Genomic DNA, 259575 nt, shown 5'->3' on the forward strand with positions numbered 1-259575 from the left:
TTTCTAGGTTATTCTGTTATCAGTGTTGACGATTGGTAAACATCCTTTGGAGAGCAATATAATCATGGTGGTTACAGCCATGACCCAGTGGTCCTACTCCTGGGAATTTGTGCTAAAAATAATTCAGTTGAACCAAAAGGCTATATTCATGAAGATATCTGTAATACTTTCCTATAACTACTACAGCAAATTACAAGTTTTGTGGTTTACATACAAATATTTTATGCTTCCGGTGGATAAGAAAATCAAGGTGTCAGCAGGACTGTGTTCCTTCTGGAGGCTCTAAAAGGGTCTCCATTTCCTTGCCATTTCCAACTTAGTCTGCCTGCGTTCCATGACTGACTGCCCCTTCCTCCATCTTCAAAGTGCCTCATTGCAACCTCTGGTTCCACTGTCACATCTCCTTTTTCTCATGGACTCCTCTTGTATCCCTCTTATAAAGACACTTGTGATTGCATTGGGCCCACCAAGATAATCCAGGGTAATTTCCTCAGGTCAAGGTCTTTAACTTAATCACAACTGCAAAACCCCCTTTGTCATGTAAGGTAACAAGTTCCAGGGATCAGGATATAGACCTCTTTGGGGGACTATTATTTTGTCTCCCACAGTATCACTAACAGATTTTGTTAATATAATCACAATAACATTATTACACCCCAGAAGATTAACATTTCTTAACATCATCTAATATCCAACCCATGTTCACTTCCCCATGTTTGTCTGGTGTTTTTTTCCGGTTGGTTTACCTGAGTCAGGATACAAACTATATTCACAGAGAGCATCAGTTGATAGGTCTGTGAAGTCTCTTTATCCATAACAGATATCTCTTCCTGTCCTTTTTCATGTCACTGATTTCAGAAGAAACTGGGCCATTTGTTTTATAGAATATCTCCCATCCTGGATTTGTTTCTTCAACTTCTTATGGTGTTACTTAACTTGTTCCCCTATTCCTCACATTTCCTGTAAACTAATAGCTGGATTAGAGTCAGGGTCAATTTTGGGGGGTTTGAATGCCTCAGAGGTGATGCTTGCTGTGAGCTTCCTGTTGTATCACAACAGAAACAATGTCTTGTTCGCTTTTAGTGACGTTAACACTGAAGGGGCAATGTTTTTAAAATGCCTTTATTGAGATATAATTTACATACCATACAATCCACCCATTTTAAGCATACCATTCAATATACCATTAGTACATTTACAGAATTGTACAACTACGGCCACAATCTAATTTTAGAACACTTCCATCACCTTAAAATGAAACTGTGAGCCCATTTACAGTCAATCCCCATTCCTACTCTCAGCCCCAGGCAACCATTAATCTATTTTCTGTCTCTATAGATTTGCCTTTTATAGAAACAAATCATATTTTGGGTGCTTCAATGTTCTGGTCTGTTAACTTTCAGTTGGTTTCTGAATTCGATTCAGACATATTAACCTAAGTCTTTGTTTTTTTCTTGCTCCTGTTTCTCTCAATCCCTCATTCATTTATCTTGATCCACTTGTAAGAACAGTGTTTTGTGCTTACTTAATTTTCTTGCTTTGTGCATTTTGTGCCATCTCATGTTCCTCAGAAACCATTTCTCTGCTACCTTAGGTTGAGTATCAGGGCCCTGCTAGCCCACAGGGCACTTTTATGAGACTTATAAAATAGGTGCCCTTTCCACATATATGCAGCCCTAGGGGCTCACTGCTTAGCAAGCAAAATGTGCTTCTGAATTTAAAATGATGCCTCCTGCAGGTAGATGAAGCCAGGGACCAGGCCTGCTTCTTGGTTAGCCCAGTGCAGGTTGGATTTCGGCTTCACTCCTCCTTGCTCGGCATGTCCTTGGAAAGGGCATCACCTGCACGTCCACACGCAGCCATACTGCTAATAAGACTAGACATTCAGCTCTCCTTTACAACAGTAAATAGAGGTTTACTATTAACCATTCAACAAATATTTGCTGAGTGCTTTCCATGTGCTAATCATGTGAGATGCTACAGATAAAAGTTAATAAAGTGGACACAGCCCCTTCCCTTGTGAAGCTTCCTGTCAGAGTCTTCATTCTCAGTGACATTTCTGCAAGCGCCTTTCTTCTCATACGGTCCCCATGGTCCAGTTCCAAACACCTATTTTAGCAGGTACTAAAAATCATGATTACACATGCAAAATGTTCAAGTTACAAAATAAAATGAAGAAAAACTATGAACATTTGGGTATTGACTCACCCAGTGATGATGCTTCCTAGGAATCTGTGCTTCTTCACACATTTTAGTCAAATAGTTTCTTTGGGGTAGCTGTGTAGATTCCAAAAGTGGCCACAATCCTTCACTCTTCCTATATCCACACCCCTTTGCAGTATGACTATATAGCTTCTCCCATCAAGAGGTGAACTCTATTTTTTCACTCCTTGAATCTGAGCTGGCCTTATGACTTGCTTTAAGCAATAGAATGCAGTGGAATTGACACTGTGTCAGTTCTAAGGCTAGGCCTTATGAGGCCTTGTGTGATGCCATCTGTTCTCTGGGAACCCTGTCAATAGCCATGAGAACCAGTCTGGGCTGCTCTGTTGGAGGATGGAAGATCACAGGAAGCAGAGACTAAACTCGGTCAGCTAAGGGCCATCCAAGACCAGCCAGCCCCCAGCCAACCGGAAGCTGACCTCAGATATGTCAGTGAGACTAGACCAGACCAGAAGAACCGTCCAGCAGAACCCAACCCAACACAAACTGCTGAGCTGTAGAATTGTTAAGATAAATGATTGTTGTTTTAAGCCATTAAGTTTTGATGTGGTTTATTTTGCCGCAAAAGCTAACTGACACTAACTTTAAGTCCCTAGGAGTAATACTACCCACTGCTCCCACCTGGCTTTTGATGCCCTCTAGCCCACCTATCCTGTTTTTCATTCTTTTGTTCAAAATACATACCCTGGGTATCTGCTGTGTGTCAAGCAGGGCTGGGTGTTGGAAATACAATGAGAAGTCTTGGTCTTGTGACAGACACAAGCACAGGCAATTTCAGTTCAGTGTGACAACTGTAAGCACATATTGCCAAGAGAGGACATGGAACAGATACATAACCCAAATCAGAGTGTCTGATAAGACTAGTAATCGAAGGTGAGCCATATAGAGGTACAGACTGTACAAAAGCCTGGAGGGGTGAGCAGGTGGGTCAGGTAAAAAAGTACACAAGCTCAGTATGGCTAGAGCCCAGAGTACAGCAGAGAAAGTGACGAGAGGGGAGGCTGTAGAGAGGAGCAGGAACTAGAACATAAAGAGCTCTGTATCCCTTTGCAGGGAGCTTAGATATCTGCTGAAGGAGAATATAATCTAATGTAATATAAATTATAGAAAGCTCACCAAGGCTGCAATATAACAAAGGGATTGGGGGGACCAAAACTAAAGGCACCCAGGTGGCTTTTGAGGTGATCCAGATGAGAAACAATTGGCAGTTTGAACGAAGGTAGCAGCAGTGGGGATGGAGGTAAGTAAACTGATTTTAGATGCTCAGGAGTTAGCACTTGGTAAATGACTAGAAATGGGGTGATGAACTCTCGAGAGGAAGGAATAAAAGATAGTCCCCAGGTTTTTGGCTTAGGCAATTGGTGATAGACATTGAGACAGGGAATGTGTATGAGGGGCAGATAAGGAAGGGATGATGAATCCAGTTTGGAATATACTGAGTTTGAGGTGCCTTCAAGATATCCAAAAGGTGTCCAGTGGGCAGTTGGATATATCTGAGACCTGACAATATTTTATATATATTTCTTCATTATCTAACTAAAAAGAAAAAGGATAGTAGATGGCTGATAGTTGAAGAGTTTAGGAACTAGAAGGTGCCTTGAAATGGGAGAGCAAAGGCTTTGGGAAGACAGTGAGAGAACTGGAAGGCTAGAAAGTAGTGGTCAGGGAGTAAGATGTTTAAGATCCCGGGGATATAACAGTACAAGATAATGGATTTGAGGTGGTCAAAAAAGTGAAAAGCTAGTTGATGGATGGGTAACCCCAGAAGACAGCAGACCTTGGCAAGAAGAAACACTGTGGGCCAGACGTCAAAAATCTTTAATAAATGAGGAGAAATTTGATTGGCGACAGTAAAGTGGTAGGGAGCCTAACAGGTTGGCAAAAGCTTCAAAGATGGAGTAAAGTACAAAAATGGGGGACAGAAGAGAAGACCCAGTACAGCTTGAGGATGCCAGTGACAAAATGAGAGGTGACTAGGGGGATTTACACTTGGGGCAATTAGCAAAGATGACAAGAATGTGAGCTACGGAATGAGCGGGTTGGCCCTAGCTGTCCTGGTTTGGATTGTTTTTCCTTCAGAAGAATTCAATTCCCGTGGAGGAAAGAGCAGCAGCCCTGCAGCAGCATTTCTCTAAAGGGGAGACCAGGAATAGAACTGCCAGATTTAGCAAATAAAACTACAGGATGCCCAGTTAAATTTAAATTTCAGGTATTACATAGGGCACACACTAAAAAATTATTTATCTGAGGTGCCTGAAGTATCTTATTGATTTCAACAAAGCTTTGGCATCATGTGGTCCTAACAAACTGACAGTTGGTCAACCTCTCACCTATCCAATTCAACTCCCTTGTATTAGTCAGAGTAGGCTAACTAATGTAACTATTTGACTTTAAAACATATGGTTGAACAAAAGTTTATTTCTTGCTAATTAAGCCAGTTACCAAGCCAAAGAGGCCCTTCTCTGTGTCGTCACTTTGGGTTCAGGTGGATGAAGGATTTGCCCTGGGTGTCATCTCCATTCCCACCTGATGGAAAGGAAGAGCATGGAGGAGCACCTGTGGTAGGTTTCTATAGGCCAGGCCTGAAAGTGGTGCAGGCACGTCTGTACACAGTCCATTGGCTGAACTCAATCACATGGTCATATGTAATACAAGGAAGCCTGGAAAATGTAGGATGCACAGGAAGAAAAGAACATGGTTTTGAGTGAGCAATCTCTGCCACACCCTTTATGAGTCTATCTGTGGATTCCCCAAGGATCAAGATTCTGGATCAATAACCTCTGCTTTAGAAGAACAGGCACTCACACATACACCATATCCTAATTGCTACTGAAAATGTGATCAAGGACAGAACTAAAGATCATTACATGCATTCCTTTTTTCCTAGACATCAGGGTTTTTTTGATAGCCAAAAGTGGTACCTATCAAATAGATGTCACTAAAAAGAACAGGAAAAGTTCATCCTGTTGTTCCCAATTCTAGCTGCTAGCCCACCAAGTTGGTGTTTTATCTTTCCATTACGATGAAATTTACCACAAATCATTCCAAACAACCAATGTTTTCCCCTAGTTCTTGCTTATGTAAATGTTGGTTGCCATGACAACAAAAAGACTGTCCTTGATCAAATGGCAGAGCTTGCTAAGGAACAAGAAACAACTAGCTGGTTCAGCCATAAACCTAACCCCTCAGGCATGTTTAACAAGGGAAATAAGAAACTGGGGCAATTTCTTATTCAAAAGAAAAAGTGAAAGTAGAGGAAGAACTTGATTCTAGTGGGAGAAAAGATGTGGCCAAAGAATTTACATAAACCACTTCCTCTTGTTACCTTCTTTTTTGGGGATGGGATCTGGCTCTCTCCTTTTCTCGTTATATCACAAGGCTCATAAAAGGACTTGGGCCTCAGACTCAGGCCAATTTTCTCTTTACTTCCTACCTACTTTCACATTAGAATGGGGTCATGCCCTTTACCATAATGCACAGAGAGAATTTACCTGCCCCTCTTAGGTGCTTTCTTGAGTTGCTGCCTCTGAGGTCTGTAATTGAAGACCTAAATGACAACAGGATAAGGAATAACTACTTTGAATATTGTTTAGGCTGTATTAAGCTACTTCCATTACAATTGGTATTTTAGAACAAGATAATTTAGACATAATCTTGACATTTTTGTTAATGAAATTCAGCCTTTTTGAAAATATTGTCAAAACTAGAAATTAAAATACCAACCAGTGAATAATCTTCATTGTATGAATATAGCTCCCCTCTAAATAATCCAGTCACCTCCTTTTCTATGGAAAAAGAACAGGAAAGCACGAGAACCCTTGAGACTATGCTTTGTCAAGCATTTCATGTTTCTACAACAGAAAGACCTTCGGAAATGGGTGTTATTCTGACCAATATTAAAATGAACCTACAGCCTTCAAGCATACACAAGACCAGGGATACTGGGGACAGCAGCTGAGAGGTAACCGGTCGGGTCCCTATTCCCCAGACTCAAACCCTGCTAAGGAAAACATTATTTGATCAACAAATACGTATTGCCGGCTGTGAGCCAAGCTCTGCGCTGGGCTCTGGCGATAGAATAATGAACAAATTAGATGTGGCTCCTGCCCTGATGGAACTGATTTAGTTTAACGGAGGAGGTGGAATGAAATCACAGAAATAATTACAGTCTGAGAGGAGCTCTGTGAAGGTGAATGATGTGATGATTATAAACGGGATTTAGGGGTTCAGGGAAGACATCTCTGAGAAAGCGACATTTAAGCCAGAGGGGGAGGCAAGTTAAGCTCGCTTCGACCTGTATCCCTAGAGGATCCTTAAGCCCTGCTCTTTTTGAACGTCACTTCTTCTTAAGAGCTAGCTCTTCTCGGCCCCCTACCTTATCTCCCCATTTCTTTTTCTTCATGATACGTGTGGCAGCAGAGTTCCAAATTCTTAGCTTCCTCCTGCCAAACTTTGGAAGACCATTTTCATATTTTCATCTGTGGACAGGGCCACTTCTCTCTCCACATCTGTAAGAGGAATAGACTTTAATCTGAAGATAAGGGTCACAAAATTTAAGAGCTGTTATGAGCACTCCAGGCTATGTAAAGGAACCCAGCACTCAACCTATCACAAGATTTGGCAGCTTCTTATTGATAAAAAGTGGAAACATACTTAAATCACCTTGCTGTTAAGTGTGTGTACAGCAAAGATGGCCCCCTTGCAAGAGTTTCCTTTAACTCTGGGTTGATACTCTGCTATGTATACAGCAGTAACTAGATGTTTGTTTTGGGTCCAAGGCAGAATACTCTATAAATGACTGGCAAAGCTTGTCCTTTTCATTTTAAAACTTCACTACCCACAGGACATAAGACTATGGAGTATAAAATCAACCTTTTAGGTATATATATTCACACACTATTATGCATCTAAATATACATGTGCTTTGAGAAAGGATGGGAAGAACATAACGTTTAACTCTTTTAAATTTCCTAAATTATCTAACCTGAAAAAAGTGTTACTTACATAAAAAAGAAGGAATTACACTGAATATCTACCCTAACATTGTAAAAACCTATTGTATAACATCCACACTTCTCATTTGCTTTACAAAGCCCCTACCACATCCATTTCTTTATACCCACATATAACCATTTCTGGACAAGTTTGATGTTATCTGTTCACATCATTCCAGCTTTCCAATCATTACATAATCATTCTTCTTATAGTCCCCTCAAATCATTATTTCATGACTTCTGGAGACTCTTCAAAATAACACCAATGATTGATCCCATCTTTTATGAGTACCCACAGAGCGTGTATAATTGTTTCTTTATCTCTTATTCCCTAAGCATAAAAGATTTAGCTCTTTTGTGAAAAATATTCAAAGATTACTTTCTTCAAAAGATCACCAAGCCAAACATTTGGCCAGATTTTTATTTACTACATATACTATAAACATATACAATACATGCTACAAAAAAAAAACATTTTTTTTAAAATTTAACTGTCAAGAAAGTGTATAGTGTTATAATACAATGGCACATGTTCATATTTTATTTCAAATTGGTTTGCTTATCATCCATTTCAAACCATTAACAGTGAAATGTTACTTAAAGATAATTAAAAATTATCTATTTGCATTATTAACAATAAACAATTCCAACAAATTAATAAGAATTAATCATGTCAAATATTAGTATCCAAAAAACGGGCTTTTGCAGAAATTATTATATAAAATATAGCAGCCAATTTCAGTTTATTTTGCTCTATGATAATGTACATATGCACTTAAATAGGATTCTAGCATTTGCTTTTGGAAGATACTTTTAAGAAGTCCTTTGATTTCTTAAGGTCCAACAACCGCCACACCCAGCCAAATCTAATCCAACAGTTCATGTAATGGCTTTGGACAACCGATCATTGAGAAATTCTTATGATTTGGGTAGAGTTGCATGTTCCACCAATATTACATATGATGAAGAGAGACATTACAAGCCAATATCAAAATTGAAGCAAAAGAAAATACAAACATTCAAATCAGTTGTGACAAAGCTTTTCTACAAATATTTTAAATGTCATACTTTTAGGAAACCAAGATTTAATGTGTATTTGGATTTTACAGTATCTATGCTCTAACTGAAAATTTAACAGAGTAGTCAGATGGAATTAAGTCTAGTATTGCAAATCTGTCCATTCAACATTATTGAGCACCCACTATGTGCACAGCACTGTGCTAACATTTTAAAAGTCGAGTATTAAGGTCCTTATCAAGCATTACCTTAGTGTGAGGTAAAAATATATTAAATTAGCGTCAACTCATTAGTTTGCTTGTGGTAATGTATGTAATCCTGTGCCAGCTGGCTTCCCTGTGCCATATAATGAGCTTCTGCACAACCCTCATTCACTCACACAAGTATCTGTACACCAACTGTCCAGGCATTGTGCTAGTCACTGGGATACCATGATTTGGCATATGTTCAATGAACGCAAATTAATCTTAACCTATGCAAAACAATTGGAAAGCTACATTACTTTTCTAAAATGAGGCCCAAAGCAAAAAACAAGGTGTTTCTATTGGTCATATCACACCACAGACCAGTAAGTGCCTCTAGACTGGGAACTAACTTTGAAAGTTTCATACTGTAGTCTATATAGCCTAGATCATTTCTGGTCTTAAAAGTCAATTCTTTGGAGCACCTGACCCCATATAAACCATTCCATACTTAAAAGGGTTTGTAAACTAAACTTGAACACAAAGAAAAAGAGCCCCAAATGAAGGCAGTTTATAACGTAATGTACTTCAAGCACTATTCTGGTCATATGAAATTAATAATACATAAGTAATTCATGATTGGTTCAAATGTTTTTCAAACCACTAACCCTATCCCCAAACTCATGTAATTTTAACTTGACTTTTATACAAGTTGTACATAAAGCAAAGGGCAGAATTTGGCCCCCCAACCATCTATGGAATATTCTAAGTGATTGGTCCTTCCACTCTACACACAAGCGACGAATTCCAGAGTCCCCTGATAGGATACTGGCACTCAGGAGAATGGCCCTGCTGGATCCCATTAGCCAGGAGTCTATTTAGCTGTGGTAGCAATGTGAACCTACTATGACCCCTTGAGGGATGGCAGAGAGCTGGGAGTTTGGCTGTCCATGCAGTGAATCCAATACTGGCTTAAAGCTATGCACTGAATAAAGTGCTCTGCACATCCTGCTTATCATCTGGAATGAGAATAACACTTATCTTGAGAATCAACCTATTTGTAGGTTTGGGGAAAAAGAATTACAAGGCTTGAAAGAATCCCAAGAAAAAGTATGAAGCACTGACTGGGAAGGAAGACAAATGCCTCTTGTAGTGTCCTCAGAATTCTCAGGATTTGAACTGTCAGAATGAGTCATACAATGGTCATGTTGTATAAATGAAAACGCAATCCCACTGGGTACTATCACACGGTGCATGATTACTTCATGGGGGTGGAAGGGAACAGTCTATTGCCATTTGATAGCATGATTTCAGAATGAAAATAAAACCATTGAATAAATCAGGGTAAGCAGTGTGCAACACTTCTCTCCTGTCCATCAGTTTTCCACAGGTTGATTTATATTGCCTGAAAGAAAAAAGGCAAGATACCTATCCCTTCAGATACACTCAGGCAACGCTGCTACCATCTAGAATTGCCAATTCAAAAGTTAACACACTAGCCCTCCAGTTTCGTACCCTGAATATGGTAAATAAGACTAGGGATGGAGTAGTTCAGTCTAAAAGAGATCACAGGTAACAGAATGCTTATATAAACTAGACTGCTTTGACGTCTGTAAGAAAATTGTATAGATGGCAATTGGAAAAAAAAAAAAAAGATTGTTCCCATCTGTGAGCAAAACTGTTTGTTGAGCTATACTCAGCTGAAGTCCTCATCAGGATTCTGTTGATCCAGCAGACGGACATGTGTGAATGGGAAGTGACCTCGTTTGCCATTACACTCCCCTTCCCACTGACCACTCACATTAATCTTCGTAACCTTTACCAGCTCACCGACCTGCAGGAGGAGAATAAGGACAACACTTTATTTCCAGTTATGAATGCAAGCTGAAAAACTCCATTCCTGGTTAGCCATACCCTGCCCACGTGATTGCTCTAGGGCTGATATCACAGAAATGGCTATTCGCTGCCTCCCAAGCCCCAGCCACCAGACCAATTACTTGTGGTTAATGCAGGCAGGAGGAAGAAGTGATTTTAGCAGTGCAGAAAAACACAGAGTACAGAAGATAGAAGGGATCTTAAAACATGATTAGAAATCTCAAGTGTCTCTGGAGGAGCAACCCTACCTAGAATGATCTAGTATTCCTTATCTTTGTACCCACTACTCTTAGCTTCCTGCCTGACCCACACTGCCCTCCCATCGCTGGCATATAGCAGCACAATCCCCCAGCCCACTCTCGTACACATATCCTGGCCTGCTGCTGCTTGTAGAGCAGAAGGCAATCATGGGAAGCATACTTCATTTGGTCCCAGAAAATGAAGTGTTCCCATCACCTTCCTACCAAGGCAAAGCTTTTCCCACTTCAGCAGGTACAGGCCAAGACTCCAAATTCCATCAGCTCCCTGAAAGACCCCACCTTCTTCAGCAAGTTTTACTTGGCAGGCCACTGCCTGCCAGTCCCCTCACTCCCACCCCACCATGTACTGACAGACCTTGTCGCTCCCTCAATGCCACTTGGTACTTGTTCATTAACAATAAGGGGACATCACGTTTTTGCTGTTACAAAAAGCTTCCTGTTGCAACATCAGATATTTTTGACAATCTAGGATATACCTCTATCTTATTATGAATCTTAAGACAAGGTGAGTCTGATGAATGGATTCATCCTGTAGCAAAGTATTTAACAATGGTGAGATAAGTCCCCAAATGTCACTGGACTAAAGAACTTTATGACTATCCTTTAATTATGAACATCGGAGTTTTGAGCAGGCAAGTTCTTTCTAAACATTACTGTTCATTTGGTTTTATTAAATTAATAACTACTATATATTTAACTTTCATAAAGTACTATAGAGAGCATTTTACATAAATTATTTTCTAATAATCATTATACCCCTATAAGACAGGAATTGTTTTCATTTTACATACGAGAAACTGAGGTTCAGAGCAATTACATATTATACCTGAGGTCACAAAGCCAATGACAGGGCTGAGATTTGAGGCCAGAAGTACCTGGCTCCCAAGCCCATTTATGTTCTTTCTGCTATACCAAGAACATTCAAATTATGCTCCCACAGCCCTGGGGGTTCCTTCCCTAAGAATGCAGGCCAACTACTGGCCAAAGCCAACCCAAGTCTAGGCCGGGGCCTTCTCTAAAACCAGCTTGATCTCACTCACAGAGGAAACAGGCTGCCTACTGGCCAGTCTACAATTTCCTAAAGAATTATCTGAAAACCGTAGAGGTCTAAAGTGGTTGTGGGGGTCATAGGATGCTGACAAAAGGAAGACAGAAACCATCGGATATTAGAGAGGCAAGGGATAAGACACAAGTGTGAGAAAAAGCAGCAGCTTGATTTGTTGATAGTGAAGTCTAATGGTGTAAGGGGAGGAGAGGGAAAAATGATATTGCATGTACATCTTTCCAAACAGATCCAGTTCCTATAGGCTGCTAGCACCAGGGTTCTGTTTATTCCCAGCAATCTTCCAATTCAGTTCCTGACATCTGAGCAGGCCAACTATGACAAGCAAAAATTTTCAAACAGTCTTTGAAGAGAGGAAGCCCAGAACATCAAGTGAAAATTTCCTTGGTAGTAAAAACAATCTAAAAGATTTCTTCCTATATCCCCAATTCTAGTTCTCAGACTATCTCACTTGTTCTCTTCTTTTTAAAATCCTTGGGACTTCCCTGGTGGTCCAGTGGTTAAGAATCTGCCTTCCAGTGCAAGGGATGCGGGTTCGATCGCTGATTGGGGAACTAAGATTCCATATGCCACAGGGCAACTAAGCCCGCGCGCCACAACTACTGAGCCCACAGGCCACAACTAGAGAGAAGCCCCCACGCCGCAATTAAAACCCCGCGTGCCGCAACGAAAGAACCTGAGTGCCGCAACTGAGACCCAATGCGCCAAATAAATTTAAAAAAAAAGTGCGAGGGGAAGAATATGAAAAAAATAATAATAAAATAAAATTCTTGCAGTGTTGCAAGAAGTTAGCCTCTACATAAACTCCATAATGTGACTATTCCTTAGTGAATTTTCCTTGTTTCTGAACTGTCAACTATCTGTGACTCCCCACTCTTCACACATACACACACACAACACATGTTACCGGAATAAATACCCGTGTGCTGCTAGCCCCTTGCTATGATACAGTAAATTATATCAAGTGCAGCACTCCCACCACCGTTTTTGTTATTTATTTGTACTATCTGTTAAAACACTCATGTCATACTAAAGTGCTATTCAGGTAGCTGGACCCAGAATAACACAAGTCCCTGGCCTTAAGAAAGAAAAAAACATTTGAGGGGATGTGTTTGCTCATGTCAAAAATCTAAATTGCCACTCATGTCAGATTCCCCTCCAGATGGGGATGAAGGGGCCAGTTGCTTTCAAGAAGCTGGTTTAATGACATCCCAGCTGTCATATCTGAATCCATCATTTTAGTGATATTAAAAACACACCCAAGGGACATGAGGGAACATTCTGGAGTGCTGGAAATGTTCTATACTTCCATCTGGGTGGTTGTCACATAGGTATATATACATGTAAACTCACTGAGCTATATACTTATATACTTAGGATTGGTACGTTTTACCAAATGATTTCATATCTAAATAAAAAAGTGAAAAGAAAAGAATGTTTGTTATGTTTTATCCAGCTTTTCTAGGAGTTTTGTAAAAGATGGTTCTTCAGGATACATCCTTAAGCCCACCATTCTACCTGATACCAAAATCTAGGTTTAAACACCTCTCTTATACTGTAAGATTGCCATTATTCTTAAGCATTCAAAGTGTTGTCTCAAATCACATCCCAAAGAGCTCTAAGTGACAGGTAGGTAGAAATGTGGACCACCCACCCCCTTGCTGTTAATCAGTACCACAAAACCACACTAGCTTCTCCACAAACAGGGCAAAACCTGCTGATCTGCCCTCAGGCCTTTCTTCCTTCAGAGTTCGAAGGGAGAAATGAGTCGGGGCTCCCATACGGCAAGATGTTACTGGGGGGATGAATGAAGTGCAAATTAGTCCCCTGGACAACATCAGAGTCTGACATCATACAACATCTCTGATGTATACACTCTCTTGGTTCTACCTTACAGAGAAGGGCTCAGGAAAAGCACTCCATCTTCTAGAATCCAAAATCTTTTTTTACAGTTGCTTAGGTTCTTGGCAGAGAAGTCCAACCACCACAGGGTGGGGAAAAAAAAGCTGTGTCATGACTCTGAAACGATTCTGATTTTTAAATGGATAAAAGAAGAAAGTTGTAAGTGGTTAATAGGCTAACTGACCTGCCCAAAGCGGCCTTGAAGTACAAATACTTTGAGGAAGACCTTATTAAGATTAAATACCCTATGTATAATACCCTATGGGTTCTTTCTTCCAAAATATTCAAAGCACATGGGGACTCTTGGGGTCAAGAACAGACAAGTCCCAAAGGCAACATGACTATCCTTTAGAACACATGAGGCCCTCGAGCTCCAACAGGGTGGAAGGAAGGGTAGCTGTCGAGCCTGGGGCTGAGTGCAGGAGGGGACGCGGCAGTCTAGGAACATGGTGCTCCACTAAGTCCAGTTCTTTCTCCAAGTCAGAAATGACACCATAAATTGTGCTCCTCTTCCCGTTAAGCAACAACACTCTGAAGCAGAATTCCCCAAGGCCAGACCAGGGGATGCATATAGGTTTGAAGCTTGGTGTACTACTTCAAAGACAAAGAAAGCAAAACTGAATACTTGCCCCAGAAATGTTACAATTTTAAGACACAAAAGAATGTACTAATCAGTGAGTGCAGTAATAACTGTAGTTCTAACACTACTGATTTCAAAATTCAAGTTATAGATGGAAAAAAAAATCCTCATCTGCATACTAATGAAAAAGAAAGAACTTATAAAGGACCTAAAGCACTATGAAGCAGTTAACCTTTCCTTTTATGAGGCAGACCTAAAGCACTATGAAGCAGTTAACCTTTCCTTTTATGAGGCAGACCTCACTAACACCTTGTAAAGGAGAGAGAGTGATGATTCTTTCACCACCAAGGTACTATTTTAGTGTCCAGTCAGTTCCTAGCCTCTCAACCATATACCACATCCTCAGGAGCGAGAGTGCAAGTAAATTATGGCACCATCTGTAAAGAGGACTGAATGTGGTTACTTCAGTTTCTTCACTCCCAGCGAACTTGAGGAACACACTGGTTTCTTCCCTAGCTCTGTGTAGTTCCCAAAGTCAATCATGATCTTGGTACAGATTATTCAAACCTAGAATTGATCTACGAGCCAAAAAAAAAAAGAATTGATCTAGGAGCAAAAGATTACCCAGTTCACCTTCACCAGTAAGTTCCAGTGATAATGAGAAAGAAATTGGAGCCCAAATGGCATTAAACAGGAGACATCAGGGAGCTGTGTGACCTAGTCAGCTGGTGTAACCCCAGGTGACTGCTTTTCTAGTTTGCCTTCTAACATGAAAGGCATCAACGTTCCTTTGATCCAGATTTGCTGCATGATTCCAGTGAGCTCAGGGCAGGAAACACACATAACTTCATATAAATAAAACCAGGGAAACCAAGTACAGAGATGGAGTACAGGGACCTTGTTTTCAAATATATCCAAACACACCAAGAACACATTTAGTAAATATTCCAAGATTTGACAGAAGGAGGAAAAAAAGGTAAGAAAACTACAGCAATCTAAGACAGGGGTCAGCAAACTATGGCCCATAAGCCACAACCAGCTTGCTGCCCCCTCTGTAAATAGTTTTATTGGAACACAGCAAGCTCATTTGTTGTTTTTCTACGACTGCTTTCTAGCTACAATGGCAAAGTGACAGAGGCCAGATGGCCTATAAAGTCCTTTACAGAAAAAGTCTGCAGACCCCTGATCTAAGGAATAGGTGATATTTACGGCCCATCTAAAATCTTTCAAATCAGTGAAGACCAAGTGACGACAATTCAGCCTTAATGATTCACTTGCCTCAGAGATGGACTGAAACGGGCATGGCTCATATTGGTGGAAAGTTGCAGGTCTTTGAGATTTAACTGGTAGGTAGGCTTCCTGGTGTAGAGCAAAAGCACCACACTTTTGGTGATAGGTGTGGTGAAGATAGGTCTTACCCTGATTCTAGTCCAAGTCAGAAAAGATTTTCTATAGTTCAACAACTGATAATGACTGCAACTAAGCTCCCCATCCCCTTGGTGAGAGGTGGGGAGATGACCACATAGAGCAGGTACATTTTAGCTCAACATAAAGAATTTTCTAAGAACTAGTCCAGTGAACTAGACCTGAGGTTCCCAAACTGTACAGTGTCAGAGGCACTGCAGCAAATTCAGAGGGGTGCCACCAAGTATTTTAAATTTTTGAGGGAAACACATCAATACTTGACATCTGTTATGCCATGTGAACTACCAGCTCGAGGCAGTTAAAAATTTTGACATCAGATTATACTACATCCCTTTCAAAGATGTCATATCTTTGTAAAGCTGGGTTTTGGCAGTTGCTGTGATAAAAATCAAGTACCTCATGAAAATAAGTGTAGAACAGGAAATGAAGGTGGCAATGTTCCTTCCATATGATCCCAAGGTTTGAGAAACTGAGGTGTACACATCTCATTAGTTAAATAACTGAAGTTATTTTATAAAAACAAAAATATTATTTTCTTCCAATTATTTTTATTATTTTTTTCAAGTGGGTACTAAGTTATTAAGATATAAATATTTGAGCTGTTTGAACCTACTGACTTAATTAATGAATGGAACTGTTAAGTATTTCATTTGGCCTGGAACATTGTAAAATACTACTGAAACACTATGGGTTCTATGATCCAAGAAAGTCTGGAACCTCTAGACTACACTGTTGTGGATGATAGAGAGCTCCCCAAAAGTAGAGATAATTCAAATACATGTTTAAAAATCATCTGGGGGCGGAGGGGCAGAGAGATAGGGATACGGGATTAAGAAGGTACAAACCATTATGTACAAAACAAGCTACAAGGGGGACTTCCCCGGCGGCCCAGGGGTTGGTACTCTGCATTTCCACTGCAGTGGGTGCGGGTTCAATCCCTGGTCGGGGAGCTAAGATCCCACATGCCGTGCGGCGTGGCCAAAAAAACCCAAAAAAACAACAAACAAACAAAAAACAAAATAAACTATCAAAAACTAAAATAAGCTACAAGGATATATTTACAACACAGGGAACATAGCCAATATTTTCTAATAACTATAAATGGAGTATAACCTTTAAAAATTGTGAATCACTATGTTGTACACCTATAACTTACATGATATGGTACATCAACTATACTTTAATTTAAAAAATTATTTTAATTTATCTCTAAGGATACCAGAGGGCCTGCCTTCAATGTCCAAGAAGCTGGATTAGTTTACTTCCAAACTCTCTTCCCACTGAGATACTGTCATTTGAAATGAAGAAGTCCAAAAAGGATGGAAGGAGAGGGAAAGTAGACACCTGTCTCAATGAACAATATAGAAATCTACAGCTACAATTCCAGAAAAAGACAAACTGAACACAGCCAAGACTTGTCACTCAGGTTCTTATACTTTCTAATCTCATTTTTTCTCTTTGGATCACAGGGAAAATTAAGGTCTTCACTCCACTTTTCCATACATAGGTCAAAAGGCCTAAATAACTTAGGCTTCACAGAGTTCCACATGGGGAGATGTAGAGTTGATGTAGTCACTGCTGCATATAATCAGGGACCCAAAGCACTTTACACCTTCCCTTATCTGTGCCCTGAAGGACTGGTCCATGCCTAAGTCCACCTGAGAAGCTCCTTGGTTACTCATAAGTCTTATCTACCAAAGGCAAGATGCCAGAAAATGGAAGTTACATGATTAGTACATTTAAAGATAATGGGGGGGCTTCCCTGGAGGTGCAGTGGTTAAGAATCCGCCTGCCAATGCAGGGGGCACGGGTTCAAGCCCTGGTCCGGGAAGATCCCACATGCCGTGGAGCAACTAAGCCTGTGCGCCACAACTACTGAGCCTGCGCTCTAGAGCCCGTGAGCCACAACTACTGAGCCCACGTGCCAGAAGCCACCGCAAGGAGAAGCCTGCACACCACAATGAAGAGTAGCCCCCGCTCACTGCAACCAGAGAAAGCCCACATGCAGCAAGGAAGACCCAATGCAGCCAAAAATAAATAAATAAATAAATTTATTTAAAAAGATAATGTGAGGGACTTCCTTGTTGGTCCAGTGGTTAAGAATCCGTCTTGCAATGCAGGAGACGCCAGTTAGATCCCTGGTCGGAGAACTAAGATCCCACATGCCACAGGGCAATTAAGCCCGAGCACCACAACTAGACAGCCTAAGTGCCGTAACTACAGAGCCCACGCACTCTGGAGCCCACACGCCACAACTAGAGAAAAGCCCGCACACCTCAACGAAGATCTTGCGTGCCACAACTAAGACCCAATGCAGCCAAAAAATAAATAAATATTAAAAAAAAGAAAAAAGATAATGTGATTATTCTGGACAGTCTACAGAGGCATAAAATAAATTTTAACACCTGCAATTTACAAGATAAATTCACTATTCAAGTTCCCATGGAGCCATAAGCATGAAACAAAAACCAATCAAATCAAAATCTTAGATCAGCAGCGAAGCAACTAAGCCCGTGAGCCACAACTACTGAGCCTGCGCTCTAGAGCCCACTGCTTCAACTACTGAGCCCGTGGGCCGCAACTACTGAAGCCCACGCACCTAGAGCCCCGGCTCTGCAACAAGAGAAGCCACTGCAATGAGAAGCCCGTGCACCATAATGAAGAGTAGCCCTGCTCGCCACAACTAGAGAAAGCCCATAAGCAGCAACAAAGACCCAACGCAGCCAGAAAAAAATAAAAAAAAAATAAACTTCCATTTCTTAAAAAAAAAAAATCTTAGATCAAATCTAAGATCAAAAAAATAAAAGGTGCCTCTGCACTGTTCTAGTGTTACTTCCAGTGTTTCTCCTTCAAAACACTCAGCATATCTACATTTGTTTAAAATCTGTCTTCATTAGAAGCTATGGATGGAACAGATGGTGTCTTCCTGGTTCAGTTATATTCCCCCAGAATTACAGTGGGCAGAGGAATACCCCTACTTTGGTTGTTAGCTAGAATTAATCCCTTCTTTCCAACAGGCTTCATTCCTACTAGAGAAATCTGATGGGTAGGAAAAGAGGAAATAGGCATTAACTTATATTCTACTGGAGGGCTCCGTTCACAGCAAATATACCATGCAGGAAACATCCATCTGTAAGATGAGGACAGGTGGATCTTGAACAATTTTTTTAATTTATTATTTTAAGTACAGAAACCCTCTGTACTTAAAAAATCTTAGAGAGACCCTGATATATAACACAGTGAAAAACAGAGTTGCGTTGATTAAAGCATGAGAGGGAACCCAGAACCTTGCATCCTCAGCTCCCTCCTGGGAAATGTTAGGGCACTGTGGAGCAGTCTGAACCCTATTATGTCTAGGGTTCTGCCCAATTCTAAAATGCAATGATTCTAATTTATCAATTTCAAGTTAACTGTAATACTCCACTAAAACGTGCCTAGCTCATCTACAGATCTAAATTTTTTTTTAATTAATTAATTTATTTATTTTTGGCTGCGTTGGGTCTTCGTTTCTGTGCGAGGGCTTTCTCCAGTTGCGGCGAGCGGGGGCCACTCTTCATCGCGGTGCGCGGGCCTCTCACTGTCGTGGCCTCTCTTGTTGCGGAGCACGCGCTCCAGACGCGCAGGCTCAGTAGCTGTGGCTCACAGGCTTAGTTGCTCCGCCGCATGTGGGATCCTCCCAGACCAGGGCTGGAACCCGTGTCCCCTGCATTGGCAGGCAGATTCTCAACCACTGCGCCACCAGGGAAGCCCCTACAGATCTAAATTTATAGTGGGTCAAATATAGCAATGAATGTTTTTCTTATCAGAATGCTACAGTCAGAAAGCCAGAGTCTCCTAATCTTACCTCCTAGCCTCATCTCAATAGGGATGAGGCATCAGTTCCTATGAAAAACCAGAGATGGGAAAGGAAAACTGCCTCCCTGCATAGAGAATACAACTGAGGATATGCTGTCAGTGACACCACACGAAACGTACACTGAGGAGGGCAGCATCACTGTTCTAAAACAAAAAGAATCGCAGATTGAATCTGGGTATGGTTGAAAAGGCACCAACGTAGATCTGGGTTCCTCATATCTCCACCTCCAACTAGTTTAAACAACCCATTCGATTTGTCTCAACATAAGTTTTTTTCATACAACGAATAAGGATATCTAAGGTCTTTTCCAGCTCCAGATTTCTATGATGCTAAACTAACATCATGTTTTTTAAGTACATACAGTGTTTTAAAGCTATTATTTGGGGGTATTTGTTCTAACTTGAAAGAAGCTATCTTCATCAATCAACACATGTGGCTCAAAACTAATATCCAATCAAAAAAAAAAACTTACTGAAATCATAAACTAGTCTTCCACTTTAGTTTTTATTTCGCAAGATTTAGGTTTCACAGTAGCAGAACAGCTCAACCATCTTTGAGTACTAAAGCCTCTAATCAAGGCAGGCATCATTAAAAACAATTCTGGTGGGACTTCTCTGGTGGAGTAGTGGTTAAGAATCCACCTGCCAATGCAGGGGACACAGGTTCGATCCCTGGTCCGGGAAGATCCCACATGTCGCAGAGCGACTAAGCCCATGCGCCACAACTACTGAGCCTGAGCTCTACAGCCCGCATGCCACAACTACTGAGCCCACGTGCCACAACTACTGAAGCCCACACGCCTAGAGCCTGTGCTCCGCAACAAGAAAAGCCAACACAATGAGAAGCCCACGCACCGCAACAAAGAGTCGCCCCCGCCCGCCGCAACTAGAGAAAGCCCGCGTGCAGCAACGAAAACCCAACGCAGCCAAAAAATAAATAAATAAATGTATTAAAAAAACAAAAAACAATTCTGGTAATTCCCTCGTGGTCCAGTGGTTAGGCCTTGGCGCTTTCATTGCAGTGGGCCCGGGTTCAATCCCTGGTCGAGGAACTAAGATCCCGCAAGCCACACAGTGCAGCCAAAAGACAAAACAAAACAAAACAAAACAAAACAATTCTCTTTGAGAAAGGAATTGCAAATGGAAGCAAAATTAATGTGATAACTATTCTCTCCTGGGTGTCAGCTGGCTTGTTCCAAGAATGCTATTTTCACACTCCAGCCCAGTGCTAACAGAGTCTGCAATAAATATCAGGAGTCACAACTGTCATGTGCACAGCACCATGTTGGTTGTTGCCATCATCTGAACTTGAATGAAAACATGAGGCTAGAAACTTGTTTTCCTTATCCTCCAAACTCTAAGTGGGAAAAAGTGGTGTGACCTAGACAACATACATTTCATTCCTCATCAAAACCAGGACACAATTCTTTTAAGTCACAACATGATCTCTTAAAAACACACATTTTTCAGTCAAACCTGTAAGACCTAACTAACCTTCTTTTGCACCCATTATTCAGAATATAAAAGAAAAATTTCAAATCCAGTAACATCAGAGACTACTTCAAATAAATTCCAGCTCACTGTACAGGCTAATGCTCCCACGCCTCAGTGTATAAACATGACCCAAAGGAAACAAAATTTAGAGATTTCAGTTTACAAGAATATAGTTTTGCACCTTCTCGGCTAACTTGTGCTCACATAACTTCAGCCTGTGCTTATGAAATTTAGCTACTTACATTCAAGTTACCATATCTGAAAGGCTCTGAAAGATGGGAAAGCATGCTACTTCTACACTAGCTTTTATGCTGAACCACTAGCTCTGCATAACTCAGAAAGGAAGAAGAAAAGAAGGGAGGGAGGGAAGGAGAAAGAGAGGAGATAAGGGACAAAGCTGTGAGTGCTAAAGACAGGAATAAATACAATGCAATGGTTGGCGAGAGGAGATGGGCTACCAAGGATAACTATTCACCCGTAAAAGGCAAAACTTCATTCCTCAGGAGGAACTGGCTTCATGTCTATAAAATGCATTAAACAACAAAGACCAAGTAAACCTGCTGCTCCTGGGAATTAATACTTTTGGGTATGTATCTCTTCATATCTATACACTTTACTGTTCCTCCTGAATTACTTGATGAATACAATCAATCAATGGTAAGAAACCCCATACCCCCTAAAGTAAAAACATTATATTTTTATAAGAAAATTAGTTTAAGTATTTTGATAGAGACCACTTATTGTACTCAAATCTGTGTGAGCCCACCTTGTTTTAGATAATGATAAACAGAAAGAAAGAAACAGATTAGAACATAGAAGATGAGAAAAAATATTTTAGGTTAATTCCTGTGAATTCAGGTAGTGTTATTAAAGTAGCCAAAGTATGGTTTAGTAGATCAATCAGAACATTCAGTTATACAGTTTTAAGCTCATTCCAAAATAGGTTTTCTATAAAAAAGAGAAAACCCAACATTAAATGCCAAAACCAGTACTTAATGGTAAAGTACCATTCGACATCTATAACAACATCACAATGCTGTTGCTTGTATTCAGCATTCCTACAAAGCTCTAAGAGGTCTGAAAGGGAGACCCTGTAGCAGATCTCTTCTTTCTACATTTTGCACATTATGTACCTCCAAAGCCAAGGCTGTCTTGTCGTAGGCATTAGGGACTCGCTTCTGGATTACCCTGGCATAAATGGGCCCATTCTGGAGGTTAGGGAGCGGAGTGTTGACGCTGGGTTGGGCATAGGGCCCGGGCTCCGGCCCACCCAGTGGCTGTGGGTGGGAACCCTCCTGGTTACCTCCAATCAGAGCCGATACTGAGGCGGAGGCAGGTCTATACTTCTCGACGTAAGGGACTGGAATCATCCCCCTCTTGCCTTCGCTGTCCTCCGCATTCCACCACTGCTCTTCAGGCTTATCCCGGATTCTCAGGATGTCTCCTTTCTTAAAGGGAAGATCTTCTTCATCATTCCCATTAAAGTCAAAGAGGGCTCGTACATACTCTGCCTCCTCCTGCCTGAGAATCACTCCACTACCCTGCCTGGATCTGGAAACTGGTTCTATCAATGTTGTAGTGTCCAAATAGTGTATTTTGTAGAATTCCAGTAAAGCAGGCAATGAATCAAATTCTTGATCTCCTATTCGGAGTCTGGAGGGGCTCACCCCTGGAAAAAAACAGAGCAGGGTATTATTTAAAGATACATTATACTGGAGACGCAATGTAGATTTTAAGCATTTCCCAAACACATTTAGTCAATATTTAATCAGAAAGAAAGAAAGAAACAAACAAACAAAAAACCTGTCTAGAATAAATAACTGCTTCTCCTAATAGTAAACTAAAAATCGTACTTTGTAGCTCAAACATTCCCTGGGAAGAAAGATGCCTATCACCACCTGCAGCAGAGTCCGTAGGCTACGATAGACCAACCGCGCCAGTCATGACGTGCTCTCATACTGGATCAAAGACAGAGCAACATGGAGACTTCTTGTTCAGTCTCCCCAAGTGTTCTGTCGCTATTCCATTTACAGGGTACAAACGGTTCAAGGCTGTGTTACAATCTTCTTTTCAACCTCAGGAAATGTAGCAAGCTCTCCTTTTTCATAAGTCCCAGCAGCTATCCCAGGAAGAGGTGGGGAGAGCTTGGTATCTACACCAGGATCATACATTGGTTATCTTCACACCTAGAATGTACAATTCCTAATAAGAAAAAGTTTTAGACTATCTTTTTAATCTACAATTAATGACCTCGATCTCACTTCTGACAACTAAAAAGAAAAACTAAGAAGCTAACTGCTTGAAAATCAACTCATAAGATCTTCACTTAAATAAAACATGGAAACTGGACTGTTCCCTTAGAAACAAACAGGTCTTGAAAAAAGGTAAACAAGGATGCTCAGGAAAATAAAGAAGTGTTAAAATCCTCAAACTAATGACACACTAAGGGTCCAAGAGGAAGGACATATTAGGAATGCTTAAAATTCACATGACAGAAAGATGTGTGAGGCCTTTGACACAGGGCATACTTTAAACTGCATTCCCTCCCTATCCTGAGATTCTAGAATTGAAGGATAATAAATGAATGTATTTTGCTTCAAATAAGAAACAAAGTTTCTAATGAGGAATACAAACCTTTAACTTGCACTCTGCTAAGCACCCAAAATATCAATATCTTAATTGGATTCTTTACTATCTGGTTTCCTGATAAAGGAATGCACAGCTCTATAGAACACTGTTTTTCATGGAGGTTTTTTTTTTGTTTTTTTTTCCCTATTATTTATTTATTTATGGCTGTGTTGGGTCTTCGTTTCTGTGCGAGGGCTTTCTCCAGTTGCAGCGAGCGGGGTCCACTCTTCATCGCGGTGCGCGGGCCTCTCACTGTCGCGGCCTCTCTTGTTGCGGAGCACAGGCTCCAGACGCGCAGGCTCAGTAATTGTGGCTCACGGGCCTAGTTGCTCCGCGGCATGTGGGATCTTCCCAGACCAGGGCTCGAACCCGTGTCCCCTGCATTGGCAGGCAGACTCTCAACCACTGCGCCACCAGGGAAGCCCCTGGAGTTTATTTTTTAATCAGCCTTAACCCTGCCACAGGACACTCTTATAATCCACTGAGTTACAACCTCCCAGGTTTTTTATATAGGTATATATACACACACACACGTCATAAATACATTTTTATAACTAGATTACTATCATTTTATACCTTACCCCTTTTCCTACTGTAAAATAAAAATGTTTTACTTTATATAATATTCTATTATATAATATTTATATAATAAAAATTTCCCCATATTCTTCAAGAATATGACTTTTAATGGCTATAAAATATTCCCAACTTTTCACTATTGCAAACAATGCTGTTATGAGTGTTTTTGTTCTGGTCTACTAATGAACATTTTTATTACTGCCTTATGATAAACTCCTTGAAATGCAATTGCTGGATCAAAGGGTAAGAACATTAAGGTTTAGGGACTTCCCTGGCGATCCAGTGGTTGAGACTTCACCTTCCAATGCAGGGGGTTCGGGTTCGATCCCAGGTCGGGGAGCTAAGATCCCACATGCCTCGTGGCCAAAAAACCAAAACATAAAACAGAAGCAATACTGTAACAAATTCAATAAAGACTTTAAAACTGGTCCACACCAAAAAGAAAAAAAAAAAAAAATTAAAAACATTAAGGTTGGACTTCCCTGGTGGCACAGTGGTTAAGAATCCGCCTGCCAACGCAGGGGACACGGGTTCGAGCCCTGGTCTGGGAATATCCCACATGCCACGGAGCAACTAAGCCCACGCGCCACAACTACTGAGCCCACAGCCCGCACCTACTGAAGCCCGTGCGCCTAGAGCCCATGCTCTGCAACAAGAGAAGCCACCGCAATGAGAAGCCCGCACACCACAACGAAGAGTAGCCCCCGCTCGCCGCAACTAGAGAAAGCCTGCCTCAGCACAGCAGCAAAGACCCAACGCAGCCAAAATAAATAAATAAATAAATAAACAGGTTTAAAAAAAAAAAAAAAACATTAAGGTTTATGTTGCCAAACTGTCCTCCAAAAAGTTTGTACAGTTTTACACTCCCACCAGTAGTTTTTGAGTTCCCATTTCCCCCATATCCTTGCCAAACAGCAGGGATATCTCTTCTTAAATATCTTTGTTTGATGTTTTTCTTGTTTATTGACTATTTGTTCTTCTTTTGTGAAAGTTACTTGTTCGATTCCTTTGTTAAGGGAAACAGCCAATCTACCCTCCCCACTCCTATTAAGACTAGCCCACCCATCTAAAACCCTTTGCTATTAATGCTGTGAAACAGGAACATTGTGGTAGCCCAGCTGTCTAAATCACTTCGCCACTCTAAAAAAATGAGACCAAATTATTTCGTTCAATGTTAGAAGAAAACACTTCTTCCAGAAAGATCAGAAAAAGTACATTTAAAATTCTCTACTGGAGACAGGTGAAGAGATAAACTTTGGAAGTTAATCAGAAGTCCTCAATACAGAATGAGTACTGATGAGTGCCTTCTCTTTTCACCCAAATGAAAGAAAGATCAAGACACAATTGAGAGGACAGATGTACATTTCTTATATTGCAAAAGTCCATCTGTGGAATTCATGGCTGTAAACTAAAACAAGTTAATAGCCCACATTCAATAATGTTGGCTGTCTCTCCAACTCAAGATGTTGAAATAACATGCCCAAACCCAGGATTGTCCATCTATGGCAAACACTCATCAGACACCAGCATAATGCAACCCCAATAGTTCCAAGTACAGGACTGGAGAGATGATTTTGGTTATGACCATACCAGAGCATGGTGGTGCTATATTCCGGAGTTTCTCTTCACTAAAGCGGATCACTGATGGGCAATTATTCCTATTCAAGTCTGGTAAACGAGATGCATGGCTATCTCACCTATCACCGCTAGGCTATAGTGAACTTTCAGGTCTGCGGAACTATGTTAAGGACAGGGTCAGTGTGAGCTCCAAGAAGACCTACTTAGCACTGCCTGGTCAAGAAAGCCTCCAGGGCAAAGTGGTAGGGAGAACCTTCACACCAGCAGAACACCCCGGCTTAGAAAATGGTCCTGATGACACCTGGGAAGAAAAGCTCCCTTGCTAGAGTTTACCCAACTACATTCCAAGGTACAACAGCTAATATGGTTTTCACTAGTCACCCTTTTGGGACAGTGGTTGGCAGACTGTACGTGCTTATTAAGTGTTAGATATTATTCTTTTTTTAAATATTTTTATTTACTTATTTATTTAATTACTTACTTATTTTGGCTGCACTGAGTCTTAGTTGCGGCACGCGGGATCTTAGTTGCAGCATGTGGGATCTAGTTCCCCAACCGGGGATCAAACCCAGGCCCCCTGCATTGGGGGCATGGAGTCTTACCCACTGGACCACCAGGGAAGTCCCATGTTAGATATTATTCTTAATGAACATAGCTCTGAAGTGAGGAAAAGTTAAATCAAAATCTGTTCCCAGCTTTGAGAAACTCACAGCGTAGCTGGGGATTCAAGCATACACAGTGTGGTTGGTAAGCAAGGAGTGTAGCAGCATGTCTCAGGAAGACATTATTTTTTTCCCCTGGCTTTCACTTCCAACTGGAGACATGCTCTTACAAAAAACAGTGGCAACAACAAATCATGTTCTAAGATACAACAAAATCACAATAAAAGAGCAGCTCTTTCTGTTCCTGAACAGTTTTTTTTTTTTCTGGCCACACTGTGTGGCTTGGGGGTCTTAGTTCCCCGACCAGGGATCACACCAGGCATCGAACCCAGGCCCCCAGCTGTAAAAGCACCGAGTCCTAACCACTGGACCGTCAGGGAAGTCCCCTGAACGCTTCTAAGGTACTCTTTTCATTCTAAGATGGCAACTACTCCCTTTCATCCATTGTTATAGTTTCTCCAATTACTGTACTATCCCAAGTGAAATGTGTTTTGTTTTGTTTTTTGGGGGGTGGGGGGGTGGGATAGGGTTTAGAAGAACAAATAAGACCGCTAAGCCAAGTCCCTTAAAAAGATCAGTGTGGGCTTCCCTGGTGGCGCAGTGGTTGAGAATCTGCCTGCCAGTGCAGGGGACACGGGTTCGAGCCCTGGTCTGGGAAGATCCCACATGCCACGGAGCAACTGGGCCCGTGAGCCACAATTACTGAGCCTGCGCGTCTGGAGCCTGTGCTCCGCAACAAGAGAGGCCGCGATGGTGAGAGGCCCGCGCACCGCGATGAAGAGTGGTCCCCACTTGCCACAACTAGAGAAAGCCCTCGCACAGAAACGAAGACCCAACACAGTCATAAATAAATAAATAAATAAATAAAAGAACGTGAATTTCTTTAAAAAAAAAAAAAAAAAAAGATCAGTGTGAGAATTCTGAAAACAAAAACTGTCAGTTCATCTGCCAGAAAGGTAGCAAGTTGGTTCAATTCATTTCTTGCTCAAATGCTTCATGATGTGAACTGGGCCCACTATTTTTTTTTGTTTGATTTTTGCTTGACAATTCCAACAGACACAAAAACACAAGGAAAACACCAAGTGAAAATTTACCTATAAATTCTTTACCTTTCCTTTTTTTAAAAAAAGTATATATATGTATTTCTTTTTTTTTTTTTTGGCCACGCCAAGCGGCTTATGGGATCTTGGTTCCCCAACCAGGGATCAAACCCAGGCCCAGGATAATGAAAGCATGGAGTCCTAACCACTGGACTGCCAGGGAATTCCCTCTTTTCCTATTCTAACGACACTATAATTATTCCATAGAGGAATACCTGTTTTGGTGTACTGCTGCAGCAGTTAGAGTTAGATATATGGGGCAATCAAGCTTTGCTGATCCAGAAGAAGAGAAGGAGGGGGAACAGAACATACATAAGTCCCAGATAAGCCCAAACCTCACCACAGCTATGCGTTCTGGTTCCTTTTCCCTAGTTCATCTCCTTCCAACCACAAACAGCCAAAGGCAGGAAACAGAAGGGCGGGAAAGGAAGGAGATACAGTCAGTCAGTCTAGAGAACAGAACAACAGAGTTCTCATAGCTGGGACTTGGAAAACCTCACTGACTTGTTCTACATTAAACCTGTGCTGGATTCTGAATGTGCAGTTATGAACACAATCAGAAATCAAAATCAATGCAGTCAGAAGTATCTTTTAACCAAAAGAGTTGTACATGCTCAACTCATTACTTCTAAGCATTTCAGCCCTCAAGTTACATCAGTTTTTACAAGACCACTCTCCGGAGGTTTTATGAAGAACACCCAAGAGCTCTGTGGGCTAAACAGGCCAGGCCACTTCTGGCATGGGCACCACCACAGTGGCTCCATCATCAGCCTCTCAGTCTCACAGCACTTCCTCTTCTTTCCTTTCCTCTTTAATTCTCATTCCCTCTTTCTCCTCTGCCTATGCTATTTATAGAGGCTGCTTAAGCACTCTCACTACCTGTCCAATACAAAGGGCTAACAAGGCCACTGACTTCCATTTGAGAAAGTATACTGAAAAAAAAAAAAAAAAAGGTCATGAAGAACCTAGGGGCAAGAAGGGAATGAAGACACAGACCTACTAGAGAACGGACTTGAGGATATGGGGAGGGGGAAGGGTAAGCTGGGATAAAGTGAGAGAGTGGCACGGACATATATACACTATCAAACGTAAAGTAGATAGTTAATGGGAAGCAGCCGCATAGCACAGGGAGATCAGTTCAGTGCCTTGTGACCACCTAGAGGGGTGGGATAGGGAGGGTGGGAGGGAGGGAGACGCAAGAAGGAGGGGATATGGGGATGTATGTATACATATAGCTGATTCACTTTGTAATACAGCAGCAACTAACACAACAATGTAAAGCAATCACACGCCAATAAAAATGTTAAAAAAAAAAAAGAAAGTATACTGAAGACGTATCAAGATGTACGGTTTCCTAAGCAAATAGAACTTCCTAAAAACGGTGGATGTCAGCATGGTATACTTTGCAGATTCAGACTGACTAGGTTTGATGAATTCTGTCTCTGCTATTTCCTAGCTATATTAGCTGTTATTTAACTTCTCACGGGGCCTAATTCCTAACTAATAAAGTTCCTGAAAGTAGCTGGTATATTATAGGTGCCCAATAAAAAGCAAATCAGTTTAACACACACCCCCAAACCTCTGAATTCCTTTAGAAATTTTCAATTCATCCCCAAATCCAGAGTCTGCTGCACTGTTTCCCAGAGAAGCTTCCACAGAATCTCAAGATGCTTCTCAAAAAGTTCCGTGGTCAAATTGGTTTGAAAGACCCAGTATCCAATACCTGCCTCTCTTAGAGTCATAATTTCACATGAGCATAGTAAAGGCTTGGAGAAGTTCTGCAATAAATAAACCCACCTCCTTTTACCAAGGATTTTTTTTTTTTTTTTTTGGTCTAAAACCTTTAAGTAACTCACTGGAGAACTTCTCCAGAACCAATGAATGGAGGGGTACTCTGATATTAAAGAGCAAATCATGAGGACCAGATTTGAGAACTACAAAGATGAGGTAAACAAATGAAACAGATGCTGAAGGTACAAAAAGGCAGCAGTAAATAACGGGCAGTCCGCTAGGATCTCCAGAAGTGGCTTGGCCCAGCACCACCTTGAAGAGGCAGTACAAACAGTTATCACCCTAGCTTCTACCCCCACCCCCAAAACGAGGCAAGTTTTTATGGTCCACTCACCCACTAGAGCACCAGGTGGGAGGCTCTGGGTTGAGCAGGTGACGGCAGGTGCCATCCTATTTCCATGTACTGGATCCAAGGTTCTTTCACGCTTCTTGATGCACCCCACCCCCCTCCACCCAGCACTTACTCCTTCAGACATGCTGTGAGCCTTTCAAAGCTGAGAACAGTTTTCCACCTTGCTTCAACTCTTCCCTCTCAACCACATAGATTAATATACCTAATGCTTACTGAGTACTTACTATATGCCAGTTCCATTCTTAATACACTAAAACTCATTGAATCCTCGAAACAACCCTATGAGGTCAGTATTACTATTTCCCCTCTTTCACAGATAAGGAAGCTGAGGCAGAGAGAAGTTAAAGAACCTGCCCAAAGCTATATGAGTAGCAAGCAGCAGGTAAGGAAGGTTCAAACCCAGGCTTCAGAGCACAAGCTTATAATTACTTTCCCAACTCGTATTTACTCAGTTTTATTGATTGTCTACTGGACAAGGTCTAGTAAAACCTCATGTTCCAAGAGGAAAAAAACTAGTGGATCCATCAATGATTGCAAAGTCTTCCCAAGAGGTACAGCTGACAGAGTATGACCAGTAGACTTGACCAAGCCCTGTCCTATGGCCCTGGGGCACAGTCAGCTCACTTCCAGGCAATGGCAGCACTGGTAGCCTGTGGGAGCTAAACGCTTAAGTTAAAAACAGGTTCACTGGTGGGGACTTCCTGGTGGTCCAGTGGTTAAGACTCCACGCTCCCAATGCAGGGGGCCCGGGTTCGATCCCTGGTCAGGTTAGATCCCACATGCCACAACTAAAGATCCTGCATGCCGCAACTAAGACCCAGCGCAGCCAAAGAAATAAATTAATTAAATATTTAAAAAAACAAAACAAAAAAACACCAAACAGTTTCACTGGAAAAGGTTGAGAATACCTGGTCTATTTTGTCCCTATGCCCCTAAAATCTGTATCTAAGCCATTCCATACAAATTCGTCCTCTACATTATCTCTACAAAATACACTATATAATCCTAAACAAAAAGCTCATTTTCCATATTCAATCTGCCAAATAAGGTTATTAAAAGCCTCTCTGTCACCAACTATAGATAGCAGATGTGTATTCTCTGAACACTAAAGCCAGTTTCTTCTTGTCATTCTTTCCTTTTGGTCTTTAAACAGAACCTGGGACCCAGGGCAGAGACAAAAGTGTTGAGTCCTCAAAGTGCACTGTGGGATCTCAAAAGAAAATTGGCTTTGACAGAAAGGAGTACAGTGTAACAGTGTCAGCTCTCAGGTCACAATTCCTAGGTTCAAATTCTGGCTCAGTCATTTACTAGCTGCGTGACTTTGGGCAATTTACTTTATCTCTCTCAGTTTCCTCATCTATAAAATGGAAATATTTTAATAAGTGGAGATCATAATACTTTCCTCACTAGATTGTTATAGACAGTAAATGAGACAAGGCACATAAAGTATTCAGCAAAGTGCCTGGCATAGACTAACCAGTCAATAAATGTTAGCTATTAATATTGTATATGCCTTTCTAAAATTCAAGAAATTCTTCTGTGCGGTTTCAAAAGAATAAGAGCTGAATGGGGGAGGGGGAGAACAAAGATTAAGTAGTTTTTATAAAGACAGCAACTGAATCAATTGCCCTATGTGGAAAATAGGGTACATGGCAGAAAGAAAAATGACCACAATGCCCATGAACTTTCCACACTCCATGCACAAACTTTAGCAATCCTCACCTTCTCTCTTGGGCCAAGGATCTGACCTCATATCTGTTATGAAAAGGTGGAGCTCAATATTAAGGTAAGAGCTGAGATTAAAGTCGTTAACACCAAGACGTGGGGAAAGCTCAAATAAAACTGCCTGCTGCTATTTCCACATTCTGCAACCAACAAAACACATACACAAACAAAATGTTGAGAATTGAGTTTCAGGGACCGTTTGCCATCATGTCACTGCACAGTAATGCAAAACCCTAGGCACCATGAAGGTGGTAAAAAGTAGAACATATTTGATTTAGGGTAAATACAAAAATATTCCCGTCTCATGTTATAATGCTATTAAACCAACCAGACTGAGAAAGACCTCAGATAACTTGTGGGCTTAAATATCCCTACGCTTGGGACTTCCCTGGTGGCGCAGTGGTTAAGCATCCGCCTGCCAATGCAGGGGACATGGGTTTGAGCCCTGGTCCGGGAAGATCCCACATGGTGCAGAGCAGCTAAGCCCATGCGCCACAACTACTGAGCCTGCACTCTAGAACCCGTGAGACACAACTACTGAGCCCGCGTGCCACAACTACTGAAGCCCGCACGCATAGAGCTGGTGCTCCGCAACAGGAGAAGCCACCACAATGAGAAGCCCATGCACCGCAATGAAGAGTAGCCCCTGCTTACTGCAACTAGAGAAAGCCCGCACACAGCTACGAAGACCCAACACAGCCAAAAGTAAACAAACAAACAAATAAATAAATTTATTAAAAAGAAAAAAGAAAAAAAAGTTAAAAAAAAATATCCCCACTCTCTTTTTAAAATTGGTATGTGTTAACAACAAAGAGACTACCCCATTTCCCCATTTCTGGCCAGAGTGAATAAATCTCAATTAGGACTCTCCTAAAAGGGCAAGTCTGCAAAGGCTGGTTCGGGAGCCTCCTAATTCACAAGAGATTGGCCTGGATCTCGTCTCAGCTGGTCAGGACGAAACTGCTTCAACTTGGAAACAGTGAGAAGGTGCTGACTCTTGGTGCTGTTACACAGATAATAGCAACCTCAGAATTACTCTGTACCTCACATATCTCAAGTACTAAGTGTCTAAATCTCCTTAATACTCCCCAAACAACTCCAATGGCATGGGTAAGAGAGTCACAGCTCAATCTTTGGCAAGGAAGATCCGGTGCAGATAATTTAAATTCTCAGAGAATCAGCTCAGCAGGGTCTGTTCCCAACATCTAGGAAGACTCAGGTCACAGCCCTCAAAGTTACTGAACAAGGAGAGGCCCTGGAGTACAAGACTGACAATGTTGAGGTCCAAGAAAAAAATGAAGTTCCATTCACTTTCAGGGAAGGGATTGTCTTCACTGTCTTATTTCTGAATTATTTCCTGAAAAAAAAAATCTTTCCTCCACTAATCGCTTTGAAAACTAGAACCCTCTCATTGTGGAGGACAGTCTCTGGACGCTAAGATCTCTTGGACACAGTCAGCCGGTCATCAGCTTATTCTGGGCTGGTCACAGAGGCCTTTCTTTTATAACCAAGGCACTTAGCTCACCACCTTCGTCCTCCGCGGGGGAAGAGGACGGTAAAAGTATTTTGGAAAAATGCCCAAGAAAGGAAAAAGCTGACCGGTTTCCTGAGGGTGTCTCCATCCCTCCCGGCCAGTATGTGGTGACTTCCTACCAAAGGCCACCAGGGGAGTATGGCCAAACCCGGCTCTCCAACACTGCAGGAAATGTTTCAAGCCTAAAAAGCCACTTGTAGGATTATCGGATTCATTCCGGGCACCGCTGCCAAGTGATGCCCCCGCAGTGCCAACATCCCCCTCAGCTCTTTTGTCCCCACGTTGCTCGGCCCTGCTCGGGCGCTAGCCCCACCCTGGGGCCGAAGCAGTTCCCCTTCCCCTGGGCTGTCCTCCCAAGTCACACCCAGAGGCCTGGGTCAGCGGCTCCTCCTCCCCCACACACTCCCGCTCGTCCGTGGGAGCAAGCCCCGGCAGCTGGCTGTCCCCCGGCCACGGTCACTCCGGCCCTCTGCCTACGTCCCTCGTGGGGGTCAGCTCTCGAGGAGCAGCCGACCAGGCTGGGGAGTTACGCGGCCCTCACCCCCGCCCGGGGCCTCCCGTCCCGTCCGTCCCTCACCGGGCGGAGGCTGGGCGGGCGACGGTGGCACCGGCGGGCGCGGGCCGCTGCTGTTGATGATGTAGTGGGAGACGCGCGAGTTCTCGGAGACGCTGAGCACATAGTCCCCGGGGCTGGTGCTCGAGTCCCGCACCAGGAACACCCCGTGCCGCTGGCCCTGCAACAGCGCCACCGCCTCCTGCCGACTCAGCCGCCCCCAGTACCAGCTACTCCGCTCCTCCGAGTCGAAGTTGCCCGCCATGGCCGCCTCCGCGCCTACACGCTGGGCCGCCGCAGCCGCGCGCGCCCCTCCAGCCCCGGCGCCCGCCGCCCAGCGGACCGGCTCGGGTCTCAGCCTCACAGCAGCGCCCGAAATGGCGGCGGAGGCCGCAGGCCTTCCCCACCGGAAATGACGCGCTCCCTGCCCCTGGGAGGATGCCGGGAAGGGGACCGCGGCCCGCCATTGGGAGAAGGGCAAGGCACAGCTCTTGCGCGCACTGCGCATGCGGCCTCTTGGGCGTCGCCGCGTGGCGGGGACCGGGACTGCAGAGGGTGGAGAGGCGGAGTCTAGGGCCGAGGGGCGGGACCTCAGCTACCAGTCCACTGTTGGCCACGCGGTTCTTCGCTCCTCCGGATTTCAAGTTCCTGGAAGGCCCAGGCTTCTAGGCAGAGACTAGGAGACAAAATTAGAGTAGAAAAGGTGATGTGGCCCCAGGGCCTGAGTTCCCTGAGACAGTCTTTTTCTGATGGTTCCTCCAGCTTCTCCCCAGGCCTGCTAAAGTTCTTGTTTTCATTGATTCATTCAGCAAACAACTGACCACATTTGTCCTGCTGGTGCAAAGGTCATCAAGGCTGGGCCCTTTCTTCACCGAATCCTCAGACCAGTAGGAGGAACCAGGAAACAGTCAATGACGAAGGAATAACAAGTGATACGATGGGGAAGGGACAAGGGGCTCTAGGAATACAGAGCAGGGCCCCCTAATCCACTCTGTAGAGGAATCCAAGAGGGCTTCCCAGAGGAGGTGGCTTGAGCTGAATACTGAATGGCAATCGGGGAAGAGCATTCAAGACAAAGGGAACAGAGTGTGCCAAGCCAGGTGGAAGTATGGAGTTCTCTCCGTTGAGGCTCGCAGTCATCTGCCCAGATTCTCTAAACTCTAATTGTGGTCATGGGTATCCTCTGCTCTCCCTGCCGTCAAGATCATTTCTATCTCTGCATCCCATATCTATATCTGTATTCATGTGACAGGCTGCCCACTGGTGTTCTATACTCTTGCTGCCCCTAATCGCATAGCACACATCTGCCAGTTTGCACTTTCTAAATTATAGCTCTGAATCTGCTGCTACCCTGTGTAAAACTTTTAACAGTCTCCAGGTGTTAGAACTCCCAGTTTATCTCACAGCATAAAACCAGACCACAGTCTCATCTTCACCGCTCCTACATGAATCTTGTGTTTCTTCTTTCTGGAATATCCTTCACTCCTTTTGGGATCTCAAACTCAAATGCCTCCCCTTTCCTGACCATCACATCACTCCCTCTCTGCATCCACAGCACAATGTCCATATTATCTCTATTAGAGTTCTTACCTGTTATACTGTAATCTTTCATTTACAGGTCTGCATTTCATGCTAGATCTCCTCAAAGGCCAGGCATCTAGTGTAGGACACACTCCATAATCATTTCATAATAACAGCTAACAGGGCTTCCCTGGTGGCGCAGTGGTTAAGAATCCGCCTGCCAGTGCAGGGGACATGGGTTCAAGCCCTGGTACAGGAAGATCCCACATGCCGTGGAGCAACTAAGCCCGTACGCCACAACTACTGACCTGCGCTCTAGAGCCTGCGAGCCAGAACTACTGAGCCTGAGTGCCACAACTACTGAAGCCCATGCGCCTAGAGCCCGTGCTCCGCAACAAGAGAAGCCAACACAATGAGAAGCCCGCGCACTGCAACAAAGAGTAGCCCCCGCTTGCCGCAACTAGAAAAGTCCGCACACAGCAACGAAGACCCAACGCAGCCAAAAAAAAAAAAAAAGCAAATAAATAAATTTTAAAAATAAACAGCTAACATTTATTCAGGGAATACTACTTGCCAGGCATAGAGCTAACTGCCCTTAGATAGATCATTTCTTTTAATCCTCTCAACAACCTTATGGGTTGGTCCCATTTTACAGATGAAGCCAGAGAGTTAGGTGACTTGTCCAGCTACACATAGCCACTGAGTTGGGAGCCGGGATTCAAATCCTGGGAGGAGAAGAGAGCTATGGTCACTCTGCTCTATCCTCAGGCTTCTGGGATAGGAATGGCAAGAGATGGGGGTGGGGAAAGGATGGCAGAAATAGATTTTTTTTTTTTAAATCAGTCAGCCCTGGGTTTTATGGTCTTATATGAATAACACACCTATTCCAGACCCACTTCACACACCCCTGGGCCTACTCTGGAAAGGGCTGGGGAGCAAGGACAACTTCCCTGCTGTGGGTGATTCATCATGACCCTGGCTTAGTCACAGCATGTCACCACAAGCCAGCAGAAAAAGCCAGCCCAGGGTGAATTCTGGTCCTTTGGGAAAGAGACATGCCTGCTCTTCATTTCCCCAGGATGACTGGACTTTAAGGCAGGACCTTACCAGGGACTGCCTATGGGGATCTGAAGCCGTGCCTCTAAGCCCCCACATGGACATGACAGAAGAAAATACCTTAAAAGAAAAGAAAAGAAAGAGGGGGTGAGGGAGAAAGAAAGAAAGGAAGGAAGAAAGGAAGAAAAGAAACAAAGAAAGAGAAGACAGAAGAGAGGGAGGAGAGAACAAATCATAACTAAGCTGGAAAATAAGCAAGGAGATTGGTAAGGAGGGGATACCCAGCACCAAGCAGCTATCCAAGTGTGCTCTTCCTTGGAGCGCAGAGAACCTATAAATTCAGAGGCCAACAAGGTGGGAACAGGAATGGCCTTGGGACAAGAAGAAGGCAAGCCTCCCTGCCCCTTCCTCCTTTCTCTTCTCCTCCTCCTCCTCCTCCTCTCCCCTTCATACATAAGGATTTACAGCTATAATGGTGGCTTTTGGCCCCTGATAAGCCTGAGATCTGCCCTACAAAGAATGTAAAGAATGTGACCTTCTTGTTTAGGAAGATGCTCCTGGAGTTGCCTGAAGGAGAAGCAGAGATGAAAGGAGAAAAGAAAGGGAAGGCTTCCCTGTTCAAGAGAAAAACACATCAAAGTCCTCTACTCCCTCCCCTCTAACCAAAGAAAGGCCTTCCTGGGAATTCCCTGTCAGTCCAGAGGTTAGGACTCCGTGCTTTCACTACTGAGGGCAGTTCAATCCCCGGTTGGGGAACTAAGATCCACAAGCGGTGTGGCAAAAAAAAAAAAAAAAAAAATAGAAAAAGAAAGGCATTCCTTATTTTATTTATTTTTAAAATAAATTTATTTATTTATTTATTTAGGCTGAGTTGGGTCTGCTGCTGCGCTCAGGCGGGCTTTCTCTAATTGCGGTGAGTGGGTGCTACTCTTCGTTGCGGTGCGCGGGCTTCTCATTGCGGTGGCTTCTCTTGTTGTGGAGCACGGGCTCTAGGCGCGCAGGCTTCAGTAGCTGTGTTACACGGGCTCTAGAGCGCAGCCTCAGTAGTTGCGGCACACGGGCTCAGTAATTGTGGTTTGCGGACTCTAGAGCGCAGACTCAGTAGTTGTGGTGCACGGGCTTAGTTGCTCTGCGGCATGTGGGATCTTCCCAGACCAGGGATCGAACCCTGTCCCCTGCATTGGCAGGTGGATTCTGAACCACTGCACCACCAGGGAAGTTCCACATTCCTTATTTTAGCAAGGGACCAGGAGCAGAGGTTCAAGGACCTATTTTCCTGCCTGTGTCTCCTAAAATGATGAAAACTGCCTCGTACATCTGTGCAAGTCATGCGCTGCACAACTCCAGGGTACTATGTAAATGAAACCCTCTGGAGTTGGGCTACTCACACTCGCTTTTCCTTCAAAAAAAAAAAAAAAGATTATTTGTATGAAGATGACAAAAATTGCTATTTAGAGAGAAAACTGACACATCTTGCAAAGTGTGTGTGAGAGAGAAAGGGAGAGACAAAAGTTGGTGGGTGTATAGGCACCATTGGTATTGGTGGGAAAGTACACTTCTGCCCAGTTTTCATCCATGGATGGAGACGAGGAGAGAGAAAGGAGACAGAAAAATCTCCAAGTATCTGCTGGAGTTTCTGGATAATGAAGAAGAGAGATGTCCCACCCCCAGTGGGTAGCCCATAGTTTTGCAGAGACAAGGACCTGTCTAAAGATGTACAAAGGTAGGGTCTGGAGGCAGACACTAGGGGAAAGCTCTGGGGAGAAAAGTGAGGGGATTGCAAGGCAGGTGGAGGGGAGGAGAGCATGCTGGGAACCAAGGCAGGAGGTGGGACCTTCCTAGAAAGGTCAGTGAGACATTCCCAGGGGTGACGTGCTGCAGGGCTTTTGAGAATCATTTGTCTGCTTTGCTACGATGTAAATCCCCCTGATTGCCCCATCCTTTAGGAGAGCTGCTCACACAGATGCCTTTTGCAGGGAGGAAACAAGGAGAAGGTGCCTGGGAATTCCCTGGTGGTCCAGCGGTTAGAGCTCTGTACTTCCACTGCAGGGGAACTAAGATCTTGCATGCCACACGGTGCAGCCAAAAAGAAAAAAAGAAAAAAAAGGAGAGGGTGCCAACTTCCTTGTCTCTGTCCTCGTGGAGCTGAGAAAAATCGAGAACATCTGAAGGTGGTGAGATGCAAGTATGCCTACCTTCTTCTCTTCTCCTCCTGCCCACTCCTCTCTGGTCCCACTAACCATCCTCTTCCTCCATGCTTTGACTTGCTGTTCCCTCTGCCCGGATCTCCACAGTCACTCCCTCAGAGACCTCCTTCTGGTCTCTGCTCCAATGTTGCCTCTTCAGGGAGACCTTCCCTCACCCGCCCATTTGACACTGCAAACTGCATACCCAACTGTCCCACTCCCCCTTCTCTGCTTGATCTTCCTTGCACTTATCCCCTTCTAATTTTACAGATCTGTTTTATGCGTTGTCCTTTCTTCCCCTCTAGAGTGCAAGCTCCGTAAGAGCAAGGATTTTGGTCTTTTTGCTCCTGCTATATCTCAAGTACCTGGCATAGAGCCTGGCATATAGGCATTAAGTGAATATTGGTCGAATGATGAAATGAATGAAAGGAGAGTCCAGTGGAGGCACTTGTTCAAAGTTAGCTTCCTGTAATTGTCAGGCATCTCCTGGAGGGCACTGCACTTCCCATAGGAGGTAAGCAAGGGATGCAAAGCATTCTTGGTTACCTCTCAAAAGGACATGTCCTCGGCTGCATCTGGGCTATGTCTGGGGCGTCACTCTCACATGTGCTCCAACTTGCTAGAGGAAGGCGTGTTGTTACAGTTGTAAAGCTGGTAATTGCACCTATCACAATGCTTATCTTATCTGTCGGCTTCTTGGTGTCAGCTTCTTGGAACCGCAGTTACTACTGAGAGTGAACAACTTATTGTGGTGCTTTCATTTTTCTGTAACTTAATTTGCAGGGAGGTGTCCAAATCTAGGTGTGTTCACAGGATTGTGCCAAACCCAAGATAAGTCATACATTACGTGGTATCTCGTTCTTTGGGAACTTCTGTCCTAGGTGATGAATCTAAACCCCTCGGCAGGTAGCCTGACTCCAAACTAAACCTTTCCTTGCCTTTAAGCCTTGCACCTGCCATTCCTTCTACCTACAAGGCCCCTCTCTTTTGGGAAAACTCTTAGCCTGCCGGGGAGCTCTGGGGTTGCAGATTGCAACACTTACTCCCTTTCTTCTGCAGGCAGCACTCTGATTTGGGGGGAAATCATCTGTTCCCAGTCTTGGTCCTTGCGATCAGGTGTGGTTCATGCTTCTGCCTGGGGGGAGCAGGCACATGACCCAGGTCCGGCAGACACATATCAGAATGAGCTCTTCTCCCTCACTACATGGACCGGGTCAGGGAAGAGCACCTCATTCAAGCTGCTCCACTGAGAATCAGCTGAGACTTTAGAATCACTGGGAAAGAGGCTTTTTTTTTTTTTTTTTGAAAGTCTTTTACTTATTTATTTATGGCTGTGTTGGGTCTTCATTTCTGCGCGAGGGCTTTCTCTAGTTGCAGCAAGTGGGGGCCACTCTTCATCGCGGTGCGCAGGCCTCTCTCTATCGCGGCCTCTCTTGTTGCGGAGCACAGGCTCCAGATGCGCAGGCTCAGTAATTGTGGCTCACGGGCCTAGTTGCTCCGCAGCATGTGGGATCTTCCCGGACCAGGGCTCGAACCCGTGTCCCCTGCATTGGCAGGCAGACTCTCAACCACTGCGCCACCAGGGAAGCCCAAGAGGCACTTTCTTTTTCTGCTTCCGATGCTGAATTACAGAATGCAAGCCTGGAGCTGCCCGTGGCTGCTGCTGCCACCACATGAGGGGAGAACCGACTGAGAATGAAGCCACCACCCAGGAAAGCTGAGCCAAGAGATGGTCCCAGACACATTCCTGATAGTGAGTGCCTGGAAGGAGCCCTACCCTGGAACTCTTAAGCTGCTAATGCTAATAAATGTCCTTTTCTGTTTAAGCCAGTTTGAATTGGGTTTGTCGCTTGCAGTGGAGCTTGGAGACTACCCTTTGAGACACACTTCAAATGTTATCTTCTCTCAAGTGTCAGCAACCCTCATCCCCACCTGAGTCAATCTCTCGTCAGTGTGCCCTTGATGCCTGTACTTCCCACACTGGGCTGTTTCCATTCACTAGGCCTGCCTGCCAGGCTGAGGACCACACGGCAGGGACTGTGTGACGATCTGCCCTCCGCCACAGCACTGGGCCAGGCTGAGTGGCCTTTCCATGGACAGTCAATGAAAGAGGGAGGCCATGTTGCAGCTACTGGTCACTCCTACTCTTTCCCCCAGGGAGGGAGCCCAGCCTCCTTCCTTCTGGGCATAAGGCAAAAATTATAATACAAGACCCCTGGTTGCCTTCTAGGGGTCCTCTCTTTTTTTTTTTTAATTAATTTTTAAATTTTTGGCCGCGTTGGGTCTTTGTTGCTGCGCGCGGGCTTTCTCTAGTTGCAGCGAGTGGGGGCCGCTCTTCGCTGTGGTGCGCGGGCTTCTCATTGCAGTGGCTTCTCTTGTTGCAGAGCACAGGCTCTAGGCACGTGGGCTCAGGGCTTAGTTGCTCCGCGGCATGTGGGATCTTCCCAGACCAGGGATCGAACCCGTGTCCCCTGCACTGGCAGGCGGATTCTTAACCACTGCGCCACCAGGGAAGTCCTCCCTTTTCTACCATTCACAAGGAGACCAAAGTTGGCAAACACGTATTGCTTTATTTAGTGTTTCTCTGGATTGCAGAAGTGTCAGCAGTGGGCTGAGATCCCCCAGGAGGGCAGAGGCAGCTGGGCAGTCCCCCAGCCCCTCTGGGGAGGTGGGGGGGGAGGGGGAGAAGCAGCAGAAAGAGGTGATGCCCCTGCAGCTCCTCCCAAGGCTGGCCCCTTCCCCAGGCTCCCAGGATAGGGAGGGGGGTCAGGGGCCAGTAAAGGCCCTATTTCCTTGAATTGGGGCCAAAGTATATGGGCAGGGTGTTTGTCATCCTAAGGCATGGACTCAGGCAGGAGTGCTCCTCCCACCTGGTGGCCCCCAAGGGTGATTGCTGGTCAGGAAGCCACAGGCACCCTTAAGGCATGAGCCTGTTTCACGGGGCCCCCGCCCCTGGGAGAGGCAGTGAGGCGTGCTGAGGACAGGGCTGTAGTCTGGTTTTGCCCCAACCTGCTGGATGACCTTGGGCAAGTCCCTTCCCCTCTCTGGGCCTCTGTCTCTTGCTCGTCACACCAGGAGACTAGACTAGGTGATCTCTCAGAGTCATCCAAACTCTATGCCCTAGATTCGTCCAAATTCTATGCCCTAGGGGTCCTGTCCCTACTCCAGGATGCCCTCAGGCTGGGATGATATTAGAAGGGCATTTTTAAGGCAGGAAGGAGGGGGCAGGCAAGGGTCGTCTCAACCCCCAGGGGGATGTTGGAGTGGGCTACAGGTGGGCAGGCAGACAGACAGACAAGGTGCCAAGGAAACGAGGAGGAGAGGGTGGCCTGGGCAGGGAAGAGGGCACCAAGGCCCAGACCGCCCACCCTCTCAGCTCCATTCCCTGCCCTGCTGGAGTCAGGGAAAACACATCCAGTGTGTCTTGGGGGGTGGGAAGATGGCTTCTTTAAAAAATAGTTTCCTATAAAGCATCAAAAAATCTCAGAGAAAACCTCAGCAAAAGTTCCCTTCTCTCAAATATTTGGCATTGGCAGTGGGGCTGGCGTGGCTGCCTCTGGCCCCGGCTTTCCTATTGCTGTGGCCCGGCCTGGCCCACTCCTGGGGCAGCTCCCTGGTCCCTGCTGCTCCCTCAAGAGAGGGGCAAGCGGCAGGCAGGAGTTTGTTGGTGGGCTTCAAGGTGTCCCTGGGTCCCTGTCTGGAAGCTCGAGTCTTTGGTAACTGGGAAGGGGAGAAGGGGATGAGCAAAGCACTGGGAGGCGGGAGGGGGGGGGTCCAGTGGGCGCCTTCATCACCGAGAGTTCAGCCGTGGGGCCACCTGGGGGATGGGGGAGAAGCCCAGGTGGTGAGCAGGAAGCAGAGGTGCTTCGAGCACTCGTCTTCACGGCTTAGATACGTCACAGCGCGTGGGGGCAAGCTGGGGGAGCGGTCTAGAGGCCTCGGCGCTGGAGACTCCAACCCTATTCCCACGGGAACCACTGCCCAGGCCAGAGCGGGCCTCCCTGCCCCCCAGCACACCCTCACCCCCTTGGTTCCCCCCCCATGCTGCCATCTTTATGACCCTCTGCACTGTGGGAGCTCAAAGGACCCACGGTGAGGCGCCCAGGCTCTGCCCAGCACTGCTGAGGTTGGAAGGCTTGGCCGCCAGAGGCTCTGCCCTGGCCCCAGGGCCCTCAGCCGGAGGCAGCGTGCTGCTGCCAGGCCCCACTCACCACAGCCAGGTGCCCGTTCTTGGCCTTGGTGATGAGCAGCTCCGAGCCGGTCGTGAAGTCGATGATGCCATCCCTGCCGGGACCCCCTGCGAACGTGATGCTGGAGGGAAGGTGGTGCGTGAGGCCTGTCCCCCCCCAACGCGCGCACAGCCCCCTCCCCGCCCCTCCCCGCCTCACCTGCCCTGGTTGATGTTGATGCTGTTCACACGGTCGGCGCTGAGGGCCGTCTTGGTCAGTGTCTCAATCACATGGTCACTCTGCAGCACCACGTCCCCCTGGGGGCCCAGATGGGGTCAAGGGTCAGGCCCTGCCCAGAGCCGGAGGAGCCGCCCCCTCCCTGCCTCCCAGGCGAGGGGCACCTTCTGCTTATTGTCCTCCCGCTGCACGTGCAGCACGAAGAGGCTGTCGCTCAGGCTGCTGACGGAGATTCCTGAGGGGGGAGGGCAGGGGTCAGGGATCAAGGGTCAGAGCAGGCCCCCCCCCCCCCCCCCAGCCAGCCCTGGACTCCGGCTCACCGGTCAGGTTGGCATACTCAATCCTCTGCTTGACTTTGGCATCCTCCACAATGACCACGGCGTTGGGTGTCAGCAGCAGCTGCCGGGAGCGGGGCTTGTAGCCCTTGCGGTCATATTTCACGACAGGCACGGCGTACTGGGGACAGAGGGTGGCTGAGGGGCCTCCTCACCTTCTGCCCGGGCCCTGACTCCCCCACCCAGTCCTCGGGCAGCAGAACTGTTTGGGATGGAGGGTGGCCGGCAGGCAGGGTCTCACCTGGATGGGCTCGGAGCCCAGGGCCTGCAGCACTTTGGGGCTGATCTCATCTGCACCTGCAACCCAGATGGGGGAGGGGGAGGTGAGAGGAGAAGAGAGGGGACTAGGATGGTGACGGAGGGCTTACGCACTGGAAAGTCAGGGGCTCACCAAGCCGTGTGCTGATGAAGAGCCTGGGGACACTCTGGGGGTAATTGTCCTTCTTGCCCTTGAAGATCTCACTAGCCACGGCTTTCTGCTGCAGCTGAGGAGACAAGGGCAGGGAAGGGGGGCTGTCAGAGGGGTGGCGACCATCACAGCAGGGACAGGCCCAGCCTCAGGAACTGAGACAGCCTCCCTCACCCTCTCTCTGGCCCCAGCACCAGAGGCTAAGCCCTGCCACCAACACTCCCCTTTAGCCCCTTCTCTCCCTTACCCCCATCCCCACTGACCAAGGCACAGGGCTCCTCAGAAAGGTCATGACAGACAGTAGTGTCAGGGTTCAGGCCCCACTTTGGGGATAATTCCCCATCATAGCAGGCCTTGGAGCCCCTGAGATAAAGCTCCGGCCTGGGACCTGGCTGGTTGCTAATACTCAAAAAACTACTACAGGTTGGGATTTCCCTGGCAGTGCAGTGGTTAAGACTCTGTGCTTCCACTGCAGGGGGCAAAGGTTCGATCCCTGGTTGGGGAACTAAGATCCTGCGTGCCACGTGGTGCGGCCAAAAAAACTTAAAAATTTTTTTAAAAAAACACTACTGCAGGTTAACTCTGCTGCGTGGGTCCTTTAGCATCACCCTATACTAAGTTGGCAAATACAAGGCACGTCAGCCACCAGTGTCTCTCTCTGGAACTGCTCTATCAGGCGCAAGCTGCAGCCTTTTCCACACAGGGCTCTGGGCAGCCTCTACCAGGCCAGGGGAGCTGGTCTAGAAGATAAACCCTACTTGCTGTGCAAAATCTACTCCAGCCTCGGCTTCATACATGAAGCCAAACGGGCTGGGATCCATTTGAGGGCACGTGGTAAATTGGGGTGAAGGTCCTCCAGGCCAGCACTCTTCGAGTGGCCCCCTGGCTAGTCCCCCAATGTCTGCCTCCCAGCCCCATACCTGCTGCTTCCACTCAGGGCTGATGCTCCGGCAGTACTTCCACACCATGTTCTTCCTGCACAGCTCCCGCAGCAGCTCCGAGGCCTGTGGGCGTGAGCGAGGTCAGGGCACCCAGGCAGCCTGGCTCCCTTCCCTCTGAAGACAACAGGCGTGTGCCTACCATCAGGCCTTGGCCTAAGTGACACCCCCTCAACCTGGATCACTCTTCCATTCCTGAGTTGTTTCTTTGCAAAGAACTCATTCTTGGGACTTCCCAGGTGGCGCAGTGGTTAAGAATATGCCTGCCAATGCAGGGGACACAGGTTCGAGCCCTGGTCCGGGAAGATCCCACATGCCGTGGAGCAACTAAGCCAGCGCGCCACAACTACTGAGCCTGCGCTCTAGAGCCCGCGAGCCACAACTACTGAGCCCGCGTGCCACAACTACTGAAGCCCTAGTGCCTAGAGCCCATGCTCTGCAGCAAGAGAAGCCACCGCAATGAGACGCCCGCGCACCGCAACGAAGAGTAGCCCCCACTCGCTGCAACCAGAGAAAGCCCGCGCGCAGCAACAAAGACCCAACGCAGCAAAAAATAAATAAATAAAATGAATAAATTTATAAAAAAAAAAAAAAAAAAAGAACTCATTCTCTGCAGCCCAGCTCCAGTTCCCTTCCCTTCCCTGATGGCTCCTTTGGTCACATGGTTATTAGGTCCCTCCGCTGAGCATGCTGGTGGTTCCCAGGTCAGCAGGGAGGGCCCACGGACCTCACGCAGGGCAGGTGGCGGTGTGGGCCAGGAAGTGTCCAGGATATTCCGGGGCAGCTGCCGCCGCAGGTTGAGCAAAAAAGAGGTGCGCACGTGATCCAGGAAGAAGGCATTCTCGGGGCAACGGGGTGCGTGGCGCAGAATGAAGCCGCGGATGAGCCTGTGGGTGGGGGTGAGAAGCCTGGTAACGGACCCCCGCACACACACACTCTGCACCCCGCGCCCCATGGCGTCCAGTGCTCACCGCCGGATGGTCTGTGCTGCCCACTTCCTCTTGGCTGCCTTCCTCCGGCCCAGCGTTCCTCGCCACCACGACTGGATGCAGATGGCTGCCGAGACCACAGACGGCTGACCTCTATCTCCTCCCCACCCTTACCCTAGCCCCTGCCCTCCTGAAGACCCCTGGGCCCCCAAACCTGATCGCTTCACTCGGAGGAATTTCTGCCGCCAGTGAAAGCCCCTCCAGGTGGCCTGGATCTTCGTGGCTGTAGTTGGGAAAGAAAGTCACTTGGCCAGAGCGCAAGGGACCCGGCTGGGGGCCGGGCACTGTCAGACCTCACTGAGTGGCATGAGTGAGGGGAGTGGCTGAATGAGCATTAAGTGAAGGGAGAGTAAATGAAAGAGCAAGGAAGCGAGCAAAGCAACATGAGAACATGCTGAGTGTGTATCCAAGGGCAGGAGAGGGGGTGCTGGGGCTGGTGACAAGGAGGGCAGCTGAATGTGGGCGTGGCAGACTTCCTGGAGAAGGAGCCCAAATGCAGTGATTTCTTTCCTGCTCCCCAGAATGGACTCCACTGGGATAGGAAGGGTGGGGCCCCTCTCTCACCCAGGCTCTGCCGCCGGACCTCCAAGGCGTCCTCTGTGGCAAACAGGGTCTTGGGGAAGCGGATGAAGATCTTGGTCCTGTGAAGGCAGCACTGATCAGCCCCTGGTTGCCACCCCCGTGCCCCCCAAACACCAGGCGTGGGAGCCACTCACCTGCCCATCTTGTACTCTTCCGGCTTGTAGCCGAGGTACCTGACCAGCACAGCCACCCCATCCTGGGGCCGTCCTGCCCATATGGGCCATGTCTCTGGGCACAGTGACTTGTACCTGGGGACAGGAGGGGCAGAAATGCACTCAGCCCCCACCCCTGCCAGCATCCTTCTCTGGGGTCCCAAACCAGCTTTCCCGGGCATCTGCTGGGTGCTCCCACTGACTCACAGCTCACAGAAAGCCTGAGAGGTCGCTCTGTTACTATCCCCACTTTAAAGATGAGGAAACTGAGGTTTCTCATCTGCCGAAGGTCATGGGGCTAGAAAGTGGTAGAGATAGAATTCACACCTGATTGACTCCCCAGACCCCAAACTCAGGATAACCCCAAAGCTGCTCTATCCTTTCTGAGCTGATTGGAAACTCTGTCCTTTTCATAGGCTTTTACTATCTCCGCTGGTGATAGATAGGCATGTGGATATGCACGCTTCATGGACCCCTGAGCAGCTGCTCTGTGAGGGCAGGGCCTGGGGGGGTGGGGAGCGCTGGTCTTTGCTCTACCAAGCTTGACATTAGGCCTGCAGCGTGGAGGGGCCCCTGGTGTGGATCCCACAGCAGCTCAGAGCCCCGTCCCTGAATGGGGCTGAGAATCGCTGTCCTCCCTCCCGGGATCTAGGAGCCTCCGACGACCCTCCCACCCCTTTCCCCTGGCGCTGAGCCAGGCCCCGCCCCCACCTCTGCAGGAAAGCCTCGTATTTGCGGCGATAGGCAAAGCCGGCTCTGCGCACGCGCAGGTTCTCCATCAGCCCCAGGTACTTCACCTGGTGCCGGATCAGCACCTCATCAAAGCGGCCTGGGGGGAGGGATAACCGGGTGGTCAGAGGGCTTTTGCCGCCATACGGCCGTTGCCTCTGCAGGGGAGGCACAGCCTGCACCGGTCCAGGGGGCAGAGGGCTTACCGGGCTGCTTGGCGTCATTGGGCTTGATGCAGCGGACGTAGGCAGGCTCCTTAGACTTCAGGATCTCCACCAGCTGCAGGAGGCTCATCTTGAACTGGGTGGCCACCTGCTCAGCCAAGATGAACGGAAGGTTGGTTGGAGCTGGGCTGAGGCTGCTAACCCCTGCAGATGCCACTCCCTGTGGCAGAGCTCCGAACCCCCCCAGAGACCCCTCCCTGGGGCAAAACAGAACCAGTTCCCACAACTACCCCTGCCCTGCGTGGGCCCTTACTTTTTTTTTTTTTTTTTTTTTTTTTAATTACAACACTTTATTCCAGCTTCGGCAAAGGTCAGAATTCTGAAGCTCCTGAAGACTGGGCAGCATTTCCACGTGAAATGTTACAACTTTACAAGTTTTGTTTCTTATTTAATTCTACATGCAGGAACTGAAACTTGGTAAAAGAAAAAATGCAAAAAAGCCAGAAAAAAGGATGTAATCAAGTTGTAGGGTATAGATGTGCTCTTCAACTAAATTTACTGTGCCTATTGGAAACCAAATGAAAGACAACTATCCTAATAAATTAACAGATTGCCAGAAACAGGCTAAGAACCCTCATTTCTATTTAGTGGGGAGAAAACAAAACAAAACAAAAACGAAAGCAAAATGAAAGCTCTACTATTTCCATACTTTGTTTAGAGACAGAGGCTATAAACCCATGAAGGTCAACAAAATCTCCAGATCCCCTTCTCCCATCACCCCTCCCTCACAATAGAGGAAGGGGCCAGACTACATCACCTGCATCCCTCTGGCCGAGCTAGAGACCTCAGTTTAAGAACCTCATTCCCGTCTTAAAAATCCTGCTCAGGTCTCCTGGCAACCTCAATCCTATGTCTTCCTTTGGCAGCCACTCTTTCTCTTTCTAGAATTTCAGGGCTGCATTCCTAAACAATGTGTCCTACTCCTATGCGTTCAACCGTTATCCCTGTACACTGCACTGCAGGAGCTTCAAGGACTTCAGGCCTGTGGGAGAAGCGGATGCCTCAGCAAAGATTTGCAATCCATTGTGGCCCCATTAATGCCAGGGGCGTATGCCTGGGGGTTCTGGAAGCATCAGGAAGGGGCAACTATTTCAGTCTGTGGGGTAGGGGGCATCAGGAAGGGTCTTCTGAAAATAACCCTTCAGCTGAGAATTAAAGGATAAGTAGGAGACAGCCAGAAGGAAGGCAGGAGGGGATGGCATTCAGGCAGAGCAACCGAGTGAGCAAAGGCTTGGTGTACCCAGGGAACCACAAGCAGTGCAAGGACCCAGAGAGGGAGAAAAAAAGATAGTGTTAGAGAGGCAGCATCACGGTAGGACTCGAGAGCCACATTAGGGAGATTAAATTCTATCCTGAGGGAAATAGGGAGCCAAAGAGGAATTTGGAGGGAGGGAATGACAGGAAAAGATCTGCCTTTTGGAATAGCTCTACAGCAGACAGGTGGAGGATGGTTGGTAAGGACAGATGGGAAGCCAGGAGACCACAGAGGAGGCTGTGGCTGGCTCAGAGGACCGAACTGAAGTAAGGGTTACAGAGAGGCCGAGAGGCAAGGGTATTCAGGCAGCAGAAACCGGCAAGATCCAACGGTTGTTAGGATGAGGGCAATGGGGGAGGCTGAAGAATCAGGGATGATGCCCAGGTTTCTATCCTTCAGGACTGGGTGGAGGGCGGTCCCTGCCCTGAGTTAGGGAAACAGAAGGAGCAGGCCTGGGACACTGGATAGTCAAGGGCCCTTTATAGACTACTGGGGTCTGGAGTGCCTGCAGGCCACTTGGAGATCAGTGGAATCTATGGCTTGCTGGAGAGGCCTGGATCGAGTGGGTGTGTCCTCACGAGGGTCAAGGAGCGGGATATGAGGCCAAGGATGAGAATGCTCAGGGAAGGGGCGGGGGTGGGGAGCAGAGGGCAGGGTCCCAGGGAGTCAGACTCTGGACAACATGCTGCCTCCATGGCCTCACTGCCTGCATGTCTCGGCCTGCAGCACTGTGGCTTCTACCTCTCCATGACCTTGTTCTTCCTGGGACTGCCCTGGCACTCCTCCTGCCAAGCCCAGCAGCCACACCTCTGACCACAGCTCACTGGAGCTCTCCCTGCATCTGGCACCACTGGCCATATCTGCTTTTCCCCGTCTCTCTCCTTGAAAATGTCACTTTCCTGTCCACCTCCTGGTTTTTTTTGGACTGTGTACCTGTGTGGGGCCCTCTGTCTATCTGATAAGCACCTACTCATTCCCAAGTTATCTCAGATGCTTCCTCCTCCAGGAAGCCCTCCATGACCACCTCCCCTCTTCTACTCCCTCAGGCAATTTGCTGCTCCCTAAGTTTTCATAGCACCCTGTGCACATTTCTAGGAGAGCACCTATTCATTTTTGTATTCAAAGTGCCCAGCAATGTCCACTACAAATGTCTGCTGTGGGGGTGAATGCACGCAAGTGCCCGCACAGACACAGGTGTCCACACTTAGAGACAGTGCACACACAGGTACACATGGAAGTAAGCACAGATGCACCCACGGGCAGCCTCCCAGACACACACCGATGCACAGCCAGGCACCAGTGAACACACGAACTCACACACACACTGCTAACTCGCAGCTCATGCAGGCACTGGTCCCGCTCCCGTGCACACACACACCCCCTCGGGTCCCACAGCCTTCACACCGTCTCTGGCCGCTTCTTGTCACTGAGCTCGCTCCGGTCGAAGCACTGGCTCATGATGGGATTTTCCGAGCTGCACATGGTCTGTGAGGGCAGAGCAGGGCGTCATTGTGGGAGCAAAGGGTAAGGCCTGTCAGATTCCTGGGGCAGAGGTCATTCAGAGCCCAGACCGCGAGCCCTCCCCCTGGTCCTCCTCACCTCCTTCAGGTTCCGGAAGAGAAGGTCATTGTTTTTATCCAGAAACCCTGGAAGGAGAGAGCAGAGGTGAGGGGAGGGAGAGCCCCTCTCCCTGCCCACCGTGGGGACCCAGCCCCAGGATCCTCACCGGTCACGTTGTAGGTCACCTCCCCAGCATAGTGCAGCAGGCGGAACTCCCCGCGGCCCAGAGATTTCCTGGTCCGCTGGTCAGCCAGCTTGTGTCTGGGGGTGACAGGGAGAAGAAGCTGCAGATTGCAGGCCTGAGCCATGCACCCTGCCTGCTGAAGAGACTTCAAGAGAGGAACCAGGCATCCCGTAAAAAGCTGGCAAGGCGGGGCCACCTCCCTGCACAGAGGCCGCCACAGAGGCTCAGAGAGGTAGATGGCTTTGTCCTGGGTCACACAGCACCAGGACGGGGACCTTGGCCTCCGCACCGCCAGGGCATGCTGGGTGGAGGGCTACTTGGCGTTGCTTTTGGCTGTTACATGGCTCTGCTCAGAGGGCTGAGTGCTGCCCACTACATTTTAAGACTGGAATCTGCCCCAAGAGACTACTTATGTCTTAAGCATGTTTATACCCTTTAGCCCGTTTTCTACTTTTAAGAACAATTCCAAGCAACTAACCAGAGAGACCAGGCAGAGATTTAAGGCACAGAGATAGATATTCGTGGCAGCCCTGTTTTCCCAGCAGAAACCTGGAGGCTGGACGGGGCCCCCAGAGGCTGGGTGAGAGCAGTGGAGTATCTGCTTTAGAGCCGCTGGAGGAATTGTTTTGAGGAAATTTTTCTGTTTGATGATACAGGAAGATACTCAGGATATAACATCATCCTGAGCCTTACACACAATAAGTTCTCAACTACGAAAAAAAAAATGTATAGAAAAAGGCAGGAAGAAAATGTCTCGAATTATTAACAGTGGTGACCTCTAGGTGACAGGATTACAAGTGGCTTTTGCACACGTTCCAACTTTTCTCTGATGAGGGACATTATTTTTACAGCCAGAAAAAGTTTTTTTTTTTCTTTTTTTCTTTTTTTTTCAGGCAAGGCTTTATTGGGGCCCCTGCTACAGCAGGTGGGGGGAGTGAGAACAAACAACAGGTTCCCTTGCTTGCTCGCTCCAGAGAAAGGTTTTTAATATTCTCTTAAGCAAAAATTGCTCAGGAATTCCCTGGCAGTCCAGTGGTTAGGACTTGGCATTTCACTGCCAGGGCCCGGGTTTGATCCCTAGTCGGGGAACTAATCTGCAGTCCTGGGCCTGAGTCCCAGCTCTGGACTTAACTAGATGTGAGATAACCTCGGGCAAGTGGCTTCATCTCTTTGAACCTCAGTAAAACCTCCTCTAGGGGTTGCTTCAGATTAGAGGAGGTGATGTACTGAAAATACACAGGGCAGAGCTGGAACAGAGAGGCTTGTTTCTTTTCTCCCCTCACCCCGCTTTAGGGAATTCCTTAAATATAAAGGAATTTCCAAATAAGGAAGCTAGGAAAATCTTAGGAAGTTTCATTCTCAAAAGGATAAGGAGGAAGCTGTGCTCCTCGCTTGTGACTCTGCGGACGCACCAGGAGCCGCGGCTCTGTGTGCCTGTCCTTCACTTAGCGCCTCCTCTGGTCATCCCCTTGTGACTGGTGTTCAGTGATGAGGGGGCACTGCAGGCTTCCACAGGCTCTGCCCCAGGACAGCCCCACAAGCCCACTCACGTCAGGAAGTGTGGATGGTGCTTGACTGTGTCCTCCAGCTTCTCCAGGAAGGTCAGGTCCGTGGCCTCCCCGGGGCGCAGACACTCCTCATCCTGGGGGGTGTGGCAGAGGGTTAAGGGTGTGTCGGGGAGGGACTGCAGAGCACAGGGACTCAGGGGTCCCCATGGGAGGCGCAGACACAGAGGAAAGGGGCAGGTCACAGGGAGCCTCCCAGACCTGGCCAGCACCTCACCTCACCCTCCACAGACAGCCCTGTCCTGTCTCTGCTCAAACTCTGGCTCTCTGCGGACAGGCCCGGAGACCAAGGGGAAAGGCGTGATGTCATCCCACCCAGCCCCCAACACGGGGCCTTGGAGGAGCAGACGGCTCACCAAAATGGAGATGATGCCCTTGAACTTCTCCTCCACCAGGTCACAGATGATCTTGTTGTTGAAATACTGGACAGGCTCCCACTGAGGGGCAAGAGGGGAGGAAGGCATCATCATGGGGCCCTGGCACCTCTCCTGGGGAGACCGACGCCTGGGCGTCAATTCCATGGCACGTGGGGATGCCCGCAGGCTTGCACTCACCGCGATGCCCTCTGCCTCATACTCCTCCTGTTCCGACTTAAGGGTGAGCTCAATGAAGAGCTGCTGCAGCTTCTCATTGCAGTAATTGATGCAGAACTGCTCAAAGCTGTGAGGGAAGCGGAGGAGCCCTCAGTAATTCCAGGGGACATGGGACCAGGAGCAGGGGAGGGGTGGGATGAGGCCCCACAGCTCTAAGGGAAGAAACACAGAGCAGGACCCAGGTGGCTGGGAAGACACTGGCAGGGATGTGAGAGGCCGGGGAAGAGGAGAGGCGGGGAGACGGGAGGAGAGACAGGAAGGGGACAGCGGGGCGCTGACCTGTTGTTCTGAAACACTTCGAAGCCATAAATGTCCAGGAGCCCGAGGACCGTGGTGCTCCGCCAGCTGGGGCTCTCAGCATCCTAGGGCCAGTTGACCGAGAGCATGGGTCCCAACGTTCGCCAGCTCCCAGCCCCGGGCCTCCCTGGTCTGCCCTCCCTGACACCTTGGGAGCAGCAGGGGCCAAGCCCTCACCTTGGAGGCCAGCGACCTGTTGATCTTCGTGACCAGCCAGGTAAAGGTGCGACTGTACACAGCCTTGGCGAGCGCGTCTCGCGCGTACGCAGCCTGTTCTAGGTTTAGCGGGCTCAGGAGCTGGGGGTGGAGAGTGAGATGGGGAGATGAATGCAGCCCCTTCCCACCCCTGGCCCCTTCGCACTCAGGAAACTGACCACTCTGCCCTCCCCGCCCCCAATGAGTCTGGGGTTGGGGGCCACCAGGGGAGGACACAGTGGCCCCACCAGAGGGAAGGTGGTGTAAGACAAGAGACCTCATTCCTGAAAAAAAAAAACAAACAAAAAAGAGGCCTCATTCCTGGAGGTGAGTCTTCCTTCCAGCCTCACCCTCTTGCTGTGCGACCTTGGCCAGCTCTCTGAGCCTCCCAGAGCCACCCGCCTTACGTCCTTCCAGCATTGCTAAGACCAGCTGAGCAGACCAGAGGAAGGGGATGATGGGAGGGGGGCTGCCGTACAATACCTGCTCCCGCCCCCACTAGCTCCTGAAGCAAACGCTGGGCCTCACCTCTTCGCCCTTGGCGATGATCTTCCTGTGTGTCAGGGCTTCCCGCAACGTTGAGCCTTCCACACCAAGGAGCTGCCAAGGGAAGGGGTCGGCCTGGTGAGGGTGCACTCCCCCCGCCCCAGCTGCCCTGCCCTCGCCCTCTGCTTGCCCCACTCACCCTGGTCAGATACTTGAGCTGGTTCTCGGTGGTGACCTGGGCGTTGCTCTCCTCATCGGCAGCAAAGTGGATGTTGCCCAGATGCAGGACACTGGCCACGATGCTCAGCAGGTCCTGGGGGGACGGGGGGGGGCAGGTGGGGGTTACAGGAGGGGCTGAGAGCCCCACAGGGGCACAGAGTGGATGGTCAGAAGGACCCGGGAGAGGGGTTTCCCTGGTGGCGCAGTGGTTAAGAATCCGCCTGCCAATGCAGGGGACACGGGTTCAGGAAGATCCCACATGCCACGGAGCAACTAAGCCCGTGCACCACAACTACTGAGCATGCGCTCTAGAGCCCACGAGCCACAACTACTGAGCCCACATGCCACAACTACTGAAGCCCGCGCGCCTAAAGCCCGTGCTCCACAACAAGAGAAGCCACTGCAATGAGAAGCCTGTGCACTGCAATGAAGAGTGGCCCCCGTTCACCGCAACTAGAGAAAGCCCGTGGGCAGCAACGAACACCCAATGAAGCCAAAAATTAAAAAAATAATTAAAAAAAAAGAACACATTGCTTTCAAAAAATTAGCAAAAGACAGACTGTCTCTGGCAGAAATGGAACTCCTTCTGCCTCTTCTTATTTTCACATAAACAGAGACTATGGTACCTGCATGCAGCAACGAAGACCCAACGCAGCCAAAGATAAAATAAATTTTAAAAAGGAGGCGGGAGAGGTGGTAAAGGAAATTTGAGAGGAAAAGGCGGCTAGAGTAGAAACGGGGTGTAAAGGTAGACGGAGATTTTCAGGGTATGACAGGAGGAAAGGGAGGGTCCCAGCAGAGGCCTCACCTCCACCTCATCCTCGGTGAAGTTGATGACCGTCAGAGCCTTCCTGACAACCTTCCAATCATTCTTGTCGTTGATGGAGGAGACTTTGGCGCACTGGCCCTGGAGGAAGGGCAGAGCTGGGTTCTAGCCGTGGCACTGGGCTCCCTGGGTGGCACCCGCACTGCCTGGCCCCTACTCACCTTCACCAGGTACAGGTAGCTCTGGGGGTTCCGTTCCAGGCCCAGCCTGCGCAGTGTCTCCTCCTCGCCCCCCTCCAGCAGCTGGTAGAAGACGTGGAAGTTCCTCTCCCCGTGATTCTGGTGCACCACCCGGGACTTCTCCAGGAGGTAACTGAGGATGTGGCCACCCACAGGGGCGCCCTGTGGGCAGGGCAGGATGTAGCGACTGCTCAGGGGGACTGGGGACAGAGCCCATCTTCCCCTTCCTCTCCTGCCCTCCGAATTCGAGCTCTGCCAATGGCTCAGGCAAGTCGCCCCCTCTGGCCTCAGTTTCCTTCTCTGAGAAATGAGGACGCTCAGCCCTATCTACCTGGCGGCTCCACTTGGATGTCTGACAGGCTTCTCAGTCTCAACAGGCCTGAAACTGAGTTCATCTCCCCTCCTCAAACTAGCTCCCTCTTCCCATCTCGGTCAACGTTCTAGGTGTTCAGGCCAAGCAGTCTGCAGTCCTGGAAACCTCTTTGTCTCCCACACCTCACATCCAATCGGACAGCCAATCCTGCTGCCTTAACCTTCAGAACCTCCAGAATCCAACCACTGCCACCACACTGGGCCCAGCCACCATCATCTGTCATCTAGATTTAGTAATCATCAGCTTCCTAACTGGTTTCCTTGCTCGGCCTGGTTCTCTACCATCTATTCTCAACAAAGCGCCAGAGTGATCATTTTAAGAGGAAAGTGAGGTCATAACACACTTCTGTTTCAAACTTTCGGGACTTCCCTGATGGTCCATTGGTTAGGACTCCGTGCTTCCACTGCAGGAGACACAGGTTCGATCCCTGGTCGGGGAACTAAGATCCCACAAGCCACATGGGCACGGCCAAAAAAAAAAAAAAACCCCAACTCTCTAGCCTCCCTTCCACTCAGAGCTTAAAAAAAGTTCTTACAAAGACCCAAAAGGACCCACAGCATCTAGCCTCCTCTTCTATTCCTTGGCCCCTTGCTCTCTTCTCCAGCCACTCTGGCCTCTTTGCTGTTCATGAACACATCAAGCACTTTCCCCATCAGAGCCTCTGCACTGGTGGTGCCCTCTGCCCGGACTCTCCTAGGTATCTGCACAGCTCATTCCTCTGTCTCCGTCAAGCTTTTACCAAATGCCACCTTCTCAGTGCCTACTGTATCTGCCTCATTTAAAACAGCAACTGCTCCCGCCCCTTGCCTCATTTTATTTTTTGCCGTGACACTTGTCAGCTAAATTACATTTTTCTGTTTACTGTCTATATCCCTGGAGGCAGGATTTCTGTCTGTTTTGTTTCACTGCTGCACCACCAGCACCTGGAACAGCGCCTGGCACACAGTAGGTGCTCAATAAATATTTGCTGGTGCCAAAGACCTGGCCAGTGGGCGCCTGCTGAGTGGGAATCCCACTCCCCCTGCCCTGCCCCACCCACAGGTACCTTGAAGTCAAACTGCACATCCATGTACTTCCCGAACCTGCTGGAGTTATCGTTCCGGAGGGTCTTGGCATTTCCAAAGGCCTAGGAGTGAACGGGGGTGTGAGGGGTGCCTGGCAGTCTCTCTCTGCCCCTCCCGCCCCCCGGATGCTGCTGTCCCCTCACCTCCAGCACGGGGTTGCTCTGCAGCAGCCGGTCACGCACGGCACCGCCCCGCTCGGGGGCTGGGCAGGTCTCAGCATAGAACTGCAGCAGCCGCTTGGTGGCCTCTGTCTTGCCTGCCCCGCTTTCCCCAGAGATCATCACTGCCTGGTCCCGGCGCTCCGTGCGCAGTGCCCGGTACGCAGTGTCAGCCACCGCGAACCTAGGGCAGAGGCCCGTCAGGAGCTTAGGGGGCCAGGGGTCAAGTGGCTGCAGGGAGTGGGAGTCCCACAGGTAGGACCGGGGGTGGGCACTCCCATGTCTAGTGGGGTTCACAAGGGGCTGTACCCTTGAGGATGGGGGAACCCTCCAAGGTGTGAGTCAAGGGAGATCCTTCCCAGCTGAGGATGGGAGTCATATTCAGATGGAGGATTGAGGGGATCACTCATGGGTGGGGGGATTGGAGGTCATTCAGGTGAAGGTTGAGGTCACTCATAGGTAGGGCTGGGAGGTCGCTCAGAGGTGGGGGTCAGAGGGTCACTGAGGTTGGAGGGCCATGTTCAGGTAGAGCTAGGGGAATAAGTCATGGGTGTGAATTGGGGTGGAGGCTGGGGGGGGGGGTCCTGCCCAGATGGAGTAGAGAGATTCACCTTGGGTGGGCACTGGGCATTCCTCACAGATGTGAATTGTGATTCATTCCATGTGGGAGGTCAGGTGGAGTCATCTCAGGTGGAGATGAGGGGGTCACTCATAGGAGGGGGGGTCACTCACAGGTGGGGTGGCACCTCATAGAAGCTGACGCCCCGGTAACGCTCCATGTGTTGCCGGCTGTAGATCTGCAGGTCCCGGTAGGGGTTGACAGAGACCAGCACAGGGCCAATGTAGGTCTGGGGGTCAGGGGAGGAGGGTCAGAAGTTTCTCCCAGAGGCCCCTGAGCCTCTTTCCCTCACAGCCCGCATCTGTGCCCCCAGCACCCCCTGCATCTTCCCACTCGGGCCTCACGTAGATGAGGTTCTCCCGGAAGCGTCGCCGCAGGTTCTCGATGAAGGCTGCCTCGCTGGTGAAGTTCTCCAGCAGCACGAAATCCTGTACCCCGACCCGGTCACGGGCGGTCAGTGCACTCTCCATGGTCACCCGCACCCCGTCACTGCCCAGGGCCTGCAAGGAGGGGCCACGGGAGAGGGTCAGCGGCAGCAGGGTAAGGGAAGGCCACTTCTCCCCTCTAGCATAGACTGCGGGACTGAGAGGACAACCAGGGGCACAGGGACACAGGGGGCCTGGACACACGACACAGGGAACACCCAGGAGACGGTGTACCAGGCTGGGTACAGTGGGCTTGGATGGCAGGAAGCTGGCACACGGAACACTGAGGACGCGGGTCCCGGAACAAAGACCACATGGGACCTGAACACAGGACACTGGAGCACAGAGCACCCAGAGGACACGGGGGCAAGGCCACTGAATCCAGGGAGACGCTGGTTTTGTGCAGAGAAAGGGGGGGCCATGAGAATAAGAGAAAGAATGCTCTGTTGACCTTGGACAAAACCCCTCCTCTCTCTGGGCTGTGTCCTTCTCAAGAAGGAGGAGTTGAGATAGACCAAGTGACCTCAAGTCCCTTAGCTCTGGGCCACGTGTGACAGGTGCTTTGTAGGACAAATAGCTCAAAGTGAGTTCTACAGGCAGGGTGGGGCCATCTCTCCCATGCCCACTCCCAAAGTCTCCAGGGGGAGAGTGTCTAGGGACCTAGCAAGAGGCCACCCCAGGCCACAGGAGAGAGATTCCCCCAGGGGACCTCCCATCCCAGCTGGGCTCATCACCCACCCCAGAAGGGGGGCCCTCCCTCCCACAGCTGAACCACGCCCTCCCCACCAGCTGCCAGGTTCCCCAGACACACTCCTCCCCTGAGAGCCCCGGAAAGCCTCAAGGGAGTGGGGATTTTACCGCGGAAAACCCAGCTCCCTCCGGACCCCGTCAGAGGGTGGGGAGAAGTACAGGCTCAACAAGGCCCTCACCCCACAGCACACTCTTCAAAAGGGTCTGAGGGCTCTAGGAAACTGACACCAAGAGTGTCAAGGGTCAGAGAAGAGCAAGGTGGCCGCCGTGGTGGGAGGGGGGTGTAGATCCCCAAGAGGCCACTAGGTCTCCTCCAACCGCAGACCACCCAGATCTCTGGCCCGGGAACCCCTCAGGGTCTGGCCAGGGGCCTGCCTCTCTTAGGCCTGTCCCTCACTGCCCCCTCCCCCCTCCAATACTGTCCCGAAGCTGCTGCCAAATCTGGCCCGAGCTCCAGCCCCCTTGCCCTCTGGGTGACGGGTCTCGGCGCTCTCAGCCCTCCCCGGGAGCTATTCGCCCGGCCCGGGTTCGAGAGCCTCACGGCCCTCCCTGCCTCGGCCTCCTCCCCCTACAACTTTCCGGGACGTTTTTCCACCCGAAATTCCTGGGCCGCGCCCGCTTCCTGGCGGGGCCGAGGCGGCGCCGCGAGGCCGGGAGGGACGCCCGGGACCCCCGCCCTGCTCACCAGCCCCGCTCACCGACGCTCGGTAGCGCATCCTGCCCGGTCGGCCTGGCGCCCTGCTCCGCTGCCCGTGCTCTCGCCTCGGGGCTCGGCGGCGGCGGCGGCGGCGGCGGCGGCGGCGTCACGAGGGAGGGGCCGACCCGCCCCCCGTTCCGCCCCCTCCGTGAGCCTCGGAGGCGCGGGACTCCCCGGGCACCCCCGCCTCCTTCGGTGCTTGGACTCGGGGGCCCCGGGGGCCCCTCCCCAGCTGGTAGGGGTGGGGCAGGAACTAAGGGGGATCTCGCGGCGTGGGTGGGTACAAGGGTGGGGGTGGGGGCGGGGGCGGAGCTCCCCGCCGGGCAGGGGCTCCGCCTGAGTCAGGTTTTCCAGGAGGGACTTCGTTGGTTCCAGGGTGGGGCCCGGAACCCGCGCGGCCGCCGCGTCTACACTGACCCGGAACTCACTTCCGGGCTTGTGTCTACACTACGCACTAGGCCAGGCGCGGGACTCACTAGGCAGAGGCCCGTGGGTCCCGGAGGAAGCAGGATTTCCCTCCCCCCCCCTCACTCCAACCTCGAGTCCCGGGAAAGTTAAAAATAGAACGAAATGTCCAAATACGGCCGGCGCGCCCAGGCGGGCGGAGCCTCCGTGCGGGACACTGTCCACCCCCGTACACTCTCTGGAGGGTGGATCCCGTGTCTTTAAGTCTCTAGAAAATCTCTTTAGTTTCCCGCGTCAGCACAGAGCGCGTACCCCAGGGACGAAGACAGCCAGAGCACCTTTGCCGAGCGCGGTGCGCGCCCGGCCTCCATGGAGGGCTCAGCTTTCCATCTGGGGAATCCACGTCCGACTTCCAGCATTTGGGGCAATACCTTTCTCCCCTGTCGAGGACATCCCGACTAGGGCCCCTGTGCCCAGGGGCTCTTCACCTCTCTCCTTCCTCTGGAGAGGGTCTCCCTCTCTTTTCCCTCTGGATCTCTCCATACTTTCTGCCCAGGACATCCTCCCTCTACCCAAACCAGCCCCCAGCAGCCCCGCCCTCGCTGGGCTCTCGGTGGGCAGCAGCCTGGGGGGCAAACTCTAGCTCAGATCCCAGCGCTGGTGGGGGTGTGATGGCTAGTGCTTCTTCCAAAAGGCTGGGCTGCTTCTCACAAGCTGTATGACTGCCAGCAGGTCAGGTAATTTTTGGGAGCCTCTCCTTCAGCCTTAAAACGACGCTAATACCTGTCTCAAAGGGCGGTTGAGAAGGCTAAGATAGGGCGCCAAGGCACCTCCCAGGCCTTCAGTAAACACCACTTCCCTCTCTCGGCCAGACACTCTTTGCACACACGCTTGGAGCAGACCTACTAAGAGCCAGGTCCTGGGCCAGACAGGTCACACTTCTTATATAGCGGGGAAAGCCCCTCAGGCGTGTCTGCCTGCCAGTTAACAAAGAGCTCTCGAACTTTACCTGTGCCCCACCTGACACATAAGGAACCCGAGGCGCAATCGCCGGATGCTGACTTGACCTAGGGGGCCAAAGGTTAGGGCTGGGACCCAAAGCCTCAGCGTGCCCCTCTCTCGGACCTGGGCTCCCTGGGGAGGGAGTGAGGTTGCGGCAGGTGCGGGCTGTAGCGTCGTGGGTAAGGCTCATTACCTCGAGAACAACAGCCCGGCCGGAGCCGCGGCCCTGGGGACCCCGCGGCGGGGGCGGCAGCTGGGAGATGGGGCCCTCTGGAGGGAGCGAGGGGACTGGGTGCCACCGCGCGCAGCTGGGAGATGGGTGGGAGCGGAGGGGGCTGGGGTCTTAAATGCCACCAGCTTCGGGCTGAGGGCGGGAGGAGGCCCCCTCCGCGAGGGGACTCAGCCTCCCGCTCACCCGGAGGAGAGGGCCTTGGAAGACTGGAGGAAGGGGGTCCAGCCGGTCCCCACCAGGAGCACGGCTCTGGGGCGGTACAAGGACTAGGCTGGCTCGGCTGGCGGCCGCCCGCGGGCCCGAGGCGAGGAGCTGGCAGAGGGGCGGGGCCTCGCGGCCGCAGTGCCCGTTCCGGCCGCCGCCGCGTCAAGCGGCAGGAATGAGGGGAATCCGCGTGCGGAGGGGTCCGGCCGGCCACCCCCGCCCGAGCCCCGCCGCCGCATTCCCCGGATGCCCGCTGATTTCCTTACAGCCGCCGCCCGGTGGCGGAAGGAGGGGGCGTCTCCGCTGCCAGGCGGGCCAGAGGGCCTGCTCCCCGACCACAGTCCCTGGCCACCGCCCCAGGCCGCCTCGCCTCACTGGACGGAAGCGCCCGCCCGGGAGAGGGGGTAGGGAGGCGGGGGACAGAGGGTGTGAGAGACACCGCGGCCAAGGCTGCAGCGCCGGGCGCTTCCTGCGTTCGGAGCGCTGTCTCCTGGTACTGTACTCCTTTCAATGCCCTCAGCCGAACCATGAGGTCTGTATTATTACCCCCATTCTACAGACGGGGAAACTGAGGCTGGGCAGGCGAATGACGTGTTCAAGATCCCAGGATTAGTAAAAGGAGAGGTGGGATTGGAACCGGGAAGTCTACCACAGTCTACTCCTGCAGGGCTGCCCTGAGGGAAAGACGCCTGCCTAGCGGCTGGAGGATTTCCCAGCTTCTCTGTCAGGGTCAACATGCTACCTGCCAGGCCGTGACCTTCCTTAGCGAACCCGTGACCGCAGTGCCCAGTACCCACCCTTGGCGGTGTTGTGTGACTATTGACATGTAGGCCTTAGGAATAGCAGCTAGGGAGTGGCCCATGACCTGTGCCCCCTGCATGGCCCTGGACCTAGGGGCTGGCTGCAGGCTGGGGTGCAGCTGTGACCCCTGAGTGACCCAGGACTTATTTCCCAAGGATGCCTGAGTCTCCTCCCACCTGGGGAGGTGTTTCCCATAAAGTTGGCGCAGGCCCAGCAGACCTGGGTCATCCAGTGCCCGTTACCTAGTATGGGCCAGGTGCCCCCCAAGCCTGCCCTCTGGAGTAGGGAGGGCAGTGGGCAGCCTCAGGTGTTCCCCCAGCTCAGGGCTATGCGGGTCTGGAGAGGGTGTTCTGAGGACCCCCAGATTGCTGCTAGAAACTGATTTCCACTGAGGCAGCCTCGTGGCCTGTTAGGGCAGCGGAAAGAACCATAGCCTATCTCACCCACAGCGCATGCTGGGCACAGAACAGGTGTTCAGCTTTTTTTTTAATCAAACATATCTTAAGTCTGGGCCCAGGCTGCCCCACCAAGGACTGTTCCAGACTCAAGGGAACTGTTGCGAGGGGGAATGGAAAGAAAAGGTGGGGACTTAGGGGTTCTACCTGATATCTCACTGGGCCCCAGCCAAGGGCTGTACACTCTGGCTCCAGAACCATGGGCCTTTTGCCTGCCAGACACCTCTGCCTGGGGGTCCAGCAGAAGTAAACAAAGCGCCTTGCCCCCTAACCTATCCTCCTTGTTGAGTATCCTGTAAGATGAGAGGAGGCAGGCACCTCCAGCTAGTCATCACTGCCTGGCATCAAAAGGCCTGCCCTCCTCGCTCCACTCCTCACACCAAGGGGTCACTACCTGCTAAAACCTCCCCTTGGTTCCTCCATCACTGCTCTGCCCCTGGACCAAGCAAGCAGCCTCCAAACTGGCCTCCCTGCCTTCCTTCCTCCAATCCATGTTCCCACAGCCGCCTGTGGTATTTACAAATGCAAATCCGATCAGTTAACATCTCATGTTAATAGAGTGAAGGTTTATAGGGCACCTGTCCATATGCCAAGCACACCCACTGCTTCTTGCCAGGCCCCTGTATGTGGACTCCAGTAGCCCCCTGTGTCCTCAGTTTACTCCACTGCTCCTGCGCTCCTGTGTGGGTACAGGGGCAGCCATCTCCAGTCCCTTCTCTCCCCATGTCTTCCTCACCACCACACACAGCCAGGAGGAGCTGCTTCCGCCTTTGCCACCAGCCGCGTGGCTCTAAGCTTCAAGCCTTTGCACCTGCAGCTTCCTTGGCCCTCGCACCCAAACCCCTCCCCACCTGACTGACTCTTAGTCATCCTTGAAGATTCGGCTCAGGTATCACTTCCTCCAGAACCCCTTCCAGACTCTCCGCAACACACAGTCCCCTCCTTATCGCATTCCGCTCTGATCGAAGGTTTCCTTGTCAGTCTCTCCCAGGAGACTGCTCCCGCTCCAGGCCGGCACACAGTGGGAGCTCAATAACCCCTCGTGGACGCCTGTGTGAATGAATGAATCACAGAGCCCGGGAGTGTGAGCAGAAGGCCGGAGCGTGCCGGGCGTTGAATAGGCCGTGGGCCAGCCATTCATTCTCTCATTCATCTCGGAGCCCCCCAGCCGCCGCACTCACACGCAGAGGCCACTGGCGCGGCTGGGCCGGGGGGCGGGGAACGGGAAGGGGCGGGGCCCGGGCGGCTGCTCCGGAACCCGGAGGCAGAGCCGGCAGTCGGAGGGCCCCAGAGGGCGCGCGGGGCGCCTGGGTCACGCGACCCCAGCCGCTCCTCGCCGCCCTCATGTTACGCGCAAGAAATCTAAGTCTCCAACAGGCCGAGTCCCGGCGCCACCGGGTCCTGGGACCCCGCACGGGCCGGGCAGAGCCCACCCTCGGCCCCAGCGATCCCTGGACCGGCGACCCCCGCCTCCCCAACCGTAGCTCCGGGCCTGGCTCGCCGCCCGGCCGCTTACCCTCTCCTCCATCCCGCCCGCCAGCGGAGCCCCCCCCCCCCCCACCTCCGGGGCCACGCGGCTGCGGCCCTCCCGGAGTTCCGCGTACCCACCGGCTTGGCTTCTCGGGTGCGCGGGCGGGGGCCAGGTTAGGCGGCGTGGCCGGCTCCGGAGTCGGCGGCCCAGGCACGCTCTCCCCGCCCAGGGCCCGCCCGGGGCCGGGCCGCTCCCTGTCGTCATCCCGGGCAGGGCCCAGGCCCCGGCGCGCGCGCGCACCCTCCGGCCCCGCCCCGGCCGCGCCGGTGCCGGCCCCGGCCCCGGCCCCGGCCCGCGTCCGTGTCCGCGGCGGCTTGGTGCAGCACACTCCGCAGCCAGCTCCCGGGGACGAGGCGCATCACAGTCATTCACACACACGCACACAGGCACCCTCCTCCGGCTGACGACCGGGCCCACTCTCTGTAGTGCTGGGCGGCGGGTGTCTTGTGGGGTTCTCCCTCCTCATCCCGGGGCGCCTGTGCATCGCTAGAGCAAACCCGACCCTGCCCTGCGTGCCAGGCCAAGTCAATTCTTCCCCTTTTCTGACTGCCTCGCTCCGTTCACCCTCCTTCTCCACCCACGCTACTGCTCTGAGCCGGCCAGTGTCTGTTCTTCGGGCCAGACGGGAAAGCAGCGGCATTAACTGAGCCTGTACTATATGCACCTGGAGCTTTGCATGCGCTGGTCCTTAGATCTCAGAGCGGCCCTGTCACCTCGGTGTTGTTAGCCCAGTTCATAGGCCAGCCCACTGAGGATCAGGGAGCTGGAGGAGAAGGGGTTCAAACCCAGACCCCGCTTGGAAACACTCTGCTCCTGGTGGGCTTAAACCCTACCCTCTTCCTTCCATTTACCCCTTCTTGTCTGGTCTGTTCCTGTCCCACCAAGGATCAGAATGCTTCCCCACTGCTCACCTCTTTCCCAAGGGGTTTGCTTGAGAGGAAGCTGCCGGGCCCTGGCGAGACACTGCCACCCTTTCTCCCAGCCCAGAGCATCCCAGCTTACAAGCTTGCAGGGCCTGTGGGGATGAACCACACGGATGATCTCCCCGGTGGGTATCAGCTCCACTTGCAGGGCCATTCCGTCTGGGGATAGCCAGCGTGCTGAGCACTGGGGCCTCTGAGCAAAAGCCCGTCTGCCTGCCCGCCCGCTGGTTCTGGCTGCTCCCGGAACCAGGAATCTAGTCTCACGCTGGGATGGCCGCTTGGTTCAGCTTCAACTCCAGCCCCGGGGGATGTGTCTGGTCCAGTGCCTCAGGACACAGCTGGAACAGCCCAGGTCTGATTGGGAGGCCTCTTGGCCCAGCAGGGTTGGGGCAGGAAGAGGAGGGGCTGAGGGATGGAGGAAATGCTTGTTGTCCCAGGTAACCAGAGGAGCTGATGCAGCCACCCATGGGGGACCCTGGGCTCCAGGTCAAAGGGTAGGAGGCCTTTCCCCCCAGCAGCTCCATGGCCAGGCCTCTCCCGCTGCCCTCTCGCTGGTATCAGCTGGAGAGCACAGTGACCACTCCCCAAGTCAGAATATACATCCTGCCCTAAGCCAAGAGGATCCACCGATAGGCACTGCCCCTCCTGCAGCAGTCCCCCCCCCCCCAGCTTGTCCGCCTCCCACAGCGGCAGGTGAGCCCCTGGAGTTTGAGGCGCCAGGCTGCTGGGGACTGGCCATGTTGGGCAGAGGGGTTAGCTGGAGAGGCAGGAGGGCACTGTGAGGAGGCCCCTGTCCCACCCTCCTCTGGAGCCTCAAATGCTTGAGGTTGGTTCCTGGGTGGCTTGGCGTTGGGGAGCCTTAATCTTGTTTGCCCCTTACTTTTCTGCAGCACCTTCAGGTGTTCCCCACCCCCAAATGTTCCTGTTTTTCTATCTTTATTGTTGCTAAATCACAGCTGACACTTTCCTGGCCTGGGACTGAGCCCTCAGGTCTCCGGCCATTCCTTATAGGAAGTGTGAAGGGGGAAGTGGATGGGGAAAGCGATCTTTCCAGAGGAAGATGCTGGCAGGGGAGGGGTGGAGTCCAGCGGGCCTGCGCCGCTGGCCCCTGGCCCCCTTGGGCAGGCACCTTTCCCCGGGCACCCTTCCTTCCCTCCCTTCAGCTTCCCCCGCCCAGGAAAGGCCAGCAAAGCTTCCTTCCTTCCTTCCTCCGGGAAGCACATCTATCCAGGGCAGGCTCATCTCCGGCGGCCACACAATGGCCCTTATCAGCCGTGGAGCCAGGCACAGAGACCCAGCGCACACCAAGTCTCACATATTTCCTGTTTCCACCCAGCGGGTCAGGGCTGGGCCCAGAGCGGCCATATCCTGACTGGGGCCAAGAGGAGGGAGAGCAACCCCCCTTCCCCTTCCCGCCTCTCAGTCACTGCTGGACTCACCCCTCCCTGCTAACGGGAGGCAGAGGTAGGGGTGTGTGAAGACTTAAGGGCAAAGGGGAGAGGTGGGCACCTAGAGGACAAGCATGATCCAGAAACAGGAGAAACAGGGGGACCCCTGGAGTCAGGAGCCCTGAGGTCCAGCCCCAGGGCTACATCAATCAGAATGAAGAGCTGGATAGTGTTTTGTTTTTGTTTTGTAATTGTTCTCTCACGATAATCTTGTGAACCGGAACATTGTTTGTATTTTACAGAGACTGAGACTCCTAGAGTAGGGCAGAGGTGGAACTGTCATTCGAACCCAGGTCTTGACCCCATTCCTGTGTTTCTGGTCCTGCATGACACCACAGCTCCCTGGCTAAGTTCGGAGGGATCACGCCACTCCTCTGGGCTTTGGTTTCCCCGTCTACAGATGCAGGGTGCTCTGTAGCAGCACCCACAATGGTTGTGCGTGAGAAGGAAACAGGTGGTGAGTTCAAGGGTTCAGGGTCCCTCAGGTATGTGTGTTGGGGGCAGGGATAGAAGTTATCGTGGGGACCTCAGGGTACAGGGATCTAGGGGAGAGGTGGGGCAGAGAGAAGAGATGGTGACATTTTTGGAGAGCTTAACCCAGGACCAAGGCTCAAGACTAAGGTGTGAGGGAGTGCCGGGTGAGGAGGGATGAATCGGTGAGAGCAGAGTATGCACATTTTCTGAGAGTTCAGTCCCAAGAAACCCATTCTACCTACTCAGCAGCAGAGTAAATGAAGTGTCCAACACCATAAGAGCCATGCCCCACCTGGACCAGGGACTCAGAGGGCCACCATCCCAGAACCTCATCCCATTCCCACCTGGGCAACATCTGTCATCCACAGACATAGTCTAGTCTGGATAACAGGGCCCTCGTCCTGGAGTCTAGCAAGGACCCAGGAGCGTGTGCCCGTTCCCACCACTATCATGAAGGAGTCACAAGTGTAAAAGCCATGTTTCTAATTATCCCCCAATGCAACAGCCACAGAACACAGACGGCCATGGCCTGCTAGAAGCCAGAGGGACAGTTCCTGATGGCTCCCAGGGTGAAGTAGGAATGCAGAGCAACTGGAGTGTCCCTCAGTCTCAGGTCATAGGCTGGGTGTTAATAGTCACAGAGCAGGCTCCCTGAGGTGTCTTCTCCTTGGAAACAGGCTGTAGAGTCAACGGTGGCTGGAGGCAAATGGTGGGAGTGGGGCCGGGCCGTGTCCACACAGCAGCTGGAGAATGCTCTCTGAAGACCCCCGGGCCAGATTCTCCAGAACATCTTGATTCTGACTCTCCTCTCCGCCTGCCCCCACTTCTAGGTCCCAGAGTGGTCTAGACAAAGGGCAGGTTTCTGGCCTGTGATGGCAGGCGAGGGTAGGGGCAGAGGACCTGGATGGGGCAAGGACCACCCTGGAAAAGTCTGTGGCCATAGGTCCTCTACCACCTGCCAGCCCTTCACAAGAGGGCAGGTTGGGGGCATGGAGCCTGACCCACTAGCAGAAGCGAACCTGGGTCCAGTCCTCTGCTCAGACCCTGGAACTTCCTGAGTTGGACTCCTTGAGCCAGGGGTGGGGGTGGGGTGTGTGTGCTGCTGGCAGAAGGACACACATCAGCCTGCCCACAACCCCTACAGAAGAGCCTGGGTGGAGGGCTCCTCCATCCTGCCTACTTAGTCATCTGCTTCTACTGAAAGCAGGGATCCCAGATCCTCTGCCCACCCCTCAGGGGGACAGGCAACGAGATGCCAAGACTCCTGGAACCCAGTGCTATGTGGGCCAACCAGTCTCCGCAGCCTGTACAAATGGGAGCATCTCCCCCTCCCAGGCAGCCTAAGGCCCAGGGTGGTGTGACAAGAATGCAGGCCTGTGCCAGATGGGGCATGTGCCTGGCAGGCCTGCTTGGGCGGGGCTGGAAGTGTGTGTGGGGGAAATCAAGAAATGAGATGCAGGCCAGAGGGTCCTTCCCACATCCAGTGGACTGTCTAGATCTTCACTGTTGACAAACTAGCTGGTTTCACTCACACCTCAGCAAAAAAAACCTGTATTTAAGGGGCCGATTCCAGAGATCTGGACTGGAGAGAGCAAAGGAGTGTGGCTAGAGGTCCCCCTGGGAGGTGGAGGATACCGCTGCCTCCTCAGGGGGCCGGGCTGGGCCCCCAGCACTCCTGGCAGTGGTAGGCAGAGCTGGTTGCCAGCTCCAGTCTCCGCCCTGGATTCACTCTATCCCGGCTCAGATCTGTGGTTGGGCTTCATCCAGGGGGCCCTCCGCCAAGAAGGAGCGAGGCTGGATCTGCAGGGGTAAAACAGGCAGTGAGCGGAAGGGACGAGGGCAGGCTTCACTCCGTGCCTTCTGTCTCCCCCATCCCCCAAAGGATTCGGCTCCATGGTAGGGGTCGGCTCCTCGGCCCGTGGCCTCAGGGAACTGGTGATGGGCTCAAGTCTTCTGGGCTACCCTTCCTCTTACCCACCAGCATCCATTACCTTGAAGGGTTTGCTTATCCCCACCACAGAATGTAGGTTGTTGCTATAGTAAAAAAGGAGAAACTGATCCTCAGTCTCAGGGATGTCACTAATGTCGATGTACACCTGGAGGGAAGGACAGACGGAAGTGGATCAGCTCCACGGCCCCAGGCCCCATTCAGCTCTCAGCGACTAGGTATCCAGCTCTCTGCTCCTTCCAGAAGACAGGGGAGAGGTCAGACAAGCCCGCCTGCTGGAGATGTGGAATACCTGTCTCAGGAAAGGGGGCAGGTACCTGATTCAGCCCGTCGCTGAAGGAGACCTGGTTGTCCCTGACCCAGACATACGACACGTAGTCATTAATGTGGCGCAGCCCCACCTGTGGGAGGGGGGATCGGGCGGGTGGTCAGTGGTCTGGGAGGACACGGGACCCATGTCAAGTCCTACGGAGAGGATGGTCTCATTTCTAAGGCTGGCCATCATACCACCTGCCTCTTCCCCTTCACTGCTAGCCCCTTGGTGGGCAAGGACCCCTGGGGTGGATGAGGGTAGCTCTGCAGTCTCTGTGCCCAACTCCCATTAGCACTCAGAATAGATAAACTGGTGGGGGGGGGGTGCGACTGGTGGGCTCCCTGCCCGCCTGCCACGTCACCTTGTACAGGCCAATCCAGTCCCAGGGGCTGCCGAGGAAGTCTGCGGTCAGGGAGTAGCTGATCAGCAGGTCGCTCTCCTCGGTGCACAGGCTCTCGGGCAGCAGGGTGATCAGTGGGGCAGATACCAATGGCTTCAGCTACACACAGGGGAGGGAAGGGGTTGAAGTCCCACAGCATCATTCCCTTCCCTGAGATGAATGTCCTTACTGTGCCCTTGCAACGGTCAGGGTCAGTGGGGAGGGATGGAGGGGCACCCACTGGTGAACTCTACCAGGCTGCCCTTAGAGTATCAGACCTTGGCTGGCCAGCTGGAAAGAAGGGCCAAAGGCTGATCGGGGATGGCTGGCCCTGCCAGGAGGACGAGACTGGGGGCCGGCTGGGTAACGAAGCAGAGAGCCAAGTGCTGAGGAACGTCAGGGTGGGGGAGGTCAGGGGCGCTGCCGACAGGTTGAAGAAAGAAGCCAGGGAGTTGCTCGCAGGCCCTTCACGGTCCCTGACCCAAAGGCCCAAATCCAATTTGGGGGCCTCTGGTGAGAACAGCTATAGGCATGTGAAGGGACACAGTGGTATAAAGACAGACAAACAGTAAGAGGGCAGCCAGCAGCTCAAAGGAGGTGAACACCGCCTTGGTCATGAGATGGCAAGATACAAGGATGGAGGGGGCTCCCTTTGCAACCTGAGCCTGATAGGTGTAAGACAAATGAAAGCAAGTCCTACTTCACGTGGTAGGTAATAAGCATAATGGAACTCAGGAGCCCCAAGGGACAGTACCAAGAGGAAATGGAAACCTATTGACAAAGGGTTTGAACACATTTTTGACAGAGAGAGCCATCAACAGCTCCTAAGAAGAGCTGGGATACCTGACCCGGGAGGAAAGGCAATCATGTCCTCCCAAAGGTCTCCCCTGGGGCATCTGCTGACATGAGAACCCAGGGCGGGAGGGTCTGGGGATGTGGCCCCGCACGGCTGCTCCTCTGCCAAGTGCCGGGCAGCCCAGAAATCTACCTCCAAGTCGAAGGTGCTAGTGACAGGCTTATGGTCACTGATGCTGTACAGCATGTGGCTGACGTAGCTCCTCGGAAACAGGGTGAAGTGGGGGGCTGACAGCGTCGGGGTGTGGACGGCGGCCTGGGGCTGCCGCTTCAGCCTCCACAGGATGCGGTCGGTCCATGCGGGCTTGCGCTTTTTCTCACTGGGGGTGGGAGGAGAGGAAGAATGGGGAGAGAAGGGTTGGCAGGTGAGCAGGAAGGGACCCACGAGCTTGCTGGATTCCCTAACACCAGGGCCTGTCAGCAGTCACGAGACCCCCCCGGGCCAGAGCTGGAGACCAGCATGGCAGCAGGCAGGAGGGTGTCCAATGGAACCAAAAGTATGCTGGCCTTTGTCAGACTCGGCCAAGGACCCTCAGTAGACTAGAGGGTCACAATCGAATTGTGACTCAGAAACATCCCGTTTAAAGCCTTTCTTATTTCTTGAACAAAAGCAGCAGAACATCAAAGAAGCTGAGGTTTGGAATTTGGAGTGAGACAGACCTGAGCTGGAATTTGGCTTCCCCCATACTAAAGACCCGACCTTAGGGAAGGAAAGGGAAGCATTTAGGGAATGCTCACTACATGCCTGCAACCAGAACTATTTATTTCACTCTTCACAAGCGGAGAAAATGAGTCTTGGAGGGGAAGTAACTTTCCCAAAGTCACACAGCCACTGAGTGGTAGAGCCAGGACTCAAGGCCAGGCAGCATGACCACAGAGCACGTGCCCTTAATCACCAGGCCAACCCCTCTTAGGCCTCAGCTTCCTCCTCTGTAGAATGGAGATAATAGTAGTTATGTCGTAGGGTTGCTGAGATGATTAAATGAGATGAAACACAAAAAATGTTTAGCACCATGCTTCGTACAACATAAACTCTCTGCATACACTGGCTATTGTGATGCTTTGTTCTCAAGAGTCAAGTGAAAGACCTCCCACCTGTTCTTTACTCACCAGCTTCCCTGACGGGCATAAGAGAGACCATATAGCCTGGTCAGATGATTCGCTGCTTTAAAACCTTTAAGGAGTCTTCACTGCTTCCAGAATAAAGCTCAAGTCTCCAAATGTGGCTTTCAAGGTGCGCAGGAGTCTGACACCCCTTGTGCTACCTTATCTCCCTCCTCTGCCCCAGACCCACCTCACCATGGTGAACCTCTCAAGCCTCTGGGCCTCTACTCTTACAGCTTTTGCTATCTATAACTCCCTTTGTCACAGGGAGAGGCCCAGTTCCAGTGCTGTTTTAGTCATAAAGCCGTCACTGACCTCTCTGCTTCCAAAGCATTCTACACAAGTACATCTCCTATTACATTATATTGTAGTTTACTGTTTCCCAGTCAGCCTATCAGTTAGCATGTGAGCTTGGAAGGTAAGGACGGACGCTTGGCATCTCCTGTGTATCCTCAGCATTAGCACAGAGCCTGGCATGCAGTAGGTACTCAACAAGTGCTCGTGAAACCCAAAGAACTAAAAAAAAAACAAAAACCCAAGCTCATTCTCTTTCCTCAAAAATGCCCACCTAGGGACTTCCCTGGTGGCGTAGTGGATAAGAATCCGCCTGCCAACGCAGGCGACACGGGTTCGATCCCTGGTCCGGGAAGATCCCACGTGCCGCAGAGCAGCTAAGTCCATGCGCCACAACTACTGAGCCCGTGTGCCACAACTACTGAAGCCCTTGGACCTACAGCCCGTGCTCTGCAACAAGAGAAGCCACCGCAATGAGAAGCCCGCGCACCGCAAAGAAGAGTAGCCCCCACTCGCCGCAACTAGAGAAAGCCTGCATGCAGCAACGAAGACCCAACGCAGCCAAAAATAAATAAAATTAAATCTTAAAAAAAATAAATAAAATGGTTTAAAAAAAGTGAAAAATATATTTTAGAAAAATGCCCACTTAATCTTTTTTTAATAATTTATTTTATTTTTATTTATTTTTGTCTGCGTTGGGTCTTCGTTGCTGTGCACGGGCTTTCTCTAGTTGCGGCGAGCGGGGGCTACTCTTCGTTGCGGTGCGCAAGCTTCTCATTGCGGTGGCTTCTCTTGTTGCGGAGCACAGGCTCTAGGTGTGCAGGCTTCAGCAGTTCTGGCTCACGGGCTCTAGAGCGCAGGCTCAGTAGTTGTGGCACGCGGGCTTAGCTGCTCCGCGGCATGTGGGATCTTCGCGGACCAGGGCTGGAACCCACGTCCCCTGCACTGGCAGGCGAATTCTTAACCACTGCGCCACCAGGGAAGCCCTGCCCACCTAATCTTAACATATACAGCTTCATATGCTTATAATCAGTTTGAATTTCTATTTTGTCTTCTGCTTTATTCACTTACTATTTTAAACAAACATTTCTGATATACTTCCATCACTTCAATAGCAATATGGTTTTCCAGCAATAGAGGCAGAATGGTGCCTCGGTGGTGAACTCGGACTCTAGTATCAGAGACCAGCTGGGGGAAGGTTCTGCCCCTGTTCATTAAGAGCTATGTGGTTCCAGGTTAGTGAATCTGGGGAGTGGTGCCCTTGGAGAGGGCATGGAAGCTCCTTCCCCTTCCCCATACCTTGTCCTACACATCTCTTCCGTCTGCCTGCTTCTGAGTTATATCCTTTTACAACAAACCAGTAACTTAGTCTAAAACAAAGCTCTGCCCTTGGGCAAGTGACTTCATCACTCCAAACCTCAGTTTCTTCCACTCTTAAGATGGGGTGATAACAGTGCTTACTTTAAAGAGACATTGTTGAGGGAGTGGTCAAGAAGTGGGAACTGGCTAAACCACCTCTGCTCGGGGCTCCTGGGTTGTTTCAATCTTTCACTCTTCTGAGGAGTGTTCAGGGGATATCGGAATGTGGTATTGCCATCCCAGAGACAACAGACACTCAATCTCCAAACCAATCTTGGACATTCAGTGCCTAGCAATTCTTAAAACTTGGGAATGAACCACATGAAAGTACCACTCTCCCTTTCAAAGCATCCTCCCCCCTCCACTTCCCTATTATGGTCAAGAGCCCATACTTGCTGTCCCATCAGGATCCTCCCCAAGTCCTGACCACAGCCTGACTCTCCTTCCCCCTCAGTACCTCAGCTTGGCTCTCCTTCCTCCTTGGGACCTCAGCCTGTCTCCCTTTCCTCCTTTGCCATGGACTGGTCCACATTCATCACTGGGCACCTGTATTGTTCATTCTTTTTTTTTTTTTTTAATAAATTTATTTATTTACTTATTTGTTTATTTATTTTTGGCTGCATTGGGTCTTCGATGTTGGGTCTTCATGGCTGTGCACAAGCTTTCTCTAGTTGCGGCGAGCGGGGGCTACTCTTTGTTGCGGTGCGCGGGCTTCTCATTGCAGTGGCTTCTCTTGTTGCAGAGCTTGGGCTCTAGGCGCGCAGGCTTCAGTAGTTGTGGCACGCGAGCTCAGTAGTTGTGGCTCGCGGGCTCTAGAGCACAGGCTCAGTAGTTGTGGTGCACGGGCTTAGCTGCTCCGCAGCATGTGGGATCTTCCCGGACCAGGGCTCGAACCCGTGTGCCCTGCATTGGCAGGCGGATTCTCAACCACTGCACCACCAGGGAAGTCCCATCACTAATGCTTTTTTTGGCTCAACGGTCGTGACTGAGTACAAGAATTTTTTCTGGAGATTACAGGCACACCTCGTTTCCTTGTGCTTTGCTTTTCTTGTACTGCGCCGATATTGTGATTTTTACAAATTGAACGTTTGTGGCAACCCTGCATCGAGCAAGACCATTAGCACCATTTTTTATTTTATTTATTTATTTTATTTTTTTATAAATTTATTTATTTTATTTTTTATTTTATTTTTGGCTGCGTTGGGTCTTCGTTGTTGCACACGGTCTTTCTCTAGTTGCGGCGAGCGGGGGCTACTCTTCGTTGTGGTGTGTGGGCTTCTCATTGCAGTGGCTTCTCTTGTTGCGGAGCACGGGCTCTAGGCACGCGAGCTTCAGTAGTTGTGGCAGGTGGGCTCAGTAGTTGTGGCTCGTGGGCTCTAGAACGCAGGCTCACTAGTCGTGGCGCACGGGCTTAGTTGCTCCGTGGCATGTGGGATCTTCCCGGACCAGGGCTTGAACCCGTGCCCCCTGCATTGGCAGGCGGATTCTTAACCACTGCGCCACCAGGGAAGCCCCAGCACCATTTTTTAAACAGCATTTGCTCCCTTCATGTCTCTGAGTCACATTTTGGTAGTTCTTACAATATTTCAAGCTTTTTCATTATTGTTGTAATTGTTACGGTGATCTGTGATCTTTGATGTTACTATTGAGAAAAAAAATTATGACTTGCTGAAGGCTCAGATGATGGTTAGCATTTTTTTACCAATAAAGTATTTTTAAATTAAGGTATGTACATTTTTTTTAGACATAATGCTATCACACACTCAACAGACTACAGTATAGTGTAAACATAACTTTTTTATGTATCAGGAAACCAAAACATTTGTGTGACTCTTTATTGTGATATTAGCCTTACTGCGGTGGTCTGGAACCAAACCCGCAATATCTCCCAGGTATGCCTGTAGTATGTCTTTACTTTCTAAAAATTAAAACCAAGGAGCTCTGCAAGATTCTCCTGGCTTAAGAGCCTAGAAAACTTGAGCCAGTGTACTGACCCAAAAGTAGTGATGTGTTCCATTTTTGGGTCTGAGAGCACTTTTCCTTTCGGCTCCCTATGATGGCTTCTAAGTGTCTCGTTGAACTCTGGAGTCGAGTCTTGACTAGACTGATCATAACATCCTCTGCTCACTGCCTAGCGGAGAGGTGGACTGGGTTCCTGTCGACTGTAACAAAACCATTGCAATCCCTGACTTTAATAGGATTTCCTGCCCTCAGCCCTTTCGCCCTCCCGTGTAATGGAGCTGACCTCGTTTCTCATTACACCTTGGCTCCGGGATGCTGCCGAGGCCGGGCAAAGCTCCGTACCATGCCCCGCATGCAGCTCGGTCCCTCTGTACAGCGGGTCAGCTCCACTCAAGATGCCTCTCACCAGCGCTGCTGACTGATCAGAATGCCTGCGCTCCTTTCTGCCTCCCTGACAATAACTCTCATTGACTCCTCCTGGCTTCAGCTGCCCGCCTCCTTACCATTTGCTTCACCCTCCTTCAGCACTTCCACACAGAGTTCTGGAACCTTCTATGGGCCAACTCCTGGACTTGAGAGTGTTTATTTGGCTCTCTCACTCTGGGTGGGTCCCTCTACTAGACTGGTTGCTCCTTAAATACCTTATCTTTTCCTTTTGTCCTCTCAGGCTCCCAGTTCAAACATATGCCAGGCACTACGCTACACACCAGGGACGGTCATAAATCAGATCCAGTCTCTGTGCGCTGGGCATTCATAGCACAGCAAGAAAGGCACGCTGTGTCTTAAAAGCAACACTGAAAGCATGGTGTGTGCAAGGCTTGCAGGCAGCATAAGGGAAGGAGAGAACTCTCAGTGAAATGGGCAAGGGTCAGGAAAGGCTTTTCAGATGGTTCAGATGATGTCTGAACTGGGCTTTCAAGGATGAATAACAGACTGATCAGACAGGAATGCTTCTGTTCACTATGTGGGGCTCAGGCCCTGCCCACCACAGAAGCTCCCAGCTGGGAATATTTCAGTTAGGATGTCCCCCCATAAGGCCCCTGTTCCTGTCCAGACATTCCTTCATTTCCTGGGCTCCCGGCAAGGGGAACTGGATTCACACAGACTGCAGTTCAAATTCTTGCTCTGTCACTTACTCTGTTACTACCTTACTTAGATCTTCTGAGACACAGTTTCCTTATTTGTAAAAAGTCAGTATGAACAGCGTCTACCTAATGAAGATACAGTATGAATGAAGTGAACTGATGCGGGCAAAGCACTCTGCACAATGCCTGGCCCATGGTCAGCACTCAATAATGTCAGTCACAACGTGGATTATACCTATTATGTGGAAATAATATCTGCCTTCTCCTTAGCAAGCCTTTGCTCTCCCGATCCTGCCCTCCTTTATGCTGCTGCTGGCAAGACTGGCTGTGAACCCAGAGGCACTGTGGGCTAGAGGAAGGCATCGTGGGCAACACAGTCCAGAGAATTGGGTCTGAGCCCCAGCTCCGCCATCACTAGCTGAGCCACCTGGGTAAGACCTTGAACATCTCGGAGCCTCTCTAGGTCATCTCAGTAACTTCCAGTCTCCTGCTGGTGTCCCTCCCATAACCAGGGGTGTGGGCAGAAGGACACCTGGCCATACGGTCTGTCAGCAGCTCTCTTCCTGCTGGCAAGTGAGGTTTTGAAGTCAATTGGTAGAGGGTCCCAGCCCCCAAGGCCCCAGCCTGTCCCACTGAGGCCTGACAATTTCCACAGTGAGTCCATTGGACCCTCATTTCCAATGGATGGCTGGGGAGACTGTCAGCTGTGGACCCGGCCAGCAGGCCAGCTGGAGCCTGACCTCCTCCCTTCTTTCTGGCTTATACTGTAGCTCAGGCTGGACCCTGTTTTCAGTGTTCGTGGCCTCTTCTTGTGTGCACTGCCCTGGCTGTGACCCCACTCTGTCTTGCTCCACACACCTGAAATGGCTCATGCTCTCCCCCTTGCTTGGTGGGGACATCGTGGCTCTGCCACACGGCTTCCAGCACTGGGCCAGCAGCTCTATCCTCTCACCCCAGGCTGGCTGTGGACATACCTACTCACCTGCTAAATCCCAGAGGCCTGGGCCGCCCTGGAGGCGCCTCCTACCTCCCTCATAAGACAGTCCTGCTAGGGGAATACATGAAGGAGCTGCTCCAGCTGAAACCGAGAGCCTCATAGCATGTAGGGGGTTCTTTTTCTTCAAAGAGATGAGGATCCTTGCCCTAAATTGGGCCAGAGACCTCTTGCCAGAGCTACTTTTGCCCCTCTGCCTAAGCATAAGGTTTTGGTGGTCACTTGGCCCTTTCTCAGCTTCTGAGAAAGGTTTTCAGTAAAACTGCCACCTGAAGACATGAATCTAAAAATTACAACAGGGACTTCCCTGGTGGTGCAGTGGTTAAGAATCCGCCTGCCAATGCAGGGGACACGGGTTCGAGCCCTGGTCCGGGAAGATCCCACATACCGTGGAGCAACTAAGCCCGTGCGCCACAACTATGGAGCCTGTGCTCTAGAGCCCACGAGCCACAGCTACTGAGCCCACGTGCCACAACTACTGAGCCCACGTGCCACAACTACTGAAGCCCAAGCGCCTAGAGCCCGTGCTCTGCAACAAGAGAAGCCACCGCAATGAGAAGCCTGCACACTGCTACGAAGAGTAGCCCCCCGCTCGCCGCAACTAGAGAAAGCCCACGTGCAGCGACGAAGACCCAACACAGCCAAAAATAAATAATAAAGAAATGTATAAAAAAATAAAAAATAAATAATAAAATAAAATAAAAATAACAACAGCAGTTACCACAGTGCTTACCGGGTGCCAGGCACTGGTCTGAGCACGTGCAAGGTCTCATTTACTCTTCAGCCCCGTGAAATAGGTATTGTTATCATCCCCGTTTTATAGACGACAAAATTGAGACTTAAATACCGCGTCCAAGGTCATACAGTTGATGAAGGGCAGAGCTGTGCTTCTAACTACCAGATGTACTATCTCTACATTATTCCCCATTAACTTCCCCCCTGACAGTTACTACTTCACCTTCCTAAATAGTACCCGACCCACTCACAGCTGGGGCAGGGCTATGTAATACCAGTAATTGGCTGAGCCAAGCTTTCTGCCCCCCTGTCTGGGTAGGATCAGAAAGCCCTGGGGAGCGGGGACAACAGGGACAACATTCTGGGGCAGGGGTTCCCAGAATGCTGAAGTACAGTCCCCTCAAGTCAGCAATCAACTGTCTTCCCTCCCTTTTGGCTCTACCTGCCCTGCCCCCAACCCCTATTCCTGCCAGCACTGTGTCTCCCCTTCCTGCTCTCTCTGCGGACAATCTGGGACAGCTCCCACGGTCAGCATCTCATGAGGGGGGCGGGTGGTGCCACTCCCGAGAGGTGATGGCTGGATCGATTCCTGCTTCCCCGACACTTCTATTCGGAGGCAGCTCCCACTGCCACTAGGGCCAGCACGATCTGACTTCCCAGGCCCAGATCTGCGACAGGCTGATCCTCTCCTGGTGGAGCCCCCTCACCTGGTGTCATAGTTGTTGGAGTTCTTATCAAACTTGTAGGTGGGCGGGAAGAGCAGGGGGCCCTCCTGGAACTCCCGGAGCAGCGGGTCGTGTCTCTTGGCAATGCTGAGCTGGAGGGAAAGGCACAGTCCCATCTCCCAGCAGTCCTGCCCCAACGGCCCGGCACCACGCTACAGTCAAGGGCTGGCACATGCCATCGCAGTGGGGCAAGAGTCAAACCCGGCCACTCCACCTCCTCACTGCCCCAGCGGCAGCCTCGGCACCCCAGCCCCCGGCGCCCTCACCCCCGGGAGATCAGCTGGATCCTTTTGCAAACATTACCCCATGGTCCCAGGGGAGGCAGCTGCCTGCCATTTCCCAGTTCTTGGACTATAGGGACCAGGCTCTGAATTCCATCTCCCTGGCAGCCACCAGCAGACGTGTGACAGAGGGGAGGCTGGGGTAGCCAGGATCCCCCAAAGGGGTGGTATCTCATCCTCTAGGAGGCAAGCCAGGCTGGGGGTGGGAAAGACAACAGGGACACGAGAGGGCTGGCGATGGCGCAGGGCCACAGCAGGCCGAAGCCCTTCTCGCTCCCTAATCTCACGCACACCCAGTGGCTGCGTCCTCGCTCCTCCAGCTGGGGACTGGGGCGGCCGGACAGGACTGGCTGCCCCACCCGCAGAGGCGAGGCGAAGCCCTGTAAGACCCCACCCTGCCTGGTAACAGGGACCTGGGCGGTCTGGGAAAGGAGAACAGGCACTAGAGAACCTCCCCACATCTCATGTTGACCTCCACCCACCATGGGCTCAGACCACCCTTCGGGGCCCTCCCCTCATCAGATACCTGATCCTTCTCCCACAGGTCACTGTAGCACTGATTTTTTATGGATTCCCGAACAAAGTGCAACCCAAAGTCCTCAATCCGAAAGTTCATGTCTCCAAACCAGAGAATGAGGCTTCAGAAAGAAAGGAAAGCAGGCGGCCTGAAGGTTTGTGACGAGGTCAGAAAAGGCAGGACCACAGGGGTTCTGGCCACTCACTGCAGGGCTGCCAGAGAGCAGAAAGCTCGAGGGGTGGGTGAGAAGATCAGGTGAAGACAAGGGCAGGGCCCAACGGGACTGTTCTCACGGCCCCCACCCCGCCGCCATTTAAGCCGAAGAGACGAGCCCCAAGGGGCACGTGGCAAATGTGGAGCAGGCTCTAGCCCTCCCTCCTCAACTGGGCACCAGGCAAGGCTGAGAACCAGCCCTTCCGGGGACCTCAGGAACCACGAGGTTCTTGACCTGGGATGTTCGGAAGTGCCCAGAGTTTCTAGGCAGGGCAGAGCGGCCAGGGAAAGGGAAGGTGTTGCAGACCTCAGGCAGGCAAGGCTGCAGAGGAGAGCAGATGGGGTGTCAGGGAAGAGGCTGGGAGAGGGTGGGAGATGGGGCGGACTGCCTCTGGCTGGGGAGCAGTGACCGGGCAGAGCACGCTTGCCTGGGCTGGCCTGGGGGAGAGGGCAGGGGCGGCAGTTCACAACGGCATGCTCACTCGTGGTCCAGGATGTTGGGGATATCCTGTGCCTCAAAATTCTGCATCTCCAGGATCCGGTCAAAGTGTTCCAGCCGCTGGTCATTGTTGGCCATGTGGGGGGGCAGGTGGCAGTTGATGATGCTGACATAGTAGCCGTAAAACTTCAGGAAGATGTTGACGCCCCCTTTGTTCCCCTGGTAGGTGGGCAGAAGGGTGGGAAGCCATTCTAGGGGGGACACACCTCTCTTTTCCCATCCTAGACCTCCTGTGGGATCTCCCAGGAGTCAGACACTCAGCTCCCAGAGTGGCCTCTCCATCGTCAGAGCCCAGCTCATCCACCTGCCATCCTAGGGATGCTAAGCCCCGCTGAGGCGGGAAGGCCGCTATGCAGGGCACTGGCCTGGACAGAGTGCCAAGATTCATTTCACCCCCTTTTTCATTTGCCCAGCTCTAAAGCCCCCAGCCCTGCCCATCCCAGTGAGAGACGGCCCCCCAGCTCTTGACTCAGACAACAGCTCAGTCCTTACCCAGTACCCGAAGAGGCCAGTGGGGGTGGATTTAGTAGAGAGGATCTGGATAAAGGGCAAATGCTGATACTTGGCAAAGATCAGTAAGAGGAGCCCCTGCATGCGGACACTGGAGACCTGCAGGACAGAGGGGCAACGGTCATTCGTGTCCCTCCAGGCCCTGTGCTGGGCGCTCTAGAGAGCCCTGATCCACACGGATGTCCTGCCCCAGGGGCCTATGGCATCTCAGTGCAGATGGAGTCTCAGTTGCCAAATGGTGTATTCTGGAAGCTAAGCAAGTTCCAGTTTCTGCTCCTGGGCTTGAGGGTGGAGGGCAGAGAAGACAAGGCTGCCAGGGACCCTGCCATCAGGAAGGCACCGACTCTTCGGCCCTGGCCCAGGCACGGTCAGGTGCTCTTCTCCTCAGTGCCCTCCTGAGTTTCCATGGGTACTGTGTGCCGGGGCTCAAAGAACTTCAAAGATGCTCTATGGGACAGTGGCTAAGGGCCAGATCTGGGTTCAAATCCCAGCTTGGGCTCTTAGTATTTGATATTGGGCAAGTCTCAGCCTATTTTCTCATTAATAAAGCAGGAATCTATCTCAAAGATGCTGGATTAACTGGCAGCTATTATTTTTTTGGTTTAGGGATTCTTGAAAGTAAATGCAGGGAAGAAGCATGAGAGAGCCTTCTAGGGTGCTGAAAATGTTCTGTATCTTGATTTGACCAGTGGTAACATGTTCTGCATATACATATAAAAATCCACCTGGGGAATTCCCTGGTGGTCCTGTGGTTAAGACTCTGCGCTTCCACTGCAGGGGGCACGGGTTCCAACCCTAGTCAAGGAACTAAGATTCCACATGCTGCGTGGCGTGGCCAAAAACAAAAGAAATCCATCAAACTGTACACTTAATTTCTGTATACATTATAGCTCAGTGGAAAAAAATTAAGAAAATGCTACTGAGAAATAATATAGACTGTGGGCAGTTGGTGTGTACGAAGGCCACGCAGAGGGGATGAGAGCGAGCGCAGAGGACGTGTGTTCACAGACTGGGGAGAGTAGCTACCGTCCACTGACACACTGCCTTGCGCATTTAATCTTCTAGCCAACCCTTCAAGGCAGCACCGTCCCTGTTCTGCACATGAAGGACTGAGGCTCAAAGAGACTAAGGAACCAGTAGGACTACCTGGATATTCAAAGGATCAGGACTGCCAAAACCCCTGCTCTCTGTGGCCGCGGAGGTGGGGTGGGAAGGGGCCAGTGACCCTCCTCTCAGCTGCAGGCTGTCTACACCCACCACCCGAGTAGCTATTTCCGGAGCATGAGGTGCAGAGGCCAAGGAGGAAATCCCCGGGTGGGGAGTGTGTACTGGGGCCTTCCAGGAATTATGAAACTTGATCCCACAGGCCAGGAGCTCTGGGTGGAGGAGGCAAAGCAGGGGGAACCCCAAATCCAAGACCGAGGGAGGGAGGTGTGAGAAACTAGGGTTCGGCAGAGGTTGCTTCAGATGTGTCCCCCGCCTCCCTCTCCACCCCCGGTCTCGGTCTCTCCCCTTCGCGTGCAAATATGACAATGGAAGTGGGCGAAGGGCTGGACTATGAGGGACTGACTCCCAGGGAGCTGATAAAGATTCAGGAAGAGTTTCAAGCTGAATCTGAACCCATAGAGTGGGTTGGGGCGATGGGCTCTACCACAAAGGCACCAGCCCACTTCGTGAAGCCGCAGGGAAGGGGGCGTGGAGCAGGGAGGATGGAGGTGGGGGTGGGGCTGTGGCTGTGGGGAAAGGCAGGAGGCTCGCGGGGGAAGTTCCAGTGGAGGAAATGAAGTAGGAGGAGCTAAGGAAGGGACTAGAGGGAGGTGGCTGGGAGCCTAGGAGCCTGCCAAGGGGGTCAGCCCCAGGCTTCTCAACCCGTGGCTGGCAACTTCTGGCTAAGGAATAGGCTGCAGGCAGGGCTCGCCCTTCACCTCCACTCTTGGCCCGGGGAAGAAAGGTCATCTCTTTGGGTGCCAGGCCCTCAGGCTGCTCTCCCAACCTCGGGAGGCCGCATGGATAGAATGAGCTGTGTCCATGCCGCAAGATGAGCTCATTTCCTTGGCTCAATTCCATCCTGCCAATCCCTTGCCAGTTAGCCGAGGTACAAGGAGGCCTCCAGTCTTGGAAAGGGAGTGGTTGGTGAGAGAGAAGCGGTTCTGCCCTCCGAGAAGGTCCAGCTCCAAGTCTGCAGCAAGAGGCCCGAGTGTGATGTGGAGGGAGCCAAGGGCTTGGGGGCTGGCATTTTTTAGCCTCAGCAGCAGGACCAAACCTTGTCTGCCATCCTCCTGGCTCTGCCTTCCTCGGGAGGACTCACAGCTCTTGCTTCAGCACCCTTAGGCAAATTAGGGTAATAGAATTAATTCTGAAGAAATCCAGTCACCCAGGGAAGGGAAGAAAGGAATTCTGGTATTTCCAAGGAGCATTGCTTCTTGGAGGTATTTTGAGTGGGAGTGTGCTTCATCCCTTGGCTGCGCAGGGCAGAAAGGTGAGATCCAGCAATCTAGAGCCTTCCTGTAGATGCTCCTATGGTCTAAAGATTCCCCAAAGAATACTGGCCCTACAGACTGAGAACCTTTTTCCTCCACACCTGTGTCCCCTCTCCTAACCTCTTCTCCCCTAAGAATTTGAGGTGCATATCCCTTATGATCAGAGGACACCCTCTGATACCAGCAGGCGAGTCATGGGATACCTGTCAGCCTTAGAGATCATCAGTACAGCAATAAAGTACAGTAGCCAAGAACATGGGTTATGAAGTTTGAAAGATCTGGATCTGAACCCCAGACATCCTGTGAGACCTCTGAGTCTTGGTTTTACCTGTATAATACCCATATTTCAAAAGAGTTAAGATTTTAAAATAATATATATAAAGAGTTTGCTTATAATGCTTAACACCAAGTAAGCACTCGCTAGATGGTGGCAGTTATTATGCTCCGAGATCTCAGGCTGGGCCTGAGAGTAGAGATTGGAGGCAAGGGGTGGGGTAGGCACTGAGGTGTTACTAAGCCCTGCTGCACCTCCCCAAGGAATTCTCCTAACCTGAAAAATATCAAGGTGTTAAACTAGCCCCTGGGGTTCCAGCTCAGCTCCAGCTACCTCTGAACGACACAAGGCAGGCAGGAGCTCCAGGGAGCCATGTGCAACTGAGGTTTGGGCCTTTAAATAAAAGGGAAACAGCATGAAAGCTGGAGTGGGAGACCAAAGGACTAGGGATTAGTGATAAGAGATGAGACACATTTCCCAATTGCCCATGAACTTATAAGTTACCTTGACGAAGCTCAGAGGGGAAAGCACATCCATGAAGAAACTGCTCCATGGGTCTTCAAAGGCAGTGTCAGAAAGGAGGCTCATGATCCCACAGTTCATTTCCTGCAAACTGCCCATCCCAGGTCAGAGGCTTCCCCCTGGCCTGGAGGGCACTGGCTCTGCCGCAGACATTTAGCACTGCCCTCAGCCGACTTTCCAGCCTTGGGCTCTCATGACCATGGTCTCTCCCTCCCCTGGCTGTTGACTGCCAACCCCTTGCCATTGCTGATCCAGGACAACTGACGCTGCCTGGCCCTGATGCAGGCTGAAAGCTCCTGGCCTTCAGACTCCAGAGTGAGGGCGTACAGGTTACAGCGGTTCCCCACAGGGACAACTTGGGACTGGTCAGGCTTAACCTGATCTCAGATATAGGGATGCGTGACGGGCCCTGCAGACACCTACCCAATGACATACACGTCCAGATTCAGGTTCAGGTTGTTCAGCTGAAGCAGATCACTGAGGTCTGGAGGGGGTGCTGCAGAGGCCACGTTCCATGTCACGACATGTATGCTGAGAAGGGAAGCCATGGAGGAAGGAGGATGAGTCCTCGTCCAGGTAACAGACAGGGGACTGCGCCTGCTAACGGCTGCACCACAATCCGCTGTAGTCAGAATGGGAAACGTGTGTTTCTGCATCCGGGGGAGGGAATAGGGCCACTGAACTACAAGCCCTTCATCTTCACCTCTGTCCCCGAAGCAGGAAATTCCCACCCTGGACTGGCTCCTCCGTGCAGGCGTACAGCTCCCTACACCTGGCAGCACTGGTGCTGCTGACACTAGGAGAGCTGCCAAAGCAGGGCTAAAGGTTTCGGAGTCAGGCAAGGGAAGGGGTGTGGATGGGGTGGACTGTCAGGAATTTATTAATTCCACCAGCCCTTCATCTATGGCTCAGTCAGCAACTTTCCACCCCCACTCTTCAATCCACGGGATGCTACAACCACCAGAAAGATTCTGGAGATTCAGTTTTCACCTTGTGAGAGGCCTTAGTACTGCAAGACAGGGGAATTTCAAAAATAACAGAGATAACAGCACCACATTTCCTTCCTCACTCATCTCTGGAGCACAACCAATTCTGCCAAGCATTTCAGAAGAGCCTAAGAAGATTCTAAATAACATGTTTCTCAACATCTCTCTCAAGACTCTACCCTCTTTTGGGAAAAGTCATCAGTTGGATAACATCCACCTCAGCATCACATAAACCCTAGCGAAACAACGGATCTAATCGGCAGCTCAGGGGATGGAGAGACTTGCAAATCTCTTCATTTGAATAGTTACAGTAATGCTCCCAGGAAGCCCCCAGATTGTGCTGAGTACAGAACAGGCAGGGGCTACAAACCCTGCAGAGACCAAGAAGAACCACCAAGCCTCAGGTGAGTCCTAGGCACACCGTAAGGAGGAGGACCTGTAACAGTGGAAGGTGTAGAATGGGGGCGCGGGGGGGGGGAAGAAAAGGGCAGGATGTCCTCAAACATCTTTTCTCCACCAGACCCTGTTCTTAGAGGTCCATGTTCTAAAGAGCACAAATTGAAGAAATTCTTGGCCAGCTTAAAGCAACTTCCTGCCCCTCCATATGAACATCAATAAAACAATACAATAACCACCTTCCCAGGCACTCAGCCAGAGGTTCCGTGCTTCGTTTGTTTACGGTCTCCCCCTGCTGTCCAACGGAGGATTAAGAGGCAGCTCTTTTACTCTAACGCTCCTTGTTTTCCCAGGGACCTGCTCTAAGTGGATGGAGAGCCAAAGCCGGGATTTCTTGTTCCCACTTTTAGGTCCCACGATTAGCAGCAAATCCTTGCATCGTGACCGGCACTAAGTTGGTGATTAGCGTTGTTCCTCGTTAAAGAACAAGCATGAGACCAGGCTATTATCACTTCACTAAAGGATCTTATCTAAATCTGATTTTGGGTTTCAGGAGGTCACAACGGGATCAGGCAGACCCCATGATGTATGTGCTGATCCAAAGTAAGAACAAGGTTTCTACTCTAGAGCTACGGGGAGAATGCTTCGTTATGTTTTTAACTTCAAACAGCCCAACACTGCTGCCTCCTCCAGAACTCAACTGGGCCACCTGCCTGGGGCGTCCAAGTGGGAAAGAACTTGGTGGCCTGAGTTTGGAGGGGGTGCGGGGTTCGAGCCCAACATAGCCCTCTCGATACGGGCCTGGGAGAATGTGGGAGGCCTCTGAACTAGAAGCAGCCCTGTAGGTCTGGCCCCTTCTCTCCCAGTCTGGTTCTGCCCCAGCCCCGCAGCCCCGATTGGGTCGGAGGCAGTGATCCCGCCCCGAGCAGGCCGGCCTGCCCGCAGTCACCTTCCTCACCTGAGCGTCCTGACTCTCAGCTCGGTCTGTGGGTTCATGGCCGCCATCGTCCCCACGCGGTGGCCCGGCCGGCTCGCGTCTCCCCGCGGCAGCCTGTCCTGGCCCGATCGGCCCCCCTCGGGCAGCAGGTGCAGCCGGCCAGCTCCCTCTCCCGATTGTTTTTCTTCCGGATTTCAACCCTCCGCCTCGGCTTCCGTAAGAGGCGGGGTCTGAGCGCACGGAGGGCTCTGGGTGGCGGGCTCGGGGGAAGAGGCGGAACTCTCCAAGGAGCGCGAAACGGTGAAAGGCTGAGGGGAAAGGGGCCTAGGGGACGGGGACGTAAGAGAGGCGTGTCCTCGTGTCACCAGAACCCGATACAACACTGCCCCGCCCGGCGGCCGGGGCGCGCCGTGAGCCAGACACTGCCCAGGAGGCTCCCAGCGTGCCCCGCGCGACGTCGGCCTGGAGGGGTCGTCTTCCGGCGGAAGCCGCCGTCTCGTCCCTCCCCAGCGCGTCGCGTTTCACTAGCGCAGAATGTGAGGTCTTGGTCCTCGGCGCTGTCTCCCTCCAGGTTCCCAACGTCCCGAGGGGCAGAGGGCGAGGGGAGGCGGCGCAGCCACCCACTGTCCGGCCTGTAATCCAGTTTCTTTCCCAACTACAGGTAATCTCTCTCCTCTTGGTCAGTGAGCGCCTCCATTCTCCACTCTCACGTTCAAGTGTTTTCCGCTTTTCAAACTCATGCAAACTGTTACACACTGGACGTTTGGGGGCTCCTGGACTCAGAAAACTATACATCAGTGAACGAAAAATAAGTCACTGCCTCTATTTACAACCAAACATGAAATGAAGATTATTTACTGTGCCAAAGACTATGATTTCTTTCAAATCACTGGTTCTTAATTTTTTTGCGGGGGGGGGGCGGGGGCAGGACGGTGCATGGGATTCCTTTGAAGAACTGATGAGAGCCATGACTCTCCCCAGAAAAATGCCCCACAACTTTACAAACAAGCTTCATGAGGTTTACAGACTCGGAAGCCAGGGTTAAGAACTCCCTTAAATAAATGTTTTCCTTGGTAGGATGGGTAAAAGAGAGGGATGTGGAGAGGAGGGGAGACAAAAGCAAAAAGGAAATACTGCCAGTAGAAAGTGGCCAAATTACTTTCAGAAATATGATATCTGCATAAGTAAAATGATAAGGGGATTGTTTTAGTTTACAGAAATCAACATGCCAACAATTTTCAGAGATATCCTGTATCTTTCTAATCCTTCCCTGGTAAAATCGGGGAGATGAGCAAGAGTTTAAGGATACCTAAGTTGTAAAATGGACATAAGGACATCACCAATAAGCTGGACTCCAGAAAGCTCTGTCTAGGATTTTATTAGACTGCTTTTTCCCCCAATATAACCTATATTGGAAGATTGAGACAAAAAGGCACAAACTCACATTAAATAAACAAGGTAATCTAATCAGTTCTACAAAGTGTATTTTGTAAAAGAAGTAGCACTAGGAACCAACCAAAATATGTCAGGGAGTCCCAGCAGGGACTGTAAGAGAATTTGGGAAGATATACACATGTCCACAATACTGACCCTGTCCCCAGCCGCTCTCCATGAGAAGGCCAGAGCCCAGCACCCCTCCTACAGAGGCACTGCTGCTTCCAACTGGGACTGCGGCCCTGAAAGCAGCTGGTCTGAAGGGGCGTGGCACATCCTCAGGTACTACCCCTGGAGCTGAGCCTTGCATCATAAGCCCCCCTGAGTGCTAGTCAGTTTTGGGGGTGGGTAAGGAGGGAAGGGGGGTACTTAAAAGAAGCCAGCACTGCTGCCCAGCAGCGACACTATCCACGGGGACGGAACAGACCAGGCACGTCCCTTCTTATGTTGATGTGGGCTGGAGCCCCAAATCCAGCTGACCTCAGGAAACGCCAGTTCAGCTCTTGTGGATGCTGAACTGGGGCAACAGGTGGAGGTGGAGGAGCCAGAGAAAAGGCCGACAAGGAGCGAGCCCCGCCCCTACAGTTGGAGTGATATGTGTGGATCTCAGTGAAGAGCTGAAGGAAGGAGACTGACAACTGCTGACCCTCAAACCACATAAACAATAGTCCGCCTAGAATATCACAGTTTGTTTCTCCCAGGCTAACCCACATCTGGACTTCACTTAGTTGATGAATGTAAGAAGGGAAAGCTTTAAGCACAAATATAATTATAGCTAATACAGAGCTTGTAGGAAAACATTTATATTTTTCTCCAGTAGGAATGTCTCTTCAACTTTCCCAAATTAATGCTACCAGCAGTTGGGATGCTAATAACCAACTGAATTGCCCCAGATCCACTACTATAGACCCCACAAGGTGAGGAGACTGTGACAGGATATCTCCTGGCCCCAGAGGGGCCTCAATGAAGGTGGGAGCTAACCACGCTGAGTCTGTCCACCCCCAGGAGGGCCACAGGGAAGCAGCCATCAGGAAGTCACAGGTTTCATCCTGTGTGACACTCCCTTATTGCACTTAGAAATTAGTAAGGCAAAACAAACTGACAAAAACCTAAGGACAGATCATCCCATTCTACTTCTCACTCCCCCAACAGAGATTTGGTCTCGCATTAGCAGTTGCACCCAGGCTAGCATGGGCTTGAGTCACTGCACACTCGGCCAACAAACTTCACAAGGTTTGGGAAATGTCAGGTGACACCACAGCTATCTCAGATTCTCCCACTGGGAAGGCATACTCGGGCTCTGCCAAGTCCCAGGGAACCGTGAAGCACTCGGCAGCTTCTGCTCCCCTGGAGCCTGGACTTTCTCACCAGCCAGCTTCGGTAGAGCTCCGTACTACGATCGCTACTTGCTTTTGATTGTCCAGGGCAGAACTCAGCATGGGGGCAGGATGAGCTGAGTTCTTGATCCCCAAATTCCTTTCCAGCAACTGGAGACATGGGGGAACATGTTCTGGGAAAAAGCTTTTTGCATGCTTGTTTTGTGCAGCATGAAAAGATCAAGACCCATTGTGTCCTGACCAGCCTCAGACAGAGGACAGGAGACTAAGAAAGCACAGAGAAAAGGGGATTATTGCTGAGTGGCAGCACCAGCCCAAAAGGGAAGAGGAGCGTGGACATACAGAGCTCCTCGGGGGGGCAGACTAGTAGGTAGGTATGGGGCAGACTCAATTCTAAGGGCCACACGGGACAGTTCCCTCCAGGTAGAGTTGCCCTGGGCACATTACGGGCTCTGCGGAGATACAGAGTGGGCAACAGGAGAGCCAAGAAACCATAGGTATTTCTAAGACTAGTGACCAGAGATGCAATGCCTGGGGCAGGGGTTATTTGTATTTGTTTAATTTTCAAAACAGGTTGGCTGGGCCTTGGGTACTTCCATGGTGCCTAGAGCGCTCTAACAGTGGGTTACTGGGAGCAGAGGTCAGAGTTATGAAGCCACATTGCTGTTCTGTGGAACTGGAGGGGAAAAAAATATGTATTTCTAACTCATCCCTTCTCCCCAGGTGAGCACTCAAAATTGCAAAGATTTGCCCAGGAAGCAAAATACCTCAAGTTTATCCCAAGGTTGAAAACTAACAAAGTAAATCGTTTAAAATCACCACATCACAAAAGGCAGCTATTTTGAATGACTAAAAATGTCACTTGGAAATAAAGGGGGCGGGGGCACACAGAAATGGGTCAAGAACACAATGGTTGGAGAGGGAGGAGCTGTAAATACAGCCACCTACACGCCACATATCTCAGAGGGGCAGGCTCCCGCACACATGGGCTTCGTAATACCAGACAGTCTATTTGTTCACAATATTAAAGGGCATCTAGAATTAACTACAGTAAGGGATCAAAGTTGCCTGAAGAATGGGCACAGAAAGGCTGCGTCCGAAGATGGCCTGTCACTCAGGAGGGTGGAGCTGCTGGGCCTTCCTGTTGACCACTGTCTTGCAAAACTAGAAGAGAAATACAATTATTAAGGAAGCAACAGAGGAAAACAGAAACACACTGTAAATCATTGATGGGGGACTTGCAAAAGGAAGGAAGGATGCCAGGCAGTGTGGTGGGGGGCTGTCGGGGGGAGAGGAAACTAAGGTCCAAGCAGTGATGAGAAGCTGGCATCTCCTCAATCCACTTCATCCTACCGTTTTATCTCCCAGAAGTTCTCCTCAAGCACACGGGGCAGGGAGAGCGAGCAGCGGTTTGCTTCACTGCTGGTGAAAAGCCCAGGCCTCCTTAGCACCGTAGTGCTAGAGGACAACCAGGCTTTATTTGATAACATAATTTTCTCTCAGAGCCTGATGGGGAGCAGGACCAGGCTTCTCATTCCATGCCTAATCCCCTCTGAGCTGCTGGAATAACAGCAAGTCTGGAGGTGTGCAGGACACTGGGTGCTAATAGAATGTAGGGTCTTGGGAAAGAGTGACCACGTGAAACAAGAGACATCCCATCCTGGTCCTATGACCTGGGCAGAAACACTCTCCAAGTATCTGAAAGATGCTGCCTCTGAACGACTTTGTCTGGGATCAGAGGGTATGGAGAGAAAGGAAATGAAGCACCAGACCTAACAAGGACCACTAGGAAAAGCTGTCTGGACGGCAAATTCCAAGGGAGAGGCAGGGAATAGCTCTGGCACAGGGTGGGGTACAGGGAGCACCCAGAATGCCAGCTTCAACTTGAAATGGCTCAAGTTACGAGAGGAAGAGTAATTAGGTGCAGATAAGCTTTGATTCTCATCCACTGCCCCCACCCCAGCCGCACTTCCCACCACCCTTTCCTTGTCTCTGAGTGGTTCTTTGTACAATCACATAGATCCCTGAAATGTCTTAACAGTCATAACCTCTTCCTCTTTCCGAAGCCTGAGAGCTATTAAGCATCGCGATCATCATTAATACTAGAGGGCAGGATGAGGAAAGAAGCAGGCTTTCTGCCTCCAGAGTGAGCTGCTAAGCCTTGAGGACCCAAACCGATTCTGGCGTCTATGTCATGCTCAGTGAGAAATGCGGTACATACAGTGCAGAAGGGGGAGGAGTGGCTTTAGTCATCCGCTGTCATTCCTTTCACTGGGTCCTTTTGTCTCATCTGGAACAGAAAAAACAGGAAAAATTGAAGGCTTTTGCTGTTGATGGAACTCTACAACAAATACATTCCTCCTTCTTCTCAATCCTGCCAGTGGATAGGGTAGAGCATTTTTTTGTGCACAAAGCAAATCAGAAGAATAGAATTCTGTGTACACACGGCCAAAGCCATACTATTTATAGCTCTGTCATTGGTCCCACCATCCATGATTTCCATTTCTCTCCCTTGCGTCCCATCGTTGGGGTTTAGTTCTTAAGCTCCTCTCTTTCTTTCATTCATTCAGCAAATATTTATGAAGCATCTTTTTTTGTGCAAGGAACTGCTCCAGGCCTGAACCAGCCTGAATTCAGCCGTGAACCAAAACAGACCAAGTCTCTCCTCAAGGAGCTTATGCTCTGGGACAAGGTGCGGGGAGAACGAACAAACTATGCCGGGTGGGGCTGCAGGCTGCTGCGACGGAGAGACTGTGGGAAAGTGCTATTTTATGAGCCGGCTGTGGAGGGCCTCTCTGATAAGTGACATTTGAGTAGAGACCTGAAGGAAGTGAGGGGGGAAATCCCATGGGCCCTCTGGGGGGTGGGGGGCAGGGAGCATTCCAGGCGGAGGGAACAGCAATTCCCTCTCCTGAGCTCTGCTTAGAGGCTTTGCCTAGTCAGCCAGGTGGGCAGAGTTTGGCACCAGAGTTTGGCATCAGAACATAGGGATCGAGAGTGCAGGGAGTGGATCTCAGCTTGGCAGAAGTGCAAGGCTGCTGGAAAACAGGGTGGGATCTTCTCTGGAAGCACTGAGTGGTCCCTGCCCCGGCACCTTCCAAGCAGCAGAGGACACAACTTCTTGTTGGGGATACTGTGGTGGCCATCTCTCTCAAATCCTTTCCAACTTGAAAATTCTAATTGCAGGATGTCTATAACGTGTATATTTTAACTTCCCATTAGATATGTCTTCATTATCCGTGAGTTTTCTGCTCAACTTTCATTCTTTACTCATTCAACAGCTTTTGAGCACACAGAGCATAAGCGCTGGAATCAAACTGCCTGGATCACATTCTGGCTCCATCACTAAACTGTGTGACCTTGAACAAATGGCTTCACTGCTAAGCCTCAATTACTGTAATAATAAAATAGAGATAACAGTACACATGCCATGGGGTTGTGGTGAAGATTAAGATATTCACGTGGAGTACTCAGCACAGCAGAGTGCTTGGCACTCTGTACATGTTATCTGTGTTGTTATGTCTTTGTTCCAAACAGTGTCGTGAAGGGGATGTGTGTGTACACAGCTCTCAAGAACCTGCACTTTTAAGCTACAGCCTCCTCAGCTTTTGTTTTGTTAAGGATAAGGGCACTGTCACATTTTTTAAAAGACAAGAAGTTAACCTTGTGGTGTTAGGTTGGAATGGAAAGTATCTGTGCGATCATAATATGTCAGCTAGATACAGAAATAACTACAGATGTTACAGTCCCCCAGCTCCATCCTATGAGAAAGTCTGGGAGCAGCAACACCCCACCAGTAATGAGCACGTTCAGCACCCAAACACCATCCTCCACTAAAGGAACCAGGGCTCCTTGGTGATACAGCTGATTCTAGGGCTGGTCATGGAAAGAGCAAGACGAGCCTGGAACACCTTGCTGTGCTTCAGGTGAACAAAGGTAACTTCACCAGAACTGAACAGAAAGACAGAATACAATGAAAAGAACATCGAAGTCTGATGTTTTGGCCTAAAATACAGAAACTGGATCTAATCACGCAGAATCACTGGACAAACCCAAATTGAAAGACATTCTACAAAATGACTAGCCTGTAACTTCCACAAATGTCAAGGTCATAGAAGTCCCAGAAAACTGAGGAGCTGCACCAGACTGAGACTAGAAGGGTGCAGTGTGTGATCCCGGGTCATACCCTTTCCTTTAAAGGAATGGGTTCTCTGGGTTCAAGAATATACAGGAGTTCTCCGTATTCTTCTTGTCATTTTTAGTAAGTTTGAAACTCTTTCAAAATAAAAATTTTTTAAAGACAGAAAAGCACGCTTTAAATGTCTGCTCACTAATGACCATTCATGTAAATTTTCAATAATCAGGGAGGCTAAGATTTAGTATCATGGGACCAAAGCTCCCTGGGCCTCAAGCAGATCCTTGTATACCCTGAGAGTCCACCACCTGGCTTTAATTTACTAACGCGAAGCCAGGTCCTGTTTTCCTACTGCTTGAAATAAGATGCAACTTCCTATCAGGAAACAGGATAGCTTCCTTTACTCTCAGAGACAAGGTTCCCCCCACAGAGGGTGCCACTGAAATAAAAATGCATTATTTCATTCTTATAATGAAATGCTCTAAGAATGCTTATTTCCTGTTTCCTGGGGCCTAAATGACACAAGAGATTTTATCTGATGTTTGTAGTGTTCCTTGGATCAAACCACTGCAGGCTATATATATACATATAGTCGAGGAACATGAAAATAGAAGCTCCAGTCCTGGTTTGTTTGTTTTTAGCAGTGGTTTCCTCTAGGGAATGAGGCCGAAGGTTGGAAGAAAGGGACTTTTATTCATCTACTTATTTTCTTTATCTATTTGGACTTATATTTTTTAACATTTTTCTCTATCTTTTGAAAACTGCTTTTACTATAAGTATGAAATACTCCTTTACTTAAAGAAACTTGTAAAAGTATCAATGCCAATTTCCTGGGTGTGATATTGTACTATTGTTTTGCAAGATGTCACTGGGAGAAACGGATCTCCTCTCTGTATTATTTCTTATACCTGCATGTGAATCTTATAATCATCTCAAAATAAAAAGTTCAATAAAAAAATAAAGCTAGTAAAAAAAAACCCAAAAAAACCCAATCAGTTTAAGACACTGAAAAGTAACCACAAACCAGTTAGTTCTGAAAGTGCACAGATATGAGGCAAATGTGGAATTGTTTTTAGAACCTCTCTAGGGACTTCCCTGGCAGTCCAATGGTTAAGACGTCACCTTCCAATGCAGGGGGTGCGGGTTCGATCCCTGGTCTGGGAGCTAAGATCCCACCACATGCTTCATGGCCAAAAAACCAAAACATAAAACAGACACAATATTGTAACAAATTCAATAAAGACTTTAAAAATGGTCCACATCAAAAAAAAAAAAGAAAAAAAATCTTAAAGAAAAAAAAAAAGAACCTCTCTAGAAAGCCACTCTACAAACAGATTCAGCCTTTGGGGGAAGAAATTTGGCAATAGGTAACAAGAGTCTTAAATTCTCTAATTCCACTTGTAGGAATTTATCCTAAGTAAATAATCCTAATTACCAAAAAAACTGAGTGCATAAAAAATTTTCATCACAGCATTATTTAAAAACAGTGAGAACCTACAACAACATGAAGGAAAATCCAACACAGGGTGATGACAGAGTACAGAGCAATATGTACACTGTTGTTAGAAACATGTATGTGAAGAAACTTTTTTTTAGCAGGAAATGCTTTGTTACAATGCTCAGAGAAAAAAGTGAGAGAACCACCCAGGCACATGGAATACCATCATAGCTAAGTAAAAGTGTGTACGAATTCTTGAAATGGTTATCTTTAAATAGAGTACTTATCTTTAAATAGAGTACAAGTGTTTTTTTTCTTTCTACTTTTTACTCTTTTCCAAAAAATGTTTAATGCTTATATATTACCTTAATATTGAAAAATGAAACTATTTAAAAAGAAAAGAAAGCTGCTCCTATATTTCAAGATGCTGGTCAATGTTGCAGGTGGTCTGCCCTGGCTGGGGTCAATCACTTCTGGGCAGGGCGGAAGGAATTAAGACTCCACAGACAGGGATCCCTCGGCCTCAAAAGACCTAGCTTTGCCCTCTGCAGGCGCTATGGGAATCTCAGATTCCAATCTCCCACAGCCCAGCAGGTGAGCTAGGCACTGAGTGGTTTCTCTTTATCCTCAGACCTTCTGTCTACCACAAACCCAAACGGGAAACTAGGATGTAGTGTCCTGCCAGGCACTTCACTGCACAGGGACACTTATACAATTGCTGCGTAACCGGTCCAGAGTTTAAGAGTTAAAATGTAAAACTGATGGTGATCCATCAGTCAAAAAGTCATAGGATGGAGCAAAGGCCCTCTTCATCAAAGTTCAGTTGATGAGAAAGGGACAGGCACATTCACACACAAGCAAACAGACAGGAAGGCCGGCTACTCGGAGGCTCAGAGACAGCTCCCAGGGTGGGCCAGCAGAGCAAGAGCGCCATGTAGCCTCTGAGCTCCATCCCAAAGTACAAAGTCCAGAAGGAATGGGCTATGGAGGGATCAGAGGAGCCAACAGATTTAGAGAGGAAGACCCACAAGGGAAGGCTGGGGAAGAAAATGCGGCAGGATCTTAATCGTGTGTTCTTTGCTGTTTTTCAGCAAATGTTCTAGAGAGTCCAGTAAGTAGGGAAACAAGTTTTCTTAAAATTTTTAAAATGAGTCCTCTTCTCCCAGTCTCATTATCTAGAGTTAATGACCAAGGCCCAGGAGGTACCTATTCTCTGAACTAGAAGGTATCCTTAACTTCTCTGAAAATAATACCTATGGCACAGGTAGCCATGAGCATTTCATGACCATATATGTCAAATGTTTACCACACATGACAGGCACATGGTAAGACCTCAGTGTTAGCTTCTCTTAATAATACAGATGTTATTGTAAATCAACTGTACTTCAATTTAAAAAAATAATACAGATATGTTTATTACCACCATGTTCATAAGACAGTGAGTTCCCCATTACAGGAGGTGATCAAGCACAAGCTGGTGAGAAAGCTGCAGAGAGGACTCAAGCACTGGACATATAATTGGACTAAATGACCTTTAAGGTACCCTCTTCCACTTTTGAGATTGAGTTTCTTAAGATCAGGAGCGAGGGAAGGAGGGAGAGCCACTGCTCCCCTACAGGCACACATTTCCTGACATTTTTGTTTTTAGGGAAAAGGACTAATCTCTTTTTTTAAAAATTAATTAATTAATTAATTAATTTTTGGCTGTGTTGGATCTTCGTTGCTGCGCGCGGGCTTTCTCTAGTTGGGGCGAGCTGGGGCTACTCTTTGTTGTGGTGCGCGGGCTTCTCATTGCAGTGGCTTCTCTTGTTGTGGAGCACAGGCTCTAGGTGCGTGGGCTTCGGAAGCTGTGGGCTCAGTAGTTGTGGCGCACGGGCTTAGTTGCTCCGTGGCATGTGGGATCTTCCCAGACCAGGGCTCGAACCCGTGTCCCCTGCATTGGCAGGTGGATTCTTAACCACTGCACCACCAGGGAAGTCCCAGGACCAGTCTCTTGATCTCATTTCTCAAATCTTTGAGCCTCAATCCAAGAATGGTGGGTCCACCCCCACAGAGGGACAAGAGTTATCGCAGTGGTGACTGTGGCCTTATAGTGACCTCTCATAACTCACAAAACAACCCACCCACACCAGACTACTATGCATTTGTTTAAAGAATAACAGTCATAATTTCTCTGATTTTTTTTTTTTTTTTGGCCGTGCCACGCAGTTTGCAGGATCTCAGTTCCCCGACCAGGGACTGAACCCAGGCCACGGCAGTGAAAGCCTGGAATCCTAACCACTAGGCCACCAGCGAACTCCCTAACAGTCATAATTTCTATCACAAACTTGCAGTTAATCATGGCAGATTGAATACATGCATTTGTTGCTATTCCTCCCCAAGACCCTACCACAATGACAGTAAAGGAATAAAAAAAGATAGAAAACTATAAAGACAACAAGAACAGAGGAGACAACTACAGATACGAGATGGAAATGGCATTCTGGAAGACGAAAAAGGATGGATGAGCAATGACTAATCTGCAGAGCAGCAGGAGCTGCTGGTGAGGAGGGGACCCAGTGGTGCTGCAGGTCACCCAGAGGCTTGGGAACTGGCGGCACCAGGTGCCTCTAAAAGTGGGAATGCAGCTAGGGGTGAAAACAGGTGACTTCATTGAAAGTGGGAATAAAGAACCATTTGGGCCTGGCGTGCCCTGGTGTTCCCTCCCCCAGTTTTCATGGTCAAGTAACGCCCCCTTCCTGCAAAGCCCAGGGATTCACTCTCTGGAGGCACTGAGGTCTTGAACTCAGGACCCCAGGCTCAGCTAGGGGTGAAGTGGGCATGATGCAGAATACAATGGGATTAAGTCAGAGCCACCCCATGGCATAGTGAGCCCACCAGGACCCTTCTCCAGCTCAGCTCCCAGAATGCTGGCCCTGACCATCCCCATGAGCAAAAGACTGGGGAGTCCTCTCAAAGCAAAATGAGCAGCCCAAGAAAAATAGACTCAGGATCCTGAAGTGGGGGACCCCAATGGAACCACCTGATTACCCTTCAATAAGCCCAGCCACTGACTCAGAGAGCTTCCAACCACTTTTTGGAGCTTCACTCTTCACTTTGAATGGACAGCCAAGGACCCCCCACCCCCAGTCATTTGAGGGAAGCCCCTAACAGAAAACACAGAGTCCCATAGGAAAAAGGAGCTCAGAGAACACAAAGAATGTTCAGGTGGCAGAGATAGCTCAAAGCCAAGCAAGAACCAAAACCCGGAGCTTCAGAAAAGGAAAATGATGCCAGCAGAAAAAAAGAAAAAATACTTAAAAAAAGAACACAGCACAAGAAATGCTTTAAAATGTCTTAAGTTCAATAGAGGAGAGAAAAGTTAACTTCAGAAAACCTCCCCTAGGAAGGAGACGAAAAAGGAGACAAAACAAGAAAATTAGAAGGTCAATTCATGAGGTCCAACTTCTAAGTAAAAAAAAATCCAGAAAGAGAACAAAGAGAACAGAGGGGAGAAAATGATGAAACGGGTAACACAAAAACATTTCCCAGAACTAAAGAGATCTTTAGCTCCAAGTGCCCACCGAGTGGGAGCAAAATGAAGGAGAATGAACCAACGTCAACTACATTATTGTGCAACCAACCCAACCAACCACCCTGTTGAGACTCAAAAACTTAATGATACAGAGAACTAAGCTAACAAAGAGAAGGAACGCGGTTACTAACTTCCTAACAAAACAAGAAAATTATCCAAGGAAGGAATGAAGATCAGAGTAGATGAAAGGGTTCAGTTCGGAAAAACAATGACAAAGGTATAATAATGATAAATGCTGAATGACCAGTTAACCCCAAATTGTGACACTGAAGGATGGAGAGGAGGAGCGTGTGAGTGGTGGGTGGAGTAAAAGAGCTAAACCTTCCACAGGAAGAAGCGAGCAATTAACAGCTAAAGTTGAAAAACTGTGAATTAAGAGGATAAACCTATTATTTAGAAACTCGGAGGTAACTAACAAAAGAAACAACTGTGAGAACTGCAAGGGGCTACTTCTGGGGGTAGGAGCACAGGGCCAGGGCACAGGAGGGCAGCATCTTCCTCATAAGCCTGGGATACTGCCTGAGTTTTAAAACTATAAAAATACTTGTGGAGGTGGTGGATATGCTTTTGGCACTGACTGTGGTGATGGTTTCACGGATGTCTATTTATCTGCAAGCTCATCAAGATGTACACATTAAATGGGTGCAGCTCTTTGTACGTCAATCAGACTTCAATAAAGTGTTTTTTTAATTAAAAATGAAAAAAGTATAACTCTGAAAATAAAACTTTGATAAAAATATTTTTAGAAACAGGAAAAATAAAGAAAAAAGAGAAGTGAGCCAGAAGTACAGTCAGCACACAAAGGTCCCATACAGTTGCTAAAGGGGTCAGAACATGTCCCCCAGTGGCTTTGCTTTCTCTTCCACTGCCAACTATTTAAAAAATTCCAATTCCAAAGAGGGTTTTCTGCATTTTGCAATTATCTTGGAGGACAGAGATCATCTAAGCTTTTGGCACAATTATCCACAGAATGGAGAAATAGGCAAAGACAAGGGGTGGGGATTAAAAAAAGAACTCCCCGAGGACAAGTGCTCTCAAACTTTGGATCTGAGGGAGGCAGATCCAGTAAATGCTCAGGAGAGTTCTCCCAGCACCAAGAATTCGAATTCGACCCAAAGGGTGAAAGGCTGTCAGCAAACACTTCCATGACCCCAGCGTACTTCTGGCTGGCCTGCCAGGCAGTGGGCAGCTGAAGCTACAGGCTAAACCCCGAAAGCTCCGTGTTCTTCCATTTGGTAACCTGTTTCTTTTCTTTTTCTCAAGAATCGGGTGACCACAAGACTCAGGCCTCCCTCTTACATTGTTAGAATCGTCTGAGCCCTGGACATTAAAATCTATCACTTCCTGAAGATCCTTAGCAGAAGAATCAGGAGTTGTGTCCAAAATCCTGCCACTTCCCTGCCAAATGTACCTGAATGAATAACTAAAACATCTGCCTACAACAGGAACTAACTCAGCAAACCACTGTAACCAGTGAGTCAGCCCAGGAAGTGTCATCCTGGAGGGTAAAATCAAGCAAGGAAGAGCTCGCGGGCCCATTCTCCACCGAGACCAGCACAGTGCAGCGGGAGCACCTGTGTAGTGTGGGGCACCGTGGACCCGGGCCTGCGTCTCACCTGAGGCCCCGCTGGAGAGCCAGACAAGGCCGTGCAAAGCTATGCCTGCCAGACACCCAGGCTCCATGCCAACCCTCCCAGGGAAAGGAGGGAGCAATGGATGGCAGTTCCTATGAAACAGAGCTTCCTGCCTTATTTTTAGCCCCGAGAGGCAGGAGGGAGCCCCAAATGGCATTTAGAGGGAGAAGAGACAGAGTGATTGAGTGCTACAGCTCTTCCCCTGACTGTATCACCTGCAGGCTGTGTGACCCTGGGTACGGCCTTGAACTCTGAGAACCTCTACCTCCTCATCTGAGAGTGGGGGTAACAGTGGCGCGTCCTCACAGGGGTTGTGAGGATCACAGGAGATGGGACAAGACGTGGAAAAGCCCTCCGAATAGTGTCTCACACACAGTGGCTGCCTGAATGTTATTTACTGACCATCTCCTCAGAGTGAGCCTTGCAGGGAAGCAGCCCCAAATTCCCCAAATGAGGCAAGAGGAGTGTTAGGTCTTCAGGCTTCCATGGAGCAGCAGATAGCTCTCCTTCTGGGATCCATGCCACGGCCAAGAAAAAAAAAAGGCAAAGGCTCCAAACTCTAAAAATAGCTCCCAGCACCCTTATAGAGGGGTTAGCTCTGTGTGCTGCTGCTGTCCTCTGCGGGTGACGTGCGTGGCATTCGTGGACCAGCCCAGCCTGCCTCCTCCCGGGGCCGCCTCCATCTCTGCAGCCCAGCACCATCCCACCCCACCGGCTCTGAAGAACCACTGCAGCAACTGTATTACTCACTTGGCATTCAGCACAGCCCGCCATATTTGTCTCTCTGGATATGCCAAGACCTCGACTAGACTGCAAGTTCAAGAGCACAGGCTGCTTTCTTCCTTGTAGTTCCCATATCGCCTGGCATTAGACCTTACCCACAGTGGACGCTGACATGTTCCTAGAACCACAGGATGGTGCCCTCAGTGAACTGCCCTGGCACGACAGTCTCCATAATGTTCACGGTTATCTAGGTGACAGTCCCAGAGTCTCGTCTGGCCTCCCACATACCTCATCCAGCTGTCTCTTCGTCTCTTCTTCCATCCTTCGAATGTCGTCCATAGTCAGGTCAACCCACTTATCAAGCCAACAGAAGAGCTGCCTGTGGAAGTTTGTAAACAGACGCCTCTCTTGCTATAAAAAGGAGGGACCCAAGTTAGAACCGGAAGGTGCAGGCCACTGCTGCAGCCCTCCGCCCCACGACCTCTGTGCCAGTACCCACACTTTACGGGGGCAGGGGGAGTGATACCTGGCTGGCTGATCTGGATCAGCCCTCCAGTCCCTCAGGTCAGTGACCTGTGCCTCCATGTGTCTGAAAGGAATGGCCTCAAGTAGGGGAAGCCCCCAGGAGAGGGTTGGTGCCTTCCTCACCGCGAGGCTCTGTGCCCAAAATGCTACCAAGACAGGCAGTCCACAAGTCAAGGTCCCAAAACAACTGTGCAAAGTTTCCTCCTTGTCTCTTGAGCCTAAAGCCAGGTTAAAACTGGCCAGCAGCTATGAATGTTGCCCAATTTCACCAGACTCACACATCAGAAATAAGGCTATAGAAACTCCTTAGGTGTCATTTGGGCGAGTTGCTCAGTTTTCCTGGGTCTCCCATTTTTACATGTTATTATACTTTTGTTTGAGATTCTCTTGTTAAAAAAAGAAAAAAGGAAAAAACTCCTTAGGTCTGTCTAGTTCAGTAATCCAGGGCACTGGAGAATTTGGTTCATAGTGCTTCTTGCCTTTTGGCATCAAGAAAAGATGCTGAGGGACTTCCCTGGTGGTGCAGTGGTTAAGACGCCGCACCCCCTACGCAGGGGCCCCAGGTTCGATCCCTGGTCAGGGAACTAGATCCCACATGCATGCCGCAAATAAGACTTCACATGCCACAACTAAGGAGCCCACGGACCGCAACTAAGGAGCCCGCAAGCCACAACTAAGGAGCCCACCTGCCGCAACTAAGACCCAGCACAACTAAATAAATAAATAGAAAAGATGCTGAATTTAATTTTTCATTTAATCACAGCAAAGCCCCTTCCTGTTTCCTTCTTTTGCCTCAGTTTCCTTACCTTTCACATGTGGTACCCTTGGATGGACAGCATTAAACTGTAAGACAGCTCAGTGCAAGGGGGAGTGGGGGTCTGGGAAATGAAACCAAAATATCAAGCCACGTGGGTTGATATACGCCACGTGGGTTGTATGATCTTCTCTTGTCGGGCAAAACACCCCCCGCTAACACATACTGGGAAGGCCTCCCACCCTGGTCACTTACCTTATGTATAAAGTTTTCCACTTTGTTCTGCAGGCCCCACCACTTGAACTTGACAGTAACCAGTTTGTATGCACACATGTATGGGCAGTCTTTCTGATTTACAAGTTCTTGCTGTATTAGAAACACACCCACAGGCAAGCAGTTAACTAAGAGGGCAGACCTCTGGATCCCCCTTAGCCCGGGCGGGCCATTCCCCTCCTCCATGGGGGAAGCCCACACACACTGGCCCCAGCCCACCCCCCCTGGTGGTGAGGGTGTGAACTGCACCTTCCAATTGGGACCCAAGGGTCCTCGGCCTGTTTTGATAGATTTAAATTTTGCTGGGTCTTCCTCTGCCTTGTAATCCTGAGAGAAGTTGGAGTTGGAGCGGGGAGGGACAAAGAGGGGGAAGGGGAGGGAGGAGGAGAGAGAGAGAGAGAGAGAGAGAGAGAGAGAGAGAGAAAGAGATCAGATTTTCCACCAGAGTACAGTTCATACCATTCTTGACGCTGCTGGCTCACAGAAAATCTGGGAAAGTGTTATAAACAAGATATAGAACTGTTTACATTTGCCTCAGAGGAGAGCTCTCTGTGATTTTGTCTGCCAGGGCCTGTTTTCACTTTTACCAGACTATGTGAGCAGGCACGTATTTCCACTGTTTAAGATGGGGATTTGCAACCTGGAGTGAACATTCATATGACCAAGGAAGATGTTTTCAAAATACAGTTGACCCTTGAGCAAGGCAGGGGTTAGGGGTGCTGACCCTCCACGCAGTCAAGAGTCCAACTGACAGTTTGCCCTCCGTACCCGCAGTTCCTCTGCATCCTCGGATTCAATCAAGCACAGATCGTGTGCAACTGTATTTAATACTGAAAAAAAAAACTGCTTTTAAGTAGACCCCCGCAGTTCAAACCCATGTTGTTCAAGGGTCAACTGTACAGATTTCTGGGTCATTCCACCTAAAACCCAGTGAATAAGAACATCTGCAGGGGAAGGTTGCATGCATTTTTTTTTTTTTAACTCCCCAGGTGATTCTAAAACGGCAGCCTGAGCTGAGAACAACTGGCCGCAGTCATTCCTGAAATCTTCTAGTCCCATCTCCCTCTGGCTTGTTTTGTTTTTGTTTTTAAACTGCCTTGCTTTAATAAAATCATTATTGGAAATGTTCAATGTACAGACTTAATCCTCTTGTGTACTGTCGTCAGTCTCCCCTCAGTGATTTAAAATGCAGTCAGTGCTGTGTGTTAATTAACAGTAACAAGTTTACTCTTGGGCTGTTCCTCTGCATTGACTAATGTGGGCAACGAAAAGCAAACTCCTTATGGCATCTACTTAACAAAAATAACGAAGCTATCAAATCACACACATACACACACACACACACACACAATCATAAAGCATTTCCCAAAGCTAAGGAGATTATTTATTAAATCTTCCCCGCCTCTGCTTCTCTCCACTCACATGAAACAGTCAACAAAATACTCAAAGCACCATACTTTTGGCTAGTATTTCTGTTTGAGAAATATCTGGCGATGTTCAGTTTGAGGAAATTCATCAGGCTGCACACTTATGATCTATTCACTTTGCTATATATGTTATACTTCAATAAAAAAATTTTTTTGAAAAATCCACTAATCTTTTGAGGGTAAGTGTGGGGATATTAGGCAAAGAAGCACAAGATGGCTTTCATATCTATTTGGGAATGCACAAAACAAAATATCTTAGGCACACAGAGTGACTCCAGGAAAGAGGTATCATACCCCTGGGGTACAGAGAGCAAACACTTATTCCCTACCAATGGGCAGAGTCAAGTTCCTGTGCCCAGATTCCAACAGGCCTCTGTCAAATAGGAAGAGTACTGAATGGGGGAAACCTAGTCCTTTACTTCTCTAAACCAATACCTCATGGGCAGTGAGCAGGACAGACCTGGTCCCCCATCTCTCCAACTTTATGGTCTAGCAGTGGACTGTCCTTTCCAAGTGGCTGCTGCCATGTCTGTTACTCTGAGAAGTGACCACCAACGTCTTGAGGGCAGGGGACTTGTCTTTTCATGTAACTGGCAACCCCCCAACATGGAACCCACAGAACAGAGTATTCTAAACACAAAATAGGCAGGCAATATATATTTTTAATCACAAGGTTAGAAAGAGAACTAGTTTCAGGCTAAGTGTCACTTCAGCAGGGCAAATCACCCCCAGGGCTACGGACAGTACCTGCGTCATCCAGTGACAATTTGCAGAGGCCAAACAGGACACATACATCTGGGCCACTATTTTCCTAGTGGTATCCCTGAGTCAAGGCAAGGCAATTCTTAACACTCATTTAAAAGATAAAATACCCAAGAGAGAACTTCCCTTTGAGCCAAGTTGGGTATGGTTTCTTGGTTTCTCTGACACTTAGAAGTCATTTCTGCATCTCAAAGGCCACCCATATCACTGAACAGTTCCTACCTTGCTAAGTACTTGGCTTCGATCTGCAATGTCTATATACACGGCTTCCACATGTTTCCAAGCCTCAGGCTCCAGTTTATGCACCTGCAGGAACAAGGAGGACCACTGTGTAGTTTTTATCATCTACGAAGCACCCTTTACCCAAAATGGACACCTAGTAGCAGCTGTTCCCATAGCCATAGATGCGAGATTCCTACTGGTACATACAAAACTATCCAAAGGAGTGGGAGGATGGATTTTAAGTGGACATACATTTGAGAACAAATGCTTTGATTTTTCAGGCTAAGTACAACTGCAGCAGCCCAAGACACTCTCAGGACTCCCCTATCACCTACTTTGTTTCCATATGTTCCCCCTTTGTAAAGACTATACATTTGTCTCATGGGGATGTTGCCTGGTTAGCCATATACTGCTTATTTTGATGCTCTTAAAAATTAACTAACTCAAATAGGTGGCACCAGATACAAAATCATGCTACGAAATTCTGATACAAATTCAAAATGCACAAAAGGGGCTTCCCTGGTGGCAGAGTGGTTGAGAATCCACCTGCCAATGCAGGGAACACGGGTTTGAGCCCTGGTCTGGCAAGATCCCACATGCCGCGGAGCAACTAAGCCCGTGTGCCACAACTACTGAGCCTGCGCCCTAGAGCCTGCGAGCCACAACTACTGAAGCCCGCACGCCTAGAGCCCGTGCTCTGCAACAGGAGAAGCCACTGCAATGAGAAGTCTGTGCACCACAACAAAGAGTAGCCCCTGCTCTCCGCAACTAGAGAAAAGCCCACGCACAGCAAAGAAGACCTAATGCAGCCAAAAATAAATAAATAAATTTACAAAATGCACAAAAGGATATGATAAAGAGTAACTCTTTCTCGTCTTCAAGTCCACTCCCAAGTACCACCACTGCTAAACATTCAAGTGTAGAGATTTTTCTTTTAATACAGATGGTAGCATGTATACACACTGTTTCACATCGTGCTTTTTCCACTGAACAGTGTATGTTGAAGACTGTTCCCTACTGGTTCTTTTTAATGGCTGCATAATATACCACTATATGGCTGCACAACAATTTATTTAACAGGGTCCTACTGATGGGCTCTTACGTTGTTTTTAACCTTTGGGTACACAAAGAATGCTGAGATGAATCTCCTTGTATATAAGTTATTTCATACATGTGAAAACATAACTGTAGTATAAATTCCTAGGTGTGGAATTGCTGGGGTAAAGGATAGGTGTATTTTATTATATTTATTTATTATAAATTAATTTTATTTATTTATTTTTGGCTGCGTTGGGTCTTCGTTGCTCCAAGCGGGCTTCCTCTAGTTGCAGTGAGCAGCTACTCTTTGTTGCGGTGCGCGGGTTTCTCACTGTGGTGGCTTCTCATTGCAGAGCACGGGCTCCAGTAGTTTTGGCACGCAGGCTCAGTAGTTGTGGCTTGTGGGCTCAAGAGCGCAGGTTCAGTAGTTGTGGCACGTGGGCTCAGTAGTTGTGGCACACGGGCTTAGTTGCTCCGTGGCATGTGGGATCTTCCCAGACCAGGGCTCGAACCTGTGTCCCCTGCATTGGCAGGCGGATTCTTAACCACTGCGCCACCAGGGAAGCCCCTGTATTTCAAATTTAAAGAGTACTGGCAAATTGCGCTCTACAGAGGCTGTAATTTTGATTTTTTTTTTTTTTTTGGCCACTCCACATGGCTTACAGGATCTTTTTTTTTTTTTTTATAAATTTATTTATTTTACTTATTTATCATTTTTGGCTGCATTGGGTCTTTGTTGCTGTGCACGGGTTTTCTCTAGTGGCGGCGAGCTGGGGCTACTCTTTGTTGCAGTCCGCGGGCTTCTCATTGCAGTGGCTTCTCTTGTTGCCGAGCACGGGCTCTAGGCACGCGGGCTTCAGTAGTTGCGGCTCGCAGGCTCTAGAGCGCAGGCTCAGTAGTTGTGGGGCATGGGCTTAGTTGCTCCACGGCACATGGGATCTTCCTGGACCAGGGCTCGAACCCGTGTCCGCTGCATTGGCAGGCAGATTCTTAATCACTGCGCCACCAGGGAAGCCCGGCTTACAGGATCTTAGTTCCCCAACCAGGGATTGAACCCCGGCCCTGGCAGTGAAAGCACCAAGTCCTAACCACTGGACTGCCAGGGAATTCCCTAATTTTGGTGTTTTAAAAATTCACCTCCTCTGTGCCAGGAGTTACATTTTTAGACCAATCCCAGCACTAGGAGAGGTCCTATAAAGAGTCTCGGAGATCATATTTTTCAGATTAGAGACAGAGCAATCCCATCCTGGTAGGACAGATCTGGGCACAGGCTACTGCCTGCCTGGCCAGGAAAAAGGGGACCACAGATCAGACCCCTTGGCAGGGATGGAGCCTCAACACCCCGTCCTGGGGCCTGGAAGTCCTCGGGGCTCCTGGGAAGTGCTACTTACATTCTCCTGGGTGCCAAGATCTGGTTTGTGCCAGGTTTCAATTTTAATCAGAAAGTCTTCTTTCATGTACTCGTTCTGGAAGGGGGAAAAAAATACCTTACAGTCACCAGGCTCAAAGTTGGAGAGTAACCATCCCCCCTACTTGCTCACGGGCAGTCGAGAGACCCCAGCCTTTGCCTTATAGTAACAGCTAACTGTACCAGGAGCCCACAGTACGCCGGGTGAGTGTTATCTCATTCAATCCTCACCCCAGCCTGCGAGGGCTGTAGTAATACCACCCTCATCTTACAGTCAAGGAAAGTTACGTTCAAAGGCGTGAGGGGACTTGTCCAATGGCACAGAGATAACGACAGAGCTGGGCCTCAAACTCAGTTGTGTCTGGCTTCAAAATCTATGTATTTAATCCATGTATCTCTCCTATTTGGCTCATGCACAGGGTGTAACGCCTGACTGGCAGCATGGGAAAAGCACGGGGAGACTTCCCAGCCAACCAAACGTGTTCCCCACCTGCGCCCGTTCTCCCCAGCCAGGCTTTTGCTAATTTAACCCTTCATGCTAATTATCAGCTTCCTCCCTTAGTGCTTTTAAAAAGTTGGAACTACTCAAAGGAGGAACATGTTAACCCCCTAACTCCTCAGTGGGAATTAGGTTCCCAGAAACTTCCTACATTTACCAGCAGGGACAAGGCACCTGGATGAGGACGCTGAACGGCGGAGAGAAGGGGCACTGACAGAGGGGCTGGGTCTGGAAAAGAAACCTTGCTGATTTCTCAATTTTGCCAAGGGTCAGTGATCTCTGGGGTCAACAAATGCCCCAATGGGAAAGTCACAATCGGGTCAGCTGAACTGAAGCTTCTTGTACAACCCTGGGAAGGCCAAGCCTGGGGCAAGCAGGGGAGAGCCTTGCGTCATTCTGTACATGTGAGACCCGGGGCTAGTATGCCGCAGTCCTGACTGCTGCACCTACAAAGCCACCTGCCAATGTAGATTCAAGCAAGAGGCCTTTTTGCCAATTAACAAGTTCCTCATTAGGACTGAAAGGATTAAGCCTCAAAAGCTCCAAAAGTCACCCAAGAGAAAGAGAGGAATACCCAGGAGTCTCCGGGGCAGTTCCATTTTTATTTTTCCTTTTCTTATAAATCATCTACAGTTCCAACCCCCCTGAAAATACTTACTGTAATAACTGCTCCAAGACAAGGACATGGAAAAAAGAAAGAAAAAGATTAATGAGGATAAATAAAATAACCACCCCTCACCCCCAGGGAGCACGGAAGCAAAGAATTCTCCACTCCCTGGGGCACTCCACGGTCACTCTCCAAGCCCCAGCGAGTACATCTGGTACCTCAAATGCAGCAACTCTCAAGTTTCACTCATACAAAAGTTCCCAAAGACCAAATATGGAATTTAATTAAAGCGATGCCACTACAGGCTCCTCAGGACTCTTCCCAGTTGGGCAAAGACAGGGAGCAGCTCTGATGAGCTGAAGCGTGGAGACCCGCTGCTCTGCCGTCGGAGTGTCACCTGGTGTCCCCCCACCACCACTTCCCGGGGCACAGAGCAGGGCACTGTAGGCCAGGCACTGTCTATCTGCCCTCTGCATCCTTCCTCTCACTGTAACCAAACCTCTCACCCTCCACACTCCTGATCATTGTAATGAGACCCCCTCGGAAAGCACCGTTCAATTATTTATCAGAGAAAATGACTGCAGCTCTAATGTCACTGGGGAACAGACTAGCCCTCCTCCTGACCACAGCCCAGATCATTCTGTACCCTCTGACTTTAGCAGTTATCGCAATTTCAGATGGATGCCACACTGCCTCATCTGACAGTACATGGGGCTAACAGTCAAATTCCGTAACTCCAAAACTGAAACTAAGGTTACCTCTGAGATTGAGGAGAATTTGAAATATAAGGGATAAGATCCACCTTGTATAGAAACGACCCAAGAGACTATCAGTAATTTCCCTGAATCCAACGAAAGATACTTGCAAGAAAGCATCAGATCAAGATTATAACTAAGGGCTTCCCTGGTGGCGCAGTGGTTGAGAGTCTGCCTGCCAATGCAGGGGACACGGGTTCGAGCCCTGGTCTGGGAAGATCCCACATGCCGCGGAGCAACTAGGCCCGTGAGCCACAACTGCTGAGCCTGCGCGTCTGGAGCCTGTGCTCCGCAACAAGAGAGGCCGCAATGGTGAAAGGCCCGCGCACCGCGATGAAGAGTGGTCCCCACTTGCCGCAACTGGAGAAAGCCCTCGCACGGAAACGAAGACCCAACACAGACATAAATAAAAAATAAATAAATAAATAAATAAAAATTGTATAACTTTAAAAAAAAAAAAAAAAAAAAGATTATAACTAAAAGGGCTATTGAAATAACTGCCCTGTTATTAGTTTAACAAAAAAGGAAATGAAGGGTATGATATCCATTGAGGGCGAGTCCAGAGAGACCAGTTTGGCAGAAATTCTCCAGCACCGTCCTGGGAGCAAGAGCCCTGGGCTGTGTACATGGCACATCTAGCAGCCCCATCCTGAGTGTCAGGTTGGCCTGGTTTGATGACACTAGCCCGCAAGGTTCTCCCACTAACCACCTGATTCTGAGTCTATGCTCTCTGAGCAACCTTCTCCTAGTTTGGCCTCTGTTGGGACAGAAAGTGCTAATCAACAGACACAAGGCGGGACTTCCCTGGTGGTGCAGTGGTTCAGAATCCGCCTGCCAATGCAGGGGACATGGGTTCGATCCCTCATCCGGGAAGATTCCCACATGCCGCGGAGCAACTAAGCCCGTGCGCCACAACTACTGAGCCTGCGCTCTAGAGCCCGCCAGCCACAACTACTGAAGCCTGTGCACCTAGAGCTCGTGCTCCACAACAAGAGAAGCCACCGCAATGAGAAGCCCGCACACCGCAACAAAGAGTGGCCCCCGCTCACCGCAGCTAGAGAAAGCCTGTGCGCAGCAACGAAGACCCCACGCAGCCAAAAATAAAATAAATAAATTTATATAAAAAAGACATTCATTCTGTATGACGCTGGGTTGTGACTGTAAAGTCAGCACCCACTGAAGAAGCCAACCTCCTCTCCCCTACTCCCTGCCTCTCCTCTTCACGGAATATTTAGAAATTACATTTTTCTTCTTTTGGCCAAGGATCAGAAGATGCGAATGAACATGTGGCGTCTAGAAAAATGCCCATGTCAGCTGCAGCACACTCTCCCCAGAATTACAGAGGACAGTGGCATCTCTCAGTTGGCACAAGCTGTGTACCCAGAACCCCGCCCCAGGCATGCAGCAGTCCGCCCTATCCGTTTGCCTCCTTTATGCCAAGTTGGCTAAGGTTCTTACGACACATGCTCAATGCAACTCACTTACACATCAAGAAAATTCACCTCTGGCCCTAGACCAGACACACCCAGCCACTGTGCACACTGTCTTTTAAGAAAGTGTGTACGTGCCTCTTTTCCAAGAATTGAACAGCTTCCTGCCTGATGCTTAGGGAATAGTGATGTTTGCATTTTCAGCTACAGCAATAAAACTCTAAGCATTACACATCCCAGGTCCCACCAATGACTGTGCACCTCCTGATACAAGGTTCTTGAACCTGCGTAGGATTGAAGAGAGCAATGACCCTGTGATCTAGACTTTAGTCATTCCCAAAGTCAAAGTCTCCAACATGTATCTTCTTCGTCAGATACAATCTAGGGAGTGCCAGGTCCCAACAAATAAGAGAAGTATAAGCAGAGGCTGGCAGGAGGACCCCACAGGCAGACCGTCTGTGCCAACAAATGTAGATTAGCTGGGGGAAAAGCCACTTAACTCACAGTCGACTTCCAGGGGACCTCTAGAGAACCCCCTGCTAGAATTCCAGAATGTCTAGAATAGAAAGTTCTCTGTGAAGGTTCAAATCTTTCCTTTCTAGAAACTCCAGATAGAAGACTAGGGAAGATTAAGAGAATAATTCCACTCCTATTCCCACCTTCAACTATAGAACATGCTGGTCTAGGGAGTTCCCTGGTGGTCCGCTAATTAGGACTCGGAGCTTTCACTGCCAAGGCCTGGGTTCAATCCCTGGTCAAGGAACTGAGATCCCACAAGCAACATGGTGCAGCCAAAAAAATCCACAAAAAACCAAACCATGCTGGTCTAGTGGAAGCCACTGATTCAGGGCTCTTAGAAGTGACTTCCCTCCTGCTGGTCCCCCTCACTCAAATCTGGTGTGCGGACTGCAGGTGTTATATAACATACTTGGGGGCTAGCTGTTTCTAAACCCTTTGTCATCAAATATTGGGCTTATTTCAACTTTTCCCCAACAACATCAGGGTTTTCTTTGCTATGTTTTCTTGGTGTCTAGGTCTGGCCCTTCTCCAGTGCAGGAAGGTCACCCTGCAAGGCCCCTTCCTATGACTGCCTCTCTCAAAAGTCCCTGGGCCTCACTGCTGCTTTTCAAGCCAAACATGAATACATCCTATTAAAACTGGAAATTTCAGTAGCTAACAATAAGGGAGTAGCTTAAAAAGATCCCAGTACATTCATACAATGGAATACTATGCAACTATTAATAAGTTTTTAAAAATAGACTATATGTAGTGACAGAGAAAAGGTTTCCCATTTACTGAGTAAAAATGAACAATTTAATAATTAGTATGATTTGACCCAAAATTTGGCTGAAAAACGTGTCTGGAGACTTTATATACATGTGTATATGAAAGCATTTTAAAAAAGGATTAGAAAGACACTAAAATGTTAAGTGACTAGAAATGAAAGGATCATGGGTGATTATTTTCTTGTTTATATGTATTCTCCAAGACAGAGGACGTTACTTTTGTAATCAGTAAAAACCAAAATTATCATACCATCCCCAAATTGGAGGGATTGGTTCTATGCCATCTTGGGCCATGGCTACTTGGTGGTTCCCAGCCAGCTGGCTGCCAAATTGCACTAGACAACACTGGCACTCACTACCGGCCTGAAGGGAGGCCCCAAGCTCATCCTTCCACTAGCTTAATCTGGAAAATGAAGGTGGGACACAAAACCCCAATTCACTGCCACCCCTGGGTCTACTTGACCACACCCTCCATCCACCATGGGGCCCAAATTCCAGCTCTGCACTCACCTGTTCTGCAATAAGGGTAGGCATTCCACGCTTTTTCATGTATATTCAGGGCTCCCTCCGGGGCCAGCATTCGAACAAATGTGGGCACTTTGCTGTAGTGAGAAAAGGGTTATAAAGAGAAACAGAGGAGAGAGTTAGAAGACAATGGGCTTCTACTGCACATTCTCCAGGCTGCAGCTGCAGCTCCAGCTTCTTCGTGGGGAGTTGACATGCAAGTTCCCCTGAGACCAGCAGGTTACTCTGTGTGTGAAAAGCCACCTGTCAGAGCCCAACACCCCAGCTCGGCTGGCTACTAACATCCACCCGCAACTTGCCCCCCTACCTGCCAGGAACAGGACAGCAGGTGAGGCTCCGGGCTACCTGCCACGGCTTATCAGTCCTTACACGATCATTACGCACTCTTCCAGAGCTCACTGGGCCCAGGGCGTAGTACTACACATCGCAAGGATGAGATGTCTTCAAGAGTGGACGAGAGTGACTGGCTGACTAACTTGGAATGTGGGATCCAAGATGACTTGATCTGCTACGGTCAGTTCTGGGCAGCCAGGAGGGCCTCAGGGCCATCTGCCTCCCAGGACAAAATATTTTCTTCCATTCAATTCTTATCTCAGGTTACAGAGCAGCAGGTACCTGTATGAGCTGTTTTTGTTTCTTTTGTTTAAAAAAAGGTATGTGTATTCCTCTGCCTCAGCTTTTAACTGGTAATCTCCGCAGTCTTAGCAGGCTCCAACAACCTCATCAACTTAGTGCCTGAGGCCTAAGAAAAAGAGCTACCTCCAGGACACAGCTAACTCCGAACGCAGAGCAGCGCACTGAGATCCACTCACTCTTGGCCACACTCATTCAGGTAAGTATTTCTATGAGTTAGGCACCACGATGCATGTAGAAATCACACAGACATGGCTCCTGCCCTCAGGGAGCTTCCGTTCTAGTGAGGAGTGGAACTAACCAGGCAGAGCACTGTGAGAACACGGTGCACGGCGAGGCTCCCCAGGGAAAGGAAGGTTTGCACAGCGTAGCGAGTGGGTAGGACTGAGCTAGACAAGAGGATGGCAGCTGGGTGGGAAAAGCTGAGGGGAAGAGAGAGAAGTTCAGAGTAGCTGGTGTAAGGTATGAGGTGGGGAATACAGGAGAACAAGCAGAGGCTGGGTCATAAAAAATCTTGTAGCTGCATCAAAGAGGATGGACTTTATCCCAAGGGCAAAGGGCCATCTATAGCTTTTAAGCTAGGGAGCAACAGATCTTCTTCTGGACAGAACGCTTGGAGCTGTGCGGAGAAGTGGAAAGCATGGAGACCAGTTAGGAGCTGCTGTGGTAATCCAGACAAGAGATGATGGAAGGAAATGGAAATGCTGGAGATAACCAAGGAGATGGACTCAAAAGGACTTGATGAGGGACTTCCCTGGTGGTCCAGTGCTAAAGAATCTGTCTTACAATGCAGGGGACGCAGGTTCGATCTGTGGTCAGGGAACTAAGATCCCACATGCCACAGGGCAACTAAGCCCATGCACCACAACTACTGAGCTCTTGAGCCTCAACTAGAGAGCCCGTGTGTGGCAAACTACAGAGCCCACGTGCTCTGGAACCCATGCACCACAACTAGAGAGAGAAAAACCTGCACGCCACAACTAGAGAGAAGCTCGTGCGCCACAGTGAAAGATCCCGCATGCCTCAACAAAGATCCCACGTGCCACAACTAAGACCCGATGCAGCCAAAAATAAAATAAAATAAATAAATAATAAATAAATCTTAAAAAAAAAAAAAGGACTTGATAAGATGAACAAGGAAGAGGGTGTTGTGAACCCATGGTTTCTGATTTGGGACAACTAACGGCTTTGGTCCTCATGAGGGGAGGTGGTCACGGCATTCAGCACTGCTGGGTTTCTTTTCTTTTCTTGGCAATTGGGTGTTTTGGGGTTAAGAGTAGTGGTAGGTAGCAGTTCAAAGTTTCCACCCTCTCCATAAGGGAGAAGGTGAGACATGTCCCACCCTCCATATGTACAGACCTCCTCTCTGCCACTTTGGTTGGACCAACTGAGTCTTGAGGAACCAACTGGCCCCTACTACCAGCCTCACTATCTCTTTTCAAAGTCCTCTTTAAAAAATACAAATGTACTATGGGGAAAGTGTGTCTTTTTTTAATTCATTAATTGATTTTTGGCTGCGCTGGGTCTTCATTGCTGCGTGCAGGCTTTCTCTAGCTGTGGTGAGCGGGGGCTACTCTTTGTTGCAGTGCGCGGGCTTCTCATTGCAGTGGCTTCTCCTGTTGCAGAGCACGGGCTCTAGGTTCGCAGGCTTCAGTAGCTGTGGCACGAGGGCTTCAGTAGTTGTGGCCTGCGGGTTCTAGAGCGTAGGCTTAGTAGTTGTGGCACAGGGTTTAGTCGCTCTGCGGCAATGTGGGATCTTCCCAGCCCAGGGCTTGAACCCATGTTCCCTGCAATTAGCAGGCGGATTCTTAACCACTGCGCCACAGGGGAAGCCCCAGAAGGTGTGTCTTAAGCCTTATTCTAATCAACAGTTAGTGGCTCAGTAAGGATTGGTTGGCAGTCAACTCAGAGGAGGACGAGGAGAAGGCATGGAGGGAAAAGAGCACAATGTCAAGGAAATGGGATCCTGGTGAGTTGGTCTTTTTTGTTTTGTTTTTTAACTTTTTGACCACACCATGCGGCATGTGGGATCTTAGTTCCCCGACCAGGGATCAAACCCGTGCCCCCTGCAGTGGAAGAACGGAATCTTAACCGTTGGACCACCAGGAAGTCCTTTGATGAGATTTTTTTCCCCACTTCAGTGTTGTTCTCTTCCTGGCTCTGGCACTCACAAAATCCTGGACCCCTCTGGGCTGGCACTTTTACATCCCTAGATCAGCAGACTACATTAAATCAGCAATTTTACCAAATGAAAATGAAACTGCTTTGCTCAGTTTAATTGACTAGAGATTAAGGTTCAGGTTTAAGTTGCACAGCAATGTGAATGTTACTTAATGCCACTGAACTTAAAAATGGTGGGACTTCCCTCGTGGCACAATGGATAAGACTCCGTGCTCCCAATACAGGGGGCCCAGGTTCGATCCCTGGTCAGGGAACTAAATCCCACATGCATGCCACAACTAAGGAGCCTGCCTGCCGCAACTAAGATCCAGTGCAACCAGATAAATAAATAAATAAGTAAATATATTTTTTTAAATGGTAAAAATGGTTAATTTTGTGTTATGTACATTTTACCACAATTAAAAAAAAATAGCAGGTTTATTTTTTCCAGTACTGGGTAGTTTCTAAAACTAGATTGATTCAATTTCCATTCAAGCTGGTATATGTTTACTATGGCTTTCAATGTCCTTTGGGCCAGCTTACAGTTTACTGAAGTATTACTGTCTTGGTGAGGGATTCAGCAATTCTGTGGTTTGCAATGGATTTTGGTACAACAATCAGTTCAAGCTATACTCTTAAATACTTATGCCTTTGATCCAAAGAGAGGTACCAAAATTTCTCCGGTAGCTGATTTCACAATATCAGAATTTAAAATACTACCTGACTCCACAATTCTACTTGTAGGAACATTTACTATAGATTTACACACATTGAGTATATCAAAAGATTTGTGCAGAAGGAGTTTTAGTGGAGTACTGTATGTAAACATCTGGAAATGACTGTAAATATACGTCAAGAGAAGACTGGTGAAACAACTTCTAGCACATTTGTTCAAAGATACGACGTGTACTTTAAAAGAATGAGGCCAAATATGCTGACAGTGAAAGAGCCATGACATGATAAGAAAGAAGAGATCCCATCTCTGTCAGATAACAAAGGAAATGAACAGCCATTTACACACACAGTGTGTGCACACGAACACACACACACACACACACAACTCTGGTACTCACAGACAATGGAAGGGCCCACACTTCTGAGAACTAGGAGCCTGGTGGGGTGAGTACTACTTTTATTTAAAAACAAACAACCCTTTAAATAAGCAAAGAAGAACCACCTCTACCTACTCTCACAGGTGAAGCAACTTGAGCAACCAGCTAACAACTCAGAAAACACCCCGAATGACCCGCTGTCTCCACTTTGATACCAGGACGCCTTCGCTCTGCGGCGCAGCCACCTACCTCTGTAAGTGGTAGATCTTGTGCGTGTACTGGCCTTTCTCGCCGTCCTTTTCATAGGGCTCATTCACCAGGACCTCCACGCCTTCACCACCACCCGTTTCATTTTTGCTGGCCTCAGCCACAGAATACAGCTGCCCTACTTGATACTGAAGAAACAGAGAGATGGGAGTTACTGCCAACGCAGAATCTTCTCGATGGCTGCACACAGTCCAGTTCCCAGGAACTGTCCAATTAGATCGCTCTGGGACCCCCTGATCCGGGAGCTCATCCCGCAGTTTCTCATGTGGCCTTGCCCAAATCCGCCCAGAGCCACTAAGCAACGGTGCTCCGTGGCCTCTCTTTAGCCATCAGGTGTGTTTAATTTCATCTTTCCCATTTTCACATCCTACTTCAAGGCTTAAGGAGGCAGGTGAATATGCTTAATCTCACAGCACTGTCCAGAAAATAGAGTCCAAGGTAGTTTTTGCCCTGGACCTGCCTTTGGTCCCAGATCCCCAAACAAGATCTGGGTTGGTTGGTAGAAATCTCTTTATCCCATTCATTTAAACAGATCCTAACACGTGACTTCTTGTAAAGAAAGGTACCCAGTGCACTGTGAAATCCACAACCCCTGCTATAAAACTGGCTCATCTGCTTGTTTCTTCTCCAGCGTTGGGCCCCTCCTCACCCTGCCAGCAGCTCAGAGAGCAGTCCTGTAGGAGACCAAACCTCCTGATGCTTTCCTGATTCCTGGTGGGGCTGAAGCAAGCGCCCTGCTTCCCGTATTAGATAGCACAGATTCCTATCCCACAGGGCTGGCTGGGTGCACCCTCTATGTTGGCACTTACTAGATGGCCAAAGCCTAGTTTTCCTTTATTTGGGTCACATGCCACCCTATCAAGTCACCAGTCAAGATCACTGGGCTCCTCTGATCCCTCAAGACAACTCAGTATTAGGGCCAATGACCTGGGCAGTGCCCAGGCCTGGCCCTTCTGCTCCCTTCTCTCTGAGGGAAGCTGTCTAGAGGGGAAAATGAGGTGAAAAGAGAATAAACAGCAACCGTTAAAGCAGGAAGTTACGCCTATACCAAAGGATGCATCTTCCCTATCACGGCCAATGCCACCAGGCACAACAGTTTAGGGAGTATGAGAAAAAGAAACTTGACTATAGTTTGGGGAGGGGTTGGGGATCGATTTTCCTCACCCTCCACGCCCCCTCCCCAAGCTCCTGGTACTCTCAGGAGTGAAAGACAAAGGTCTTTCTCCCTTTGAGGCCTGCTCTACCTGGCAGCCTCCTAGGTACCACAGGGACGTTTCTGGGCAAAACATGGAAGGAGGTAAGGCAGCACACCAGGACAATTCACTGTTCACCACGAAGCTGAAAGACCCCTAACTTCCAAAGCAAAAATGCAGTACAGGATGCCAAGGAAAGGCCCAGGCAAACCGTCAAGGCTGGGTTAATCCTGTAAAGAGGAACATCTGGGTGAGAGCCAGTCACCTTGACCTTGCTAATCCAGAGCAACATCAGGGCTGCTTCAGTGCCCCCAGGGAACCCCAAGCTGTCCCTCTGCCTTTCCAAGTCCACCCCCTAACAGAGGCATACATGAAAACCCCTATCAAGTGGGTCAGGATTTGGCTGAGCCAGGGGTTCCTAGGAGGCAACAGTAATTCTGTTTCAGAGAAGAGTCATAAGAACATCTAACCACTGACTCAGCAATCCTAAAGGGAAGGGGAGGCCGGTTTTACCAGGCCGGTGGAGAGGACTGGGGGGCCGGCTGGTGGTGCTGCTTGCGGAGGGGCCCCAGCAGAGACTAATCCCCTTCATTTGGTTCCTCTTCAGCTGCAGGAATCAGAGGGCAGGCTCTAAGAGGATCAGTGTGTTGGGCTGGCATCTTCCCCTTTTAATCTCTCTTGATATTCTGATCCTTTAATCCCAATGAGACATGTAAGGCAGTTTTGTTAATCCTAAGAGGTGAGTAAGACTAGCCTCCACAAGCTACAAGTAAGGGACACTTTTCCTGTCAGAGGGTTCCCTTTGGCACTGTTGCTCTGCACCCTGGGAAAGCAGAAAGCAGCCAGACTCAGATGGGGTAGAGGTGGGGGATGGGGATCAGAACATTAAATCAGATAAAGAGCCCCAAGGAGATGGGGATTCCAGCCTCCTCTGGCCCAGGACAGTGCTGCTCCCTGCCCTGGAGATCTGCTCCGTTGTTCCCAAGAAAGAAGACAGCTAAGGAAAACAGAGACTCCACCACTTTGGCAATCTGGGAGTGGGAGCCCAGGAAGATATAGTGGGTGGGCCTGAAACATGTCATGAAAAACAGCACAGCTGTTGGTCCCACCCCCATGGACCTGCCAGCCCAGGCACCAAAGGGGCCTGGTGCCATGCATCTCTGGAAATGAGAAGTAAAACAACCCTACCCACAGTAGGGGGTAAAGGCGGGCCGAACTGAGCAAGGAACCACAGGTGGACACACAGTGTCCTGATGGTCATAAAGACAGGGGCTTCTCTATTCTCTTTTCATTCCCCTTCCAAATCAGAAAGCTCTGAGGGCCTCCAATTGGGAAGTGAATCCAACAGCCACATGACACGGGGCTGTTCCCATGGGAACCGTTAGTCAGGATGGGTTAGCGATAAAGACTCTTGAGAAGGTTGGTCATTACTTATTTCTTCTTTGGCTTCCGCATTCAAGATTTTCTGATCTTCTGGAACTAAGGTTCAAGCCACTGAAAGAGCAGCTCCTGCTTCAATGCTGCACAGGCCAAGCACTGCTTTCTCATCAGTGGTTTATGGCTGAGAATGCGTTGACCATCACCAGGCTTACAGATGAATCGTAACCAGTGCTTACTTCCCAAGCTTCTGCTTTCAGGCTCAGTTCACCCCACAATTTCCTCAATGCTCCAAAAACAAACCACCACAAACTGAAAACCGCCAATTGTGGACGCTCTCAAGGTGAGTTCCCCTTTCCCTCCATTCTTGGCTCCACCATAAGCAATCAGCCAAGAGGTGCCCACGGACAGTGCTGGCCCTCCTGGGTCTGCCACACCTCTCAGAGACACTCCCACCTGTCATTCCATCAAGAAACTCCCTGCAGGGGGCTTCCCTGGTGGCACAGTGGTTGAGAATCTGCCTGCCAATGCAGGGGACACAGGTTCGATCCCTGGTCCGGGAAGATCCCACATGCCACGGAGCAACTAAGCCCGTGAGCCACAACTACTGAGCCCGCATGCCACAACTACTGAAGCCCGCACACCTGGAGCCCGTGCTCTGCAACAAGAGAAGCCACCACAATGAGAAGCCCGCGCGCCACAACGAACAGTAGCCCCTGCTTGCCGCAACTAGAGAAAGTCCGTGGGCAGCAGCGAAGACCCAACACAGCCAAAAATAAATAAATAAATAAAATAAATTTATTTTTTAAAAAAAGAAACTCCCTGTAAAAAAGATCCACTTCACCCCTAAACACCACTTGAGGAACTCCTGAACTCCCGGGGAACATCTTCCTCACTGGGGTGTGGGATCCTCCTGTACCACAGAGAGAGAGGCATCGGACGCCCAAGTTTCAGGGCAAGTAACGTGCTGGGGCCTTCCTGCTTGGCCTCCTGGTTTGGAAAACCATCACTTGCTGTTTTTTCATAAAGAGAGCAAGGACCCCAAAGGAGATGGGTGAGCAGGGCTCCCCCAAGTCAATAGCTCTCAGCCCAAGCCCGTGGTTCCCAGGCCCCATGTACACCTCAGGGCCCTCCAGGGATCGCAGCATCTACCCAGCCATCCCCTCCCCCAGCTTCCCCAGTCTCATTTCTCTTATGCTCCTTTCCCAGAACTCCCACATCACGTTCGAGGCCCACCCTGACCCCTCCCCCAGGTCTCCACAGCTCTTAACAGACATACAGCCCACCACCAGAGACAATTGTCCGGGGGGCCAATGCCTGCCCACCCTCTTCCGGCGCCAAGAGGCCATTTGTCTCATCTCAAGTGTGCTGCGGGCTCTGTTGGCCTGATCTCATTTTTCGAAGGTCCATTTCATATTTGGAACAGAGTGGAAGTTATCACAAGAGCTGACACTGCAGGAAAGAGAGCGACTGAGGGCACCATACTGGCTGAGCAGCTTCACCCAAAGTCGAGCTTAACTGAAAGCTGAGGGGCCTGTGGATTCCAAAGGGAGCAAAGGACAAGGCTGAGCTGGGAGAGGAGAGTGAAGGAAGTTCAGAGAAAGGGCGGGACAAGGGAGGCTCTGTGACAGTCTTCTGCTGTCCCAGAGACCAACTCTGAGTCAGCACGGCCTATGAACCTTCTTGTGGCAAATCCTGCCAGATCCCTATACGCAGGAACGTCAGGCCCAAGAACCATAAAAGGACAGAGGGCAAGCCAAGCCCATCTGTCATTCCCTGCCCTCCGTAAAAGAAGGGTTCTGGGCCTCGGTCTTCCTAGCAGTCACATGGAGTATGGCTAGGGAGGGCCTCAGAGATTTCCAGTCCTGCTGGTTTGTCACACAACCAGAGAGAGCCAGGCACACTTCCCTGTTGAGTCACAGAGGTCCCAGAAATGCACGTACTTAATCCCCTCAGTAATAGCTCCCCAAACAGGCTGAGTTCTAGCAGGTAAGAGGGGCTGGTTTAGTGTCTATCCAAAGTTATCTCGCTGGTCAACAGCTTGAGGCAGGTTGCACATAGTTGGTCAGATACATAAGCGCCTTCCTTCAACTGAAAATTGCACCAGGAAAATTCACATCAAGTACTGATTATCTCTATGCTAGAACAAACATGAAAACCACAAGAAGATACTACTGTGGGCCGCCAGGAGCCCGACTGAGCTAAGGGTCACAAGCAAGTATATCCAACTATGAATAAAAAGAAGAAAAAGGACTTACCTCTTCTACAGACACAGGTAGGATGACTCGACTGCAAGAGAGGGAAAAGAGTATCATCTTCAGGCTCTGAAACCTGCTCTCAAAGCATCATCTTAGAATGGTATTAAATGTTTCGTTGCATGTGACACTACACTCACTGTCAAAAACCCAGCAGAGAATGGCCCCCTGAGTGCTTCAAGGCTACGACCCTCTGTTCCTTCTGGCACTTCATTTAGAACGCTGTGATTCAGTGCAAACCTGTCCCCTCACCAGCTACTTTCCAGGCCTCTGACTCACATCTGGAGCTGTCCTCTTCTCCCTCTCTCCCACTAATATCTTCCCCAACAAAACTCGCCAATGGGTCTACCTCTCTCTGTTAACATAGGAGGTTAACACAGGAGGACTCACCCCTGCAAACTCCGAAGCCAAGATGAGGATTCAGACCCAAAGAAGCAGGTCCTGGGGATTTACCTCTCTGTGGACCCAACCTCCCAACAACAGCCCTCAAGGTGAAAGGCTAGGAAGGGGCCAAGCTCCTTGGAGAATTAATCACCCTAAGAGCATGCACCAACCATCTCTGCTCTGGGGCCAGATATTACAACACAAGCTACTACCACAAAGCCATCAAGAGAGGACACCTAACTTATGTCCTGACCTCCAGAAGCTGTCCAAAGACACCCCAACTGATCACTTTCTTTTCCTTCTCCATTTCAATGACTACCAATTGTTGGAGGTACCACCAATCAATCACCTGATGGAGAAGCCATGGCCAGCAAAGTCCCACACTGGTCAGAACTCCACACGCAGAGGTGCGAGGGCCAGCGACCCTTCTCTGGGTGGCTTGCATTTGTAATGCAGAGCAACGGCCAACCCCCAGCTCAGAACTGTGAGGTCAGAGAGCTGAGACAAAAACGCTTGGTTGTATTCCTACGAATCAAGTCAGCTCCCAAGCTTAGATCCTCAGTTCCCAGACCCTAGGTGGAACCCCCGGAGCCTCCCGCATCTTGCATGCTTGGTGAAGCACGTGCTGCTATGCTCTCCTTCCTATGCGGTGGTCCTGCCAATTGGGATCCTTGCTCCAGGCTGGTAGAGAGCGTGCTCACTAGTTTCTAGTCCCACAAAGGTCCCCAGATAGCAAGAAGACACCCAGAGGGATCTGAGAAAAACTTCACACTCAAGGCAAGGCACAGAGCAGAAAAGTAGCAGGAAAAACAAAATGGGCTCCAAGTCTCTACTGCCTGCTAACTCCCCTTCCTCCAGAATGACTCAAATAATGTAAATCCTGCAGGTTACTGGATGCTGCCACTAATGCTGTCCTCCCATTAGAGAAAGCCAACAGTGCAGAAAAATACTTCCAACTTGGAGGCCACAATTTCTGCACTCTCAGGAGAAACTTCCTAGAAAACAATAAGCCTTTTATCTTCAAGAACAGCAGTAAAAAATCACATCCAAGAATTTGCAGAAATCAAATCAAGGAGAATCCTGTTACAGGAAGTGTCAGAAAAATCAACAGGGACAAACTTCAGACCCTGGGCGGGCAGTAAGTCTCCCCCAAAAAGAGATGGGCATCAGCCAGTTCCTGACAGGATGTTCTGAGGCTGCTACAGGACAGCTGCACGCCCGGACGTTTCTCCCTGGCTCCTTGGCCGCAACACCACTCCAGCAGCAATAGGGCGCAATTCCAAAGGACAGGGCCACAGAGGCGGCGTGGGGCCGGGACCGGAGCGGTGCTCACTTCAGTGTGACCTTCACTTGCACTCTCCAGAGCTGCAGCGCTGCGGCCACAGCCAGGTGTCTCTGATGCCCCCCTCTTGGTCCCCCGCCCAGGGATGCACACACACGCCCAAGCACACACAGGGCACAAGTTGGGCAGAAAGGAAATGCGGATGCCAGGCAGGTGCTGCATACCTGGCACCTTGGACCTTTCCCTGGCAGACTTCAAGGGGAGGAGAACAAAGACTGGGAAGGGAGGCCCTCTCTTCAAAACTCACTCAGATCTCTTCTGAAGGTCCCTTCCTTTCCCTGCCTGACCTTCTTTACAAAACCTGCAGGTTTCTACAGATTCTAGGATTCAACTGGGAATAGAAAAAAAGAATCAGGAGAATGGGAAAAGTCTGTCATCTGTACAGTCAAGATTAAAATCCAAAGTGCACCATGCCCTCCTCTTGTTGGATTCCCAAGATTCTTCCTCCTCACCACACAAAACTCTGTACGCTGGCTGGATCAGCATCAGATCGGATGTCAAGAAATAGAGGTGGGGGGACTTCCCTGGCGATCCAGTGGTTAAGACTCCGCGCTTCTACTGCAGGGGGCACGGGTTCGATCCCTGGTGTGATCCCTGGTCGGGGAACTAAGACCCCCAAGCCGCACAGTGTGGCCAAAAAAAAAAAAAACAAAAGGAAAAGAAAGAAATAGAGGTGGAAGGGCTTTGAAATAACACTCTTCAGATGAGGTGTCAAGCTGGGATGACACCTGGGTCTCTTCCCTTTGCTATCCAAAGCTCCACACTATATACAAAAGTCCTAAACACCTCCAAGGAGCAAACCAGGTGGGATGGGGCAAAGTCCCTTCACTGACAAAATGGAAACAGCTCTCAGCACACCTGCCTGGCTACCAAGTGAATTCCACCAGTTGCTCTCTACCCAGACACCTCCCACTTCCAGACTTTCTGGGCTTCTGGCCGAATGCTGCCCACTTGCCCTCCCCTCCAGGGAAGCACAGTTTCACTGAAAGTTCTGCACGTACACATCCAAACTCTCCTCTCCACCCACCCCCAATCTTTCCTCTTTGAAGAGAAAAAAAAAAAAGTCCTAAGATGTTTACTTGAAACCATGAGCTTCAGGAACGGGTCATCTCATATTTGAAAGATTAGCAATCCGAATATCCCCACCTGTCATCCAGTCCCATGGATTTCAGGAGCAAGCCCATCTCCCTGCAACTCCTACCAGAAGTCACTCATCTCCACCGCCCATTAACTACTCAGAAACTCCCTCACTCTTCACCATTTTCCCTCAGTCAATGGCTTTATGAAAATATCAATTCCTCAGAGCAATTTCCCCATCTCTTTGCACCAAGACTGAGAATCCCCCAGAGACACGCTGGCCCTGTCCCGCACCCCAACTCCAATAACATGTATATTTACTCACAAACATACTCTTTTTCCAAACTGTTCTCCTCCCTGGTAACATCCTAGCTCTCTCCATCACCATAACTCCCTCATATCACTTCAGCCCCTGCCCAATATTTTCTGGACTTCTCACCCAAGTGTCTCCAAGTCCCAAGCAATCATCCTAAGCCTTTTTTCCCAAATACCTCGTCCTCTGCCCCCACCACGTGGGCACCATGTCACACCATCTGTCCCCTCTGCTATCTCCTTATACCCTTCCCCTGTCGCTCAGCCTGACCCTGGCTCCCTAGTCCTTTTCCTGTGTCTACTTATCACAATCCTTCCCCTGATGCCTAAGGCAGCCACTCCTCACACCCCAGGTTGCCCTCAACACTCAGCCTCATCATCCCAACTCCATTCTTGAAGCTGTCTTATCTGATCTCCCAGTGCCCCTTGGTATTTTGTTCAGCCCCAAACCCCTCTCCACTCTGGTTGGCTCCCCGGCTCCCCAGCCCTCTCTGCCCTTGTCTGACCGCTCCTCAGCCACTCAGACAACTCCTCCCTCTCCAGTGGGTCCTCTCAGCCAGTCCTGCAGCTCTGGCTGGCCCCTTCCTCCCTTAGCCTCCACTCTAGGACCACCGCACATCTCATCCAGCACCCTCGATCCCCTCAGCCCCTCCTCATGCCCTGTCCGGCTCTCACTGTCCCCTTGACCTCATCTCAGGCCTGCCCGGCTCTCTTTGTCCCCTCAGCCTCTCCTCAGGCCTCTTCGACCCTCACTGCCCCTTGGGCCCCACCTCAGGTGCTGTCCCTCCCGCTTTAACCCCGTTCGGCCCACCTCGGGCCCTATCCGGCCCTCGCTGTCCCCTCAGCCCCTGCTGGGCCGCCCATCCAGCGCTCTCCATCCCGTCGGGCCCCGTCCGTCCTCCGCCAGGCCATCACCCTCCCTGCTCGTCATCCTCGACTCTCCCTCCCTCCTCGCTTCCGCACGGCCGGCTGGACACTCACTACTCCTTGAGCAGCACCATGTCGCTTCGCGGCTCGGCGGCTGCCCGCTGCCCGCCCAGCCTCCCGCCCGCTTCCCGGCGGCCGCTCTCCCCGTGGCCCGGCCCGGCTGCCTGTGCGCCTTCGTTGTGGTCTGCTCTGTCCTCGCCGCTCTCGCTGCGGTCGCCGCGCCGGCTCCTGCCGCCCCTGCCTCGCCGCCTTCCGCGCCGCTGCCGACGCCGCCCGGAGCCCCAGTTCCGCAGCGCCGCGCGGGGGCGGGGCGTCTCTGCGGCAACCAGAGCGTCACGCGCAGCGCTGCGCGCTGACCTAAGCGCGGAGGCGGAGCCTCCCCGGGCCCGCCCCCTCCCGTCCTTAAGTGGGCCGCGGCGCTGGCATCCGCGTCCAGGGTGGGTCCCAGGCGTGCGCAAGACCCGGGCAGTAGGTGGGACCGACACCGAGGTGTGCCGCAGGGTCCTAAGGGTGACTGTTCATCTGCAGGCGGAACAGATGCCCCTGTACGGTTGGGCCTCCCCTGTGGTGTGGTTTGAGATCTAGGAAGAAGTTGTGTCTAAAAATATTAATAATGGCCAAGTTTACGTGCACGTGCTCTTCTAAGGGCTTGACTCCTTACAACAGCTCTACCAGAAATGTATTATTACTCTCCGCATTGACAGGTGAGGCGGAGGCAGAGCTTAAGAGACTTGCTCAAGAAAAAAAAAAAAAGAGAGAGAGAGACTTGCTCAAGTCCAAAGCTAGCATGTGATGGGGCAGAGATTTTCACCTTGCTATCTTAGTGTAATGTCTTTCTTTTTTTTTTTTTAATTTATTTTATTTATTTATTTATTTTACTTTTTGGCTGCGTTGGTTCTTCGTTGCTGCGTGTGGCGAGCAGGGGTTACTCTTCGTTGTGGTGCGCTGGCTTCTCACTGCAGTGGCTTCTCTTGTTGTGGAGCTCTAGGGCTCTAGGCACATGGGCTTCAGTAGCTGTGGCATGAGGGCTCAGTAGTTGTGGCTCGCGGGCTCTAGAGCACAGGCTCAGTAGTTGTGGCGCACGGGCTTAGTTGCTCCACGGCATGTGGGATCTTCCTGGACCAGGGCTCGAACCTGTGTCCCCCGCATTGGCAGGTGGATTCTTAACCACTGCGCCACCAGGGAAGTCCCAATACAGTAAATCATTATTTAACAATTGCCACGTGCTGGCTCTCTCCAGGAAGTAATCAAACCCTGCCGTCTGGAGCTTGCAGTCTAGCTGGGAAAGCTACATCTACTCACTCACTCCGTAAAATATTGATTGAACTCCTTGCCCTGTCCTGGGCCTTCCTCTGGGCACTCAGGTTATAGGGATGACCAAGAAAAACAAGGTCCTTCCCTTGTTTTGTGGGGCGAGGCAGAATATAAACAAATGCAGAAATAACTTCAAGTAGAGGTGAATGTTATGAAGAGGCTGAACAGGGTGACTGTGGGCAGTGTGGGTGGTATTAGTTGGGTGGTCAAGAAAGACTCTAAGAGGCCGTGTTTTGGGAATTCCCTGGCGGTCCAGTGGTTAAGACTCAAGGCTTTCACTGCTGGGGGCCTGGGGGCCGGGTTCAGTCCCTTGTGGGGGAATTAAGATCCCACAAGCCATGAGTTTCAGCCAAAAACAAGAGGCCATGGGACTTCCCTGGTGGTCCGGTGGCTGAGACTCTGCACTCCCAATGCATGGGGCCCGGGTTCGATCCCTGTTCAGGGAACTAGGTCCCACGTGCCGCAACTAAGACCCAGTGCAGCCAAATAAATACTTAAAAAAAAAAAAAAAAGAGGCCATGTTTAGACAGAGACCTGAATGAGTTGAGATGAGGGAGCTTGGAGGGCCATGCAGGGCACTGGGGGAAGTGAAAAGCAAAACAATCATTAAAACACCTGAGAAACAGCCTCCATCTGGAGGAGCTCATGGAGAGGAGGCCTTGCACTTGCAGAAAACTGTACCTAGTGACCGAGGTAGCTGGCCATAAAGGTGACCATGTGTGACACAAGGAACAGTGCTGGAAAGGGTCCAAGGAGAGGCCTCCTGGGCTGAAAAGGTGTAGGAAGTATCTGGGGACAAGGGGGATTTGAGACAGATTTGGCTAGACAAGGGAAATGGCATCTTCGGAGGGAAAGGAACATATGCAAAGGTGCAGAGGCAGGGTTCTATGTGGGCGGAATTTGTGGGGTGGGGAGACCAGGGTAGAGCCCCTGGTCAGAGCATGAGTGGTTCATGTGGTGGACACACACACAGGCGGGACGGAGTGTGGGAACTTGAGTGCCAAGTTCAAGATCTGGCCTTAAGGAATCCCCACTCCTCATCATCCAGAATCAACTGTTAGCGAGATTTTGCCACACTTGCTTCATCTCTTTTCTGAAACATTTTAAAGCAGATCTCAGACATCGTGGCATCTCCGCCCTCCATGTTTCCGTGTGCATTCTAGAAATATGGATATTTTCTTATGAATCCACAATGCCATGATCATACTGAACAAAATTAATAATTTCTTGATATTATCTCCTACCAAGTTCAGATTTCCCTAATCGTCTAAAAAATGTAATTCTGTAGTTTATTTTAGATACAATCAGTATCTGAACAAGTCTGCATTTTTTTTTTCCTTCACATTTTATTTTCAGTTGCTCTGCTTCTTACATCTCTCACTCTAGCAAGCTTTGCTTCAGGTGTGCATAAGAGTTAGGCCTGGGGCTTCCCTGGTGGCACAGTGGTTAAGAATCTGCCTGCCAATGCAGGCGACACAGGTTCGAGCCCTGGTCAGGGAAGGTCCCACATGCCACGGAGCAACTAAGCCTGAGCGCCACAACTACTGAGCCTGCGCTCTAGAGCCCACGAGTCACAACTACTGAAGCCCGTGCGCCTAGAGCCCGTGCTCCGCAGCAAGAGAAGAAAGAAAGAAAGAGAGAGTGAGTTAGGCTTTACATGCGGGGCCCACAGCACTCTCCAGGGTGCCCCACTGTGAGTCAACAGTACCACTGTGGGAACGGACCCCCTGGTGCCTGATGCCCTGGAGTCCCAGCCCTACCACTTCCCACTGTGTGACCTTGTGCAGGTTCCTTAACCTCTCTGAGCCTCAGCTCCTTCATTTGTAAAACGGGGACGATGGTAGTGGCTACCATGTGGGATTGCTGGGCATCGTAGATGAGGCAATGTGCATAAAGCAACTTCATGCAGGATATGCACATTTCTGTATTATCTTTCTGGAGGAAAGGATGCTGTGAGGAAGGAGGGATGGACACTACTGCCCCTCGAGGCTACTTCTACGTGCTCCAGGCTGAACAGGCAAGAAGGACGTGACTCTCCAGTGTCACAGCGATCTTTCTGTCTCGCATGCCTCTCTTTCTTTGTCTCTCTCCCTCCCTCCCTCTTTGTACCCACCTTCTCTCCATCTCTCTAGCTACCTCCCCTTCTGTCTCTCCTCTCCATCTCTTGGTATCTCTGTTTCTCTTTCTGTCGATCTCTCTTTATCTCACCTCTTGTGAAAACACAGCCACTTCTTAATTTCTCTCTCTTGGAAATCTGGTCTTGAAGGTACCTTCTTTCTTAAAGTGAGGCCTATGGGAGCACCATGTGGTCAGCCTGTCCCCAAATAGGAGATCTTGGCTCCTTTCCTGTTGTTACCATTGTGTACGTGTTTGTGTGTTTTTTAATTAAATGTTGACTTGGCAAAAAAAAAAAAGTCTTTCTGTATCTCTTTCTGTCTCTCCCTGTCTCTTTATTTTTGTTCTCTCTCTGTGCCCCCTCTGTCTCTCTCTCTTTCTGTTCCTCTGTAACTCTGTCCTCTCGCTCTCTCTCTCTTTAATCTCTCTTGTTATCTCTCCTCTCTCCATCTCTCTGTGTTTCTCTGTCTCTCTTTACCTCTCTTCCTGTCTCACCTCCCTCCATGTTTCCCTCTCTCTGTCTCTCCCCATCACTGCCATCTGCTCTGGGTAATGACCTGCTCTCTCTGTTCTGTCTTGTACTCTCTCTCCCTCTCTCTCTCTCTCTCTCTCTCTCTCCCCTTTGTCTCGCTGTCTGTGCATCTCACGGTTCTGGACCACCCCCGCACTTGCTCCTGGCTGGCTGGCCCTTGTTACCACTTCGTCACAGCCACACCTGTAACCCATCTCTGTGTATCTCAGAGAGACTGCATTTCACTGTTTCCATCTTCTGTTCTGTCCCTTCCTAGCTGTTGAGAGCATGCTCTTCTCCCAGCCTCTGTCTCAGTCAGTTTCAGCCTCTTTTTGGTTTATTTCTCTCTCTCTCTCTTTTTAAGTTTCATCCTCCAAATATTTATTGAGCAGCTGTTTCATGCCAGGCACGTTTCGAGGCACTGGAGGTATCATGGTGACCGAGGCAGTGCACGTACCAGCGCTCAGGGGGCATTCGTTCTAGTGGGGAGACAGACAAGACAGAAGAGCAGACAAAGTGTGACCCTGGCTGCCTGGCTTGTCCCCCTGGCCAGAGGAGTGCATCGGGCAGCCTGCGGGCAGGGACTCGGGCCTCTGAGGTTGGCTGGCTCTGCCCCGTGCTGGCCTTGATGATTCCCTGTCCCTAAACAGGGACTGGGGGTCACTCTAGAAGCTAGACTAGAATGCGTAACCACTTGCTCACGTAACAGCATTCATTATGCGCCAGGCTGGGGGAGACAAAGGTTGGTCTGGGGGAGACAAAAGAGAAGGGTCCCAGCCTGCGTGGGGCTGCAGTTCAGACATGCATAGCGTCTGCCCGGGTGGAGGAAACAGCCGTGGGGCGGTGCTTTACCTCCACCCTCCTCTCCCTGTCTCTGGCCTGCACACGGTGAAAAGCTACTGGAGCAGCTGTGATATTTAAAAACAAAGTTTTTTGAGCCAGCATCTGAAAATAGGGATATTTTATATAAAACTCGGGACTCTCAGCTTCTCTTATAAAAATCAGAAGATCAGGCAACACCGGGCTCGCTCACGCAGGGCCTTAATTGGTTGCAGCTGTGTCAAGGCTATCCTTAGATGGGGCTGTGGCTTCCAGGTCCCCATGGTGCCCACCAAGTCCTCTTGTCTGGCAGAGAGCTCAAGGTCTAGCTGCCCCCGTGTCATCACAGAGCTTGTGCTGTGGCTCTACTTATATTAGAGAAATATTTCCCCGTGGTGTCTCCATCAAAAGCGGGAAAATGAAGGACACGGCAAAGGGAGGTGGCAGAGCCCCGGCTTCTGAGCTCGCAATCCTGACGAGTAGAAGCCCCCGTGCACATCCACCTAGCGCCTCTGCCCTGCCTGCTGTGCGGGGGGCCTGCTGCTCGCCCACCCCCAGCTGCCCCTGAGGCCACCCACCTCCCTCCCCTGGGCCTCAAGCCCCCTCTGCCCAGCAGGCTCAGGAGCCAGGCCTCAGACAACCAGGCCATCCTCTCCCCTCCCTGGCCGTGGGGATCTCCTTGGGGCTTCTCTGGGGAAGCCCAGTGGCTCTTCTTTTCTGCTGCCACTGCCCAGGGCCCTGGCCTGGCAGGACAGTGGCCAGCTTCGTGGGAAACCTGTAGGAGGAGCAGGTGTGCCCATGACCACTGACCTAGGACAAAAGAAGAGGGGCAAGGATGAGCGCCCACCTTAGAACCAGAACGCCCAGCAGCCTTGGGCTTCCCACCCAAGAGGGCCCTTCCTCTGTCCCTTCCCCAGCTCTGCTGAAAGCTGGCCCAACAGCAAAGCTGGGCCGCAATGAGTGCAACCTAGGGGAGAGTGGGGGTCAGGGAGCACGTTTCAGACAAGTGACAGGCAAGAGACAAGTGGCAAGGGAATGAGTGACTTAGACACAGGGGCCGAGGAGGAAGCAGTTCTTAGCCATTTTCGGCAGACATTTATTAAGTGCTTACTGTGTGCCAGGAAGTAAGCCAGGTGCTAGAAACAGCAAAGGGCCAGGAAGAGTCAGGGTCAGCTCCTGAGCTGTCAGTGACACTGCACTGACCCTCGTTGACACAGGAACATGTTAACCCTACAGGCACCACTCTGAGAGCCTGGGCTGGGTCCTTGGACGGGGCCTGCCTAGGCCTTTCCAGCCACCAAAAGGGATTCAGCGACATGAGACCCTCTCCCTCTTCGTCCAGGTAGACAGGCACACAGACAAGCTCCCACACACTCCTCCAAACACATTCACGCCTGACGTGCCTGGAATACACCTCAGACTTCGACACACGTGTGCACACACGCACACACACAGACGCACGGCCAAGCAGTTTCACAAGGAGGTGGCATGGAGGTACTGCCTACAAGCCGTGCTCTGAGTCACCCACCTCAACATAAAACTGTCAAGAGTGCCCGAATATCCACCAGTTAGAGGTTAGCTTGAGAAGCTTTGGCCAAGTCTCTTAACAAAATGTGCAAGACGTAAAAGTGAACAAGGGGACAACTGCTTAAGGCTTTTGCTTAGAGAGGGGGTTCTGAGAGGGGTAGGGGTCAGCAGAAACAGACCTCACTTCCTTTACTTGGCCACAAGGCTGTCCCGGTCAGAGCTGCCTAGTCTGTCATGATATATGGGCGGGGGAGGGTGGGTGTGGGTGGTCCTCATCCCCGGTGCTCTCTGCACTCCTCCAGGGTCATAAAAATAATGCTATCGCTTGTTAAGTGCCGATTAAGTGCAAGGTGCAAAAACGTGCAACTGCTTGACGTCCATGTCCACCCAGCCTCCCAGGGAGAGTATTACTGCCATTTTACAGATGAGGAAACTGAGGCTCAGGACTTGCTTCAGGTCACGAGATAGTATGTGTGGTGGGGCCTCTAACCTCTGCCCTTCCCTCACAGCCTCCTCAGCACAGGGAGATGGTCTCACTCTGGGAAGGGTTGAGGGGCTGGGAGCGACCAGAGGCCCTGGTTCGGTCTTGGATCTGCCTGGGAGGCTGAGAAAGACTAACTTCGGGGCTGGACATGCTGCCTGCAGAGACCAAGGGCCCAGGCGGTGGTTGTGTGCCAGCGGCGGGAGAGGTCTGCTCTGCGGCGGGCCACCCACGTGGAGGACGCTGCACCTCCTTCCTGACACCAGGTAGTCACCCCAGGGCTTGGCATGAGTCCCTGGGTGGGACAGGCTTCCAGAGCCCGCCTGCTCACCCTGACCCCACCCCCACCCCAGGGGAGCGCTGCAGCCTGTGGAAAACCCATCCCCTCACTTTGGGGGTCCTGGGCTCCTAATCCTAACCCCACAGAGAAGGCGCCTTACTGCCCCAGAGCCCACGCGAATGCACCGTATTAAACAGCCCCGGAAGCCTGACTCTGCTGAGAAGACTTCTCAGAGCTCTCCGACAGGAGCCCCTTACCATAGGGGGTCCACAGCCTCCCCTGCCCCCGGTGGTGTGTATCTGTTTAAATTCATGCAGGCTGATGTGCAAGTGCATCAAAAACTCCACTGGGCTTTTTGTGCCGCTGTCTGGGACAGTCCTGCACATGTACCCCCAATACTGGATGGCTCCCCATTTTCAGTGTGCTTGGGGCCCAGGGCAGCGGGATGCCCTCCTCACACTGCACTGCCCAGGGCCAGGACAAGGAGGGCTTGAGGAGAAGTTTTCACCAGGCTGACACCGGGTACAAGAGGAACAAAAAGAGAAACAGAAAGGAACTCTCAACCTGCAGCCCCATCTATGGCCTTTACGAGGGTGGGAACCTTCCCTAGTACAGGCCCAGGTAGCGAGAGCCACAGGCAGAGGCCAGGAGGGCTTGGAGGAAGCTAACCACAAAGGAACACCTGGACTCAAGTCCAGGGAGACTAGAGAGGAGTGGGGCTCGGGGCAATACTCCTGAGGCCGGCCTGGCCCCCCTCCTCACTCTGAGCCCGCAGGGCTGGGCACGACTTCCTGCTCCTTCCCACCAGAAGCCTGGAGAATGAGGAGGAAGATGGAGGGCCGAGGCCATGTGGTCCCTTCCCCACCCCAGGGCACTCCTCTCAGGGGTTGGGGCGACCAGAGACTTGCTCCCCCAAGTTACCATCAGCCTCTAGGGCCAAGATGACTCTACTAAGTAGAGCTCACCCCACTCTCTCCAAGGAAGCTCTTGGCTCCAAGAAACAGACCCCTCGCCTGTGTTTGCTTCCTTTCCTCAGGCTGTTTCGCCCTGATCGCAAGGCCTGGTGGCCCCTGGGGCTGCTGCTCTGAACGGAATGTCCTGATCTAGAGGGCCTTGGCTGCTCCAATGACTTAAGAACCATATATGAGTCCTGGCTCTCACCTTGAGCAAGTTACTCCACCTCCCTGGGCCTCAATTTTTCCAGCTGTAAATTAGGGAGGGTAGTATGAACTCCTGGCTTGTTAGCATGATCCAGTGATGGTACTGGGAAAATACGTAATCCATCAACCCTGTACAGTCAGAGCAGAATGACAGGCAAGGGAGTGGGGGGGCACCTGTGGTACCCAACCCATCTGGTATCCTGCTCCCATTTTCATGCCTCTAATCCCCACGCACTATTGGCTCTAGACTATCTCCCACCCTGAACTGTGGTTTCTTAATGCCTGCTTCTTCCCCCAAAGTGCACACACCCTGCAGATGGGTGGGAAAGAGAGGCCACAGCTCCCACTTTGGCTGGGCTGGGCACTGCTGGGAACAGCACAGGCCATATCTGTACAAGCTCAACATATTCTCCCAGCTGGAAGGGTGGAAGGGCCCTTGCTAATCAGCACTTCCCCAAACTGCACTCCTTTGTCAGTGGGTCTCAAATGTTGGTGGGGGGGGCACCAGAACCACCAGGTGGGGCTTAGCAAAGTGTAGACTTCAGTTTCCCTCTAAGTCAGAGGCAAGGCCCAGAGGCTACGTTATTAACCAGCACCCCAAGAGCTCCTGCTGCACGTGGTCATTGGGCCACATGTGGAGGACGGCTGTGATGGTTAAAGCCATTCCTCAGCCACACACCACACCCCCCTGGAGAGGCACACAGCCCACCAGTGCCGAACTCACTTGACCTTATCTCAACATTTCCCGAATCTGACTATAACGCTGTTTTAAAAATAGAGAATAACCTTAACATCTCACAGAACTAGCATTCTGAGAAATGCTTTGGGAAATGTTGATCTCAGGCTCTCTCTTTTTTTAAAAATGCCTGTTTAAAACAAATATTTGCTTTTGAATATGAGTGGGTGAAGCCTAGGGAGATTAGGTGCGTTCAAGGGGCTCGGGCCTGAGCCTGCCCCTGCCCCTTCCTGTTGCCACCCGTTCCTCCGCCATATCCTGCCTCTGCTCTCTTTGAGCCTGCGGCTCTCCTGGGGTCACCCTGTGTCCTGAACTTAGGAGGAACCCTCAGCATGGTTGACTGGTGACAGGAAGTCTGAGCAGGGATGAAAGGGGGTCAGGATTAGCCTGTCTGGCTGGGATAAGCAGCAGAGGAGGGGATGGCCACACTTGTAAGGTGTCTGCACAAGCCCCATTTGTTTGGGGGTGGGGTGGGGGAGGAAGGTCTTTTCCTGGCCCACTGCCCCTCTCGAGACAGCAGTCACACCCAGAGAGATGGTGAGCTGCTGGGTACGACTGGGGCAGAAAATCTTGTCTTGCCTTTTCTTCTCAAGCTCAAAACAGGTACATGTAGTCATTAACTGATATGCTAGAAGGGGCATCCCTTACCAGGAGGAAAATGGATTTATTGCTTTATAAAAAGGAGTCTGATAAAACTTAAAAGGAAAAAAAAAACAAAAACAACCACCAAAACAATTAACCTAAAAATCAACCCACCCCTCTCAGAGCTCCCAGGAAGCCTCGGACACATTTCTGAGGGCAGTCAAGGTGGGTGGGTTGGTAAGCCAGGCCCGCCTGGCAGAGGAAAGGGGGCCTCGCCCACATAAACAGCTCCAGGGCCCTTGGAAAGTCTGCCAGCAGGGGGCGCTGTGGCCCTGCAGCCTGGGACAAGCTCCCAACCCTGAGCGGGGCTGGCTCCTGGGCGCTGGGCTTGCTGTGGGCCTGGCTGGCTCGGGGGTGGCTCTGGGAGGATAAGGGCAGACACCCAGCACCCACATCCCACCACCATCCCACACACATCTCTCATGCACAGGACACGTACGCACAACCCACATGCACACACACCCCTAGGTCTCTCACAAATCCACCTTCCCACCCAGGCCTGGACCTCCACGTCTGTCAGCCACATCTTCACTTCCACCCCCACGAAAACAACTGTGTGTGTGCGTGTGTGTGCGCGCACGCGTGTGTTTGTGTGTGGTGCCCCTTTAATTCCCTTCAGGTCACAGACTGGACAGAGGGTGGCAGTGGAAACGTGCCCCCGGCTCAGGCCCTCAGGGAGGAGGGAAGGGACTGCTGCTCGGCCTTGACCACAGCTCCTGAGCCACATGTGACCATCCAGCCCTCCATCCCCTCCCCAGGCTTTAAGCCAGGGGGCCTTCTCCACAGGCCTCAAACAGGAGGACAGGCCACGGACAGGCCACAGGGGGCTGGAATCACAAAGGAGTTAGCACCAACAACAGGAAGCGGGTCCTTCCTTCCTCAGGCAGCTCAGACTGGCCGGGGGAGGAGGTGAGGGGCCAGGCGAGGCGGGTACAGACAGTGCAAGCCTTTGTCCTCAGCAGGCGTGGTTGGTGGACATGCAGCCGAGGGGCAGGTGGTGGGCAGTAGACGGCAGACTCCTCTGCTTTGGCAAGAGGCGGAATCTCGACACACTGGGGGGAGAGGGCCTGCCTGCCCGGGGTCCTCCTGGCTGCTCCTGCAGGCACCACGGAGCCCCGAGGCTCCAGGGTCCCTCGAGGGTGGCTGAGCGAAGTCCAGAGCGCCTCTGCTTCCAGCAGGAGAAGCGCCTGACCGGGCCCTCTCCCATCCTTCCACCGCAGAGCTCCGAGGCAGGACCAGGGCCCTGGGAGGGAGCGAGGACTCCAATATGGTGAAGGACAGGATCCTAGGGGTGCGTGGAGGTCCTCTGGGGTGGGGAGGACACCGTTGAGTCACTGAAGCAAGGGCGGGACGCCACAGTTCCGAGGTGGTGGGCACTACACAAAAGCCTCCCGGTTGGACGAGCCGTTGAGCTTGAGGAAAAGCTTGTCGTTCTCCCTCTTCTGCTGCAGCTGCCTCTCCAGCTGGCGCCGGTAGCAGATGAGGTACAGGGGAAGGCAGAAGCCCAGCATGCTCACGACAAGCAGCCCCACATTCACCTGCGGAGGCAGGGACCAGGGACGAGAGTTGCCATCAAGGGCGGGGGTGGGAGGGGTCGGGGGGAGGGAGCTAGCAGGGGCTGTGGTCTTTGCAGAGCCCAGTTCCAGCCCCTTCCTCGCTCTCAAGTTTGGGAATGGGGAGAAGGTCACAGGAGAGGAGAGGAAAAACAAACAAGGAGTTTCAAGAGGTCGGAGGGCCCGTCATTCCACATTCCAGCAACAGAATTCCCCAGCTGTCCACGGGCCAGGCCGGGCCGGGCCACCATACTGATCTGAATCTCTAGGGGCGGGGCCGGGATTGGGACAAGCTCACAGCACCTGGTTAAGAATCCGGGCCTTTGGCAGGAGGAGCAGGGACAGCAACTTGGTTCGATTTACCCCAAAATCAGGTCTAGAAAGGACACTCTTCTCCTCCTGTCCCTCCTGCCCATTCACAAGGGGTCCCTGAATTGATCCTAACTAAAGTTCCAAACTGCCTGTCCTGGGGTTCTAGAAGCCCCCGAGTGATGCCTCCCAGCTCCCAATCAGCAGAGTGGGGCAGATGCCCGTAACCCTCTGCCCCCCAATCCTTCTTACCCACAGAGGGTCTCCCTGGAGGGGACCCATCATAGCCAGAAACAGGGGCTGCTGCAGGAGAGCGAAGAGTGCACTGACCAGGGACTGCAGGCCCGTGAGGCTGCCAAACTGCGTGGAGGGGTACCTGCCAGGGCAGTAGAGAACCTGTCACCACAGGGGCCATGCTCTGGCTTCCCACATGCTTGTCCTCAGCCTGGCCCCAGGTGCTGGTGCCCCCAGGCTGCACCTCCGGTGGCAGAGAAGAGGTGGGAATAGCCTCAGAGAATGGTGGGGTGTCCATCCTTGGATTGCTTTCTGCTGAGCAGTTCTGCGAAGCGGATTTGTCTTTTGGACCAGCATGAGGCCCCGGGGCCCATGGGTGTCTGGCCAAGCCGAGTGGAAAATGTGGTGCCAGCAGGAGTCTGCAGCTTGTGAACCAGGCCCAGGGAGCAGGTTGGAGGCTGGGCCTGGCCCGGCTGCACCCTCTTCCAGAGGAGCGTTGCGTAATCACGGAAACATAGCATCACAGCCCTCGGACGACTCCCTCAGACTCTGCCAGGGCAGCCACAACTTCCTCCAGGCCTGGGGGGTAGGTGGGGGTGGAACATGCAGACCTGGAATGACCCCCATGGGATACTGTTGAGAGGGGGAGAGAGTTCTGGCAGAATCTTAGCCAGATTTTGCCAGAACTCTGGGGCCACGTCAGGCATCGTGGTCCCAGAGGTGAGAAGGGACTCCTAGCAAGGAACGGCTGGAGGAATGGGCTAGTCTTTGGTCAGAGGGAGACAGCGGATGGTGTTTGGGTTCCAGTGTTTGAGCCAAGGCCCGGCCCAAGGAGAAGGAACAACTATGGTTCCTTAGGCATGTGTGGCCTCTTGGAAAAGGAGGCAGGTTTCATTCTAGCCAAGGCCTGAGAAGGCTGTGGACAGAACCAGCCCTTTGAGGCCCTGGGTGGGATCTGTCAGGCATATCCTGGGCTCAGTTATTCATGTCACTGCCGCCGCTGAAGCCCACTTGAAGGTCACCATTGAGCTGTGGGCTGCTAGAACCCACCCCCCTGCCCTTCCCACAAGCAGCCAGAGGCAGCCTCAGAACCCCGCTGAGCAGCAGTCCCCGAGGCAATAACGAGCGGCACCTTGGCTGGGGGAACTGACTTCGTGTTAAATGCCAAGGCTTGTGGGCACCCAACTGTCTGCCCACTGACCTGCTCCTGCCAGGTATGGCCTTCCCCTGACACACCCAACAGAAGCCCTGGTACCTAAGGCAAGAGGATGAACCCCAAGTGGGCAAGATGGCCCCCTTCAGGCCCTCAGTCCCACCAGGAACCTCCCTCAGGTCATTCCCTTACCCTCGGCCACCAGGCCGCCCACAGCTCCCAGGACTTACACAGCGGCATACAGGCCCCCGACGGCAGAGTGGATGAATCCTCGCACAATCGTGTGCAGGATGAAGGAGAGGATCTGAGGGAGGGAGAGCAGAGTGTGAGCAGGAGACATGGAGGGTCTCACCTCGTCCCCTTGCCCCAGAGCTCCTGGGGTCCTGAGCGGTGGGAGCACTGGCGCCCTGGAGTCAGCTTGTGCCAGCTTTCCAGGGCCAACTCCTGAACTGCCAAGAATTTTGAGAGCCGATTTTAAGTTAAACACAGTCACTACTAACAGTTCAATTGTAATAAACGTACAATTCAACAAATTACAGTTGACCCTTAAACAACACGGGGGGCTAGGGGTGCCGACCCTCCACGCAGCCAACAATCCACATATAACTTATAGTCGGCCCTCTGTATCCACAGTTCTGTATCCTCGGATTCAACCACCCACGGATCACGTGGTACTTAGTATTTACCATTGAAAACCATCTGAGTATGAGTGGACCCGCGCAGTTCAAACTTGTGTTGTTCAAGGGTCAACTGTACGTTGAAAACAAAGTTAATGAATACTCAAAACCCAGCACATCCTAATTATTTTATTCTGTTTTACCATTAGCCGTGCTCTTAAGGTTTTTTTTTTTTTCCAAACATTTTTTTATATTTTTATTTTTGGCTGCGCTGCGCAGCTTGCAGGATCTTAGTCCCCCAACCAGGGATTGAACTCGTGCCCTCAGCAGTGAAAGCGCGGAGTCCTAACCACTGGACCACCAGGGAATTCCCGCTCTTAAGGTTTTTTAGTCTACTGTAAATATCGTATGATGGTGTGTTACTGTGTCTCTTTCCAACTCCACAGTTGGTGACACAGTATTGGTTGATATCAGCCACGACGAGAGCACTTGCACCGCGGAAATTGGCAAACACTAAAACCCAGGGCTCCGCCCATCCTGCCCCCATCTAGAGTCTGCTCTTAAGTGTACGTATGGACACAGCACTAAGCAGGAGGTCACTGATCACAACTCCTGCCTTTGCGGACCTGAGGACTGTGCCCAGGTCTCCCTGCCTGGTCACCCAGGCCCTACTGGTAGATGGCTGTCTCTCTCCCCTCTAGCTCTGCTTTCCTGAGGAAAGGTCACTGCTGGCAAGCTTGGCAAGCTTAGCAAGCACTTGTTAACGATTCCTGAGAGCCACGAGCTGTCTACTTTGCTCCCAGGACCCTTTGTTTGCTCTTTGCACACAGCCCTGCCATCGGGCTCAGCAGCCAAGACCCGTTTCCGGGAATGTGGGCAGTGGAGGCGGCGAGGGCTGCTCTCTGCAGTGCTGCGAGAGGTCTGTGCCTGAATGTGCATCCATCCTTCTGCAGGCTCCGCTTTCCACTCCAAATGCCTTGCTGCCTTTTCACAACTTGTCTTTCAATAAGAACTGGATAAAACACAAAGCAGATGACTGTCCTCACTGAGCATTGCCCCGCGACTGGACAAGGGTGGTCAGGGCAAGGGTCTGCCGGTCTTGTGGAGAGGGCCACCACCAGGAGGCCGGGAGGGCACCAGGGATGCAGCAATACTCCCCTCTGGAACTGGTAGAGCCTCCGGTGGTTTACTCTGGCTGCACGCGGTGTCGGCACAAACACACGGCAGCACCTGTGGGTGGTGCACACCTGGATTTCCAATGAACTTCTACGTGCGGCCACTTGTAGAAAGGGACTCTTGCTTTCCTCCTGGACCTGGTTCAAGATACCATCTGGACTTGGGTCACACCCATCTGGAAGCAATGCCATCACTTGTGTCCCTTCCAAGTTCATAAACTTGGGGATCAGAACTAGAACACTTCTGGGGACCTAAGGGTGGAGCCAGGCAGGTAACAAAATCTACCTTTCTCAAACCCTCTGCCAAAAGTCAGGTTCCAAAGGTACTGGAAATCTTGTGAGAAGGAATTAAACTTTTGAACCCAGATGCCAAGGGATCATCGGTCTTTTTCCTGCGGCTCCCCTGTACTGGAGGAGCAGACGTTCCCACCAATGCCACAGACTAGCCAGAATTCTTTGGACATCAGACTTCAGCTGTTTGAGCACATGCAAAACGAGCAGCCACACAACCACACCACATGGTTCCAGAAATGGTAAGATGACGGTATTCATGGTATGCAAGATGCCTAAAGACCAAGAAGAATGGTGTACTTTCATAGAGAAGAGTCTTCTGTGAAAGGCAATCTGAGTTTCCTTACAGCTTGCTCCCAGCATCATGCACGTACAGAGCCTGGCAGGTAGGAGGCCCTTGGTAAATCACAGCTGGCTGGTTGATAGGTTGGTTGGTTGAATTAAACAAATGAGAAGTCACTGTTCTCTTTGCTGATGGCTCCCCCATGAGACATCACGCACCTTTCAGTCTCATCACCCCACACCCCACCAGGCTTCTCCCTCTCCCCACACCCACCTGTAGAGGCAGGTTGGGAATGAGGCAAGTCACCCCAAAGCCCACGAGCAGCAGGTTTGTGAAGGCGAAGGCCCGCATGGCATTGGTGACCTTCTGGATCTGCCGGTCCCGCTTCTTCTTCTTCTCACCTCTGTGGAAACGCAGAGCACACACTGGAGCTGGGGGCTCCCTGGAGGACAGGCTCTCCCAGGAAGTCAGGTCCCGGGAGTCACAGCTTGTGGACAGTGCAAGACTCAGAGACCACCCGCAAGCATGTGCTAGGGACTGTGGAGGCTAGACCAGCACGAGGGACACTCCCCACTGCACCCCCTGGACTGAGCGCGGAGTGTGAACCTCAGTGGAGAGGTCGGACGCAAGAAGACACGAGGAGACGGGTGTCAACGCCCTGCGCTGCTTCAGTGAAGACTGAGGTCCGATGATGGGGAGGGAGGAGGAGAGTGCGCCCAGGTCAGGGTGTGGCAAAGCCTCCTTCACTACTGGCTCCAACTTCACCTGAATCCTGCAGGGAGCTGACACTAAGCCAGATAATAAGCCAAAAAAGGGAGCGAGTGGATTTCTCCTTGGGCGGCAGGAAGGGGCGAAGGAGCAACGAGTATGCGGCAGATGGAACTGGAATGGGCACCAACAGCCTTCTGGCTGTAGGACCTGACCTACATAACAGAGCATTCTCTGTAATTATTTCCCTGTGAATTCACTATTACTGATTCCAGCCTCAACACCCACAAAGATACCCCATGGACAACTGTATGACATCCAAGGGCTCAGAGATGTGCAGGGAGGCCCAGACCCACCACTTTCTCCCTATGTGACCTCAGGCAAGCCACTCAGACGCCTAGCTTCAGTCCCCTCATCTGTAAAATGGGTCTAACTCATCGAGGTGTTGGGAGGCTTACCTGAGATGTTGTGCATTAAGGGCTTGGCACAGGGCCTGATACAGTAAAGAGGAGCTTATTGTACTAAGGCGGAGTCAGAGAAGACAGCATTTAACTCATCCTCTGATCTTAGAGCCCAACCCTTCTGTAACGTAGGGCTCCGGTCCCTTGCTTAATTCTCACAATCATGAACAGATCTATTGATACGTATTAAGGTTATAGCCGTTTACTACTCACACCCAGTGGAGCAGACCTTGCAGGCAAACAGGACCACTCTAAGGATGTCTGCCGGTGTACTGCTTGTGCTAAGGATCGGAGGGCAGCCCTAAAAGCAGGACGTTTGATAGCTGTCTGCACAGACCTTCCTCTGGTTTCTCTCCTTCTCTCTCCGAGAGCTCTGTGCCTCCCAAACTTTTGCATACAAGAGACTTTCCTTACAGAAGCAACAGACCAAAACGTGTGCTGAGCTGAGCGAGGGCAAGAGCAGCTTCGAGTACAGCCCTCTCTCGCCTCTCCTGCTGACTTTAAAGCCTAACCCACCCGCGCTGACGCTGCCTAACACCTGACCCTGACCGGTGGGCTCCTCCCTCTGGGGGCGGGGCCCGGGGCACGAGCTCCGCCTACGCACTGGTTGGCGTCTTTCTCCTCGGGCTCCTCGGGGGCATCTTCACACTCCTTCAGCCTCCAGTCCATGATGTAGCCAATGACCGGGGCCGTGAGCAGGCAGAGCAGCTGGAGCACGCCGAAGATGGAGGTGTAGAGGCCCACTGAGGACAAAGACGGGCTGGGTCACGGGGGCTGCCGGCAGAGGCCTGGGGTGGGCGCTGGGCAGAGTCTGGGACCCCACAAGCCCTTCTGGGATCTTCTCCAGAACCGCCCCCTTGTCACTGTGGGTCATGAGGGAGCCCAGAGACCTTAACCTCTGAAATCAAAGCCGGAGCGAGGGGCAGGCCACCCTTTTCTTTTCTCCAAAGTCCTCGCCTATTTCCAAGAAACAGCTGAGTGAAATCCAGTATGTCACAATGACTTCCCCCAGAAGCTCCAGGAAGTCTCTATGACTTTGGGAACCACAGAATTACCAATGCCTGGGACTGAGGCTTTGTGTGTGACTGGCCATCAGTTTTCTGCCTCTAGAAATATACCAGGAAGGCACCACTCACAGGGGCTCTGACGTAAGGGCTTCAATCTTCAAAGGGCCTTAAAATTACGATGGGATTTCTCAGACAAACAGAAGCTGAATGTTGACTGCCCCACCCCCAAACACAGTGCTGGCCGAGAGGGATGTCTGGAGTTTAAGGAGAGGGGTTTCTCAGTTGAACAGAGACCGGCTAGGAGAGGATGTCATGTGTTGCCTGACAATCCCCCGTCCCCGGCCCCCACTGGCTTACCGGTAGCCATCACTGCATCAAGAAAGCAAAAGTGAAAAAGCAGAGAGGAGTGAAGTCAGGAGCAGAAATGTCAAAGGTTGTTACAGGGGGATGGGGCACGGAGGCAGGCTAGCTCTGGGCCCAGCTCACACGCCATTTCCCACCAAGCCCCGACTCTCAAGAGTGCCCAGCGCGGGTGTCTGCGGACGTTTTCCTGCCGGCTGGGGCCTCGCTCGTGTGCAGCTGGTGCCTCGTCACAGGCGGGCTGGTGAATCAGGCCTGTGGTGTTTGCGGGGGACCGTGATGGGAAAGCGGCGTGGGTGCAGAAGACCTGGCTGAACCTGGGCCTTGCTGCCCTTGTTCCCTCCGAGGGCAAAGAATCCACCCCACACCCAGCCCAAGTATCTCACTAGCCAGCGCTGGCCTCCCGTCCATCTACTGGCCCCCTGGCCCTGATAGCCAGACGTGTGTGTTTGTGTGTGTGTGTGTGTGTGTGTGTGTGTGTGTGATGTCAGGCACAACTGCCCACAGGAGGAGGATGGGGAAAACCAATGCCCTGTCTGCTGCAGACCGAACTTCCTGGCCCAACTTCCTCTACTTCTTGAAATTGACTTTTTGAATGCGGGAAACAGATGGAAAAAATGCCTCTTGGGCAGCAAAAGAGTTCTCAGAGAGTAAAAGGCCATGACTCAGCAGCGGGGAGATTTGCCTTCCAAGGGCCAGTGAGGGCCCTTCTCTGTACCTGTCAGAGTCTCCACCTGTCTGGGCCTCAGGGTTTACAATAGAGGGCAAATAGACACGATAGGTCATCTCTCCCCAAAGCGTGGCACACAGATTTTAATGAATGTTACATAATAAAAGGGTCCCTGTGGTAGAAATATAGAAATATATATCATTGGATGAAACAAAGCTACAGGTTATTTTTCTTCCTATCCTTGCGTTTGCTACGAATTTTTGCGAGGGCGCGTGATAGGGTTTTTCCACATTGCTTCACGTCCGAACACGCATTTTTGGAGTAGAACCTGCATTATCTGTGCCTCTTTGTCACCTTCCCCTTTTCTTAAGGCCGGGTTTCTCATTCTCTTTAAAAACTTACAATGCCTAGCAGATCTTCCCGGGGCGGGGGGAGGCGGGGGAAAACCAACCAAAAAGTTGCACACCAATGAGACAGCCAATAAAAAGGATTTACCAGATGTGTTTGTCCCGCTTAGGGATAACTAAAGCTGACTCAGCTCAGGCCCTGAGGAAGTACTGACTTTCTTTGTAGAATCAAAACCTCTAATCAGCTTGTGTGTTCTTTTGGAAAAGTGGCAGGTGGGTTATCAGTTCTGTTTACCAGAAGTAACAAGCCTGGACTGGATTACCCACGAGGAAGGCTCCACCTGGCTCTGCTTCCCAGTTCAGGGCACAGATCCGGTGCAGGCCCAGGAGCCCCAGTCTCCAGCCGCAGTAGCCCAGCCCCCATCTCGGCCCCCAGCCTCTCCACGCGGCACCCCTGCGGTTTCCCGGAGAATTCTTGGCGTTGGGTTTGACTGATAGTCTTTCAACAAGCTCTCAGGTGGAGTACCGCATTCTGTGCAGTGTTTTCATTTACAAACACGTCAACCGTCCCACTCAGGCAACAAAAAACACATCCCCACACCCCAAACACACGTAGTTATTTTAGTCCTCTCCTCCCTCCTAAACCGGGAAACTCTGACGGGGACATGAAAGGACAGTTGGGCCCGGCTGTGATGAAATGGCTCTGACACACAATCAGGCCCTTGGATTCTGCCATCTCATGGCCCTGCTGGTCCAGCCCAGCCCAACACCCTCCAGCCAGCCGGGCAGTGGGCTTAACCTCAGGCGGGCAGGAGTGACCGCCGCTCATGGGCTGCGCCCTGGGGCCTGGAGGCCACCTACCTACGTCCTGGTCGCCGCTGACCAGGAACTGGAGGATGTTGTTCATGGCGCCCATGTAGAAGATGAGGCGCAGCTGAGTGACGCACATGGTGACCAGGCTGAGCAGCAGGATGGGGCTGAACACGCTCTGCATGAACGAGGGGGCCGCTGCGGGGAGAAGGGGGCGCTCAGGGAGAACCGGGCCGTGCCGCCGTGGCCGCGGCCCGCCCGCCACCCAGGGGCTGGGCGCGTGGGGCCGAGAGCCCTGCTCTGCCCACCAAATCACGCTGGATGAGGTGGACGGCTGGGCGCAGGGGTTAGGCCACCCAGCCGTACGAAACAAGCTGCGTGAGTCCCCCACCCTCGCTGACCCTTCGTCTGTAAGGCAGGCTGGATGGTGCCACCGGCCCTTTGGGGATGAAATGGGGATTAAGGGAGATGGTACCCACAAAGCCCTCAGCGGGCGCTGGTCCCCCCGAGGGGGCTGCAGCTTCCGCATCTGGACCGGCCGCCCCCTCCTTGTCGCTGGGGTGCGGGTGTGGGTTCAGAAGCCCCTGCTGACGGCTCAGGCGGGCTTGGGAGGCGGGGCCCGCACGCGGGTACCTGCGGCATCGGGCTGGCACTTGACCTCCAGGTCGACGGTGGACAGGCACAGCTTGTGGCCCTCCTGCAGTGCCGCCTGCTCCTTGGCGCTCCGCATGGAGCTGCCCACGCTGAGGCGGCGCCCGACCGTGGTCACCTGCTTGTAGAACTGCTTCCCAGTGATCTTGTGGTCAAAGCCCAGCCAGCTGAACTTGATCTTCACCCTGGAGGCCACAGGAGAGTGTCTGTCGCGCTGCCAGGGCCCCTAGCCGGCGTAGGGGTGGGGGCAGACCGCACGCCCACTTACGTGTAGTCCATGTCCTCTGGGCCCGGGAAGGGCTCCAGGGGCCAGTTAAAGAAGCAGTTGAGGAAAACCAGCCCGGAGCAGCCGGCCCAGACCACGAGGATGATGATGAAGGAGGCACCGAAGTCGTAGATGACCTGAGAGGCACAACGGGGTAGCGGTTGGAGTCGGGGCAGGGAGGAGGGCAGAGCTAGCAGAGGGAAGCCGGAGCGGGCAGCGGGTAGGGGCACCCAGCAGTCCTGTTCTCCCTGCACTCAGCTGCGAGGGGAGGCATGGCCCCAGCAGCCTGGGTGATTGGTCATCAGGCACCTGCATTCCAATAATCTTAGCTCGCCCTGGACCAAATGGCTCCAGCTTGGACCAAATGTCATCTCCTTGGAGAGGCCCTCCCAGACCACCCATCACTGTCACATCACTGGCTCACAGTGAACAGCCCTGGCCGAGAGTTTTGACTTCTTGATTCATTTCCTCATCTGTTATTAGGCCAGCTCCCTGAGAGGAACCTCCAGCTTTGTCCACTGATGTTTCTCTGGTACCTTGAAGCATACACACGGTAGGTACCCAAAAAATACTCAAGGAATGAACAGTTGGAAGTCTCGCTTTGCTCCTCTGTGAAATGGGTGTGACACTGGCATATACCCTCATGGTGTCGAGGTGGGGGTCAAGCGGGTAGAGGGCTCAGGACAGGGCCTGACAGGTGAGAAGCCTGCAAGCCTGTTAATGTCATTATTGCCATTGATTTCCAGCACAAGAGTCCCCAGAGTAGTGGCAGACAGCGGCCCAGCTACCCAGGGAGGGGACCAGCAGTCAGACATGGAGAAGAGGAGGAGGGGGAACTTGTAGGCTCCTCTGCACTCCAGGAACTCGAGGATCCCTAAAATCCACAGACGTCTGGCCCCAGCCCCTCCAAGCACCTCGATGCCCAGGTGGCCGGCCCATGTCTTTTTGTTTTGTTTTGTTTTGTTTTTTGGCCGCGCTGTGTGGCATGCAGGATCTTAGTTCCCCGACCAGGGATCGAACCCGTGCCCCCTGCAGTGGAAGCGTGGAGTCTTCACCACTGGACCCCCAGGGAAGTCCCTGGCCCACGCCTCCTGTAACTCCTCCTCCTCCTGCCCTATGGCCTCTCCCCCTTGGACCTCTCAGGAAAGGGGATTTATTTGGTGCTGGTGCCAGAGAAGGGAGAAGCCCCTTCTGAAGCCCTTTCAGGAGCAACAGGATTTGGAGCAGGAACTGGGACTGATGAACAGTGAGGTGTTTGCTCCATCCTGACCCTGTGTGACTTCCACGGGCTCAGAATCCTGCCTGGGAGGGAAACAGCTGAACCAACTTGGCTGAGAGCAGCGCTCTGGCAGTGGGGAGCAATACAGCCCAACAACAACAGACCTGGGGGTGGAGGGGCTAGAGTTAGACTCAAGACTGGGGACAAACACTCAGCCCCTTTCTGTCCCCAGCCCTGAAACGCAAAGGCAGCCTTCAGTCACACCTTGCAGTCATATGCTTGGATTTCCCAACCCCCCACCCCCCCTCCCCCAACCCCGGCCCAGCAGGTTTCTTTTCTTACCCCCATGGTGCCCAGGTGCTTCCTTCCCCCAGGTGGGGCTTGGGGGAAGGGGGGGCCCCAGCGCCCACAATGACTTCCCTCTTCTGGGAGCGCTGAAGGAGTCTTAAAAGAGGCCTCTGCTCAGACACTGGTAAACACCCTCACCTTGACTCCTGGGAAGGTGACTGCCGAGGAGGCATAGGATCCAATCATCAAGGCAATAAACGTGGACCGAAGGTCACCAAACATGTTGGGCAGCTGAAAGATAAGAAGCAAGGGAGACTTCTGCTGAGAGAACAGGCAAGGGACGGATGAAAGAGGAGGGGAAGAAAGAATCACGGCATCCTCAGGCACCATTTCTTATCTGCTCTCCTCCCTGCGTAATTCACGGGGGCATCAGTCCAGGGGTAATCTCGGCTAACTGAAAGTTTTCTCTTCCCAGACTGAGGTTGATAAAGGAAGGGGAGGAGAGTAATACAGAACTCAGACTCTGCACATGAAGACAGAGCTGGTAGACTTCCTGGCTGGCAAGCATCCCTCCTCTCTTCTCCGGCACAAGCCAGGTCCTTCCGCCTTTGCAGGGTTACAAGGAGATGCCAGCAAGCAAGCTGGGAGCCTGAGGCAACCTTCAAAGGGAGCGAGGCTGTTAGAAGTAAGAATCTATGTGAGGATGAGATCATCATTTTATAAATAAAAATATCAGTGTCCCAAAAGGACCAGATGTCAGCAAAGGCTGCTTTTGGTTCTGAGAAGAGTAGGTCTCCGGAAGGTGCCACTCAGAATTCTACAGCCCCCAGCGTGGACGAGGGGGCTGGCCTGGAAGTCCTGCGTCTGAATTTCTAGGTCCAAGGAGGGCTTTCCCCTTTTCCATCTGGAAAGAGCAACGGCAAGAGAGGCTCAGGCTCTCTTCCCTGTGAGGCCACTCTTCCCATCTCACAGCAGCTTGTTCTGGGTCCACTCAACACGACTGCGAAGCTAAAACCCCCAGTGATTCCATACAAATCCAGACATGGTATAATATGGCAAGTCGGTCATGGATCCAAACAGACATGGGGCAAAGTGCATCCTCCCCAAACGGCAGTCTTGGCTGCTCTTGCTAACCTGCGGGGAGCTCGTACCACGTGGTAAAGGTTTCCCAGCCACACCCACAAGGTCCCTGGCATTGAGAATCGCTCCCTGGATCTGCCAACCTGTTTCACTGAACTCAGGTGTTTATATGGACCTAATATATGTTCCCCTCCCCCCCTGTCTGGAATCATTTTGGGGTTTTATCAAACATGGACCACGTGATGGCTGCCCGCAAGCTAATCTGCTGTTGCTGAACGGAGGCGGTTTGAATGTGTTTATCTACCTGCCCCTCATCATTTCTGCCTGTTTTGACCACAATTAAAAATGAAGAAGGGGCATCATCAAAATTTAAAATGTGCTTCAAAGACACCATCAAGAAAACGAACAGACGCACAGAAGAGAGAAAATTTGTACAAATCATCTATCTGATAGGGCACCTGTATCTGCAGTATATAAAGAACTCCTACAACTCAGTAAAAAAAAACATATATAACCATTTTTTAAATGGGCAAATAGGGCTTCCCTGGTGGCACAGTGGTTAAGAATCCGCCTGCCAATGCAGGGGACACGGGTTCGAGCCCTGGTCCAGGAAGATCCCACATGCCGCGGAGCAACTAAGCCCGTGCGCCACAACTACTGAGCCTGCGCTCTAGAGCCCACGAGCCACAACTACTGAAGCCCACACGCCACAACTACTGAACCCTGCATGCTACAGCTACTGAAGCCCGTGCGCCTAGAGCCCATGCTCCGCAACAAGAGAAGCCACCGCAATGAGAAGCCTGCGCACCATAACGAAGAGTAGTCCCCGCTCGCCGCAACTAGAGAAAGCCTGCGCACAGCAAAGACCCAACGCAGCCAAAAAAATAATAATGATAATAATAAAATAAATAAATTTATTTAAAAAAATGGGCAAATAGACATTTCTGAATAGACATTTCTCCAAAGAAGACATACAAATGGCCAATAACTGTATGAAAAGATACTCAATATCATTAATCATAGGGAAATGCAAATTAAAACTACAATGAGATACCGCTTCATACCCCCTAGGGTGGTTATAATAATAATAAAAAAAAAACACAACACATAATAACAAATGTTGGTGCTGATACAGAGGAATCAGAACCCTCCTACACTACTGGTAGGAATGCAAAATGGTACACAGCCACTTTGGAAAACACTCTGGCAGTTCCTCAATTAAACAGAGAGCTACCATACGACCCAGAAATTTCACTCCTAGGTATGTATATACCCAAGAGGGATGAAAATATATGCCCATGTGTACATGAATGTTTATAGCAGTGTTTTTTGTTTTTTTTGTTTTTTTGGCTGCACCTTGTGGCATGCAGGACCTCAGTTCCCCGACCAGGAATTGAACCCACACCCCCTGCAGTGGAAGCGCAGAGTCTTAACCACTGGCCTGCCAGGGAAGTCCCCATTCTTTATAATATACAAAAAGTGGAAACAACCTCCCTGCCCATCAATGACTGGATAAGCAAAATGTAGTATATTCACACAATGGAATATTATTCAGCCACAAAAACAAATGAAGTACCGATACATGCTATCAATACAACATGGATAAACCCTGAAAACATTATGCTACGTGAAAGAAACCAGTCATGAAAGAGCACAAAATTGTATGATTCCATTCATATGAAATGTCCAGAATAGGCAAATCCATAGAGACAGAGACTAGATTAGGGGTTGCCTAGGGTTGGGGTAGAAGAAGCTGGGAGGAATAGGAAGAAATGCTGATGGGTACAGAGATGTGATTTGGGGTGATATGATTGATTCTGGTGATGACTGTGTAGCCCTATAAATAAACTAAAAACCATTGAATTGTATACTTTAGGTAAATTGTATGGTATGTGAATTACGTCTCAATATCACTGTTAAGAAAAAAAAAACATGAATAAGAAACTTGAGATGTTTTGGGATCCCAGGATTTAAAAGGAACATGAATAAATCTATAGTGCATGGCCAACAAATCCATCCTACGGCATGAAGCCAGGGGGGCTCTCCAGCCTACCCGAAGAATCCCCAGCACACAAAGAACTCTTCTACCAGCCCCCTGTGTCAACTCAGTCTTCTCAGACAGGGTCAGAGGGAGATAAGGAGCATATGGAAACTCCCCCAGCCAAAGACAGAGGAAATGTGATGTGCTCATGGGTGCCCAGGCACATCCAAGTGAGCACTAAAGGTGCACAATCTTACTCTTTGCACACCTGCCTCCCAGGTATGCTGTGGTTCAGAGGACATGCCTCGGTTTCTGAGCTCACATATTTGGGCTGTGCCACGCTGGCTTCTCCAGCAAGGCAGCCTCGGGCTTTTCTGGGGCCACATCTGCCCCAGGGAGAACCCAAAGATTAGTCCTGCTTGTATGGAAAGAGGAAACTGTTCCAGCCTGGGATGCCACTCCAGCCAGGGCATGTGGAGGAAGAAAGGGGTCAAAGAGGGCTTAGAACCCCACCAGAAGAGCAGATGGAGGACAAGAGCCGCTTGGTGCAGTCAAGCCAGGAAATAGTTTTGTTGCAGTAGTCACCTTTGGGCAAAAAGAGTGTCCCCAACTTTTTGACAGGACGAGGGGATACTTCTGAAGAGCAGACCGCTTGCTAGGTAGCCCTTTTCCTTCTACCCTAACCCAAGCTAGAACAGAACAACAGGGGCTTGGGGCTAGTGGGCAACTCTGACCTCATCTTCTGGAGTCTTCTCCCCAGAACTGGATCCAGGACAGGCAAGAACAGGAAGCTGGGAGAGGAGACTGACTTGACATCTGGTCCTGGATGAGACACTTGCCCTCATGCCTGGAAAAGGGCAGTAACCTTCCAGCTGCCCTCCTTGCGTCCCTGCCTCTCCCTGCCTGGAACATTCTTTGCAACACCCTGAAAATTCTCCTCCCTAACATGTTATTTTAGTCAGCAGGGCCATTCCTAGGGTGTACAGAGCCTCAGGGCAAACCACACTATGCAGCCTTCTTACCAACACGTACATCTTGTATTTAAATTACGATTATTTTTCCTGATTAGAAGAGCAATGCGTGTCTGTTGTAAAACATCTGGAACAAAGTACACATAAAGAATGAAATAGGGGGCTTCCCTGGTGGCGCAGTGGTTGAGAGTCTGCCTGCCAATGCAGGGGACACGGGTTTGAGCCCTGGTCTGGGAAGATCCCACATGCCGCGGAGCGACTGGGCCCGTGAGCCACAACTACTGAGACTGCGCGTCTGGAGCCTGTGCTCCGCAACAGGAGAGGCCGCGATAGTGAGAGGCCCGTGCACCGCGATGAAGAGTGGCCCCCGCTTGCCTCAACTAGAGAAAGCCCTCGCACAGAAACGAAGACCTAACACAGCCAAAAATAAATAAATAAATAAATTTTAAAAAAAGAATGAAATAAAAATTCCCCTGATATAGCCATGTTACCATTTTGATATATTTCCTTTCAATCTTTTTCCCATAAATACCTATAGCTTTGTAACCAAACTGGGATCATATGCCATGTATTATTTTATAAACTTTTTCTTTTTTACTTGATATATTACAAATATTTTGTAATTTAGTATTCATCTTCAACATAATTTGTAACAACTATCCGGTATTTCCTTTTCTGGATGGTCTATAATTTATACAACCATTTCTCTGATGTTCTCAGAGCCTTTTTAATTTTTATCATAAATAACATTTTAATGAACATTCTTGAAGATAAACATACATGCATATAGCTATGATTTCCTTAAGGTAAATTCCCCAAGGTAGAATCATTTGGCAAAAGGGAATACACATTTTTAAGTTTTTGTGATACTCTGTGCCAAACTGCCTTTCAGAAAACTTAACACCAATTGAAATTGAAAAAATTTACATTTATTGATTGTTAATGACTTTGAACATTTTTTACTACGGTTTTTAAAATCAGTCATTTATATTCCTCATTTATATTCCTATTGTCCTTTCTTCCTATGAGGATGTTAATTTGTTCATATTGATTTGGCATAGGCTCTTTATATATTAAAGACCCTCACAGTTTGTCCATATACTGTAGGTACGTTTTCCTAGTTTGTCCTTTACCTTCTTAGTTCGTGGTGGGTTTGTTTTTTTTTTTTAACCAATATAAGTGCTTAAATAGGTAGTCAAAGTCTGTTTCAGCTTTTAGGGACTACCTAACATTTGTGTCAGATGAAATCTCTCTGAAAACAGTATCAAGGATGACCTTGACCAGCGAAACCCAAAGCATAAACATCCTGGCAGTAGTCAATGTGTGGTCACAAAATAGCAAGCACAGGAGATGAGAAGGTTTCCCTGAGGGCGTTAATTATTTTTCATATGTTAATACTAATTGTGTTTTATCCTTTAAGCTACTTCCTTCCCTTCCTCCCAAAGCTGTCATGCCTGCCAGAGGAAATTTCCCCCATTTGCTGTGCCCAGGAGCAGCTCGATCAGAGGATTTTTCCTTATTATTAAGTTATATAATAATGTAACATAGTTATGCTAATATACTAAATCATATAATAGCATTATTATTATAATAGCAACTATTATTATCCTAAAAGCCCTCAAAACATCCTTACCAGATAGGTGTCACTTTAAAAAAAAAAAAAACTTATTTATTTATTTATTTTTGGCTGTGTTGGGTCTTTGTTGCTGCGCGCAGGCTTTCTCTGGTTGCAGCGAGCGGGGGCTACTCTTCATTGCGGTGTGCGGGCTTCTCATTGCGATGGCTTCTCTTGTTGCAGAGCACGGGCTCTAGGTGCGCGGGCTTCAGTAGCTGCGGCACACGGGCTCAGTAGTTGTGGCTCGCCGGCTCTAGAGCGCAGGCTCAGTAGTTGTGGCACGTGGGCTTAGCTGCTCCACAGCATGTGGGATCTTCCCAGACCAGGGCTCAAACCCGTGTCCCCCGCGTTGGCAGGCAGATTCTTAACCACTGCACCACCAGGGAAGCCCCAGGTGTCACTTATTACCCTCACTTAATGGTACAAAACTTTAGGATTAGAAAAGCCAAGGGACTCCCCCAAGCTGGTAAGGGTCAAATTTGGAATTCAAAGCAGGTCAAGCTTATGTTTATAGCCACTGGGTTACTCTGTGTCTTGGAAAACTCACATGGCCCTTGAAGGGTACACACTTGATTTGGGGGACCAAGGCAATTACCCTTATCTCTCACACCTCTCTGCGTCCCTTATTAAGCATTCTGTTTGCTCTCCCCACTAGAGATTTCTTTTATCCTTTCCGATGCTCCTTTTAGACCTACCTGCCTCCTTCTCTCCCCTTGACCTTCCTTGGCCGACCTCCCCACAGTCCAGGGCCACACTGTCAGGTGGACTTGCATTTGGCTGTAGACTCTCTTGTTTCATCTTCTTGTCTGAGTCTCCTCCCCCATTGGTCTCCACATGACCCTCCCTCCCTCCCTCCCTCCCTCCTCTCTCCTTCTGCCTCTGCCTGACCTCAGCTGTACACAATGGCCACTCAGAAGCCCTGGTGATAGAGTGAGTGGTGGCTGAGTACTGAGCAGAGTGCCCTAGTACCGGCTTGAGGGTCGGGCGGAGGGGGAAGAACCATGTCTTCTGCCAAGTAGGAAGCTGTAGCTGAGCTGCAATGACAGATGCGGGGAAAACACTCAGCAGGGGCGGCTTCCTGACCCTGGGCTCACAACTGCACTTGCAGGTGGGGGGCGCAGGCCCCCTCCCGGGCTCTGGGTGCTTCCCACCACCACCCCTGCTGCCTCGGGGAGGACTAGGGCTGGAGGGGTTCAGCCAGGCAGAACCGGCCCTCCGTGCTGGCCCGGCTCACATGCGGAGGCCATCCCTGCGTGAGCCGGTGGTGACTCATTCTCTCAGCCCCTGGGCTGCACTGTAAACAGGCTGTGTGACCTTCCCAGAGGGGAAAACAGCAGCTGCAGATGGCCCCTCCCCTGGAGTGCTGGCCACAGAGCGCTGCTACTGGATGAGAATCACCAGAATCCTAGGCTCCAGCACGGTGAGGGTGGGCTGTCCTCCTTGGAGGACCCTCTTTAAGATGTCTCTCTTCCCAGGGGCCCCCAACTCAGGCCTGGGGCTTGCTGGCAGGCGGGACAGAAGAGCTGCTGTGTAGCCACCTGGCACCGACTTTCCAAATCAGTGATCTCCCCAGCCCACCAGCTGGGGGCTCCCCCTGGTCCTCAGGGAGCAGCCGCATGCCGCCCCGGGTGGGCGAGGGGCTGGTGTTCTGGTCCTCAGGCGCCTTCCAGAGGTGAGCCTTGTCCTCAGGTGGCGGTGGTACACACGCAGAGCTCTGTGCAACCTGAACAGGCCAGGATCCAGGTGCCAGTCGGGACAAGCGGACTCAGCAAAGCCAGGCTCTTTTCTAACCCTTCACAACTAGCAGCTCCAAGCACACACTGCCCGGAGAAGGTCCTTGTGGTCACCTTTCCGCTCCACTGCTGAAGGGGTGGGGAGGAGGGGCTCCACACCCCCAGTCACCTCATCTGCTTTCCCAGCCAGGTCCATCCCCGATGTCCCCACTACACGTTCTGTCCACCCCTGAATGAGTCACGTGCTGGGGCAACTTCGGAATGTGGAGCACTCTGATGGGGGAATTTTTCCCAGGCCAGTGGTGATCAGCTGACTGCTCTGGGTTCTCAAGGCTCAGAACAGAAACCCAGAGGCAGAGCTGGCTCTGGGCACTGGGAGAGTCCTGCTCACCTGGCACCTGGGGCACGTAGGATGCCTTGGGGACCCTCTCCTGGCCTGAGCAGGAAAGCTAAACTCCTATACACACCCCCAGGGGGCATTTGCTTCACTGCTGTACCCCGAATCCTTTCCCTCCCCTTCTCTCAGGTGTTTGAAGAGGGATATTTATTTCTCTTCAAACCCAGATCCCAACTCCCGTGGGATCACTTCTTCCTCAGGTTCAGAGTAAGACTTCAATGAATCAAATAGGGAAAGCTCACAGAGAAATTTTTCACTAAGGAGCCTGGCAACATTTTGTAATCACTTTTCTGGGAGGGTTTCAGCTCAGAACTCCCCGTCTCACCCACACTGACAGGGGTCAGAGTAATGAAGTGGAAATGACATGTTCACAACATTGGCGGCATCTGTTCCCATCTCTAAGCAACCCCGGTCCCGGATCGTCGGATGGCGGCCCAGAGATGCCGCCTCGGCCACCGGCTGGTGTTTTCCTCAACCCAATGAAGCGAGTTAAAGACTTGTGCAAATGCGAGGCCTTGAGCAAACAGACCAGAGTGTGCTGTCCAGATGTCCGGGGGGAGGCTGAGGCTCGGCACCTCGGGGTGTGCCCTGCACCACCAATGACCCACACCCTCCTCCTCTGAGGGTGTCGCATTGCCCGGGGCCCTCTGCGGCAGGGACCTGGGAAAGCCAGTTCTAGCCATTAAGCAGCCCACCTGGCATGGGATCCAGTCTCTGCTCTAGGGGGCAGGATCACCTATGAGTACACACCTCTCCGGCTCTGTAGAGAGGTCTACAGGCCTGTGGGGAAAAGGCATTCTGCCAACTTGGGGCCCCCTCTCCACCAATGGGGGTAGCAGCTCACTGTCTCTGGTCACCTTTATTTATATCACAGCCCATGCAACACAAAACCCCTTGGGACTCAGAAAGTCCCCCAATTAAGGTTTCCCTGGCAACATTCCCCCCAGATTCCCAGGTCATAACGGAGTGATTACCCATGGCCCCAGAGCTGTTCTAGGAGATTTGATTTAGGAAGCTCCTAAAGGCGACCCTGAAGACTCCTTTGTCCCCACAATTAGAACATGGGTGGGAGACCCAAACAGAAAGTACCGTTGTGCTGCAAGCTCGGCGTCTCCGGGAGCCGATCCTTATAGTTCTGCTTTCTTAAAGGCCTGGGCTGTGTCAGAACAAGATTCAGCTCTGCTCAGCAGCAGCCTCGGCCAGCCCAGGAACATTGCCCAAGAGCTCCAGCCCTGCCCTCACTGACCTGCTTCTCGTTCCCCTTTTGGGGTCTGTTCTGGAGAGGCTCCTTATCTGAGGCCTCACGGGACAGAGGAATGCCCAAGGAGGTCCCTCAGGCCAGGGGCAGCGTGGGGAGGAGGAAACGGATGACATAAAAAGTGCTTAGGGGGCTCCCTGGTGGCACAGTGGTTAAGAATCTGCCTGCCAATGCAGGGGACACGGGTTCGAGCCCTGGTCCAGGAAGATCCCACATGCCGCGGAGCAACTAAGTCCGTGCGCCACAACCACTGAGCCTGCGCGTCTGGAGCCTGTGCTCCACAACTCCTGAAGCCTGGGCGCCTAGAGCCCGTGCTCTGCAACAAGAGAAGCCACCACAATGAGAAGCCCGTGCACCACAAAGAACAGTAGCTCCCGCTTACCACAATTAGAGAAAGCCCGCGCAGAGCAACAAAGACCCAATGCAGCCAAAAACAAATAAATTTAAAAAAAAAAAGTGCTTAGGGAGTTGGGCCATGAAACTAGAAGGGGAGTGAGCAGGGGCTGGGGGTGGGTGTCAACCCCTGCTTTCCAACAGGGAGTTGTGATTGAGCAGCTTCTTGGTGCCTCTAGACCAAAGGTTGTTGGACCTTTTCTGTAAAGGGACAGAGAGTAACTATTTTAGCTTTTGCAGGCCATGTGGTCTCTGTACAACGACTTCACTCTGCTGCCACAGCACAAAAGAAACAAGTGGGAGTGGCTCTGTGCCAGTAAAACTTTGTTTGCAGAAACCTGCAGTGGTCTGGACGTGGCCTGGGGGCAGCAGTTTGCTGACCTCTGCTCTAGATCCAAGAATGGGGACCTTAGAGGACAAGCCACCAGCCTCCCTTAAACAGACGCCTGCTAACCAAATGCTTCAGGTGATGATCAGATGGTTTTCTTGCCTGGTCACTATCTGGCCTGTGCAGCCTTTACCTTCCTCTGGGAGAGCCAAGAGCTAACAGGAACACTCCTGTTGCAGTGCGTTTGGCTTCACACAGACCTACTAGAGGCTGATGAAAGCAACAGACCCTCCCCTAGAAAAACGCACCTGCACGGCATGTGTGCGCGCATGCAGACAGACACACACACACACACACACACACACAATTTGCTTGTTTGCTGAGAATCTCAACGGAGTGCCCAGCCCTCCTGAAGCTTATTCATGGACCACCTAGAAGCCTAAAAAACCTAGGGTAAGACCCCTTGCTCACTCAGAAAGAGAACTAATTTTTTTTGTATGTGAAAGAGTGCTCAAAAACACACACAACAAAAACAAAAACAAAACAAAACAAAAACAAACAAACAAAAAAAACAACACACACAAAAAGAGAGAGAAACAACCCTGTAGAAAAAGACAAATGACACAAAGAAGCAATCACAGAAGAAATACAAATGATCACAAAAAAGAGGTGAAAAGATGCTCCATCTCACTAACAAAGAAAAAAATTTTAAATCCTAGTATATCAGTTTTCACCAGATTAGACTGGCTAATGTTTGCAAGATTAATGACAGGGTATCGGAAGGGGTGTGGAGGAAAACCTCTCAGACATTCTGGAAGGCTAGCATCTGTGTATAACCTTTTGGGAAGACCATTTGACAATCTATATTAAAATTTAAAACATGCTGATCCTGGGGCCCAGCAATCCCACTTCCAGGAATTTAGTTTACAGAAACACACGTACAGGGATGTTCACTTCGGCAGCATCATAAATCAGAAAAATTGGAAACCAACCCAAAAGTCCATTAGCAGGAAGCTGGTTATGTAAATTATGGCACATCTATATTATAGAATAACATGGAACTGTTTAATAATGAGGCCAATCTCCATGGTTTAAAATAATAAGGTAGATTTCTAAGGACTGGCAGGAAAAGACATAAAAGATACATTGTTTAAAGCAGAAACTAACACACCATTGTAAAGCAATTATACTCCAATAAAGATGTTTAAAAAAAGATACATTGTTAAGTGAAAAAGGCAAGTTGTAACAGTATTTCTTTTAAAAAGAGCAACAGTATAGACAGATTTTCTTATTTTTTTCATAATGAAGAGTTACATTCTAAACTGATGAAGTTAGGCTTATAGGATTTTACAGTCCACATTTTATATTTCCAAAATAGTGACTTTTTACTTTTTGTTTTATAATCATAAAAAGAAAAGAAAAAGAATCCTTATGAGCCTACTAGCCTCCCCTAAAGGTTTCTTGGACAAGAACTATGAACTCATTCTAAAGACTTCCTTTTTTTTTTTTTTTCTTTTAAACATCTTTATTGGAGTATAGTTGCTTTACAATGCTGTGTTAGTTTCTGTTTTATAACAAAGTGAATCAGTTATACATATACATATGTCCCCATATCTCTTCCCTCTTGCATCTCCCTCCCTCCCACCCTCCCTATCCCACCCCCCTAGGTGGTCACAAAGCACCGAGCTGATCTCCCTGTGCTATGCGGCTGCTTCCCACTAGCTATCTATTTTATGTTTGGTAGTGTATATATATCCATGCCACTCTCTCACTTTCACTTTGTCCCAGCTTACCCTTCCCCCTCCTCGTATCCTCAAGTCCATTCTCTAGTAGGTCTGAGTCTTTATTCCCGTTAAAGACTTTCTTAAAGGGGATTCATGGTGTGGTGGTTCTTATCTATTTGTCTTAGGCTTTATTACAGTAAAGCATCTTTCTGTATTTCAGAGCGTAAACTCCTCAAAGACCATCTCTTTCTTTTATCCCGAAATTCAGAACTGCCATCACATAGGCATAGTGTGGCTCAAATAATGGGGGTGATGCCAGATTTTTATTTTTCATTTTGATGAAAGAGGTGGTCGTGTTCACACTGTCAAAAAACAAACAGAACCACGGCTCCTGCTTCACAATTTATACAACTTAGTGGAATCTGTGTACGTTTGACAGTTCTAACATATTTCTTACAGTTTCAACATTTGTTTTCCCCTGGAAATTTGAGAGGGAGGGAGATATATCCATCTTTTATAAACCTACCTGGTTAAAAAAATAAAAATAGGGACTTCCCTGGTGGCGCAGTGGTTAAGAATCCGCCTGCCAACGCAGGGGACACGGGTTTGACCCCTGGTCCAGGAAGATCCCACATGCCGCAGAGCAACTAAGCCTGTGTACCACAACTACTGAGCCCACATGCCACAACTACTGAAGCCCGTGCGCCTAGAGCCCATGCTCCACAACAAGAGAAGCCACCTCGATGAGAAGCCCGTGCACCACAACAAAGTGTAGCTCCTGCTCGCCTCAACTAGAGAAAGCCCGCGCGCAGCAATGAAGACCCAACTCAGCCAATAAATAAATAAATAAATAAATGTTCCTTTAAAAAAATTAAAAAAAAAAAAATAGTAGCTTTAAAAAAAATAAATAAATAAAAATGTACAAAAAAGTACAAAGTCAGTCTCCTTCACACCACCAGGGGCAAGGCAACCAGAGTTCCCAGATACGTGCGTGTCCCCCACTCCCCAAGCACAGCACATATGTGGTCCTGGGCCGAGCCTCTCTCACCTAACACAGACCCCATCGAGTGTTCCATTTCCATGGACCCAGACCCAAGCACTTCATCCTTCCCACCGGGACAAAGTTAACAAAGCGAAACATAGGAAGGGTGAACAGAAGAGGCACTGGGCCAGGCCTGGCCTCTGGCTCACAGCCTGCAGGCAAGGGGTCACAGAGATGTCAGCAGCTCTTCAAGCTCCTTACAAGAAGACCAGCAAGTCCCCAGGGCTCCCTCAAAGCTAAATGAGGGCCCTTCAACAGCATGACTCCTGACTCATTAGTGGAAAGAGAAAGCAGAAGTGAATTCACTGCAAATAAATAGTGATGGGAGGTATTGTTTCATAAATACTTTTTCAAGGGGAAACTGAGACAGTCCAGACCTTCCTGTTGGACAGAGAAATCTCTCTGAAAGCCTAGCATTCTCACTCCTTTCCCAATGGCCAGCTCTGAAAGGCACACCTGCCTGACCAGGTGAGCCTGCAGCCAGCTCCCTTCTTCCTCCTTCTTTGACTTTCTTTTAACCCGGACCTTCCTGCAGCCTCTCCCGCTTCCAAAAGAAGCACATTCTGTGGCGTTCTGGTGCTACCATAGAGGGAGCTCAGCATCCTGAGAAAGGATCTCCCTCCCCAGAAGGGCTCCCTGTGCCCGAGCATTTAGAAAACCCAGCAGAGAGGCAGCCTATGTGTTCCCCAGAGTCTTTCATTCAGTTCTGAACAAAGCAACAGTTAGGGGCAGGGTGATTCCAAGAGAGGTTTGTTTTTAGGTTGCCCTGTTAGCAAGAGCTGCCACCAAAAATATGAGAAAAGAAAGCAGGTGGCAGGTTTTTTCTCCCTGGTCCTGCCTTCTCTAGGCACATGGCGAGTGAGTTGGCTTCCTCGGCACCTCAGTCACGGTCAGGAGGCAGGGGACGGGCCACTCTGCGAGTCCCGCTCTGCCGCCTTCTGTTCTGCCTGCAGTACCTCCCCAGCTTGGGAGGCCGAAGCTGGCTTTGCCGCCACAGCTTCACCACCAGCGACCCTCTACTGCTTGGGATACCCAGGCAGATGCAGGCAAATGGAAAGCAAGGAAATCAAAGCCAATAAAAGCTGCCTCAGATTCACAAGAAGATGACTGAACTAGAGATCTTCCTAAAAAAATTGGTACTTACTGTTAATGAGGTGAATGTCATGCACATCCCACCAAAGCCATTCAGAGCCAGAGCGATGAAGATGAGCACAGAGAGGGCTGGAATGAAGCAGAAAGCTCATAAGCGGGGAACCACGGCTGAGCTTCAGGAAGGCCGGGGCTTGACCCAGTGCCGGGTAAGGAGCCGGCTCCGAACAAACGCAGCTGAGTGACTGACAAGCCATCAGGCGTTAGTCCGGACACCTGGGGAGCTGGCCCAGCCTCTGCCTCATCCTCCTCTTGCCTATTTTATGGAGCTTGGGCTCTTGCAAAAGGTGCATCCCCGTCCTCCTCTCTCCACTAACCTTAGCAGCAAGGGAGAGGCCTACAGAAGCTGCTTCACTGAAACCAAAAATACAGGTACCCAAAAATCAGGAGATGAGCCTGGATAAGATTTTGGTGAAACTCAAATCCTATTTTGGTGTTTGTTCTAAAAGTCCCTGCAGCATCAGCTCCACCTGAAGGGGGTTAGGGACCAGGCAGCTTCTAAGTCATTTTTAAAGTGCTGGCCTGGGCTGCCCCAAGGGGCTCAGCTCATGACCTCCACACACACCCCTGCAGCTGGCCTAGTTCTCCAGTTGGCATCAATGAGGCCATTGGGGACTGGCCTGGCTCGGCAATGCGATGGGTGTTTCTCACCCCCTGGGAGCGTCTCTCAGACCTCTGCCTGGGGCCATTATTTGGTTATCCAGCCACCCATCAGAGATAAGTCACTGGGTAAAGGCCTAACAGGTGTCTCTCTAATTTGAGCAGTGAGCACCAGGCCTGGCCCAGCTTTCTAGAGCAGGTGGGCCTACAAGCACCTCTGGGCACTCTCTGCCCAGTCCCTGACAAAAGGGTAGAGGAAAAGCTTACTCACAGTTTGGGTTACTTGCTCCATATGCAATCAGCAAGCAGGAGACAGCAAAGCAGGCACTAAAAAGAAACAGAAATAGTACATTGTTATTACTGGTTTTGTTAATATTGCTTATTTGGAGGTATTTGTTATGTGTCAGATGCTTTCAGAAAATTTACATACATTCTTTCCTTTAATTTAACAATTCTACGGAGTATAACTGGCTCCATTTTACTGATGAGAAAAATAAAACTCAAAAAACAAAAACAAAACAACAAGGTCCTACTGTATAGCACAGGGAACTATGTTCAGTATCCTGTGATAAACGATAATGGAAAAGAATATGAAAAAGAATGTATATATATGTGTAACTGAATCAGTTTGCTGTACAGTAGAAATTAGCACAACATTGTAAATGAACTATACTTCAATAAAATAAATTTTTTAAAAAACAGGTATTCAAATACTTAGAAAAAAACAAACACAAAAACTAAATTCTCCAAGGTCTCCTAGCTAGCAGGTGGCTAAGCTGGAATTCAAGCCCCAAAGCCAGATCTGGTAAACACCCCGCCGCACTGCCCCCTCCATTCCCCAGACTGGAGCGGGCCAAGGCTGTGAAGCGAGAGAGGACACCATCCATTCCCCAGGCTCCCGTGCCCGCTCAGCAAAAGGGGATGGACAGAACCCCACCGGGCAAGGGGCGATGAACGGCAGCTTCCAAATCCCCTCTGCTTGGCTCTAACCTGGGGACCAAGTCTACTTAAGCTCCAAAGAATGAATGAAACTGGTCCCCCACTCATTCCCTTCAGGGCTACAGGCCTCGCTCACTGCAAACCACTGTCCTGCACGATGCTCATTTCCAATGGGACTGGCTTGGGGAGTACCTTGGCCAGAGAGGGCCAGCTGCTTGGTGCACTGACCCTGAGACTGGCAATCTGGAGCTTTATAGCCCAGGAACACATCCCAGGAGGTACATAAGATGACCCACTAAGGTACCAGAGGTAGGGAAATACCATTTTACAATTTTATAATTTTAGAAATTTTATAATTTTCTATTTTATAATTTTAAATCTCAGCCACTTTAATTTTTATTTTTTGGTATATGTATCATAAGGCACATAAAACACCATATGAGACGATGGATGTTCCCTAAACTTACTGTGGTCATCATTTCATGATGCATGTAAGTCTGATCATTATGCTGTACCTCAGTCTTATACAGGGCTGTACATCAGTTATTACCTCAATAGAATTGGAAGAAAAAAATAAAGCACATAGAACATTAAGAATGATATATGTGTATATTACTGACAACTCCATGTGCTTATATTAGAGGTATGTATTCAAACTCTTTCTTCTCATGGAGGTGTAAGATCAGGAAGACTGGAAACCAGTGTTCTTAATGACAAGCGATTCCACGCCCTCCCAGGCAGGCCTGAGCCCTGTGACTTTTTATGCAGATCGGCACAATGCAAGGATCACAGTAGCTATTGATTTGGTTGCACATGGGGTAGGAAGCCCATCCTGGGCAGGCATTTAGGGAGCTCCACAGTGCACCTGAGAGCAGGTACCAGGATTACCCACAGTGGGGAATCTCAGCCCAGGGGTCCCACCTGCCCACCCCCACCCCTAGAACTGACCTGCCCAGCAGCCTGAGCTTCCTTGGGCCGTACTTGTCCATGACGATGCCCAGAGGCAGGGTGATGGCACTGAGCAGGAAGGAGCCCACGGTGAAGGCCAAGTTTAGCATCTCATCCTGGGCCTTGCAGCTGAGCCAGCCATTCATTCGGCTCACCTCCTCGTGCTCCGGCTCTGTTGTGGCCCCCACTGTGCCATTGGTGACATTCTCTGTGTGTAGAGGGAGGGAAACCTGACCACAGGGTCGTGGCAGCGATCTCCAAAGATCAGAGGGGCAGGTGCCCACCCAGAGTCAGCCCACTGGGAATGCCAGGGCTGAATCTGGCTACCCCCCCAGCAGGCTGGGATGTCTATCTGGCCCAAGCTCCCTGGAGCGATAATGCAGAGATTCTTAACTTCTGTGTGGGGGGGTCACAGATGTTTTCGAGAATCCAATAAAGAAAGCTTCGCTCCTGCTCCTTAGAAAATGCACAAAGTCTTGCCCACAGTTTCAGGGCCTTCAGGCATCTCCTGCAGCACCCACGAGCCCCAGGTTGGGATTCCCATTCTAGAGTAACCGACACCTAGAAGAGTAGGCCTCGGGACCCAGCCTGGGCTGTGAGTGGGACCCCAGGCTGGCTAGAACCTTCTCTGCAGCTCTGTCCATGGAAACAGTCTGCAGCCAGTATACAGGAGGCCGACCCTAGACCACCTGGGAAGGACAAGCTGCTGGTCTCACTGCGCTGCCCTTGGTCAACCGAGGGGAAGGGTGAGTGGGCCTCCTTTACTGCCCAGGACGGCAGATTTCTCAAACACACAGTCCCTGTGCTAAATCCTCCCCGATGTTCTCACAGCACCAACCACCACATACACTGTATCATGGAACCCCTTGGGAAGGGTTTTTGTTTTGTTTTGTTAAAAAAAAAGAGAAGTCCCAAGTAATTTGCTTTCACTTGTTGAAGTGCACCTTTCTTCTTTTTCTCGCTGGGGTCATGATGTCACTGTCCCCTGTGGCCACGCCTGTGCTGTAATCCCAGTCCTTCATGATACCCTCCAAAGTCCACCTGGCACCAAGACAACGAAAAGACGGAGGAAAAAGTGCTGCAGCAGCGGAGGGTGGGAGGGCAGAGGATAGGCCGCCACGCGGCGGAGGAACCCTCTCGTCTCGGGGACTGCTAGTTAAGAGATGCTGACTAATCCTGCAGAGAAAGGAGCAGCCTCTGATTAGAGGTGAGGTCGCGCTGGGAGACTCAAGGAAATACCTCTCTTCAGATAACTGCGTGCCTCCTGAATGCGGCCCTCTGGCGCCAGGGTTATAAATCTGAGGTGTGCAAGGCCTGCCCGGGTCTCTCTCGGGGGTGACCCAAGGTTACGGGAAAAGATGCACCTTGGGTGAATCATGCTATATGCCAGCCTCTGACCAACAGGCCCTGCAGGGGGCACGTTGAGGGTGGCGTGCCTGGACCTGGCCTCTGGGTTCCAATTTTGGTTCCTCCACTTCCTATTTGTATAACCTTGGAGAAGTGATTTCACCTCTACCTCAGTTTCTTTATCTGTAAAATGGGCATAATATAAAAAAATCATCTACCTTTCTAGAGTTTTGAGGAAGATAAAAGAGAAATCCAGATAACATTCTAGAGCTCACATAGGCATAGAAAGTGCTCAATAAACAATAGGTAAAAGTTGTTATTACTACTATTACTACTCCTCTTGTTGGAGGCTCGGAATGGGGGTAATGGCTGGCAGCAGAGCTGGACACACAAACTGGGAGCAGAGTTCCGCAACTGACCATTCATCCACAGCATGAATTCATGTCTAGTCTCCCACTGGGCTGGGGGCCCTGAAGGACAGGGACTGTGTTCTAGTCCCCTGTGTCCCCAGCACCTCCCCTTGGTCCTGGTACACAGCAGTTGTTTACTGAATGAATGAAAACAGTGGCATCAGATCACATTGGCCAAAAGGATCAAGAAAGAAGAAATGAAACAGGACACATGGAACCAACTTGAAGACAGAGGGGATCGAAGGAGATTATAGCCCCAACGTTAACCTCCTGAAGCCAAAGAAACAAAACCTAACAAGCCAGATTCTCGGCGCCCCCACCACCACTTTCTCTCAGCTTTCCAAAAGATGCCCCACCATGCTGGCAGCCAAAACACATGACAAACAGGGTCATCTGAGCCCATTAGGATCCAGCTCAGAACTGTCACACACACTGCCTTAGCCAGCAGGCCTGAGCTGCTTGTCCACAGCGAGGCCGCTTCTGGAAAAGCAGAGCCGCTTCACAGGTTGGCACTGGTTTCGGGTGTCAGCTCTGCCAGCAGCAACAGGAACTGGAATGTAAAGCGGAAGGACAGGGTGTCCGCAAAGCAACGGCCACCTCCAGGTTGGTGCGCAGGTGCAAGCAAACCAACAGAGGTGCGACAGAGTGGATGGGGGTGGAGGGGGCACCCCCAGGTCTGGGATCGCTGGCTTGTGAGAGCGCTAGAGGACACGAAATCACTCCGGGCTGGGAGTGCTGTGGGATCTGCTGCTACAAGCAGGGAGCCATGGTTGGATGGGGAGCAGAGGGAGCGAGGCAGCACGGGCTCTGAGTAAAGGCACAAGGGTGCTCTGCTCCTAGCTTCCCCAGAGAGGAACCACAGCTGGACCTAAATCCATGACTGTACTCCCCGAGAGACAGAGAAGGTGAAATCCCAAGGCAACACACATATGCAAGGCAGACTCCCTGATCTGCTCTAAGTGAAGATGGGGACGAAAACATCTTGAATTGTTTAGAGATCTGGTCACCCTGTAACTAGACAGGAGGGCTCAGGGGGAGAGAAGTCAGAGTGGAGGGAAGGGAATCTGTCCCTCCCATCTTTCATCCTAGAGCTGCTACAACAGTAGCAGGGACCTTACACTTTTGGCCACCAGCCTTCTCTTAAATCCCTGCCAACGGGGCCACCTGGCCCTCTGCCCTCCTAGCTCCAGGCAGTGATGTCCAGCAACAAATGAGCTGGGGGTAAGGGTGCCCGGGTGGCCTCTCATCGGCCCAGGGAGCAGTGCGAGAGTGCCCCTCGCCCCAGAGGGAACTAAACCTTCCGTGAGCCCGAAGCTTTGTTGGCAGTAAACAGGCCACACGAATTATCACAGATCCAGCAGATGCCCAAACACGGTCACACCTAGGCTGCTTCTATCGCTCTGCTACCACCTGGGCCACTGTGGGCCAGAGAGACCCAAACAGATAAGCACCCAGGAAGTGCCAAGCCCTTGAGGTGCCCCTCTGCTCCCAGCCTAGACCTCAGCTCTCACCCCGGTCCAGGCTGCTCTGTGCCTCACCTGCACCGGCTTATTACAGATGTGGCCAGAGTGGCCCAGCCCGGCCCAGCCCAGCCAGGGAAGGTGAACCAAGAAGACAGGCAAGGAACTGGCGTGTCCAGAGTGTGCAGAGAACAGGCGTAAGGCTGCTTAGGAGGAGACCCGGGGCAGGGAAGAGAGAACAATGCCTGCCCTGTTCGGCCCCACTCACCGAACTCACACACGGAATCCTTACAGAGAAAGCAGGGGAGAAAAGAGGGTGCTGTGGTCCCCCTGAGGCTCCCCTAACCTCCCTGGATCAAGGAGGGGGCTCCCCTGACCCCAGGGAAACAAACCAGAACAGCTGACCGTATGATGCTCAAGGGAGCAAGCGGCACCGGGTTGGAGGCCTCTGCAAACCCGAGCTGCGCCCCCAGCCCCCAGAGTGCAGGCCTCTGGACCCCCTGCTATGGTCTCTGCCCCAGGATCTCCTGTCTCTCTCAAATCCTTAGTCTATCCGGCAACAGGAAGCAGCATCTCAGTCTGGCAGGGGGTATGTAGGTGAGAGGTCAGCCTCAGACACAGCAAACCGAGGCAGGACACAGTCAGAGGACCATGCCTGGTAGGCCAGGGCCCAGCCCCCGCGCTGTGATCGCAGAGTGCCGGCGTGCGCTGGCCACTGTGCTCCGTGCTAGTGGTTCCTGTGTCACCGAGCGCCATCCCATATTCCCTCACCCCATATTCCACATCCAGATACCAGCAGTGTCAGAGCAGATAAGTCACTTCCCTGATGTCTCATAGACAGTATATGGGGAAGTTGGACTTGAATCCAGGTGGTCGGACCTCAAAGCTCCTGCTTTTAACCTTCAGGCTGTGCTGACGCTGTACCACCTGGGTTAGAGGCATTTCAGAGAGAAAATGCTGAGAGAATAAAGACACACAAGGCTATCAGTGTCGGGGCAATGCCAGGTGGCCCTTAATGTCACTTAGTGAGAATGGGACTGCCCCCAAGATGCTCCCACAAGGTCCCTGAAAGCCAACCAAGCTGGACAGGACCTTAATGGGACACCAAGAAGCCAGGTAGGGCCAGCAGATGTGGAGGAGGGAAATTAGGTCACGGGAAGGAGGCAGGCAGGGTGGGTGGGGAGGGCCAAGGGCACCAGCTCCTCTGTGACACGTCCCGAGGCTGGAGGCCCCAACCTTGATCCCCAAGTACCGAGTTAAAAAAAAAAAATCCAAAATAAACTGGGGGGAGAGAGTGAAAACAGTCCTATTCGCAGCAAAAAAGTGAAAGGACTTCCCTGGTGGTCCAGTGGTTAAGACTCCCCGAGCTTCCACTGCAGGGGACATGGGTTCGATCCCCGGTCAGGGAACTAGGATCCTGCATATGCCATGCGGTGTGGCCACACACACACACACACAATGTGAAACGATGGGTTTTCAAAAGCTACCACCAGTGGCCTTTGAGGGTGGGAGGAGACCATAAAAAGGGAGGGCCGTCAAGTGGCACGGACCATTTCCTGTCCACATCTGCAGCCTCGGTCTGGCCTGGTGGGGACCAGGCCTGGCCCTGCTCTCTCAGGGTCCCGGGGGCCAGCTTCCTGCTTTGTTTCAGTGAGGGGTGCCACCCCCCGGCCACCACAAGCAGAGTAACTGTGGTGGTCAAGAGCACAGAACTGGGGTCTGCCTTGGGGTCTATGGCTGGGTTGGACCGTGGCTTCCTCGGGCAGAGGCCACGTCTCCCACCTTCAGGACCCCCATCCCACCCAGCACCCGGCGTGTGGCAAGCCCTCAACAATTCATGAGAGGCTAACAGGTGAATCTGACCATCTCTTCTGCCTCAGGAGCTTCTTCCTGCCTTGAGAATAAAATCTAGTCTCTCCAGGGGCCTGCAGGCCCTAGCCCCTTCCCAGATCTCCAGTAATCTCCTGCCTTCTCCTCTCTTTCAACACACAGCTTACCCCGGAGGCTCACTGCTCCCTCCTCTCCTGACTCACCCCTGTGGCCCTCCACGCTTCTGCTTAAATATCACAGAGCCCCCCCACCACCCAAGTTGAACCAGATCCCCGCGGTGGCTCTCACCCCTGGCACCCTGCTCTCCGTTGGGGTCGGACCACCACTTGGAATCATGTAGGCCTATGTGTGATGACTCTTAGATGCTGGCAGACTACAGACTCCCTGAGGGCCCAGATTGCTCTGTGCACAGCAGAGCCCCTCAGAAAATGTTTACTGAATGTATAGGTCAGATGAAAGAGGAGATTAAACATCCACAGGTAGCGCCAGCCCCCTGAGCTGACCCTGTCGAAGTGGGCCACCGGTTGACAGAGGAAATGAAGAAAGAGTTTGGGTGTGGGTGGTGACAGTGGCCATCCGGCGGCCAAAAGGACACAGTTCTGGAAAAGCCGGGGCTGGGAACCCAGTCGGTCTCCTGTCCATTCCAGGGGGCAGTGGGGAGGCAAAGCCAAGTGCCAGCCCCAGGTCCCCAGCCCCTGTCATCCATCCTGACTGTCCGGGAGACAGGGATAAAGAGCTGAGGGGAAATGGAAAACCCAGCTCTTTCTTTCTTTCTCCCACCTCGACATGCTGGAACCCGACACCGTGTCTGTGGCCGGATTCTGGCTGGAGTCCCGAGAAAGAGTTCTGAGAACCTTTCAACAGGTTCAGGCAAATTTTCTTTCGAGAACAAACCAAAGCATCAGTCCTAAAAGCAACAAAAAGCTGACAAATTTGCATTTCAATCAGCTGTAGACTGGTCAGCTTTTCACAAGCTTAATTCAATAAAGGTAATAAATGGCCTAACTGCTTCTCTGCAATTCAGCTGTCCCCCAAGCATGAAAATATTAGGCCTAAGCAGAAATCTTGATCCTAAATCCTCCGGGCACTCCCAGCCAGACAAGACACAGGGACTCCTGGCCCCAAAAGGCAACAGGTTACTCAGACTCCAAGAAACAAGGAGCAAGGAGGCCAGAGAGATAAGCTGTGTGGAATCAGCAGGCCTGCCTGCCACGGATGCTGGGTCAGCGGGTTTGCCAGATAGTCAGAAAAACCAAAATCAGAGGCAGGAACAAAGGCACGGGATAAGAAGTTGATGTTCAACCCACAATCCTGACCCTTCACCTTCACTTTGGTTTACAGGAGGGACCAGGCAAGCCTCGCAAGGGTTTAAACACCAACTCAGCACTGCGTCGGCACAATCTCTGGGACTCCTCCCACTTCAACGAAGGAAGAAGCCAAGGCTGAGGCAGGAATGAAGTGACCAGCCCCAGCGCTGCCAAGACCATAAGATAAATTAAATCAGTGGACAATGTGAGGGAAAAAACCCTAGAATCTGACCTTCTGACACCACAGTAGGTCAAAAAAAAAAAAAAAAAAATTGACTACAACAGTCCTCCAGTCTGGATGAGACGTGAAAAGCTTCATCTGGGGATGATGCTTCTTTCTGTTTTTTAACCCCTCTGTGCAGCCTGAAAGAATCCATCAGAGGCAAGCAGGAAGGGTCATGATCTACAAGGAGAGGAGAGAGGGAGGGAGAGGAGGTGCCTAACACTCCAACCTGTTCCCTTCCAGAGTCATTAATCTCCCAACATCTCTCAGGCAAAGCAGAAAGCTTGTTCAAGGAACAAGGTCTGAGTGACTCTCCCATCTCCCAAGATTTCTTGCTGATGTGGGGAAAGGTCTGCCAAGAACCCTAAGGTTATTAGGAAATATTTCTGAGTGGCTAAAGGCTAAAGGTTATAAATGATATACTCTCTGCCCTCAGGCAGCCTCAGCATCCCCTCCCTTTCTCCTGTCCTTAACCTCTCCCAGCTGAAGCTTCCCTAGTGACTTGGAATGCTCAGGAATCTTCTAGGAGGATCAGAGTAGGAAACCAGGGAGGGTTCTACACGGGCTGACAGGCAGCATGAGCTGGGCTTTCTCTTCCCTCAAAGTTAGAACTCTAGGAAAAAAAAAAGCCATGATGGGCTTCCCTGGCAGCACAGTGGTAAAGAATCCGCCTGCCAATGCAGGGGACACGGGTTCGAGCCCTGGTCCGGGAAGATCCCACATGCCGTGGAGCAACTAAGCCCTTGCGCCACAACTACTGAGCCTGCGCTCTAGAGCCTGTGAGCCACAACTACTGAGCCCGCGTGCCACAACTACTGAAGCCCACGCTCCACAACAAGAGAAGCCACCGCAGTGAGAAGCCCGCACCGCAAGGAAGAGTAGCCCCCGCTCGCCACAACTAGAGAAAGCTGCACGCAGCAATGAAGACCCAATGCAGCCAAAAATAAATAATAAATTAATTAAAAAAAAAAAAAAAAGGGCATGCCAGTGGTGTGATTCAGGGAGTCAGACTTGGGCTATCTCCATCCAAAGGAACTTGGGCAGGGGCTGCTGACAAAAGTACTGGAGAGAGACATTACTGAGTTCAACCATTACGTAGTCACTGCGGGGACAGAGAGCAGAGGAAAACATTTCCTATCAAGGTTGCCTAGAAAGGTAGGTAGCAGGGTAGTGGGTGAGAGGCACTTGGGTCCCACTGATTGGCTGAACCCCACTGACCTTCAGCAATCAGGATCCTTTCACAAGGTCATCGGGTGTGAACATAGGAGTGGGGGTTAGATTTCTTCTAGACAAGCATCCTCGGCCTTCATTCAGCAACACCAATGTGTGGCAAAGGGAGAGGACAGACCTAGTGTCCTTTCCATAAATATCCTCCTTGCCTCTCTCCTCCCCCCCACCCATGGGGGTAGAAGGCCACTGAGATGTTCTCACAGCCTGTGGGAGGAAATGTCCTTTGGAAAATCATAAAGCAGCAAAAATAGACAAGAAATTGTATCCGAAAAGCCCTTTAGAGACTCCATGATGGCCTGACAAAAAAACATCTAGATTCTAGATGAACCTTCCACCGGCTGGAGGCCAAGCCACTTCCTCTCTCTTGCTGTACCCCAGCCACTGAGTCAGGAGTTCCTCTTTCTTACAGTCAGAGAGCAACATGTTTACTGCAAAGCAAGTGATGTGCCAGGCACTGGGAGGAGAGGAGTCCAGTCATGCTCCCAGGTGCTGGAAAGAACACCCTGGACTTAGGGGTTCTGGATCTATTACAGTCTACAGCTGTGCGGCCTCAGGCAAGTCAGAAGATCTGAGGCTCAGTTTCTTCAGCCACAAAACAGGGACAGTGATGTGTACCCAGCACACACCGTGGGTGTGTGTGAACTGGGTGAGGATCAAATGGGCCTTTTGCTAACTAGGCGGTGCTGCGCAGTGAGGTGGTCTTGCTGGCTGGGTCTACACCCCCATCCCCCCTCTCCCAAAGCCCCCACTCCAGGAACCACTCCGAGTCCAAACACCCGGCTCACCTGGCTCAGTACACAGGTAGGAGTAAAAACCCTCCGACTTGAGCATGATGAGCAGCGAGCCCCAGCCCAGGAGGACTGCCGAGAAGAGGAGGTTTTCCAACACGGCCGTGCAGGCCATCCACCAGCGGCGCCGATGGGCAGTGGCCAGGGTGGGCGCCATGGCGAGGCGAGGCGCGGCGGCCCGGCTCCGGCTCGGGCTGCGGCTCTGCAGCCACCTGCGCACAGACCTCAGCGTCAGCGCCCGGCACTATGCAGCCGGGTCGGCCAACCCGGGCCGCTGCCGCAGCGCGCGGAGCTTGTCACCCCTCTGCGGCCCGGGAGGCAAGTGCGCGCAGCAAGGAAGCCCCAGCCCTGCCCGTGCCCTGGGCCACCCTCTCCGCCGCTGGCTCGCCCGCCTGCCCGCAGCTCCGGGAGAGCCGCCCCGGCCAGACAGGGAGACTTCTCCCTCGGCTCACTCGGAGGGAAACTGAGGCATGCAAACAAGAAGGGACTAACGCCTGCTCAGGGACGTGGACTTAGTCCTGGCTCCCAGAAGGATTGACACAGCCTGGGGGTTGGCAGGGGAGGCAGCCTGAGGTCCGGATACCTGGGCAGGTGCATACCTGAGGGCTGCCACTCCCTGGGGCCCACACTGGCGCCCGCCCGCCGGCACTGGAGACCCTCTTCCAGACCGGGCTCCCTGAACCACAAGATCAGCGCACGGAGTTCCACAACGGCCCGCCCACGGCCCGCTCATTGGCCTGACGGCACAGGAACTGCCGCGCCATTGGCCGCTGTCTAGGTCGCTAGGCGCTGCGGCCACGCGAGCCCCGCATGGGCGAGGAGAAGCCGGTTCAAACCGGCGGCGCGAGTCTCTCGCACGACCCCCATCCGGGGCCGTTTCCTCGGCAATTAGCTCGTTTCCATGGAAGTGGACCCCCGTCCCTCCATCCCCCAGCTCCCTCCTCGATTCGTCAACTCTTTCCTGGCGGCTCTTCATCCATTCAATCTCTCTCCTTTCCTATGCACACATCTTCAACCTACGCCCTTACTCGTGCGCCTTCTGTCCCCCAGCACCCAAGCCCGGGACCCAGGTCCCCCGGATCCAGCTCACCCGGTTCTTACTGGTGTGTATCGGGCCCGGCCGGCGCCTTTTCTGCCCCCCTTTTATTCCAGCCCTTTTATTCCGACCCCTAGATGAAAACACTGCCACACGCTGATTGGCTGAGTGGGGGCTGGAAACAGGCTTTATCCAATCAGCAGCCACACGCCCGCCCCGCGGCGAGCAGAAGCCGGTTCCGGCCGGACTAGGAGACAAACAAGGGAGCTGGGGGGGCGCCGGGGGGGCGTTGGGCGGTGTTTTTGGTCTGGTGCTTTAAACTGGAGTCACAGCCGGGCCAGGAACCCCCAGAGGCATTGCCCCATCGCCTCTTCAGAGCCTCGCCCCGAAGCCCTGTCTCTGGATTGGGTCCCCTGCTCGGCGTTCCGGCTCCCTCGGACTTCCCCTAGCTGCACGCCGATCCGCCTCGCGCACCTAGCTTAGCTCCCGCACTCCGCTCTCCTCCGGCCCGCTTCGTCGTCCCCAGCTTCTCCTGTGCCTTGGGCACCACGCCCGATGCTCTGGCGCCGCATGGGTCGTCCCGCTCCCGCCACTTCCATTGCCTCCCCACGCAACGCTGCCATCCTGTCTGTCTTGGGCTTTGTGCCCTGAATCCTCGCTCTCCTGCCCCTAGTAACCCTCATCCAGGCGCTGTCTGCGCATTCTGGATCCCCGGACCTCTCTCTATCCAGGCATGGTGTGCCTCTTCCCTGCTCTTCTGATTCACCGACCCCATTTCTGGGTGCCATCTGCCCGGTCCCTGGAAGGTGTCCCTCGGGGATCCCCAAGTGGGAGTTTGGGGCTTGTCTGCCTCCTAGAACGTTGTTTCCTCGGGTGCCACATCCAGACTCTGACCCCCCCGACCGCACCCCGTTCCCTCTCTCCTTGGTCCCCTCGGGGACCTTCACCCAGACCGGTCATCTTGGTGCTCCCTGCTGGAGTTGACCACCCCATTCCCACTGCCCGGCACCACCTCCACCCCCTTACTCCCCATTCCCTGACATCTCCTTCAGGTTAGGGCTCTCTCTGCAGGTTGACGCGGTGGGCAGCGCCGAACTGCAAAGCACAAGTCAGGTCTCCGGGAAAGTGAGCGGGGTCGGGAGGGCTCCAGGCTCCTGCTCTGATAAGCGACCTGGACATGCCCCGAGGAACTGCCAGGGCAGGGGTATGGAACCTAGGCTCTGGAGGTTCAGCTTCATTTGGAGGATCTCCCCCATCGAAGGCACTAGGCCAACAACCTCGGAGGGCCCTCGGTCTCCCGCAGATTCAGCTTGGTCTCTCTGGCACTGCTCTGGGAGCTGGCTTGTCATCCCAGGGCTGTGGGAGACCCAGCAGCCTCCTGCTCCACGTCCCTGAGTCCGAGTGCGCCCCCTGCCGCCATGAACCCACCGTTGGCAACCTTGCTCAGACCACGCTTGACATTGTGGGCTTGGGGGATCCTGGCTGGTTACCTATCCCGTTAATCTCACCCGCTCACAGGGTTGTAACTGTCTCTTGACTAACTTCAATCTTTCCCTCCCTCCCTCCTAGAGCCACCTGCCTGAGGGCTGTCTCCAGGCAGTTGTTCCATACACATTTCTAAACTGTTTCAAACACATCTCTGAAATAGTTCACTTTCTCCACCCCCACCCCCCAAAACTGTTCCTCCCATACTTTTTCAGATAGTAGCATCACTACCTACTGGAGTCAGATACCGTGAACCATCTTTTCAACAAATATTTGTTGGGTACCTGCTGTTATTCTCCCTCTCCTTCCCACCCCCACCCCACCCAGACAATCCGTATCTCATAAGTGCTTATCTAATTTGCCTATGTATGTCTATGACTGCAACTGCTGTTCATCCAGGTTCCAATCTCAGCCACTCAAATCCATCTCTCCACCCAACTCCATCTGGTGAGCTACATAAATCTGACCTCGCTAAAATGCTTCAGAAACTCTTTACCATTTGTCCTGCAGGATAAAGTTCAAGTTCTCCAACCTGACCTATACAGGCTCCTCCCCCACCCTGGCTGACTTAGATGTTCCAGTCACACGGAATTGCTTGTAGTTCCTGCAGGTGCTGTTCTTTCACCTCTGACCCTTAAACATAGTCCCTTCTGGAACAGCACCTCCTCCAGGAAGCCTTCCCTAACTACTCCTCACGATATTCTCCATTATCTTTGTCCACTGATTGCTTTGTTTTACAATTATCTGTTCATCTGTTTGTCTCTCCCTTTTCCCATTGACTATGAACTCTTTGGAGGCACGAACTGTGTCTTATTCAGCTTTGTATTGTATAACCAGCCCTTAACACAGAAGAAAGCACAAAGCTGACGCACAATATGAGTTTGTTGAATGAAAACATGAATAAATGAAGAGGAGAAAGGTGTCAGCTTCTAGGGACAAAGGATTCAAAGCTGGGAGAATGATGTAATGCCAATAATAATGAACCTTTATTGAGAGTCAAAAATTCACTAGGTGCTTTACATACTTTTTCATTTAATCCCTACCATAACCTGGGAGATAGCCACATCTGCATTTTTCAGATGAAAAAACAAGCTTTAAGTAACATTTCCAAAGTCACAAAACAAATATGTCAGAACTGAGATTTGAATCCAAGTCTAATTTGAATGAAATTCTGGGTGTTTGTTTGTTTGTTTGTTTGTTCTGGCCGAGCCTTGTGGCTTGTGGGATCTTTCCCCAACCAGGGATTGAACCCGGGCCAGGACAGTGAAAGTGCCAAGTCCTAACTACTGGACCGCCAGGGAATTCCCTGGGTTTGGGGTTTTTTTCAGTCTTTTTGTCAGCAGTGTTAAAGGCACCACACCAGCACTGCTGGCAAATCATAAAGAAATAAATTATTATGTATAAAATAACAACAAGGATATGTTGCTCAACACAGGGAATATAGCCAATATTTTATAATAACTATAAATGGAGCATAACCTTTAAAAATTGTGAATCACTATATTGTACATGTGTAACATATAATATTGTACATCAACTATACTTCAATTAGAAATTCATAAAGAAATAAAACCACTAAAGTACTAAAAGAAAATGTAGAAGATTATTTCACTGATTTTAAGGTAGAGAAAGCCTTTCCATCTTTCCATTACACGTGACATTAAACCCAGAAGTCAAAAAGAAAAAGACTTGTCTAAATTTAAACTTTTAATTTCTATGGAGAAAAAGAAGAAAGAAACTATAAACAGCATTAAAAGACCAATCACAAACCAGGCGAAGAATTAATATCCTTGAGCAGAAATAGAGACGCAGATGTAGAGAACAAACGTATAGACACCAAGTGGGGAGGTGGGGGTGGGATGAATTGGGAGACTGGGGTTGACATATATACACTAATATATATAAAACAGATAACTAATGAGAACCTGCTGTATAGCACAGGGAACTCCACTGTACAGTAGAAACTAACACAACATTGTAAAACAACTGTATCCCAATAAAAAAAATTTTTAAATAAAAATAAAAAAGAATATCCTTGATATAAAGGCACTTATAAATCAATGAGAAAAAAATGAACACCTCAATTGAAAATTGGGGAAAGGGTTTCCCTGGTGGTGCAGTGGTTAAGAATCCACCTGCAATGCAGGGGACACGGGTTTGAGCCCTGGTCCGGGAAGACCCCACATGCCGCGGAGCAACTAAGCCCGTGCGCCACAACTACTGAGTCTGCGCTCTAGAACCTGCGAGCCACAACTACTGAGCCCGCGTGCCACAACTACTGAAGCCTGTGTGCCTAGAGGCTGTGCTCTGCAACAAGAGAAGCCACCGCAATGAGAAGCCCGCGCACCACAACGAAGAATAGCCCCCGCTCACCGGAACTAGAGAAAGCCCATGCACAGCAATGAAGACCCAATGCAGCCAAAAATAAATAAATAAATAAATTAATTTAGAAAAAAAAAAGAAAAAGAAAATTGGGGAAAGAATATAACCAAATCATCTATAGGAAAAATACAAATAACTTTAAAGATATGGAAAGAAGCTCAGTCTTAGAATAATCATAGAATTCACATTTTAATGATCTTATTTTTTTCATTTTTTTTAGTGATTCAATTTTATATATATATATATGTGTATATATATATATATATATATTTTTTTTTTTTTTTTTTTTTTTGCCATGCAGCACGGCATGTGGGATCTTAGTTCCCTGACTACGGATCGAACCTGTGTCCCCGGCAGTAGAAGCGTGGAGCCCTAACCAGTGGACCGTCAGAAAATTCCCAATATATATATGTATTCTTTTCTAAGATTCTTTTTCACTACAGTTTATTACAAGATATTGAATATAGTTCCCTGTGTTATTCAGTAGGACCTTGTTGTTTATATTTTATATATAGTAGTGTATATATGTTAATCCCATACTCCTAATTTATCCCTCCCTCCCTCCCCTTTGGTAACCTTAATCTTGTTTTTATGTCTGTGAGTCTATTTCTCTTTTGTAGATAAGTTCATTTGTATCATTTTTTTAGATTCCACATATAAGTGATCTCATTTGATATTTTTCTTTGTCTGACTTACTTCAATTACTATGATAATCTCTAGGTCCATCCATTTTGCTGCAAATGGCAATATTCATTCTTTCTTATGGCTGAGTAATATTCCATTGTATATAGACCACGTCTTCTTTTTTTTTTAATTAATTAATGAATTAATTAATTTATGGCTGTGTTGGGTCTTCCTTGCTGTGCGCAAGCTTTCTCTAGTTGCTGTGAGAGGGGGCAACTCTTTGTTGCGGTGCGCGGGCTTCTCATTGCGGTGGCTTCTCTTGTTGCAGAGCACGGGTGCTAGGTGCGCGGGCTTCAGTAGTTGTGGCACGCAGACTCAGTAGTTGTGGCTCATGGGCTCTAGAGCACTGGCTCAGTAGTTGTGGCGCATGGGCTTAGTTGCTCCATGGCATTTGGGATCTTCCTGGACCAGGGCTCGAACCTGAAGTCCTAGACCACACCTTCTTTATCCATTCATCTATTGATGGATACTGATGTTGCTTCCATGTCCTGGCTATTGTAAATAGTGCTGCTGTGAACATTGGGTGCATGAATGATACCATTTTTGATAGTTAAAAAACACAAACAGGACTTCCCTGGTGGCGCAGTGGTTGAAAATCCACCTGTCAATGCAGGGGACGCACGTTCGATCCCCGGGTTGGGAAGATGCCACATGTCGCAACTAAGCCCGTGTGCCACAACTACTGAGCCCACGTGTCGCAACTACTGAGCCTGCATGCTGCAACTACTGAAGCCCGCGTGCCTAGAGCCCGTGCTCCGCAACAAGAGAAGCCACCGCAATGAGAAGCCTGCACACTGCAAGGAAGAGTAGCCCCAGCTCACCACAACTAGAGAAAGCCCGCACACAGCAATGAAGACCCAACGCAGCCAAAAATAATTAAAAAAAAAAAGAAAAAGGAAAAAAATTAACATTATAAAAAAAAAAAAAGAAGATACTTAACAACAACAGAAACCCCACAAACAAAAAACTTTTATCTGGGGAATTCCCTGGCTGTCCAGTGGTTAGGACTCTGTGCTCTCACTGCTGAGGGCTCAGGTTCAACCCCTGGTTGGGGAACTAAGATCCCATAAGCTGCTTGGCACGGCCAAAAAAAAAAAAAAAAAAAAAAACCCAAAACTTTTATCTGTCTGTACAAAGAGTTTAACTTTTTAAGAATTTAAAATGTTATTACTTTAGTTATATTTTGTACGTGCTAAAATAATGAGATATCTCTTTTAACCTATCAGATTGGGTGTGGGGAAATAGATGCCAACATAATTTATGAGAACACAAAGCCATTCAACTTTTTTTGGAGGGCCAATTGGAGTAAATACTCAAATGTTTAATTTTCTTACCCCATAACCCAGCAATTCCACCTCCAGGAAGCTCTGCTACAGAAAACCTAGCACTGATGCAAAAGGAAATGTAGACCGATGTTGTCCACTGCATCATTTATTGTATCAAAACGATTAGAAACAACCCACATCCCCATAGGCAGGGGATGGTTTAAATAACCTGTATTATTTCCACATGATGGAATCCCATGCAGCCATTTTTTATAAAAAGAGGTAGCTTTATATTTACTGACATCAAAAGATAGCCAGGTTATATTGTTAAGTAAAAAAGCAAATTGCAGAACAGTATGTTCTTTTGTTTTCACGCGCACAGAAAAACATTTGAAAGGAAGCATCTAAACTGTTCATGAGATTCTCTGCACACTGGGACAGAGGGACTTGCCCTTTATTTCCTGACTGGCTAATACAAGTATGTGAGGAGAGTATTCAGAACTAGACCAACAGGCATTCCGTGAAAATTAAGTCTGGCCCCTCCTTCATCCCCCAGAATCCTCTGGGGAGAAGAGAAATCTCATTTTTACTCTAGACATGTCTATAATGTTAGTACTTTTTATTTTTAATGAAGAATATTGCCTATTATAATTTTAAATATTCAACCTAGTGAGAAAAGTAAAAAGAACGTTCACTGTAGAAAATTTGCAAATTATTCAAAAATTTAAGAAGAAAATAAATATCTGCCACAATCTCATCTCCCAGAGAAGAATGCCATTTGATGCCTTTCCCTCAAATCTTTTTTATGCACATACATCTTTTTTTAAAAAGTCTGTAAAACAGTCACAAAATAAACACAAAATGGAAGAACTCTAAACATATATTCTGAGGCCAAAAGGAATGAAATTTGTAAAAAGAAAACTTACTTTTTACACGTAGCAGGATAGTGTGAACATGCTCCCATATTAAATATTCTTACACAACCTGATTTATTATGGTTGTTTAGGAACCTTTCATAAGGAATAGCTCTTTAATTAATCTTTTAGCATCAAACATTTAGGTTGTTTCCCATTTCAGAAAAATGTTTTGCAAATGAAGGAAAGAATAGCCTTTGGGGGCAAACAGAGTACAGGACAACAGAGAAAAAGTCCCTGCAGCCATCTCTTTCCCCTTCCTGACCCCATCCCGTGGGGTCTCTGCCCAGGCCTTCCAGACTGACTCCCAGAGCACGGCCAGGGCCAGAGCCAACTAGCCTCCAGCTCTGACACGTCCCGGTGGAAGTGCGGGAGCTCCAGCGTGTCTTTCCTGGCCCTGGGATCTTTTCCCAGCACAAAACACAGTCTAATTTGGGGCAGTTCGGATGCCTAAGCACCATCCACAGTCTTCCCACTCACGAAATTCAAGGTCCTCAGGGCTCTGGTGGCCCAGAGATGAGTACGACATTCTCATACTGGGGCTCCTCCTGCCCTTCCTCGTCAGCCAGCTTCTGGGGATCCTGTTCTAGGGGACCACCCTCAGGGACCAGCTCCTGGCCTCTCCCTGAGCTCTTGATGCCATCCCCTAACCCACTGGCCACTTCCTCTGGCCCAGTCCCTGCAGACTCCAAGGCCCCAGTCAGCTCCTCACTTGGGGCTGAGCTGGAGCTCTGATTGGCAGAGCCAGAGGCCAGCCCGGGGCTGCCCTTGTTCCGACTCAGGGCCCGGCGTGGAGGCTTGGGGATGGCACTCTTGACCTTGGGCTCTGCCTGGCCTTTCTGGAAGCTACCAAAACGGCGGAGGACAGACCGGACGGGGCCCTCAGATCCCCGGGGTGTCCCTGCCAGCATGTAGATTGTGGTCACAGAGCCTGCACTCTCCTGGACACTGCCCTCGATGGCTTCCACACGTTCAGCCACTGTCCGGCCACTAAGTGGGAGCCGGCGGCGGCCAATGGCTGAATCCCTGGGGCTGGCGGCACCAGGAGGGGCCCCGTTCACTTCTGCTTGCTCTGGGCCTGTGGACTCCTCGGCCTCCTGGCTTTCAGGACCTGGCTGGCCCCCCCGGGAGAGCCTCTTGGGCTTACGGAGAGGGCTGGAGAGCTCCCCCGAGCCTCGGCAACTCTGTGGTGCAAACTTGGTGCCTTCAGCAAAGGAGACCGACGGCCGCTTGGCCCGAGCTAGGCTGGAAGTGCGCGGGATGGCAAACGGCGTGGAGGCGTCCTCAGGGGGAGGGAAGGGACCTCCGGCCAGGCTGGCCTCTGGTGACTCTGCTTGGGCAACAGGGACCATCCCTGGCAAAGGAGACAGAAGAGCTTGGCCAAAGCTGGGCTGGCTACCCCAATCCATCCTGCTTACCCAGCTCAGCATCTTCTGGGAGGCCCCCCAGATGGGGCAAGGGAGAGGGTGAGGATGCAGAGAGGCAGGGGCGGGGCCTATTCAGGCAGATGCTACTGCTTCTACCCTCTTTCCTCACCACCCCCCCCTACTTTGCACTAATGTCACACTCTAACCATGCTAAAACTCCTTCAGTGCCACATGGCCATGTCCGTCTTACCTCTGTGCCTTTGGGTATACTGTTCGCTCTTCCTGAAACATCATTCCCAACTCTCCCTAACTTTCCCTGGGCTAATTGCTACTGATTCTGCCAGGCTCAACTCCAATACCACTAACACCGAGACATCTTCCCTGACTCCAGTCATCCCTCACGTGGCTGGATTCCGAGCCCCGACTTGCATGTCCCCCATGAAAGCACGTGTCACTCTGTCCCATATGTGTCTGATTACTGCCCACCAGACTACAGGCTTGGGGAGGACAGGAATCTATCTTGTTCTTTACTGCATCCCACTGCCAGGAACTGTGAAGGGCATGGAACGGGCGCTTGATACACGTTTGCTGAAGGAATAAAGGAGAGGCTGTGATGAGCAGGGCTGCTCAGGGGCTGAGTGGGCTGTTTGGGGGCTACCTTCTTGGGGCGGCACGCAGTAGGCAGGACCCTCATCCTCTTCTCCAGACTCGGGGTCAGTAGAGAAGGAGTCGTCCGAGGCCCAGCCAGCCGAGGGCGGCTCGATGAAGCTATGGTTGAAGGGGATCTCCGGATCATGGTGCGAGACTGAGGCGGGAGGGGGAGGCTCTAGGTCAGGCGCAGAGCCCCAGGGGAAGCCCTGTCCCCTTGCAGCCCCTGACCCTCAGCACCCACTTACCTGTCACCCAGGGAAGCTTGTGACTGCTGAGGGAACCGCAGGGCAGTGCAGAGCCCAGGCTGGAGGTCAGTGCCCCCCAGACCTGCAGCTTCATCCTGGACATAGCGGTTCCATCTCTCGCTGGCCTGAGGGCACAGGAGAGTCATCAGTGAGGGAGACCCCGGTTGGGGTGGGGCGGGGGCAGCAGAAAAGGGCCAGGACCATTCTGGTCCCAGGATTCGTGTGACAGAGTGACAGTGTCTACTTCAGTGACTCTCTATGACTACAGAGTAAAGTCCAAACTACTGACCCTGAGATCTGGGCCTGTCGTAGAGGGCAGCGTGGCTCCAGAGTCACGAGGTAGCTACTGTGGCTCAGACTTCACCTCTCTGGGCCTCAGCTTCCTCATCCGTAAAATGGGGACAACTGCTATCTATCAGAACTTTTTTCAGGACCCAGCACAGTACCAGCTACCTGGTGGGGCTGCCCCAAAATGCAGCAGTGTGTTATTATCATCCCAGCTGAGCCCAGCTCACCTACCTTTCTGGAAGTGGCACCACCTCCAGGAAGCCCACTCTTGTCCCCGCCCCGAAGCTGGAAGTGACAGCTTCACTCATTACCATTCCTCAGACAGTCTGTGCACATGTCCTGGTCTTCCTGTGAGGGGCTTCTCCCCACCTCCAGGCTCTATGCCCCGGGGTTGCGGGGAGGCTACTGGGTCTGCTGGTCTGAGGATGCCCCACAGCACAGAGGGGGACATGATCAAGGGGTAGTGCGTGAACTAATAAGAGCACACAGGACAAAACAAAGAGTCCAGAGAACCGGCCACGGGCTCTGCGCGTGCCAGTGACTAGCTGGGTCACCTTGGGCCTGTGTCCTCCTGGGAACTGAGAACGCTAATCCTCCTGCCCCCACGTGCCCTGCTCCAAACCTCCATGCTGCTGTGAGCCTCCAAGGAGCTGAGAAGTACGAAGAGACTTTGTAAAGGAACAAAGCTCTGTGCAAGGAATATTCCCCGCTTCCCCACAGCAGCCCGCAAGCGCAAATCCCTCCTCGCCTCTCCTTTTCTGGAAAAGCCACATTCTCTGCTAAACCACTGCTCAGGCTTTTATGGCACTCTCCCTTCTGAGGCCTGGTCTCTTCCCCTCCCTGCCCAGAGCTGTCCCGTTGCTTCTGCCTTCTGCCATCCTGGTGCCCGGGGCCCCCTGCTCACGCGTGACTCAGAACCTCCCCCACTGAAGGCTTCTGAGGAGGGCAGAGGGCTGACCTGGTGTCTCCAGGCCACAGCCACTGCCAGCTACCTCGTTACCTCTGACCTACATGTATGACAAGGCCAGCCCATCCCCACCCCTGAAAGGAAACCAGATGCCACCTTGCTTCCACCCATGTCCTGAGCTGTGGAATCGGGAAGGAAGGGGCCAGGGTTCACCTGTCCTTGGGGTCCAACCGGGCAGCCCAGCAGCAGCAGGCACAGCAGGCGATGGCCAGGAGGAGAAGCAGCAGAGGCACAAGAATGCCCGCAATGAGGGCGGCATCCTGACTATGAGATCCTAGGGAGAGCCAGGGACGGGCAACTATTCAGGGCCATCTTGTCTCCCGTACATCACGTCTCATCTCTAGCTCTGAATTGCCTACTCTGGGGAGATTCTGGGAACCTTCCACCTGTGGGTCCCTCCCGCTCTTCTAAGAGATGTAGACTCTGCTCAGCCTGGAGGCCCCCTCCTCCAGGCAGCCTCCCCACTGCTCTGTCCTCTCCCGATGGTCCACGGCCTGTTCCGCAAACTCTTGCCCTCAGTTCTCGGGCCTGACGAGACATCCCAGTGTCCAGCCCTGTCCGCTCATTTCCTGGGTGCTAGCCTGGTTTCCCAGGGGACAGAGGCTCTGTCACATCTTCAGGGGGCCCCAAAGCACGCATACAGATTTCAAGTAAAGAGAACATCTCTGAAGAGGGCCCAGCCTCTCTGGCAAGAGATGAGGCCCCGGAGCCCATGTAAAGGGCCACTCTTTCCCCGGTTACTTCTCCCTGTATCCTTCTTTCCACCTTACCCAGCTGGCAGGCCCCAGAGACAGGGTGGCAGTTTCCCTCTGGACATTCGCAGGGAACAGAGCAGTTGTTTCCATGGAAGCCAGATGGGCATGAAGTGTTGCAGCTTTGGGGTGACAGGAGAGACAGGCTGAAGGCTGGGTGAGAAGGCATGGAGGTGGGCAGGGGACAGGGGAGGGTAGATTTCCGGGCACTGCTTCCCACCCCCTGCCACACAGACTTCCCTGGATGATGCCCACGCAGAGTCCTCTGACCCCTCAGCCACATTCTCAGCACCCCTGGCAGTGTTTGGAAGAATCCCTTAGCCCCTAAGCCCATCTTCCAGAGAGACCACCCACAAACTGCCCCCTGGCTCCCAGGCCCCCCAGGGTGTAAGCCACAGTCAGGGCCCGCCTCTCATGATCCTCATCCCTTGCCCACCTGGCACTAATGTGAAATAAGCAAGATGCCAATGGAATCCAGAGACACTTCCTCAGGGTTTGGAGGTCTGAGCCATCCCCAGCCCTGCCCCTAACTCTCTGGGCCTCGGTCCTCTCCTCTATAAAATGAGGTCTCTTCCAGTTGATACTACATTCTATCCTACAGGTGGGAAAAACCTGACATTGGAGATAGTGACACTGATTATGTTTTTACCACCTGAAGACCTTAGGGAAACAACAGTGGGGTTTGGCGCCCTCCTCCTAAGTAGCTTCTAGTTCAGGAGCCAGGCCTTTTAGATTAAGCATCACTCTGACCCTCCTTTGGAAGATGCAGACCCCACAACAAGAGGAATAACTTCTTAGTTATGAGGATGCTGGGTGGGAATCTGGGAGATGGAGAAGCCCAGGAAGGGGAGTTTGGGAAGCAGATTGCACAGAGGCCTGACCTAGGCCCCTGCCTCCTTCCAGGGCCCCAGTCCTCACCTGGGCCCCCAGTAGCCGGCGTTGCAGACACACTCCCCAGTCACAGCATCGCAGGCCCCCTGGACGCAGGTGGGGCAGGTAGAGCCACAACCCTCCCCAAAGGTGCCAATCGGGCAGGGGTCTTCACACCTGAGGTGAGGCAAGGCTCAGAATGGGGAGCAGGGCAGGGCTGGACCCCACAGAGGGGCCTCACCCATCTGCCCACACTTGTAGATTCAGAGACCCAGTTGTCTAGTTTGCAGCAGTGAAGCTCAGGTGCAAACAGGGCCTTGAATTTGAGGCCAGACCCAGTAGGTGGCAGATTACAGATCCCTGGACGAGAAGAGGGCGGGAAGCCTGAGTGGTGAGGGAGCTGGAGGAAAGCTGTGCCCAGGGCCCCATTAGCACCCATCTCTCCCACCTCAGTCTTCCCCAGGAGGCGGGCCCCCAGGGCTGTGTGAATGTGTGCCTTTCGGGAGGGGCAGCTCTCCCTGAGGGAGCCCCTGGGGTGAGGATCTAGAAGGAAGGTATACCCTCACCCTGAGCAGGCTGGCCCCCTCACCTGGGCCCCAGCCAGCCAGGGTCACAATGTCGACAGTGCCCGGTGTCTGGCTGGCAGGCCTCCCCAAGCTGGCAGTGGGGGCACTGCTGCCTGCAGCTCTCGCCAAAGGTGCCAGGAGGGCAGGGTTCGTGGCACTGCGTCCCATTCCAGCCCGGCTCGCAGGACTCGCAGCTGCCTGTGTCTGCAGAGCATGGCTCATGCTGCTTGCAGTGGCCACAGCTGGGAAGAGAAAGGGTACACGCAGCACTAGGAGGCGGATGGATGAGGCACCCACCCAGGCCGCCAGGGGCCGGAGGGCCTCCCGGTGCCAGCTGGGTCACTCAGGCGGGTTTGAGCCTCAGTTGCTCCATGTTGTACAACAAAGAGGCCGGGCAGACTATCTCTGTGGGCTCTAGTAGGATTCCAGCCCTTTCCTAACCCCTGGTACTGAGCCCCATCCTCCCCTGGGTCCCAGGGTCACCAGGAGCTCCCAGCCCAGCCAGGGAAGCCAAGTTACGACCTCAACCTCTGCTTCCCTCTGCCCAGTGTTCCCCTCCTCCCCTTTTCCCCTTCCTCCATTCCACCCATGCCATCTCAGAGGTCTGGTGTGAGCAGTCCTCAGTAGTGTATCCTCTATGCCATTTTATGCATTATGAAAACGCATAAAGTGTCTGTTTTCACCACTAGAACTTTATCTTACATTTTATCCAGTTTTATTGAGTTATAATTGACATACAGCACTGTATAAGTTTCAGGTGTGCAGCATAATGACCTCCTCACATATATACTGTGACACGATCACCACGAAAAGTTTACTTAACACCCATTATCTCATACGGATACCAAAAAATGAAAAAAAAAGGTTTTTTCCTTGTGATGAGAACTCTTAGGATCTACTCATTTAGCAACTTTTCCAATAAGGTTTATCTTATCTTAATATCTCATTGATCCTTACTTGAAGTTTTTCCCTCCAGAGACTTAATTATCTGGGATCACATGCTTGGATCAGACTCATTAGTAGGGTGAAGAAGGGAGTTCATAAAATCAATTTAGCAGATCCTGACCAGTATTAAAAAAGAGAGAGAGAGAGAGAATAGAAAACATTTCGGTGTACATATGTGTGTTGTCTGGTTAAGTTTTTACTTCAGTTAATATATATCGCATCATATATTATATATGATGGGAGGTAAAACATTTCTTACTGTGGGTGGAACTAGTCAAAGTTTGAAAGCCATTGAGTTTCAGAGGGACCTTGCAATCCTTTTGCCACAATGTTGATTATCTGTTTCTACGGCTTGCTAGTAGTAGTATTTTGTTTAACAGTAAGCGGATGAAAGTGGTGGGCGAGGCTGGACTTTAGGGCGTCGAGGGTCTCTTTTCCCCCTTTCACCCCATCCTTGTTTGTTTCTGCGCAACATTCTCCCTGCGCCCCCGGCTCATCCCCTTTCCCTCCCGTTCGTTCTCTCCCCTTCCTTCTCACGCCCTCCTCCCTCCCTTCTCTCCCGCATCTCCCGTTGCCCCGGCTCACCTGTCGCGGCACTGCAGCCCGTAGCGGCCTGCGGGGCAGGGCAGCTCGCAGCGCGCGCCGCGGAAGCCGGGCGGGCATGTGCACAGGCCGGAGGCGGCGCTGCAGCGGCCGCGCACGCACTCGCAAGGCTGCCGGCACTCGGAGCCCCACCAGCCCGGCCGGCAGGCGCAGCGGCCCGACTCCTGCGCGCACGGCGAGCCGTGGCAGGCGCAGCGGAAGCTGCAGCGGCGGCCCCACCAGCCCGGCTCGCACAGGCAGGAGCCGGTGGCCTGATCGCAGCGCGCCGCCGCCGGGTTGCACTGGCACGGGCGGCGGCACGTGGGCGACCACCAGCCGGGCTCGCAGCGGCACGCGCCGGTCTCGGGGTTGCAACGCCCGTGGGGACCGCAGGCGCACGGGAACTCGCAGCGGTCGCCCCAGCGGTCGGATTGGCAGTGGCACACGCCCGTGGCCGGCTCGCACTGGCCGTGCGGGTGGCAGGCGCAGTTCTCCCGGCAGTCGGGGCCCCAGTACTGGCCCGGGCAGCCTGCGGGGTGGGGGGAAGGGAAGGGGGTCAACGGGCTCAGGGTCAGGCACCACGGATCCTCGCCCTGCGCCCCCTTCCACGAGGAAGGCGGGTGGCGGCCGGGCTCGCCCTCCAAGAGCCGGGTACAGCCTGTCCTCCTGGGGCACAGCTTACTTCCTGCCCCAGACTCTGAACTACACAAATCCTTACCACTGGCCCAGCCTCCCACTTCCACATTCCAGAACACACTTAAAGATCACGAGTGGCAAAGGGCCTTGCCCAGAGTCACACAGAAGTGGGTGTGCCTTCATTCATGCCCCTCCTCCCTCTCACTGGGTTCCCCCACTGTGTCTTCCCCCGCCTGGATGCTGCCCGTCCGCGTCAAAGAAGAAGCCACATTCCGCCCAGTGTCTCCTCTCAACCCTGACTCCTAGCCAGGCTGCCCTCTGGCTAAACTGCCCACCAGCCCCTCTCCCATGCGCCACTTCCTGCCAGAGAGGGAGGACATTCCAGTCGCCCTGCACACGTGCACACGGTGTATGCGGGGGAGACCGAGAATGCATCCATTCTGCAGTTAACGGGGATCCACAGCATCTTTCCGAAAGTTGAAAGGGAAGATGAATGGCCCAGAACTGAACCTGTGGGAGGGCTCTGTGGATGGGATAAAAACCAGATGACTCAGGACATCCCCTTAGAGTGCGTCACTTCCTGTCTCGACCTCAGTTTCCTCAGCGAAGCTTGGAGGGATTCTGGCCCTGCTGTTCTAAGATTACATTCCTACATGCTTTGCCTCCCCTCTCCCCCAGTCCTGCCCGGCAACCTCATCCTTCAGGAGAGACTCAGGACTCACGGGAGTTGCACCGGGCCCCGAAGAATCCAGGTTTGCATCGACAGAGGCCTGGTTTCACACATACCTCGTCTTCCCGGCAGACGTCCAGCCCCTCGCAGATGGCTGAAAAACACCCCACCCAGGTTGGAAGGCCTGGGGTGCGGCCAGGGGACACTCTGCCCCTCTCACTGACTCCCGGTGGCCTGCCCCCCTCAAGAGCTGTTTCCCCAGGGCTGGGGGGCTGGGTCACAGCACGGACCCTAGCTCTAGGGCTCAGGAGGGCAAACAGACCCCAGGAGGGTAGGAAGGAAGGGTCACTGGGCTCTGTCCTCCCTTCTCCTCCGGTGGGGGGTGCATCCTGGCTACTCACGAGTGGTGCATTCTCGATCTTTCTGCCTCCAGCCTGGGCAGCACTGGAGCTCAGCAGAGGGGCTGTGGGGCAGAGAGGGGTCAGCCGGGGAGCAGCCTGGCTCTGCAGGTGGATCACTGTCCCTCTGAGACATGGGGTGCTGCCCCAGCCCCATCGGGCAGGCCTGGCCAAGAGTCACAGCCCCCGTGTCCCCGACCCCTTCCCACTCTGTCCCTGGCCATCCCACCATCTGCCCCCACTACCCACCACCCTCCAGGCTGTCCCTGCGCCCCTCTTGCTTTAGCCCCTCTTTCCTCGTGTCCTCCTCCCCCCCATCAGACCCCCAGAAGACCCACCTGCTGGCCATGCAGACGTGCCGCCCATTGGGGTCCAGCTCAGACCCCTGGGTCCCCCGAGTCCAGAGCAGCAGCAGAGGGAAGAGGAGCCCCAGCCCCATGGCGGCCAGTGCAGTGGGAGGGCTTGGGTTAGTCTGGCCCCCACAGCTCCCAACCCCCTCCCTGCTTCCTCCCAAGGCTTTTCCTGAGGAAACCAGGCCGGAGGGGCGGGCTGCCAGGAGGCACCTCCCTGAGAGGGTGGGCAGGCGCAGAGAGGACCAGACACCAGAGTACTGAAAGGAGAAGGAAGGCCAATGGCGAGGCCTGAGCGGGAGCTTCAGGGGCTGGTCTCAGTCTGGAGGGGGCAGGAAGATGAGGCTGTAAGTTCCGGGTACTGGGATAGGCGAGGGGGTGAGCCATGGATATCCACTAGGTCACGCTCCCCACTGGAGGTCCGCGCTGGGAGAAGCCTCCCCAGCCAGTGACAACCAAGGGGAACTTCCTGGCAGAGCTGGGCCGGGGCAGACCACTGACAGACAGACATGGAGCAGTTTCTGGGTATCACGGGCAGTTGCTTTATTACATTAGCTTAGGCCATCCGTACAAACACCTGGGAGGGAGGTAGTCAACTCTCCATTTCATGGATGGGGAAACTGAAACTCACAGAAGCAGCACTTTTATCTGGCCCTGGAGGCTTGGCACAGAGATACAGGAAGGAAGGTAGGTTGAGCTCCCCGTCACACCCCGGCTCAGGCCAGGGTTAGAAAAGAGCCCGGGGAGGGCGGGGAAGGAGGGAGCCCTGTCCTCATTTGAGGTCACACATCCACCCCCAAACAGACTCCGAAGTCAGGCCTCTGGGGCAGCTGGGACCCCAGATGAAGATATTCATCGAGAGCAGAGCAGGGCCGGTCAGGAGTTGGGGGCTGTCAGGCTGCCCACAGGCTCCAAGTGCGGTGGCTGTGGAGCCTCCTCTCCTCCCCGTACCTCGCTGGTAGCCGCAATGCCGGCCTCCGCTTCAGGGGCCTCGGTTTCACCCCGATACCACAGGCCCAAGCTGCGGGGAGAGCCAAGAGGTGCTCTGAGACTGGATGCCAGGGAGGTCAAGGATAGGGGCCGAAGGCAGGGGGTGCTGTAAAAAGGGGACTCAAGAGGACGAAAGGGCAGCATGAGGCAGGGGGAGGTCAAGGGGCCACCAGAGGAGCGGGAGGGGACGGGCATGCTCAGAGCTCAGGGCGGCTGGGTGAGCAGCAGTGGAGCGGGAAAGGTGGGGTCCCTCCACTCCCACCACATTTGTCCTTCCTCTTCCCCCAACATACAAACTCTGTATTCTGGACTCAGGGGGTGGGGGCTGGAGGTGGTCTCCCTTATCCCTGGAGAGCAGGAGCCATGAGCCATCCTCATCGTCACTGAGGCAGAGGAGAGAGGAGTTGTGAGGGTCATTTGTCAAGGGCCTGAGGGACAGCGGGACTCCAGCTATGTTCAGCCTTCTGTGCCGCCCCCAGGAGCAGACAGGGGAGGACAAAGTGACTTCAGGGCCCCCAAAGCTGGAGAGAAGGAAAAGCAGGGGCGACGGAGGACAACTAGAGGATTTTTTTTCTTTTTGGCCGTGCCCCACGGCATGCGGGATCTTAGTTCCCCGACCAGGGATCGAACCCGTGCCCCCTGCACTGGAAGCACGGAGTCTTAACCACTGGACCGCCAGGGAAGTGCCCTCTTGAGGCTTTTATTTTCTAGCCTGACACACAGCAGGCCCCTGACAAGACTGCAGATACAGCCTTACCCATCTGAGAACAAACAGATGCAGCCAAGACAAGAAACCGAAAACTGACTGTGGAGAAGCAGAATTAGCAGGTTTCTTCAGCAGGATGTACGGGGAGCATGGCCGGTGGGAGCAGTGCGATCCGGAGAGAAGGGTGGTGCGCTCAGGATGGCAGGCTCAGGGGGTGACCAGGCCAGGTTAGGTTCTAGAAGTGACTAAGTTAGGTGACAGGCTCAAGGTGTGACTAGATTGGGGTGACAGGTACAGTCTGAGGCAACAGGCTCAGAAGGTGACCAGGCTCAGTGGGAATGGAGGCAGGGACTTACCTGCTCTCTACTTCCTCTGGGGTCCCTAACATCTTGGCCTTGATCTTCTTTCGTTGCTTCCTGATAGCCACCTTCATGGCTTCGAGCAGAAGCCCGGGGACCCGGTGGTCTGTGAGCAGCTCCCTACAGAGGAGGGGGAGGGGCAGAGAAAAAGCAGTGGGGATGCCAAGAGTAGGTCTCGTCCCAAGTACCTGTGCATGTTGTTCCCCCTTTTGGAAACACTCTGCCTTGCTAACCCCCCGACCTTAGTTTAGATGTCACCCCTCCTAGGAATACTTCCTTGATGGCTGCTGTGACCCTTTGCAATGGCCCACCCCATGTGGAAGAAGTTCCAGGAGGGCAGGGGCTTTGTGATTCTCGTCCTCCAGTGCCCGGCACACGACAGCGTGGCTATATCGATGACCCAAAGAATGAGGAGGGTGAACCGAGGCCTGGGAACAGGTGCAAGTGGTGCCCCCGAGCCTCCCGACCCCTGTCCTGCGCCCTCACCGCTGGAAGTAGGCCAACTCCTCCTTCAGCAGGAACACGTTGGCTTTGAGCTCATTCCTCTCCTGAAGGATCTGTTCAACCTCCTCTCGACTGAAGCCGCACTGCCCTACCTTGGGGGGGCGTCCTGGCGGCGGCAGCGCATCCACCTGCGGAAGGACAGGCTTGGTCAGGGGGGCGCCTCGGCTGGAGAGGGACGCTAGAGGGTGACTGGCAGGGAGACTTGGGAGGCCAGGGCGCTACAATAGATGCCAGACCGGTGCTCTGGCTGAGACTGGGGGCGGAGGCCGGCTAGGGGCGCACATTCGTGCCACCTTCCAACTTCCCGGTGGCCCTAACTACGCAGCACAGCAAACCTTTCCCGAGTGCCGGACCGGTCCCTGACCTCATCCGGCACTCACCCGGTCCTCATGGGTCTCCGGGGCTCCTGTGCCCGCGGCTGCCGTCTCGGGCTCCTGCCTCTGCTCGCACCCGGGCGCCGCGGCCTGGCCCTGCGCCTGCTCTGGCGCGGGCTCCAAGGTCGCTTCGCGCCGCCGCTCTGATTCGCTCTCGCGGTCCCGCGCGGCGCGCAGCTGGGTTTGTACTGCGGCCAGCTTGTGCCGCAACTCCGCATTCACCAGCAGGAGGCGCTGCAGCTGCTCCTGCAACTGTGGGCGGAGCAAAGGGGGCTGGTGGGCGGGGCGCCGGAGGGCCGGGAGAGCCCCGCCCCCGCACGTCGCCCCGCCCTGCCCTCACCGCTTCCGTCTCCTGGCTGCGCTGCCGCAGGTCGCGGTTGTGCGCCCGGAGTTCATCCCGCTGGCGGTCGGTCACCTCCTTGAGCTGCCGCAGCAGAGCGCGCTCCTCTGAGGAAGGGGCGTTCTCAGCGGCGGCCCGCGGGGAGAGGCCCTGAGCCTCCCGGCCCCCGGGCCCCGGCAGGCCCGCACTCACCCTGTGGCCCAGAGCGCAACTCTTTGCAGAGGCGCTCGTTCTCCTCCCGCAGCCGCCGCAGCTCGAGTTCGGCCTGCTGCGCGGATACCTGCAGCTGGAGAGGCCGCGCCGTCAGGGCCGGGGCCCGCCAGCCCGCGGGCGGCTAAGGGAGGGCGCCGTGACTCACCGAGTCCGGGGCGGGCCCCACAGCCGCCTTTTCCAGGAGCTCCAGCGCCTGCACCACCAGCGGCACGAGCCCGGCCGCCGCCTCCGGCCCGAAGCGGCGCGCCAGCTCCTTCAGCTCAGTGCCCAAGGCCCCCGCTAGGAAGTACACGAGCTCCGCAGCCGTCCCCGACCCCGCGGCCACCCGAGGCCCCCAGCAGTGCGCCCCAGGCCCCACCCTCCTGGGCTCCATGTCCCCCGAAGGCGACTAGGGCTGCGACACCCTCCTTCCCACAACTGGGGAAGGAAAAGGCCGACCAGTCCTGGCCCAGGAAGCAGTTTTGGACGGTAGAGGGCGGGGTAGAAGCGACAAGGGAGGAGGGATTAAGGGAAAAAGGCTGGGGAAGGAGAGTCTGAGTGCCCTGCTCCCTGTCCTGTTCAAGCCCCCAAGGTCACAGGAAGCAGGACAGCCAACTTCCAGCCAGGTGTCCAGGAGCTGAGGCTCAGGGCTGTAAGTGGTCACTTTCGTCAAGCCCTCCCCCCAGTGCCCACACCAGGCTCCACCCCTGTGTCTGGAGTCATGGGGCCTGACTTGGCTGCCAACTCTCCAGGCAAGAGGTGAGAGGTAGGAGAGCTGTCACTGGCCTCAACCAGAGGCAGCCAACTGTCCAGCCATGTGCCTGCTTCCAAGACAGACTGAGAGTGACACAAAGCTTAAAGGGCTAGGCTGGGCACCACAGCTGCAGACTGCTCCAAGAGATGTTGAAAAGCGGTGAGTGTTTCCAAGTATTTTGGAGGGAAATTGGCAAATGTCATCATGGCAGCAGGAGTGTGAAGGCCCAAGTCCCCTTCAGTTCTCTGAGTTTAGAGTGTATTTACCCCCATAGCTCTTGAGTATCAGGGGAGCCTCAAGGATCAGTCCAGCAGCTTGCTGTGAACAAGTCTGGCCTCTGCCATCCTTACACCCAGAATTCGAGCTGAGGGGAAAAAAAAACTCAAAAACTCCTATTTATACAAAATTTATTATACTTTGTTCAGAATTACAAGTCACCACGAGGTCAACAACATAAGCACAAAATAAGAGGAAAAAGGGGCCAAGCTGCTGAATGTCACCAGCTTGTCTGTGAGGGTAAAAGGCTCTGGCCTCTGGGGAGTCTGAAGCAGGAGGTGAGGAGACAACTAGGCATAGAGGTCCTCTCGGTCCGCAGAGTAGACCTCGCCCTCCTGCAGGAGAGCAAAGTTGAGGAAGTGGGAAGGTCTGTGCACCTCGTGGTAGAACTCTTTGGGGTTTGCCAGCTGCAGCTCATACTTCATGTTGGGATCATGCCGAACACCTTGGAGTAGAAGGAAAGGGCCAGTGTTGACAAGGTCCACCTGCCTCACCCTGCTGGGTCCTGGGCCATCTCCAAACCAGAGTCCGGCCCCAAGTGCTAAAGGGTGATGGCCGAACCCCAACCCCACCTTCCTGTGTGCCCCGCCACCACCCCGCACCCTGCCTCACATACCCATAAAGTTGTAGTTCCATGAGGACTGGGCAGGGACCATAAAGAAGCCAAGGAAGCGGTCTGACAGTAGCATCTGGACCCTCTCGTAGTGCGAGGGTAGGTAGCCCTTGGGGTTGTTGCCCTTGTCTGTGTTCTGGCGGCCCCATTCATAGCCACTGGGGGTCAGCTTGTAGGCTGTCAGGGTGCAGGAGCCTGGTGTGAAGCTGCAAGAGGAGTGAGGACAGAGTCAGCGCTCAGGCTACCATTCCTGGGCCCTGGCCTGCAATGCCTGCCCCATCGTACTTCTTCCCAAGGCGGCCCAACCCCACCTGCAGGTGATGATAATGGTCTTCTCGCCATCCCAAGATGGGTTGTCAGCCATGATCTTGGCATGGGTGGTGACATCCTGGGGTGACAGCTGGGGGGATTCATTGGGCTGAGTGTGGATCCAACCTAAGGGTTCCATCTCCTGTGGGTAGAGCAGTGAAAAGCTATTTAGAGCCCCGTCTGCAGACAGGAATCCCACCCGTGAGAGTAACACCCCTGCCTTCCCTCCACCACCTTGAGAGCAGAAAGCCCCGGTTCTCCCACACCCCCGCTAACCTTGAGGTACTCATGCTGAGGCAGCTGGCCAGGCAGGTGCACAGTCTGGTGAGTGCCCCACTGTGGTACCATCACGATGCAGCGGATCTCCTTCACCTGGGGGTTATCTGGTGGGCTCACCCCATAGAGGTACCCTGCAATCTGGAGACAAGGGTGTCAAGAACCAAAGAGATTCTTAGTACAAGCCCAGATTTGGGGCTGTCAGCCCTGTGTTTAATTCCCTTCTCCAAGAACAAGGACAGAGTTTCTCAAAATGTGGTCAGAATCTCCTGCATCAAAAACGCCTGGGGGTGCTTATTCAAAATGCTAAACGAGGACCTCATCTCAGACTTATCACATCAGAATCTCTTGGGTGGGGTCCAGGAATCGGCACTGCTCACACATTCCCCAGTTGATTATTTAAGTATTTAAGTACAGTGTCCATAAACAAATGAGCACACAAGCACAGAGCTCATGCATTTCCACAAACTGAACACATCTATAAAATCAGCACTCGGCAGTACTTTAAATTTTACATTGTCATGAACAAAGTAAGAAAACTTGTGTTCCTATAAACTCACCCAACACAGGATACTAACAATCTTCAAATTCACCAAACTGAGGCCACAGATTGGTATTTTATAAAATATGATTCTCCCTGATTACTAGTAAAGTTGACCATCTTTTCATATATTTTCCACCTTTAGTTCCTTTTCTGAACTACCTTCATACTCCTTTGCCCATTCTTCTACAGTTATCTTTTATAAAAATCAACTTCTGAGAATTCCCTATTCTAGATCCAAACCCACTATATCTTAGAGTTACGCAAATATTTTCTTCCTGTTTTTAGTTTGTCTTTTGTGGTACCCTTTGTCACGCACAAGTTATTAATTTTGATGATGGCTTTGTGTTTAAGAAGGTTATTCTAACTTTAAGACGATAAACATTTTCTTCTAATACTCTACTACAGTTTAGTATTTTACGTTCAGATTTGTACTCCACCTGGATTTGACTTCTTTAAGTGCTATGAGGCAGGGATCAAGCCTCCTTTTGCTGACTGTTTCAGTATCATAAGGCACGCTTAATCCCACAGATGAAGTGGGATCCTCAAGTGATACAACACATTTATTATATACACATGAATCTGTTTCTGACTATATATCCTCTTCCAATAACTTCTAGGCCAATAATACATCATTTCTCAATTGCCACAGCTTTATAATGTTCTGGTATCTGGTGGGGGCCGAAACCCTCCTCCCTGTTTTGGCTATCCTTGTATATTTACTCATCTATCAATTTCAAAACCAGCACCTCCAGTTCCAGGAAATCTCAGGTGAGTTTTAGGCACATAAAATGCCTGGCACACACTGTGGCCTAGTTGAACAAACATACTCACTTGGGCCCGAAGGTCAGATATGCAGATAAACTTCTTAAGCACATTCTTGGGAAGAATATAGGTATAACCAGTCTCCTTGATGTCATCAGATGAAACATAGATGTGATTGGTCCTTAGGTGCAGGTTGGCGGCAGAAATGGCCCTAAAAACAGGTAGGGAATGTTGGCATTTCTCAACTCAAGCACCTCAGGTAGCATCAGTAGGCCTTTCCATCCTTACCCCTCTTGCCCCTTATACTACCTGACCCTCCATTCAGTCTTAGATGAGAAAGTCTGGGTCTCATAGTTGCTGGTGGTAGAGGTGATGATTTCGTCACCATGCTTGTTGACAGTACGAGTCTGGGTTGCAGTCAGCTGTGACTGTTCCTTGGTCTGCTTCTCAATCTCAGCTATCTGCTGCCGCTGCTGTGATGGTGCCGAGATCTCCATACCCAGGATGATGTCTCGAATTTCTGATTGTGTCAGTGATGCCACATTCACACTGTGGGGACAGTGTGGGTCACACCACAAGGATCCCTTCCCCTTGGTCACTTATGCCCCAATGGCAAGGTGTAACTTGGTGGGACAGGAGAGCCCATACTCTGACCCCAGATAATCTTCAAGTGACACTTGAAGTGTGAAGTGGAAATACACTAATACGGATAAGATTTGTCACATCCCAGGCTGGCCCTGTGCCTGTACACCTTTCAGCCATGCTCAAACCTGCTCAGCATTCATACCTCCCACTTTTCCTCAACAAAAAGTGCCCTGGAACCGGAAAAACTCTCAAAAACGGAAATCCTAGAACAAGTTCTCAATCACAGTTGGTGTGTCCGCACCCTTACTCGGTGAACATTTTTGGTTGCCACAATGACAGGGAAGGAGAGAGAAGGAAGGTGTGTGTGTGTGTGTTATTAGCTGTGGTACCTGGGGGTCTGGGATGTTAGAACTTCCTGTAATGTATGGACAGTAAGGAAATGCCCCGTTCAAAATGGCAACAGTGCCTCTGCTGAGGAATAGCGCCGAAGTGTCAGCCCGAGCCCTGAGACACGGACGCTTCCTACACCATCTGAAGACACTGCCTACCTACCTCTCCTCTATAGGCATCTCCAGGACAATTTCTTGAGAAACTTCTGAGCTTAAAATGTTGCAAAAAACCCAGAAGGCATATACTGAGCCACCCATTTTACCCTTTTTGGATCTCTCATCTGTATCCCCACCACTGCTCACTTGTTTTTCTTGCCATAGTCAGCCAAGATAAGGTCCTTGAGCTGCACCTCCACCTTGATCCACTCCTCGTCAGTCAGAGTGGGCCAGATGTGGTGTGGTTCTGTGATCGTAGTCTTGTCTGGCTTCAGGATCACCTTCGCCCGGTCGTTGTTCACATGCAGGGCACGCAGAATCAGGATGAGGCGGGAGAAAGCCTGGGGAGAGATGTGGCAGCATGGGAGGAGGTCAGCTACTTGATGTTCTTCCCCTCTCCTCCATCCTATCCTTTCAGGAGACCCAAGAACCCATTTCAAACCCTACGGTGCTCCCCTCACCATGAGTCAACCTGATATGCAGAGTCACTGGCCCATGCACAGGCTGAAGATGTGAAAATGGCCCCATAAGAGGCCTGTGGGAAAAGCTAAGGCACAGGACCTTCTTGTGACCCCAAACCCACTCCTCTTAGAGTGACCCTCCCTCCTCGTGAGGTGGCTTCATACCGTGTAAGATGAGATAGTCTTGAGCCAGTCATCATAGAGGTTAAAGAGAACCATCTGCGGCTCAGTGGCTTTAAGGATGAGATCCCCAAACTTTTCCACCTTGAGACAAGCCTGGAAGGGGAGCTGGAGCTCTGATCCTTTGATCACAATATTGGGGAAGTCCAGCAAGTGCACCTGAGACAAGATCAAGTCCAAGTTTAGAAACAGAACCAGCAGGTCTCAGCCCTCTTTCCTTCTACCTCATTCACCACCTCTCACCTCCAATGGATCGAGCATGCCTTTCCTGGTGACAATGATCTGCTTGGGCTGCTCCTCCACTGGTAGAGATCGGATCAGGGCAGCCACCTCCTCAGCTGTCTTCCACTTAGCCAACTAAAAAGCAGGAGAGAAGAACATGGAAACTGAGTCCCCACCCTCCCAGGTCAACTAGAACAAAAAATCCTAGTCTTAAAACAATTAGACTATGTTTCTATCGCACACTGCTATTGAATGTTAGGTACTTCAGAGGTACAGAAAAAACGTCCAATGGCCTTGCCCCAAAGGGTATTTCAACCTAGCTGGCCAGACAAAGCTCACACAGTGCCACAAGCTAGTATTTGATTATATACACGCTATGTCAGGGACAAAAGAAATTAAGGCTAAAGGTCATAAAAAGCTGCACAAAGAAAGAAGTCTTAAGGGATGAGTAAGACAGTGATTAACAGAAGAGAAGAGTTCATTCTAGAAGCAAAGACCTATAAAGCAAAGCCACAGAGGTGGAGATGCTCATCAGGGTTTGGGATACCAGGATCCTGGACTGACTGCCAGAGGAACCGTGCTACAGAGGAAGAGGAACTGTGGCTGGACAGGTTACAGGCCAACCAGATATTAAGTATCTAGGAAACCAAAAAGTTAATTCAGCAAAAAGAAAGGGGCTACCAAAGGCTTTGAGGAGGAGAAGAGATTTGGTGAAAATGACATTTTAAGAGTGCTTGTTCCCTTTAGAAAGATGATTTTCCATAGCCCTCTTCAAGATAGGTTAGAGACGGGAGATTCAAGAAGCAGAGACGCCAGCTCGTAGGTAACGAAGGACCTCAAATATTCTTGGACCTCTTATAGAAGAACACTTCCCAAGTTAAGTAATTCAGGAAAAAAGTTTAAATGAGATGTCCTCAATCTTACAAAGAGAGAAACGGGAGATTCTCTCTGTCACATACACCCCCCCCCCACATACCAAAGAGTAAGAGGCAGCAAGGTTCTACAGCCTCTCCACGCTTTAACATGCTCACCTGCCCCAAACGCTTCTGTCCAGCCCACACAGATGTGTGAATTATCTTGAGAAACAGCTGCCCTGTGCGTGGGTTGAAGATGAAGATGGCCCCATTGATGGGCTTGGTGGTCAGGTTCCCTTCAAAGGTCTAAGGAATGATGACATCAGTTAGCACAGTCTAGACACAACCAGACCGCCTTCCTCCCAATATGCACACACTTGCCCGGCTGCCCTCCCACAGGCATATACAGAGCCCCACACCCGCACGCTGCATCTAACTCTCACCTTATGGATAGTCACTCTGTAGACATTCGTGTCATCCACAAACCAGATAATCTGGTTGGAAAAGAGCTCACCATAGTTCTGAGAGGACAGATAGGGCTCAGTGGGCTCAGATGAATAAAGCTGCAGCCCTTTACGGATCCGTTCACGTAACACATACAAGGCAGGGTTTGCCTTCATGATCTTGGCCATGGCCTGCTGTATGAGGGGCTTGCTGCCAGGGAACCAGTTTCCATAGGCACTGTGAGGGTGGAAGAGGCAAGAAAGGTTAAGACCAGGCTGGCAGTCCCAGGAACAAGGCAAACTGCGACTCTACAGAGGAAGAAAAGGCTGTTGGCCAGGCTGAGAATGAGTGCCTGCTCACGTACGTAGAGGCAGGGAAGAAAGAGTCAGTGACCCCAGTGGAGGAAACGGCCAACCTCACCTCACCTGGGCAAACTAAAAAAACACGTGTATATTAAAGTATGGGGCAGCGGGGAGGGATAAATTAGGAGGTTGAGATTAACGTATACATACTACTACATATAAAATAGATAATCAACAAGGACCTATTGTATATATAGCACAGGGAACTCTACTCAATACTCTGTAATAACCTATATGGGAAAAGTATCCTAAAAACAATATATATATGTATACGTATAACTAAATCACTTTGCTGTACACCTGAAACTAACACAACATTGTAAATCAACTATACTCCAATGTAAAATAAAAATTAAGGGACTTCCTGGTGGTCCAGTGGTAAAGAATCCGCCTTACAATGCAGGGGATGCGGGTTCGATCCCTGGTCTGGGAACTAAGATCCCACATGCCACGGGGCATCTAAGCCCGTGCGCCACAACTACTGAGCTCTCACTCATTCCTTAGACCTTCGAAGGGAACTTGACCACCAAGCCTCTCAATGGGGCCATCTTCATCATCGAACCTCAACTAGAGAGCCTGCGTGCCGCAAACTACAGAGCCCACACGCCACAATTACAGAGCCCACAAACTCTAGAACCTGCGCGCTACAACTAGAGAAAACCCGCACACCACAACTAGAGAGAAGCCCGCGTGCTACAACGAAGAGCCCGTGTGCCACAACAAAAGATCCTGCATGCCTCAACAAAGATCCTGCGTGCTGTGACTAAGACCCGACGCGCCCAAAAATAAATAATAAATAAATCTTTAAAAAATAAATAAAAATTAAAATAAATAAATAAATACAATAAAGTGTGGGGCTGATGAAAAATATCAATACATGCTTCTGAGCCTCAACTTACCTATGCAGGTTATAGGCCAGGTCGATGGCAATGAGCACACCTGTGGGTGAAGGGTAGATACTCATGTTGTCTGTGGTGTAGTCCAAGAACTTGGCCCGGGCGTAGCGCTCAATGTCATGGGAATCATAGTCCCCCCAGCGCAACTGGATGTCAATCCAATACTTCTGAGTGGTGGTGCTGTCCATCACATCCCTGAGGGTGGAAAGGGGTCAGGAGTCTAGGCTTCCAGGAAGACACTGGCACAACCAATATCCCCAGAACCACAAGAACTCTCAATCACTATGTCTAAATCTCAAAACCAACCCCTCTGCCTGTTCCAGATCAGCAAGACCCACCAGAGAATTAGGAGACCTGGCTGAGGGTGTTGACAGAATCAGGGGCAGAACTTGTTTCAAATTAGAAAGAAAGGCAGCCAGGGACAATTCTAAAGCAGTGCTGCTAGAATAGTAAAACTAAGCTTCTTAGATGCCTAGGGCTGGGTCCTAAGGCACTTACTTAGAGTCTGCCAGCAATGAGGGCCGGGAGACATTCCACTTATAGGAGGCAAAGAGCAGGATATCTGCACAGGAAGAGTTCATCTTATAGGACTTCCGGGGGTGGATTGTCTCCTTTTGTACAGTCTCAATTTCCAGTGCATCCAGTTCCTGATCAAACACCTGGAGGCAAAGATGGAAAGGTTATGACTGGTTATGGAAGCCCACTTAGAATGAGGGTTTATAGAACTTAAGATAATGTGGCACCTGGGACCACAACAGAAGTCTCATCCTTGGAGCTCTGAGGGTGGATTTCCCATACCCAAAAGAGACAGCTGACTTGACTTTTTGTGGCATCCTCTCCCCTCAATTCTAGCCCACCTGACACAAATCCATAACGATGCTCTCGTGGATCTTCTGCCACAAGTGAGCTCGGAAGATCTGGATGAGAGAGATCTTCAGTGTGGGGATCTTGCCGTGCATGAAGATACCTGTCAAGTCCAGCTGCACCTGAAAGCCTACGTATACCTGACAGGAAAAAGAGAGTGACACTAGAGACCGAGAGGTTCTCAGGACATAATTAAGGAAGTAGAAACCCTTGTTTTTAGCTTCCCATCTCCCATGTCTATCAATCACACTCACGTTGGCTCGGTTGATGGTCGGGGACCACCAGAGGGTGAATCTACGATTGGGAATCTGGTTCAATCCTGATCGCTGAGCATTGGTTAGTTTCTTCCACTTCATAGACTCCTCAAAACCACTGGCCTTCTCCCTGGGAAGCAGAAGAGACCAGGTAAAGTGACGTCCTGCCATCCCCCAGAGCACTGCTGACCACCTGGGGTGGCTGTGTGGGCAACACCGCAGTAGAACACAAAAGCACATGAGGGATGAGCTCAGAGGGCTGTGACGTGTGAGAGGTCACTGTAAGGGGAGAACAGAGTCCTCACCAGAAAAGCCCCTCCCAGGTAGGGAAGTAAGTGCCCTTGAAGAGAGTGTGTTCCAGAATGCCTTCCACACCACCCAGGGCCTGGATCATGTCTGTACGGTAGTTGTTCAGGTTCCACAGCTTTCCATCATGCCGCTGGTGTGTCCACCAAAAAGGGTTCTGCTTCAAAACCTAGATGGCAAGGCAGGTACAGTGAAGCTTCTGGGTGCCCACTGCTCCAGGTTCCCAGCATGGCCACAGACTCTCCTAATTCAGGGAAAATCTCTCCACTATCCCCTCCACGTACCTGGTACTGCTTAAAGTCAGTTCGGACACGCCAACCCTTATCATAAGCCAGTGTGTGCCGGTCCTTCTGGAAGAGGGTGTTGATTCGAGGAATGCCACGATCCCATGAATCCTCTAGATCTTCTAGGGTCAGTCGTCTGCCAAGGAAAAAAGATCAAAGTTAAACAAATACTCATATGAAGAGTCCAGCATTCCTCCCTGGCCAAGGATAAATTGGGTCAGACATACAACTTACTTCCTTGACTCCATAAAAATACGGCATGCTCTACTCCTGACCTCCAGGCAGGACTCAAAGGTCACCCCCCTCAACAGGACTGCTATGCCCTCCTGGATGCCCACCTGTTCTGCGCAATGGCCTCTTGTCTCTTGAGTGCATACTCAGCCCAGACCCGCTGAGAATCAATGAACTCACTCTCCCAGGGCTGTATGTAGCGATACAAGTTGGGAATCAGCTGGTCTTCTTCATGGCTCATTCCTGAACGAAAGTGTGTGATACCTACATCTGTCTGCTTGGACCACCTGTTTGGGGACACAACCAAGATTAGAGAAAAAATAAAAACTGAAAATAAAGAAACATCCCCTTCCCTCAGGGTCTAGCAAGATTTTCAGCCAAGTCCTACCTTAGGTCAGATTGGGGGATGAGCACATGGCCCATTGAGAGCATGCCAAGTCCACCCAACTCCTTAGGGGTGTAGAACACGACAGGGGGGAAGCGACTCGGCATCTTGGAGTTGAGGCCAATCTTGATTCGTGTCTGGATCTTGTTCTCACACTTCACCAGCAAGTCCAGGAGCTCCTGGGTGTTCACCACAGCCTCCCGAAAGTATGTCATAAGGCCAATAAGAGCTGTGTTCCACTTATTCACAATCTGAAGATAGTGAAAAAGAAGTAAATTATAGATAAGTCATTGCAGGGACAGGGCGTGTGGCTAGGAACCACCAGATACAATTAGTTATATTCTCCCTAGTTCTCAAGAAAGATTTGCGTTCAATGTCATTAGGGAAGTGTGTATAAATCAAAATCACTATGAGATACTACTTAACACCCACTGCAATGGCTATAAGATAGTTACAAGGATGTGGAGAAAATGGAACTCTCATATACTGCTGGTAGGAATATGAAATAGTGCAGCCACACTGAAACAGCTTGGCAGTTCCTCAAAAGGTTAAAGAGAGTTACCATATGACCCAACAATTCTACTCCTAGGTATATACCCAAGAGAAATAAAAACATATATCCACACAAAAATGCGTACACAAATGTTCACAAAAGCATTATTCGTAATAGCCAAAAAGTAGAAAAAAACCAAATGTCCAACAACTGACAAATAAATAAACAAAATTGTGTACAGCCATATTATGGAATATTTAGCCATGATAAGGACTGAAATACTGATGTATGCTACAACATGGATAAACCTTGAAAACATTATACTAAGTGAAAGAAACCAGACGAAAAAGGTCACATACATGATCCATTTATATGAAATGTCCAGAAGAAACAAATCCATACAGACAGGAGGTAGACTAGGGGTTGCCAGAGGACTGGGGCAGGGAGGGACATGGGGAGTGAGTGACCGCTAATGGGTATAGGGTTTCTTTGTGGGGTGATGAAAATGTTCTGGAATTAGTGGTGATGGCTGCACAATTTTATGCATATAATGAAAACCACTGAATTGTATACTTTAAAAGTGTTAATTTCATTTCAATAAAAACATAAATTTGGGTTTCCCTGGTGGTGCAGGGAAGATTCCACATGCCATGCAGAACAGCCAAAAAATTAAAAAAAAAAAAAAAGCTGAAAGAATTTCCTTTAAGATCAGAAACAAGACAAGGATGCCCACTCTCACCACTTTTATTCAACATATTATTGAAAGTCCTAGCCACAGCAACCAGCAAGAAAAAGAAATCCAGGGACTTCCTTGGTGGCGCAGTGGTTAAGAATCTGCCTGCCAATGCAGGGGACACAGGTTTGAGCTGTGGTCTGGGAAGATCCCACATGCCGCGGAGCAACTAAGCCCATGTGCCACAACTACTGAGCTTGCGCTCTCTAGAGCCCGCGTGCCACAACTACTGAAGCCTGCACGCCTAGAGCCTGTGCTCCACAACAAGAGAAGCCACTGCAATGAGAAGCCCTCACACAACAACAAACAGTAGCCCCCGCTCGCTGCAACCAGAGAAAGCCCACGCACAGCAACAAAGACCCAATGCAGCCAAAAATAAATAAATAAAATAAATAAATAAATAAATATATTTTAAAAAAAAATTTCCAAATTGGAAAGAAGTGAAACTGTCACTGTTTGCAGATGACATGATATTATACATAGAAAATCCTAAAGACAGCACCAAAAAACTATCAGAACTCATCAATGAATTCAGTAACATGGCAGGATACAAATCTAACATAGAGAAATCTATTGCATTTCTGAACACTATCAGAAAGACAAATTATGAAAACAATCCCATTTATAATTGCATCAAAAAACCAAACCAAACCAGGGACTTCCCTGGTGGTCCAGTGGTTAAGACTCCACGCTTCCAATGCAAGGGGCACAGGTTCAATCCCTGGTTGGGGAACTAAGATCCCACACGCTGCAGGGTACGACCAAGGAAAAAAAAAAAAATCTAAAAACCAAAAAACCAAAAAAACCCAAACCAAACCAAACCAAACAACAACTAGGAATAACTCAATCCAAGGAGATAAAAGACCTGTACTTGGAAAACTGTAAGAACTTGGTGAGGGACTTCCCTGGCAGTCCAGTGGTTAAGACTCCGCACTTCCACTGCAGGGGACATGGGTTCGAGCCCTGGTCTGGGAAGATCCCACATGCCACGGAGCAACTAAGCCCGAGAGCCACAACAACTGAGCCCACATGCCACAACTACAGAAGCCCACGCGCCTAGAGCCCATGCTCGCTCTGCAACAAGAGAAGCCAACGCAATGAGAAGACCATGCACCGCAATGAAGAGCAGCCCCCACTTGCCGCAACTAGAGAAAGCCCGTGCGCGGCAACGAAGACCCAACACAGCCCAAAATAAATACATTAAAAAAAAAAGAGGGCTTCCCTGGTGGCACAGTGGTTGAGAATCTGCCTGCCAATGCAGGGGACACGGGTTCGAGCCCTGGTCTGGGAAGATCCCACATGCCGCGGAGCGGCTGGGCCCGTGAGCCACAATTGCTGAGCCTGCGCGTCTGCAGCCTGTGCTCCGCAACAGGAGAGCCTGCGGTGGTGAGAGGCCCGCGCGCCGCGATGAGGAGTGGCCCCCACTTGCCACAACTAGAGAAAGCCCTCGCACAGAAGCGAAGACCCAACACAGCCATAAATAAATAAATAAAAATAATTAAAAAAAAGAATATTGTTAAAATGACCACACCCCCAAGTCCATCTACAAATTCAATGGAATCCCTATCAAAATACCAAAGACATTTTTCACAGAAGTAGAACCAATAATTTTAATATTTGTATGGAAACACAAAAGACCCTGAATAGCCAAAACAATCCTGATAAAGAACAAAGCAGAAAGTATCACACCTCCTGATTTCAAATTATATTACAAAGCTATGGTACTCAAACAGTATGGTAGTGGCACAAAAACAAACCCATAGGTCAATGGATCAGAACAGAGAGCCCAGAAATAAACCCATGCTGTTATGGTCAATTAACCTACAACAAAGAAAGCAAGAACATACACTGGGGAAAAGACAGCTTCTTCAACACACGGAGCTGGGAAAACCAGACAGCTAATGTGAAAGAATCAAACTGGACTTTCTCACAACATATACAAAAATAAAGGCAAAATGGATTAAAGACTTAAATGTAAGACCTGAAACTATAAAACTCCTAGAAGAGGGACCTCCCTGGTGGTGCAGTGGTTAAGAATCTGCCTGCCAATGCAGAGGACACAGGTTTGAGCCCTGGTCTAGGAAGAACCCACATGCCACGGAGCAACTAAGCCCGTGCGCCACAACCACTGGGCCTGTGCTCTACAGCCCGCGAGCCACAACTACTGAAGCCTGCATGCCTAGAGCCCGTGCTCCTCAACAAGAGAAGCCACTGCAGTGAGAAGCCTGTGCACCTCAACGAAGACCCAACACAGCCAAAAATAAATAAATAAATAAAAGCTTTTGCACAGCAAAAGAAATTATCAACAAAATGGAAAGAAAGCCCACTGAACAGGAGGTGATATTTACAAACGATATATCTGATAAGGGATTAATACACAAAATATTGGGTTGGCCAAAAAGTTCGTTCAGGTTTTTCCACATCTTATGGGAAAACCTGAATGAACTTTTTGGCCAACCCAATACAAAGAACTCATACAACTCAACATAAAAAAAAAAAAAAAAACCAAAAACAAAAACCTGATTTAAAATGTCTATTCAGCAGAGGAGCTGAAGAGACATTTTTCCAAAGAAGATATAAAGATGTCCAATAGACACATGAAAAGATGCTCAACATCACTAATCATAAAGGAAATGCAAATCAAAACCACAATGAGATGTCTCCTCACACTTGTCAGAATGGCTATTGTATCAAAAAGACAAGTAACAAGCGTTAACAAGGATGTGGAGAAAAGGGAACCCTCGCGTACTACTGATGGTACTGTAAAGTGGTGCAGACACTACAAAAAACAGTATGTAAGTTCTTCAAAAAATTAAAAATAGAACAACCATACAATCTAGCAATTCTACTCCCGGGTATTTATCTGAAGAAAACAAAAACACTAATTCGAAAAGATATGTGCATCCCCATGTTAACTGCAGCATTATTTGCAATAGCCAATATATGGAAGCAACTTAAATGTCTATTGATAGATAAATGGATAAAGGAGATGTGGTATGTGTATATACACATACACACACAGAAATATTACTCAGCCATAAAAAAAGAATGAAATCTTGCCATTTGCAACAACACGGATACTTGGAAGGGTGGGGGAATGAGTGAAATAGATGAGGGAGACTAAGAGGTACAAACTTCCAGTTATAAAATAAGTAAGTCATGGGGATGTAATGTACAGTATAGGGAATATTATAATAACTTTGTGTGGTGAAAGATAGTAACTAGACCTATCCTGGTGATCATTTTGTAATGTGTAAAAAGAGCAAATCACTATATTGTTTACCTGAAACTAACATAATATTGTAAGTCAGTTATACTTAAAAAAAAAAAGAAAAAGATCTGCAAGTTCCCTGGTGGCCTAGTGGTTAGGATTCTGGGCTTTCACTGCTGTGGCGCCAGTTAATCCCTGGTCAGGGAACTGAGATACTGCAAAAGCTGCACAGCGCAACAAAAAAAAAAAGAGAGAGAGAGAGAGATCTTTGAAGACCCAGGAAGGGATCCCTTTGCAGGCTGTAAAACTCCGAGGTCGTGCCTGCTTCGGCAGCACATACACTAAAACCGGAACAAGACAGGGAAGATTACCATGGCCCCCGTGCAAGGATGACACGCAAATTCGTGAATCATTTCATATTTTTTTGTTATACAGCAGCAACTAACACAACAATGTAAAGCAATTATACTCCAATAAAGATGTTAAAAAAACAAAAAAAACAAAAAACCTCCGAGGTCAAAGAAAGAACCACCACCAGATCAGTAAGCTGAACAAGTCCCACAGCTCACATAAGGTTGACAACAGTTTGTGTTCTCGCCAGCCATACAGAGACTTTGTAATAAATGGGAATTAGGTATAGGCCACAGAAAGTTATCAACTTAGTAGTGGAGATAAATTAGCCCCAGAAGAAAGGGTGCTCTGGATTCACTAGAACCAAGAAGCTTAAAATTAAAAGCAAGCCTCAAAAGGATCAGACTAAACCACAAGTTACTGAACTGTACACCAGAACACAACCCAACACTCTTTAAAGGAATATAACAAAATCCATAAATCAATATAAATTACACAATTTCTAGCATCCAACCAAAAACTGGATGCATACAAAGAAGCAGGAATAAATTACCCAGAAACAGAAGAAAAATCAATCAGTACAAATAGACCTGGAAACAACAGATGATGGAATTAGTAGACAAAGACCTTTAAACAGCTATTAAACGTTTTATAATTATGCTTGAGTATATAAAGAAAAACATGAACATAATGAGGAAAGAAACAGAAGATGTTAAAGACCCAAATGAAACTTTTAGAGATAAAAATTACAATATCTGAAATTTTAAAATGTACAGATGGGATTAACAACATTGTAAAGCTGCAGTAAAAATAGTGAAGGCAAAATAAACACTTTTTCTGACAAAAGCAGAGTGTATTCATTGCCAGTACACCTTTACTACAAGAAACGTTAATGGAAATTCTCTAAGCAGAAGGAAAACAATACCAAATGGAAATCTGGATCTACATAAAGTAATGGAGAACACCAGAAATAGTAAGTATGTGGGTAAAATGTACAAGACATTTTTTTCTCATTTTGTAATTTCTGTAAAAGATAAAAAGGCTGTTTAAAGCCAAAACAGTAACAAAGTATCACTGCGTTTATAATACAGGTACAGTTAAAACATATGACAAAAACACTACAGGGACTTCCCTGGCCATCCAGTGGTTAAGACTTCTCACTTCCACTGCAGGGGGCACGGGTTTGATCCCTGGTCAGGAAACTAAGATCCTGCATGCCGTGGGGCGTGGCCAAAACAAAAACAAAAACAAAACAAACAAAAAAACACAAACACTACAAAGATTGAGGAGGAAAATGAAAGTATATTATTGAAAGGTTCTCGTACAATATGTAACGTGATAGTAGACTAGTGGTCACAGTAAGTCAGAGATATATACTGTAAACCCTAGAGCAACCAATAAAAAACAAAGAAGTGTATTAATAAAAGCGAAGTGTGGAGATAAATTAAAATCATACCAAAACCCCACTCAATCCAAAACAAGGCAGGAAAATGAGTTAGTTTTCCTGGGTCTCTCCCACATATATATGTTATGAAACTTTCGTTTGATTTTCTCCTGTTTAAAAAATAAATAAAAAAGAAGGCAGGAAAAGAGGAAAAAAGCAGAATAAAGAACAGAGAACGAGATGGCAGATTTAAACTCAACGACACTGACAGTCATATTAAACTTAACTGGAGTGCTTAGACTATTTGTAAGGCAAAGATTGTTAAACTTAATTTAAAAAGCAAGAACCAATTAAATGCAATCTATAAGAAGTTAACTTTCATTATAATGACACAGATTAAAAGTATAAGGATGGAAAAAGACATCCATGCACACACAAAACAAAGCTAGAGGGGCACTACTGATATCAGACAAAGTAGACTTCAGAACAGAGAATATTACAAGGAATAAAGAGGAATATTTCATGATGATAAAGGAGTCAATTCATTAAGAAGATATAATACTCTAAATATACTACATACTTAGGGACTTCCCTGGTGGTGCAGTGGATAAGAATCCGCCTGCCAATGCAGGGGACACGGGTTCAATCTCTGGTCCAGGAAGATCCCACATGCCATGGAGCAACTAAGCCCGTGCGCCACAACTACTGAGCCTGCATGCCACAACTAAAGCCTGCAGGCCTAGAGCCCGTGCTCCACAACAAGACAAGCCACTGCGAGGAGAAGCCCGTGCACAGCAACGAAGAGCAACCCCGCTCACCGCAACCAGAGAAAGCCCGCGCACAGCAACGAAGACCCAACGCAGCAAAAAATAAATAAAATTAAATCTTTAAAAAAATAATAAATATATTACATACCTAATAACAGAGCTTCAAAATATACGAAGCAAAAAATCATGGAACTGTTGAAGCATAAGATTCAAAAAAAAAATTATATAATTATGCCCAACAGTATGAACAATACATATTCCTTGCTGGGGTGTCAACAGAGTTGCTTCTATCTATTGACATGTCTATGTGTGCACCAGTTGTAAAGTTCATTTCTAATTCTAGCTGTATCTTCAGGTACACGATACAGCATTCCACCTGGCACACTCCTTGGTCATCACCCATATGCAGGTTCTTGGACAAAAAGTTTGTCAGTTTGCATTTTGGTCTCAAGGAGACGGCTCCCTGCTCCCCTAAGCCTGCTCATCTCCTGATGACTCCCTTCTTGGTTTTCTACCTGTAAGCCAAGCCAATTATGCTTTGCCCAACTTTGACTAAATATTTAAAAGATACCAGAGCAGTCTGAACTTCAGACATTCTTCTGTGCTCAAAAAAGATATAAATTTCTGGAAAAATGTCATGTGTCTTTATGTTATAAGCTTGGATGTCTTTAACAAAGTGAATGGTGTCTCTAAAGCCAAAAATAAAAAGAGGAACCTGAAAAGGGAAATAAATCCACGACTTATGACAATCTTCTCTCAGTAACTGATAGAAATAGACAAAAGAAAAAAAAAAGACATAGGACTTGAACAACACAATCACTTGACTAAACTTAAATGACATTTGTAAAACCCAACAAAGCAGAATACAGATTCTTTCTCAAGTACACACAAAGACAGTCACCATATATGCTAAACCATAAAACAAGTCTAAATACATTTGAGAAAACTAAGATCAAAAAGAGTGTTTTCTGACCATAATGGAATTAAACTAGATACTAATAAAAGAAAAATACCTGGAAAACCCCTCAAATAATATTTGAAAATTGAACAACATACTTCTAAGTAACCTATGGGTAAAATAAGAACTCACAAGGGAGGGACTTCCCTGGTGGTCCAGTGGTTAGGACTCCATAGTCCCAGTGCAGGGGGCCCGGGTTTGATCCCTGGTCAGGGAACTAGATCTCACACGCATGCCGCAACTAAGAGTTCGCATGCCGCAACTGAAAGATCCTGCATGCCATGACTGAAGACCCTGCGTGCCGCAACTAAGACCCGATGCAGCCAAATAAATAAAATAAAATAAAATAAAATTTAAAAATACATATATAATTTGAGTAAAAAAAAAAAAACAAAAAACGACAAAAAAGGAACTCACAAGGGAAATTAGAAAACATTTTTAACTGAATGAAAATGAAAACCTATCAAAATTTGAGGGATACAGGGCTTCCCTGGTGGCGCAGTGGTTAAGAATCCACCTGCCAATGGAGAGGACAAGGGTTCAAGCCCTGGTCCGGGAAGATCCCACATGCCGCGGAGCAACTAAGCCCATGCGTCACAACTACTGAGGCCCGTGCACCTAGAGCCCGTGGTCCACAACAAGAGAAGCCACAGCAATGAGAAGCCCGAGCACCGCAACGAAGAGCAGCCCCCGATAACCGCAACTAGAGAAAGCCCACGCGCAGCAACAAAGACCCAACGCAGCCAAAAATAAATAAATTAAATTAAAAAAAGAAAATCAATGAAACCAAAAGATCAATCTTTGAAAAAGAGAGCAACCACAAAATACCAAACGATATAATCAACACTTTACGGTAAGGAATACGTTTGCTAGGCAATTGTTGAAGTGAAAGATCACATTGGCTGGAGTTATCACAGGAATTAGCCTTGAGCAAATAGTATTCAGACAGGCAGGATGAAGTGACTCCTGGATGAGGTTAACAGCCTGAATCAAATCACAAAAGCAAAACTGAGCATCTAGCTTGTGCTCAGGATGAGACAACCAAGGCAACAGACCTATAGCAACGAGAGCAGAGAGCTGGGGACCAGAATGGGCTAGATCTGGGAATAAAGCAAACAGACTTCAGTAAGACAACTCCGAGTCTTAGTAAGTTCTCTGACTGTATTTGGTCCTTAGAATCACAAGCTGCATGGTTTGTATCACAGAACACTCCAGTTCTGCTGCAGTTACCAGTGCTTTATTCCCAGAAGGGAGTAAGTATGAATTCCCAAGGAGTTATCACATTCCTTTAAGAATAGCAGAAGTTCCTGGGGATGAGGGGAGGCAAGAAAGAGAATAACACTGAGTGATTCCATGTACTAGGTACCATGGTAAGAACTTGACACATATTAAGTCTTCATAAAAAAAACAAATTCAATTCACATAACCTGCCCATCATGGCACATGACCAACTTGGACGGGAATGTGGAAAATAAAACTGATGTTACGATGATGGGATTCTGGGTGTTTTCTGGGTTCTGTTAGTATTTAATTTCTTTTTACTGTAAGTGAAAACATAACTGGTAGAAAAATTAATGGGAACTTTTACTGTGTCCTTTTGAACCATGGTACATTAGACAACAAATTTTTTCCATCTAAAACTAAACATATAGCTGGGGCAGGGGAGATGAACAGGCAGAGAACAGAGGATTTTTAGGGCAGTAAAAATACTATGATATTTTAATGATGGATATGTGTTCTTATACATTTGCCCAAACCCACAGAATATATACCACCAACAGTGAACCCTAAGGTAAACTAAGGACTTTGGGTGGTTATGATGTGTCGATGTAGGCTCATCCTTGGTAAAAAAAATGTACCACTCTGGTGAGTAATGTTGATAATGGAGGAGGCTCTGCACATGTTGGGGCAGGGGTTAATGGGAAATCTCTGTGCCTTCCTCTCAATTTTATTATAAATCTAAAGGTGCTCTAAAAACACAAAGTTTTCAAAAAATAAATAATGTAAAATAAAAGTCAAAACAAAACAAGAACAGAGAAATACATCTACTGCCAGGCAAAGATGTTCTTTTCCTCTTGGCTTTAGACTTTAAGTCATCTACACATGCTTAAAGGGATTCCCTGGTGAAGGACAGAGAGAATGCTGTTTGTGGGAAGACAGGGAACTCAGCAGCAAGGTGGCCTTACGGTCCTTCATAAGCTAAAGCTAAGTAGGCTGCACCTTGTAAGTCAGATGATCTAATGTGGTGCATTTCTATTTTCCTTCTGTTATTCCTGGCCCATATCGAAGTCTTGTTTAAATGTTCCAGTCTTATTTCATAGCTACTACTAGGTCTGAAGGAGTCTTGGCTCCAAGCCTGGGCTACTGCACTGCAGGTACATAAAGCAAGAATGGGGGTAGCACCTAAAGTGCCCCCATCAGTAATAATTACAAGTGAGTCTGGGGGGAAGGACAAGAATAGTGCCATAAGGTCCAGTCACCTCTAGCCCTACTGGAGATTTCCCTTCTATTATCAACCTTGGAGGACCAAGAAATTTTATTACAAGAACTGCTTTACCTTAACACACCTCAGGAAACAAATTCCAATACTGTACTATCTGATCATAATCTCTGAGATCCCTCTAATCAATGACAGCAAACATTACAAAATCTGTTGAGTAATATAGCTTATTATAAGCATTTGTCGCAAAAGCCCTCTGAGCTAGCTAGCATATCAGTACCCCCATTTTATGGATGAGGTAACTAAGGCCCAGAGTGGGTGGGTGACTTAACCCAGATCCCAAGAGTAATGTGGTAGAACTATGACTAAACCCAGTTTGACTCCAGAACCCATTATTCTAAGGACTATATTAAACTGCCTCCCTGACCTCTGACATTCCTCCTTTACTCAGGTGCTTACCTCTCACACATATATTCCTTTGATCCCTGTACTTTTTCCCAAGGCCACTGGCCTCTTCTGGTCTCTTCCTTCTCTCCCTCCCAATATCCAGGATTCCAACAGGGGCCAGCACCCTTGATTCCCCTGCATCTAACCCCTTACCACTCCACAACAGCCCTCTGGCAAAACCCTCATCCTAAATCAGCACTACAATCTATCCACCTTCTCCAGCCCGTTGCTGAGAGCTTGAGAAGCTGAGTAGTTCTGGGAAGAGCCCACACTCACTCACAGTTGTCTTCGCTCTCTTAAAACCCTCAGTGCAGTTTCTTCAACAATCAAATCACACCCTCACCACTGTGCTCAAGTCCAGCACCCCCTGCCCCTCACTCCACCCCAGGTGAAGCTGAAAAATGCACGGTTTGTTATAACTTCCCACTAAACTTATCTACGTTCACAACTATGCAGACCTCTTTCTACTAGGTTCAGAGGATGCTTCCCTCTGTTTTCCCTTTACTCTATGCCTGCTGAGCAGACACCGCTCCGTCACCTACCACACTTCTCTGCTGCACTCTGAACCGCTACTGGCTCCTTACTGTACACATACTCCCATCACTCCCATTTAAAAATACCTGCCTTGACGTCTATCTCCCTCTAGGTGGCGTCTAATGTCCCTCCTCCTCCTCCTCCTGCTCTGGCAAACTGACAGTCCTTGCCATCTCCACTCCCTCACTTCCCATAAAGCCTCACCCACTGCAATCTGGCATTTATCCCCATGTTTCTGAAACAGCTCTTGCTAAGGTCATCCATGACGTCCTGACTGCCAAATCCAATGGATACTTGTCAGGCCTTATCTGACTGAAACACTCTTAGGCAACTGACACTGTTAAGTGCCCATCCCAATTCCTGACAGGCTTGGCATCCATGGCCTGGCACTCTCCCAGTCTGGCCACGCTGCTCAGTGTTCCCTACGGTTCCAAACTCATCCCTCTGCTCTTCTCGCTCCTGACACTTTCCCCAGATAATCTTGCTCACTCTTGAGTTTTCAACCATCTCCTTTATATTGACAGACTCTTAAATCTATATTTGCAACCCAGACATCTTCCCCAAGCTTCAGATTCCAAAGTTTATCTCCACTTGGACATCCTATAGGAACCTCTAAGTTCCCCCTGGTCACTCTTACTTTCTCACCTCATTTCTCTCCCTGGAGCTTCAAACTCATAATGCTTTTCATCAAATCTAAGAGGTACCACGAAATACACACACACATATATTTATTTTGGAATTGAAGAAATATGATGTAAATAAGTGCCTGCTGGAACCTCTATCTGGATGTTCTCAGGAACGTCAAACTTTTTATATCCCAAACTAAATCCATTTATCTTCTCTCCTAAACCTGCTCTTCTTCCTGTAGTCTTCCAGTTGATGGCACCAACATTCACCTAGTCACCCATGCCAAAAACGGAATGTTATTTTGATTACCTTTCCCTCTGGCATGTCACCGAAATGAAGCTCTGCTGACTGTACCTACTATTTATCAAATCTGTTCCCCTCTGCGTACGTTCACGGTTCTCATCATTTCTATCTGGGACTTCAGCAGTAGTCCCCAGACCTCATCTTTCCTCCTCTTCTGAATCCATCTTCCCCACAGCTGCACGAGTGAACCACCTAACATGGAACGGAAACCTGAAAAAGTCACTCCCACGCTCAAGACCCTTATGGGATTTTTTTTTTTTTTTGGCCACGCCATACAGCACGCGGGATCTTAGTTCCCCAACCAGGGATCGAACCTGTGCCCCCTGAATTGGGAGCGCAGAGTCTTAACCACTGGACTGCCAGGGAAGTCCCCCCTTATGGGATTCTTAACAAGGCACGTGATGCCCTCCATGATCTAGCTCTTGCTTACGTATCCAGTCTCCATCTCCTCCACAGTTTTACTGCCGTAAACCCAAACTTTTTATGGCCTCACATGTACCACGCTGGCTACCTCTTCATACCTCTGGCTGAAAGAATGCTCTCCCTCACCTGCCTCTCACGTGTTATTTCTTTCAGGAAGTCTTTCTCTCTTCCTCTCCCAGACTGGGCTACAGTCATGAACTTGAGGATTCTCACAGATTCCCAAGTAACACAAGAGCTCTATAAACACATTGTACTGTAGTTCTCGACTATGCATTTGTCTCTCCAACTAGGTAGTGAGCTCTTGGAAGGCAGAGACTGTATGTCACATATAGTGTGTGTGTAATGCCTTGAACACAGTGGCTATCAACAAACACAAATGGAATGAATGAGTTACACAATTCCTGTTATCTGACTCTTGGACAATATAAACCAACCTAAAAAGACAAACACTTTTTCCGTGCACTATACTCAAAAAAGAAAATGTATCATGAGAGACTTGAGGTAAGGAATATTAAGATAAAAAAAAAGTATCCTTAACAGAACTATTACTAAAAAATTGGAAACCTTCTTTATATGCTGCATATTTAAAGGTATATGAAGGCCAGAAGAAAAGAAAATGCTACAGCTAAGAGTTATTCTAAGAGAAACCAGGATGATGTGATTTTTTCTTTAATCCACTGAGGCATTTTATTTCTATGTATGCATTACGTTCCTAGAAAAAGAATTCCCCTTGTTTTTTGTTTGTTTGTTTTTTTCCCCTGTGTGTTTTTATGTCTTGCTTCTTTGTGGACCACAATGCCAGCTGAGCTGTCAGTACAATGAAACCAAACTGATGGGGCAAGAGCAGAATATTCTGCCATTTTTCTAGATCTTTGAGTTGCACAGCAAATCTGGGGCTGATCACATCACTACACTTGTTTAACTTGCCTGTGAAATTCACAGTTTTGCCCGTTCTGTGATCATCAATGATTTCAAATTCACCAGTGTAACCCTGCCTCATTATTAGAGTTAGAAACCGGACAGTGACTTTGGAACACAACCTAGTAACAACCTAGCACTTCCCTCTCTTTTTGGCATTACTGATGCTCTAGAGAGTACCAGCCAGGACATTCACGTGCACCATTAGTGGAACGGAAAGACAGCAGAAAAGAGCAAGGCGACTTTTTAAACCTTGTAGAAACTTAAGCACACACAGTTAACAAATCCTCAGATTACTCTTTTTCAATTCCAGCTGCCTTCGGCTGGGCCTTTGGAAACAACTGAAGGGGAAATAAACACTGAGATATAGCTCATTATACTTGCTTTTTAACATGTACGTTATGTTACTGGTCAAAAGATAAACTGTATGATCTGGATAACAAGCCTGGGGACAATGCAAAAATGGTGATTTTTGTTCAAATTTAAAAATCCAATTTCTACCCTTACCTTAACTTAGAATCATCACAGCTACACAGAAGTAGGCTGTAGATTTCCTACAGGGAATTCTCAGGAAACAACTGTGAGGTGATTTGACACTCTAAGCTGCTGTACCATGAAGCATGGAGACTAGTACACTGGACACAGTTGGGAAGAAAGGAGAGCAAAGGAGGAAAGAGCTGAAAGGGATGTGAGACGGACAAAGGACACTACTGCTGTATGTACCTTGGTGAAGGTGGTGGAGCCAGAGGCCATCAGAATTTGACGCACACGGTTGTGGAAGCGCTGCATTGACTCATCATCCACACGCAGGAAACACTGAGCTGTTCGCTCCTTAGTAACCTAAACCATAAGGTCAAGGTTAACTATCTCTGGAACTGCCACAGGAACAAGAACCACCACTTAGCCCTACCCTCCCAACAGAGCTCAACCGACTGACGATGAAAAGGTGTGCAGTATACCTCACCCCCACCTACGCAGGATGTACAGGCATGGTAATGCTACTCCTACTACCCCCTGGTCCCGCTCCAGGCTGTACCTCATTCTGTAGGTTCCAGACCCCATCCTTGTGGGTGAACTCCTCATAGCTGGTGCGGCATTTAGGCAGGATGCGGCACTCAAATCCACACATGTTGAACAGCAGGTTGGGGTTGTCCTTACTGTACACGGACACGAAGCTGTTCTCCCACTGAACTGTAGTCACTGAGCGTGGCAGACGGTTCTTGATGTCCCAGAACACTGCCCGACCCCTGCCCACAGAGAACATAGGGTCACATCAGTCTCCTAGAAGGAACTTCCCTTCAAAGGCCAGACTGATGATATCCTGACAGAGTACACCCTCCCACCCAGGACAGCACCTTATAAATTCCCTCTAATTGTCCTCTGGGTCCCTCAGGTTGACATCCTTCCAGCTCCCACGGCCCCAACTTAGACTCACAAGTTGACATCATGCTTCATGAGGCGCATGCGGGCATCTCGGGGCCAGCATTTCTTGTTATTATAGCCAACGATGTTTTCATTGTTGGGGTCAGGGTGCTCTGTCAGGTAACGCTGGATCAGGTCCCGAGCCTCATCTGCTGTGAACCTACACCAGACAAGGTGCGTTGCTGAGGGCCAAGTACACTGGGATCTCATGAGGTCTACAGCTCCACAGACGGGGGCCACCCCCAACCTGCACCCTACTCACAGGACTTCATCCCATTTTAGAGCCCCAACCCAGCAGCAAGTACAAGAGCTGCTTCCAGAACCTGGGCATATACCTCAACACCCTGCAAGGATAAGAATCCAGGCAAGCCCTCACCTGAAAAAAATATGGATGCGATCGATGTATCTGCAGAAGAGACGGATGGGGTGGGCAGCCTCGGTGGCTATGTCTTGGAAACTGAGAAAATCGTTTGGCATCTGAGGGGGCCCAGCCATCTCACTGGCCCGGTGCAATCCCAACACAAGCAAATCCATAACCAAGCCATAGTACTGTACGATGAATGAGGCAAACTGCAGGCCTCTAATGATCCCATATGAATTCGTATGGTTCATGTCCTAGAAAGAAAGACAACTCTTATCCATGGCCAAGTCCCAGGCTTCTCGGGGCCCATCCTCTTTTGCCCTCCCCCCCAGCAAATCCCAACTCAGTGGGCCAGACAACCACCCCTCCCCCAATTCCTTGCCACCCTGCCCCCAAGACACACCTTGTAGTTGATGACAACGTTGTTCTTGGCTGTCATGTAGTCGGCTATGTTGTGGTCTACGATGAGGCGCAGCAGCCGATTAAGCAGGGTCAAATCTATCTTCTCATACATCTTCTCAAATCGTGACTCCAGCATGACGTTGCACTCGCCCTCACTTGTCTCCCACACGTCCTGCAGGTTATTGATGCCTGAGGAGTAGGAAACACAGGTCTCCAGCAGGTTAGAAATTCCCTTTCAAAACTAGTGCCTACAGGAGCTATCACATTCATAACCCGATCACACAACCACTCCATTCATTCATCTGTATTGCTAGGAGAGTCAGCTGTGCTCAATGTAACATCAACACCGTTTCCTTGGTACCATGCACCAAGAAAGTAAACTAATTATGCTGACTGGATGAGATTTTTCACACAGAACTTAATTCATCTCCCTTCCTCAAGGGCAATCCCAGAAAAGTTTTACCTTGGCACCACTTGTAAACAAGCAGAGGAGGTGGTTCTGTGTCAGCAGGCTTGATCCAGGGTGGGAAAAGGCGGCGCTTGTCAGCTTCATACCACAGGTACTGGTCCAGGTAGGCATCAGTTATCTTCTCCAGTGGCTCCACATCATACACTGGCACCAGGTGGCTATAGAGATCCATGAACTCAATGCCCACCTGTGGGACAAGGAAGCTGGCTCACACCAACCCACCAATCATCTGAGGCAACCTGCCACCCTGGGTGCCATGAATGAATCACAAAGCCAAAGGAAAACGTGGCAGGTATATGACTCACTTCTTTAAAGGCTCTCTGTGTGAGGAGGTGACGCTTGATGCGGGACAATGCCTCGTGGGGGTTGTCATAGGCTTGCTCGATCAGACCTAGCTCCTCCCTCTGCGACTGGTTTAACCGAGACTTCACACTGACAAGGCAAGAGTAAAGGTGAAAGGGAAAACCAAGAAGAAGCCATCCCCAGAAAGGCCTTCTTTCTTTGGACTCTGACGATGATGCCATTCTCCCCCCGTCACCTCCCCACAGGAGCCTGTCTACTCTACTTCTCACCTGTAAGCTTCCTTGAGCCGCTCCAAGGCCAAGATGAGCAACTTGGTGTCGTGCTTGTAGGAGAGTGGGGGGAATGGGATAGGTGAGAACCTACGGCTTTCCAGCCAATGCACAGTGGTGGTATACACTGCCACCGCTTCTTCTGCTGTGATGTAAGGCCCGTCCTGCAAGGTGGACATGAGAATTAGCTTCCCACCACAGCCCAGTCCCACCAGGGCAAGGTACGGTCCCAACTTTGCAGTCCACCCTCCTGCCCACCCCCGCACACCAAGCCCAGCCTACTCTGCCCAACCTTTAGGTAGTTGTGCTGCCGTTCTTGTTCTGCCTTCAGGTAGAGCCGAGTGAGGCGTCCCAGGTTCTTTTTGCAAACAGTCTTGTCTACAGTGGCCCCACGGCGGATCCGTTCTCGGTTGTAGTGCGCAGTGTTGGTCCACCAGTCAGCCTTGGCCTTCACGTATCGAAGAATCATATTCTCTATAGGTGTTGGCAAACCAGGGACCTAAAAGTGCAAAAGGCACAATGAGAAAGTGATGGGAGCCACATGGTCCCCTAAGACATTCCAGAAGTGGTCATCCTGAGCCCAGGAAGATGATGTCTATGCCTCCTCGGAGTTGGGGAGACACCCACCTTCCAGGGAATATTGGCCTTCCAGCAGCGCCAGGCTTCACTGAGGTGCTGCAGGATTGTCCGGGCCTTGTTCTGTTTGATCCCCTCAGGCATCATGTCCAGAATGTCATGCATCACAGCTGCCCGAAGCTCAAGGTCAAAATGTGACTCCACTCGCTGCTTTGTTACGGTCTTTGCCACCCCCTTTGAGTGTCGGCCTAGAAGTGTAAGTGAGTAAAAGCAAGATTTGTTGCTCCTGATAAGCGTCTCTACCTTCATGCTGCTGTTTACCATGGTTATAATGAAATCAGTAAGTATAAACAAAGCCCAGCACATGCAAGACAAGATACGTCAGATATTCAGAACTACGCTTCTGAGGAATTTCCATCCTGTAAATGCTCGATAGCCTCAAGGCCCCAAAGCGAAGCCCAAGACCCAGAATACGAGGTCAGACTCATTGGAGACTGGGTCTTAGAGGCAATCCAACAGGAAGGGATTCTCAGTCTCGAACAAGGACAAGGGACAGAACAGGAACACACATGATCTACCCTTGAAGTGATAATGGGAGAAGATGGACACGGAGAAAACCACTTACCTTCAAACTGCCGGGCCAGGAGGTTACCCAGCCATCGCTCCAGCAAAGGGGTGATGCCACGCATGAAAAACAGCCAGACCCGCCAGCCAGCAGCCCAGAAACCGCAGCCAGGGCCCTTCCCTACCGGGCCCTAGGATTCCAAGCAGAAGTCAAGAATACAAGTTAGCAATTCATTCAGACAACAACAGAAAATTGGGCAGAGGTGGGGCAAAGAGCACATATATGGCAGTTAAGGGAAAAAATGTGAAAACTCTGAGACCTCCATATCTAAAATGGAGTAAATGAAGAAACCAGTCACTGAGATTCTCTATTTAGACCTAAAAGTGGGCTTTGAGCGGAAGTGTTGAGATTCACAAGATGAGGGCAGTAATGAAACACTCAGAGCCTCTCTCCAAACAGGTGCCTGGAAAGAGTACTGACTAGATGTAAAAATTAAGATGGATCTGAGAACATGAATATACGAGGGCAGGGTCCTACCGTGTTGAAGCGGTAATAGATGAGATGCTTCAGGTCCTTGCACATGCGAATCTGCCGCATCAGCTTATATTTGTACCGGTACATGCCCGTCAGCTGCCCCACGTGCGCAAAGATATACTGCAACCCATCTGCCAGCTGCAACACAATTGCCCCATCAAGCTTTAAGCTAGAGCCAGATCCACGATCAGCCCAGGCTTCACCCAGCTTCCCCACCTGGAGCCGGGACTGGGAATTCCTAGCCTCACCTGGAAGGCATCCACATTGCCCAACCGATACTGCACATGACTGTCCACCACCAGCTTAGTTAAGCGCAGAACCTCTCGACACAGATGGAAAGCATTCCCAAAACGAGATTTCTTTCGTTCCTGGAAAAGAGGCCAAGGACAGAAACAACGTTAGTCAGCAGTAGTCTGGACTGGATGTATGCCCTCCTTAGCGGCCAGGGCAAAGCCAGTCTACCCCTCAGCCCAGGAGACCCCTAAGGTCCAAGGCAGGTACCTTGGTGGTGAGCGTCTTGACGGGCTTGAGGTTGAAGTTGTAGTCCAGGTGCAGATAGTTGAGGTTTTTACGGTGAATGAGAAGGTTGAGCATGTTGTAGCCCTGGCGGCAAACCTGCAGCCCCACCTCCACCCAGTCCAGCTTTGTAGACTGAAAGAATTTGGTGGCTTTGAAGGAACGGAACAGATACCTGGGGTGGGAATAAGGAGTGAGAGTTAGACTCCCGATTATCTCTGGAACGGAAAAGGTCTGAGTAGGGGCCCTAGGGCACCTCACCTCTTCTTCTGTGCTTTAGGGGGCCGGTGCTTCAGGGCATTCAGCACGTAGTACTTAAGCAGCTTCTGGTAGGAGACCCTCACTTTCACAGGCTGCCCAGCAGGACAATGCTCCCGATACCTGAAAAAACAAGCCCACCAGAGCTTGGCCCGTCTCTCCTTCCAGCTGCTCTGCTAAAGGCTGTACGCCCACCCAGCTGGAGTCTTTCCTCCTGTACATCCACTACCATCCGCCCCCCCCCGCCCCACCGCAGGTAGACGCCTTACCAGTTCTTGACAAGAGGAATGTCTAGGGCCCGGCGGGTGCGACCAGAGCGTAGGTTGAAGGGCCGTGGGGCCCAAAGCAGGGCAATGCCATTGGCTGTATTGTCTGTGTAGAGGGGTGTGTCTTTCAAGAAGGGCTCCACAAACTCTGGGAGCTCAAACTCCTCGTCGTCATCTGGCAATGGTTCCTGACTCTGAAAGAAGAACCCCCGAGGGTGTATTTAGCTCCCATTGAACTGGGCAGACACTTGGGATCAGAGGGAAACTCTCTGGGGCCAAGTGCAGTGGCTACATCTGCCATGGAAACTGAGCTGCCTGACAAGAGAAACCCTGAAGGGCCAGGGCAAAGGGGGCCAAGGGAGCAGAGAACAAGGCAGGGCCACCCAGGAAAGTAAGCAGCACTCCTCACATCCCAACTGGCTCACCAGCAAAAGGTCTCCCAGAGGACCCTCCAATACCAGGAAGAGGTGAACGCTGCATCACCTCCTGTCCAAGCTCCAAAAACTGGGCTTGGGGAAGGAGATCTGTTCATGTTAAGAACATAATGGAACATGGATCAACATCAAAAACGTTATGCTAAGTGTTAAGACACAGCCGCAAAAGACCACATACTGGATGATTTCATTTATATGAAATGGCCAAAATAGGCAAATCTACAGTGACAGAAAGCAGATTAGCAGTTACCTAGGCAAGGAAGATTCAAGGGAAATACAGTGACTACTAATGGGTGCAGGGTTTCTCTTTGAGGAAATGAAAATGTTCTAAAATTAACTGTGGTGATGGTTGCACAAGTCTGTGAATAAACGAAAAACCACCGAATTATCCACTTTAAATGGGTGAATTGTGTGGTAGTGAATTACAGCTCAACAGAGGATTAAAAAAAAAAAAAAAAAAAAAGAACGCACTGGAAACAGACCAGAATAAGACCACATAGAGTCCCAGAGGAGAAATGATAAAACCCAAATGGATAATCACAGAAACAAGATAATACCAATAACTTGGTCTCAGCCAAGTGCCAAACTCTCACGTTAGCTTACAGCTAGAGGGGAACACTTAAGGATGGAAAACATGTCTCCCTCTAGCTGAATTTTTATCTAGTAATGCTTCTGCCCGGACAGGAAGTCTCTCTTGAAGAGCTGAGGTCAAACGTCCCTTCCTCTCACCTTGACAGAGTGCCTATGGGAAATTGGGTTGATCAAAGGATCAAAGTAGAAAGCTGGCAAATCAGGATCCTCAGTTTTGATGAACACAACATTAGGAGTGTGGTACCTAAAATGAAAGAAGAGTCAGCCAAGGTACTCCTGCCCTGGCCCAACCTAAATGCCCATCTCTCCTTTCCCCCAGCTAGGTTCTAGCTCTCTCACCAGGTGAGGTGGACATGGTGTGGAAGGTTGTTGTACAAGTAAGGAAAAGCAATCTTGTACTCAGTGCGGATGGGCTGCCGGATGATGATCTTGTTAATATCATTGAATTCATTCCAGTCTTCATCCCTAGGGTGCAAAATCAAAGATGAGCAGACTAGTTGGGCAGTTTGGAAACTACAATGGGATCTTAAGGATCAAGATGAGATTTCATGGGACTTCCCTGGTGGCGCAGTGGTTAAGAATCCGCCTGCCAATGCAGGGGGGCACGGGTTCGAGCCCTGGTCTGGGAAAATCCCACATGCCGCGGAGCAACTAAGCCCGTGCGCCACAACTACTGAGCCTGTGCTCTAGAGCCCACGAGCCACAACTATTGAGCCTACGGGCTGCAACTACTGAAGCCCGTGAGCCTAGAGCCCGCGCTCTGCAACAAGAGAAGCCACCGCAGTGAGAAGCCCTTGCACTGCAACAAAGAGTAGCCCCCGCTCACCGCAACTAGAAAAAGCCCGGTGCAGCAACAAAGACCCAACGTAGCCAATCAATGAATGAATGAACCAATGAATGAATGAATAAGTAAATTTTTTAAAAAAAGATTAGATTTTATTTAACCCAAGGTACCTAAAATCTCTACTCTCTCCAACTTACTGTAGGTTGATGTCTCGGACAAGAGGCTCAAATTTGGGGCCTCCAGGAATGGCCATATTGAGTGCCTTGGAGGTAAAAAAGGCCTTCAGATCAAACAGATAGAAGTAATTGTCATCTACCAAGTCTGTCAGGAGCTGATTGGCCAGGCGGTAGAGAGTGGACATCATAGGCAGTGTGAACTGCCAGCGTTGGTAAGTGGAACCATTCACATACCTAGGGAAAAAAGAGAGGCCCGTGTCAGGTAGATATACTAGCTAGCCAAGCCATACTACCCTTTGCTCTCCCAGGACCCCTTCTGGAGTTCCAAAACCCTCACAGGAGTGGTAACTCCGACCATCACTCACTTCCGGCTGTCCCTCAATGGCTGGTGGTCATAGAACCAGTCCAACACAGGGGCATCTTCCTCAGGGTCCAGCTCTAGCTGAATGGCCTCCAGTGGCTCAACATCTAGGATGTTGTCAGCATAGTCCAAAGGCGGCTCCTCATCATCAAAAGGGGGGAAACGCATCCTCTTGAAATGCCTCCTGTCTCTTTTTTCTCGACGCATCATAATCCACATTGACCTGGAAGTCGACAATGGCACATAACGGTTTCTACCCACTGCCTCCGCAACCACCACCACCACACACCATGTTCCAGCCCTTCTCACCCCCACTGGGAGATGTAGACAGGTTCAATGACCCAGGGAATCTCATTGACAAAGGAAATGGCTCCAGTGATGTGGTACAGCACAGGCACATCCCGAATCTGCTCCCAAGGCATAGGCATGTTCTCCAGGAGTTTGAGGACTGCATGGGGCATGTACTTTAGGGCACTGCAACAACAGGAAGACAGATGATTAGAAGTGACAAGGTGTTCTGCTACCTGTGCCATGCAGAGAAGCCACAAGGTAGCACAGTATCACATTCCACAGAAAACCGGTCTTACAGTCCAAACCCCCAAAGTTAGTACACAGGCCCTCCGTGACCAGGAACTCTGCCTCCCCACCTCCAGCTGTGCCACTTTTCTTCTTAAACATCACTGTCCCACAATACTGGGTTTCAGTCCCTCTAAATCAACAGCTGTTCCCTTAACAGACAACTTTTAGGCTACCTCACAGTCTATTCTCTCCATAGCTTTCCATAAAAAATAATAAAATGTTCACCACACTTTAACCATTGTCTATTATGTCACTAGGCTATAAGCTCCAGAAAGGCCATTACTTCCCGTTTACCGCTATATCCCTGGCATACAGCACAGATCTCAAAAATATTTTTGAAATAAACAAAACTTCCACAGCTGTCTTAGACCAGTTCATTAAGTGGCTAACATTTTTTTTTAATAAATTTATTTATTTATTTATTTTATTATTTTATTCTTGGCTGTGTTGGGTCTTCGCTGCCGCATGGGGGCTTTCTCTAGTTGCGGCGAGCGGGGGCTACTCTTCGTTGAGGTGCGCGGGCTTCTCATTGTGGTGGCTTCTCTTGTTGCAGAGCACAGGTTCTAGGCACGCAGGCTTCAGTAGCTGCAGCTCGCGGGCTCTAGAGCACAGGCTCAGTAGTTGTGGTGCACGGGTTTAGCTGCTCCGCGGCATGTGGGATCGTCCCGGACGACGGATCGAACCCTTGTCCCCTGAACTGGCAGGCAGATTCTTAACCACTGCGCCACCAGGGAAGCCCAAGTGGCTAACATTTTTGTGTAAAAATGGAAAAGGAATCTGCTAAGGTATTTGTAGCTGTACTCACCCACCTTGGGGACACAGAAAAACAAGTGTACAGAGACCTCAAGAGTTAACTACCCCCGAACCTGAAGATTCTGGTCACTTAGGAATTACAAGAAACAGGAATGTACAGGTGTCCTGCTCTGGGCTTTAACCCACTCAAAGATAGAGACATCTTATCAAAGCATCAACAGGACAAATTCAAAGCTCCAGTCCCAGATCAGGAAAAAAAATCAGGGCAATAAAGAACACAACTGAGAACTGTCCTACACTGTTGGTGGTAATGTAAATTGGTACATCCACTATAGAAAACAGTATGGAGGTTCCTTAAAAAACTAAAAATAAGGCTTCCCTGATGGCGCAGTGGTTAAGAATCCGCCTGCCAATGCAGGGGACACGGGTTCGAGCCCTGGTCCGGGAAGATCCCACATGCCGCGGAGCAACTAAGCCCATGCGCCACAACTACTGAGCCTGCGCTCTAGAGCCCACGAGCCACAACTACTGAGCCCGAGCACCAAAACTGCTGAAGCCTGCACGCCTAGAGTGCATGCTCCGCAACAAGAGAAGCCACCGCAATGAGAAGCCTGCGCACCACAACAAAGAGTAGCCCCCGCTCGCCGCAACTAGAGAAAGCCCGCACGCAGCAAGGAAGACCCAACACAGCCAATACATACATACATACATATATACATAAATAAATAACATTTAAAAAAAAAAAAAAAACTAAAAATAGAGCTACCACATAATCCAGCAATCCCACTCCTGGGCATATAGCCAGAGAAAAACATAATTCGAAGATACATGCACCCTGATCCTCACTGCTGCACTATTTACAATAGCCAGGACATGGAAACAACCTAAATGTCCATCGGCAGATGAATGGATAAAGAAGATGTGATACATCTATACAATGGAATATTACTCAGCCATAAAAAAGAATGAAATAATGCCATTTGCAGCAACATGGATGGACCTAGAGATTGTCATACTGAGTGAAGTAAGTCAGACAAAGACAAATATCATATGATATCGCTTATATGTAGAATCTTAAAAAATAGTGGTACAAATGAACTCATTTACAAAACAGAAACAGAGTCACAGATGTAGAAAACAAACTTATGCTTACCAAAGAGGAAGTGGGGGAGGGATAAATTGGGAGACTGGGATTGACAAACACACACTACTATATATAAAACAGATAACTAATAAGAACCTACTGTTGGGACTTCCCTGGTGGTCCAGTATGTAAGACACCATGCTCCCAACGCAGGGGCTCAGGTTCGATCCCTGGTCAGGGAAACAGATCCCACAGGCATGCCGCAACTAAGAGTTCGCATGCCGCAACTAAGAAGAAGTCCACATGCTGCAACTAAAGATCCCGCGTGCCGCAACTAAGACCCGGCGCAACCAAAATAAATTTTAAAAAATTAAAAAAAAAAAAAAAAAAAAAAAAAAAAAAGAACCTACTGTACAGCACAAGGAACTCTACTTAATACTCTGTAATGACCTATAAGGGAAAAGAATCTAAAAAAGAGTGGAGATATATATATATATATATACACATATAACTGACACACTTTGCTGTACAGGAGGAACTAACACAATGTTGTAAATCAACTACACTCCAATAAAAATTAATTTACCAAAAAAAAAAAAAAAAAAAGCAAAACTGGAAGATCTGGAAATTATGACAAAATTCTAGTGATTTTCTCCCTTCTTTGATAACCACTCAGATGAGCTGTCACAGAACATTAAAGTCCCAAAATGACAGAGCAGCTATCTAGGACTGAAACGTAAGAGACAGGGAGAAGGGAAAGGGGCCAAACCCCAAATGAAAGACTTCCAGCATGTTCCTTACCCCAAGTACACCCTTTTGTCATGGCGAAACTTCCTGTTGGTCATGTCTCCATGGTCTCGAATGATCTTCCTGACATGTTCTGGAGGCATGTCTTCCTTTTGAGCATCCACAAATCCAAACTTCCGCTTTTCCGCATAGCGCTTGGCCTGCAATTGCTGCCATTTTCGGGCTACAAGGACACCTCAGTTTAAAGAACTGCACACCCTTAGCCTAACCACCCCCGCCTCTTGCCCTAGGGTAATCTCCTGTCAGGATGTATGACAGAGGGCAGGCACCCGGCAGAAGCCCTCCCTGACAATTCTCTTGTCTACTCGCTCTGCTTTATTTTTTTTCTTCATCACATTTATCATTGCCTAGCATTTCTGTCATAACATAATTAAAGTTTTTTTTTTACTGTCCATCTCCCTCATTGCAACTTAAACCCTGTAAGGGAAGGGGTTTTGTCTGTATCGCTATTGTATCCTCATCGTCTGGATCAGTGCCTGCAAATGATAGACGCTTTTACTTTTTTTAAATAGGTGGTTTTAGAGACTTGATTAGATGTAAAAAATAAATGGGGGCCAATAAGCGCGCTAACACCTAATGTTTTGACACTTGCCAAAACGGGGAAAGGGGCCAAACCCGCTGCGCGCACGCGCACACCCGCCCTCAGGCGCCGCTCCCGCACGCTTTCTTCACCTTTCTCCTGAAGCTTCTCCTCCGACATGTAGTCTGGCAGCGGGGCTAGAGGGCCAGGCACCGGGTTACCCGGCCCTCGGTAAGGAAATACTCCGGCCATACCCGGAGAATCTGGGGAGCAGCGGAAGAAAAAAATTAACGACAGGGCCCGGGCCCGCAAGAGGGGCAGCAGGAACACGTCGAAACCCACGGCCTGCAGTCCCGCCTCGCTCAGAGTGTGTCCAGCCCGGCCCGATCCCTCCGGCCGTTCAGCCCGACCCCAACCGCGCGCCTCCCGCAGCCCGGCCCTTAAAGCCCGCCACGTACCCCTACAGCCCCTCACACAAACAGCCGCTTCCCTGCAGGGCAATGGCGGCAAGTCGACGTCCGCTCCGCGTTGCCAAAGCCAGGAAGTGCGCAACCCGGTTTCAGCAGTTGACCCAATAGGCACCGGTGTGCTCAGACGGATTAGAGAGTTCACCAATTAGAATTGCAATTCGTGCCGGAGGGGGCGGATCCACGGGCGGGACTATTTGGACGCGAGGGGGTGTGGTCGGAATAGGCGCAAGCCCCGCCTTCCGCGTTTCTGGAGCTGTCTCTGGGGCCTCAGCAGCGACTCGCGTCTGTCCGACGGAAGCCCAAGCCTCCAGAGTTTTACTAAATTTGTCGAAGTTTGCACATTATTCTGTGTCTAGTCTCATATGTGTAGACTTGAGGTGCAGTACTACGAGTCAATCAGTCTTTTGTTCATACATTCATTCATTCATTCAACAACCATTTACTGAATGCCTACTATTGTATCAAGCGTTGGGTGGGGGGGGTGAAGAGGGGAAGGGAGTGGGGGCGCCGGGAGCGGGGGGGTGGGAGGGGGAAGCCAACCTCAAGGACCTCCCCAGGAAACTGGGTGGTAGACGAGAACCCAGGCTCTCACAATGCCCTGTGATGGGAATTCGGGGCCAGGGTATATAACCCTGCATATCATGTCAAGGAGGAGTTAGTCAATGAACCTACAAAAGTAAAAGAGGCCTTGGGGAACAACATTGCTGGGTGTTTTTCCCCCTCCATCTTCATTCCTATTTTATCTCTCTGGCAACGACTACCCTATGAAGTGTATAATGAATACCCTATAAATGCTTCTTGACTCCCTCAGGCTCTGTCTATGTCTTGCTGCTTGAATTGCCCTCCATCTCCTGCCTTCCTTGTTTTAATTTTCATGCCTCTTGCTCTATTTTCTGATAACAACTTTGAATCTGACTTAACAGATAAGTTTGTTTGAACTCACACCAAGTTTATTGTGGAGGATGCAGAGGACTTGTAACCCATACAGGTTCTTCATCTAGTTGGGAATTTGGGACTCAAAAGAGAAAATGAGAAATATGCAAAGGAGAGTCCAGGCAAATATCGGCTGGTGTGGAGGTTCATATAGTTCAAAGAAGAGAGAGGAGCATTATTAAAGATGTGATGGAGGTGGGGGATATGAAGGATTTGAGGAGGTAGAGAAAGAGGAAAGAAAGAGGAATCCCAGGTGGTGGTAACTACTAGGGTTAGAGTTTAGAAAGAGAAACAAGCATGGCATGTTAGGAAAACAACCAGCCAATCAACCTGGCTGCAATAGAAAGTGCAGCATCATCTTTATGATGTTCATCATTGTCATTGTAGTGAAGTCCTTACCACTTGTATAAGGTCCACTATGTGCCAGGCATTATTCTAAAACCTGGTAAAATTCTAATATTGTCTGTTTTCATTAATGGTATTGTACTAATATCAGTTTTGATTGTCCTACTATTGTTATGTAAGAAGTTCTCAAGTGTGTGAAGAGTACACAGGAACTCTCTGTACTATTTTCTAAACAGCATTATTGAGAAATAATTTGCATTCCATAAAGTTCACCTGTTTAAAGTATACAATCCAATGTTTTTTAGTATATTTACAGAATTGTGCAATTATCTCTACCTAGTTCCAGAACATTCTCATCATTCCCAAAAGAAACCGTGTACTCCTTAGCACTCACTCCCCACATCCTCCCACCTCCTACTCCTCAGCCCTAGGCAACTACTAATCTACTTTGTGTCTCTACAGATTTCCTTGATCTGGATATTTCATATAAAGGGTATCATAGAATAGTGACTCTTGTCACTTTGTGACTGGCTTCTTTTACTTAGCATGTTTTTGAGGTTCATCCCTGTTGTAATACATATATATTTTCTTTGTAGAAATGTCTTTTCAGATCCTTTGCCCATTTAAAAATTGAGTTGTCTTTACATATTTTAGATACAAGTTCCCTGTCATATATATGATATGCAAAATTTTTCTCCTGTTTTTTGAATTATCTTTTCACTTTCTGGATGGTATTCTTTGAAGCAAAAAAGTTTTTAATTTGCATAAAGTCTAACTCATCAAATCTTCTCTTCTATTGCTTATGATTTCAGTGTCAAATCTTAGAAATCATTGCCTAACCCAAGTCACAAAGATGTAATCCTATGTTTTCTTCTAAGAGTTTTATAGTTTTAGTTCTTACCTGTAGGTCTATGATTCCCTTTGAGTTCATTTTTGTGTGTGGTGTGAGATAGGGGTCCAAATTCATTCTTTTGCATGTGGATATTCAGTTGTCCCAGCACCATTTGTTAAAAAGGTACTCTTTCCTCTCTGTCAAAAATCAACTGACCATTTGTTTGTTTCTGGACTCTCAGTTCTATCCCATCGATCTATATGTTTATCTTTATGCGCTCTGTGCTATTTTTGCAACTTCCATGTGAGTCTAAAAGGTATTTCAAAATAAAAAGTTAATAAATAAATTAGCTAATTTAACCCTCAAAACAACCTTACAAAATAGGTATTACTATCTTCATTTTACTTATGAGAAACCCAGACTCAGAAAGTTTGAGTAGGGACTTCCCTGGTGGTCCAGTGGTTAAGAATCCGCCTTCTAATGCAGGGGAAGTGGGTTCGATCCTTGGTTGGGGAACTAAGATCCTGCAAGCGGCGTGGAGAGACAAAAAAAAAAAGTGGAAGTCCAACTATCCCCTTGGCCTCTCGTACACATGTACACCCTTCCACTACCCCACCCTCTCAATATGATTACATTATTATTTTGGTGAGACTAATACTCAATATTTACATAATTGTGCATGCAGTAATAATAGCTAGCCCTTATATAGCATTTACTCTGTATTAGGCACTATTTTTTTTTTAAATTAATGATACTAATGTTATTATTTCTGCTTTTTTAAATTTTATTTATTTATTTGTTTATTTATTTATGGCTGTGTTGGGTCTTCGTTTCTGTGCGAGGGCTTTCTCTAGTTGTGGCAAGCGGGGGCCACTCTTCATCGCGGTGCGCGGGCCTCTCACTATCGCGGCCTCTCCCGTTGCGGAGCGCAGGCTCAGCAATTGTGGCTCACGGGTCCAGTCGCTCCGCGGCATGTGGGATCTTCCCAGACCAGGGCTCGAACCCGCGTCCCCTGCATTGGCAGGCAGACTCTCAACCACTGCGCCACCAGGGAAGCCCCTAGGCACTATTTTTTAAACGCTTTTTATGGGTTTTGTTTTTGTTTTTTTAATTTTATTTATTTATTTATGGCTGTGTTGGGTCTTCGTTTCTGTGCGAGGGCTTTCTCTAGTTGTGGCAAGTGGGGGCCACTCTTCATCGCAGTGCGCGGGCCTCTCACTATCGCGGCCTCTCTTGTTGCGGAGCACAGGCTCCAGACGCGCAGGCTCAGTAATTGTGGCTCACGGGCCTAGTTGCTCCGCGGCATGTGGGATATTCCCAGACCAGGGCTCAAACCCGTGTCCCCTGCATTAGCAGGCAGATTCTCAACCACTGCACCACCAGGGAAGCCCCTATGTTTTTTTTTTTGTTTTGTTTTTGTTTTAAGAAATTCACGTTCTTTTTATTTATTTATTTATTTATTTATTTATTTATTTATGACTGTGTTGGGTCTTCGTTTCTCTGCGAGGGCTTTCTCTAGTTGTGGCAAGTGGGGACCACTCTTCATCGCGGTGCGCGGGCCTCTCACCATCGCGGCCTCTCTTGTTGCGGAGCACAGGCTCCAGACGCGCAGGCTCAGTAGTTGTGGCTCACGGGCCTAGTTGCTCCGCGGCATGTGGGACCTTCCCAGACCAGGGCTCGAACCCGTGTCCCCTGCATTGGCAGGCAGACTCCCAACCACTGCGCCACCAGGGAAGCCCCCTATGTTTATTTTTATTTTTATTTTTTTACTGAATTATAGTTGATTTACAGTGTTGTGTTTTTAAAATTAATTAATTAATTAATATATTTATTTTTGGCTGCCTTGGGTCTTCGTTGCTTCACGTGGGCTTTCTCTAGTTGCCGCAAGCAGGGGCTACACTTCCTTGCGGAGGTACGCGGGCTGCTCATTGCGGTAGCTTCTCTTGTTGTGGAACACAGGCTCTAGGCATGCGGGCTTTGGTAGTTGTGGCACGCCAGCTCAGTAGTTGTGGTGCATGGGCTTAGTTGCTCCACAGCATGTGGGATCTTCCCGGACCAGGAATTGAACATGTGTCCCCTACACTGGCAGGCGGATTCTTTTCTTTTTTGGCTGTGTTGGGTCTTCGTTGCTGCGCGCGGGCTTTCTCTAGTTGTGGCGAGTAGGAGCTACTCTTCATTGCGGTGCACATGCTTCTCACTGTGGTGGCTTCTGTTGCAGAGCACGGGCTGTAGGTGCGCAGGCTTCAGTAGTTGTGGCACGCGGGCTCAGTAGTTGTGGCTCACGGGCTCTAGAGCTCAGGCTCAGTAGTTGTGGTGCACGGGCTTAGTTGCTCCGCGGCATGTGGGATCTTCCCAGACCAGGGCTCGAACCCGTGTCCCCTGCATTGGCAGGCAGATTCTTAACCACTGCGCCACCAGGGAAGACACCCCCAGGCACTTTTCTAAGCACATTAACATTAATTCATTTACTTCTCATGATAATCCTATTACTATCATTCCATTACGCAGGTGAGGGTACTGGGGCACAGAGAAGTCAAGTAACTTGCCTAAGACCACATAGCTAATAAGTGGAAAATCTGCGATTTAAATCCAAGTAGTCTGGCTCTAAAAGCCATGACCTAGTGTACCCTCCCCAGCTTTCTGTGAAAGACACAGTATTGGAGTGCATGCCCAGCCTCTGAGATGATCATTTATTTCCCAGGGCTTCAGATACAGCCCTACCCCTTGCTAAGGATCCAGGCTACAGGGAGGAAACCTGCACCTCCCCTCACCCTTCCCCTTAAGTTTTTTTTTTTTTTAATTTTTATTTATTTATTTATATGTTTGGCTGCTCCAGGTCTTGGTTGTGGCCTGCAGGATCTTAGTTCCCTGACCAGGGTTCAAACCCGGGCCCCCTGCACCGGGAGCGCGGAGTCTTAACCACTGGACCCACCAGGGAAGTCCCCACCCCCCTTAAATTATTATCTCTCCCACCCCTCTGTCGAGTGCACTCACCCCCACTGCCTTCTATCTGTCCTCAGTAATTTACATGAAGTTAAAATGTAAAAAAAAAAAATCAATCATGCAAAAAACTTTATTATGCCTGTCTATACAGATGGTACCCACAGATTTGCAGCTTATTCAAGTAGTAAGCTATGATTACATTTATTTTCCTATGCAACTGTTTGTTTTGCCCATAGTTAATAGCTGCATTTGCTTAGTTTTCTATGGACTCTGCCAACTTCTCCTCTGGCTCTTCATTAGTTTTTAAATCTCTTTTAAAATGTTCAGACATATAAGGTAGTCTATCAATTTCACCTTCCCCCTCAAAAAAAAGTCTTTCCCAGAGCTTTGTGACCTGCTGTAGTATATATCATTTTCCCTCTCTGCTGGTTGTACAGCTCTCTTCCTAGGATCCCCCTTCACCAATCGAACTGTGAAGTTCTTCTCTTCTGTGTTGGATCTCCTGTTTTCTATATCTGGGTCTTCCTTTTTCTTTTTTTTACATCTTTATTGGAGTATAATTGCTTTACAATGTTGTGTTAGTTTCTGCTGTACAACAAAGTGATTCAGCTTTATGTATACATATATCCTCATATCCCCTCCCTCTTGCATCTCCCTCTCACCCTCCCTATCCCACCCCTCTAGGTTGTCATAAAACATCAAGCTGATCTCCCTGTGCTATGCAGCTGCTTCCCACTAGATATCTATTTTACATTTGGTAGCGTATATATATCAATGCTACTCTCTCACTTCGTCCCAGCTTACCCTTCCCTGCCACCCCGTGTCCTCAAGTCCATTCTCTACGTCTGCGTCTTTATTCCTATACTGCCCCTAGGTTCTTCAGAGCCATTTTTTTTTAGATTCCATATATATGTGTTAGCATATGGTATTTGTTTTCCTCTTTCTGACTTACTTCATTCTGTATGACAGACTCTAGGTCCATTCACCTCACTAAAAATAACTCATTTTCGTTTCTTTTTATGGCTGAGTAATATTCCATTGTATATATGTGCCACGTCTTCATTATCCATTCATCTGTCGATGGACACTTAGGTTGCTTCCATGTTCTGGCTATTGTAAATAGTGCTGCAATGAACATTGTGGTACATGTCTCTTTTTGAATTATGGTTTTCTCAGGGTATATGTCCAGTAGTGGAATTACTGGCTCATATGGTAGTTCTATTTTTAGTTTTTTAAGGAACCGCCATACTGTTCTCCATAGTGACTGTATCAATTTACTTCCCACCAACAGTACAAGAGGGTTCCCTCTTCCTTTTTCTTGATTGTCTCTCTCATTTTGATGGAGTGTATTTTCTAGCAGTTTTCTGAGAAGGGTATATGGAAGATAAAGTTTTTTGGACTTTGCATGTCTGAAAATACCTTTATTCTGCCCTCATACTTGATTGATGGTTTGGCTGGGTACCAAACTCTAGTTTTAAATAATTTTCTTTCCAATTTTTGGTGAAATTGCTCCATTGCCTTTTAGCTTCTGGTGTGATGTTTAGAAGTTCGATGTCACTTTGATTCCTGGTGTTTATATATAACTTTTCCCTCCCCTCTGAAGCATTAATCTCAATGTTCTGAAACTTAATTCTGTTGTTGCTTGATGTGAATCTACTTTCTTTCACTATTCTGGGAATTCCATGGATCCATCAATATGGCAACTCGTGTTCGTTGGTTTTGAACTTTTTCTTTCATGATTTCACTGATGATTTCCTTTTTACCTTTATTTTATTTTATTTTTAAGAAGGAATTTCCATCTTCAGGAAACAACTTTATTTATTTATTTATTTATTTATAAATTTATTTATTTATTCATTTATTTTTGGCTGTGTTGGGTCTTCGTTGCTGCGTGCCGGCTTTCTCTAGTTGTGGTGAGCGGGGGCTACTCTTCGTTGCGGTGCACGGGCTTCTCATTGTGGTGGCTTCTCTTGTTGTGAAGCACGGGCTCTAGGCGCGTGAGCTTCAGCAGCTGTGGCACGTGGGCTCAGTAGTTGTGGCTCGCGGGCTCTAGAGCACAGACTCAGTAGTTGTGGTGCATGGACTTAGTTGCTCCAAGGCACGTGGGATCTTCCCAGACCAGGACTTGAACCCGTGTCCCCTGCATTGGCAGGCAGATTCTTAACCACTGCGCCACCAGGGAAGTCCTCTTTTTTCTTTTTTTTTCCCCCAGTTTTCTCTTTCTGGGACTCCCATTATTTTGATGTTGGGTTTCTTGGACTGGTACCATGATTGTCTCATTTTTGTCCCTAATATCTTCTTTCTGGGAGATTTTCTCAACTTTATCTTCCAACTCTTCCATGAATTTTTCATTTCCAATATCACACTTTTAAATTTCATATACTCTGTTTAGTTCTGTCTGAATTCTTTTTTTAATTTTGGTAGTATATTATTTCATGCTTACGATATATTCCCTTATCTCTCTGAGGAAAATAATGAGTTTTTCTGAAGTTTTATTCTCCATGAATAGTCTTTGCTTTCTCTGTGTTTTCCCATTTTTCATATTCTAAATATTTCATGTTAGAGACTTTCCTCAAGTGCTCATAATTGGTCCTTCAATTAAACTCGTAACAAATACTTCCAATGAAAAGACAGAAAGATTTGACCTAATTGTAGGGGGAGGGTCATGGAAATGTCTTTAGGAAAAGAAGTGTTGGAAATGAGCACTGAGAAGTGAGAAGGTATAAGATAAAGGGGGTGGAATAGGAGGAGGGGAGCCAGGAAGATGGAAACAGTGGAGAATGGATAGCCTAGCAGGCATTGGGCATTGTCTGTGCAAGGTCCTGAGAAAGGAAGGAGCATGGCATATTTTATTTATTTATTTATTTATTTATTTTGGCTGCATTGGGTCTTCGTTGCTGTGCGCAGGGCTTTCTCTAGTTGTGGTGAGCGGGGGCTATTCTTCGTTGCGGTGTGTGGGCTTCTCATTGCAGTGGCTTCTCTTCTTGCGCGCAGAGCACAGGCTCTAGGCGCACGGGCTTCAGTAGTTGTGGCACGCGGGCTCAGTAGTTGTGGCTCACGGGCTCTAGAGCGCAGTCTCAGTAGTTGTGGCACATGGGCTTAGTTGCTCCGTGGCATGTGGGATCTTCCCAGACCAGGGCTCGAACCCCGTGTCCCCTGCATTGGCAGGCAGATTCTCAACCACTGCACCACCAGGGAAGCCCCCATGGCATATTTTATAAACTGAATAAAGTCACACAAAGAGTGAAACAGGGAATTCCCTGGCAGTCCTGTGGTTAGGACTCAGTGCTTTCACTGCGGTGGCAGGGGTTCAAACCTTGGTCGGGGAACTAAGATCCTGCAAGCCACGTGGCGTAGCACAAAAAAAAGAAAAAAAGAAAAGAGTGAAACAGAAAGTACCATGAAATGAATCTGGAGAGTAGACAAGGGGAGACCATGAAGAGGCCTACAGGTCATATCGTGAATTATGCCCCTACCTAATAAAGGAGGAGCCACTGGATGGTATTAAGCAGGGGAATGACATGATCCAATTTGTATTTTAACAATCACAGGGGCTTCCCTGGTGGCGCAGTGGTTAAGAATCCACCTGTCAGTGCAGGATACATGGGTTTGAGCCCTGGTCCGGGAAGATGCCACGTGTCGTGGAGCAACTAAGCCCGTGCGCCACAACAACTGAGCCTGCGCTCTAGAACCCACGAGCCACAACTACTGAGCCCACGTGCCACAGCTACTGAAGCCCGCGTGTCTAGAGCCAGTGCTCTGCAACAAGAGAAGCCACCGCAATGAGAAGCCTGCACACCACAACGAAGAGTAGCCCCCACTTGCCGCAACTAGAGAAAGCCCGCGCGCAGCAACGAAGACCCAACGCAGCCAAAAATAAATAAATAAATTTATTAAGAAAAAAAATCACAGACTGACCACTAAGTGGAAAATAGTCATGAGGCTATCATCATGTCACCCAGGGTAGAGATGATGGTGACTCCAACCAGGGTGGGATAAAAGAAATGGAAAGGAATGAATGAATGTGAAAGCCATTCTGAACTCGGTGATTAATTGGACTTGTTGGGGGGTGGGGGAGGTGGAGTGGCATGGCTTGAGGATGATTCTTAAGTTCCTGTTTTATACAGTGAGTTTAGGGCAGTGCTGTGCACAGACCAGGAGCATACAGGAAAGGGTGCAGGTCTGGGAGGAAATAATGCTGGACATCCCTTGGATGTCAGGATGCAACAATCCCCTCCTCTCCAGGTTGTCAGTTCATTCTTAGTCTGTGGGTCATTGGCTGACCCATTTCTACATCCCTTACCTCTGGTTTCCCTCCTTTGGATAACTCCAATTTTTCCAGTTTTCCACTTTAACAAAATCCTCATTGAGGGCTCCCTGTAGCCTGGTCTCTGACTTGTTTACTCACTATTATATCTCCTATGTTCGAGCACATAGTAGGATGTTCATAAATACTTGTTGAAAAGAGGAATAAAGTGGAGTGTGCCAGTAACCGTTAGAGCCACAAAATAGAATGGCACATCTTCCTGGATCGTAAAACTGACAGTTTCACTTGACATTTTGTAAAATTAAAAAAAAAATTCAAGTATTATACTTTTAAGTTATTTCAAATGTTATTTTATATTAAAAGAGATAGCTAGGAAAAGATTTTGAAGCAGAATGCAAAGTTCACATGAATTTTTAAAATTCAATATATGTCAAGGAAATGCTGCTGCAGCTGCCCTAGGCTAGGCTCCGCCCTCCATTTCCTCCATCCCCCCAGCCCCCCACCCTTGCTAGTTGCCAGGGTGGAAATATTTGGATTCTAGGAAGAGCCGGGGTTAGGGAAGGAAGGGCAGGAGCTTGAGGAAAATGATGGTTGGATAAGCTGCCGAGGAGAGGGAGAGAAGGGCTGACTGGCAGTGCTGCTCTGGGCCAGTGCAGCAGCAGTAATTTGCGGCATCCCTGTTCCTGGGCTTCTCTGTCCTCTAGCAGTGCCCTGACCTGGGATCCGGGACAGAGAGAGCCTCTGTGCCAGTCTCTCAGCCTCTGGGATTAGCAGTGCCAACTGGTGAAGTTTAAGGAGGTGAAGGAATCCTTCCAAAGGCACAGGCAGGCAGGCCAGAGTGAGGGGGCAAAGTTTAACCCAAAGGAATCATTTACCATCCCTGGAATGTCAGTTACTACCCCAGAGCCTGTTTTGGGGGGGTTTGGGTGGTGGTAGGTGGGGAAGAACCCCTGCAGGGCCCATCATTTCCACTACAAGAATGAACTCCCTTTCTTCTACTTCTAAATGCAGCCCACATGGCCTGCATTCTTATCTCAGTTGAAAGAGCTCACTCAGTCTGAGAATCACTTCCTTGTCTACTTCCTGTGGAAGGTGTGGCCAGGGAAGTTTTGTCTCCCACCTGGTTAGAGGCAGGGAACGAATGTGCTCTCAACACTGAGTTAACACTGTTTGTTCACGTCTGCAGGGGAATGCCGAAACGGACCTCTGCCCTGCACAGTTACCGCATTCCTGAAAAGTGCAGAAACCGATACGATTCTTGGTGAATAGAAGTCTGGCTTTCCAACCGAAGAAGCATCCTGACTTATAAATACCACCTCAGACGCAATTTATCTGATTTGATTGATCTTCAGTTGTCAACTTTCTACCTTGAAGTTTCTCCATTCCTCAGCCTTCCTATAAAGAAAGGGGCAAAATAGTGTATAAGAAGGATCCCTGGATTCTACTTCTGGATGTGCCACAAACTAGCTGGGTGTACTTGGATAAGTCACTTAACTTTTCTAGGCTTTAATTTTCTGTAAGGGAATTCCGTGGCGGTCCAGTGGTTAGGACTCGGCGCTTTCACTGCTGGGGCCTGGGTTCCATTCCTGGTCAGGGAACTAAGATACCGCAAGCCGAGCAGCACAACCCCCACCAAAAAAAAATTTAAAAAAATGAAATGGTAAGATAATCTTGAAGGTGATGTATTAATAAAGACTCACTGTTACAAGCGAAAAAAATTAACTCATACTCAAGCAAATCTGGGAGTTATTTATTTATTTATTTATTTATTTATTTATTTATTTATTTTTGCCTGCATCGGGTCTTCGTTGCTGCGTGCGGGTTTTTCTCTAGTTGCGGCGAGTGGGAGCTACTCTTTGTTGTGGTGCGTGGGCTTCTCATTGCAGTGGCTTCTCTTGTTGTGGAGCACGGGCTCTAGGCGCACGGGCTTCAGTAGTTGTGGCTCTTGGGCTCCAGAGCGCAGGCTAGAGCTTAGTCGTGGCACACGGGCTTAGTTGCTCCGCAGCATGTGGGATCTTCCCGGACCAGGGCTGGAACCTGTGTCCTCTGCATTGGCAGGCGGATTCTTAACCACTGCACCACCAGGGAAGTCCAAATCTGGGAGTTTTTTGAATTGTGTAACTGAATGGTCCAGGGGAAGTTCTTGCTTCAGGCAGAGTTTGATCCAGATATTTAAATGATGCTAGAAATCTCTCTCCATGTTTGAATCCTCTTTTTCTGTCTTGGCTTCATGCTCAGGGAAGCTGTCTTACATCAACCTACTGGCTTAGCGATGTTAGCACACAGTGCATCTCAGCCAAAAGTTGTAGCAGACGGCAAGGTGCTGAAACTCATAGCTTTGCTTAAGTCATGAGCTCATCTCACGGAAAGAGGATATGGTGTTCTGATTGGCTACGCCTGAGTCACATGCCCTATGAAGGGGGAGTGATAGAGGAGCTAGGCAGGTAAAAATAGCAGATGTTGGACACAGGTGCTATCATACAAAATAAACACACATATGGGCTCAAGTCCAGGCCCTGTCACTAACTAGCTAGGTAATCCTGAGGAAATTACCTTGGTTTCCTCATCTGAAAAACAGGATGCGTCTCTATTGTGTGGGATTAAATGAGAGAAGGTATCCAAAGGTACCTCATGAGGTAGGAGCACAACACATGTTCAGCCTAGGATGCTATGACTTTAAGTTGAAGATTCTAAACAAATACTTTACTTCAATAAAGGAACAGTTCTTTAAAGAATAATTTTCCTTGTGTAATCTCCTGTAGAGTGAGGGCTCCTAATCTTCAGCTGAACAAACACAGATTTGATATACAACAATGCTTTGACAATTCAGTTATGGAGATTTCTGTTTAGAAAAGAAAAAAGATTTTCTTATTTTTCTGGCCACACCGCGTGGCTTGCGGGAATCTTAGTTCCCTGACCAGGGATCCAGCCCTCGCCCTCTGCATTGAAAGCGTGGAGTCCTAACCACTGGACTGCCAGGGAATTCCCTAATTTTCTTGTTAACTCAAGATAAATTTAGCTAAAAGCTTCTTTTGGGTTCAACTCTTGGCATTTGAGAATCACTCTAAATTGTCTGAATCCATTCTCTTGCTCTAAATCCATGCTACTGAATACATTTGATTTGTTTTTTCATAGTAGAGGATCTTAGAACACTTTAGGGCTTTCTTTTTTTTAATACATTTATTTATTTATTTATTTATTGCTGCATTGGGTCTTCGTTGCTGCGTGTGGCCTTTCTCTCTAGTTGCGGCGAGCGGGGGCCACTCTTTGTTGTGGTGCATGGGCTTTTCACTGAGGTGGCTTCTTTTTGTTGCAGAGCATGGACTCTAGGTGCACGGGCTTCAGTAGCTGTGGTGCGTGGGCTCAGTAGTTGTGGCTCATGGGCTCTAGAGCGCAGGCTCAGTAGTTGTGGTACACAGGCTTAGTTGCTCTGCGGCATGTGTGATCTTCCCGTGGACAAGGGCTTGAACCCCTGTCTCCTGCATTGGCAGGCAGATTCTTAACCACTGTGCCACGAGGGGAGTCCCCATTTTAGGGCTTTGTAGGTCAAAGAGTTAGTGCCAAGAGATCTTCTCACAGCAAATGCTGGATCTTCCATGATCCAGCATGCATTATAAACTAGGATACAACTGGAGCCAAGAAAAGTGACTCAAAGTAACCATACTCACAAACGACTGATGCCATTATTTGTATAGCAATTTATTAATTTTTGATCAGGATAGTGTTCTGAGACCATAAAATACCAATGTTTCCCATCCAGGAAAGCCCCTCCCCTGTACCAGAAGACAGAATTCATTAGCCAGTAGCTCAGTAGGCATGGATGGAATCAGTCTTGAGGACCACTTCACTGGGCCATGGTGAGGTCTGACAGAGCATCACCATGGTGACCCAACTCGTTGTACCAAATACAGCATCTGCCAACCTCTGCAGTTTTGAGCTTCTCTTTTCCAGGCTCCCAGTTGACTATTGCTCTTTGATTCCCATCATCTCATCTCTATCTGGTCCACCATCTATAACTGGTCCAGTTGACGAGATGTCCATTTAATTATAATCACGATCCCAGTTCTGCCTTCCTGAAGTTTCACTGGGTCTCCATGATGGAAATTTGTGTGTGATCCCAAATTCTTCAAGTGTCCACTTATGTCCTACCTGCACAGGTAGCTAATCCCTTCTTGTATGGGTTTTACTAGTTAACCCATAGAAATAGCCATATTTCCCTAATGGTCAAGTTCTTGGGCACCCTTCATAGATACTACCAAGTTTTCCCAAGAAGGGAACTCACTTGGACCATGAATTCATGGCAGTGGCAAAAGAAAGGGTGTAGGGCTGGGAATGAATCAATATTGACATGAACACATAGGGAACAGATTCCTCCCGCGGGTCTGTCACATTTCTTTTTCTTTGAAAGCTGAAAACAATGTTTTCGTTAATCAAGGCATTTGGTTAAAATAGCAAATTGAGGTTTGAAGATACTACTTCTGTTAAGGACAAACTCTGACAGAATTCTGCTGTTTCTCTACCTCAACTTCCACACCTCTGCATCTCTGGTTTCAGTCTGATTACATTCAAACCCTCTGCTCTTGTTTTCTGCCTGCGTTTACTTCCAACTGTTGCAGTTTCTCCTCAGTCTCTTCGTCATTTTCCCCCTTTGTGCTTTGGTTTTAATGACTCTCTGATAGGGATATCTCACAATCCCTCTCTTTTATCCCGTCTCTACGATGGTTTTTCCTCTCTCCATCTCTGTGCTCCCTCCTTTTCCTTGTTCCTTCCTCTGGATGTTTATTTCATCATCCTGCCCTCCCCCACCCCCATTTTCTGTGCTTCTCTTCAGTCCCTTTGCTTATTCTTCTGTCATTTCACATCCCCGATTCTTACTTCTCATCGTCCTACCAGTCTCTGCCTCTCAGTTCCTGTCAACCCCTGTCTCTGTGTTGTGCGCCGTAGCTGTTTGTCCTTTGTCTTTCTGCCCGTCTCCAACTCAACATATTGCCTGCTTTTTCTGTCAATGAATCTTTCCATTGACTGCCTCCTCCACCTTCTGTTCTTCTGCTTCTCAGCTCCCCTGAGTCATCCCCCTCATCTCTATTTCCACCTCTCTCTCGTCTCCCTCTGCTAATCTACCAGCCACTATTACCTCTGTCTCCCGGGAGTCTGGTGGTTCCTCCTTGTCACTCACTCTCCCTGTTTCACTGTCTAGACTATCTGTATCTTCCACCTTTGGGATCCCTTCCTGTCAGCCTTTATTTCCATTTTGCTTGTCCTCTTTGTTTATGACCATTTAACCAATTCTATGATTTTCGTTCTTCTCCGCATCTATAACAGACTTTCTCTATTTCTGCCAAGGATTCTGTCTTGCCCTCCATCTCTCTTCGTCTCTGTGTCTTCTCTGCAGCAAATCTTTTTCTTTCTATCAGTCCTTCAATCTGTATATGTCTGTTTCTTTCATTCCCTTTGTCTCTCTCGAGCTCCGCTTTATGCGTTCATCTTCCTGTCTCTTGCTTTTGCTCATATATCTTTTCTGTGGATAATTAAGGGTTATCTATTTCTGTCCATTGTTTAGTAGAATAGCAACTTTAATCTGCTTACACTTCCCATAACCTGGATGTTCTGCCTGAAGAAGGGAGGGGTCTTGTGCAACAGAAAAAAATGCAGTAGAAGCAGCAGGGGAGAAAGGGGAGCTTGAAAATGAATCCCAGAAGAGAGTCAGATATTCCTTAATTCCTCTGCAGCCGAGTGGAAGCCATACCTCATCTGCTTCTGCCTCTGCCCTCGTTCTTCCATGAAAGCCTGGCCCTGGGAAGACCCTACACTGGGCACCCAGAATGGGTGGTTGAGTTCCTGCTATGGCTCTGGACTTCAGTACAGTCCTGAGAAGACAGACCTAGCCCCATGCTCATTCCTCTAAGAATCTGCATTTTCTTTGAAAAGGTCAGAAGACACTAAAAAAAAGCAAAAGGAACATGCTGGACACAGTAGGACTAGGGTGAAGTACAAACAGAATAGTGTGACTTTGAGAACCAGAAATACCACCAGCAATTGTTGTGGTCCAATTTCTTCTGTCTCTTGGCAACCGTTATGTCCATCCCTACTGGCTACGCATAGCACCTGTTCACCTGTTGTGCCCTCCTCCCTCTGCCATAATTTGGTCATAGGTGAGGTCTCTCTTCTCTCCAATCCCACCCCTTTGGTACTAGATTGCTCTCTGATCCTAGTAGGACTTCATCTTTCCTCATCCGTTCCTGTGCTAAAGCGAAGGGTCTCTGTTCCCATTGGCAGTTTCATCCAGCTTCATGCCTCCTGCCACCCTTTATTGGTAACACAGGCTATACTTCTGGAGTTAGTTTGCTGGAAAGGGTGGTCATCTGATGATGGGATTCAGTGAACAATAGCCCAGGTTCCCACCCACCCATGAATATTAGCATTTCTTCTCAGATCCTAGGAATGCAGAAGTTAGCTGGAAGAGGAACTGAGATACTGAAGACCCAGTCCAGGCCTTACCCCTGGGGGACAGCGCGTTGAAGACCACCATCTCCTTGTCCTGGTCCTACCTCCCCCAGGACTGGCAGAGGAGGAGCCCGAGGCTTCTCTTCAGTCTTTCAGGCTGAGAGTAGAATCATCCCTGGTGACAGGCTCACCATCGCAACATGTCCTGGTGCCCCTGGATTCCTTGTGCTCAGGGATGGGTGGGCGGGGCCGAGACCGCAGGACATCACTGACCAAAATGCGGACACCCAGTGTGATGCTCGTAGCACCCACAGTGACCAGTCCAGTTCCACCAAGGATGACCAGAGCAATAGGTACCTGGTGGTGTTGCCGGATCAGCCACAGACTCATCCATCCCAGCGGTACCAGGCGGAAGAGGGCCAAGGTAGCCAGGGTGGCCCAGCTGGTCACACTGAAGGCCAGGGATGGGGCCTGGCGAGAAAGCAGCAGCAGCTTTCGTAGGTGCAGGCAGGTGGAGTTCAGCTCCAGGAGCAGAGACACCACAGAGAAGCCCACATAGTGGCCAGAGAGAATGGCGGTGCTGAGGCAGCTCACTACCTGGAGAGCCAAGACCAGAGGTCAGAGGACCTTCCATGACCTACCACCCGTCATGTTCCAATATCCCAGTCCTTGAGAGGGGCTCCCAAGCATTTTGTGGCACCCCTCCCCCAAACCCAACCTTATGCTTACCCTTATGGTAGGGGCCTGAATGGGCTTGAAACAACCCTTCCATAGAATTGAAGCAGCTTTGGCACCTAGGCTGTCTGCCCTGAATCTGCAGCATCTGCACGGAGCCCCACCCCCCTTCATTTGCATTCCTGTGCTTTCACAACTTATCCCCACGCCCTATACTGGGGCTCCCTCTTCTCAGAAAAGCTCCATAGTCAACGTTTCCCACACCTGTGGGAATACAATCTCCATAGACAGTGCTCAGACTCCCAGCAGTGGCCAGCAGTCAATCCCCTCCCCCCCAATTCAGCCTAAGGTTGGGAGGATCAAGCACCAGCAGGGCTCAGACTCTGGGAAGTCGTAGGACAGAAAACTGGTGAGAGATTGGGGACCCCAGGCTAGGCATCCCTCCTTTCCTGTCTTGCCTCTCCCCAAGTCTCACCACCAAGTGGTGACAAAGAAGTTCCCAGGCCTGGCCCAAGGTCTGGTTCCACAGCATGTCAGCTCCATCGGCCAGGAAATAACCTGGGGGCAAGGAGGGGAGGGTGGTGTTAGGCTTCCCACGAGCCAGTGTACAGTCTGGAGAGGAATCTCCACTCCCTCCTTTTCCCAGCTCTTGAGTTTCTCTCAGTAAAGCCGCCAGAAACATTTAACCCCATCGCGGGCCGGGCCGGGGAAGGAGACCCGGAATTACCGTTGGAAGGTTGTCCCTCACCCCAAACTGGTCCAGCCTTGCCTGCAGACTCACCCACAGATATAGCCACCAGCACCAGGGCCCAGGGCGGGTGGCCATGAATCGGGTCGGCGGCCATCTGAGGGTACAGCGACAGCCTGCAGGAGACGGGGGAGCCATGGTCAGCGTCTGTGCAGACCCAGATCTTATTCTCCCGCCGTGGACGTATGCACACCGCCCACCCATCCACATCCCCACCCCAGTCTCAGACTCTCGAGGTCTCACATTGATTCTAAAGGTGCCGCCGGGTCTTCTAATCTCAGCCTTCCACCCCTCTCTCTCACCCTCACCACGGTGCCTCCCAAACCTCTAAGCCCCGCACCCGAGCAGCGCCCCGGCCCCCGTAAGCAGGCTGTGAACCAGGGAGACACAGATGTTCCGCCACTTCCAACGGTCCTGGGCAGCAGATCCCGGCGTGGGCAGAAGCTGCAGCCCCCAGTGCAGCCCCCGGAAGGCGGCAAAGGAGGCGCCGGTCACGAGGAGCCCAGAGGGCGCCATGGCCTGGCGGGCCGGCTAGCTCCGGATCCGTCCCTTGGGCTCCTGAGCTCTCAGCCCCGACACATCCAACGCCCCCTGCGGGGACGGCGAACCAGCTTCCCGGCAAGGCTGCGCCCCTGGACTCCCCCGCCCGCCCCGCCTACGGAATCCGCCTTAACTTTTCCAGGGCTCGTCCACGCCCCCAACTCCCGGCTGGGTGGTGATTGGAGCAGCCGTGGGGCCACCGCCCCTGGAGCCACAGCAACTGATCGTGTCCCTCCCTAGCGGGGGATGTCTGGTAGGGGGCTTCCTGGGACCAAACCCTGAAACGGAGCTCAGGGAGGCTTTCCGGGATGTCGATAGGGGTCTTCCCAAGCCCCATGTGTCCCGACGTCCTCGCAAATCCAGAAATGGGTGACTAATCTCACCTGACACTCCCAGAGGCCCAGCCCCATTAACTTTCACCTCCTTTCCCCTCTCGAACCTCTCACCTGCTGCTCCTCCTGCCCACCCCACCCACGCAGCCCTGAAGTTAGAGGCCAGAGCAAACCCACTCCCACGTGCTTAAACCTCGCCACCAATCTGCCCCGCGCCCCACCCCGGTCTTGGTTGTGGGGAAGGGGGCAGCTCACTTCCTTAGAGCCACCATTTCCCGAGGTTTCCAGACCTTTAACACATCCCAGCAACCCCGTAACTCCAGGAGTCCTGCCCCCTTACATAGTACCTCTCATAGGGAACAACAGCTCCCATTTTGGAGAAGCGACCCACCGGGGCTCCTCCCCTAAGCTCTTTTGGGGGCCCTCCAGAGGAGCCTTATTATTAGGAAGGGGAGGCAAAAGGGAAACCACTCAGCCCTATAGCCTTGAAAAGTACCCCTCCCCCAGGGCTTGGTACCTGTTAGGGGGAAAGTGAGTATCTCTTCCAATCTGAGGAGGCAAGGAGAGGTCACACAGGGTCACCTCAAGATTGGGGCAGCATCAAAGAGAAAAACAAAGACCCATGTTGCTTTTGGAGACAGGACTGTTAGGATTCTAGAACCTTTCGGCCTTGGGGGCGGGGAGGTTTCCCTCTCCCGCAGAGTGACAGGTTTTTACTTGTTTTCCTTCTGTCTTACTCCACTCCACACCTCTTTAGATGGCTGTCACCAATTCAGAGAGCTGTTCCCTGTACAGGAGAGGGTGGATTCCAGCCACTCCCAAAGAATAAAATTCATAAACGAATAGGTGCTCCCCCAAACGTTCTCACAACCCTCCTCCTCCACCAAAACCCCATTAAACCAATGGGGCTGGGGGCATCCCTTCATTTCTTCCACACCCACCTCTCCAAAAGTTTTAAACATTACACTGATTCTTTTAAATTTTATTATATGAAAGTCATACACAATTAATGTAGAAAATTTGGCAACTACAGAAAACCAAACAGGAAAATTACAACTACTTTATTCCATCATTCAAAGATAACTACTATTATTAACAATTTGGAGTATGTCTTCAGTCTTTTTCAAACTGTTTTATGTATAAAAACAAAATTGAGATCACAGAATATACATCATTTTTATAACCTTTTTAATGTTCAAGGAGCACTTTTCTTTCCAGTCAAATGTTCTTCTACGTGACTTTTAACGGCTGCGCAGCACTCCACCCCACCATCCGGATGGATTTACAGTAATTTACTTAAGCAACCCCCTCTTGCAAATTTCAATTATAGCAAAAAAGAAATCAATTCCCAACCAGATAGTTGCTTCTCATTTTTCTCTACTGCAATGCTGGGATGAACATCATTTAAACTAATCTTTAATTATTTCCTTACGATAAATTCCCAAATGTAGAATTACTAGGTCAAAGGCCATGGAAACTTTTAGGATGTTTGATACATATTACCAAACTGACATCAGTAAGGCTGTACCAATTTGTACGCCCATATGCAATGCAGAGAGTGTTATTTTAGTACTCCTTTGCCAATAACTGGGTCTTATTTTTTTCTGTTGTAGTTTGCTACGGAAAAAATGCTTTCAGCTATATTTGCCTCTCTTTAATTACTAATGAAGCACACATTTTTTTCCCACACATTCAAATCCATTTGAATTTCTTTTAAGAATTTTCTGCATGTCCTTTCACAGCTAAATGACATGGTGGGGAGAGGTGGAAGCAGCAGGATGAAGCCAAGGACGCTTTAACATGGTCCCACATTGCTGAGGGAGGCAGAACGACTGGAGAGCAACGGAGAATGAAGTAGATGGCTGGAAGCTTGTCCTCGATGGAGGCTGGCTGTCCTCCCTCCTCCAGGGGCTCTCCTGGCCTCTATGGGCCCCCCTCTGCAGATGTCCAGACAGGGCCCTGTGCTCTCCAGGCCTGGTCCTTCACTAGTCTTCTGCCTGCCTCTGTGTTCCCAGGCTGCTCTTCCTCATTTCTGCTCCATGATGGGTGAGGATGGCAGAGCCACATACCCAAGGCTGGAGGGAGACACTGTGCCCAGTGAAGCGGGAGGGGAAGAAAGGACGGAGGCAATGTCCAGGGACAGAGCGACCCTTGTGGCAGCCTATGAGTGGACTCAGTCTACCCACCCCCCTCTACCGCAGTCCCACACACATCCAGCTTAGGCTGCAGAAGGGTGGGTTCAGTGATCTACTCTGCCCTAAATCTGTTTCTCATAAATGGAGAATAGGACCCAGCTCCCTGCACAACTTCTGCCCCCAAATGGAACAAACAGCTTCCTGTAACCCCTGAACTTGGTCACCTTCAGACAGGGAGACTGGGCCAAGGCTGAACCACACCAGAGCCTGAGCCCGAGAGTGACATTAGATCAGGAGCTGGGGGTGGTAGGTTTACTCTGCCTGATGCCCCTAAAGGGATTACATCCCATAACCTATCTCTTCTGGTTGCTGGAGGGGAGAATTTCCAGCCTGCACAGGCCTGAGCTAAATCTCACACACTATCCTGGAAAAGTGAGTGGGGGAAGAGAGCAGTGGCAGCTGGAACCCCATCAGGGGCTGCAGCCCTGCTTTGGGAGGCAGGGGAAGCCTGGGCCACCTTTGCTTGGTGGGAAGTCAATGCAGAGACTGATTTCCCAGCAACCCCTTGCATTGGTCTAACCCTAGTCCCTCCCTCCAACCTCCACCCCCAGCTCCTGGGGTTCTGGTCAGGGATGGGGGAAGGGCAATAGCTTATGTGAAAAGCTGTTTTGTTCCCACCCACTGCGGAGGAGAGCCCAGGCTCTGAGTCCACACAAGTGGGCTTCTGATTCCCTCACGCATGCTCAACTGTGCGATTCCCCACCTCACAGGTGGAGAAGATGAGACAGGAGGTCTAAGGGTCTCACATAGAGGTAAGTATCCCTGAATCTAGAGTCTGGGCCAGACTAAGGAAATACGGGGAAAAATTAAGAGCAGGGGGATGACTACTCAGATGGGAGTCTCAGTACAACCTTTTCCCTGAAGAGGAAACTTACTTTTGAACTTGGAAAGGCCAATAGGAAAGAAGGGGGGATGAGGAAGGAAGGAGGGTCAGGAAAAGACATCTAGGTAAAGGGGTAGGCAGGGTTTTCTTTGCTCCACTTCTTCCCATTGTCACACAGAGACCAACTAACCTTGGGTGTAGTCAGAGCCATCTATTCCCCAATTCAGCCAAGGTCTCTAATCTGAAATTTTCTCTCCTGCTGGCTCAATCTGGGTGAAGTTTCTCCAGCTGAATAGGGTTCCCTTTCCCAAAGGTATCATCACGCTCGCTGTTCAGACCTTCCCAGACCCAGTTCTGTAACCTTCCAGATGAGGGGAAGGCAGCTCCTTCTCCTCTTCTTCCTCCTCCTCCTCGAAGCCAGGGGCAGAGGGCAACAGTTCTTCAACTGGCAGCTTTAGCTGGGTCAGGACATAAAGCTTGCCACTGAAGAACTACTGCGGCTCAGCCAGGTGAGGATGTGGGAGGTACAGGTTCCTAAAGGGAAAGGAAAGAAAAATGGGAAAGATCTGAGCAGGGCCATGTCACAGGGACACTGTCGCCCTGGCCATCAAAGTGCAGCCCCAGAAGATGGTCAACCTTCTAATGAAGGATTCTTGGCTCTGACCTGAGCCCCTCAGTGAGAGACAAGAGGCAGCTCTAAACCTATTTCCTTGCTCCTCTTTCCAGAACTGAAGGCTGTAGAAACCCAAATCTGCTCTCACCGCCCCCCCCCCTTGCCCTAGCTACCCACAGGGGCCCCCAGCCTCCTCAGCACTGAGAGGGCAGGACTTGGGAGCCTGGACACACCTCACCAGTCACCCAGGTATTAGGTGAGAAGTTGTACCTCAGATCCAGAAATGCGAGTTCAGGGATCAGCCCAACTGACTTGGTCCCAGGGAGTTCAGCTGGAAGAAGAGTTTTGGGGGGCTTACATCTGGGGAGTGAGGAAGGGAGGAGGTCTAGAGTTTGGAAGAAGGTCAGCAGAGGCTCCTGGGACTGTGAGGAGAGGACAGGGGACCAGAGGCTGGAGGGGAGGGAGGTAGGGCATGGTGGTTGGGCAGCTTCCCCAGGACTCTTAAATGCCAGGCATTCCGCTTGCACATTCCGGGTACATCTGGTATGAATTCCAGGCTGTCTGCCGTCCCCTCCATGTCTGAACTTTGTTCCAAGTTCCAAGCCCCGCCCCCACAGTTCCAATGCATGAATCAGCAGGAAAAGCCAGGCCCTGCAGCATGGCCCAGGGAGGGGGCTGGGGGTGTGGCAGGCTTGAGGGCTGTGAGCTGGGGAGGGTGGGTCTGTGCTGACACTTAGTCCAAGGGCATGGCCCATGCCAGTTTAAGGAGCCAAGGCGGTCCTGCCTTGAGATTTCTATACTCGGAGGGCAAGAAAGATTAGGGTGGGAGGTTTTCAAATTACAAAACCCTCTTGGGAGGCATGAACTTTGTGGTATCTTCCTTCTCCCAGGTGACCAGTCCAACTCCTTCCCACTCCGGTCTGAGCAGGCTCTGTTCAGCCCATAGGACTCAGCTGCTGCTGAGAGTCTGTGCCAAGCAGGTGCCCTTGGCTGCAGGGCGGGGTGGGCCCAGGGCACTGACCCTCTGACCAGCTGCTCCATCAGCCCTTTGGCACCCTGACAGCTCCTAGCCCAGTCTGACAGCCAGGATGACAGGCCAAATGAGTTGGAGGCTGGAACTACAGCCGAAGGGAGGTGGGGGCAATAGCCTAGCCAGAGGCCACGGGGAGGGGCCAAGAGTTGGCCGAGAGGTGGGGAGAGAGGGAGCCCAGTGATGACTAACCCAGGCGCCCCACCCAGCCAGCCGGCTTCCCAGGCGGTCAGGGCCAGGCCTGGGCTAGGGGCCCCACAACCGGACAGGCTGGGGGGAGGTGCAGAGGTGACCTTCTCTCGGCCCAAGACGGCCAGTTAGGCTGGGGAGGGGGGGGTTAGAGTTTCCAGGCTCTCCTCCTGCCTTCTCCCCCCACCAACCCGCGGTGAAACCCTAACCTTTGGGTTGCATAAGGCCCCCGCACCGCCGCCCCCTACTCCTCTCCCCTCCCCCCTTACATAACATCCCCTGGAGGGAACGAGAGGAGGGGCCAGCCCGCCCAGAGACCCCTTCCCTGCCAGGGCGCTCAACTGGCCCTGACCCAATGAGTGCCGGTAGAGGCAAAGCACCTCCCCGCTACCCGCCCAGTCCAAATCCTCCCCAAGCTGGGAGGCCGGCTCCCGTATCCCGACCAGAGGGCGCCGAGGTTAGCCGCCCCCAGCCCTCCGGCCCCTCGTCTTTCTCCCAGCTACTACGCAAAACCCTCCGCACGACTACTGTCCCGGACTCCTTCTTTAAACCTCCTGACACACTACTCCAGCCAGTCCAGGCCCCTCTCCCCCGGAGCGCCCGAGCCTCCGCCGCCCCCTCTCCCCTCCCCCGGAAGGGCAGGGTGTGGCCGTCAGGACCCTACTTTCCCCCATTACCCCGTTAGCATGGTTCCCTCCTGTGCGGCCGGAACCCCATCTCACACCCACCTGGTGCTGGGTGGGGGGGTGCTGAGGGTAGGGGAGCAAATCAGTGCGTCCGATCCCCACGGCCGGCGGCGCTGTCTCTTCCCAGCGCCCAGCACACACCGGCTACAGTCTGCGATCAGCTGGCGGCGTCGTGACGCACAAGCTGCGATTGCACCGCCCAGGGCCAATCACCGCCCACTGCTGGGCAGCGTGACCACACCCACTCGAGGGCGCCAGCACTTAGCCCTGGTCCCGCCTCCCCGACCGTCTTAGCTCTGACTGGCAAGGAAGCCACCCCTTTGCCTAGTGGAGTAGCGCTAGGCCGCGCCCACCAAGTCGCGAGCTGGCCAATAGGTGAAAAGGTGTGGCTTAGCCCTCTGCCTAGGCTAACATGCTTAGAGGGGTGCTACGTCAAACCCGAGTCCTAAAAAGCAGAAGGAAGTAAAGGCGTGTGTGTTTGCAGTGCATACTGGTCAATGTAGTTCTCGGTCTGACACCTCGTTCCCAGAATCCAGCGCGCTCTGTGAGTTGGCATTTTTAAACTCATCTCTGAATCCATCCCGGCGAAGTCCTTAAAGGGCTACAGCCCCTCCTTTTTGGAGCCGAGAGTGGTTCTTTTAGACAGCCCCCAAACGGATTCACTGAACTCTTGCAGGAGGCGATAGATCTCTCAGGAAAGGTGGAGGAGGAGAGGCAGCAGGAGTGAGGAGAACTGAAGGTGGAAATCAGCCCCCAGGGCAGCCAGACTCTTCCTTTGGAATGAGAACTCCTGGGGGCTTTTGGGGGAGGGAGGACTGCCCACCTCGGCTGGCCCCAGCTTTCAATGGAGAGATCTACTCCACTTCTCCTGGAGCCTTCCTAATCAGAGGAGACTTCTGGTAGATGTCTCGCCCCAGTCACAGAGAGACAAAGCCTCTCAAGCAGCAGCTTCCTAACGAAAGATTTATAGCAGAGTCTTCACCTGAGGGTAGAAGGAAGACTTGTGGTCAGCAACTAGGGGACGGGCCGGGCCAAAGTGCAACTGGCCAGCAACCCCGTCCTCTGCCCAATACCCCCATTCTGTCCCGCCCCCCAGAAGCTTTTCACCGACTCAGGCCTACTTCGGGAAGAGAGTTCAAAGGTGGAGACCAATGAGGAGGCTGCTCCTTCCCCAGAGGCCAATCAGAGCATAGAGGGGCGGGAGGATGGGCCAAAGGGGGAAAAAAAAAAACCCAGAAAACGGAAAGGAACCCAATGACTTGGCAAAAGCTGCAGAACAGCTTAGTTAAAGGGGCAAGTCTGAGACCCACCCCACCTCAATCACTCGCATCTCTCCACCACCACCACCAAAGAGGAATGTGTGGAGAGGGATCCATGACTTTTCCATAAGCTCCCAATTGGCGGGGTGAAGATAACAGCCTGGAGTGTGAGATAGTTCCTTCCGTATTAAAGAGGGGCTCCACCAAGTGATTGCTATGGCTCCTAGGAGCTCCAGAATGCCGAACCTGTGTTCAGAACATTGTGCCTTTAAGGAAACTTCCTGCCTTCCACCCCAGTAACAGCTGATTGTTGGGAAGTGTGACCTCAGGGGACGAATCAGCTGTTACCACATCCTCCTCCAGTTCTGCCCTCCCTTTATCCCTTTATCCCCACCCCGCTGTGGGTGGTGAGGGAAGGAAGGAGATGAAACCCCAAATATGGGGGACCTGCTTGAGTGTTCTTTCCTCTTCCCCCTCACTCCAAGACTGTCTCTCTCCCCTGCCCCCCCCTTCTCCTCCCTCCCTCTTCTCTCCCCCCTCTCCCTCCCCCAATCTGCTGGTTAGTTCTTCAGAGGCTCTGAGCCTGGAACGAGAGGTATTTCCTGTCGGCACTGTCTGCTCAGACCCGCCCTCCCCTGGTCTAGTTGGGAGGCCAGTACTGGGGAGGCCCAGAATGGTGGCTGCCTGGCTGTGTGGGTGCTCTAGGAATGGGTACTGGGGAAGGTCCAGTGAAGCTGAGGACCAAACCTAGAGAAGAGGAATGGCTGTGGAAACAAGCCTCCTCGGGGTCAGAACCCTGCTCCCCAGGCCAGCTGCCCCCTACTTCCTGCTCAAGTTCCTCCCCAGGGAGGGTCCTGCTAAGGGAATCCTCCTGGCTTTGCCCATTACTCCACTTCTAACTGTTCATAGACACCACCTGGCCCTTCACGGCTCCATGTTTTACACTTTCACCCCCCACTGCAAAGGTGCTAATGTGGAGCCTCCCAGGGGCTACAGGTGGAGCACAAGGGCCCCAGAAACCAGGGGCTTTGGCTGGGAAGTCCTGTGCCAGAAGACCCAGGTAAATATTTTGCCCCAGCCCTGAGCTGGGAGTCGGGGTCACTCCAGGACAAGCTTAGTGTGAAGTCCCAGGACTGACTTGGCAAGGTTGGGAGAAACTGAGCAGGGTCTTGGCCAAGCTTGGAAGAAAGAGAAATCTCACCAGCTGCCCCCATTCTCCATTATCCTTAGCATAAAAGTCCCATTCCCTTCTCACCCAAGGCCCTTGGGGTAGGCCCTTTCCCATTTTGTTCTAACTTTCCATGTCCCCACCCTCCCACCCTATAGGGCAAAAGCACAGGCTTTGAGTCCAGGGTTTCTCAATCACAGCACTATTGACATTTTGGGCTGGCTAATTTCTTGTGGCGGCTGTCCTGTACATAGTAGCTTGTTTAGCGGTATCCCCAGGCCACTAGATGCCTTTAGCACCCCCCCACGACAACCAAAATTGTCACCAGACATGACCAAATGTCCCCTGGGGGCCAAAATCGCCCCTAATTGAGAACCACTGAGTTAGACAAACTTGGATTCAAATTCCAACTCTCACCAGCTGCGAGCTTGATGAAGATACTTAACATCTCTGAGCCTCAATTTCCTCATCTACAAAATTGAATGAATAATAAACTCATGGCTTATTGTAGGGTTTTAGAAAGGAATATGTTTGAAAACACCTAGCACAGTACCTGGCCTACGGTTGGTGCACTAAACACTACCTTCCTTCACTTTTCTCCTTGCCAGATCAGCAAGAGCTAACCTCACTCAGCATGCGCTGACTACTGGGGCTGCTGCAGCTTCCCTCCCTGACCCTCCAAGCCATGACTTCCCAGAAACACAATACTGAGTTTGGCGAAGGAGAGTGACTAATTTGGTACCCGATTCCCTAAAGCCCAAGTGTGCTTGGGTTGGGATTCAGGGAGCACTTGGGAATAGAGCTGTTACAGAACATTATATCTCAAGATGTGGACTGCAGATTGCCTGCATCAGAATTATCTAGTGCTTGTTAAAAATTCAGATTCCAAAAAAAAAAAAAAATTCAGATTCCAGCGTCTCAATCAGAAGTACAAATAAAGTTTGAAAAACCATGGTTTTAGGGCTCAGATTGGGGAAGGTGTCAGTACCCCAGAAATCTTAGGGCACCAGTGCCCAGTATTGCAAGAACATCCCTGTTTAAGGGATGGAAAGAACTGTAAGAGATAAGGTTAGTTACACTCAAGGTCATTGCTGCATTGCAAGTCAAAACCACTAGAGGGCAGGGCACGCACAAACTTGCAGAAAGAAAAAGTAACTCCTGTTCAGTCTAGGTAAACTGAGAGAAGAGCAAAGATCACGCAGACCAAAATTTTATTGGTACTAAGAAGCACGCACAAAGGAACTTCCCTGGTGGTCCAGTGGTTAAGACTCCGTGCTCCCAATTCAGGGAGCCCAGGTTCGACCCCTGCTCAGGGAACTACATCCGCATGCCGCAACTAAAAGATCCCGCATGCCGCAACTAAAGATCCTGCATGCCACAACTAAAGATCCTGCATGCCACAACTAAAAAAAAAAAAAAAAAAAAAAAAAATTCCACATGCCAAAACGAAGATCCTACATGCTGCAACTAAGACCCGGCACAGCCAAATAAATAAATAAGTATTAAAAAAAAAAAAAGAAGAAGCAGGCACTACCTCCAGACCATCCTTTGGTCTCAGGTACTCAGACCAATGTTGGGGATACAAGATTGTCAAGGAACACCTAATTTCCCTGGTGAAAAAACAATAGTGCATGATGGTTACCAAAGGGGAAATGTCAGGGAGGGGAGGGATAAATTAGGAGCTTGGGATTATATATATATATTATATATATAAAATAGATAATCAACAAAGACCTACTGTATAGCACATGGAACTCTACTCAGTATTCTGTAATTACCTATATGGAAAAGAATCTGAAAGAGAATGAATATATGTATGTGTATAACTGAACCACTTTGCTGTACACCTGAAACTAAAACAACATTGTAAATCAACTGTACTGCAATAAAATTTTAAAAACAAAACAAATACTGCATGGCCAAGGAGTACGAAGAACATTGGTTTTAGAATGAGATAGGCCTGGGTTTGAATCCTGGTCTACCACTTCTTAGCTATGTGACCTAAGCAAGTTACCTAAGGTAGTCAGCTTCCTCATTCTAAAAGGGATCTAAAGCTATCTTCGTAAAAGGGGTTGTGGTGAGAGCTAAACAAAGTATGCAAAGTGCTTAGCACGATGCCTGGCTCCTAATCAGCGCTCATAAGTGGTGGTTGTGGGACTTCCCTGGTGGCTCAGTGGTTGGGAATCTGCCTGCCAATGCAGGGGACACGGGTTTGATTCCTGGTCCGGGAAGATCCCATGTGCTGCGGAGCAACTAAGCCCGTGCGCCACAACTACTGAGCCTGTGCGCCACAACTACTGAGCCTGTGCTCTAGAGCCTGTGTGTCACAACTACTGAAGCCCATGCGCCTAGAGCCCCGTGCTCCGTAACAAGAGAAGCCACAGCAATGAGAAGCCCACACACCGCAACGAAGAGTAGCCCCCACTCGCCGCAACTAGAAAAAAGCGCATGTGCAGCAAGGAAAACCCAATGCAACCAAAAATGAAAAGTAAATAAATTTAAAAAAAAAACGGTGGCTGTAAGTTATTACTGCCCAAGGTCATGTGACCAAGCACATCAGGGGCTCCAGCTGCCCCTTCAAGAAAGATAGATGGAACTAGATCATGGCTGAGCCATTCCTGTCTCCTCTCTAATCAGGACTTTATTTTTTTCTTAAGTGCCTTTATGGAGCTCCCACATCTCCACGCCAGACTCCTACATGAGGCAAACTCTCCTTCTAGGAGTGGGACTCAAAAAACAGACAGTGGGTTCGCCGCAGACATCGGCCTATCTATCCTGCAAATGAGTCAGAACCGAGACCCCTTGAAGGAGTCCTGTAGTTTTGGTGCCAGCTCACTGGTTTCCGCTCCCTGTCCGTGCTGCACCCTCCCCCCAGCCACCGTGGCATCTGCAAGGCTCTGACCACAGCAGGCAGGCTCTGTAACAAAGCAGAGGCAGATCTTCAACAGGAAGTCCTGGGGAAACATTTCCTCCCACGAACACCAGGCCTTTGAGCCTGGGCCTCTTCTCTCCCCAAGACTGCCCAGAATTAAAAAAAAAAAAAAAAAAAAAAAAGGCGTTAAGAGGTCTGTCAGTGGGGAGGACTCCAGGGAAAAGGATCTGTGCACCACCTTCTAAGTCTCCATTCTGCCCCTTGGACAAGCCTCTTTGGAGGCTCTTGGTTTTCACCTGTAAAATATAAATAGTAACCGTCCCTCCTACCTCACTGAGTGTTGTGAGGGCCAAATGGAATGTTACTGATGAAATATTTTGGAAAACTAAAAGCTCTTTTTTTTGGTAGGCAGCATGGAGGCGGTGAAGGGACTTATGTCAAAAGTCCCATCTCGGCTCCGGGTTTCTTCTCTGTAAAACCAGAGGGAGGTGGGGTGGTGGCAGGGATGATCAGCTACTTAAAGTGTGCCATCTCTAGGGAAAGCCTCCCTAGGTCCGCGACCCAGCACATGAAGGAGGAAGTAGGGAGGGGAGGGGAAATCCCGTGGGTCGCTCAGTATCCCCCTCCCCTGCTCCTTTCACCCCGAAGAAGCGAATCCGCCACCGGGCCCAGCAGAGCGCTGGGAGGGAGGGCGCCGAGGCCGGCCGGGCGGTGGCGCGGGCGGGAGGCGGGGTTCCCCGGACCAGTCGAGCCACGTGCGGTTGTTTCCGTGCCGGGGCGATCACGTGAGCAGCGTCAGCTGACCCGTCACAGTGGAGCCCAGCGCTGGCGTCCCGCATCCCCCTCCCTGCCGCTCCCGGAGTGCAGGACCTTGCTGAGGGGTAAGTGCGCCCCAGCGCCCCCTCTGTCTTCGGCCCACCCCCGCCTCCTCCGTCCCAGCCCCTGTCCCTCGCCCATCCCCACCCACCCGGCTTGGCACCCCGGAAGCTGTGGCGAGGAGGGCCGTGGCCGGGCTCAGCCCCGCGCCGCCCCCAGGCGGCCAGGAGGGGATGGCCCAGGGGAGCAGGGGGCGGGAAGTCGCTCTTACCACCGAGGCCGAGGGCTGGTCGCCGCCCCCGAGCCCCGACATGGAGGAGCTGCTCCGGAGCGTGGAGAGAGACCTGAACATCGATGCCCGGCAGCTGGCTCCAGCCCCGGGGGGCACCCACGTGGTGGCCCTAGTGCCTGCGCGCTGGCTGGCCAGCCTCCGCGAGCGCCGGCTGCCCCCGGGACCGTGTCCCCGCGCTGAAGGCCTGGGCGAAGCGGAAGTCAGAACTCTCCTGCAACGCTCCGTGCAGAGGCTGCCCCCCGGTTGGACGCGTGTGGAGGTCCACGGGCTGCGGAAACAGAGGCTCTCTTACCCGCTGGGCTCCCTGCCTTTTGAGGAGGGGTCCGGCAGCCCGGAGACCCTCACTCGCTTCATGCAGGATGTGGCTGCCCAGAATTATCGCAACCTGTGGCGCCACGCGTATCACACTTATGGGCAGCCCTACAGTCATAGCCCTGCCCCTGCAGGTGTCCCTGCCCTGGACTCAGTACGACAAGCTCTGCAGAGGGTCTATGGTTGCCCCTTCCTGCCAGTGGGCGAAGCTACCCAGTGCCCATCACATGCCAGAGATAGCCCCTGTCCTCCTCGGGGCAACCCTGCCTCTCCCAGTCTTCTGAGAGCTGAGGCTCTGTTGGAGTCACCAGAGATGTTGTATGTGGTGCACCCCTATGTGCAGTTCTCCCTGCATGATGTGGTCACCTTCAGCCCTGCCAAGCTGACCAACAGCCAAGCCAAGGTGCTCTTCATTCTCTTCCGTGTGCTGAGGGCCATGGATGCCTGTCACCGCCAGGGACTGGCCTGTGGGGCCCTATCTTTGCACCACATCGCTGTGGATGAGAAGCTTTGCAGTGAGCTACGGCTGGACCTGAGTGCTTACGAGAAGCTCAAAGAGGATGAGAAGGAGGAGATCTCTGTAGCAAGAAATGGGGCAGGCATTGAGCCTGGAGAGGAGGGAGGAGGGGGACCTGGGTGTCCCACCTGCCAGGAGGAACTTAGGGACCTCGTGCTAGACTGGGTCCATGGCCGCATCAGCAACTTCCACTACCTCATGCAGCTGAATCGGTTGGCAGGTCGGCGGCAGGGGGACCCCAACTACCACCCAGTGCTGCCCTGGGTGGTGGACTTCACCACGCCCCGGGGGCGCTTCCGAGACCTGCGCAAGTCCAAGTTCCGCCTCAACAAGGGGGATAAACAGCTGGACTTCACGTATGAGATGACGCGGCAGGCGTTTGTGGCAGGTGGCGCGGGGGGCGGGGAGCCACCGCACGTTCCTCACCACATCTCTGACGTGCTTTCTGACATCACATACTATGTGTACAAGGCTCGGCGCACACCCCGGTCGGTGCTCTGTGGACACGTGCGGGCGCAGTGGGAGCCCCATGAGTATCCCGCAAGCATGGAGCGTATGCAGAGCTGGACACCTGATGAGTGCATCCCCGAGTTCTACACCGATCCCTCCATCTTCTGCTCCATCCACCCTGACATGCCCGACCTGGACGTGCCGGCCTGGTGCAGCTCCAGCCAGGAGTTCGTGGCTGCCCACCGGGCGCTGCTGGAGAGCCGAGAGGTGTCCCAGGACCTACACCACTGGATTGACCTCACCTTCGGCTACAAACTCCAGGGCAAGGAGGCCGTGAAGGAGAAGAATGTGTGTCTGCACCTGGTGGACGCCCACACGCACCTGACCAGCTACGGCGTGGTGCAGCTCTTCGATCAGCCGCACCCCCGGCGCCTGGCCGGGGCCCCTGCCCTTGCCCCTGAACCTCCACTCATCCCCAGGCTGTTGTTCCAGACCATCCAGGAGAGCATGGGCCGGGAGGACTTCCCAGCACAGCTTACGAACGGAACGGGCAGGCCGGTTTTGGAGGCCACTCCCCATGAGGCTGCCT

General features: G+C 50.1%; 10 protein-coding genes, 2 long non-coding RNA genes and 1 pseudogene across 49 annotated transcripts in view; 3 read left to right on the forward strand and 10 right to left on the reverse strand.

The window, feature by feature from the left end:
* Window positions 1-1106: 1106 nt before the first annotated feature.
* On the reverse strand, window positions 1107-33798 carry CRK (CRK proto-oncogene, adaptor protein). Of its 5 annotated transcripts, none has more exons than XR_014238164.1 (4): window positions 33397-33798; window positions 22004-22539; window positions 6599-10250; window positions 1107-5770 (listed from the first exon to the last, which is right to left on the reverse strand). XR_014238164.1 is itself a non-coding variant. In XM_082370759.1 (3 exons), the coding sequence occupies exons 1-3, from the start codon at window positions 33635-33637 to the stop codon at window positions 10243-10245; spliced, it is 615 nt and encodes a 204-aa protein (XP_082226885.1). In that variant the 5' UTR covers window positions 33638-33798; the 3' UTR covers window positions 1107-10242. The 5 variants fall into 5 exon arrangements, 2 of the variants coding, with proteins under 2 accessions (XP_082226885.1, XP_082226884.1); XR_014238165.1 differs by having other exon boundaries at window positions 1107-6008; XR_014238166.1 differs by having other exon boundaries at window positions 5947-10250.
* A 100-nt stretch (window positions 33799-33898) lies between these two features.
* LOC309617906 lies at window positions 33899-40967 on the forward strand. Its single transcript, XR_014238182.1, has 2 exons — window positions 33899-38134; window positions 39768-40967. It is a non-coding gene; the product is annotated as an uncharacterized lncRNA (long non-coding RNA).
* On the reverse strand, window positions 40686-64248 carry MYO1C (myosin IC). 4 transcript variants are annotated; one of them, XM_082370543.1, is made up of 32 exons: window positions 63977-64248; window positions 56817-56972; window positions 56586-56701; window positions 55839-56037; window positions 55677-55757; window positions 54241-54420; window positions 54062-54160; window positions 53234-53347; window positions 53077-53148; window positions 52531-52650; window positions 52336-52418; window positions 52018-52123; window positions 51820-51900; window positions 51449-51540; window positions 49881-49975; window positions 49754-49800; window positions 49559-49639; window positions 46882-46987; window positions 46658-46775; window positions 45929-46042; window positions 45777-45853; window positions 45367-45435; window positions 45195-45279; window positions 44951-45110; window positions 44206-44289; window positions 43268-43361; window positions 43118-43173; window positions 42862-42997; window positions 42706-42776; window positions 42524-42621; window positions 42347-42446; window positions 40686-41952 (listed from the first exon to the last, which is right to left on the reverse strand). In XM_082370543.1, the coding sequence occupies exons 1-32, from the start codon at window positions 64049-64051 to the stop codon at window positions 41926-41928; spliced, it is 3192 nt and encodes a 1063-aa protein (XP_082226669.1). In that variant the 5' UTR covers window positions 64052-64248; the 3' UTR covers window positions 40686-41925. The 4 variants fall into 4 exon arrangements, with proteins under 4 accessions (XP_082226669.1, XP_082226671.1, XP_082226670.1 ...); XM_082370545.1 differs by lacking the exon at window positions 63977-64248 and adding an exon at window positions 63052-63190; XM_082370544.1 differs by lacking the exon at window positions 63977-64248 and adding an exon at window positions 58346-58554.
* A 2037-nt stretch (window positions 64249-66285) lies between these two features.
* INPP5K (inositol polyphosphate-5-phosphatase K) lies at window positions 66286-85387 on the reverse strand. Of its 9 annotated transcripts, none has more exons than XM_082370716.1 (12): window positions 85209-85387; window positions 83292-83399; window positions 82851-82959; window positions 79575-79691; window positions 79066-79241; window positions 78380-78491; window positions 77555-77664; window positions 69448-69634; window positions 68442-68579; window positions 68085-68168; window positions 67811-67915; window positions 66286-67619 (listed from the first exon to the last, which is right to left on the reverse strand). In XM_082370716.1, the coding sequence occupies exons 1-12, from the start codon at window positions 85253-85255 to the stop codon at window positions 67560-67562; spliced, it is 1353 nt and encodes a 450-aa protein (XP_082226842.1). In that variant the 5' UTR covers window positions 85256-85387; the 3' UTR covers window positions 66286-67559. The 9 variants fall into 9 exon arrangements, with proteins under 9 accessions (XP_082226842.1, XP_082226840.1, XP_082226841.1 ...); XM_082370714.1 differs by having other exon boundaries at window positions 77555-77700; XM_082370715.1 differs by having other exon boundaries at window positions 77555-77700; window positions 83292-83490; window positions 85209-85344.
* Window positions 85388-85666: 279 nt separating this feature from the next.
* On the forward strand, window positions 85667-86054 carry LOC309617909. Its single transcript, XR_014238185.1, has 2 exons — window positions 85667-85758; window positions 85849-86054. It is a non-coding gene; the product is annotated as an uncharacterized lncRNA (long non-coding RNA).
* Window positions 86055-86549: 495 nt separating this feature from the next.
* PITPNA (phosphatidylinositol transfer protein alpha) lies at window positions 86550-124166 on the reverse strand. Its single transcript, XM_082370853.1, has 12 exons — window positions 124007-124166; window positions 119914-119944; window positions 115068-115213; window positions 110959-111050; window positions 107029-107036; window positions 105855-105929; window positions 103426-103509; window positions 101264-101341; window positions 100997-101107; window positions 99751-99873; window positions 90180-90248; window positions 86550-89122 (listed from the first exon to the last, which is right to left on the reverse strand). Exons 1-11 carry the CDS (start codon window positions 124024-124026, stop codon window positions 90204-90206), a joined length of 813 nt encoding a protein of 270 aa, XP_082226979.1. The 5' UTR covers window positions 124027-124166; the 3' UTR covers window positions 86550-89122; window positions 90180-90203.
* A 5603-nt stretch (window positions 124167-129769) lies between these two features.
* SLC43A2 (solute carrier family 43 member 2) lies at window positions 129770-171880 on the reverse strand. 5 transcript variants are annotated; one of them, XM_082370653.1, is made up of 14 exons: window positions 171782-171880; window positions 170689-170903; window positions 162097-162304; window positions 160481-160536; window positions 159605-159681; window positions 146137-146229; window positions 144435-144568; window positions 144149-144351; window positions 143567-143713; window positions 140926-141064; window positions 139426-139555; window positions 137017-137090; window positions 135652-135775; window positions 129770-135075 (listed from the first exon to the last, which is right to left on the reverse strand). In XM_082370653.1, exons 2-14 carry the CDS (start codon window positions 170846-170848, stop codon window positions 134914-134916), a joined length of 1707 nt encoding a protein of 568 aa, XP_082226779.1. In that variant the 5' UTR covers window positions 170849-170903; window positions 171782-171880; the 3' UTR covers window positions 129770-134913. The 5 variants fall into 5 exon arrangements, with proteins under 5 accessions (XP_082226779.1, XP_082226780.1, XP_082226778.1 ...); XM_082370654.1 differs by having other exon boundaries at window positions 171793-171849; XM_082370652.1 differs by lacking the exon at window positions 171782-171880 and adding an exon at window positions 171291-171437 and having other exon boundaries at window positions 129770-135059; window positions 135705-135775.
* Window positions 171881-174176: 2296 nt separating this feature from the next.
* On the reverse strand, window positions 174177-188061 carry SCARF1 (scavenger receptor class F member 1). 4 transcript variants are annotated; one of them, XM_082370603.1, is made up of 11 exons: window positions 187733-188061; window positions 187398-187459; window positions 187049-187150; window positions 185694-186219; window positions 184187-184405; window positions 183646-183774; window positions 182746-182849; window positions 182129-182249; window positions 180721-180845; window positions 180483-180629; window positions 174177-179811 (listed from the first exon to the last, which is right to left on the reverse strand). In XM_082370603.1, exons 1-11 carry the CDS (start codon window positions 187831-187833, stop codon window positions 178952-178954), a joined length of 2496 nt encoding a protein of 831 aa, XP_082226729.1. In that variant the 5' UTR covers window positions 187834-188061; the 3' UTR covers window positions 174177-178951. The 4 variants fall into 4 exon arrangements, with proteins under 4 accessions (XP_082226729.1, XP_082226728.1, XP_082226727.1 ...); XM_082370602.1 differs by having other exon boundaries at window positions 182746-182873; XM_082370604.1 differs by having other exon boundaries at window positions 179551-179811; window positions 180483-180592; window positions 187733-187938.
* Window positions 188062-188262: 201 nt separating this feature from the next.
* Window positions 188263-191792, reverse strand: RILP (Rab interacting lysosomal protein). 4 transcript variants are annotated; one of them, XM_082370751.1, is made up of 8 exons: window positions 191376-191783; window positions 191210-191303; window positions 191018-191124; window positions 190684-190929; window positions 190286-190431; window positions 189797-189919; window positions 189028-189117; window positions 188263-188765 (listed from the first exon to the last, which is right to left on the reverse strand). In XM_082370751.1, exons 1-8 carry the CDS (start codon window positions 191601-191603, stop codon window positions 188621-188623), a joined length of 1179 nt encoding a protein of 392 aa, XP_082226877.1. In that variant the 5' UTR covers window positions 191604-191783; the 3' UTR covers window positions 188263-188620. The 4 variants fall into 4 exon arrangements, with proteins under 4 accessions (XP_082226877.1, XP_082226878.1, XP_082226879.1 ...); XM_082370752.1 differs by lacking the exon at window positions 189028-189117 and having other exon boundaries at window positions 191376-191788; XM_082370750.1 differs by lacking the exon at window positions 188263-188765 and having other exon boundaries at window positions 188772-189117; window positions 191376-191792.
* A 561-nt stretch (window positions 191793-192353) lies between these two features.
* On the reverse strand, window positions 192354-227809 carry PRPF8 (pre-mRNA processing factor 8). The gene is made up of 43 exons (XM_082370513.1): window positions 227694-227809; window positions 227388-227498; window positions 226710-226878; window positions 223802-223966; window positions 223497-223715; window positions 223153-223365; window positions 222511-222636; window positions 222310-222415; window positions 221150-221340; window positions 220884-221003; window positions 220608-220797; window positions 220355-220474; window positions 220110-220244; window positions 219633-219762; window positions 219059-219255; window positions 218724-218930; window positions 218432-218595; window positions 218165-218291; window positions 217854-218046; window positions 217392-217579; window positions 217004-217242; window positions 216641-216787; window positions 216242-216452; window positions 215929-216045; window positions 201620-201867; window positions 201339-201518; window positions 201001-201136; window positions 200716-200885; window positions 200411-200540; window positions 200150-200296; window positions 199791-199951; window positions 199296-199487; window positions 198034-198271; window positions 197768-197896; window positions 196758-196871; window positions 196500-196673; window positions 196021-196214; window positions 195053-195292; window positions 194813-194954; window positions 193438-193578; window positions 193164-193303; window positions 192856-193058; window positions 192354-192684 (listed from the first exon to the last, which is right to left on the reverse strand). Exons 2-43 carry the CDS (start codon window positions 227485-227487, stop codon window positions 192530-192532), a joined length of 7008 nt encoding a protein of 2335 aa, XP_082226639.1. The 5' UTR covers window positions 227488-227498; window positions 227694-227809; the 3' UTR covers window positions 192354-192529.
* LOC309617888 (small ribosomal subunit protein uS8 pseudogene) lies at window positions 208078-215921 on the reverse strand (annotated as a pseudogene). Its single transcript has one exon. The product of its transcript is annotated as a small ribosomal subunit protein uS8 pseudogene (transcript).
* A 10587-nt stretch (window positions 227810-238396) lies between the features above and the next one.
* On the reverse strand, window positions 238397-251572 carry TLCD2 (TLC domain containing 2). Of its 10 annotated transcripts, none has more exons than XM_082370794.1 (6): window positions 251292-251541; window positions 245233-249316; window positions 244926-245008; window positions 244620-244702; window positions 243827-244066; window positions 238397-238420 (listed from the first exon to the last, which is right to left on the reverse strand). In XM_082370794.1, the coding sequence occupies exons 2-6, from the start codon at window positions 245406-245408 to the stop codon at window positions 238412-238414; spliced, it is 591 nt and encodes a 196-aa protein (XP_082226920.1). In that variant the 5' UTR covers window positions 245409-249316; window positions 251292-251541; the 3' UTR covers window positions 238397-238411. The 10 variants fall into 10 exon arrangements, with proteins under 10 accessions (XP_082226920.1, XP_082226927.1, XP_082226926.1 ...); XM_082370801.1 differs by lacking the exon at window positions 238397-238420 and having other exon boundaries at window positions 240704-244066; window positions 245233-247839; window positions 249144-249316; window positions 251292-251572; XM_082370800.1 differs by lacking the exon at window positions 238397-238420 and having other exon boundaries at window positions 240704-244066; window positions 245233-247852; window positions 249144-249316; window positions 251292-251572.
* A 5770-nt stretch (window positions 251573-257342) lies between these two features.
* The window catches only part of WDR81 (WD repeat domain 81), an 11162-nt gene continuing 8929 nt past the window's right edge, over window positions 257343-259575 (forward strand). Inside the window, exon 1 of one of the 3 annotated variants that reach the window (XR_014238148.1) lies at window positions 257343-259575. This exon is cut by the window's right edge and continues 1761 nt beyond it. Coding sequence is in view for 2 of the 3 variants with exons in the window: in XM_082370514.1 (XP_082226640.1) it covers window positions 257649-259575 (1927 nt within the window). In the remaining variant the exon portion in view is untranslated. The other 2 variants (XM_082370514.1, XM_082370515.1) reach the window with 2 other exon arrangements.

The sequence above is a fragment of the Balaenoptera borealis genome (genome assembly GCF_965194805.1).
Source record: "Balaenoptera borealis genome assembly, chromosome: 20".
Lineage (NCBI taxonomy): Eukaryota > Metazoa > Chordata > Mammalia > Artiodactyla > Balaenopteridae > Balaenoptera > Balaenoptera borealis.

Bases quoted from the DNA above. Each gene is read 5' to 3' on its own strand.
- RILP (XM_082370750.1), bottom strand. From the start codon at position 191,603: ATGGAGCCCAGGAGGGTGGGGCCTGGGGCGCACTGCTGGGGGCCTCGG. The intron at 191,304-191,375 runs GTGAGTCACGGC...CGGCCTCTCCAG, and splicing joins TGGGGCCCGCCCCGGACTCG to CTGCAGGTATCCGCGCAGCA. The intron at 191,125-191,209 runs GTGAGTGCGGGC...CCCCTTCCTCAG, and splicing joins GTTGCGCTCTGGGCCACAGG to AGGAGCGCGCTCTGCTGCGG.
- SLC43A2 (XM_082370651.1), bottom strand. From the start codon at position 171,424: ATGAGCGGGCCGTGGGCGGGCCGTTGTGGAACTCCGTGCGCTGATCTT. The intron at 159,682-160,480 runs GTGAGTAAGCTT...GCTTCATTCCAG, and splicing joins TGGAGCAAGTAACCCAAACT to CCCTCTCTGTGCTCATCTTC. The intron at 144,569-146,136 runs GTGAGGGTGTTT...TGTGCCTCTCAG, and splicing joins TCACCTTCCCAGGAGTCAAG to GTCATCTACGACTTCGGTGC.
- SCARF1 (XM_082370601.1), bottom strand. From the start codon at position 187,760: ATGGGCGGCACGTCTGCATGGCCAGCAG. The intron at 182,874-183,645 runs GTGAGGACTGGG...CCCAGCCTTCAG, and splicing joins GCCGGCTACTGGGGGCCCAG to CCTGTCTCTCCTGTCACCCC. The intron at 180,846-182,128 runs GTGAACCCTGGC...CTGTGCCCTCAG, and splicing joins CGGTTGGACCCCAAGGACAG to GCCAGCGAGAGATGGAACCG.
- INPP5K (XM_082370714.1), bottom strand. From the start codon at position 85,255: ATGGCGGCCATGAACCCACAGACCGAGCTGAGAGTCAGGACGCTCAG. The intron at 79,242-79,574 runs GTAAGGACTGAG...CCCACCTACCAG, and splicing joins CTGGCCTCTTCGGGTACTGG to GGGAACAAAGGGGGCGTCAA. The intron at 78,492-79,065 runs GTGAGCATGCCG...TTCTTTCTGAAG, and splicing joins CCCAACATCCTGGACCACGA to CCTCATTCTCTGGTTTGGAG.
- CRK (XM_082370758.1), bottom strand. From the start codon at position 33,637: ATGGCGGGCAACTTCGACTCGGAGGAGCGGAGTAGCTGGTACTGGGGG. The intron at 22,540-33,396 runs GTGAGGGACGGA...GTTTTTTTCCAG, and splicing joins GCCCGCCCAGCCTCCGCCCG to GGGTGAGCCCCTCCAGACTC. The intron at 10,251-22,003 runs GTACATAATGTG...CTCCTCCTGCAG, and splicing joins AGACAGCCTTGGCTTTGGAG to GTCGGTGAGCTGGTAAAGGT.
- PRPF8 (XM_082370513.1), bottom strand. From the start codon at position 227,487: ATGGCCGGAGTATTTCCTTACCGAGGGCCGGGTAACCCGGTGCCTGGC. The intron at 226,879-227,387 runs GTGAAGAAAGCG...GTGTCCTTGTAG, and splicing joins GGAGAAGCTTCAGGAGAAAG to CCCGAAAATGGCAGCAATTG. The intron at 199,488-199,790 runs GTAAGTGCCTTA...TTCCACCCTCAG, and splicing joins TCATTGCTGGCAGACTCTAA to GGATGTGATGGACAGCACCA.
- TLCD2 (XM_082370801.1), bottom strand. From the start codon at position 245,408: ATGGCGCCCTCTGGGCTCCTCGTGACCGGCGCCTCCTTTGCCGCCTTC. The intron at 245,009-245,232 runs GTGCGGGGCTTA...CGTCTCCTGCAG, and splicing joins GGGGCCGGGGCGCTGCTCGG to GCTGTCGCTGTACCCTCAGA. The intron at 244,703-244,925 runs GTGAGTCTGCAG...CCTTGCCCCCAG, and splicing joins GCTGGTGGCTATATCTGTGG to GTTATTTCCTGGCCGATGGA.
- MYO1C (XM_082370543.1), bottom strand. From the start codon at position 64,051: ATGGCCCTGCAAGTGGAGCTGATACCCACCGGGGAGATCATCCGTGTG. The intron at 54,161-54,240 runs GTGAGTAGGGGC...CCCTTCCTCCAG, and splicing joins GCTACCTGTACCTGGTGAAG to GGCCAGTGCGCCAAAGTCTC. The intron at 44,290-44,950 runs GTCCGTGGGCCC...TCACGCCCACAG, and splicing joins CGCCACCTGCCCTGCGTGAG to GCCTCGGAGCTGCTGCGGGA.
- PITPNA (XM_082370853.1), bottom strand. From the start codon at position 124,026: ATGGTGCTGCTCAAGGAGTA. The intron at 115,214-119,913 runs GTAAGTCCTTTT...CTGTTTCTTCAG, and splicing joins TACCTGTGTCTGTAGAAGAG to TATCAAGTAGGGCAGCTGTA. The intron at 90,249-99,750 runs GTATGTGGGAGG...TTTCTGTTCCAG, and splicing joins CGAAGAGACAGCTGGATGAG to ATGAGACAAAAGGACCCAGT.